The 212,387-nt window shown below is 38.9% G+C and overlaps 3 protein-coding genes and 2 long non-coding RNA genes across 13 annotated transcripts; 3 read left to right on the forward strand and 2 right to left on the reverse strand.

The window, feature by feature from the left end:
* Positions 1-37,043: 37,043 nt before the first annotated feature.
* Positions 37,044-62,231, forward strand: SLC5A7 (solute carrier family 5 member 7). Of its 2 annotated transcripts, XM_048077949.2 has the most exons (9): positions 37,044-37,354; positions 38,265-38,487; positions 43,766-43,879; positions 46,968-47,123; positions 51,128-51,276; positions 56,332-56,475; positions 58,346-58,499; positions 59,616-59,833; positions 60,594-62,231. In XM_048077949.2, the coding sequence occupies exons 2-9, from the start codon at positions 38,310-38,312 to the stop codon at positions 61,215-61,217; spliced, it is 1,737 nt and encodes a 578-aa protein (XP_047933906.1). In that variant the 5' UTR covers positions 37,044-37,354; positions 38,265-38,309; the 3' UTR covers positions 61,218-62,231. The 2 variants fall into 2 exon arrangements, with proteins under 2 accessions (XP_047933906.1, XP_047933907.1); XM_048077950.2 differs by lacking the exons at positions 37,044-37,354; positions 38,265-38,487 and adding an exon at positions 41,885-42,164.
* A 28,276-nt stretch (positions 62,232-90,507) lies between these two features.
* Positions 90,508-162,518, reverse strand: LOC106041643 (uncharacterized). 3 transcript variants are annotated; one of them, XR_010826940.1, is made up of 3 exons: positions 162,401-162,518; positions 147,364-147,437; positions 90,508-91,300 (listed from the first exon to the last, which is right to left on the reverse strand). It is a non-coding gene; the product is annotated as an uncharacterized lncRNA (long non-coding RNA). The 3 variants fall into 3 exon arrangements; XR_010826939.1 differs by lacking the exon at positions 162,401-162,518 and adding an exon at positions 149,305-149,441; XR_010826938.1 differs by lacking the exon at positions 162,401-162,518 and adding an exon at positions 148,232-148,910.
* LOC125184520 (uncharacterized) lies at positions 120,218-123,531 on the reverse strand. The gene is made up of 3 exons (XR_007168649.2): positions 123,395-123,531; positions 121,775-121,939; positions 120,218-120,570 (listed from the first exon to the last, which is right to left on the reverse strand). It is a non-coding gene; the product is annotated as an uncharacterized lncRNA (long non-coding RNA).
* Positions 162,519-163,587: 1,069 nt separating the features above from the next.
* SULT1C4 (sulfotransferase family 1C member 4) lies at positions 163,588-177,036 on the forward strand. Of its 3 annotated transcripts, XR_010826933.1 has the most exons (12): positions 163,588-163,733; positions 164,100-164,195; positions 164,661-164,838; positions 166,525-166,662; positions 167,921-168,018; positions 168,298-168,424; positions 169,633-169,727; positions 169,923-170,103; positions 170,257-170,375; positions 172,294-172,432; positions 174,669-174,746; positions 175,388-177,036. XR_010826933.1 is itself a non-coding variant. In XM_013190218.3 (9 exons), the coding sequence occupies exons 3-9, from the start codon at positions 164,667-164,669 to the stop codon at positions 170,367-170,369; spliced, it is 924 nt and encodes a 307-aa protein (XP_013045672.1). In that variant the 5' UTR covers positions 163,589-163,733; positions 164,100-164,195; positions 164,661-164,666; the 3' UTR covers positions 170,370-170,618. The 3 variants fall into 3 exon arrangements, 2 of the variants coding, with proteins under 2 accessions (XP_013045672.1, XP_047933864.1); XM_013190218.3 differs by lacking the exons at positions 172,294-172,432; positions 174,669-174,746; positions 175,388-177,036 and having other exon boundaries at positions 163,589-163,733; positions 170,257-170,618; XM_048077907.2 differs by lacking the exons at positions 163,588-163,733; positions 172,294-172,432; positions 174,669-174,746; positions 175,388-177,036 and adding an exon at positions 163,776-163,794 and having other exon boundaries at positions 170,257-170,618.
* Positions 177,037-177,607: 571 nt separating this feature from the next.
* On the forward strand, positions 177,608-204,764 carry GCC2 (GRIP and coiled-coil domain containing 2). 4 transcript variants are annotated; one of them, XM_048077905.2, is made up of 24 exons: positions 177,885-178,300; positions 179,531-179,557; positions 179,648-179,710; positions 180,338-180,422; positions 181,496-181,563; positions 182,398-182,502; positions 183,248-185,734; positions 186,453-186,522; positions 187,231-187,331; positions 187,412-187,510; positions 188,587-188,706; positions 190,082-190,246; positions 190,624-190,728; positions 191,326-191,488; positions 192,002-192,102; positions 192,230-192,307; positions 192,986-193,123; positions 194,704-194,825; positions 196,440-196,616; positions 197,844-198,061; positions 199,031-199,225; positions 200,018-200,157; positions 200,972-201,173; positions 202,295-204,764. In XM_048077905.2, the coding sequence occupies exons 3-24, from the start codon at positions 179,669-179,671 to the stop codon at positions 202,363-202,365; spliced, it is 5,052 nt and encodes a 1,683-aa protein (XP_047933862.2). In that variant the 5' UTR covers positions 177,885-178,300; positions 179,531-179,557; positions 179,648-179,668; the 3' UTR covers positions 202,366-204,764. The 4 variants fall into 4 exon arrangements, with proteins under 4 accessions (XP_047933861.2, XP_066841120.1, XP_047933862.2 ...); XM_048077904.2 differs by lacking the exons at positions 177,885-178,300; positions 179,531-179,557 and adding an exon at positions 177,608-177,727; XM_066985019.1 differs by lacking the exons at positions 177,885-178,300; positions 179,531-179,557 and adding an exon at positions 177,809-177,858.
* Positions 204,765-212,387: the final 7,623 nt, after the last annotated feature.

Consider the following 212,387-nt stretch of genomic DNA (forward strand, 5'->3'; position numbering starts at 1 on the left):
ACCTTATTTAGTCATTGATGTCCAGAGCAGAGTAAGCTGAAAAACATAGTCTGTTCAAACATTATCTCCCTTCTTTTTTAATCAGTTCTCTAGCTGGCTCAAAAACAGAAGGTTCCTTTTTAATCCATTCTGTGGTGTGTTTTTTTTTTCTTTCTTTTTTATTTTTTCCTCTTTTAATTGACACCAGATTTTGGAACATTTAATCAACTGTATTTGTGACATTGATGTTAGGAACACATTTCCCTCAGTGGAATGAGGAAAAATAAAGAGCCATAACTGGAAACAGGAGTGTAGACCCCAGATAATGGTGCAAATCTATGGAAAACAGTTTACATAGTTGAAAATATAGCCACATTCATTCCAGCAGTGTTTCCTCACCACAAAATATACACTGCAGGGTATTTAACTTTCCAAGTATTTTTAACCTCTTAGGCAGCTGGTATTCTGGGGAGAAAAAAAAAAAATGTCTAAATTTTATACTCCGTTTTCTACAGTTTCTAATGGATATTTTTCTAGGGGCAGTTATGAGCACATGTCCCAAGGACTGCAGCTGCTCTGCAAGCTGGTGCAGGCACAATGTCTCCCACCTTGGAGTCTCCCTCCTTGGAGATCTTCAAAAGCTGCCTAGACATGGCTTTCCAAACCCCATCCCTGTGTCAGGACCCTGGGAGCATCCCTCCTCCTGGTGGTTTGGCTGCAGGGGCTCAAGGCCAGCTTAGATTTGGTATAATCAAGATCAGCCCCCATCCCATTCAGACTGTGTTCCTATGTCTCCTGGCTCTCTTGTCCCTGCTTCCACCTCTTGTACACTTCATTTTTACGTCTAAGTTTCATCAGGATTTCCTTGTTTATCTACCTAGCTCTCCTGGACCCCTCCTCCCTCCAGGGCTGTATTCCATGGGACTCTTCCAATGAGGTCTTTGAATATTCCAAAGTCTATCCCAAATGGGGGATATGGAGGTCCTAAGAGATCTCTACAGCCTTTCAGGTTATTGCAAGACAGACAGGAGGTCACCAGCCATTCACTCAAATTAAAGTAGTCTTGGTAGTCATCTGGTCCTAAGCTCATAGGTATAATTTGAGATAACTGTCACTTATTCTGTAACGAATTTGCATCATTTCTTTCAGAAAATGCTTTGGATTTCCCCTTTCAAAATAAACAGTTAAACAAAACTCGTATTCTGAAGTTTGAGGTAACCTTTTTTTCCCCATCAAGAAACCTAGATGCTCTGTGCTGATCCCATGCTAGTTCCACAAAAATGCAGTATTACTAGCTTTGTGAATGGCACCAGTTCTGCAAACAGTAAAATACCTGTTCAGCTGTGACAATTCTGTGCTATTTAAATTTTAATGCATGTTCAAAGACCTCAAAATCAGGCCCTGAATCAGATTAAGCTCAGTCCAAGTAGACGTAACCTACTGTCATATTTACATATGTTAATTCTGTGACAAAATAGAGAAGAGCATCTCAGTAATAACTCCACTCATGCTAATAAAACCAAGGTGTCTAGAGAGGATAATTACTCTATGACCTTGCTGCTTCACGGTGAATGACCTTGTAAGATTGGAGTGTCGAGGTGGCTGAAAATGTTCTGGTAGAAGGCTTTTCCATTAGAGACTGATCCCAGAGCTGAGACATTGCACAAGAACATATACATTGTCCTGAAGATTTTGACACAAAATTACCGAAATTGTCGGTTTAAATAATTTTGCAGCTCTCAGCTTAATGTGATTGCAAAGCTCTATTTGAACTAGTACATCGGAATTTGAAATGCACAAGGTACAATATAAAACTCAAAGCAAGAAACTTAAAGTGAAGCCTTTAAATAAAGTCGTGTCAATGTTTCTCACACTGTCTCAGTGAAAAAATAAAAATAAAAAATTACATGTAATTCACAACATGAAGGAAGAATGAAAGGTAGAATGCTTTTCACTTTTTGACTAGAGGTACCTAAAGAAGCATATTACTAGGGCAAAAAGACAAAGACTAGCATCTCCCAGATAGGCAAAATAGAGTTAATTTCTTTATTTGGGACTTCCTTTCAATTTATGTAATTAAGACACTGAGATGATAGCAATGTTCTCACGGTTTGAGAGGAACAAATACCTGTGTTCTACACAGAAAAGAGATAATTTATCAAACGCTAAGGATAATCAGCATATTTACATACACACTTTTATGTTTAACTGCCAATTTCTGTTTCCCAATTAAAGTGGTTTATTTGACTCTTATCTTTAGCTAATTAGTACTTATTTTAGGGAGTGAATACAGAGTAGGTTTCATGGGAAAGTAAAATCATTGGCTCCAAGTAAGGGGAATAGCTCGATGGCTGGTAGAGAATTGCCCCAGATAATGAATTCCTACATGTTTTGTAATGTAACCTAATGTCTCATGCAGCTACTAAGCTCCCAGATGGCCCAGCAGAGGCACATACTCATCAGGTGACATATTAGCCAATTTAAAAGATAATTAGTAAGCACCACTCTTTCTGTATTCTTTAAGCATTAGGAAGATTCACATTCCACTCTTTTATGTACTGGCCTCCAATTGAAAACATACGGAGTGACTTTTTGTGTGTTTGTGTGTGTGTAGGTGCTGTTCTCTGGCTGCTCCCACTGACCTCAGCACCGAACCTATTTGTTAAAGATTCTTTTGTGTACTTATGCTACTGTGGTTTTGTTTTTCTAAGCATCTCTATTTTTTAAGGTAGTCACACTGTCAGGATATCTGCTGCTACAGTTGCCATTCCAAGTTTCATACTAGGGGCAATTTGTTTTTATTTTTCTTATATCAACAATCCCAGTGCTTTACATCACCAACACAGTGAATGAGGCAGGTATGATCCAATTATTGAAGGATATCAATACTATGTATGCTGGCAACCCAAAACTTTTGTGAAATTATTCACCAAAATGATGAGAAAGATGAGGAAATTCCAGGAAATGAGCCCTGAGACTGGTTCGCTTCTGAACCAAAGTATGGACCTAGCTCATCTGGGTTCCCATCTTTTTTGACAAGTAGGTAATAACTGAGCAGCTCTAAAAAACTGAGTGTATAACTGTGTACAGCTAAGGTTATACACAGTTATCCTGAGGTTAGCTCTCCCTCAGGATTTAGTCTGGACAGGACAGGCTCTGAATTAAGGGGCGCAGCTGCTCTGTAGTAGTGTAAGCAGATCACTACATCCTTCTCCCCAGAGCATCCCAGCCTGTTTTCCTTCCTGAAGCAGCAAATAGTGAAAGGTGTGAAGCACTGGGACAAGTCTATGGGAACAAGATCCTGGGACCTGACCCTTTACCATCTGGATTTCAGACAGATTGGCCTATATCTGTTTTGCATTCCTCAGGTGCCCAATCCTATAATTAATTTCTCCATTGCATATGTACACCTATTCCAGCAACTGTTTATAACCTAGAGGAGGTTTAAATACAGTCAACACACACAAAATAGTTGTTCATGCTGGATTCAGCTGCTTAGATCTTTTTATCCAATCATTTTTCAGTCATAAGCACATTTTTTTTCCTGTTTGCTCATACCTCAGTGTCAATTTTCTGCCATTAAAATCTCAACAGGACAATTATATAGGTATTATGAAGGTGGAAATTCCATTTAAACACATTGTCATCCACCTACCACTTAGTCTCCTGTATGTGCTTGAGCCACAGTGCTCAGTTGCAAAGTCCTAAGTCTGCCTCCAGATCCGTAATTACTTCACGTTAATCCTTTGTATGCCATTTAGATAGACCCACAAACAGACAAATACTCTTTGCTTTGCAGCATACAGTTCCAGCTGAGTGCAGTGACATGTAGGTACCTTCATGTGCCTTACTGTTTCTACATCTTCATTTCCTCAACCCGTCAGAGGTGGATGACAGACATTTTTGCAAAGAGCTATGGATGAAAGGTGGTAAGACTCATCACAAATGAGGTAGAAGAGAGTGCTGGGAGTGGTTTAGACTCACCCAGCAGAACCGGTTATTTACCCCACCTCGCACTAACCAGTTATAATTTCAGCAGGACACTGCTGCTGCTGGCCAAAACTATAATTAGTCCAAAATTACTTATCATGCAGTCAGCCTTTATGGAGGGCTTCAAACATTAGAAACAAGAGTGCAGATCAGGTGGGAGAAAGCACATGCTCAGGCACCCACGGCCATCAGCACAACTGGGAGATTGGCTGGTGGGTCAGAAAGGTGCATCAGGTGTCAAGATGCTGGAGCAGAAAGAAGCGGGGTCCCTGCAAGGGCTCGAGGCACTCAGAGGCTCACCTGACACCAACCCCACTCCCCTCCCCAAATGCAGGATCTCAAGCTTTTACAAGATGTTTCCATTTTTCTCAATGCCTTAAAGGCCTTGGCCTCCACCCCGGGCAAAACACTGTGCATTGTTTTCCCAGGCTTCAGCAGCCATACCCTGCTGATCAGCTAGGCTTGTTTTTGTGCTTTGTTGTTGCTTCTCTTCTTTGTTATACTTACAGCAATTTCTCCTCAGCTCTCAATGTTGCACTTCTTCAACAGCAAATAATTTTCCATCACAGAGGTGTTTATAGTTGGGCAGACTCTGTTTACAGCTCATGCCCAAGGCCTTCACTGTCATCCCACGCTCAAACCATCCATCATGGCCAGGGACTCCATGTGACAAACTGGGGTTCACACAGAAAGTTACCACAAGGAGTTGAGATGCTTATAGGAGCAAAGAACATTTTCTTTCACAGTGATTTAATAGCTACATATTTCCCCAGTCACCATAAGAAAGGGATAGGCAGGCTCTGCCTTTTCCAAGGTCTGGGTTTAGAGGACTGTCATTGCACACACAGCCAGTGTGGGAAAAGTGGGAAAAGTGGCAGAATATTCCCCTCCCCACCATCAGAAGTATGAAGCAACCTCAGCTCCCGTGGATTTCAGTGGGCTGGCAGGGACCTTGAAAACACTACCACTGCGATTTCTGTCTCTGTGCCTTCACTTGGAAGAGGTTCTGACTGTAATCACCTAGGCGTCTGTTGTGGGCTGCAGAAATGCAGAGAAATATCTGGATTTCATAAGCTGCTGCTTCTGCACTCCTTCAAGTTAAGGACAACCGTACAGATTTCTGTGAAATACCAGTGAAAAAAAAAAGCTCTAAGACTTAGAGGTGAAATTTGTCACAGCTGTGAATGTATACAGCCAAGTGTTAAACCCTTGAAAAGAAGATTAAATGTGTAAATGAGAGGCATTTCAAAGAGACAGCAACAGAAGTCTGTGGCAGTAAAAATTAGGCATACTGTGTAAAAGGTGTTATTCTGAAAAGAGAACTTACAGATTCCTGTGAATGGAGCAAAGTTGAAACCATAACTATTCTTGTTGAGAGACTAGCAGCTTTGCCTATTGAAAGTAGATTGTTTACAAAAATTGCTTTATGCTAAGCATATTATGTCTATGAAGCTCTAATGATCACAGAGTCAATGGCTCAAATATTAAAAGACAAAGTTATAGCTGTGTGTCATAGAGCACAATTATTGGACTTACAATTTATACTGAAAATATGAGACAGGTTGTGCTCAGATGTCTGTGACATTCAAAGGGATGAGTTTAATAGAAGGTTTGCTTTCCTCAATATCTTCAGGGATCTGCCAGAGGTTTTGAATTATACTTTGCTTATTCAAATAAGCAATTTTCAGATTTTGATTTTGAGACAGATTCCTTAAAACAACACAGTTATCTTGTGATATATCTTCAGGATGTATCACATCCTCATGTCACGATAGCAAAAAAAAAAAAAAAAAAAAAGACATCAAAGTCCAACCAAGGTGGTCAAAGGGCTGTGGGTCTGAATCTGCCATCGTTGCTCAGGAGCAGCTCTGCCAGGTGTCTGGTGGGTGTCTTCCTTTACTAAGAGCCATAGTATTTGCTGCAAAAAGCAAAGCCAACTCTCCCTGAAATCAATAAAAGCACTCACACTGACTTCAGTGGCAGCTGTAGCAGGCACCAATGACCAGCCCTGAAGTTCAAGGACATTTCATGAATTTTCATCTGGAGAAAGGGTGTTCAGTGTGACACAGCTCAGGCTTTAAGAATAAATGCATATATGTCTGGTTGGTGAATAATTCTATATAATGTACATTTTGCACCACAATATTTATGAATATGCTTGGTAAGAACTTACAGTAGTAATGTAGTACCCAGAAGAATGGGGTAATTTTTAGTGCATCTCAAACGAATTTAGTTCAGAGAAGTTTAAGGAGGTTTAGCATTAAACTCTGAAAAATCTGTACAGAGTACTCTTCCAACACGGAAATAAATATGCGTAAGATTTAGGGAATGAGTATATTCATTAAAATAATGGATGAAAACTTATATATTGCAGCTTATATATGCTCCTACTCAGCATTCCTACAAATTATAAATAACATTTAATTTAGTGTGACTACATACAGAAGACAGTGCCCTTAATCTTCAGATGGATTTCAAGCTTGTGCATTCATTAATTAGAAGAGAAGGGAGTTTTTTTCAATGTCTTTTCAGTTTTTGCAGGAAACAGAAAAGAAACCAACACGTTTTAAATAAATGAGTAAAAGTGAGATTTCTATGTTAGAACCCCTGCAATGAAGAAATGGAGATTTTGCACACTTCTGTGTAGTAAAACTGTTTAAAAGGAAAAGCAAAATGTGCATCTTTTGCATCTTAGTTCTAATTTAAGATTCAGAGATTATAGTTGCTTTCAATTCAGGACAACCTAAGAGCTTTTCTACATTTGTTTTTGGGCAAATTTACAGGATAAATGTTTTAAGTTCAAATCCAAGATCAAGTCAGGACAGGGCTTGATTCTGTTGTGTAGTGACAAAACAAACCATTTCTCCATGTTCTTCTGACTTTCTTTCACGGCTATAACTAATGACGCATGTCATGTAAGATCAGTAGAGTTTCATTACATGACCGTGCTGAACTGAGATTGTGTTTGAAATGAAGATCCTTAGGCAAAGTTGTCTGTATCTGTACAAGGCAACAAGGCCATTCATGTTTCAGACCTGACCTGTAATTATAGCTGTAGGTTCAGATTCAAGTCAAATTATTCAGTACAAAGCACTTAAAATTTGAAGAGATTGTACTTTGAGGTTCCATTACTAAATCCCGCTTCCCTCTCCCCCTCCCTCAACACAAGAATGTTTTATGGCTTTTTTAATATTATTTTCCATTATAAGCAGTGCTTTTCAGGTCTCCTTTCCTCTTTTCGTCTCATAACCCCTGAATGTATTACTTTGTTCAGACATTAAAAAGCTGCAAGTATTATAATAAAATTGCTTTAAAACTTCAGAAAGAAGCACCAGAGCACACGACTTTGCATTCCAGATCGTAAAACCAACACAAATAATTTAGTTCAAACTGGGAGGACTGTAGCTCACTGTTCACCAGAGGGGCCTGCTGCTGATCCATATTTTATGGAACGTACATTTTTAATGAATAAGGAACGGCTTTCCATTTCGAAATGGAATGAAATACTGATTGTTCTGTAATTTGAAAAAAAAAAAAAAAAAGAATAAAAAGAAATGTCTCACTGCTCCCAGTTGCAATGACACATTTGATTGCTCCTTTCCCTTGTAGGTCAGTTTGATATTGCCTTATTTTCTCCCTTCCCTTGTAGGTCAGGTTTATATTGCCTCATTTTCTCCTTCCCCAAAGAGCACTGTGTGCCCCCTCGTTTCCCCCTCTGACTGCCCTCTCTCCTGACCCCCTTTCCACACACCCCAGAACCATTGCTCCATCTGCATGCCTTGCCCAGAGGACCGCACAGCACTTCCCATGGGGGAGCTGCCCTCATGTCCGGGGGTGGCGGAACAGATTTTCCCTATCAGCACTCCTCTTGGCCATCTGTGCTAGACTCCTCTACTCTCCCACTCTCTGAACAGGGGTGTTATTCAGAAGCCAGGACCCCCTCCATAAATCCACACATCCTTCTTCACCCAGACCCCTTTGGGCAGGGCAGTCTGAAGAGACAGTTGTTACCCCATGGCTGGAACAAATGGGGCTTGTGCTGCCAGCTTAATCTGTCGTTGTTTGTTTATTTTGATTTAAGGTAGCAACTCTACTGTTCTCACATTGCCTCTCCCCCTTATAAAGGGTGGTGTAGATTGATGGCATTGGCAAAACAACACAAGGAAATGCAAACTGCAGATGCCAGCTCCCTGCCTGGCCTGAAGAGAAACTTTCTCCTTTCACGAGCACCATACAAATGCCCAGTCATACATTCCCTAGCAGGAATAAGGGGGAAATTATCCCAGCACCTGGCTCGCTGCCAGCCTACCAAAAGGATTCATATACCATAGGCAGCGGCGCTGTGTTTTGTATATTCTGACCGCATCCCAAACACTTTGGCAGGAGCCACCTCTGCGTCTCTTTCAACGGCCCTTGCGAAAGGTAAAAAGGGAGAGTTTAGCAAGCCGGTTACCAAGAGGGCATCCCTCCCAGAGAAAGGCTGTCGGGCACTGCTTCCAGTGGGGCGGAAAGTGGGGAAAAGCAAAGCCGGGCTGGCGAAGCGCCGGCCCCGCGGGATGCTCCGTGTCCCAGCGCCGCTCCTCTGCCTCCCCCTAGCGGAGCGCCGGCGGCCGGACTCTTCCTCGGAGGAAGCAGCGCAAAACCTTTGGCTCTTCCCGCACTCTTTCTGCTCTTCCCGCACTCTTTCTGTTCACAGAAACACGGGTTACGAGGCTTTTCCTGGCAGCTGCAAGGCTTTGGATACTTTAAAAAAAAAAAAAAGAAAAGAAAGAAAAAAGAAAAATCGCTCAGTGGTTAGTTCTCCTAACAAAACTTAAAGAAAGATGGATGAATTAATAAATTCTGGAGATAGCATCTAGGCAGCTGCTGTCAGTCCTGTATTAAATCTGACTAGTAAATGGGATGTGGTTATTCCACTCTGAAGAGTTCCTGGAGGATGTTTAGATTCAGGTCCCTCTGTCAGCTGCATCTCAATTAATTTTGTATTATAGAAAGTAGCAGCACACGGACCAGCAGCCAATGCAATTATTTACATCCTGCTGACACAATCTTCTGGTGCAACAGCATGTCAAAACTGGTAATTCACATTTGGTGAGTCATATGCCTTCCCTTTAAAATGCAAACAGTATTTGTATATGACCATTCAGCAGCACCCAAAAACAGCACTACTGGTGCTGTACAGCATCAGTACACAGATTACAGCAGTCCTACTGGTTTAAAGCCAAGGTTGAAGGTTGTATAAATTAATTTAAAGCTTCATATCTGATGAACAAGTACAGCGCATGATACATTCTCCAGCCTCTACCAAAAAAGCACAGGTAAACAGTACATGTAACTGCATTTCTTCTGCTACTACCTAAAGATGCTCATTATAATCTCCAGGTCCATATTCTTTTCTTTCCACAAAGTCAGGATCTGGCTTCTTGTACTTAGTTAATGTTCTTGCTGGAGCAGAAAAGTAAGAACTTGACTTGCAGATCTCCAGCTGATGGGAGCTCTGAATTTGCATTTTGGAATGGTCCTTCCTTCGTGCACTGAGTTGCCAGTTGTTCAGTCTAATGAGCATGCCTGTCAATCATATCGTGGCAGTCCTGTGCAGAGGAGGTTTGGTTTTATCTTTGCATCCTACAGAATTGCAGTATTTTGCTGAGATAATAAATCTGAAATCAAGAGGGAACACTTAACTGGTTCCAGAAGGTGGCATCTCTCTCCCTGCTCAAGTGTGTGATTGATATATAGCAGGTGAGAAAGTGAGTCTCAAGAGCACAATGAGGGAAGTCTAATGCTACTTTTACATCATGGTTAACCTGTAACAAGAACCCATTTAAGCCTGGAGATTTGATGAGCCTTTCAATTGTACATTTATTCAGATACAGATTGATTTTAAAATATGTTAGCTGGCTCTTTCGAGGACAAGTGGTGCTTCTAATCAGTTCTGCCACAGAACTAGATGCTGTTTACATACTCAAACTGCAGGCACCCTTGACTTCTGCAGATTTGCATTCCACAGATCGGTATTGCTTTTTTCTTCTGGTGCTGTTATGGTATTATAAAAGCAGAAGACTCATCTGCCAGCATTTGTGATCTTTTTCTTCTTTTTTTTTCTCTTTTTAGTGCTCTGTGTATTCCTGACATGCACAAGGTTTGGTAGAAACATGCTTACTAATTGGTGTTACTGGTGCGTTCTGCTGACAGGTGTGTTGTGTAAAGGGATGTTGTAGAGAAAAAGGAAATCAATGACTTTATAGCAATCTGTACACCATTTCCAATATCTTCTACCCTTTGTCCAATTCAATATTCCAAAGGAGGCAAGAAACTGGGTGAAAAATCCATGGAAATAAAGTTATTAACTGCAATATAATGTATGTATTATGTATACATAATATGTTTCTAAATAAAGTTTTATATATGTATATGCTTAGCCCCTCTTTCTTTCAAAAGAATCCCAGCATGGTGAAAAATTCCTGTAGCTGGCATTGCCAGAATTGTAGCAGGGCTTGGAGCAGCTCCGACTTTCAGTGTTGAGGCAATACCTACCCCAGGATGTCCGAAGGCAAAGGACACAACTTGAGATAAAATCACAAAGATGTAAAATGGTGCTCCTTGGCTTTCTAAACTGTGTCAACAGGCAAGGTCACAAATCACATCAGGTAGAAACTGCAAGAAGGTCAACCAGTTGCAGTGGTGTTTTAGGCAACACTTGAAAGGAGATCAAAAAGCAGTAATTTGTTATCAGTGTTCAAAGTTTCAGCTTCTAAAAGGGGTAAGTCTCTGGTGGTTTTTGTTTTTTGGTTTTCTTTTTTCTTCTTTTTTGATATTTGAGTCATAAACACTGTGTCTCATTTTTCCATGCTGAGATATTGAGTAAGCTCTGACTAACATGGAAACAATCTTTTTATTTAGTTATAAACATGGTGCCCTGCAATTTTCAGCACCTCTTAGTCAGAGGGGATAAGGTTTTTTAGGAGCAATATTACTTATTTCAGCAGCCAGCAGTGGAATAGACAGGGCAGTGTGCTTTACAGAAGTACATAGATTTAAACTGATTGCTTTTATGTCTGTAGCTAATTAGGAAATATAGAAACCTCTGATACTAATCTATCAGCTTCAACAGAAAATCATTGCAAGAGGAGACATTGCAGCAATCAAAACACCTTAGCACGCAGCTGCGACTGTTGTTGGGTATGGACAGCAATGAAGTCAGACCTGTGCCTCCGGTCTCCCTCTGCCTCGCACAGGTAAAAACACACAACCGCAGACGGGAACCTTAGTTCCTATTTCAGAAGCAAGTGGTTTAATTGTTTGTCCGGCAGGTGGAACCCTGCTACTTCTTTTCCTGCCACAGATTCGCTTGACAGCAGCAGAGAGGAACAGCTTGTGCTGGCTGGGCTGGGCACTGCCTGCTCTGCTCCCACTGCCACCATCCCCTATAGATGTATAAGAGTTTCTGAAAAAAGGGAGGTGATGTTGTCTCCTGTGGGATGTATTTCATTGCCCGACAGCAAATGAAGTTCTGTAATACTATCAACACAGAACAAGGCATCAAGCTCTTTTGACAAATGTGTGCTTTTTTTTTCCCTCCTGCCTGCAGGTAAGTAGGTCATTTGTGAAGCCATATGTTATTTTCGGAAAGGATTCACACTGCCCACATCAGTGTTTTCCCAGCTTAGCTACATGCCTCTCACAGACTCACAGACCAGCAGAGTTTGGAAGGCACTTCTGGAGCTCCTTTAGTCCAGCCCACTGCTCAAGCAGGGCAACCCAGAGCAGGTTGCCCAGGATCAGGTCCAGGTGGCTTTTGAAGATCTTCAAGGATCTCTCCAGCATATTCTTTTCCAACAAACAAGACAGAGCCTCCTCAGGTCCCACAGAAGAGGATATGATTCGCTGGTCAAATCGGGAGATGCTGCAGGGATCACTATGGTACGTAGTAGCTGGGAAGGAGACCTCTGAGCACATGGCCCTCACCCAACAACACATTCCCATCTACAAACACAGGGTCACCTGCTCTGCAACAGGAAAGGCCGGTCACTGCCAGAGGGTGAGGCCAAAGGGGCTTTTCCAAAATGTGAGATGGCATGTTAGAATAGGGGCTCTGCACTTCCAGTGTGTAAGGTCAAGGTCTGACTGAGGAGAAACACAAGGCGAGAACTCACAGAGGGACAGTCACCCTTAGCTCTCAAGCAGCCCCTTTCACCAATGGAGAGTAAACGTTGTTCCTTTCATTCCTGTTAAACCCCCAAATGTTTGCAGTGATTCAGGGAGTATCTGGCTAAAGAGCTCTAGGCCACTGATTTCAGTTTTATCCTTTGAAGCCTAAGCTTTCAACACTTTCCACAACACCTTTCTTATTTAAGCACATCTTAAGACTATTGCTTTTTCTAATACTGTTCCTTTATTATTACTTTGCTTTCCCACTCTCTTTTTCTATATTCCCCATGGGGAATGACTCACTATTCTCCCTTTAAACACGAGTCATCAGAATATTGATTGCATTTGGTTTTTCCTTTTAAAATTATTTTATTGGTTAATATAAAATAATAACCAGTTCTTCATTTTTGCCCATAAATTATTTGCTATTTGTATTTTTGCTAAGCTCCATCATCAACTAAGGTGAAAATCTTCTTCCTCTTCCCCTTCCCGTTCTCCTTTTCAATAAATAAGTCACTGTTACCTCTGGAATGATTTTAACTAAAAAGAACTCTTGCTCCTCACCATCTCACCTCATATATGACCTCAAGTCTCCCTTTCCCCCTCCACTCAGCTGCATGCTCCACTAGCCTTTTATTTCTAAGCGATATAGTTTTGCAAATACATACCTGCACACCTTCTTTGCTCGGAACATTACTGCACTAGAAGTTTTTCCTTCACATTGCATACGTATGTGTGTCAGATTAATTTTTCTCTAGATGGATTAGCTTCACATTTTCAACTTCTTCATCACTGCTTCCCCAAGAGTACTTGGAGCTACTCCCTGGCCTCCTTTCTGTGAAGCTTTGTCACTCCCAAGGGCTTCACTGTTTAACACTCCTATTCTTTCTGTTGTCTTCCTTTCTTCTCTCAGGCAGACCTGTCATTCCCTGGCTTGCCGCTTGCCTCAAAAGAACAGATAATGTAAAGAATGAGAGATATGTTTCAGGCTTTTTTGGGATTTTTTTTTTCATTATTCATTATTCTTCATGAGCTAGCACCTTATTTTTAGATACTGAAATTTAGATTGCCTCCACAGCTATAGACGTGATACATCATATATAAGTACACTTTATATAGTCTCATATCAAAATGAAATATAATGTATATTCAGTGGAAAAAATGTATATTCATGATGTACTAAGGTTGTTTCAAGATTCAGCTAAAATTATTGAATTACAATGAGCTAGAAAACCTCCATTACCATCTATTACAAATGGCCACAAGTCTCTGAGCATGACTGTAGACAGGTTTCCTGCCCAGTTGGCTTCCAGCTGTTTGTTGACATAGCCAGCTCTGACCCTCCATCTACTTTTTTTTTCTTTTGGCATTGCTGTCAGCTTTGAACTTGTAAAAAGTCTCTAACTGACAGCATTGGAAATGGGACATATGATTTATTCATACAGTAAGCCTAACATGATAGCAGCATCACTGTAATTTTGATCTGGTGCATTCCATGGCTCTGCTACAAAATTAATAGGTCCAGTTTTCCCCTTCTATACTGACACAAAAATGCCTCAATTCCAGAGAGAGATATTCTGAGTAAACAAACAAAGAACAGAGACCACTATGAAGACAACTAGATACATCCTTTGAATATGTCATTAAAGTAACGATGTTTCTGCGGAAACTGAAGTCACTTTCAAGGGAAAGGAAGAGCCACACTTGACAGAGGGCAGATAACATAATTTTGGTAATGTGCACAAGAATAGGATACCACTACATAAAGTAAGATATTGATTTGTTACATGTCAGTTGCAATGTGGTAACTGTTTGAGTTTACCACAAAACACCTAAGAGGTAGCTTATCCTTCAGAGAAAGAGAGACAAGGCTGCCTCACATCTACCAATGAGGCAAGATATGCCAGTAAGCAATAGCAGTGGAACAGTTAACAGTAAATCCGCTCCCTCCTGAATGTGAGGTCCATGACTGTAAAGACCTTCTGAGACACATGTAAAGTCCTTGATGATTAGAATGTACCAGTGTCTAAGCTAAGCTGGAAACAAGTGTCCATCTTCAGTAGCAGGTTACCGTGGTAGTTTTGTTCCAGGGCCAGTGAAATTTTACACTGAGAGTATCAGCTCATTCATACAGCCACCCAATGTTTGGCAATATGTTAATAACTTCAACCCACATTTAGTCTGCATTGTGAATTGGAAGCAAAACAATTCTCCTCAATTATCTCTTGCTTTGGCTTATTTTGTTGTAAATAGTTGTTTTCTGTCATTAGGCTTGGAGGCAGAGGACAAAGTAAATAATGTTGTTCTGTTCTTTTTGCATTTCCATTTGTGGATATGAAATATATTTGGTGAGATGCAAAATTATTATTAATGGAAATAGTGAAAGGCTGGACTAGCAACAAGTAAAGCTAGAGATTTCACTTGCAGCACTTGTGCACAGCAAACAAAAGGTCTGGGCACTGTTGTAACAACCACAGAAACATTACTAGGGAAGAAGCTTTCCCTGCCATGTTCACACATATATTAATGACTTCATCATGAAAGATTTCACAGAATCATAGACTAATGCAACGGTTGTGGTTGGAAGGGCCCTCTGGAGGCTGTCTGGTCCAACCCCTGCTCAAGCAGGACCACCCAGAGCAGGTTTCCCAGGACCATGTCCAAGCAGCTTTTGAAGATCTCCAAGGAGGAGACACCACAACTTCTCTGGGCAGCCTGTGCCGGTGCTCCAACAACCACAGAGCACAGAAGTGCTGCCTGGTGTTCTTTTCACCACTTACAAGAGCCTGGCTCCGTCCTCCCTGCAGCCTCCCCTCAGGTATTTACAGACAGGGATGAGATCCCTCTGAGCCTCCTCTTCTCCAGACTGGGCAGTCCCAGCTCTCAGCCTCTCCTCACAGGAGAGGTGCTCCAAGCCCTCCATCACCTTGGTGGCCTCCCTTGGACTCTTTCCTGTACGTCCAGGGCTCTCTCGTACTGGGGGGGCCCACAACAGGAGAGATTTTGCTCAGTATGCTAGAGAGAAACTTCTTTGGACAAAGTGTTCATTCCTGGCACAGACTATACATCTAATATCTGCTCCCAGAAGTGGAAACCTAAGCATGTCCACACCCCTCAGGTGCTGAGATCAGCCTCAGTGACATACAGTGATGGCGGGGAATACTTGGACTGCAGCTCCAAAAGATGTCATTTTGCTGTGGGAAGTATGTTTAACTCAATAAAGACTAATGAAGGAAGTATACATCAAGGGAGTTTGTAGCTTCCCTGGATTATAAACTTTCAAGTGTGGACAGTGACAGTCTTCTTGTCCTTTTACAATGCTGCTGCTGCAGTACCACTTTCCAAGTGACTGATACAGAATAAATAAAATATTTGTACTGATAACTTCATAGGGTATCCTGCTGAAGTCACAAGACTGGTTATAGCTTCTGTTATTTCTGTTGAGCCAAGTATACATTTCTAATACAGATTAATAAAAGGATGCTTGTAATTAGGTGTAGATTAATTTCCCTTAAGTAAGTATGTTGTGTGCACTAGCGATTAAGTTAACAATGTTCTCAGTTTCATAATGTTTTCATAAAGCAACCAACAATTTGTTACATACTTCGCATTTTTAAACGACCATGGTTACAAGGGCAACAAGAGCTGCCTATGAGGGAATCCCCACAATCTTGGGGATTGTATACCATCAGTATACCATCGTCTTGATTATCCCACAAGAAAGATATAATACAGCATGCCTGTATGATCTTGTTATCCCAGTACTAGATAGGATAAGGGGCTTAAAAATCAGGACAACAGGGCCTATTTCTTATAGCACATCTTCTAAATAAAAGGCCTGAGGAGGGAGTGAAAACCTCCTCCCTCTGCTCTCCTTTGAACGAGCCAAGCAATAGAAGTCATGCCAAGCTATCTTGTGATCTCTGGCAAGAGAATTAAAGCATGAACTTCCCACCTGTGGCCCCTTGCCTTCACTCAGGGGAAGGGAGCCCTGTTTCCACCAAATGCTGAGGAGATGAGTGCTTTGTCTCTGCACAGGCTCTCCCGGAGTTATTCCACTGAGGGAACAGCTTCCCTCCCCTGAGCTGTGGGTGCTGCTGGTGAGTAATTGCCTTAGCTAAGCCCGGGCTTTTCACAGTCTGGCAGATATCACAAGTTCAGCTGTAATCTTTACTAGTCTCAAGTGTCTCTTCTCACACAAAAGGTCTGGAGTCACAGTACCTTTCAAGTGCTGCTTTCTTTTTCTACTCCCAGAGTTTGTGATGTGGCCAGATGCAGTGGTGTGTTCCTTGGTAACAGACCTGCCTTGACCACAGGTACAACACCATAAATACATAGCTGACCTCTACAGACATCATCCTGCAACATTACTTCCCAGAAACACAGTGTAGAAAACCCTCACTGGCCTATTGGACTCACAGAAATCTTTGGAGTTCAGAATGCAAGTCAGCAGCAGGGCAAAAGGATCTGTGACAGCATTTCCAGTTGCATCTGCCTTATCTGCCAGGATTTGAAGCAATTCTGAAAGAATTATCTCAGAGATTTTATGGAAATATAATATTTCACAATCCACATATATAATTCACAGAGAGTATGCTTGAAACACGGAAATGTTTTTAAAGATGGACAGACATAAAAATAATCACTTCAGTACAATCCATTTATCCCTTCTTTGTTGCAATCAAATTGCAGTACCTCAGAGCAAACATCAAACATTTCATATTACTCAGTATTTTTACCGCAGTAGATCAGCATTTCTAAAAGCATCTAACACCCAGTGTCCTGTCTTAACAACACTAAAACATCAGAATTCTAGGACCAAAATTGAGTTATCTATCATGAACATGAGACAAAATAGACTGGATACATGTACTTGTTCATAATGCAACTTTTGTAGGAAACATCAGGAAGGCAGGCAGGCAGGCAGGAAGGAAGGAAGGAAGGTTGGTTTGTAAATATTTTGCTTCTCTATGCCAAACAAATGCTAAGGAAATGACCATACAGCTACCAAAAAAAAAAAATTTCAACATCCAGAAAATTTGGAAATTGATGAGGCAGCTGAATTATCCCAGTGGAGTTTGGAAGGCACCTACACTTACCCTGCTGGGAGCTAATCACACCTCTTTTAGCAGCTTTGCACCTCCATTAATATAAAGCTGATATACAATCAGATCCAGCGTCAAAACCTACTCACCACCTCCAAGGTCTGAAGCTCTATTAGGAAATCATTTTATGACACCCAGGAACTCATTCACACCTATGCTGAGCATTGCATGTCCCTGAGAGGAAAGTAGTGATGATTTCAGGGGTGCTCCACTGATGAGATCACACCTATTAGCAGTCAGGCAGCTCTCTAATGTGGTGTCAGTAAATAAAGTACTCCACAGCCTGCTCAGGGAAGCAGAAGGTAGGAAAGGGATGGGGAGCACTTCTGCTTGAGGCAAAGGTGACTGAAGTGAAGCAAAGTCATCTCTGTTTGGAGATGTGGGAGCTGTGCTGAGGGATTCAGAGTTTAGGGCAGGGTGAGCATGTCTGACTGGGGCAGGAAGATAAAATAGTGAGCGTATGGCAGCAGGGGCACAGGCAAGGAGTGACAGGCAGGCAGGGAAGCTGCTCTCCTACCACGCTCCTCCTGCTGCTGAGCAGAGCTTTCCCAGACAATGCCTATTACCACCTGGTGATTTATAGTCCTCTCTCTCAGATGAACCAAAACACGTCTCTGCTGATGGACTGTGTTCTGCAAAGCATGAGGTTTTGCAGTACAGATGCTCCGTGTTATCGCCTACAAAGCAAATGTGGGAATATTTATCTATTTTTTATAATACAACAATATATTTTCCCAGATTCTCTTGACTGAACACGTTGCTAACAGGAGTGCATTCAGCTTTCCTTATTGTCTTTGGAAGAAAGAGAGAAAATATTAAAAAGCTGAAGACTCAAAGGTAATTTTTAAAAAGAAAAACAAGCTTTCAACCCCATCTGTGATTCTTTGTTCTCACAACTGTTCTAAAATCTACATTACAATATTGCTCATTAGCTGCATCTTATTAAGCATGGCATTACCCAGAGGAGATTGGTCATACTAACTGGTCGGTTCACCACTGTAATAGAAAACAAACAATGTCATACCATGTGAGCAGGCATATTGCATGCTAGTAGCTGAATGTAAGCCCTCTTTATGGGATAGAAGTTGAGTCAGATATTAAACAGCACTGAAGTTCTAACACTCAGGAGATTGATGGAAAGTTGTTGTATTTGTTTCAAAGTTTATAAGAGCATCTTCCTTAAACATTCGTAAGACCATTTCAATTTGTACAGCTTATTCATTGATAAGTGTTAATAGATGCCAGGAAGTCAGACCATTTGTCGTAAAATGCATTTCCTTATAATGCTTTCTTAAACTGGAATTAAACAGATCACCACAATCAATTCTTGGATATATAACTTGATGTGTGTTTCTATTGATTCTCAATCTCACTGACATGAATCAAGCATATTTCATTGTGAAGAATAAGATATCTCAAAGACTTTGAGAGTCACCAAGTATATCTTAACCACTAGAGGAAATGCTTTTGTGAGAGTCTGTTTTAGAAAAGGGGCACTTTCACATCTCTATGTGTTCAAACAATTATAACTTGTCAGTTTTTTTGTGATCCTTTGTCACTTGAGCCTTCCTGCCACAATCACCAGGTTAGTTTGCTTGACTATTAATGATGTTCTCCCATTGTCTCACAACTCCGCTGCTCTTGCTCTCAGGCAACTAAGTCCACATTTCATTATTTTTTTCTACTGAAATTAGGCTGTACCTACTTTGCTTCTTTCGACATCTGTACTACTTTTGAGGCTTTGAAAGTATACCTAGAATAACAATATCTAGCTACTAAACGTAAATGAGTAGATTTCTTTGAAATGTATATATGTGCTACTAATAAATGTAATTCTCAAACATTTACTAGAAAGTGCAGCAAATACATATATATGTACAGTACTTTAGAGCTGCTAAGAAAAACAAATTAAATTAGAAAAGAGTTTAAAATATATCATGTTTGAAGGTAATGTTCGTATCATTAACCTACTTTGAGCTATCTTGATCAATTCGAGGCTCTACTTAAAATTATATTAAAAAAAAATGGAAAGAAAAAAAAAGAAAAAGAAAAAGAATTCATCACAGCAGATATTTAATTTTAACACCTTCATCTGTTAAAAAAAATGTAAAAATAAAGGAGAAAAATACAAAATAATCGAAATAATAAACCAACCTGCATATAAGCAATCAATGCAGCTGCAAACGGACAAGCACAGTTCTGGCAAATATTAAAACAAGATTACAGCCTCTGACATGTTGAAGTAATCCACCTGACATACTCATCTGATAGTAACCTTACTGTAGTATGACACTTTGTTTTGGACACAAAATTTCAAGGAAGATATGAACCCATCAAAGAGAGAACAGAAGAGTATGACCAAAAGTCATATGACATTACATAAGAGGAAAACAAATATAAGTTAGAACAATTATAAAATAATGAGATGATCACCTTACAGTACATAAAAAGTTGTCTTTGGAAGGAAGAACCTCCTCTTCACTGGTAGGCAGTAATGTGTTTAAATAACAAAAAAGCAGATTACAGTTAGACATTAAAGAACAGACTGTTATAGTAAAGACAAGCTCTGGAATAGATTGCATGGAGAGGGTGTCAAATTATTTGCCGATCTTTAGGAAAACATTGCCTAAATATTTTATGGAGGAGATCTGGTAGAATTAACCCTATCTTGTAGTAGTGCATGGAATGGAAGGCTGTAGCTTTTCCTATGATTCTATGTTCTTAATTTTAAGCATAATATGTACTAGATTCAGTTGGTCTTTAATTTGCATTAAATGGTTTCCTGAGTTGAAACAAACCTTGAAAGAGTGAATGAATTTAGAAATCTATGAATGCCAGGCATTCAATATCAAAGGTCATTTTTGAAAGTTGACTTTAATCACTTCAGTTTCCAAGAACACTATATGAAATCAGCTGCTAACAACTTTGACCAGATGTGCATTATCAAACAACCTCTGTAGATGCCATACCTCAGAAATACTTGAATTCCTCTGAATTTTCTTTGTTAACAGAAAATGCTTGCAAATTCAGAAGCCATGGACTAAACTAGAATAGAGAAGAGACTAAATGACTGCTAGGGGTGCCTTCTTCTAAAACCCCTTTTACAAACAGGAATACACTATAATCTTGTTATGTTTACTTCTAAAACTGTCTGCCTCCTTCTGATATCTTCATATGATGTAGGAAAATTTGCATTTCTCAGGCTGTGTTCACATCTTGAAAAGAGATAGGACTTTCCATCTCCAGAACTTTATTTTGATATCTTCACCATCACTAAACCACATAAAAAGAACCCAGACTTCAGGTAATGTACATCAATAAAGTACCACAAATGCTGTGGAAATTTGGTAATTAAGAACAGTGGAAGATCTAGCCTAAAACTGTAGTTGAATGGGGAAATGGGGCTCTGCTAAGATTTACAAATCTTGCATAGAGGGATAGCATTTCTCTACGTGGTGTTTTGTTTGTTTGTTGTTTAATATTTCAGTAGTTTGCAGGCAACTATAGAAGTCCTTATATAAGCAAGCTTATTTGAGTAATTTTTTGATTAATATCTCCCCACCAAATTTGTTTGCATCTTGGATTTTGAGAATGGTGTATGCATAATCATTTGTTACTACCACAGCCTCTGTTTGCTCAATTGATTGTTTTGTTATTGTCTTTATGTCTGCTCATTTATACAAGTGAAATTATCTTGCCTTTTTCTCTTCTCTCACTGTTTTCTCAGATCATTTAACAACGAGCTACATTTTCCACATAGCCCTTTCAAATGGGATGAAAATGGAGAAAAGTATTGGGGAGGGACAGAAAACTGAAAAGTCTGTGTCAAATCTGTACTAAGTAATTTCCTTGCTGACAGTGATTTTTCTGTTTTTCCAAAAATCATTGTCTTCCTGGTTACATGCATTTCATTTTTCCTATAAGGTCATACTCAGTGATTCATTCCTGCAATTTATTTTTATTTCAATCTGGAAATACTGAGATTGTATTTCTCTTTTGCAGGAAACAAAACAAAACAAAAATATATTTTTTGTAGTAACCATTAAAATGCACTGAAAATTACAAAAAACAAGTAAGTCATTATATTCCCACTTCTTTGGTGTTTTTTTTTTAAATATTATTTACAATATTATCGCCACCTCATTCCTGAATAACCAACATTGTATGCCATAGCCTGCAGTGAGGGTCTTCTTGAACTCTGCTGCTGGGTGTGTGCTAGATTGTAGCCCAGACCATTTGCCTACTCAGGACACGCTCACAGTTTTTTATCACCTCCACATATCACAGGCTGGGGTGCCAGGGTAATCAGTTATTGATTACCCCTCCTTCTGTCCAGGAGGATAGGGAAGAAATTGGCACATACCTCGCACCAACTATCAGAGCATATTATTTCTCCTTTTTGTCTGGATGGTTAGCAAATGTGAACTAGACCAGAGACAGACTGGAAGTGTGCCTGTCTGAGGAGGGATTCCTTCCTTTCACTGTGCCTCAGCATGGCGCCTATACATCTGCGCTGACCTCAGTCAGCTTGCATACTCAAAGTCTAACAAGTGTGAGACAAAAGTGAGTTTCACAGGCTTAAAAAATAAAAAGTATTCTGTTCCCTGAGTAGCAATATGTTAGTCCTTAAATTAAGTAAGACACTAAATTGTAAATGATTGTGCTGTGGCTAATATTTAGGAAACCTGCAAATAAACAGCTGGCCTGCTTGGTTTTTTTGTTGTTGTTTTGTTTTGTTTTGTTTTGTTGTTTTTTGTTTGTTTATTTGTTTTGTATATATCTGCCACCTACCCAATGTAATATAGGAAAGTATAATACCATTTTACTTCATTAAATTAGCTCACATTGTTGTGGGCCTTGTCACATAAAATAAGAATGTTTCTGTGTTCTGCTAATCTGCAGAGTGAACAAGGAACAAAAAGAGTGAAGAACAAGGTGGGAAGGGGAAAAAGCAGAAAATAGCCACTCAGCATAGGCTGTCAGTTGAAGAGTAAGATGTTGTCTAGACATAAAATAGAGATTGTCACAAACAATTTCCCCTGAAGCAGTGTAGAAGCAGAGAACTAAAATGTGGCTATCCGAGCCATTGCTTTTTCTTAATATCCTGTTATTATAGCACAGCTAGGCCCTACCTATCCTGTAATAAGAGCAAATAATATTATTAAAAGGAGAATCATGGAGAGGAGAGGAGAGGAGAGGAGAGGAGAGGAGAGGAGAGGAGAGGAGAGGAGAGGAGAGGAGAGGAGAGGAGAGGAGAGGAGAGGAGAGGAGAGGAGAGGAGAGGAGAGGAGAGGAGAGGAGAGGAGAGGAGAGGAGAGGAGAGGAGAGGAGAGGAGAGGAGAGGAGAGGAGAGGAGAGGAGAGGAGAGGAGAGGAGAGGAGAGGAGAGGAGAGGAGAGGAGAGGAGAGGAGAGGAGAGGAGAGGAGAGAGAGAGGAGAGGAGGAGAGGAATTCTGCTCCATGATACCTGGTGATAGCATGTCCTCAAATATGTCTAAAATCTGTGGCAAGTACTGTGGTAGTGCCCTGGGTAACAGACTGGAAATGCTACAGTAACTTCCTCTTTCAAACTTTTCCAGTATAAAATGTGAGATTTATTAATAGATCAAGTGGAACAGTGGAATTTTCCTTTTACGTTAAAAAAAAAAATAGTTAAAAGAAATCAGTGTTTCTTGCACTTTGAGTTGTCATCAGATTTTCAGATTTCCCGGTTTTAATATACCATAGACAATACTAAAACATCGAGCAGTATAAATGAATGTTCCTGATGATAGCAACCAAGGAAAAGCCTACACATGGCAACACATGTTTCAGTCCTTCTTACACCAGTCCTTTGGTTTTAAACAAAAACCGATGACATCAGAGAGGCGGATGATCGCATCAGGGAAATTGCTCTCTTGCCAGAGGAAAAGCTGAGAAGCTTATGGCAGTTGTGTGGCATCCTTTCTGGCATATGAAAAGGTTAGTCAACAGGCTGGAACTGTGGGATAAGCACCTTATCTTCATCTACTGAGATCATCTTTCATTAACTAATTTAGATGGAGGTGGGCATAGAGGCGGGTGGAAAGGAATGTATCCTATGTAACTTTTAGCAGTAAAAGCAGGTGCCTACATAAAGAGCTTAATCATACGAATTTTTCCCCAGAGTCAACAGAACGGGGAAGACAGAGAGATCTCAGCAGATGTTCTAGTCCATCTCCAGAGGAAACCATCTATCTTCCCTGATCACATACAAGCCTAGGAAAAACTAAATTTTTGGTTCAAGTAGCTCTATCAGATGCCTAAACCTGGGCAGCATTTCTTAGGCCATTACCTCAAATTTTCTTCAGTCACCCGTTTGATCAGATGAGTTTAGATCATTCTTTCTATTTCCTGAAACAGAACTATTTTTTTCAGGCTGCCTGCAGATTTGAGAGGACAACATTACATTGTTGGGTGGTTATTGTTTGTTCGTTTGTGTGTTTTTTCTGCATTTGATTTTCATTGGACCATTGGAAAGAAGAGGTTTCATTCAAAGCAGACCCTGAATCCAAAGAAGGGGGTTCAAAATTACTTTCCTTTAATCACCTCTAGACTATAACATAAATTTTATTTCTATCTGTTCACTATTTTTCTGTATCAGTAGTAGATATCTCAAAAATAGGGTATTTGAATTGAGACATATTTTTCAGCTTTTAGTGTCTCTTGAGTCGTTTCACTTGTTTTGATTGAAATTTTGTAGTGGGAGGGATGTTGAAAAATCGAATGACTAGTGAAGTATAACCAGCATCCAAGATAGTGTGAAGAATGTGAGGCTAAATTACTTAGGGGCTGATATATAATACTTTTGTCAGAGACTTATACTTGTTGAGGTATAAATTGCATACAGAGGAATTTTAATGTGTGGCAGTTTGTGGAATTTTGCCATTAGGTTGTTTTTCAGTATGAGTGGAAGAATTTGAACAACTCAGATACTATCCATCATTTGATGGCACATCCTCTAAACAAGTGTAGGGTTGTGTGTGGCTTTCCAACAGCCTTCTACCCATAGATACTTAATCCTCCCCAAAATATTCACACTTCTGGATACTCACCAAGTTACCTGTATACTGTTTAGTGTCAGTGTCCAAAGAGTCTATCTGGCTAAAAACAGGCATCTGCAGTGAATGTGCCTACTTCTGAAGCTGTTATCCCAATGTCCCATTTAAACCACTGGAGAGAATCAGAGTTCTGTTCGTCAGCTCCTTAGGAGATGTCTTCACAGATTCTGCTGACCTAAACCTTTCACTTCAGTTGAACACATGCTTCATTGATCATAAAGCCAATCTGGGGTGACTAGCTCACATGAAGATGTGTATGATGTTGGCGTCTGAAGTTAGGTGAGAAGACTTCTTTTTGTGGTTAAAATGGTCACAAGTGAACCACAGACACTGTCTACTGTCACTGCAGTACCTGGTTTTGACACAGGCTTTCAGCACCCCTAATGGAAAATATGACTATTTCTCAAGTCATTCTTGGATCTCTATAAAGCAGTGCCATTAATATGACTTGTTTGTGTGGGATTTTTGTTTGTTTTTGTATTGTATTGTATTGCATTGTATTAGCTTGGTTTGGTTTTAATGAATACAGTATCACATACAATGTATGCTTTGACATTTCTTTTTCTGGAAATCTAGTCCCCCTCTCTGTGAGACCCTCCAGTGCTGTTCTTGTCCAAAGGAAGTTCCAGCAGGATAAGGGAGGGAGGGAACAACAAAGTCCATTAATTTGACTAACATGTCTGATGTTGCTCCGGAAACTGTGGTTCAGTGGCCTACTACCCATCTAGACCATGGTAATTTAGTAGCTGCTACTTAACAAGTAGTGGGTCATGTCTATTATTTGCTGAGAACATTATTTTCAAAGATTGTTCCCTATCATGTTTCAAGAATATAATACACCAGCCATTTCCTGAAGAAAAAAAAAAAAAAAAAAAAAAAAAGATACAGTCCTTACTTCAAAGAGTTAGCAGTGTTAAAGTTGTTTATTTAGCTTGTAAAGCATGATTTACTTCATTTTTCACTGTTGTGTATATTCTGAGGTCTTAGGACACAGGAGAAATTCATACACTGATATCTTTTATTACTTGCTTCCACCAAATGGGATATTCGGGTGACTGAAGCTGGTATATGACGTCAGTGATAGGCTCTGCTGCAGGCTAGGATTTGTTTTGGCAATCAGTCCTTGGGGAGGCTTTCGGCATTTACACGTTCAGATTTCTTGGGTGGCATTTGAGCACCAGGAGGCAGCTCAGTTTCTGTCCATGGTGCTGATCTCTTCGGAAGCCTTCCTGCTACTGCTTTTTTTTTTTTTTAAAAAAAAAAAGGATTAAAAAGGCAAAAATAATAGGTTTACTGGAAACTCAATGAAATTATGGGGAATTAAATGCATGAATTAAATTTTAAAACACTAATACTAATTATTGTATTATAAATACAATAATTAATAATTAATTTAATGCTTAATAATTCATATATTATAAATATTAATGTATGCCTCCTGCCAATTTATATGTCTTGAAATTACAACCCAAAACCCTTCTACAAATTACAAAAAGAAGTTAATCAAGAAAATTCATAAATTAAGATAAATATGTGTCTTTCAGTTTTCTTCTACATGCTTCTTCTTGTTACTTGTTGTCATTTAACCCATCAGGAAGCTAAGCACCACCACACAGCTATTCGTCCACCTCCACTTGGTGGGAGGAGAAAGGGAATCAGAAGAGTAAAAGTGAGAAAACTCGTGGTTTGAGATAGTTTAATAAGTAATGTAAAAGTTGTGCACACAAGCAAAATAAAGAATTCATTTACTACTTCCCATAGAAAGGCAGATGTTTAGCCATCTATAAAAGTAAAGCTTCATCAAACATAACAGTTACTTGGGAAGACAAATACCATAACTCTGAATGTCCACCCATCCTCAGTCATTGTGATGTTCTCCCCCCTTTCCACCTCTTTCTTTCATGCAGCTTTAGTGCCAAGAATGATGTTATATGGTATGGAATATATCTTTGATCAGTTTGAGTCAACTGTACTGGCTGTGTTCACTACCAGCTTCCTGTACACACACAGCTTACTTGGGGTTGGTCACTGTAAGAAACAGAAAAAAAATCTTGCTGTGTAAGCACTGTTCAGCAATAACTAAAATGTCAGTGTACTATCAACACAATTTAATGCAAATCCAGAAGATATGAAGTGGCATAATACAGATAATTAACTCTATCCCATACCAAATCAGTACATTAGAGAGAGGGTGTACATTAGAGTACATAAGCAGAGAGGGTGAGATTGCATTTTGAATACTTACATTCAGATTGATTTAAAACAAGTATATATCCACAAAACACATGTAAAGAAGCATTAAGTCAGTAAGAAGGCAAGTGGGAAGGGCTACTGAGTTTCAGAAGCACCTCTCATTTATTGAGATAAGTTTCATGAGTTTTATATGAGAAATGTTTCTATATTGCCCAAAAGTCGTTTCAGATTTGCTATCTTCCACAAAAGCACACAAGTTCTTTTTCTTGTTCTCATTACATCTAAGAGATGCAGGATGGATAGCCTGTAAACCACAGAGCATGTAATAAATAATGAATCACTTTGAAACATTACTTTTATGAAAAGTCACATACAAGTATGATGTTTACTTGTAATTTGTTTAAGTTATAAAAACACTAGCAGAGAGTGTGACTTCCCAATAAATCTGCTGGAGTACAGGGTAATGAAGCCTAGCTTCTTTTCTTATTTTTTAATTTTTCACCTCTGTTAATTTATGAGCCCTTTCCAAAATTATGCTCCAAAGCACATTTTTTAGTAAATTCCCCAAGTCAAATGCATCTACAGAATTGTCACGAGGTTCACTTCAGTTTCACATTTTCCCTGTTTCAAGTTCAAGGAACAACAAACAAATCACTGAAAAACACCAGCTTTCATGCTATTTGCATTTGCCTCCCAAATATGTCAAAACAGTAATACCTTAAGGATTATTTCACAAATGTGAACTCATTTATTTATAGTTATTTTTTCCATAAATAAAGCAATAGAAGTAATTATTCTAATTAGAATATGAATTATTCAAAACTGCCAAAGAAAATTGTTCTGCCAGTGTCAGTTGCATTTCTGCTTTAGTAAAAATTACATTCTAAATTGGAGACCTAAGCTTCTTACAGATCTATAAACATGTTTAGCATGTCTATGCAAGTTTCCTACTTACTTGTGCTGCTGTGACTCAGGTTTGCAGGAACCATAGATTTTAAAAGTTCACCTGGTCTTTTCTTGAGTATACCAAGGTGACAGCAATTTTGACTATGAAGTGGGCTCTATTTTGACATGAAGGCACCCAGAGACCCCAGAATGCCTTACAAACACAACCAAGGAGTAGCTCTAGGTAAAAAGGTTTTTTTTGGCCAACATTTGATCTTATCCTACTAGCTTCAAAGGTGCCTCAGGAGATTGGTATTGGACATTCTAATCCCAGTCTTCTTTCAAAATCCTTCTTGCTGGGATCAGATGAAGTTTTATCAAGTATCTCACAATGTGGAATCATTTTTGCCATTTACACTTTACTTTGCAGACTAAGACTCCTGTAATAAATCTATAGCATTTGGGGACTCAGTTTTATTTCTTTAATTCACCCATTTTTTCACATCTTGATCCAAGTTTCACTGAAGTCAATGACAATAATTCTGCCAGGCACTGAAACAGTCCCCTTGAATTGGGATTACGCACTTACTGATACATAGAAGCTACGAGACATTATTCAGAATTTTATCAATATGGATTTGGATGCCAAATATTTTCTGACTGCATTTAAAGTACTAGCTTAGATCAGAGAAATAAAGGTGGGGGGGGGGGGGGGGGGGAGCGTTTTTTTGATAAAAACATTCTCAAGATAAAGAGGACATTTTTGTCAACTGTTAAGAACATTCTACTGAAAGTATTAGTTAGCTTTGACTTATTGGTTTCAAATACCAAAAATGCGGTAACTGAATTTATCATTTAAAATTTGTAAACCCATTACTGGAACCACTGAAATCTACAGGATCAGCCTCATTAACAATTAGTTATCCATAGGAAGATCTGAACTACGGATAGCAGAGCCTGGTTCATAAATAGCAGTAATGGACACCAAAACATAAAAGTAATGTTTAGTTTAAACAACTTTCATTATAGATGTGGTAAGGAAGCAGTAAAGAATTAAAAAAAATAACAAAATGGTTAACAAATAAGAAAGAACTATGCTCTGTGCCAAATTAATCTATGTACAGGGTCCTACAAAATGCCCAGGCAGTATCTAAGGTTTACTGAAACCCTTAAACTAAAATAAACATTTTTACATTGTATCTTAAAAATAAATAAATAAAATAAAATAAAATAAAATAAAATAAAATAAAAAGTAAAATAAAATAAAATAAATATTATCAAGGTAATCCAGTTGTTTTCCCATTCTGCTCCAAATCCTTTGAAATTACTTTATGAATTCAAAGGGAACACTTTTCTGTTCTTGAAATTTAAGTTTGTTTTTTTTTTTTAATCTCATGAATTTCAACCAACATGTTCTAAAAGAAATAGATATTCTCCATTCAGCTTCAGCCCAGTGTTATGACAGTCTGCTAGACAACATTTATGAATGTGCATTAGTAAAAGAAAAAATACAAACCAATGTACTTCTCCTGCGAAGTTTTAGATTACTCAGCAATCACAGAATAGTAACTCGTGGTCATAAAAGATTATCCTATTGAAAACAGATAGCATTTGAGACCAGAATTATTGGCTTTGTGAATCTTGTCATTAAATATGCAAGTTTTCCAATTTTACAGTTTTACATAAATTTAGAATATCTTTCATAACATCTAACTCTTGTAGAACTTATAGTTAAACAGTGCCTTTATAAATTCCTAAACACTTTAAATACCACATTTCCCTCACATTCCTCCAAGGATATATCTACCATGATATTCTTTTCCCACAGTAATTACAAACACTCTGCAAATTCCTGAGAGAAGTAGATGTGTTTATAAAATCATATATCAGATGAATGTGATGAGAAGAATGACTTCAAGGAGGATAAAATCAGAATAATTTTACTTTTTGTTTTCATTTTAGCTGTAAATATTATTTCAAGTTCTCTGGCTTAACAATAATGAAATGAGATATTTTCCATTTTTATGTAGCCAAATGATTTAATTTGAAAAGACTAAATTATATTTCTCATAGATCATTTATAAATTAGATCACAGAATTCTGAAAATGACTGAATTGTGTCCTGATGGCTGTATGCAGCTGGTTGGCCACTGAGAAGCTGACACTTTTTTCTTTTTTTTTTTTTTCTGGTAATATGAGTGGCTTCTACAATAAGGATTACCATTCTGATTCTCCTCTGTTTGCCCACACGTTTTGCCTTGTGTGTGTTTTTTAAGATACTGATAAGAACATACAATAATTTTCCTAAAGGAAAGGAACTGGGAGCAAATGAACTAATACGGATGTTTAAATAGATACTGGATAACTTTCAAGATAGAATAAATTTTAAATCTTTGCAGAAGACAGGTCTCATTTATTCTGAAAGCCTTAGAAGTATGAACAAACACTGAGATATCATGCCTAACGAGATAAAAAAAAAAAAAAGTTTGATTTACCTTATCCTAAACTCCTAAACTCCTCACAGACTCAAGTCAATATTTTCAGTTTTTCCCCTCAAGAAATCATTGATTCTCTAGCTGAAATGTATGGGCATGAGTGTAGAGAAGTTGAAACCAAACAGCACCAGCTTCTGATGTATCAGTTTAAGCACTGCCATAGATAAAATAATTTATATTGTTTAGTTTCACTTACTGGTAATGACTCACATTTCCTTCATTAGATTTTTTCAAGGAATTTCCCATGAATAAATCTTAAGGGGATTTTCTTCTTCTTTTCTTTTTTTTTTTTTTTCCATGTTCTTTGTCTGTTCCTACTTGGTCAAAATTATGCAATAAAAATATTCAGAGAGTTTCTTTAAAAGTGTCTTTTGTAAGATGACAAGCACCACACCTATTAATAATGGTATCATTTAAAATAAAGCTTAAAGTATATCTTCAGTTCATGGTTAACCAAATGCAATTTATGTGTGGTTTCATTTAGTGCTCATCAACTTTATACTGTATTTTTTGCATTGAATTCAGTTGGCTTTCTGATTTCTTATTAGAAGGTGGCATACGGGGATCTATGAAAGGAATCAGAATTACAAACATTTTCACAGATTTCCTCTAAATACTGAAGCTCTATTAGAGTAAATATTGAAAAGTATGAAGATGGGTTGTTGTTTTATTTCAGTGATGGTACAGAAAAATATTTTCTGTAAATTTTTCTAAAACTGCCTTTGTAAGACCATCTCCATGCTATCGCACACACGCACACACAAATCTTCCTAAACTGAAATTTGTAAACTTGATGCTTTTGAAAACCTTTCTCAGTTCCTATGTTTTTTTGGTTGGTTGGTTGGTTGGTTTGGTTTGGTTTTTTTTGCAAGACAACAACAGGAAATTGTCTGGTAAATAATGAACAATTTGAATTCAGACAAATTAATACAAATCCTTCATGACTGGCACTGGGACAACGTAGCAGATTTTAAACTAGCTGAAGGTGTTTTAAACTCACCTGCTAATCTTTTCATCCAAAAGATATTTTTTTTTCTTGTGTGCTAAACTTAGGATTACAGGCCATCTTCAGCACATTTTAAGAATATTCATATAGTCAGTAATAACACCAAAAGTGTTTCTGAAGCTGCTCATCCTCCTTTGATGGCTTTATCTTTGGTGTAATAGGGCAGGTGACTGTCTCCAAACAGACCTGTGGCCCATTTCTGCATCAGTTCACACATGAATTTGTGACCTTATTTGCTGGGGTAGAGCTCTGACATTCTCCATTTACCAAGCACTTTTTTCAGCTTTTGTTTTGTATCTGGATTTCTGTTTTCAGAGTGGATATGAGGCTCTAATGTGGTCTAAAGATCATAATACACAGGCAGGCATACCCCTTGCCTTCTCAGGTATGTGACCACTGACACACTGTAAGTCATCATACAACTCAAATTATAAACAGCACAAGTGCTAGCCTAGCTGTGTGTTTCTATGCAACTGTCCACCAGTTCAAAGGTCCTTTACTGTAAGCTTAACAAAATGTGGGTCTCCTTTCAGACAGATTTATTGCTCAGGGATATGTTTCCCCAGAAATCCAATAAGCATTTCAATCAGCTTGATCTTACCTAGTTCAAGACACCCCCAAAAAGGTGGATCCTTGGTATGTCTGTTCCCCTTTGCTGGTCCCAGCTCAGCATCTTTTCCAAAAATCAAAAGGAGAATGACAAGCATTACATCCAAGTAGTTTGCCAAATAGCTATTTTGTACTATGTCCTATGTTAAGAGTCACTAATTTGTATTATAGTTTTATTTCGTTACAGTTATTTTATTTTTCTTACTCTTCATGTAGTTCACTGGTGCTGATCTACAACGCAGAAAGGCCTAAAAGATGTAGTTTCTGTCTCAGGGTCTTCCCTTCACCATATGTTTACTAAGTACTTATCACAATGGAGATTTGATGTGACTGGCTCCTGGGAACTGCTGGCAATATCAACGTTAAATAACGATAACAATACACAGCTTCCTCCCTTGCTTCTCTTTAATTATATACTCTGCACAGTTCTAATATAACAGTTTACCATAAGGCAGTGTATATCTTAGATCTGATTCACTCTTATTTACTCTAAGTTTAAAAAAATAATAATGCAATACAGCTGGTGTGAGACAATAAAAAAAAATGAACACGTTCTATTTTCTCTTTCAATCCCTTAATTTCTTCATTTCTAAATTTTTATGATAGCTTTCTTACAACATGTGTTGAAAAGCTAGTTAACTTCAGGTTGCCTGAAATTTCTCACAATGAAAGGCTTACTTTTAATTGCATACAACTTTGCCAGGGATCAGGCTACCAGCTGAAATTTTTCATGCCAGATGTCTGACTTAGATTGAATATTGATTTTCTTTTCTTCAGCATTTCAGGAAAAACAATTTTAGTTATTTCTGAGATTTCCGTAAACATGGAGTAAAGAAGCAGTAGAAATTGACTGGAACCAAATTTTAAACATATAACACTATAAAAATGCCACCCGTTCCCTTAGCGTGTTATGTAGATATAAATCATCAGAATCTGTGAAGCACTAATACCACGCACTGAAGAAACACCTGGAGGAAATCACCAATTCTGTTTTCATTATAAAGTTTGAATGAAGTGCAAAATATGTAAGGCCACATGATTAAAGAGGAAGATAAATTAAAATCGTGAAGATTTACTCTCATTGAAAGAGACAGTCATCTCAGGGAAAAAGTAGTATATGATCATGAAGGTAAAGACTATAATTAAGACAAGAGAACTGTATTAATATTTCACACACTATCTTAACTCTGCTTTTCTTATGTTTGTAAGTACTTAACTTTTCAGTCTTGTCACTCTTCACTGTTTGTGTTGGGTTTTTTTAAGATTATAAATCGACAGAAACTATGCCACACTATTAAATAATATGTCACGTGTAGTATTTGCCACAGAAGGAAAAAGAGTTTTTGCTTTGACATTTTATCCAGTTTACAATCAAAAGTGTCATAGCAGTGAACTGCACTGCCTGGAATCCTGAAATCTCAAAACTGCAGCTGTATCTGTATCTTCCCTCAAGGTAACAAGGGACTGTTACTATCTTCAAAATATATCTTCCAAAAGAGTTCTCGTCCAGGTGTTTTTTCTGAGCTGTTGAGCAAATAGATGGATAATTTCTTTGGGGACTCCATGGTTAATAAAGAAACTGCACAGGGGAATCTAAGATGGATGCTATCCCCCAAACCACAAACTCATTGTGAGGCCCTTTTTTGGAATAATTTTACCATAAACCTTTCTGTAGCATCTGTCTCAGAAAAGCTTTTATTACAGGGTTTACAACAAGCTGTAGCAAAAGATTTCTTATGAAGGGAACTCTTATCAAAACCTTGTGCTTTTTTGTTGTTGTTATTGCTTTGTTTTGTTTAAGGAAGCTAGTGGTTTTTTTAAGTAACTCTGTAGTCCGATTTTATAAACAACATCATTACACTATGCAACACTTAAACATAGAAATCTGCCAGAAAATATAATTTTACCTCAAAAGTGTGTTCAGACAAGCAGATATTTATTTTTTAGAGGTTTTATATTATGACTTAAACATGCGGCAGCTCAAATACTATTAATTATCTTCCTTATCATAAATGTTCACTCTGGTTAGACTTCAGTTTCTGTCCCTCACATTTCCCAGTATTCAGATTCCACCCAAAGACCAACTAGCAAGAAGCATTAAGACAAATAAACTAGGTGGCAATTAGCCTCCCTGGCCATAACCAGATGGTTTAGATTGGATCAACTCCACCTTTTTCTAAGCAAAATCTCAGTAATGGACATGGGTTTAAAAAAAAATAAAAAATCTTTACTGGTACCAAGAGAGAGTTCAAATAACTATATGTAGGCTGAGGAAATCTTTGGAAATATAAATTGAAGGCTCAAGTCATCTAATTTGGGATGAAAAACAGTGTTCTGAAACAATCTCAGTAGAGCCCTGTACCTTTGGTCTTCTGCTCCTTTATAGTTACCCTGCCCCTGTACATACTCCCCGCAAAAATATTCAAAGGATTTGACTGTCACTGAAGTAAACATACATTTTAATATTTAGAAAATTGCCACAAAAAAAGAAAAAAGGTGAGAAGGAGGAGAAAATTTGATGCCAGTTAGAGGAGTAAATCTCAAATACATTCAAGTAACTTACTTTGCATTGCTCCAGGTTTTCACTGTGGCTATTTAAAGTGAAATCTGGCCCTTTACTAGTGTTTAACAAAGTCTGGAAGATAAAACTGATAGCTCAGCGCAGAATGAGACTTTGGAAGCTTGCAGCAGACTGGAGCTATTTGAGAAAAACTTTGTTTACTGAGGTACGCATATTCATCAGATTATTCTTCAGTGCTTCACATTGATTCAGCTAATTCAACCTGAAAGGAAAGAGCAGTAAGGCAGTTCTGCCAACCCACCCCGTCTTCCAATTTTGGACTGCCCTGTGATGGAGTTAACAAGTCCAGTGCTGTCACTGTTCAAAATAGGATTATTGCAGTTGGGCAGGGGCTGTCTATGGTGATGGGCAGCCGTGAACTTCCAACATGGATAGAAAGACTTGAATGTGATGTGAGATGAGTAAACGTAGGCCAACTTTCTTAACTATGAAAACAAAGTTTTAAGATTACTGTTTGAATAGTGTGTTTTGCAAGCTATTTTCTTAATATATATATATAAGAGGATAAAATAATGTTCATGCAAGGAATTATTATTTTAAAAGCAACAAAGTGCCAATGGACTGCCCAATTGTCTTTCCTGGAAAATATGATTTCAGATCTAAGTGTTTCTATACCAGAAGAAAATCTTTTTGTAAATGTGTTCAGGTCTAGTATGGAAGTTAGGAACTCTGGCATCACAGTGCATGTTTTCCCAAAAGCCATAAAATTTACTGGAAACCATTTGTGCACACCCTCAGATATAAGAAATGAACCTTATGTATGGCTCTGTTTGATGGATGGGGTACAGCTGGCATAATGCACACAGGGATCCAGTGGAACAGGATCCTTCGCTAAGACAAGCACTAAAAAACTGCCTGAAATGGTACTAGTGGATTAGCAAAGGGATACTCAATTATTAAATCAATTAATGTTCACATCTCACTAAAATGATTGTTTCAGTCTTTCTATCTACATTCAGGCAAATGCAGCTTAAAAACCCAAAGCCATATCTGCTCAAGGAACCTGTGGTTTAAATGAACACTTCATGAGAGACAGAATGTATGATTGAAATTATCTGTGGTTAAATCACTACAGGAGTAGATACAGGTGTAAGGTAAAACAGCTACTGAAGTTGATTCACTGGTGGGAGGTTGTAAACCATTACAAATAAAAATTAATAAATTTTCAGGATTCATTTTAATGAATTTCATTGAAATTTAATTAATTTAAATTATTTATTTTTTAGAAATGAATAAAAATAATGTTTTGCACTTCAGTCCCATAAACAGTGGTCAATTAAGCCCACTAAGAACAGGAATTCTGACGTACTCTTCAGTGAAGACTGAAGCTAGAATTTAATCTAAGAAAGACTTATTAATTAATTAATTTATTTATTTATTTTGTCATCGCATAGCATTTTTTGAATGTGCCTAAGAAAGACTTCTGGCTAACACATTTTCCTAGAATTTTCCGTACTTTATATTGTCATGTGTTTCTCTGTATTGAGCTGCAGTAAAACAAAATAAAAGGTAATTAATCCTTTCCATAAATCTAATTTAATCTAATATTAGCATTTTAGCATTCCACCATTTTCTATCTCGTTTTTCTTGCTGGAGTTCACGTGTTTACTTCTAGTTGGGACAGCCTTAGCATTGTTTTCAATGTCTCTGACTTCTACTTATTATTGATGTTATGTTTGCCTACAATGGGATTTCTGTTGAGAAGGTGCCATGATGCTCCCCTGTATCTAAAGTACATCTCTGTTTCCTTTTGCAGGGAGGAGTTTTTACTGCAGTCTCCCAAAGCAAGCATTGCATCACTAGCGTCACTCAACAGTCCATGAGATGATTGGCTGGCAAATATAGTAACTTTTATAGCATATGATTTGTTGGTCACCTTTATTTGGGCTTCTTCAACCAAGCCAAGAGATCCGAAAGCAGTATTACGTGCACACTTTGCAAATATGGAATCTTAATTCTTTGCACAAAATGTACATAGTAAATGGCTGGGGCTAACATGCTCCTTGTCATGATGGGCTCACCAGCCTCTGAGTGGGCAGCCGAAGGCTCTCTGCTGGCCAGACATTTGGCAGAGAGCAGGAAGGAGCCAGCTCTCGTGTTGTTCATTGCCATGGGCTGAGCATTGCTGGTCTACCACCTTCCTCTTGTTTTTGTATCTTCCCAGATCACGGTTTTCCTTCTTGAGTCTATGATGATTTTATACAGTCTGTTTGATATTAGTTCTGACTTGAACCAGTCTCAGCTCTTTATTCCTATGGACATTTCATCTCTACTTTTCTATCCTGCCTGGACCAACAACCCATGTTACCTGCCTCTCATGGGCTGATAGTGACTGGTGAAGCTCAGCGTGACCTTCCCTTGGTAAAAACTGGGGCAACAACATGTATGGGTCCTCTTTGCATGTGTACCCTCATTTTCAGCCCTTAGGAGCCCATTGATCCAACATCATTTGGAGACAGAGGCCAAGTGCTCTTTCACAGAATATCTGATATCACCATTGCTCTGCAGGTGGGCTTTTAAAAAAGGCATGGCAAAATGGGAGACCCCCAAGTACCAGCAGTACTGTTGGTGGGAAACAGGGCTGCAAAACAGGTTTGGAAGGGAACTGTGGGGAAGGATGGTTGCAATCAGCCCCCTGTAGTCTGCCCCATGCTGGGTCCAAGGGCAGTGCAGGAAGGGTGCCAGGGAGGGCAAAGAGAGCACAGAGTGCACCTTCCCTCTCCCTACATTTGCTTTCTCCCCTTTCTCCATCCCTCTTTTCAGCATGCCTCTATTGATCAGCTTTCTTTTCCTCCTCTTTCCCTTTGGTTCCACACGATCCTGTTCCTTCCCATCTCCCCCTCATTCCCTTTTGTTTTCTCACCCCAGTTTTACTTCCTGACCCTGTTTCCCTGCCATGGCACGACAATCACTCTCCCTTGAGTCATCCTTAGTTCCCCACAACGTCCCTTAGCACTCTGACGTCTTTCCCCCTTCCTCCCCCCAGCTCTGACGGACACGGTCCTCTCACCCCACTCAACCCTCCTCCTTTATAAAGACATTTTCCTCTTTTTAATCCACGATCCCCCCGCCGCAGCCTCAGCTCTCGGTGCACCGCCGGCACCTCCGGGGGCGGGGTGGGGAGGGAAGGAAAGAGACGCTCCCACCTTTACTCCTTCCCCCCCCCCCGCGGCAAAACCCGGGCCGGGGGCACAGCCCCCCGAGCCTCACCCCCTCCGCCACCCCGCGGGGATGGGCGGCCGTGCCCGGGGGGCTGCGGGGCAGCGCGGAGCCGGAGCTCAGGTGGGGCGGGCGGCCGGGGGGCTCCGCTCCCCGACGGCGCGGTGGGAAGGGGCGGACGGGCGGGGGGGGGGTGCGCGGCCGAGCAGGGCGGTGCGGAGCCCCGCGGAGCCCCCCGGCAGGTAGGGCTGGCTCCGCACGGAGCCGTCGGGGTGCGGGAGGGTCTCGGAGGCGCCGCGGGGTGGCAGCGGGAGAGGAGCGGAGAGGGGAAGGGGGCTCCGGGGAAGGGCTCTCCGGGGAGAGGGGAGCCCCGGGGTTCGCCCCCGCTGCGGTTCGCCCTCCTCGCCTTTTTCTGCCGTTCGACAGCTTGCACGCTTTCCACTTGAAAGTGCGAGCGCGAATTGATTAATACTTTTTCCCCGCTGGAAAATCACCAAAGAGAAAGCGGAGATTTTTAAACGTGGGAGATGTCAGGAGGAGGAAAAGGCTCAGCATCCCAACACGTAGACCCCAAAGATGTCTTTTGCTGTTGTGTTTATTACTTCTCTATAGTTCTTATATCACTCGAAACAGCTCAGTGGCTTGTCTTCTAACTGGAGGCTTCGGTAATAGCCCTCATGGCCACGATCTTCTACCCTATTCCATGTACCATTTCTTGATGGAAGAGTTCCCTGGCAATGGGGACTTGGTGACTAAAAGAATTCTGAGTTCTCTAACAGATTTCTAAGACCAGCATAGCTTTCAGCCACATCATTCATTTTCCATCGTAATCGCTGGTTACAATTCTTGGTTGGTGCTCCACAGGCGTTTTAATTGGTATTTAAACTTAATTTCAATTACAACTGAAAGACTCATTTCATAAATTCACCAGAACAGCCTCTTTAATAACCATCTGAGTTTTCTTTGCATATTGATTCTAAAAAGCATCTTAGCAGGTTTGTTAAAAGCAGACGTATTATTGCATTTTCTCCAGAGGTCTTAATGAAATAGCAATCAAGGAAACAGTCGGGACTTCAACATGCCTTTCCATGTGGAAGGGCTGGTGGCCATAGTTGTATTTTACCTGGCTATCCTGGCAGTTGGGATATGGGCTGCTTGGAAAACCAAGAACACTGGCAGCGAAGGAGATCGCAGCGAAGCTATTATAGTCGGTGGAAGAGATATTGGCTTGCTAGTTGGTGGATTTACAATGACTGGTATGTAAAAATTATTTTTCCCTTTTTTTTTTTTTCCTAACCGGTGTATACTGTGTCGGTTTTCCATCTGAATGAAAGAGAACTATAAATTGTATGTTAAATAATACAAAATGGAGAAAATATCTATACTTTCTTTTCCAATTGTTGCTGATATTGTTTAGTGAACAGCCAAGTAACATCTAGATAAAAACAACAAACTGTTTAAAATTGTACAGGAAGAATATATTATATTTCTTATTCATTGCTTTTATATTATCTGTAGAACAGATATGTTTCTGACAGAAATATAGGAGTTCCATGGATTAATAAGAAATCCAGTTTTAAAATAATTGTTATTGTTGTTAAAGCCATCCAAATTCATGAGTTATTTTTGCTTAATCTCAGTAAGGCAAAGTTTATATGGAAAAAGATTTGAGGGAGAGGGTTTCAGCATCAGTTTAGAATAAGATTCTAAAAGGAAATTGGCATAAATCTAAATTTATATGTCCACTGACTTACAAGCAAACTTACTTTGTGGATTCTTTTAGTTTCTTTCTTTTTTTTTTTTTTTCAACAGTTTGACAAAATAATACATTGCTGTGAACAGTAGTATCAGTAGAAAAAGCCTCGGTGAAGAATGAGTTCACTAATTTTGTAAGCAGTGCTGTCTGACTCCCAGAGCCATTTGAACCAGATAACATGTGGGTAAACAAGTGTTTCACAATGTGATTCAAAATCTCAAGTTTTGCAGCTAACAGATGGGATCGGAACAAAACTACTTTATAAGAAGAGTGAATTGGCCCACTCTTTTTATTTAAGCAATTTAATTTTATTTAAGCATGCTTCATTGTTTTGATATTCTAAATTCTATTCTGGCAAAGCCCTTTCAATTCCCAAATTTGATTTATGAGGTTATGGGAGTTTTCATTCTGTCCTGTAGTGGTTTCACATTTACCTAATAAGGAAGAGATGCATAAAAACTTGAACCAAACTTCTGTATTCTTTAATCGGGAGTAGTCCCCGTCTTCTTGTAGAGTCATTTTCCTCATTGAAAGATTGAATATTTGGATAAAGAGTAAAGGATGTTTGTAAAAGTTGTTAAAGTTTGAAGCCAGGCAATTGTTCTACTGTTACCACTTCGCTATAATGTCCTGGAGTACATCTGATGCTTCAGTAGCCATATATCCATCAGCTACTGAGGCATCAGATACGACGACGTTCTACTTACAGCAAAAGCTGGTTTGACTGTTTTCTGCCACATTAAATGTTTTCAAGACCACCAAAACCAAAATATTTTGTAGAGATATTGCTTGCCGCAAAAATGTAATCATTAAGTTGGTGGAGTAGAGATGAAACAAGACATTCCCTGCACAGGTGGCTGTAACTAAGAGCCTTGCCTGTGGAAGAAGACACAAATTCTCGTCTCCTTAATCCAACCTTACAGGAATAGTTTTTGTAATAGCTGAAGCAGAGACGAGACTTGAGATTAGCCTTGCTGCATAAGAGCTAACTTTTATAACTACCACAATTCACACCCACACATGCTCATTCTATTTCATGCAGCCTCTGGAGATGTAGTATATCATCTCTGTGGTAGAGCGTCAGATTGATCCTGAAGTCTTTGCTCAGGTAAAACACTCTGGTTTAAATATCAGGGTTTACACACTTTCTCACCTCCACCTTCCATAAATATGGCAATTAAAGCTTGAGATGCCAACTAAATTCCACTTTCACTTTTGGGGAACCACAGCTTGCACATAGAGCCAGGTGTGGACACAAGCCTATGGAATCAGGGGCTAGTTAATATTTTGTCTCAGTGAGAGTGATTGGGATACGTAGTTTGTAAAGCTATAACAAAACCACTGTGATATTTTACAGCTTTAGTTGTCTAAGAATTAAAAAGCAAAGCCTATCTATAAAAGAAAAACTAAACTTTTTTAAAGAGAAGAAGGATAGAAAGGATATTATTTATATGTGCGTGAAACACTTCAGATTATGATTAATTCTGTCTTTCTTGCTTGAGACAAACTCTACCATGTTCCATACTTAGAAGGGAGGATGACAGGATTTAGTCTATAAATTTAAAACATTCAGAGCATAAGGAACATGACTTCATAGGATGGACTAGAGATTCCTGAGTATTTAGTTCATTTTCTAAATGGCATTTAAAAGCTTTAAAGCAAGTGCACTCCCTATGAATAATGGCTATGGACATACATGGATTCAGACTATGATCCTGAAGAAAACAGCTATACCAGCTACCCACTGAGATGCCTGAACATGGAGGTTGATTGGCACTCGACTGAAAGTGGAGTATATCTGCAGCTATCAAAACAGGAGGGAAAATCTTGAATTCTGGATGGATCACAACAGCTCATATTAAAATGATCTAACATAGCTTTGCAATAGGCATGACTTTAATTTGTGTATCATTTTTACATGAGGATAATTTTACATAAATATAATTAAAATGTTGGATTAAATATTAGCATTCCTTAATTTGTAGGGTGAATTTCTTAAATGGTGCCTGTGACAAACTTGAGTCTATCCTGATTTTGGTGATTGAGATTAAACCCCAAAGGAAATATTTGAAATGACGTAATTAAAATCCTTACAAGTGCCACTAAATTGTCATAATCTATTAATGTAATTCTCATTTTACTTGGATGGAGCTTTGTATCCTTCCACAAGAATAAAAGAAATAATATTATCAATATTCTGGGGCTTTTTAATCACTGGATCAGGAATTTCATCTTACAGAACTTGACAATTGATTCAATAATTTGAGGGGTTAGACAAGCAATCATTTACAAAGAAGTGCCAGAAAAATCTGACCTGCTAATGTATATCAATATATTTAAAGAACTCTGAGATTCTTTTCTTTGTTCCTCAAATGAACTAAGTGCAGAATTACACTGCATATCCTCAGTATTTGCCTGATTGTTTTTGAGGGTGTTTATTTTAAATGGACATTTGTATTTGCAGCGGTTTGGGGTCCTTCAGATGTCAGGCAAAGAGAGGATTAAAATGGATTACCACGAGTATTTCTATAGATTATTAAATTTTATATTCCTTTTGTCTGATTTAGAAAAAGAAAAAGAAAAAATTTCACCAAAAAAGGTATTAGACTAACTTTAAATTGTGGCTTATCAAACTGAGGATCAGAACATTAATATCTTCGGATGAAATCCCCTCCTACCATATCCCATTATTTTCTTTCTAATATATTTACTGATAACAGTATATCCATTAACCCCCTGACAAAAAGCTGTGTAACACATTTCTAACACTCTGGGGTCCTTGGCAGGTGTTCCAGAAGAGCAATGTGCACACAAAAATTGATCAGCAGCTAATTTTTAAACTCCCAATCAAGAAATGAAGTAATCAATTAGAAAATGAGAGCTAAATCCTACGTGCCAGCCTACCTACCAATACCTGTTCATAGGATGTCATTCCTGTCCCCAGGCAGGGAAGGGCAATGGCCCCTGCAAAATCCTACAGAACTGAAGTGACCTCGTCCCCTCCAGGCAAAAACTAGGGAGCTGGGTACAGCATTCCAAGATCTCCTTGGAGGGCACACACACTTTCAGTGGCAACCCCAGGCAAATCAATGCTGGACTCTGAAGACTTCTTGCACCACAGCTGCAGTTTTGCTGAGCATTTTTCCTTGGCTATGGAATATCTTTTCCTATCTGGAAGTGGGTATCATTCATGCAATATTCGTGCTCATGCTTTTTCCAGGGAGGGAGACAAATACAAATATTTTTCTAATTATTTATTCAGTAACTTGCTACAGTGTGCAGGTGCTTAAAACATATTCTCAAAGTATATTCTGCTTGAGACACAATAACCAACACACATCCCAGGTGTATATTGACTTCAGTAACCAAAGTATCATATTCCCACCTACTTCACTAGATTCGCATTCTTAAGTGGCACAAAATCCCAAATGTCTGATGATTTTCTATATAGATTCCGTACCCCTGTATCTTCCTGTCAAGGATCAGTGGTCACCCATCTTCTCCATGTGATTCCACACGGGCATCAATCACTTGTCTCTGTAATGTGCAACAGGTCTCAATACCAAAAAGTCTACCAATGCATGGGGTCACTCCTTTGCATGAGGATACATGGGGTCACTCCTTTTGTTGCAGATTTTCTCTGCATACACTTTTTTTGTACAGGCCCGTTACAGTATTTCCAACAACAGTTCTGTCTATTCCTGTGTTTCAAAATGCAGGAGGGGGGACAATTGCAATGCTGCAACTTCCAGAGATCTTTGATTCTAAAGCCATGGTGCAATTTAGCATCAAGTAGTAATAGAGACGTACAACAGTTAAGTGGAAAAGAGTGGTCAGCTAGATTGTCATTAAAGCTCTTTAGGAATTTTAATTAATTCTTCATCATTTGTGTCCAACTCCATTTCTTTATCTGAGACACAAAATTCTGAAAATTACTTCACTACAGAATTAATTATGAATGATTTTTGCAAGTACAATCACAATAAATTTCTGCATTTGAGAATTTCTTTCAGACATACTGTAGATCCAAAATTCTCAAATGTAGAAACTTCTCTTGAAGGCAGAGGATCAATTCTTTAAGGGTCTGGGGACAGTATACTAAAATAATGCTGTTTCTTAGACAAATGTTCAGAAATACTGCAGATAGTACAGTTCACTTCTGGAATATATCTTCAGGGAACACAAAAATAAATGAGACAACTTTCATAACTTAAATAGCAGTACAAAACTATCACAGCCCTATGTAGGGATTTCCCTACTCAGGGAAATCAGAATTTACTAAATGTGCTTCATGTAGCCACAGTTTAAAATTTAGTAAGATTTTAAGGGCACTTTTTTCATAAAGGCCCTCTTAAAATATGCATGAATTAAACTCTTGTCTAGTTTAAACGCTCTGAGTTTTCTCAGCTGGGATGACTTTGTCATTTTTTTGTTTATTGTTTTTCCTCTGCTCTCCCTCCTTCATTTGGACTAACACAAAGAAAATGATAATGATTAATATGTTGATATGCTTCATTCATTGTAAAAAAGTAGTGAGGGATTTGGGCCTCACATTTTCACTCACTGTGCAGAGTCCATCTGGTTTCTCTTTCATATGTTTAAGTTGTAAATTTTTTTGGATTAGGACTACATTCTATAGAAGGATGTCATGTCTGGGACTTGTACAGTACACATAATAAAATATCGTAATATTATAAGTGATGATGATTTCATTCTACAGCATGGAAGGTTTTCCTTCTTTGTGGGCATTAAATATTTTTTCATCTCTTCTTTTTCAGCCACATGGGTTGGAGGAGGTTACATCAATGGGACAGCGGAAGCTGTATATGTCCCAGGCTATGGTCTAGCTTGGGCTCAGGCACCTATTGGTTATTCCCTTAGTCTGGTTTTAGGTAAGCAAGCAACTAAAGCTAACAGTCTCTGATTTTAAACAGTTCTGATGACAAGACCATCATCTGAAATGACACCACTAAGGTCTGATAAAAAGACACTGAGGTAAACTAGATCCCTTTTGCTGATAGGCTTAGGCTATTAAAAGGAAAAATGTGAAATCACTATGAGTAGTTTGATATCTCAAGTCCCCTGAATGCCTCATCGAGACCTAGATGATTATGAGCATAGTGATCTATGGGGGTCATAATAAGAAAGGGATTTTGTTTGTTTGGGGGTGTGTTAATTATATGTGCTTGATTTTATATATTCAGGTTTTCTTTAAGAGCCTATATGATCTGGAAAATAATATCAGATTACTGATTTTCAGATTATCAGATAATATTCTAAATCTTGGACTTCAAGAGTGGCAAATATCCTTGCAGATTAGAGAACTACTTACGTCTTTAAATCTTCAGTGAGAGTATAAATAACTTGCTTGATTTTAGGCAGGTAGTCTAGAGCAGAACCAGTTTGTTGCCTTAAAATTTGTTAAATGTCCTTTTAACTGTAGTAAAAAACTCCAAATCATGTGCCAAAATGCAAATACTGAATCTTGTTGTGTGCAGGGTTGGTGTGTAAGATACAGGCAGCATTGTAATTTTAATGCTGTGTTCTGTAACTCCCCAGGTTTAGTCTCAGACCTTCCTTACTTTTCTTAATATCAGTAAAAAAAATCTCTAATCATGTCTCAGCTGCATGGAGCAGCTCATAACAGAAATGTTGCCTTGTAAGCCATGATGAATGCTCCACAAAGCTGTCAAGTGCATCCTCTGTTTGTGAACAGATCATGTCCCTAAGGGAAGTGCTGGTGCAACTGCTTAGAAAGAACATGTTTGCAAAAATGATCCTGTGTTTTTCATCTTTTATTAATACTACTGGTATATTAGACTTTTAATAATACTTAGCCTCTCAGTCTATTTCAAGCCTTTTCTCATGGTCCTCCCAGCTAGTCTGTCCCTTTGTTCCCGTTGGTTTCTTTTCCAGCTCTTCTTGCCCCTATTATTTCTTCCTGTACAACTCATTTTCCCCTTGGAAGTGCTTTCCTATGGTCTGTCCTGGTTCTCCTCTCTTCCCAGGCAGAAACCTTCCACATGATGCATGTTCCTCCCTGGTGTATGCAGGCCAGCTCTAGTTCCAATAGTAGTTCCCATCCATGACAGCAGCGTTATTTCCTGTAAGGCAAACAGTAATGGTAGATGTCTGCTTGAAGATCAGTTGATGTCATTTTGAGGTCATTAGGGTCATGATCGATCTGTGTCATTAAGTGATCATTAAGATCATAGCCATGAGCATCTTCCAGGCTCATAACCTCTGTAGAATTGGCAAAATTAATAATAGGGGGTGAGTTAGACACTCCCCTCATTTCCAGCTGTTTTTTTGTTGTTGTTGTTGTTGTTGTTTTAATGAAATCCACATTTTTTCCCTGAACTGATAAGTGTAGGCCACTACAGAGAACAAAATAAACGTCTGCATCATGTGACCACACATCCCTTTGTAGAGCACAGCAAGGAAAGCATTTCTGTAGGTATGATCCGTATGTGAAGATTTAGGGGCAGGAGGAAGAGTTGTTTACACTTTAAAAAATTATAAATACAATAATAGAACCGTAGAAGAAATATTATTGTTTCAGACTGAAAGATTTAAGATTAAATCAATCTCTCTGGTAATTCAATGCTCTGCTGCATAGCATTTTTTCTAATTTTTCAAGCAATTCAATTCTAAAGGTTAACATATCTCCTATTACCTTTGACAGATGTTTGAATGGCCTAATAGATTATATTACCAGTGATTTTTTTTTTCCTGTTTTAGCTGTATTTTGTAGCGATGATATAACAAGTAGAATAGGAATGGGATTCATGAACAATGCAAAAATAGTAGAAAAAAAAATCTGGAGGTTTTCTGCCTGAAAACTACTTGTCTAAAGAGAGTGTAACAGAAGGGGTATAAATACATTGTGATTGGTAAGCAAGTAGCTTCTGTTCAGGGAACTTAATGAAATGAAGAAATGTCAATGGTATAAGGTAAGACAGAGAAATTCAAAAAATTTTCTGGACAATACAATGGATAGATAACTTGTGATGAAGAACCTAACTAAAGGTCTCCAAATACTGTACAGTTGATCTTATTAGGATCTCCCTGGTCTTATAGTTTTTTAAATGTAGTTTATGTATTGTATTTCAGCAGTTTTACTGTGAGAGAAGTCTACTTAGCTGTAGACGCACAAGTATTAACAACACAGGTGAATGGCTGTTTCAGCTTTTCAGAGATGTATCCTTTTTTTCCTTTTTTTTTCCTCCCAACCAGAAGGAATTTGTAGACTGTATATTAGAAATATGTTAGAAATATGAGGACTTTGTACATTTATGTACATATACAGCACATATGTAAGCCAGGCAGAGCAGAATTGTGATATATCAAAATTTCTGAACATGCACAGAAATAACGGAATGATGAATGTTCAGGGAGCCTGACACCTGCAGAGCCCAGAAGGCATTTGACCTACCCTCCAGGTGGAGTAGGGTTGATTTAAGCATACATTATAAATCTGAATTGTCCTGGAAGAATCACACTTGCTGTGTGCATACTATACCATGTGTGAACTCATATTTATGATCCAGTAATCCCAGACAGTTTTATTTTTAGAGTAGCCTCATGTAAAGAAATCAGACCCATAGTCATGCTGGGTTCTGCTCTAATTATGAACAGAATTAGGTAGAAAAACATTTCCTTAGGCTGATACAAAATTACACAAAACCCTGACAACATCCATAGTGGCAGGTGGAGAAAACTGAACCAGACAAAATAACACACTAATTTTTCATTATCACACTGTAGACATGAATAGTGTGAGTTTGCTTATGTAACTCTGTAGATAGATGTGAGGTTAGAGTTCCCAGCAGATATTTTAATTGTACCTATTTCTTAAAAAAAAAAAAAAAAAAAAAGTATACATATATATATATTTGTACTTTTAATTCAAATTCTATGTTTTACCCTTTAATAGCAACACATTTCTCCACTGCAGCCTTCTGCTACTTTTCTTTGTAGGTGGTCTGTTTTTTGCAAAACCCATGCGATCCAAAGGCTATGTGACAATGCTAGACCCTTTTCAGCAGATTTATGGAAAAAGGATGGGAGGTCTCCTGTTTATTCCAGCTTTAATGGGAGAAATGTTCTGGGCTGCCGCCATCTTCTCAGCCTTAGGTAAGGAATTAGCATTATAAAAATTAACTTGTAATGGTTGTAAATGATTAAGAAAATCAGAAATACATAAAAAGCCTGGCTTCAAATGCTAACTATCCTAACTAAATGACACAGAGTGTGGAAGTTGTCTTGGTCCTACGGTAACCAGAAGTCAAAACTAATAATGGCACTCCATTGATTATTTCGGTAATGGAAAGACATGCAAGATATCTATTCATTTTCAGGTACCCTTAAGTGGTCCCTTGTCAAAGCAGCATGGAAAGATTTAGCCACAAATTTCCCTTAACAGTGAGGGTGACATGAGTCATTGCAATTACTCCTTTTATGTCAAGGCTGATTGAGCTTCTCTTTTATACCATTGAGACCACAAGAGACAGCTAAAATTTCCCTGAAAAATATGGAACATCATTGACGATGCATCTAAACAAAACAATCTTTTGCATTAAAAAAAAAAAAAAGACAACTTCCCATAGCACAAATAATAGAAGTAAATCAAGATGCAGATAAATAAATTTAAGTATTATTCTATCTGACATGGCTTTCTACTAGACAAAATGAAGAAAATGTTTAGGATTCAAGAAAGGATACAGAGAATTAGTGGAACTATGACTCAATAGAAAATCATGCAACTTCTCATCCAGTCCTGAAAAAATAAATCAGTTTCCAGGGTTTTTAATTATATTTCAGGTTTGAATTCAGCAATCCCTTCAAGAAGTGAGAAAGCCCTTGAGCTGAAGCACCAGCAGTTGACTTTTACCAGCTAATCATACTCATAGTGCACATGCATGTGGCAATGCTTTCTAGCACAAGCTATTTTAAACAGAAAATAAATTTTGAAGGTACTCTCCAACTGTGCTCTGATGAACTGCAAAGCAATGGGGAGCTTGTTTACCACAATTTCGTCACAAAACCCTTAAAGGACTAAGAACAAACTACATGCTGAGGTGATAGGAGCTGAATAGCTTGAAGAACTCTGAGTATTTGGAATATACTTTCTTTTTGATTGAGGACAAGCTAATCTGTGATATTTCAAAGCAAGTGATGTGAATGCCTTTCTAGTAGCTTTATATTAACAGCTGACAGCTAAAGACTATCAGTGACAATAAAGGTCTTTGAAAATTTTGACTATCTGTGAATAGACCTATTTATATTATATCTCCTGATTTGCACATCTGTCCTCACTGATGAATGTTTAATCCCAGTACTCTTCACTTGTTGATCTTACTCATGATTCCTTGCTTGGCAGGGTTATAGAAGGGAAAGACAGGACTTTCAGTTTGTGAAAGAAGTTCAAGCCTGTAATTCTAAGACACATGAATCTTGAAGGCTCACTGGAGAACAAAAAGCCACCTGTCAGCTCTCTGCAACTCTCATATACCACACATCATGCTGTGTCGTACTGCCAGAACTTTTCCACCTATGTGGTCAAGAATATTCACCTGCCATATCTGCAAGGACTAAAAGTTATTGCTAAGCATTTAATTTAAATTATCCTAATTAGAAAGAGAGGAAATTTTAAACATAGTGTTAAAAGACTGCAATCACTTGAAATAGCTAATACATCTAAGAAAAGTGTATAAACACCTTGATAGCAACTGGAAGCATGCTGCTGGAGGACATAAAAATTTCAGGAGACTTCTGGAATACACTGACAATTTCCTGGCAAAAATAACCAGGGAACTGATGGATGGCATTGCTCTGCTGAACCTGATACTTGCAAACAAGGAAGAAATAGTTAGAGATGTGAAGGCTGCTGGTAGCTTTACCTGCAGTATTCAGGAGATGGTGGAGTTCAGGGTCCTGAGAGGAAGGAACAAGGCAAAAAGCAGGATCACAGCAACAGATTTCAGGAAAGTAGATTTTGGTCTCTTCAGGGGTCTTCTTGGAGAAATCCCATGGGAGATGACACTTGGGAGAACAGGGGTTCAGGAGAACCAATTGATATTCATGGATCACCTCCTCCATGAACAGTCCACCCCAATGATCAGGAAAACAAGCAAAGGTGTCAGGAGGCCTGCATGGATGAAAAAGGAGCTCCTGGCTAGAATCAGACATAAAAAGGAAGCATTCAAATGCAGAAGCAAGGAGAGGTTACCTGGAAGGAATACTGAGATGTTACTTGAGCATTTCGGGGTGGATTTAGAAATGCCAAAGTCCATACACCTTTGAATCTGACAGTAGAGGGCAATAAGAATGGTTCCTAAATGTACATAAACTAGGTAACGTGTAGGCCTGCTGTTGAATGGGACAGGAGACCTGAGGTCAAAGGATATGGAGAAGGCTGAGGTACTTACTGCCTCTTGCCTCATTCTTTGCTGGTAAAACCAACCTTCAGGAATATCCAGACCCTGAAAACCCTAGGAAAGTTCAGGGCTAGGAAGACTTGCTGGAAAAGGATCGGGTTAGGAAACGTTTAAACAGACTGAACAGACACAAGTCTGTGGGACTTCACAAGATGCATTGCTGAGTGAGCTGGTTGATGGCATTGCCAGGACACAATCTGTAATATTCTAAAGATTGTGGTGATCAGGGATGTTCTTGAAAACTGGAAGAAATACAAATAAAAAATGCCACTCCCACCGTCAAGGTCAAGATGGAGGGCACAGAGAACCAAAGGCTGGTCAGCCTCATCTCGATCCCTGAGAAGGTGATGAAGCAAATAAACTTGGAAAATGCTTCCAAACAATTGAAGGATAACAGGAGGATTGGGAGGAGTCAGCATGGATTTATGAAGGGGAAAAAATGCATCACTAACTTGATTCCTTCCATGATGAGCTGACTGGCCTGGTCCACAAAGGGAGAGCAGTGCATCTTGTAGATACCAGCAAGACCTTTTGACACTGTCTCCCATAATATTGATAAACTGATGAAGTACATAGTAAAGAAGTGGACAGTGAGGAGGACTGAAAAGTAGCTGAGCTGCCAGTCTCAGAAGTCTGTGACCAGAAGCATGGAATCCAGCTGAGATGGCCACACACCCAGTGGAGCTCCTGCAGGCTCAATACTGAGTCCTGTGCTGTGTAATAACTGCTTTAATGATCTGGATGATTGGCCCTAGTGCATCCTCATTTAGTTTGCAGAAAATGAAACTCTGAGGAGTTGCTGACAGATCAGAAGGTTGTGCTGCCATGTAGAGGGACATCAACAGGCTGCAGAAATGGCCAAGAACATCATGAAGTTTAGAAAAGGGAAATGCCAAATCCTGGAGAAGAGCAACCTGATGCCCCAGTACAGGCTGAGCGCTGACCAGCTGGAAAGCAACTTTGAAGAGAAGGTCCTAGAGGGACAATGTCCTAGAGGGCAATGAAGTTGATTCTACAAGCTGTTTTGTGGAAACTGACTGGCAAGATCAACATTGTGGTCTGTTTTCTGCAAATGAAATCTTATTTGATGGTGATTGCAGAAGTGCTTGTTTTCCAGGTCAGCAATGGTTGTTGAATTCTCCAGTTTGCAAAGAAACCCAACTTTCTCCTATATAAATAGTTCAAAGATGCTTTAGAAAAGTCAGTGAATGATTGTCTCGGTGGCTGATGCCTCCTCTACCATTTCTTCCCTAGTCAAAAGGGGCCAGCTCAGAGCACAAGTGAGATACAAGAGTATCTTTACTGCATTTATACACTTGTTCCTATGCAGCTGTAACTCATCCAGGGAGGCTTCAGGTGTCTATATGTGGCTTCTTTTCCCCAGGCAGAAGATTGTAGTCTTTGCAGAGCTTGAGCAGTTCTGCAAGTAAGGAAAAGCTGTTGGGACCCTTCTCTTCTCCATTTGGTAAGAACTTGCAAAATGATAGATCTTAAATTTAGACCAACAGGAGTCTTCCTTTTCCCACTCCTACCAGGGGTGCAGACGGGATGTTCAGAAGATAGAGAGGGTTATGTCTTCATGCTTTTGTAGTGTCAGACTGGATAGCAGATCAGTACCGGTATACACAACCTGACAGAGGTGAACCTTCTCATCATTCTGTGACATACACTAACACAGTGTTTTGTTTTTTTTCCCCACAGGTGCCACCATAAGTGTGATCATTGACATTAATATCAATATTTCAGTCATTGTTTCTGCCCTGATTGCAACTATGTACACTCTTGTGGGTGGGCTTTATTCTGTGGCCTACACCGATGTAGTTCAGCTATTCTGCATCTTCTTGGGGCTGGTAAGTTTGGCTTTTTTTCCCCTTTGTTGAAGATTTTTCCTTGAGAATTATGACAAATACTGAGACCTGTTGCCCAGCTGAGATTTTGGAACTTTGTCTTCACTGAGAGGACAGAGAAGAAATATCTCCACTCACAGAGCAATGACTTTAGAATCTGTATTTACACCAATGTACAGCCCATACTCTGACAATACTGCTGACAAGAGGTAAATTTCCTGCTGAGCATCTAACTCAGAATAGTACTGGTTCTGATTCCTTCCCTATCTGCCCATAAGACCATATCACAGGCACTCGAAGGAGACATCAGATGCAGAGAACAGTCAGTAAAACAGTCCAGAAACACTGGAATTGGACCTGTGCAACTGACACTCTCCTACTTCTCTTTCCTATTGCTGTCACCTACTCACACAACTTAGTTAACCTCCAGCTTTAAATCATCTTCTGGGTTTTTCCCTCTTTTTTCTCCACTGACCCTGGAGACCATAGTCTGGGGAGTATCACCAGAGGACCCTGCCATTCAAATATGACAGTATGATTTGTCCATCAGTTATCAATGATATGCTTGTGGGCAGCCTTTTCCCATTTTACTACTGTTCTTTGACTCTTCTCTGAAAAACATCAGTGCAACCAAACAAGGCTGCAATCAAAGTAGTTGCTGTCTTTGCTTGCCAGTGCCAGTAATAGATTGTCACAGTTGTGCAGAGAACTGTGACAGGCTGAAATAAAAGGGTGGCTCAAGGTGAAGGAGCTGAATTGTGCCTTGGGGGACCTAGGGTTGTTTCTCCACTTTCACTGGAGTTCCTGGGCTCCTAGGGAAATTGCTTCAGCCAGTGCTTGCACAGGTGGCCACTAGCCAACCCTGTGTGAGTCCTCACTCTGTGGTGTCTTATCATGAGGCCTGTGGCCTTATTTGCAGAAGTGCTAAACATTCCCAGTTGTAACTGACTTCGTGGGAATGGTGCTAAATACTCTGAAAAAGCAAATCCAAGTTCCAGCTGGCCACCTCCAATGAGAAGTTATTCCAGAGCTTCTTCTCTCACACTTCTTTTCTTCACCTGCACAGTGGGGAAAATACTGTCTCCTTCCCTAATGTGCATGTTAATATTGGTGAACCATTCAGTTTCCACAGATGGTGTACATTACAGAAATTCCCAAAATGAAGTAAATCACTCATGCACTACTAAAGACCCTCATCCTGTGGGAATAATAACATGAGATCCTGTAATTAAAGGCAGCATGAACCCTACAGGGAGGGGAAGACAAACAAAGGTTGTGTAGCAGTTTTCTATATGGTTGGTTCTGTAGCTTTAATAGTGTTCTTTTAATCCAGGTTGGGCACTATATGTAATTTCCCATTTAAAATATGAAATAATAACGTCATGTAGAAGAAATCATATGCATTACCGTAGGAGTCATGAGAAGTTGGAAGCTTCAGATAGCACCTAAATGGTCATGCTGTAGGTGAGGTGGTTTTAGATGAGATGGAACACTTTCACAGCAAGTGTCGCAGGAGAAGATGTTATAGGCTCAATGTCCCAGCTTCCCCTACAGACTCTGGAGCAGTTTGTATTCCCGCTGGCACAGAGCTTTACTGCTTATTCCTCTAATGTCTATTCCTTAACAGAGAGGCGATGCTTGTTATAATCACTTCTGTTTGCTATCCTGGCTCCTCGTTTCAGGCACAGTCTCTTCCTTATGCTGCTGTAAACACTGGCCCAGCCCAGGCACCCCATGTACTTCCCTGGTTTTCTCCATACAGCCCCATGTAGTTTCTCTCCTTCCCTTCTCACTCTCCTTTACCCACAACTGCAATTCTCTGCTCCATCCTGTCTTTACCTCGTCTAGTCAGTCATTCCCTGATTCTGTGCTGTACCCACACTATTTACTGCCTCTTCATCTCACCTATATTATTAATTCTCCATTCTAAACTCTTAGCTGTCATGCAGAAGTCCATTTTTTTTCTGAGTTTTCAGTCCCACCAGTTCCAAATCCTTTTACTTCTACCCCTGATCTCCTAGTCACAACATAAAGTCCCAATTTCTATTTCACTTCCACAAGCTGTTGTTTTATTTTTGCTCCATTCAAAAAAGTGATTTTCCTATTCTCATTAGAAAGAGCTCAGAGAATAAATTGGGCAAGAGGAGAGAATTTAGGATTATGTCTGTGTTAGCAAGCTAAACAGTGCCTAGGTAAAAATACAAGATCATCTATACTATTTAATTGTTGGCAGTCCTGGCACTGTTTTGGCCCATGCCAACCAGTGCTTTCCCAGGTAATACCCAGGAGCAGTTCAGGGCTGTCTTTTTCAGCAGGGAAAGGAAACCTAGACGTACAGATGTGAGCTGTGACATGACAGTGAACTGCAGGGCCAGATAAAGTGTCTTGACTTGTTATATTTTCTAATATAGAAGTAGTCCTTGAGATCACCAAGAGCTAGGTTGCTGTCAGGAGCCAGAACGGATTACAAAAGCTCATAATGTGCTTGCAATGCAGTCCCTATTAAATCCTGGGCTGTGGCATGGAGGCTGCATATGGATCTTCAGAAATTTACCCCATGAAAATCTCATCTGAGTATGTGCAAACTACATCTCTTCAGAAGCTCATCTCTGACATGTATGAGACTTAAGATTCAAAAAGAACAATAAATCCATTTGACATTCTCGTTCGCTGTAAATTTCTCAAAAAAAAAAAAGTATTAGTATCCTTTCATTTTGGCAATATATTTATTTTTTCCTCCAAATATCTTGGTTGAAACATTTTGGTGATATTTCCCAGAAAAGCCTAAGCAGACACTGAGAAGCAAAATTTTCCATCCAAGTGCTTAAATTTGCAAAGTTTAATATGTAACTGAGAAACTGTACTTGATAAACATCCCAATTAATAGGCAGGGCTGCAAAACATAACAATAGTTCATGTCTTCATCACAAGTGGTTGCAATTAGTGTGCAACAAAGAAGAGGAGGATGTTTGATTTCCCATCTCCTTGCACCTCCATGCACTTAAATCTAATCATTTGGACTGTGGTAATCTGCTTATATTTGGATATTGCTGAAGGCTTAAGGATGCTTTGCTTGCAATGGTCTGCTCCAGAGAGCATAAAGACTGGTTTTCATTTCAGTTAAGAACTACCAAGTTCTTACTTGGTAAGAAGTTACTGAGCTATCACTGAAAAATTAGTTGGAAAGTAAATGCACAAAATGTCTGTTGGTGAAGGAAATCCATCTTCTGGCAGAAACTGTTTCCAGGAAGAATTTCACAACAGATGCTCCAGATTAAAAACAGAGAAACTGAAAATAGTGAAGAACCCAGAGTGAAATTGTTCTTGAGGTAAAAAAGTGCTGTGACACATTGTGTATTGAGTAGTTTACACATTTTGTATTGAGTATTTTATATATATATATGTATATCTCATATAAATATATTTATACCAACTGATGTCATCTACCTGGACTTCTCTAAGACTTTTGATACAGTCTCACATGACGTCCCAATCTCCAAATTGGATTTGAAGGATGGATAAGGAATTGGCTTGAAGGCCGCACCCAGAGAGCGGTAGTCAATGGCTCTATGTACAAGTGGAGGCCAGTGATGAGTGGTGTCCCTCAGGGGTCTGTCTTGAGACCAGTGCTGTTTAATATCTTTATCAATGACATAGACAATGGGATCAAGTGCACCCTCAGCAAGTTTGCAGATGACACCAAGCTGAGTGGTGCAGTTGATACCAAAGAAGGAAGAGATGCCATCCAAAGGGACCTGGACAAGCTATAAAAATGGGGTCCATGTGAACTTAATGAGGTTCAACAAGTGCAAGTGGAAGGTACTGCACCTGGGTCAGAGCAATCCTGAGTACAGACTGGGAGAAGAACTCATTACGACCAGCTCTGCAGAGAAGCACTTGGGAGTTCTGATGGACAAAAAGCTCAACACACAGTGCAAGCTTGCAGCCCAGAAGGCCAACTGCATCCTGGGCTGCATCAACAGAGGAATGGCCAGCATGTCAAGGGAGGTGATTGTCCCCCTCCACTCTGCCACTTGGAGTGTTATATCCAGGTCTAGGGCCCCCAGCACAAGAAGGATGTTGATCTGTTAGAGAGGGTCCAGAGGAGGGCCATGAAGATGATCAGAGGGCTGGAGGATCTCTCTTATGAAGAAAGGCTGGGAGAGCTGGGGATGTTCAGCCTGAGGAAGAGAAGGCTCTGAAGAGACCTCATTGCAGCTTTTCATTATTTAATGGGGGCTTGTAAAAAAAGATGGAGAGAAAATTTTTGCTCAGACAGATAATGACAAGACGAGGGAGAATGGTTTTAAACTTAAAGAGGGGAGATTTAGATTAGATGTTAGGAGGAAATTCTTCACTCAGAGGGTGGTGAGACACTGGAACAGGCTGCCCAGAGAAGTTGTGGATGCCCCATTCCTGGAGGAGTTCAAGGCCAGGCTGGACAAGGCCCTGGGCAACCTGATCTGGTGGGTGGCAACCTGCCCATGGCAGGGGGGTCAAAACTAGACAATCTTTGAGGTCCCTTCCAACCCAAGCCATTCTATGATTCTGTTTTGGAGCAAGAGATCTGGAGATTCACCAAAAGCACCCCTCTCTTGTTATGATACAGTTTTGTTGAATTAGAAACAAATTTCCAATTCTTCAGTTGTGTTTGTGATGTCTCGTCCCCCTATACTGAGAAATCCTGAATCTTTTGCATGCTTTTATATGTAGATATTGCTCTATAGTGTGGTTCAGGAAAGGGTGTAAAGACTATATGCGGAATTTAGGGAAAACATAATGAAAATATATAAATGTGTCTCCTGCTGGTGGTATGATTTACACTGATTAATTCTCTACTCACACTCACACTGTCCGGGACAGAGGTAAGCTATCTCTTACCAAGCTCTCTGGATTTTGGAGATGTTCCTCTGGCACATAGTCTGACTATTCTGCACGTGAACCTGTAATTTGATTTGCAGCATGCAAGAAGAAGAGAAACAAACCAACGTTAATATAATTTCATGGGTTTATCATGCCTACATTAGAATTGAACAGAGTGTTTCTCTTTGGTTACAGTGGATCAGTGTACCCTTTGCGATGTCCCATCCTGCAGTAACAGACATTGGGTTCACAGCTGTGCACCAGGTGCACCAAGCACCTTGGCTTGGATCTATCAACTCACTTGACATTTACACATGGCTGGACAATTTTCTTTTACTGGTGAGTGGTGGCTTGTGTGAAGGAATGAAGCATCTAAGTGCTCACACTGTGTTACTGTTACAGCTGAAAAAAAAAAAAGAAAAAAAGCAGAGTCTATCTGAGTTTCCAGCAACCTGAAAGCTCTTACCCTCTTGACTCCTGCTAAATATTTCTGCACATTTGAACGATTTCAGTGAAATATCAGTACAATATTGTGGCACGGCTGTCAAAGTCAGCGGTGCCAGGAATGCAATTTAAATATCATCAGGCTGCAAGACTTGACTTATGCTAAAATTAATTAAAAGTGTGTGGCTAATACTTAACTGATGTCATTCTTGGCAAAGGAATTTATATATTGCAGAAGGCAATAAATACATTACACAAATGATTAAATATTCCTTAAGGTGAAGGTGATGTAGCAGAAGCTTTGCAGAGATGGATGGATGAATTCATACACACACACACATGCCAGAATGAACTGAAGGTTTTCATTATTTAACACCCATATATTACACATGGGATTGGTGGATATTAAATGCTTTCCATAAGAAAACATTTTCCATTCTCAGTGTCCCTGAGCAACTCTACAGCACTTGTTATCATACTCTAGTTTGCGATTTTTTTTGTCTGTATTTTTTTAAACAATCTCAGCCAAAAATCTTCAGAGTTTTCTGACAATAGAGTTAGTAAAACGCATCATTTTATCCAGTTTAGGTTTTTTTAGACATTCTCAGAGAGCAAATGTATGGCATTAGCACAAGTAGCTGAATTCTGTGTTGAAAGTTTGAAGGTTTCATCTCTGCTGATGAACAAAGGAAAGCTCTGATGTTGCAAAATTGTGACACGTTTCCTTTTCATCTTGTTTGTTTTATTAGAGCTCAATAAATTTACACATATTTTGAAAGCTTTGTTAGGGGAATGTTATTAATACTGCAAAGGAAAGCACTCATAAATAGTATGTCAAAATCTGAGTTGCCTGTGAAATATTCATTTGATCCCTGTGTGTGCATGAAGCATATATGAAACACCTGGACACACACTATTAGATCCAAATGCCTCCTGCCTCATTTAGTGTGTAAAACTGGACTGTTCATGTTTAGTGAGCAATTTGCTTTGTTTTCTTTCCATACTGTTTAGTCATAGGCAGTTATTTACTCAGTGGAGGCTATTCAAATGTTGCTCCAAAGAGAGAATTTTAGCACTTGTTTTTCAGCCTTTGATAAGACTCCTTTATATCATATTTTGCAGGTATAACTTTAAGTCTAATCAGGATTTTCATTTATATATACCCAAAACAAGAGAAGAGTTACCACCATAAAATAAAACATTCTTTTACTGCTTTGCACCTAATTTGTAGTGGTATCATATTTGATCAAGACAGTGGAAGAATTATTTTCAGATTCTTAGGTTGAATGTACACAGAACTTGTTGCCTTGTTTAGATGATCACATGCATTCACAGTGCAAGATAAAATTTTGATTTCAAATCCTATCAGTAACTAACCTAATTTTGAGGAGAGAAGCCAAGTTCTCCAAATATGAGATATACCAATACTATTTTATAAATTTTTGTAAGGCTTCATCAAATATTTATGCAGCTCACAATACCTTGAGATTACAGAACTACACAAATGTGAAGTGTTGTTGCTAATTGTACAAAGGAAAACTTGTCTAGAAGAGAGGAATTTAAGTAGTCTTACAAAGGTCCAACATTACTTGCAAGAGTGCAAGTTACAGCTATTACTAACTGACTGATATTCAATAAATGAATGAAAGAGCAGCATCACAGCTTTCAGCATTCAAAAGATGTTTCTATGTTCTCTCTATATGATGATAGCAAAGAAACCCAGTGTCAGCCCTCAATAACAGGATGTTGTCCATTGTTTTTGCAGACATTAGGAGGAATCCCATGGCAAGCATATTTCCAGCGGGTTCTTTCTTCATCATCTGCCACATATGCTCAAGTTTTGTCATTTCTGGCTGCTTTTGGCTGTCTTGTGATGGCTCTTCCTGCAATACTCATTGGTGCAATTGGAGCATCCACAGGTAAATGATTAAAAATGAGTAGTGTAATAAATGTGTAAAAACCCCATTACGTTTTTAAGTTTTTCCCATTAAGAAAAAAAAATCTCATGGTCTGAGATGAGGACAGGTTACCATTCAACAGTTACCATCATGGGCAGAACAGACTCAGCATAAGGAGATTAATATTATTTGTTGCCTATCACTAGCAGGCTAGTACAGTGAGAAACTAAAAGCAAACTAAAAATACCTTCCCCCCATACATCTTCTTCTACATCTTCCCCCTGAGCAGCACTACAGTAGGGCTCCATGGGCTGCAGCCTCCTCCAGGCCACATCCACCTGCTCCACCGGGGGCTCCTCCACGGGCTGCAGCGTGGAGATCTGCTCCATGTGGGACCCATGGGCTGCAGGGGGACAGCCTGCTCCACCAGGGGCTGCTCCACAGGCCGCAGGGGAACTGCTGCTGCATGCCTGGAGCAACTCCTGCCCTCCTGCTGCACTGACCTGGGGGTCTGCAGGGCTGGTTCTCTCACATTTTTTTGAGTTAGATGCTAGTATTTTTATTTTATCATAACAGTTATAAGTGTAAAGTGACTGTGGTTTTATTCTAGTTGTTTCAGGGAAGTCATTTATCAGGAATTTATTGTCTTGATCAAAACACCCTTTTCACCTTTGTTGTCATAGTGAGAGTTGTCCCTATTGCAGTGACCATGTAGCTCAGCTGTTAGAAAAGCTCTATTAAAAATGTTTAATACAAGGCTTTGAGCTTTGAGCCTGTAATAATTCAAGCGAGTAGTTAAACACATCACAAACAAACTTGGATCTCAGGTTGGTTTTACTGAGGAAAATGGTGTTTATGAGTCATGTAGATTTAATACTACACATTCTACTGCATTACCACAGGATGTGGTCAAACTTAGCTTAGAGGTAAGGAAAAATGCTGAGCAGAATTAAATCTGCCTAACAGAAATCAGTGGGACTGTGCCTCTCTCAAATGTTTAGGTCCAGCCCTAGCAAATTCAGTCACTGAATACGAATGAAAATGTAGCAATATAAATATTTTACTATACATGAAGTAAAGCTATACTGTAGCTGATGACTGCACATTACTCACAACACACTGGTGTCCATGTTGCAGCCTGGAATCAGACTGAGTATGGTGTCCCTGACCCCATGACTAAAAAAGAAGCGGATATGATTTTACCGATTGTGCTCCAGTACCTTTGTCCAGTCTATATCTCATTCTTTGGCCTTGGTGCGGTATCTGCTGCCGTCATGTCATCGGCTGACTCTTCGATTTTATCAGCAAGTTCTATGTTTGCTCGGAACATTTACCAACTCTCATTTCGGCAAAACGTGAGATTACATTTCCATTTTTTACTTTTAGAAAAAATTTTCAGTGAGACTTTTACTAGGTGAAGCACAGAGTGTCATTTCTTAATGAAACACCTCTTCCACATTCCTGCCTATGACTAGAAAAAGTATAGCATTTCTTTCCTAACAGTATATTGAGTAAATTGAAAGTCACAAAATATTTATGGTTGTAACCAATGGCACAGTTGAAAAAGATCAGGGGAGACAGCTTTCAAGTGTTTTCATGGCACTGGAGTTTATTCTAAACAGCTCCTAATTAGTGTTGCAACCATAAGTTTTACCTAAAATACTTAATGAAACAAGGCATCTTTCTGAATTACTGATTTCTTAGGAAATCATTTGACACAGAGGAAAGGCACAGAACAGGCTAGTGAGTTACAGATTTTCTTAGGAAATGGAGAAAAAATATTCTGACACAGATGTTTTTTTCTTGTTGATCCATATTGTGGTAATTTTTAAAAGTTATTTCTACAACTCTGTTGTTGTTTTTTCTTTGACACACTATCAAATTTCCGAACTTTTTCCAAACAAACAAAGATTAATAACTTGACAGCCACACCCCTTGTTTTTTTTTTCCTGTGCTTGAGATAGAGATAGAGATAGAGATATTAGTTTGTAAATATTATTGAATGTCTTGCAAAATTTCCTTTTACAATGTAGTGTCTTATACATACTCTGCTCATAAATGAAAGCACATGTATATTACCACAAAAAAACACCTAACACTGCACTTTTTTTGCAGGCCTCAGACAGGGAAATCGTGTGGGTCATGAGAATCACTGTTTTTCTGTTTGGAGCATCAGCAACAGCAATGGCACTGCTGGCTTCATCTGTTTACGGCCTGTGGTACCTCAGCTCTGACCTTGTTTATATCATCATATTCCCTCAGCTCCTCTGTGTGCTATTTATTAAAGGAACCAACACCTATGGTGCCATTGCAGGATATTTATTTGGCCTTGTTCTCAGAATAACTGGAGGAGAACCATACCTTTACCTTCAGCCCTTGATCTACTATCCTGGCTGCTATCCAGATGAAAATAATATCTATATCCAGCGATTCCCATTTAAAACACTTGCAATGCTTACCTCCTTCTTTACTAACATTATAGTCTCCTACATAGCTAAATACTTATTTGAGAGTGGGACTTTACCACCAAAGCTGGACTTCCTTGATGCTGTGGTTGCGAGGTACAGCAGAGAACACATGGACAAAGCAACTCTTGTAAAAAGTGACAATATTGTATTAAACGAACTTGCACCTGTAAATCCACGACACAGTCTGACTTTGACTTCAACATTCACAAACAAGGAAGCCTTTAATTATGTTGATTCAAGTCCAGAGCTGTCCAACACTGAAGATAATTAAAAAGTCCTATACCCACAGACAAAGCAATGCAAAGCAGGGTATTCTACAAAGAATAGTCAGAGTCATTTTATCAGAAGAAAAACAAAACTTTGGAATAAAATACCACTTTAAGTTGGTTCTATGACCAGGAGCATCCCATAGGAGGAACTCTTATCTGGTGTTATCTGACATGTTGGATAAGATCATAGTCTGTTTTCTGAAAGATACACTCAGATCCCTTTCTTTCCACCCAGAACTATACACTATGTAATTAAAAAAATATTTACAATTGAAAATATAAGTAGGAGAAAAGTGCAACAGTTATTTAGCTAAGACATCATATGAAGAAATTATAATACAGTCACTTTGAAATACTATCAGTCATTTTATTGGAATTGTATGAAAATATATTGTCACAGCTATAAGTGATTTATTACTAAAGAGCTAGTTGCCTGGGCAGACAGATATATAACTTCCTTGGGTTTTTGGTTTGGTATTCTTTTCCTCATAAAGTGTTTCAAAGAATACAAATCTAGTATTTTATAATTTGTATAAGACAGTAAAATGTGCAAATATTAATAAATTCCTTATGGGAGTGCTAAACATTATATATTCATTAAAAAAAAAAAGATTAAATCACAGGTTTAAAGTGATGTTATACCTAACGCAAGATGACCTTAAGCAAAGTATGTAATTATAGGTGTTCTTTTTTCCTGTGTTTAGTGGCTGTCACCAATGGAGGATAACAACAATTTTAAAGCAATAATTGGAGTTGAAACTCAACTTGTGAAAAATGACAGAACTTTTATAAACTGAATAGAACTTTGCAATGTTGTAGAAAGAAGCCTTATCTTGATTTATCATCAAAATGAACACTAAGCAAATCAGTCTGACACCGAGCAACCACAACAATGGAGCAAATATTGAAAAGTAAAGAGAATGAAGGAGGCTGCTTGAAAAAATTAAGATTAAAGGGCTTTCCATGGGGAAAATGCCCATTTTTCACTTATTAAAAAAAAAAAAAAAAAAAAAAAAGCATAGTCTCAAATACAACAAAAAGTCTTTTGGGTTGGACTTGCTGGGATTACTCTGGAAAGAGTAAATTTTCCATGGAAAATCACCTTTTCTCAAAAAATTGATTTCCTATGGGAAGAGAAGCTTGGTGGAGAGCTTTCCATGTCTATAAGTGTCCACCTCCAGAAGCAGCAGCAGCAGCTTGGAGGGGATCTGAAAGGAAAGCCGAACCCACAAGCACAGCAAAACACACAGCATTGTCTATATAGACTAGACTCCTTTATCACAGCTATCCTCCTGGGCAAACTTGGTGCCTCTGTGGAGCACCAGCAGCGGTCAGGCACAGGTGTGACTTCACTCATAAATTGTAAAGCTGGCTAGGAACATCAAAGTAGGGAGATTAAGCCTCTTCTGACTTCGGTCTGGCCAGCAGGGAACACGCAATTTTGTTTCCGTTTGCCCACGGCTGAGATGATTGTGTCTGTCCTCATTGGTACCGTGCCTTTCACAGTGGAAGATCTAATAGCTAGTACAATTAAGAGTTATGCTCCAGTAATTCTTTTTAATATCTACGCATGATACAAAACATGCAAGTGAAATCCAGATATCCTCCTCTTGCTAGTCACTGGTGAAAATTTCTTCTTAACATCTACAGCAGGAGGAAATATGCTGGAGGATAGAAAGTGTAAGAATAGGTTTTGCTGCTAAAGGAAGAAGCCATCAACTTGTACATTCAGTGTTGACATAAACTTTCTCAAGGTTGAATCCTTAGATATGTTTTTGCTCCTTTTGTGGAGTTTTAATGGCATATATATATTTTATATGTAGATAAAATTAATTTTAGAGATATTATTTTTTCCTGCATACAGTGCATTAGGAATAATACTACATTTGAGTTCTGGGTATGCATTGTGAACTGCAGTATTACTCTGTGAAAAAGTATTGGGTGTGGTCTGGGCGAAGGAAATCAAAATCAAGATCTACACCAAACCCCAGAAGAGTCAATATAGCAAAGAGAATATAAGTTCCTGTGGGGTGAGTGAACAAGCTACTGATGAATTTCAGGGTGCTGCAGATCTCACAAACCAGACACGAGCCCAGACTGTTCATTGCCTATTGAACAATGGAAAAGAGAAGCAGAAAGAAATCGCATGGAAGAAAGAGAGGGAAGAACAGAGCCACTGGTGAATTATCTGTTTCTGACCCGAATCCGCTAGCCTGAATCCCTTTTTATGAGGAAATACCAAGTGAGTTTTACCTGCTTCCATAGCCAATGCTTTACATTGAGGTTTCAAATTAAGTTAGGGGATCCTGATTGACAGCTACCTATAAATTTTCCTGAAATTTTTATCTTACTTTTGTTTTGTCTAGGAATTGGTAAAATTTCACTATGAGAAGCTGCATATTGGCCAGCAGCATTTCTGTATTATGTATTTCAAAATTCTCAAGAGTGGGAGAAGAGGGAAATGGGCAAGGGGATTCAGCTGGACTCTTTTAAGGTATTTTATTTCTCTTGTATTCCCTCATTGCTATAAAAACATAAAGGCTTTTAAAATGCTTAATATGAAATGTCAAATGAAAAATTAAAATGTGTTGGTCCAAAAATTTCAACCCAGATGCTTTCAACATTATCAGAATATTTTATAGTGTTTATCCTATTGAATATTCTTGTGAGATCACTGTGATTTTGCAAAGTTTTCCTGGTTAGATGGAACTACACTTTCTGCGAGAAAATGGTTCCTACAAGGTTTTCCAGTCCTCTCTGAGGAAACTGAAAGGTTATTGCACTGTTACAAGCCATGGAAGGTTTATCATGCAAAAGGTAGAAGCAACACAGAAGTCTGTTCATAGTTTGACCTCAGCTCTGCTTTCTACATGGCAAGTCTCCGAGTGTGTCTTTGCATGAGTCCAACAATGGCTGCAGTGGCTGCACTGGTGGGCTGCACTGTGGACTGGATGATTTCACAATCCAAACTAAAACAATCCATGCAAAGTCTGTTTACAAGTTTTCTTGCCTTAGCTCATCTATCCTACCAGTAGATTTATACAAAGCTGATCATATAACCAAAGGCCGTATCTATGACAGCTGCAGAAAAAAAAAGAAAAAAGAAAAGAAAAAAAAAAAAGAGAGAGAGAGAGAGAAAGAGAGAACAGAATACAACCAAGTTTTTTCTACAGGCAAAATGCCAATAGGATGTGATTCTTCAAGTAGACTTTATTTTCCTGTGAATCATCAAATGTTCCTTCTCCACTTTTGCTATTTGTAGACAGTAGTAGTGTGTGCAGTAAATTGGATCTACAATGAGTGAAGTAAACAGCTCGTTTTCAGACACAGAGGTTATTGTTTCTGAGCCTAAGATTTCTAGATAAAATATTCATATCAAGATCATACACTTCACTTTTAGATTCTTAACATCTGTGAATAACAATTATTTGACAGGTTTTTTTACCTCCTTTGCATGAAATGTGTTCATAAAATCAAAGTTAATACGTAGCTGAGACATCAAAAAAAGTTATAATTTCATCTATATTTATCCATATGGGATAGTATATGTATTATAAATAAAACATGCTTTTGTGAACCTGAACTGAATGTAAACATTAAGTGATCAAATAAAGTAAAAGTCAGACTTAGTCTTTTATTTTCTTATAGTGCAATAATTTAGGATTTCAAATATTTCTCGTAGGAAAAAAATTGTTACTCATTTTTCCTTCTGCCCTTCAAGCATATTTGATCAAGTACCATGTGCAGTTAGACAGTGAGTTATTGTAAGTCTGTTATTAATCAGGGCAGTATTTGTGGCTGTTGTTAAAAATAAAAAAGTATATTTTTGTCTGTGTCAGAGATGTTATATAAAGACTATAACTAACAAAGCAGATAAGAAGCGTAATATAGATATATATGTTTTAACATCATTTGTATTGTATTCAATAGTGCCCATGCAATTCAGGAAAATACTGTCTAGTTTTGGGTCTGTTTTGTCCATCTATTGAAAATAAAGGCATTTATTTTATTATCGCTCAGCGTCACCAGAGGTTTTATGTCATGGGTGCAGCCCAGTAGAAGTGAGGTGAACTTGGCCAAGAGGAATCTGGCCCTGGCCTGGGGGTTCAGTGGGGCTGCAGCTGAGCCTCCCTACAGACCTGCTCCAAAACCTGGTCCTTGTGTCAGAAGCAAAGTTCATATCTCAGTAATCTCCTCCTCACTGTCACAGCCATGAAGAACAGCAGAGACCCCTGAGCCCCACGAAATACAGAAATGGGACTGAAGCCCAACAGGACTCCCTCCCACAGATGCACTGGGAGGGATCTTTCTCTTGCAAGTGTTGTACTAGAGTACAGGAGGATTGACAGCATTGGCAGGGTTGACAAGGAGCACAAATGTGCTATGGGAGCAGGAATGCACGTGCCTAGAAGTTGCAGGTTTAGTTCCACCTTTCATGAGAGTGGACTGGAGAAAGGGTTTGACAATTCTTCACATAGAGGATGAGCCCTTTGTAGAGGGACATAAAGTCATCATAGGCACTGAATGTGTTATGAATGCAATTATGTAGAAATCAAAATTTTAGCTGACTAAAAATGAAAGCTCTGCTTTTATCCTCCTACTAAAATCTTGATTTAATATCCAAAGACACAAATATCTACTGTACACAAAGACACAATAGCTATTGTAATGTTACTATAATGACATGCCAAATATACAGTGTATTTTATCTCCCAGCTGCTTTACAAAAATATGTGGGCAATACCATCCACCCGTGGATGGAAGAAATAAGGAGCACTGGCATGCTTTCAAGGGCAGAGGCACCCACTCATGGAGCAAAACAGAGCCTATGAATATCAAACAATGTGACATAGCTCAGACATTTCTTTGATGCTGCAGGGCTCTGGCCTTCCTTGCAGTTCTGGAGCTGAATTCCCACTGGTACCTTTGAAAAAATAAAGCACATGTTAAGGCAAAAGCCCGGATGTCTTGTAACTTACATCTCAGAATGAAAGCAATTCCATAATTCTGCTGGGTTAAAAGGACAAGAAAAAAAAAATAAGATGTAGTGATGATTGCTTTGGAAGCATTAATGAACTACTTCGGCACATGACATCGTAGGTAAAATGTCATATGCAGGCCAGCTGTGCCAGAACCACAGCAAAAATTATTCCATATTTTCCTGTCAAATTCACAAAAGGGAGAGTGGGCATAAAAACAAACAGTGGAGAAGTAAATAGGCAGAGAAAGAAATTAAGCTCTTTAATATAAGCATTTTTATCAAGGAATATTGAACCATTCACTTTCCACCACAGCCACACAAAGACTGATGACAATAGAATATTGAGCAATTACATGAAACGTACCCTCTCTTTAGAGTATATTTAGTTACCAAGCAGTTTAATATCCACGAAAGGAACTGAAAAGACCACAAATACTGAGTAGTTTTCCACTTGAAAGTAGTGAACCTGGGTACATCAAAACACCATTAATTCTTCCTGGCTGGGACAGTACTTCCCACTGGAAAGGTTGGAGGAGAATTACACCAGACGTGGGACAAAGTTATAAGAGGTTTAAAGAAGACATTGTTACAATGTGAAATGATACCCAGAATTGGTGCCAGGCCATTAAGGTTGTCCCCAGACTGCTTTTGTCTCAAGTCATACATCTCTCTCCCATACAGCCCCCAGGCATAACTAAGGGACTAAACTGATCCAAGGGCTCTAAAGAGCCTTTCCCAATGGACTCTTCACAAGCAGTCATCCTTTTGCAAGAGGTTGTTGGCATAGCCTCAAGCCAGATGTGTTCACTGTCCAGGAACATGCCTGAACACCTTCAGTTTTGTGGTGTGGATACAGCCTCATGGAGAAACAAAGCAGTTCTCCTCTCCTGATCTGGGCTTCCTTTGTGGTCAAAGGAGAGAAGCTGACACATATGATTAATCTCACCAAAATACACACATTGCCAGGAGATGGATCACAATCTAGAAATACCCATACAGATGTCTAAACATTGGTGATGTGGCCCACCCCTTGCTCCTTGAGGAGGAGGCTGAAGCCATGACTATGATCACACCAAACAGATGTCTCAGGAATTGGTGTGAGGGAGAGGACTTTGAGATGTTTAGTCTTTAGGAACCACTCACAGAAAGAGCATAGTTCTCAGGGGAGTTTACACCTGACTGCCTGGAGCACTGACTTTCTGCAACCAAGACTACAAAAATAGATGAAGGAAAACATCCATCTAGGAGGCAAGTGTTTTGTTATGGCTGGGAGAGATTTATGCTGTCTCCACTGTCGGTGTTAAAAAATAACAGGTGAAAAACAATGTAAACAACAAGGCTGTGGTCTGGAATAAGGCTATACTAAAGAATAAGATAAAAGACACCAGAACAAAAGAATGAAAGAAGGAATGAAAGAAGGAATGAAAGAACAAACGGAAGAAATTGAATGAACAAACTTCTGTGGGTGAGAGAATTGATCAGGTTGGCTATATTGAACTGATTTAGGAAATATCATGAAATCAGAAGGAAGTAATGAAGCTGTTTGTGGAGTAATGCAGGAAACCTGGGTAATGAGGTGAAGAACTAGAACTACTGAAGCAGGATGTGACAACATCAAATACAGAGTAGAGAAAGCACAATAGAATAGTTCTCAAGATGAAAAAGGATTTGCAAAAAGCTTTTGCTGAGGTTACGTAATGAGTTATGTAGGACTAAAGAATTTATCTTGAACGTGAACAGAAACAATTTTAATATTATTAGTGAAAGAAATACTGCTTCAAACCGTATGATCATGTCAACAGTTGAACTCTGCCAGAGCTTGGGGAAAAAAAAATAATACTGTTACAATGGCAGGAAACAAAGTATTTTTGGCCCTCCTGGTAGTAGAGTTCTTCCTCAAACAATCAATGCACAGGTAAGAAGGGGGTCTATTTCAGATTTGAATTAAAGTGTACATACATCATTTGAAAAGATCTGGTGACAGAAAAAAAAAAAAGAAAGAAAAAAAAATCTTGAATGCTGAAAGAGATTAAATTATCTTTGTATACAAAGAGCAATGAAAGGAGATATTTAAGCTGAAAAAATTATGCATTAATTCTAATACAAATGAATATACAATAGTAAAGAATAAATCTGGAATGGAAATTAGGAACAAATTCCTCACCAAATGATTGAATTTCTGAAATAGTCTTCTAGTTAAAATATTGTAGATAAAAAACAGAAGTAGTGCAATTGGTAGCCATCTTTCAATGTAAAATGTCAGAAGCCAATCAATTCTTAGCCACTTGTTAGTTCTTCCAAGTACGAGTTTTCTGCGGTTATGACTTGAAGCACTAAAATTCGCTTACTTGTTTGGAAATGGATGAGGCATATTTTGCCAAAATACCAATAAATTTTACTGCAAGCAAAAGAATTGAATATATCCTGCCAATTTACTAATGGAATGTAATTATTATCTGCACATTAATAACTGAGATTAGAGTGCTGCACTGGACTTTGTATTACTCTATTACTCAGCAGTTCACATCCATCAAAATGTTGGACACAATTTTCGGGAGGACTTAAAGAGAAAGATGCCCTCAAAAATGATGGGTCACAGAGAGGATGTCACGCAAGGAGTGAGGCAGCTCCAGTTATCCATCCTGTCATGATTTCAGCATGATTAGGTAAAACACAGATTATCTTTGATGATATTTTGACAACAGACGTGTCTGCTTTATGTTAGTTATGCCAGTAAAAGCTGCAGAGATGTGACAGCAAAATTCTTCTGTTAGGTTTGGCAGAAGCATGCCAATGGTGAGAGGAATTAAATGGTGCCTGCTGCCCAACAGCCTTTTGGTCCTCATTCTGTGTCTCCTTTCTTTGATGATTACATTGTTCTGGGTTATGGCTGCATAAAAATTTAGCCTGTCCTTGGCTCCACAGTAGGTGCCCTGGGCATGAACTTGCATAATGCCTACATACTGACCTTGAATCAGGTGAGAGAGCTTTCATTTAAAAACAGTTGTGTTATCTCATAGAATAACCAACAACAAACAAACAAATGAACAAAAAACAAGTTGTGTTGGGTTAAATTGTATGCTATATTGAGCAATTCTACAAGCTATTACTTTAACAAATGTTAAGGCTTTTTTTTTTTTTCCCCTCCTATATACTAGCACATTTGAAAGATACCAGAGTGTCTTAATTTACCTTCTTTCACAATAAGGTTTTCACTCCAGTACTGATCAACCACTACTGTTTTCATCCCATGAAGTGCAAGCCTAGTTGCTCAGCATGTGAGATGAATACAAGTATAAACAATGGAAAAGATTTCTAGACTGCACAGTGTGCATTCTTACACACAAAGTCAATGTGACAGAAATATGACAGATAAGTAAACTGATTACCAGCAGTAATATAATTGGCCGATGCTGGTATACCAGAGAGCTATGTAAAATTTAGTATTCTGTGTGACTGTAAAAAAATGTTACAGCAAATAAAGAAACTAATAAGTTCCCCTGCTTCATTCCTGTACCCTGTCCGTGAGGAAACCAATATTTGAAGAGATGATGTCTTTTTATATCTGTTGTCTGTTATGCAGGATATTGGTTAATGTATACTTTAATTATACTTTCAAAACAAAATAGTAACTGCAGATCATTGATAAACTTCAGTAACTAGATGCAAGACACAACCTCAACAGGACAACTGCCATTTCATAAGTTTTAAGGTAGGTTATTAAAATGAGTTATTCAATATGTATCATAGAATCATTAAGGTTGGAAAAGACCTCCAAGATCATCTGGTCCAACTATCCCCCTACCACCAATATCACCCACTAAACCATGTCCCTAAGCACAATGTATAAAGCTGCACAGAACAGTAGGTTCTGGCTTATTACTCCATGATAAAAGGAAAAATATATATATATGAATCCTAGTTCTAATGGGAGATTATTTTACTCCAAACTTTGTCAAGACAACTGCCAATAAAAATGTAAATGTCTGGAAAGTCATCTCATGGTGCCTCCAGATTGCAGGCACAAGATCAGGAATTCTTCCTAGCATCACACTTGAAACATGCTGTCCAGCATGATCAGCTGCACATGTGGAGGCAGAATTTGTAGAAACACTTACTGTGGGAGAAAATGAAAGTAAGATTCAGACCCAAAAAGTTAAAACTCTAGTCATCCAGTGATCCAGTCATCCAGTCATGGTTACTGCCAAGGGCTGATTGGTATTCCTCTACTGCATAAATTAGTACGATATTTGCACACTGCCTGACATTTGATCATACACTTACTATAGCAGCTATCCATGCAGCTAATGACTCCACATTAAAGGGAAAACACAGTCATTCAATTTTAGATTTGAAAAACAACTTTATATTTTCCATCAGTATAATTTCTGTTTTTCTGCTTCTAGTGAAGTATCCTCAAGGATTTCACTTTTCAAAATTGCTTATAACATCATGGAAATGTCTTTTTAGCAGAATAACATAACATTTGAATAAGAAAATAAATAAGATAGATTTTCATAAGAAGCTTATTTTGATGCTAAAAGGGAAAGATGGAACCTTCATTCCTGAGCAGGACCTCTGGCAGGATTTCAGTGCTGATATTTTAAGGGGAGCTCATTTTCAGAAAGCTCATTTTACAGAAAGTGTTGAATGTTAGCTCCTGGAATATTAAATCTGTTGAAGCTACTTCAAAGTAGATATACAAACTTAAATCTGGAGCTTTTCAAACAGTTCAGTCTTATGCCCAGTGAACTGAGTACAATGTATGCTTAACTCATCTCGCATGAATGTTTGCATTAAAACTTGGGATGCTTGGCAAAGCCTTTTTAAAACTAATTTTCATTCATAAGAAGTTTCTATTCAGATACACTATGAGAAAAGTATATGCACAAGTATAGGCAAGGCACAAACAAAAATGAGTTAAGTCTTGTAGCCTATATGTTCAAAAAGAAAGGTTTTGTATGAGGGATTTCTCATGTCATTCTATTTCACCTAATCTAGTAAAGCATTTCAAGTTGCACCCCTCACCCATTTTCCTCTCAACATTAACTTCTGTAGATTTATGTTGCAATACAACAACCTAAGGAATACTGAAAAGGTTTTCAATGGGACTAGAGAAACTATCAGTAGACAGATATATTTCACAATATTGTCATTTAAAAATGAGCACACCAAAAAATGAGGAAGTCTCATAGCAATTACAGTATCTGCAGTTGTGAGCAGAAATGTCAGTGAAAATAGGCATTTGGCAGTATGACACTGAATGGCATTATCAGGATAATGATGAGTGTTTCCATTACTCAGTTTTGTAATGAAGGCTAATGGTCCTGCCTCTGCTGTCACTGTATGCCAAAGTAGTTTAAAAACAAATAGTGGGTATGCAAGTAAAGGCGTACAAACTGCAATTGAATATTCAAAAATAAAAGTCACATTAGTGAGATTCTTGTTAATCACAAAATGAGCCATTGTGAGAATGTTAGCAGTGAAGAACATCTGATTTTCCACCCCATTTGAAATGCATAGGCTGGAATTGTTCTTAATCATGCAGAATGTTGAGGGTAATAATTTCCTGTACCAAGACCATTATTAAAAAAAAATAAAAATGTTGTGCCTTACTTGCAGTATATGTCTGCAGACCTTAAGCAAACTGGGAATAATGATAGGCACTAACAGCGAATAACCTTGATTCCTAAATCAAGGCATTTCCAAAAGCAGAAGAGGGACTGGAAACATTAGATATGTTTGTCCTGCACCCCTCTATGGCGTGGCTATGTGATAGCCAGTAGTTACCTGTATATAAATACTTTGTATGAATAGACGGCTTCTGGATAGGTAATGGAGTCTTGCAACAGTCATTAAGACATCAAGAAATTACTTTTCTAAATACAGATCTACCAAGATTCATTGAAACTGAGGATCTGTGACAAGGAGTTAAAAAAAAAAAAAAAAAAAAAGATTAACGTGGATGGTATCCTTTGCCTTGCAAGAGAAGAAACATTAGAGAGGGCTGGAGCAGGCCTTTGATGCAAGTTCCTTCTTGCAAGACTACACACTGTTTGTCCTAGCTTTGGTTTTCTAAGCTGCACTAAGAACAGAAGATAAGGGAAAGGTAGGATCACATATTTATTTGTTCTAACAAATATTTGCACCCTAATGAATATTTGCACCAGACTATTGTACTAGTGTCTTTGTCTAATTTCTATAGCTTACACAATTTCTTCCTTTGCTTACATCTTGATTTTTACAATTTTTGCAAAGGCCAAATATCTGCTGCTTCACTGTGCTGAAGAACAATATGAAAACATAGGGAAAATTATTCACGTACACCTAAGGAAGAGTATATGTGTAAAACTATGAAGGATAACATGGCAGAACAAGGGCAAGCTAGCTAAGCACACAACTTCTGAGCTTCCTCTTATATTTTTGCTTATAAAAATAAAATAGTAATAAAGTCCAGCTTAGGCTATGTGCTTCTCAAGCATCCTGTTTTATATACCTAACAGAAGCCTTGGAACCAGAAGGGTAATGGCATTGTCTGCAGTACAACGGACTGGATAGCTGGCAGATCCACTCAAAATTGTCTTCCCAGGTATCTTGGTCATGGGCACCTTTGCAAAGCAGGTGTTTGATGCCGCTGTTCTAGATCAGGCCATCTGGGCAGCTAGAATGCCTGCCCTGAACTGTTCTTGGGGAAGGGCAAGGGGAATGGACTCAGCCCATCTGCCCGTCACTCACTTGTTGGCTGGCCAGAAGTAAATCTTTTTGTATGTAGAAGTATGTATCTTTTTTCCTCTGCTTTTCCTTGTCTCACCTATCTTGTTTTGATTTAAGCTCTCAAAGGCAACATCCCTTTCTACCTGTATGCAGTGTGTCTAAGGAGAACTAAATTTGTCTGGAATACCTGCATACTGTTGTAATATAAATAATAATGGAAGCTATACATACATCCCTAGACCTCTGCTTTGACAGACACTTCCCCTGTACAATATTATTAGCAATACTAACTTGAAAGCTGGGTGTTCTTTGGCTCTCATTTGTTCTGAGTAATGTCTGGCAGCTTTTATATAACCTTGTGAATGCAATGTGGTGTTAACAATTAGACATGCAGAAGAATTTCCTGTAGTAGAGTATTTATAAAGCTGTCACATTGCCATGCAAAGATACCCCCTTCCAGTCAGATACTGTATCTGGCACTCAATTAGCAATTGCTAATTTGGTATGATAATGTTTTTTTCAAAGAAGCATTTCATTTCACATAAACTGCCTACCCTTTTCCAAAATTCATGTATTTGACAGGGAAATTAGAAACATCTTAGAGGCTTATAAATTCAGTGTTCTGCGTCTATGCCTGCAATGATCCTCCCTCAAAATAAATGTGAATCCTGTAGGATTACAGGTAATGAACTTTGTAGTTGTTCATTTCTCCAACCTGTTTTTAAGGTCTGGGTTATTGCTCTTACAATTTATCTGTGCTTTCATTATCTACAACTCAAGGTTTTACTATGTATATCTCATCATAGATATTTCAGTTGCATTGCTGGCTCTTTCAGAACTGTTCTTTTCTTCAAATAATAAAATGTATTTTGAAGCCAATTACTAAAGAAACCCTGAAGTAACAGCATGTCTTCGACAGCCTGTCAACCATATGCTGCCAATATCATACATTAATACTAATCCTGTGTTAGAAAACAACCATTCCCTGTATTTGACAGTGCATAACTTTAATGTTAATTGGATTTTTCATATGCATGTAAGTAATTTTCTGAAGGGCTTTAAATTGCAAACTCTTTAAGCCAGGATTTATGTTTATACTTGTCTCCTGTTCTGGGCCAAGTATTATTACAAAAAAATAATTGAACACAATAGCATTTTTCATATGGTTCCCAGATTAGTTACCCAATTGGTTAAAATTTAATGTTTTTCTTGTAAACTTTAAGTTTTGTGCACAACTGACAATGTAATCTCAAGAACACTGAAGCAATTCTAATAGTATTGCAAATAGAGCAGTAAATTAATTGCATGCATACATAGAACCTTGTAAGTACATAAGCTGAGAGAACTTTATTAGAACTCACATTTTAAGTCATTTTAGGATGAGTTGAAATGTATAATCTTTGAAATATGTTAACTTATAGTAAGAGAACAACAATGTTTCATTCATAGCCTCAATCCATAGTTTAGTGTCTTCTGCTAGTAGATTTTTTCAATTATCTAAAGAGAAATATGTATAAGTGAAAAGTCAAAGTCATCTTCAAAATAACTGTCAGGAATTCCACAGTAAATATACTGTGAGTAAAAATATACGTAATTAAAACATGTTATTTTATAGTTGCATTATCCTCTTCTTCCAAAATGATATGGATGATACACAGATATTCTTCTTGGAACAAAATCTCCATGATTATTCATCTTCACTCTTCTAGACCCAACGGAAGAAGAACTACTTTGCAAGTCAATCATTTTGAATGGACATCAAAGTGAAATCAAGAGCGAGAGTGAAATATAAATCACCACCACCAGTTCTGAGCCCGTTGCAGTTAAAATCTCAAATGCAAGGTCAATGAGGGTGGAAATGGGAAGCTTCAGATGCTGAAGGTCTTGCTTTCAATAAATAAAATGCTTGGATGTTATTGGTCTCTTCCCACTATACCTTGAACGGACTGGCATATTACATTGCTGCCACCAACAGTTCATGAAAGGTTTTGGGGAAGGTTGGTTTAATTTTGGAAGTGATTTTTTCAGACTTACTAACATTAACCAGCTCTGCCAAACCCTAACATCTCAGGCAGGACTAAGATAAACTTGTTTCTACACAACAATTCCAGAATAATCCTGAGCAAATCAGTGTCACTTGAAATAGAACAGAATGAAATTAAAACACTTCAGAAATCCTATATTTAATGAAGATATGAGTGTCTACTTGATTAAAGCACTGAATAAAAGTAAAGCTATGCTACTGCTCTGTAGCTGCCCTGCAGTGAACAGGCAAAGAGGTTTGGAAGCTTTTAGCAGCACTAAGATTTGGCTTGACACCAGTATAATACCAACCTGTTCCCTTACAGGTCTGTATTCTAAAAGAGTACTCTAATGTCAGTATTTATATAGGACAGCAAGACATATAAGTGCATACCACATTCAAATAACGAAGTAGACAAAAGTCATGAGGAGGAAAAAGCATAGTCGCCGCAGCCACTTCAGCTCTTCCCAGACTAAATCTTCAAATTCTTTGCATTTTATCCTGAGAAAAATCATTCAGTAGTGCTGTGGGTTTTTTGTTTGTTTGTTTGTTTTGTTTTTTCTTTCCAATTTCCAGTCTGGTTAATCCAAGATACTCTAAGTTATGACAACTTCTCAGCAGACAACAGAAATTGATTGTTAGCGGAAATTAGGATGATATTTAACATCTGATTTCTTTAAGGCACTAAGAAGACCCTGAGAGTTGCTTAGACAATGCCCATATACCAGTATATAGAAGAAATAGAACAATGTACAGGTCTCTCCTACTTTCTGTGCTCTGCCACTTAGCTCACACTGAGATACATCACAGATCAAAAAAACATACTTCTGAAAGAGTCACTAAAATTAGAGAGCAATATGAGAGAGCCCTGTTTCAAAAGACCTACTAGTTAAGCAAAATAAGAAGGAATGAATCCATCAGCTCACCATAGACAGAGAGGTAAGGCAAGTTGTTACAAAGCATGATGAAAGAGATGTTTGGATGCACATCTGAAGAACTCAACACATGGTATTCAGAATGCATGGTGTTGGGCACTCACTTCTAAGATGTGTGTTACTGTCATGTCAAAGGACACTTACTAGAGTCCAGCGTTTACCTGTTTCAGAGAGCCCTTAGCAGGGCTCTCACTGAGACAGTCTCAGAAATTTGGAAGTATTTATAGTTCAACCTTTGCCTGTTTCAGAGCCCTGCCAAGGATTTATACTATCCTGAGTATTCTTCACCAAAGGGTGAAGACGCAGAGCTTACCAAGAAGGCATTCCTGACTGGGTGGAGGAGAAGAGGACACAGCATCTCCTCAGTTTCCAATTTCATCTTTCCCCACCAAGCTCTTCTTTTTTTCTCCCTCTAACTTCTTCTTCTTCTCTTTATTTCTCTTTCTTCTTCTCTTATTTACACCAACTCCTAACACTCTTTTATATCCTAACCTTATCTATTCCCTCCCTGGGGTGATGTTTAGCATGATTTGGCATGACCTTATCAGAACAAGTCTGACTGTTCTCCATAGTTCCTATGTTGGATAAATATGTATATATATATATATATATTGTTTGTGGTACATACATGAGGCCATTGTTTTCTGCACTGACAACTCCTGCAGCTTACATTTCCTCATCAACGGATGTCATGAGAGTTACCTTCATACAGGCCAGTTCTTTAAACACAGCAAAGGCAAGCAGTCTAAAACTTTGAGACAGCCATTTTAAAGCTAGCTAAATGTTTCATTCACATCAAGGGAAAACTTGTACTCTCACAACCTTCTTTATTACAGGTCCCTCTGTCTGCCTCTTCTGGCACTCTACAGGATTGTGTTTATTGTTCACTTTAAACAGCTGTCCTGTTCTAAGACTGCAGTGTGATGCTATACACAGTAGAGTTTACCAGTTTCTAAAGTGCTTTCAAATTCTTTAACATAAAAAGTCCTGGACACATACTATATTATTAATAATAGGAAGATAGAATGTTCCTTGCATAGAGAGTTTTTGTTATCTTCTTGTTGTTTTTAAATTAGCTTTCTGTTTATGTTTCTTAGGAAAATTAATATTCTTCAGCTGGATTATCATCTAGTATGGGAGACTGCATTAATCAGGCAATTTAAATATCAAAATGCAATATGGCGAGACAGATATAATTGGCATTTGTACATCTTGTGCACTAGTTTAAACTGATTGCAGAATTATGTCCAGAATTCCTACTGTAGCCAAAAGCAATTTGGTGTTCTCCTAAAAATAGATTCTTGCTGAAGACTTGCATTGCAGACATTTTCCAAAATGGTTTCTGATTTCAGTTATTTTATTCTTGGGGCTGGAACTAGATGATCTTCAAGGTCCCTTCCAACCCAAGCCATTCTATGGTTCTGATTCTCATGGGCTCATTTTTCTAAGCCTCTCCCCACCACTCCTTATACCTGCTATTCATGGGTGATCCACTCTTTCAAACAGTGGACTCAGCACACGCTTGGTTTGCAAGAAAACTTCACAAATGCACAATTAAAAGAGTAAGTAGAAAGTGTTTATGTGTCATGAGGAAAAGATTCCTCGTGATTATTTCTGTTTGATTTCCAAAGCTGATTCATTAACCAGCATTAACCATCCATAGGAAGATGTGTGTGTTACAAATCTAAGCTACTGATTCTATACTGATAGCTGAATGGAGACATTGCAACAATTTCTGCAGTTGGAGACTTTAAATACAGAATGGCAAACAGACAAATGTCTCCCTGAGGTGCTTTTAAGAAGCAGAAATCTCAATGAGCTCATCACTTATAAAACCTGAATACCTGCCTGGGGACAAACAACGTGAACGGTAGAGGAATCACATGGTTACGTCTCTCTTCAGGCTTAACATCCAACAAAACTTATCTGGTGATTGCTGCTACACAGTACATCACACACCAAAGCTAGACTAGGCAAGACAGAGGTTACATTAACACAGAGTGACATTTTGTTTCCTAGTCATTCCTGTACAGGATGAGATTGCAAACTCTTCAAACAAAGTAGGTTTTACAGATTATTATTCTGTTCAGTCTTTAAACACAAACATGGCTTTTAGAAATCTTGAATGCTTCTGCAGGACCTAAGCAAGTGCATAGCATTTTATCTGTAAAATGTAATCATTCCTGAACAGAATTACAACCACTAAACCACTGACTTTCATCAGCTCTCAAACCTTATAAATGCATTATATTACCATGCTGGAGTTTGTGTCTGATATGCCTTCTCCTGTAGGAAGAATCAGATATATTTTTCTTATTGTTTTCTAGGAAGTATTTATAAACCCTTAAGCAAATAAAGCTAAAAACATGCACGTGAGTCTCTCTTTTAAACAACTCACCAACAAGCTGTGACAACCTGTTTTATGAGCTGGACTCAATGATAGAAGTTGGACTCAATGATCTTTGTGGGTCCCTTCTGACTCACGATAGTCCATCATTCTGTGATTCTTTGCTTTAATCTGGAACATTCCAAGTGTCCTCAAGTTTTCCTTGCAAATCAGGTTATCTTCACAAACGGGATGTATTTTAAAGGCTTGTTTTGTAAGCATCCTTCTGAACATCTTTCAAAGACCTGGAGAGAGCTTCCTCCAAGGGCCAGTTTAGCCTCAATGACGTAAATTGGTTTTGTTTTCTTTTCTTTTTAATTTCTGCTCAGCAACACAGGGATTCTATGAGTCACTTACTCCATGAGATGTGCAGGATAGTGCAGGAAGCCTCAGTAATTGTTAAATTGAGATGTGGAGGAAGGAATCTTTTTTCTTAATAACTGGACTTTAGAAAGGGAAGACTGTCTTCCACAGAAAACAGGCGATGGTCTTGGGCCTTCAACACATAGCCCTAGTTGCACACAGCCTGTGGGCAAGGGTAAAGAAGGAGGTTTGCACTTGCCCAACCTGCTATGCATTTAGGAAAGAAATGTGATTGCACAGAAGATATCTTTGACAACACCTTTGCTGGTGATCGGCATGGTAAAATTGCAGCCTAACTATACAACTGGCTCTTTGCCATCTGCAACATCACTTATCTGTGAATAACACAGCAAAGCTCAGGATTCAGAGATGAGAAACCTTTCCCCCTCCTTTTCGTGTGTATAAGTGTGCTATACATTCTTCAGACACCTACTGGCATCTCATCACAGTAAAGGTCCAGTTAGTCATCTTTCCACTGTTCAGCCTCCCTGTGTAATACCTACCTTCCTTGGGGGCTAACATCAGCCAAAAAAGGAGGTGTCTTTTCTCCTTGCTAGATTACCATACGGGCAGCATCCGTGATGCACTGCAGGTTCCTAGGAGCAAGCAGATGATCACCAGCTCCCCAGTGATCAGATCAGCCTGCATTCATGCAGGAGCTCTGTATAGATACATAGATGGATAGGCTATAGTCTGTAGTTATGATTAAGAGTCCTGCAGAGAGCTAAAACATACTGTGCTTTTCACAATATTGCTGTAACTTGCATGGTATTATTTCAGCTTAGGTTCTGTCTACTAAAAGAATCAAGTCAGATTATTAATAAAAAAGAAAAAAATAAGAAAAAAAAAGAATACGGGGAGGAAGCAACCTACACTAAGTGGGCACATGAATATCACTATGTGTATACACGTGCATTTCAGGGAGAAAAAAAGAAAAAAAAACAAAAACAAAAAAAAAGAAAACATTTTTTTGTTGTTGTTGTTGTTGTGTTGTTGTCTCTGTTCCACCAGCTGATTTCTTTGTGACTGTTTGGATTTCCAGAAATGTTGCACAAAGATACATATGTATTTTTTTAAACCAGTCATTACTACTCTCTTATTTTTCCAACTCCATTTATGACCATTTCAACTATCCACTCCAGCTAGAGGCCTGAGCTATCAATGACTAACAACTGCAGGAGCTGATTTTACATAAACTAGGCAAAAGTCCAGCAAGCAACTCAGAAACAGTTGTTTGGCCAGATTTCATGATCTGAAGGAGCTCACTGTGGCTCTGCTACTTGTATCTCTAGCTCTTACAGGGCTGAAGGCTGGACTGTAGTACAGGACAGATCAGCTGTGCCTTGTCTCCCTTCATCCTACTTAGAGCTAAATGGAATAAACCAGCACAGCAGGAGTAAATGAGCCATAGCAAAATTGATCTTAACCTCCACCCCCCTAATCTGGCAGCCAGGCACTAGGGCAGGAGACAAGATAATTCCCATCAGCTTCAGTGGGTTTTGTAATTCAATTTGACAAATCAAATAGATAGCTCTTATTAACGTAACTAAATGAATTATTGCAAATGGGAGAGGTGGACATCGATCTGTCTTCATGTATGAATTCTTTGGAGGAGGGGAGACTGGCTTTAAATTCAAGCTACTGCTGCCTGAGGTAGGAAATCACTGTAATGAAGCAGTTCCACAGTTCTGATACCCCCAAACCGCCCATTTAACACCAATATCAATAAAGATAAAAGAGAAATATGGAAGAGCACTATGGATAAAGAGCTACCAATATTCATGCCTGAACATTCAAGCAACTGTTCAGGGCCAGATTTTCATAAATATGAATGCCTGCTTTGTTTTTTGCTGGTGACAGAATGGGACTTACAAAAACATGTACATGTCATTTATTTTGTTGAATACCAATAAAAGACAAGAATATCCTGACAACGTTCGTCAGGAATAGCACTTTCTATGTAAACTGCTTAAATAATTCTTCACAATACATATGGTGCAAATACATAGATCGCTTCAACAATGAAAGCCTGCAAGTCCAGCTATCTAAAAGCAGGTATATAAATTCAGAGCCTAAAGAAATATGAGTGTATCTATCATGCTATCAGGGCTGTGACACTAGAACATCCAAGTGTCAAACTTGTATACGTCATTTGAAAAGGTATTTTCTTATACCTTCGTATTCTCAATAGTTAGGTCTGAGAAAGCCAGTGGGTAGCTCTTGTTCTCCATCTCATTCTTTGCCTGTATTCAAAGACAAAAGTTCTCACTGTGCAGATGCCAAGCATACCTATGCTGGCTGAAACATAACACAGAAGACACTCCAGTAATGGAAACATTAAACAAAATAATATAAGCAGAATAAAGACTGATTTAGCATGTTGTAAAGAAAGCCTTCTTGGAACCTTGTAAAGTGGGGGACTTCTGGGAAAAGAGATTTAACAACTCTTGGACTCCTATACCTATCACTTTCAAGATAAGACTAGCAACATATCTTGCCAAGTCATTATGCTGAACACCTGAGATTCTCTCAAGTGGTTCAGCTAGAATGGTTTGGCTTTCTTCATTCTGCAAATTGATTATGTATTTTCTTTTGTCTCCATCCAATAAAACATTTTCCCTGTTCAACTGTGAAGAATGTTTGGATTTTTTATTGTTATTCTTGCCAGAACAGAGAGATTTAGTTTTGCATTTGTAAGTGTTTCTTTTGATTTGGTTGATTTGGTACCTAGGTACTTCTGGCAATTTTTATAGTATTTATTCAGGATTTTTAAATTATAGTTCTAACATCACAGTTGGTACAGACTTAAAGTATGCAGTGTACAAATGAAATATTAACCTCATAACTATTAGGGAAAAAGTAGTTCTGGAATGCAGCATTAGCTTAGATTTCTTTTACTAAAAGTGTTTGACTTGTACATCTCATGCATCAGCTCACCATTGTAAGGAAGGCTGTCTCTCCAACAGAAGAGAAACCCAATCTCTGACCAGTTTTGATAATTCTGAACAATTAGAGTGCAACTGAAGATATTCCCCAGCTTTTTACCAAAGTGCCCCTTTAATGGCAGAAGTACCAGCTGCAGGAACAGAGGGCATTACAGCTGTTGTGAAAGCATGGCCTCTCTGTGCAAAGAGCCCTCCATTGCTCCTGGCAGACTCCATCAGTCTGCAGTTTCAGGTAATTTCAGTAGGAAGTTGTGTGAGAAGCATAAGCATCAGATAACTCTGAGAAGAAAACATTTCCTTCTCTCTTCTTGTGCCGTACTGTATAAGGATATTACAGTGACTATTGAATAAAAAACATCACAGCACAATAGTGGGAGAGAAATTCCAGCTTCCCAAAGCGGGTCCATGAAATGAACCTTACGTCTGTCCTAATTCCTTCCAATTTTGCGTTTCTGTTACAGGAGTAACAGTTTTGTTAACTAGAGGAAGGTACACAACCTTCTTTTTTTTTTTTTTAACAGAAATATGTGACCATTACTTTTGCAATCCCAGCCATCATTTCAAGAATGAGTTATTGATATCTGTTTGTTGATCCAATATACCATGTTATAATGCACCAGGGACTTCGGATTAGTTCTGATTTCATCCCTGCTTTATGTTCTATAAAAATACGCATTCCCTCAACAACTGGTATTAACAGACCTTCCTAAGATATTGCTGGACAAATTACATGGCCTCCTGAATTTAATTAACTGCTCAAGTCAACATATTCCAAATTAGTTTCTAAAATGGACCTGGGGCAAACACTGAAGCAGATGAATGACAGTGGTTTTTACTGCTCTAAGTCACTGGTGTGCATAGCTCAAATAATCCTTGCTCGGGCTGATGGTAAGGTAGAAGTTCACTAATCCCAGAAGGCCATGAAGGGAAAATAAGGAAAAAAAAGCCTGAATGTAGCCTCTGTTTCAGAAAGTGTAGGTAGGCTACGTCAGGGGAAGGTTCAATATGCAACACCTCTTCTGTCTCAATATGGATAATAGTCTGCTGCTCGACACTGTCAGAAACAGATCTGCCTTTTAAGTATTCTGCATGTGTGTCTGCATGTGTATGCATGTACATGTATGTATCAGTATGTATTTTAGTCTGGAAGAAAAGAACTTAGTGGGCCACATTCAGGTGAAGAAATACTGTTGATAAAACAAATCTACAATGCAAGGAGCCCTGGGGAGCATTGAATGAGACCTGAAGATGAAATTCTCCTTCCTCTTAGGGAGAACAAATAAATTGATAAAGCTATCCTCACACTGGCACTGGAGGAGGTTAAAATGTCAATGATTCTCTCTCCTCATAAAGTAAATCCCAAAAACCCAGATAGGCTCCAGCCTCTTGCTCCACATATTTTCCTTGTGTGTTCTTCTTTTCCTTGGGCTACAGGTTAAGTTAGCTTTTCCAAGTATTCCATCTTTCAGATGTAATTAAATAGAAACATATATTTCCTACATTTTTCTCAACTTCTTGTAATCCCACTATTTCAGATCACCTGGGAGACTGCGATCCTGTCATGATAGCTGTAAAACAATAAGAAGACAGACACATACAAGCCCTTCTCTTTCCGCCCATTGGTTTCTGTTTGCTCCCTGAGCAATATGTTATGGTGTAGAAGTCACACATAGAAGACTTTCACTTCAGGCAAGATTAGACAACAAAGCCTAGTGCCCCTGCCTTCTTGATGGCACCATCTCAGGATGACATGGTAGGATATATTCTGGCACTGGCATGTTGGAATGGAGGGATACAGGTTCCCTAGGAAGGACAGTCAGGGGTGATGAGGATGGACCATCACCCTCTGTGTCAATGTATAGTTGGAGTGCATGGATCTCCACCCAGGGATAGATAAGGATCCAACCAAGAGCTGATCGATCACCATTAAAGGGAGGGCAGGGACTAGAGACTTTATGAGGGTCTGCTGAAGACTACCTGATCAGGAAGACCAAGAGGATGAGGCCCCCTAGAAAGATAGGAGCAGCATCATGTTGACAAGCCCTGGTCCTCATGGGGGACTTCAGCCACCGCTATATCTGTTGGAGGAACAGCACAGCAGGGCATAAGCAATCCAGGAGCTTCCTGGAATGCACTGATGATAACTTCCTTTTCCAAGTGATAAAGGAGCCAACAAGGAGAGGTTCTATGCTGGACCTCATTCTCACCAACAAGTAGAGGCTGGTGAGGAATGTGAAGCTCAAGAGCAGCCCTGGCTGGAGTGACCATGAAATTGCGTAGTTTAGGATTCTGAGGACAGCAAGGAGGAAGAAGCAAGCTCCCTACCCTAGACATCAGGAGAGCAGATTTTGACCTCTTCAGGGATCTTCTTGGTAAAGTACCATGGAACAAAGCCCTGGAGGGAAGAGAGACCCAAGAAAGATGGTTAATATTCAAAGATCATCTCCTCCAAGCTAAGGAGCAATGCATCCCAACAAAGAAGAAGTCAGGCAAAAACACCAGGAGGTATGCATGAATGAAACAGCTTCTGGCCAAACTCAGGCAGAGAAAGGAGACCTACAGAGGGTGGAAGCAAGGACAAGTAGCCTGGGAATAATACAGAGAAATTGTCTGAGCAGCCAGGGATGAGGTTAGGAAAGCTAAAGCCCTGGTAGAATGAGATCTGGATGGGGATATCAATGGCAAAAAGAAACACTTTTATAGGTATGTCAGTAGTAAAAGGAAGACTAGGGAAATTGTGGACCCTCTCCAGAAGGAAGCAGAAAACCTTATTACCCAAGATATAGAGAAGACTGAGGTACTCAGAGAGATTTTTTTGCCTTGGTCTTCACTGCAAGTACTCTGGCCACACCACCCAAGTTACAGAAGGCAAAGGCAGGGATTGGAAGAATGAATAACCATCTCTGTAGGAGAAGATCAGGTTCAAGATCATCTAAGGAACCTGAAATTGCACATGTCCATGGGACCTGATGAGATGCATCCACAAGTCTTCAGATCTTCATCTGAAGAAACTGGCAGATGAAGTTGCTAAGCCAGTGCCCATCATATATGAGAAGTCATGGCAGTTTAGTGAAGTTCCCACTGACTGGAAGAGGGGAAACATAACCCCCATTTTTAAAAAGGGAAAAAAGGAAGACCTAAGGAACTACTACAGTCTCACCTCTGTGCCCGTCAAGATCATGGAGCAGATCCTCCTGGAAACTGTACTAAGGCATATGGAAAATAAGGAGGTGATTGATGACAGCCAACATGGCTTCAATAAGTTCAGATTGTACCTGACAAATCTTGTGGCCTTCTACAATGGGGTTACAGCATTGATGGATATGGGGAAGAGCAACTGACATCATCTACCTGGACTTGTGCAAAGCATTTGACATTGTCCTACATTAAATACTATCTCTAAATTGGAGAGACACGGATTTGATTGATGAAACACTCTTCATCTCTTTTCTGAATTTGTAAACCAAGACAATTAAGGTAGGGTATGGGTAGTTTTCAACGATTGGTTAGTCCTAAATATCTTGGTCTCCTATTCACTCTATTATGTTCTTCAGCTGGAGTACACTCTCACTTTGACCGTCCATTCCTCCCTTTTGCTACATGGGATCACATGTGATAGAGTTGGCCAGAGCTGGCTTTGAGTCAGGACATGAATAGTATAGAGATGATTCACTTTCTTAAGTGCTGGAAGATCAAGCAAAAAGTCTTTGTCTGAAGTGATGATCATGTCCAGCTATGAAGAATTAGATGCCTTCCACCTTTGGCTAATACCAGAGTATGAAAGAGGGAAAGCAGAGATAAACTGAATCTGCAAGACTTCAGATACCTCTCTGAAACCAGAAAAAGAATGTACCGTTCTATCTGTGGAGACAAGAGATAACTTCCTGACACAGTTGCAGTGTTTTCTTGCAGTGAATCTCTTGAGTTCTTACCCATGTTACTGAACTAAGTAAAGGAGTTCTGATATTAATGCTGCATGGTCTGATTTTGTTTTTTTCCCCTGACAGCAAAAATGTTATTTCAGCAGTAAATTGTATGGGGAGACAGTAGTTTTGATGACTTGTTTACTGGGAATAAAAATGAAAAAGCCATCACCTAAAATTTTACTGCCTTTCAATGCCAAGATCAGACTGAAAGAGACAAAGGAACAATACTGGCTTTATTAGCAATACTTATTGCTCTAAACACTAAAAATTAGGAAAGAAGTAATAATCTGTATTTCCATTGTTTGGAGGATCCTGTGGGATGAAAATGTGCATGTGTATTTTGAATAAAAATCCAGCACTGGGCTCACTGCTGTGCTGAGGGAGACAGCATCTGGATAGTGTTATTACATCGTGTTCATACTGCTTCCTGTTTTTTTTTTTTTCTGTAAGTAGTATTTTCCATAAAAAGTTGTATCTTTCATTTGTGCATTCATTTTATGTTTTGCTATGTATAACTAATAGTTTAATAAGCCATTAAAGCATATTATTGTTATTATCTAAGCTTCTGGTTCCATTGGCTATCTCTCAGCTGATGTGCTTGGGAATGCTTCCAAGCATCTGTGCTCTGCTATCTACACCCTTATTGAGTACTGCCTAACTATAAGAGCAAGATTCAGGCACGCAGCCTTCTTCCCCTCCACTATGCATAGCTTTCCACAGAGAGAAAAGCAAATTGCTTGGGGTAGGCAGGAACCATGGTGTGCTCTTTTCAGAGTCCCATTCCAGACAGCTGACCCTATGCCCTGGGATGTACTTCAATGTATAACCATCACTCAGCCACATGAGAAAAGGGATGTAGTAGTTGATTTTGGTCCAAATAATACATCCTCAAACACTGTTTCCTTTAAAGGCTGGAGGAATTGGTTTTACAGTCACACAATTTTTTTGGAGAGACAGCTTGTGATCTGCCAGTCCTTCCACCTTCTTTAAATAATTTTATCTTACTGAAGCTGAGAGTGCCAAGTATCTCCAGTAGCACTTAGTCTCTTAGGTTTTAGCAAAACCTCTCTCAGCAAACTAGAGGATAAATGAACGTTACATATGTTTATCTTGTTCTTCTGCCAGGCATGGTTCCTTAACTATCTTAGCCGTGAGCTTTGCTGCATACCAGAACTGTCCCTTAGCTTTCCAACTCTCCAGGCAGTGTTGTGAGCAGCCAAGCATGGCACATTGCTGTACAAACTATTGAGGGGGATACAGCTGCCCAGCAGCTGGTATCCAAAGTTAACCTTACAAACTCTTATTTCTATACACACACACAAGTCTAATACAGTCCACTGCGTGTTCACTAATTGGTTACACAGTTTATCTGTTTATTTCACATGTAAATGTATGAAAACTCATGGCATACACAAATGCTTTTCCTGATAAATGGAACTGTGCCCACTTGCAAGCATTTTCCTGGAAATTGTCAGATGTGTTTTGGACCTAGTTATGCTGTGGGGTTTCTGTTAGGCGTGTTAAGCCTGACAGGGCCGGTGTTTTACCACACTACAGGACCTGTCAGCAGAAGCTGACAATTCCTCTGCCAGTTGCCATGTACAATTTTTGTGATTAAATAAGCACAAGGTTGTTTTAGAAGTATAGAGAGCTCTTCAAAGGACATGGGTCTGTTGTCCACATTGCCTATCCCACTGAAGAGAGAAGATACCTAAGGAGAAAAAAGTGATTGGTGATTTGGATGTCTGTGGTACAGAGCCCCAGATATGCTCTGTATGCATGAAAAGCGCAGCTTAGCGAAAGCTGTTGTTTTCCATTGTGAAGGGGAAACTTAAAGCAGCAAGTGAAAGGCTTTTTCAGTGTGAGAGAAGCCAGCACAGCTTCTGTATCACTATGATCTAAACGCTGCCCTGGTAGTGTAAGGGTGAGCATGAGATCATGCAGAAGCAGAAGTAGAGCCAGCAAGCAGGAGCATCCCAATAATTCATCCAAGACAAGCAGAAAAGGTGATGGATGCTACACTGACCACAAAAAGTTCCCGAAAAACAGTAGTGTCTTTATGGCAGGTATATGTTTTGCCTCAACTCCCAAGGAATAACACAATCAGTTCTGAGGAAAGCAGGAACCCCTCGGTGCAAATCCATTAGTTGAGACATCTGAGAATAATGAGGCACAGAAGTGTTGCTCTCTTTTACTTGCATTTCTATGGCTGGATTTATGCCTGTCAGGTATTTACAAGCTAAGAAAACCCTAAAATTTTTTTATGTCTGTCTCAAATAAGCAAACAGAATTATGTTGTCAGGCAAAATTTTTCCATTCAGCTACCTTCCAAACTGCTGGCATCACTCCCAAGGGGAAGTCTAAGCAATAGCTCATTTTTCATACAGTATTGTTGGGAACATGAGATCATCTTCATACATTCAGAGTTCTAAGACAGCTTCACCAGCACCTATTGCTTTGAATAAGCTTATTTTGGACAATACAATGTTATGTAGTGATACCTCACATAGCCTAAACAAATGGGTGTGGTAACAATAGCAACTTAAATATACCTGGAGAGCACACTGCCAAAGCTAATGTAGCCTGTTGCTGGTGTAAGGTTGCTTTCAGCAGCCATGCTACCTGTTAAATTAATTCTCCCTCTGTTAAACCCATAGCTAAAGCAAGGTCTGTTACCCAAGAAGCAAATCTGTGGCTAGGTAGGGGAGCAAAGACCCATGGAAGAAAGAGTGAGATGGAGCCAGAAACCTTGCACATGTCCAGATAGCAAAACTTATCTGATGGGACTCCAAGTGTCTCTCTGAAGAGAGGTATAAGATTGGGGTATAAGATGTAGACATAGCAGCCAGATCCCTCAGGTCTCTTTCACATCTAGTTGAGGGAGAGGCTGTTTCTATAAGGTAGGGGTTAACTTGAACTCAGAAAAACTTATTTCTCCAGGGGCTGGAACTCTGAATGTTTCACATAATGTTATTCTCTCTCTGATTCATTCTGTTGGACACAATACATTACTCATTACATAGACATAGTGCAACCTCCTCAGGATCATCAGTTCAAAGAAAATCCCCTAGAGGATGGAAAAGTTAAAGTGGAAAAAAAAAAAAAAAAAAAAAAAGAGTCCTTGCAAAGAGAAGATTATGGTAAAACTGAGTGTTTAAAGTATAGCAAACATATTTCAGGAAACAGAAAGTTACAACTATAACCAATCAGTCTGTGCGAATACTTATACTGGAACAAGTGCACTTATACTGGTTCAAAAAACTAAGGCCACTACCACCCTCACATGTGGTATTTGCAGTTCATCAGGCTAAATTTATTTACAGACATAATGTACAATGCCACTGCTGTGGACACACGCCACTGACTGAAAAGAATATAGGTCTGAGAGGGTCCAAGTAGTGTTTTAAGAAGATACTGTTCTTCAACATTAAATAGGGCTTAGGAAGAGTCAAAGTAATCTTTGATTTGTTGCTTCTTGGACTAATTTCCTTTTGCTGAGGCCACTCTTGAATATGTATGAGAAGATGAAGGAGAGGAAAGGGAGTTAGTTTATAAACACCACGTGTTAACAATTCTTTTCCTAAATATAATGAGGTGGAAACTACCAGGCTTTCACTTTATCTTGTTACTCCCAAGTCTTAAACTCAGATAAAGCTCCTGAAGCATTAAGTAGTCTGCTTTTACCATTCACTTCACAACAAGGGTATATTTCACAACTCCTTTTGGCATGTGTGTGTCTCAGAATACTAGGATTAACTTCACTGTCAACTTCCAGAAGTCAAACACTTTTCCAAAAGCCTATCATATGAGACACCTGTACTGAAAGGGGTTTATATGCATCCTGTAGCTCTGCCAGATTGAGCAGAAGATATTGGATACACTGATTAGATAGTATACATCCAGACAATATAATAATGTCATTTATCAAGGTGTAATAGAAAGCTTCCCAAATACTTCAGAATAGTTACATCTCATAAGTAAAAAATGCATTAGTCTTTTCCCTTTAGCTTGTGAAATTTGGTTTCCATCTGCTTTATACTATGGTTTATGCCCTCTTTTCTAGAGAACCTTGTACAACATGCCTTTGTAATGAATAGTCTAATCCAGCACAAAACATCAACATAAAACATGACCGTAATGTGGAAAATCAAACATTTCTCAAGCTTATCGTGGTAAAATTCAGGTTGCTATGCAGTCATAACAGTGGAATTATTTTATCAGCAACTGCATGTATCCCAAATATGTGGCTTTTTCTATTCATTAATATCAAACATATCGATAAGATCCAGCTGAGAGGTCTCCTTGAAAATACAGAGGTCTAAGATTTCTTGCATTCACCTTACAGGGGTATACTTCGTATCTAGACATGTCATACTAACAATTTGTCTCTCATGTAAGCTTATCTGAAGGCCAAAAAATAAAAATTAAACTAATCTTTCATCCTGATAATATTTAAATATTTGTAGACAATTATCATATTTCTCCAGGTCCCAGCTTTAGTTTCCAAGCTACAGACATTTAACTCTCTGCCTTTCCTTCAAACTCAGTACTTCTTGCTCCCAACTAGAAACCTAATTTCCTTCAAAATATTACTCTATGCATTCCACTTCAAAAAGGCACAACAAAGGTTAATAGTATCACTAGTTATAGAGATAAAGAATTTCTTCATATACCATTCACACACACACACACACACACAAAATAAAAAAAAGATTTATATTATGTTCTTATTTGTCATGAAATGGTGGAGCATCATCACTTCATACCCAACAAGGACTCATACTGTTGTTTTATTCTCCTACTAAAAGAGATGTAGAAATCTTTCCATATTCTAGATTGGAAAAGTACAGTCCAGTTCAGTTTTCTGTGCCTAGTACTATTAACATGAGTGAATCTGATCAGATGAGTCAGACCTTCTCCAGAAAGTAGAGTTTATTTCTTACCAGACAAAAAAAAAAGAAAAACAACAAAAGTTACATTGTTTCATTTATGTATATTACATATGCACACACATACACATTTACATACACATATAAATGCAGTGATCCTAATCCTGTGAATTTTTTCTATGTGAATAATTCACTCAACAGTGATCAGTGGGCTTTTGTACTCCAGTAACAGCTCATGTCATTAAGATTTAGGGTGCCTGGGATACTAGTAATGGAATTATAAAATCTACTTCTAAAAGAATGATTGATGCAATTAATTACCATCCTTCAGTATAAAATAAAAACTTTCTGAACCCTAGACAAAAAAAAATCATGAGGCAAATAGAACTCATAATAAATCTCCTGTATAAATGTTAACAATATGGACTCAAGATGCAAAATTCACTCTGCATTGCCATGTTGAATACTCTATAAATAAAACATATTTTCTTTTTCACTAAGTAACAATTCAATGAGTTAAAATAATTCAATGTAGTTGAAAATGCTTAAAAGCTGTCTATAGCAGAGTGCACGGTAAAGGTCCTTATTGACTGATTAGCAATTTGTTTCTACAAACACTGCACAGCAGTTGCCCTACTTTGCAGCAGGCTATTAGAGCCTAATGAAAAATGTGCATTTTCATTAGAGCTAATGGTCTTGAACAGAAGCCCTATGCTTCTAGAAGGCCTGCTGTACTTAAATTCTGGATTCTTGTCTGTGATTATAGCTGTTGTCCCCTGGTTGTATAATATATACCCATTGCAGAGTTTCATATCACAGTGAGACCCCAGTGAACGTCAGGAATGAAGTCCATGGTTCTAATATGAAGGCACCCTCCTGTGAGACAAGGCAGCAATTCTCTTGGTCAGCAGATAGGCTGAGGCCTGAATGACAAGAAGCAGAAACATTTTTTCCGTTAGCTGGGCGTTTTCTGCTGTTGACATTTGGGGTTTTCACTGAACATTAAAAACTTCAACACAGGGAGTGATAGCGAACAGTATGAGGTGGCATGATGAGGAATCACACAGTAGGCAAAGTCCAGAATTAATTAAAGAGCACCATGTGGGCTGGGGATTCGGTTATATACAACAGCACAGAGCTGAGCAAGGTGTAGGCACCAAGGCGTGCAGAGCAGAGCAGTGCTGCAGTGCAACATCTCTCTGCTAGGCATAGGGCACTGGATGCCAGCACAACTCATAGTTCACCGATCCACAGTAACAAAAATGTAAAGATAATCTATATAGGCAAGTAAAATAAAAGCAGGACTATTGAACTATTTAACAGGTGATAACAGAGGCAGAGAGACCACAACTAAGCAGTCTTCCCAAGCCTCACCTGAGCTGGGGGCAGAATGGAGATCCCTTGAGTGCTAGCACTAGTTTTCAGTCCCCCAGGTGTCTGTAATACTTTCTTGTCCTATTCTAATAATGCTAGCCTACTTTGATACCATCCTTATTTTGCAATACTAGGGAGCATTTTCTGCATGCTATGACAATTTAAAGCTTGCAAATCAGCTGATTATTTTCCCAATACCGTCACATTTGCACTGGCAACAATATGCTTCTTGCAGTCTTTGTTTTCTACATTTTTTGGATCATTCATTGCCAATTTTCAGATGTACCTTAATAAGCATACATTGGTCTGATTGTCAAGTGGAGCTGCATATTTTCCCTCATGTATTACTTCATACCAAATTTGGGAGTGAATATATCCACACTAAGCATGTAAATCTTTGTATCTGCAGGAGTATGTGCACACATATATATGTATGTATACACATACAGGTGCATGTGTTATAGGTTACATGACTTGTGTATAGGGCTAGATGTTTATCTGATTTGGCTTCATGTGCATTGAAGCCAGTTTTCACAGGTATCTTTTGTCTACATACACATAAATGCTCTGCAGGGAGGTTGGACTAGATGATATTCAGAGGTCCCTTCCAACTTCGGCCATTCTGTGATTCTGTGGTAAGTTAGATCTGCCTATATAACCTACATATGTGCCTGACTTTGACACTTGCCTTAATTTTTCTTCTGCTTTTCTTACATCCTTGAAAAGCACAATGCCTGGTCCTTATCCACTTCTTGTTCACAGTTACAGTGAAATTTCCCAGGATCTGTTGTCCTAAATAAAAACTGTCCACTTCCCTCCATTTCTCCCTCCCCATTCTTAAGGAATGATTTCTGGAGTGTTCTTTGTTTTCCTGTCTTCTGTTTATTCTTCATTTTGCTTTCCACTTCTTCAGGTGAAACACAGCTTGTGATGGTAATTACAATAACAACAGCGGTGATTTTTTGTACTCTTAAGATTTTGCTTCCTGTAAAAAAATTGTTATTGATTGTTCATCAAGGTATCTGCAGCAACCCATGATTTATATCCACTTCAGTTTAGACTTTTGTGAAGGAATTACATGCCCAATGAAGTGAACAATTGTTCTGTATCTGTAATGTTACTTTTTTTTTTTTGATTGCTAAGCTTTGTATAAGAAACTCTTTTATTAACTTCTTAGTTCATGTGTTGTTGTTTGTTTCTTTTCGCTAAGAATAAAAAATAAAATCTGAAGCTAGTCTTAATGAAATAAACATCTTCTTTCTGAAAACAAAATAAAAAAAATAAATAGATAAAAATATACAAAATGTAGGGCACATTCACACCCTGTCTGAATGAACTGAGGACCTGAGTAAGTTATCTAGTTTTGAGACTAGCATCAGGTGGTTACAGCCTAGAAATGCAGTTCCCGTGCTCTAAGTTTGCAAGTTACAGAGCAGATATCTACACCTGTTGATTATACATCTTTCAGCCTATGTGTGTGGAAACACCCAAGACATCCATTTCACCTAAAATTTTCTCAAGCCTCCCACTGGAAGTGATAGATAAAGGAGGTTAAACTGTGCTCAGAAGAAGAGTGGTAGTTCAAGGACTACCAATAAGGTATATTGTGCTGTGTAATGCACCAACTTGTCAGTTCTCTGTCAGTGAGCCACAAGTGTTTCAGAGGATTTATAATGACCTGCTGGCCTGGAAACTGATGTCTCAGGGCATGCAACCTCATTCATGCCGAACACAAAAATACTTGGACCAAACGACTGCACACTGAAAATACAAGATCTTTAGACCTCTTTGTGGGCAATGTTTACTCAAAGATTTTAATAATCTTTGCAAAATAATCAAAATGCATCATATCTTGCTCTGAAGCTAGAATTCTCAAATGTTTCAAAACTCCTGTCCTCTCATCCTGCCACTCAGTATGTTCCCACTGCTTCAATTTCCACTCACAGCTTTACTGGCTGGGCATCATTTTACAGCAAGAGCCTATGCAAATAATGTGTCTTAGAAACACACTACAGGCATCTCACAGGCAATCACATTAACTGAGAATACAAATTACACTGAGAGAACTGATTTACTCATTCTGATTGCCAAAGTATCACCTAGCACAGTGCTTCTCAATCTCTTTTAATTAGAAAGCCAACATAATTTTGTGAAAATCACACAGACCAGCTTATACAGTGCTGTCTCCATAGTTTTATTTACAACCAAGGAGAAATCATATTTAATTTTGAAAGCTTATACATTACTTCCATTGCTAGCTTACTTGCATGTACATTTTCACATATTGGAAACATGTAGAGCTTTGTACTGTTCAGTCATGTATCACAATGACTAGCATTTTCTTTCATGGTTTAATAAATGTTAACTTGTGGCTTTCGATGATATGAATAAAGAATTAGTTACTGGATCACATTATCTGTGATATAAGCACAGGCACAGTGGTCCGATACATACCAACAGGACTAAAAGAACACAGGGTTGTAAGGTAAGGCATGTTTGTAGGCAGAACATGAGTCAACTTCATTATTCAGGGTAGTCAGGAATTAGGAGGCGGCTAAGTCATGTCAATTCTCCTCACTTTTTAAGAAGAGGTGAGGAGATTCCTGATTAAATGTACAGAGTCTCTGTTTGCCCATTCCTACCTCATCAGGTTGAGCCTATACACACCTCTGCAAAAAATGCTCCTTTGTGTTGGTTTGGGAAGTGTTTTGTTTGTTTTTGCTCTACTGATAATAAGACAATTCTGATGCTTTTACATACTCCCCTCTGTGGTAAAGTGAATGTGTATCTTCCACTTCCAGGTAATGCTATGCAGTGTTAAAAATGTATCTGAAGTCTTAAAGGGACATTGGGGACAGTCATCCATCTTCACTAAATCTCTCTTTAATGTCTCTTCAGAGTTACTTATAAAGCTAAATTTGCCAGAGCCACCAGGCTTATCCCTCAGGGACTTCTTCACTTCAGTAACATAAAAAATAATACTAAAGGCATTTTTCTTCTTCTGCCTAATAATTCCCTCAAGATAACTTGTACATTTGAAAACACAGCTTTACATTATCTTGAACTGAAAGTGGGTTTTATGCTTCTTTGAGGAGAAGGTCCTCAGCTCTACAATACCTGTTATTCCAGGGACACATTATCCTCCACACTGACAGCACATGAAATTTATTGGAAGCTGCACATCTTTAAGAAAACTGACATGATAAATGTGACTGTGCTGCTCCCTCTCTGAGACTGTAGATGCTTTCTTTGCTTATAAGCTCTATTATTTTATAAAAAGTGAGAAGAAGGAAAGGCTGTTACTAAATTTTAACCCACTACATTTCCAGAAACAGATGCCTGGTTTCATGCTTTCCTGAAAGAATGGGACTCAAAGAGTAATCTTCCCAATGGCTAATAGCTGGGCTTGGCTTCTGCAGTGAACTCAACTGACCTTCGAAGAAAAAGAAAATTGCATTATGTCAGACAGAGTCCAGATGCCCTGCCTTTTTCCACAATAGCTCTTGCTTATATAGGAGCTTAAGTATATGAGACTATTAAAGGAAATCCTAGGGAGATTACATGAGATATGATCCTATGTAAAACCTTAAAATATAGAGGAGGAATGAACCCACTGTGATTTTTTGTTTTGTTTTGTTTACAAGCATATCTGCAGCTTGATTGATGTTGCTATAATCCGTCTTAAATTACTACCATTAATTTAGCACATTAGTCATTAATTATTTACAGCTAGACACAGGAGCATTTGTCATAAACATTAGAAGAAGAGGAGAAAAATGGCTCTCACTAACATGACTGTGTATTTAATTTTGTCATATAATACAACCTAAGCCATTAGTCACTGATACATTTCCTTCTGGAAAGGGCAAGAAATCAGTTATACAGTTGCCCAACAAAATTATAAAACATACTTATTTTATGCTGCTTAACACAAGCTGACAGTCATAATCAAAGAGGCTTTCTCCCTCTCTGAATCTGTAATTTTTATCACACCAGAAAACCCTACTTCCTCTACTGTGGTCTTTTTCTCTCTCCCCTGCCTCCCAAAGAACGTGTATCAACAACCTGCAAAGAGGTGTATGTTAAAGGCACTGTCATGCTGGCCAGGAGGAGCCAGCTGCTGCATTGTGTCAAATTCATGACAATGCAGCTGCTGAGGGTGGAAAGCACCTCTAGAGATTGTGTAATACAAGCCCCAGCTCAAGCAGAGTCAGCTGGAGCAGGTTGCATAGGACTACGTCCAGCTGGGATTTGTATATCTTCAAGGATGGAGACTCCACCACCTCTGTGGGCAACCTGGTCCAGTGTTTGACCTCCCCCATTTTAACCAATTTTTTCTTAAATTTAAATGGGGTTTCCAGTGTTTCAGTTTGTGCTCATTGCCTCTTCTCCCATCACTGGGTACCACTGAGAGGAACCTGGCTTCAACTTTTTTACCCCACTTGCCCCACTGCCAAATCAGGTATTTATGTATTTGGATAAGATCTGCCTGAGCCTTCTCTTCTCCAGGCCAAACCATCCTGTCTCTCTCAGCCTCTCCTTATACAACTGATACTGCTGTCCTTAATCACCTTTGTGGCTCTTCACTGGACCCACTCCACTGAGTCCGTGCCTCTCTTGTACTGAGGAGCATGGCACTGGACCCAGCACTTCAGATATTTCTCACCAGTGCTGAGCAGAGGGGAAAGATCTCCTTCAACCTGCTGGCAACATTCTTCCTAATACAGTCTAGGATGCCAGTAGTTTTCTTTGCCAGAAGAGCAAACAGTCAACTTCATTGACTTCTAGGTCTCCCAGGTCTTTCTTTGCAAAACTGCTTTCATGCTATTGCAGCTAAATGTATGTAAGCATCTACTGCATACCTTTTTCCTCCACATGTCAACGGAAATCAACACAGAAATGAGAGAAACATTTCCAAGCGAAACTTAAGATTCTTATAGTATTCACAAATCTGGTGGGTACTTTATGTCACATACAGTTTCTATTCCCTTCACAGTGAAAAATAAATAAATAAATAAAAACAAAATAAAATTGGCAAGTAAATGTTCTCTTGAACATTTTTTACTGGGACCCAAGAGCTGTACCAGCACTCCGCTCTTCTATCTGTGGGTAGAGCTGGTTGGGGCCCTTTCAGCTTTCAGTAGGCAAGCTATGATGAGATAGGAATGGTAATTTGCTATCTTAAATAAACAAATAGGTGACTGACAACTGTGGGAACAGGGTATGCAAGTTCTGTTTTACCTGGAGGGATTTTATTTCTCCACTGAACACTCTCATTCACTGTCTGAGCTTTATAGCCAGCTGATTAATCTTCCTGAACACCCAGCCACTTGAAATAAGTTCTGGAAGTTCCTAACTGCTAATTAGTGAATCCACGGAACATCTGACATGTGTGGTTCTTTAATGATCTTGATTTATTAGGTATGTTTCTTAATGCCTTGTGCAGTCAGATATGCAGAAATATTATAGGTAATGGATGCACCTAGGATGAACAATTCATCTTGTAAATAAGCCAACAGAAAGTGGGATATAAATCAAGGCATCTGTTACATGTCATGTCAGTCTAAAGTACATTTTTCTTGTATTTGTTTGAATGCCTTGTGGTCCTTAGTAAATCCCATCATCATGTCTGCACTATTGTCCAAATGCAGTATGGTATGGAGAGAATTAATTGACTGATCCTCATGCATTTGACAAAGTAAAGTTGTGGTGATCAGATGGCTTATTTTTACTGGCACATATCATCAAAAATAGTATTTTCTACAATAATATGGTACTAAACTTTTGCCTAAGTGCATGATGGATGTTTTATCTTTGGTATCTAGTATCTGGACATTGATGGACTGGATTTACCCATGCTTCTTCTGCAAAGGACTACATAAGGATGTATCTATGCTAGAAGACATTAGCATAATGATCCTGAATGCAAAAAACATGGGCACAAACAACAGTGTGGCTTGATGCCACAGACAATTAAAATATTGTAAACAGATTAGGCAGATGAAAAGAATAAGTGAAGTGCCCAGAATTTGAAAGACGCAACCTTGAGTGTTTTGCAGATTATGCTGATAGAATTCAAGCAGGAAACAAGCAGGGACTTTGGGATTCTTCCTATATGAGTTTATTCTTACTAGTAAAGCTAAAGAGAAAATAGTTCCCGTATCCCACTACCCAGACACTGGTGTTGTAACTCCAGAAAGAGGAAGAGAGAACTGTACGGGAAAAGTAAAGCTTCCATGAACATTGCACTGATGAATCTTAAATTAGGCGCTGGTCAAGTTCAAAGTCATGCTCTGAGTCTGATAGAAGATAGGAACTGTTCATAGCAATCTAGGTTTAATTTATAGGTAATTAAAGCTAAACAACATCATTATTAGATGGAGTTATTTAGTGCCTATTATTATTATTATTATTATTTCCTCACTCTTAATACAGCTGGTAACTACTAGGAGCTAGAAATCGTGTAAGAATACACATTGAGATTGTTACTTTGTTTTGTCTTCAAGAGGTTTGTGCTATTTGTTTTTAAATTGCATGGTGACTTGTTAAAGAAATATTTCAAAGTCAGTAACACCAGTCCTTTGAAATTGTTTAGCAGTGCAAAACAGCTTTCAGGGTTATATAAATATTTATACAAAAATCTCTTCAGAGGCCTCTTCAAATAGTGAAACATGGTGGTAGCAGACCCTGCTCTATCAGAAAGGGCCGGTTGAAGCTTGTACACCGCAAGTATAAAGCTAGAAAAATTGTAAATTACTCCGGCGTATAGTTCAGCACAAAAAAGCCACAGACCTGGGCAGTGCAAAGAATTCCAGCTCACAACTAAAGGATAAAGACTGGGATAAAGACCCCAGAGTCAGCCCAAAAGGATCTACCTCTTGCTTTTCTTTTGGTTTCCTAGTTAGAAAGATCTAGTCATTTTCTGCTGGCTAGTTAGGGCCAGGAAGAAACCAGCTTCCCGTCATCAGTGTATGACAGCTGCCATATATGCTAGATAACTGCCATGACAGCTAGATAACAAAATAATAAAAAAGCTAGATAACAGTGAGGATTGTCAAATATTCTTTTTGCCTCTCAGTGCTACCACAAGTTTGGCTTTAAACTGCAAGGAGCATTTACTGTCTGCTGAACCCTGAGAACACAGCCTTCACCAAGGAGGCTGTCAGTGCCACCCCTGCCCCTCACAAAGTGATAACGCAGCCCCATCAAATCTGTAAAATGAGAGTTGTTTACTTTGACTGTTTAAAACTAGCAAGCTTTTCTGGTGCCCTGTAGGGGCAGACAGTCAGAAGACCGCATGCCGCTCTGCGCTTCTTGTCACAGCAGTATAACTCATGCTGATGTCTTAAGCAGTTCACATCATCAGCTTAAGTGCTTTATTATTTTTGGCACAGAGACAGAAGAAAAGGAAAATCTGCAGGACAAAAACAGAAATATTAACTTTGCAAGACGCTGGATCCCTGCCACTCTTCTGATAAAAATGAGGAACATAAGCCCTCTCTACCCCCAGTCGGATCCATTAGGAACAAATTGCACTAACCTCTACACTGGTATTAAGTGGGGATGTGAATAATCTGAAACTAACTAGAATTTCAAGTATGATTTATGTATTGCTTGCTGGGAACTTTCCATTCACTCTTACCTATCTGCCAGACCTCAAATAATTCATTGTTTTCTTTCAATATGATCAGCTGAAACAGATGTAATGCATTCTTATATAATTTTATTTAGAAAAAAATTGTTTATTATTACCATCACGACCTTCACTAAAAGCCTTAAGTTGCATCTATGGCTTTTTATTTAGTGTTGAAACAATACTCCACAGAGAAAAAGTATTCTAAAAATTATTAGAATAAGTATAAATTAAGAATGAATATTCCAAGGATTACTCTACACAGGCTTCAGAAGAAAAAGATTTGTCAATCCGACTCAGCAGATGATTTCTAGAATTTTCCAATGGCAGGACATAAGCTATCTATCCTTCACAGCCTGGGCCACATCTTAGTGAATTCAGATGACTAAACACTTCTAGTCAGTCTTCTCAAAGCACATTATAGACGTTATCCACTACATCTTCCTTTTGCAATTAAAGAGCATGCCTGGCTCCAGCTGTGAAGAGCATCTCTAGCTCCTGCTAGACCCAGCTCCAACATGGCATGCTGTCACACAGCAGATTTCTGCTCCTACCGCTCACTGGAGTCTTCCAGTAGAGACAGGATGGCTTGGTGTGCCAGGTTCCTCTCAGCAGAAGTTGATGTTACAGAAGGCTAGGAGGCAGCAAAGACCTTGTCCCAGTAAGGAGCATTCAGTGATAAGTTTCCAGGACTTTCTTCTCTTTGGGCTGGTGGATTACAAGGTGTTTCCAGGGTTGAATATACTCTCTCTGATGTCAATATTTCATTTCCTGCACTGCTCAGCTACTCTGCATGTACTCAGTGTAATGCTAATCTGAACAAGAATTTCTTGGTGGGAGGACATAAAAAACAAGCTTCATGATGGGGTTTTCCTTGAACTCACCAACACTGATGTTTGCTTAAAAAAAAGTTATATTTCTACTTTTCTAATGGACCCAGTATTACAGGATGGAGGCAATATCCACAGTGTAAGTCTGAGCACTTCTAACTTGTACAATTCAATTCAGAAGGACAAGGTATCCTGACATCCTGGCATCCTACACAATTAATGGAGAGAATTAGGCACAGTTACGTAAAGGCAATCCAAAAATATCCCATGTACTGCACAGAAAGCCAAGAAATTACAGACAATAAAAATTCTCAACTCCTCCATAGATTTTAGATGTGGTCTATTGGCAAGATAAAGTGAGGTGCTGTTTTCTAGTGGTAAGCACCTCAAGATGCTTTCAGGGAGAGGTCTCTTTAGGCCCTGAACCATGTCAAAAATGCCTTTTTCGGAGGAGCAGGTCCTCACCGTATGTCTATATGTTACTCTGAGTGAGAGAAACATCCTTGAAGCCTCTGCAGCTCAGCAGACAATAACATAAGAGTTTTCAAGGCTGAGAGGAGACATGTGAATACCTTACTATGTAACCTACTGACACTGACATTAACCTGGAGGATGGAAGGCCTGGTCTCTGGTTTACTGGGTGAACAAATGCCAGTGGTCTTGCCAAGTTATCTCAGGGTGTCTGGACTACAGTAATCCTCTAGGGCAGGGAAAATTAAAAAGAAATATTCTGGATATCTTCACAGCAGTGGTAGGGAAGGCTTGCAAATTTGATCCTGTGAAAATACTTTCAGTTTCCATGGTATCTCACTGTGGAAAAGTAAACTTGGTTGTTACAATGCAAATGCTGTGGTGGGCTACTAAGGCAAAATAAAAATATTATTATCTCTAGATCTCCTTTCCAAAGCAGTGTTACAATAGTCTTTACAAACTGGAATACTTGCTTGAATTATGATAGAAAAATGAAATATCTATATTAGTCTTCTCCATCTTAGATGTATAATGAGAAAGATGGATATTTGGACAGGATCTGTTTATTTCACTGCCAGTAAGAAAATGTAAAATTAGAAAGTAATAACTGATTCTCATGCCAGCTCCAAAATTGGATTAAATTAGACAGTCCTTGAATATGTCTGTTTCATTCTGTTTCATTCTTTAAGTAAACAGTAACAGAGCAATTCAACAGCCCAGGATCTTTATTCTTAAAAAATAAAATAAAATAAAATAAAATAAAATAAAATAAAATAAAATAAAATAAAATAAAATAAAATAAAATAAAATAAAATAAAATAAAATAAAATAAAATAAAATAATAAAAAAGAAAATAAAAATAAATTAAAAAAAAATGAAATCCTCATTTTACAAACTTAGAGCCAAAGCACTTAGGAAAAAAAAAAAAAAACCTTCTGAAAGAGCTGATGTTCTCTTCTTTGTAAGTGCAGTGAATAACTAGTTCATGGGTAGGCTGCTGAACATGTGTTAAATTATTCCTGCAGAAGTTAGTAAAATAGCATTTTCAGAATAAAGTTGAATAAAGAATTCAGAGTTTCTGTAAATTCAAACCCACAAAAATGCTGGTGGTTTTTTATATACCTTTTCTCCACACCCATTATTGATTTTTGATCTGTTTATTAGGCACATGTAGAGCAGTATGATTCAGGAGACATTTCATTTTTTCTGTTTGGCTTTGCAAAAGCATCTGCACTCCTAAAATATCCTCTTCATTCCAGCCACACTCTTCTCTAAGGCAAGAAAGTGGCCTATAAAATGTTTTGAAAGTTAATTTTGAACTAGTACCAGAATGGCTCTTAAAAGCAAGCCTGTACTATAAAATCCTGCTTCCAGCTACAATTTGTTGATGTCTAATGGCTATCTGACAATCAGACAGTCTGTACCCACATATGAAAGAAAATGGGTATACAAAGAACTTTCAACATTTCCATATCCCAGCTAGTAATAACTCCAAGTCAAAATACAGCTCTCCTAGCATATGTCAAAGAATGGAAAGGACGGGTCAGAGGGGCAGTTGTTTGCGTCACCATAGGTTTAGCTAGACAGAATGCATTAAGAATATTTATGAGTTGGAGGAGCAGAGTCGTCCGTAATGCAATTGCAGCTCATTTAATTGAGAAAAGGGAATGAAAAACGCTTAACTCAACATGTCTGCTTAAGCCATCTTCTGATTTACTCCATTTGTATCAATACAGGAAGTCAAAGAGGCAAATTGAATTTATGGGTCAGTAGAAGATAAACCAATTTTCTCTGGAGAAACCCAAGTAACATAGCTCATACCTAAGCTGCCTCTTCTATTTGCACATCAGTCAGTGTACAGAACATTTCACAAAGCAGTAAACTAGTTTAAATGATCCATGCATGTCAGCTGCCGTACTGCTCGAGCACCATCCCCATGGTGGAACTTTGCTTTTTATGTGACCACTGCAAAATTCACCCTCCCAACCCCTGCCTGAGTGAGGGTCCCGGGACAGGGCCACCCACCCATCTTGGTGGCTTCAGTAAGGACCTGCCAAGCTGCTGGGCTGTTCCCTGTTTTCCTGCCACACCACAGATGAAGATGACTGTCTGCTCACTTACGAAGTGGCAGCCAGCTATCAGGACGAACAAGTGCTCCTGGCAATCGCCTAGCACCAATTCAATGACTGCACTGTAAAAAGCCTCCACCACCACCACAAGCCTTTCTCTGATGGTTAACACAAACGTGTGCCTTTCAGGGTTGCTTGTTCTAAGCGGCTTTTCCGATTATCTCAATTAATTCCAAATGAAAAGCAACAGTGAGTAAGATAAAAAGCTTTAACGTAAATAGACACATAGTGAAAAATACAGCTGATAAGACAGAAGTTTTTCTAGACTTTGCGTTTTTCTAGACTTTACATTTTTCTGACAGAAAAGGCCAGACTTATCAGAACTGAAATGTTCTAGGAATGTGTTGACAAAATGTCCAAAAAGATCTGAGGATGATTTCCATGGAAATCTGGTTTGTTGCTGACCATTTGCTCCCTGCATGTCTCCCAACGGCCAACATGGCAGAGAGGCAGGAATTAAGCAGTAAGCAACTCCAGAGCCAGGGGATCTTATTCCTAGGGAGTCCATGAAGTATGTTTTGCTTTTGAAACATTGTTTGAAAAACCTTTCTCCACAGTTGGCCAAGATGGGAATCTTACCCAAGACCTTCACATCCACATCACAGTTTTCTCATTTTTGAGCTTAGCTCAGAGCCTGTTGGGCAGCATCATTTACTTGCTCTGTATAGGCCAATATGTAAGGCAAACAGCAGCTAATCTTGACTAGTGCAGAAAATCCTAATCCCCTCAATGACTAGTAAACTATGAACACACAAGAGAAACTGAGGTTAAGTAGTGCACAAAATTTGCCTTTAAACAGACTAGCAAAAAATGTCACACTGTGTAACACATGAATGTGTGTCCTGATAAGACTAACTACTTGGGGAGTTATTATTTTTTTAATATTAGGTCAGATCTTCAGTTGGTACAAATCATGCCTTAAGACAACAAAGCTATGCTGATTTATGTTAGATAAAGATCTAAGTGTGCCTGCCAATAAACATTCTGGTTTATTTTTCAATTAAGTTTCAATGTGAAGGTATTTGACAGATATTTTTTATTTTGTAGCTACTCTGTATTCTGGATGTATCTGCTTTTATCCAAATCAGAAATACAGTCTTGTACTTTAACTGGTGATTACCATCTGAATTTCTATTATCAAACACAGGATAGCCACTATTCAATCAATGCAAGATCTGACTTTGCTTTTTTAATCAATGGTAAATGTTCTGAGAAGGGGCCAATTTTGTAGCTGCTTGACTGATGCCTTATTGCTGTCATTAGTGGCATCTTTAATCCATATCAATGGCATAGTTGTGATTTGTGCCTCATGTCAATTAAGAAGAGCTGCAATTAGTTTAGGATTTAAAAGAAGGTTTTATTTGAAAGATAGTCAAATAGATAGCATCAATAGATACTATATGCAGGACATTGTCATAATATCTTCCATACTTTAGAAAGTACCCTTAAAGACAGGAGTAGTAAATAACATGTCCTCTGCTAATAGCAGAATAATATATTGCTTATTAGCAGTAGTATATAAGAACATTAGAGTCTTATTTTGAGTTATATTTCCTAGAGTTTTTATTGAAAAATACAGATGTTCTGTTCCCTTTCTTTCCTTCCTATGATTCTTTCCTTCCACTATATGGCTTCACAACAGTTTGAACTCATCGTCTGAGCCACAGGAGGTCCTGCAATATTCAGTGAGCAAGAAGATGTTTAGCATAAGCAAGCAGTCATAGCCCACTAAGAGAAATGGTAAATAAACTTAGCCTTGATGTCAAGCTAATGTGGATGCACAGTGTCTGGCTGGGGCAGTATGTGTCAGAGCTTACTCTCTTCTGGTCGAGAAAGGCCACATAAAAACACCACATAGCATATATGCTCTCAGTTCCCCTTACAAAAGAGTAAAATAATTTCCACAATAATAAAATAAAATAAAATAAAATAAAATAAAATAAAATAAAATAAAATAAAATAAAATAAAATAAAATAAAATAAAATAAAATAAAATAAAATAAAATAAAATAAAATAAAATAAAATAAAATAAAATAAAATAAAATAAAATAAAATAAAATAAAAGGCTCTACACATATCAAAGTACAGACCACTGGGGAATCTGTGATCTGTAAAACATATGGGAATTAGAACCTCTTTGTTTGGACTTTTTCCTAGCCATCAAGGGTGTTTTGGATGCCCAGCTTTTACTATTTTTGTGGAACTCATGGCCTTCTCTGCTGCATCTTCACCCACACTTTAGTATAAAATGTGTCAGAGTAAACCCTTGGCTGAAATCCTGCACCGTTTGAAAGTAATCGGCCTAGAAAACTGCCTCCTGTGGAAGTAAATACTTTGCTGGCAGGGAAGGTCATCTTGATGACAAGATCATCTAACATGCGTGTGTTATAACCAAAACAGAAGCAATCATGAAGTCACTTCAGGGACTGGAAAACTTTTACAATGTGCAGGGCTCTTTCCCCTTATTTTGCCTTTTTCTTTTTCTTTTCTTTTTTATTTTTTTTCCCACAAGAAAGGGAAATGAAGCAGGAATAATGAGCAGAGAAGTGGACTGGAGCTCAGGTGTTAGTGGGACGTCTGCAGAGCCGGGCCAGACACTTGTGGTTTTGCTCTTAGGAGGGAATGTCAAACCAGAGGAAAGGCCGGCCAAGTTCCCTAAGAGCTGCCTGGTGAGTTAATAATGTCTGCTTGGCCAAGGTCACCACTAAGCAGACTGACCACAGCTGCTTTGCAGATGTGGTGCAGACCTCCTAGGTGGGATCCAGCTGACCTTTGGATGTCAGATGACATTCTTATTTTAGATTTAGATTCCCATGCTGTATATGTCTGAAGTTAGGCAGGGTGCATCTCTCCCATAGCAGTGAGAACTTCAGTATGTATTTGCAAACACATAAAACCCTTTTTTCCATGTGAACACAGGGTTATCCTTCATATATCCTGGAAGAACTGCACAAAAATCATTATATAAGGAGGCTTACATGCAGTTCTCACTGTGCTCATTCTTAATTTTATCTATACTTTCCCATAGTCAAGATAAGGCATGCAAGGTGATTGTTTCACCATTGAAAAGAGTGTATTCTGGCCATTCTGGAGGACAGCTACATGCCATCTCCTTGCACCAATGAAATTGTGTTTATCTCCTGCCCTGAGCAGCACAAGTCTGATCAACAATGGCTACAGATTAGCAAACGTATATTTGTATACTAGATTCTGGTCTTTTTCATAAAGAAAAACAAATTACAAAGAATACACAATTATTTTTAGCACTCAAGTCTTAGTTACAGGATAAAAAATTACCAAAACACTGAATTTACTACCACTGAAACATAAGTTGTCTAATGGCAAAAAAGTGCTAATGCACATAGTTTTCCTGAGTCCATGATTAATGTTGAAATTGAAAGGCTGTAGGCTGATTTAAATTGGCCCTCATCTTGAGAGATATTAACAAAGAAGGGGGTTGCTTTTTTTTTTGCCTTTTTTTTTTTTGATGGGGTTGTGGGTAGAATAGTTACATAAAGCTTTAATTCAGTAGGTAGAACTGCCAAACTCAGCAGGGGAAATAAGACATGACGTGTAGAAGTTACAGAAGAAGGATGCAAAAACCATTAAGGCTTTAGCAGTGTCATTTATAAGGACAACATAGCCTGAAGGAAGACTGTGTATGTTTTAGGAAGGGGAATCCAGAAGCAAGACTTACAGAGAATTAATAAACAAGCAAGTATAATCTACTGTTTGTGACAGGTAACAAACTGACAGGCTCTACAATGGAGTTATTTATCCCTGTACTGTGAACAACATGGAAAACACCACCAACAATGAAACATTTGCCATTTAACACAGAGCTGCCCCCAACCCTAATGTGAAAGGATCACATATGAAAATAAATAAATAAATAAATAAATAAAAAGCACCATGATTATGCCTCTGTGTTTCTTCCTTACTAACTAGATAATCATCAACAGATAATTAACCGTACTTAAACAAAATTATAATCTCTCCACTCATTCTCCATTGCCACAAATCTGGACATGTCAGTAGCCTTAGCTTCCTTTCCTTAAAGTTCTCCAATAAATGTTTGGATTTACAATTTGGGATATTCAAAATCAGGGACAGATACTAACAAAACTTCTGTATCGTTCACAGGAGTAACAAACAGGGATGCATACATCCATCCTCCTTTTAAGACAGTCATTTTCTTGTTGCAGACCATGTAGCTGTCCCACCTTTGAGGTCTTCTTTGCTTAGAGACGCCTTTGCGGTAGACCTGGCAACCATTTGTCCTTCCCACATCCTCTTTTTTGGTACCTTTCATGCAACTAGTATATCAGGGTTTCTTCTGATGCATTGTAATTTATTTGCTATTTAACAGTTCCACATACACCTTTTCACATATTTCTCTGCAAGAAGTCCTGGCCATGTCCAGATAACAACTGGGAGGCTCTATACTGGGATAAAGATTGCCCAAGAGTAGGTATGTAAAGACATATTATGTTCCATAATATGAGCACCCTAAGAAAGAAAAATAAGTTGATGTTCCCCTATCCCCACCCCAGTGCCTCCCAAACATGCAAAAGTAAGAAAGACATGTCTGGCTCCATTCTGGAAAACTATCAAGGTAGGGCCCCTGCACCTCTGAGAGGACATTGCTGTAGAGTACAAATACAAAGAAACTTCCAGATTCTGAACTGTCTTAAACTAATTTCTTTAACTTCTGAGTTTCTTTTGGACCTCCTTCAAAGTAGCTTCGGTTGCTACAGAAAACTTTTGTCACATGAACTGACAGATGACAAATTAAACTAAAATCCCACCACCTTTGGCAAATGCCACCCGTATCTTGCTGCCATCATAGTTTTCCCACTGCTAACAAGCTTTCATTTGTTAATAGCCTTTGGCTTTTATTCACTTTGTGCTCATATTACAAACAGTCTTAACATTTCTGAACAACTGCCAGTCCAAAGTTTTGTTTTCCTTTCTATTTTGGTTGTGTAAGAGGACCTTATGTGTTTGGCTCATTAACTTTATGCTGTCTGGGAAGTGAAGGCAAAAGCTCTGCTTCTAGACACAATTTGCATGTAGCTGACAGCAGCAATTCATCAGGTTCTTGGATCTTAAAATATAAAAATCTTTGCCTCCGTTTAATTTCTAAATCAAGTGACTTTTCAAAGCTACGATCAGGCAACATTAAAAATAATAAATAATAAATAATAATAATAATAATAAATAAAATTTTAAAAACTTCTTACTTAAGACATTCTAATTGTCATGGTAAGATTGCACTATGTAGGCTTTAAGCAGGCCTATAGGCATCTAAAAATCTTGAAAGAATCATTGCTATAAGGTAACTCAAGATAGAAAAACATGTGTGGTCACTTACACACAAATTCACCCTTCTATATGAGGACTCAAAATTATCTGAAGGGAAGTCTGGGATTTCTCATTTGTATGATATTTTTAGGAGGACAATTAAAAATAATTTGCATTATCAATACTTAAAGTGAACATTTAAAATTTATCAATCTTATAATACTATTTTGTATTTTAAATAAGCAACCTGTGTCTACAAACAAGTTTGAAATCACCTCAAAGAGAATTCAACCTTCCAGGCAGAACAGTAATCATAGGACAAAAATTAAAAAATCTGAATTTCTCTCTTAGGTGAAGATAGTGAAGGGGATTACCATTGATTTTGATTCAGATACATTCTAACTGTGCAGATCAACTTTTGCAGTCCTTTTTAAGCTGAAAGTCTCACTTTATTTTTTCTGAAGAAAAGTTATGTTTACTTCAAATACAATGTATTTGATTACCTTTTAATTTCTTTTAGGGGCTAAAGTGTTAACCAAAGCCTTAAACTCAACTTCTAGTTCTGTCCTACATGACTTGGTCATGTGTCCAAGAGCTTTGTCTCAGAGCTACTGGAATAGGAGGAATTTAGACACCAGGATCTAGAAACACCATCCAGAAATCTCTGCTTGGGAGCATTAAAAACTGCTTAACTGTGCAGTTATCACAATAGTATACATGTTTTTGTTCTGTACTATAGAGGTCCCTGACTTCTGAAGTCCCAGAGATGGTCAGCCTTCCTGGCAGACTAATAGGGATTCTCAGACCTACGTCCAGCTAAGACATAACTCTGAAGCATTCCCACACCTTCCTCCTACCAGGCCACCAGCTGAAAAAATGCCTAACACACACTGGCAGGTTCAGGTTTTCTGGAGGTCAATGGTAGTGAGGACATGTTTTCTTCAGAAATGGTCCTGGTTTCTTAAACAAACAAACAAACAAAACATTTTTATTATTTTATTTGATGCACTTTAGTTTCTTTTGACCCAATTGTGTGTCAAATACTTGGATGAAGACCACAAACTGGGAGCAATACAGACTCCTCCATTGTGTCAAAGTCTACATACTCCCTCTAGACTGCGCAGAAGATATCTTACTGAAAACTTGAAAACTAAGATTTGGGCTAAGGTTTGGGTTTGTGACCTGAGCTGTAAGGCGAACGTGGTAAGGTCTGGATTGATTAGGCTGTGTTTTAACAAATCTGTAATTATTTTCAGGTGTCACTACTAATCACACTTTACCTTTAAAAACATCAGAGCAGGAAACCTTAGTGCTTTGATCAATACTCATTGACAATACTGTATTTTATTCATTTGCTTACTGACAAAAGCAAAAAGAAAAACGATGCTCTCTTTAGGTTGCTTCATTCTTCAGATACATTTTTTTCTCCTCTGGGGACATAAACATATGATTTGGAAATGATCAGTAACAAAAACATATGATTTGGAAATGATCAGTAACAAAAACCATTGTTTAAATCAGTAATGCTTTCGTTTTTCAACTGTTGTGCTATTTTATTTAAAGAAAAAAATATGAAAAACAAATGTGCTACTAATCAACTCAAATTTGAAAGGAGCAGGAACTAATGTAAGGAGGATGTTTATTTATGTTTTGTAAAGCCTTTGTACTAAACAATTTGAAAACTCAAAGCCGCTGATTTTGAGATTTTTTTAATCTACCATCTATTTAGGAAATATTTGCATCAATTTCTTACTTCATTTATTTATTTTATGAAAACTTGAATAGGAATTTTTCTGATCTAACTTTGTTCTTTACTCAAGGCTATAAACTGGAATTACAGTCATTTGTCTTTGTAAGTTTACTTAAAAGGAATCAAACTGAATTTTCAGGAAATCATATAACAGTTTTTTGTGAAGACAAAAGTAAAAAGAATGTATTTTGGAGATGCAGCTGAAGGCACTGCAATTAGCTACTGGAATAGAATTAATGGCTTGTCACTAAAAAGCCAATTCTCTGGCTAAAACATCTGGCTGGGATATGGCAATTGGCTGCTACAGACATTATGCTGATGTCACATTATGCTATAAGAAATAGAACAATATAAAATCACAGAGAGAATGAAGATCTAGTTTTATGGTCCTGTTGCTACCAACCAAAAACATGGGGAAAACAAAGGACACTATGTCTGCTGTCCAGTTCATAAGTATAATTGTTCGATTTATAAGTGTTCGACGACATCCATGCTTTCTCCTTACTGATTTTATGAGAAAATTTAGGCTCCTAAAAAAAATATATATATTATGTAGTCATTGCATTTTCATTTCCCATTGCACTTACCTAGGCACTTGCAATAAAAAAAAATAAAGAAAACTGTAAAATCCAAGAACTGTTTTATTCAGTGTATGCTGTTGCCACACATTTCAACTATCTCTTTGGTTTTCCCAAATTAAGCTAAAGTAAGTATTGCTATCTTGTACACTGTGCTAATTACAAGAAATAAAGCTACTGTCAGTGCAGAAACTGAATTTGTTTAATAAATGAATGACATATTATTTTTCATATCCCACTCTGTGTTTTATTTGTGTTTTATGTGTGGTAATCCTCCAAATTAGTTTTTTTCCTATGCTAGTTCATACATTAACTTTTTGGAAAACAATGGAAAAAAAAAAGAAAAGAAAAAACAAAAGAGAAAGAAACCCTGGTGAAAGAAAGCTGTTAATCACAGAAATACACATTTTTCCTTTCTGTTTTACTGAGCCAAATCAGTCCTTAAAGCTATCCAGATGCTGCAGTTTCAGAGGAGCATTGAAGTAGAATACACAGAATTACTCTAATTGTCCCGAAGTGATTAAATTTAAAAGAGGCAGCGTATACATCAGCTCAGGGTTTTTTTTTTCTTTTTTCTTTTAGAATAACAGATCAAACTCTCAAGCATATGAAACTGTTTGTGTATTCTTGTTTTTCCTTAAGTAACAGCAGCACAGTTAGAAATTCAATCTTAGTTTTGCTGTCTGCTTGTTAGTATGCCAAAAGATCTCTTCTTCATCCATCCTGCAACATTGCTGTTTCTTTTTGTTCTGCCTCAGTAACTTCTGAACTTCTTATCATCTAGGTACACACACAACAGCAGGTGCATTAAAACTGCACCCTTTACAGAAAAAAAATCTGTTTCCAAGGTAAAAATAGAACAGATTGATGGGGTCAGCATTAAAGTGGCTCCCTATAACAAGTTAAAGACTCCCATCTGTTCCATATACTAATGTGGCTGAAGCCTGCAAGGAGAAAAGAAAAAGATCAATACAAATTTATGGGCTCTTCATAAACATTAAATTAACAGCAAGAGAAATGCAGGGTTGTGTGGAAGGGAGGCTCATGATCCTCCTCTGAGGCTTATAAAGCTAACTGAGCACAAAATGATATAATTATGGTGTTAAATAAGACTTCTAGGGTAACAGTCCTAGATGGGAAAAAAAAAAAAAAAAAAAGGATGCTTACTACAGCCTTTATAATTAAAGCAGCTTTTCCAAAAGGAAGTCAGCCCAACTTTTTGGGGTCAGCTACCCCCAGCTCACTCTCCCTTTCTGTCTATCTTTCCAATTTCTCATATTAATACTTAGCATTTCCAGTTCCTCCATCTAATTGCTTTCTCCTATATGTCTCCCATGATCTATATTTCAACAAGATTCAGTGCTCCAGCTGAAAGCTATTCACTGGAGTTGGCCTCCATCCAGCACTGCCTCTTCTCTAAATTCAGTGTGGCTAAACTCCTCCTCTTGGCCATCCCTTCACCATCAGCCATTTGTTCCTTCAGGATTTCCCATAAATTGCCAGAGCTAGCTCACATTGTTTCCTCTGCCCTTTTTTTTTTTCTTTTTTTTTTTTTTTACCTCCTTATAGTAATACCTTGTTAGCCTACATTCACACTTTTTTTCCTTCTCTTTCCCTGTGTTCGGCTTTACCTGTGAAACCAATAAGATGTCTCTAGCACCTGCTCGTACTTTAAAACTTTTTGTAGAAATCCTGGTCCCCTGCTGCAGATTAATTTCTGATATCTTCAAGGCTAAATGAATCTGTGCCACCAACTTTGTTGAAGCTGGACCAACACTTTCAGTGGTATGGTTCTGTACTTTTGGACTGATCCTCAGGCCCTTCCCTTTTCTTCATGCCATTTCCCTCTCTGTATAGATAAGATCCCTAATTTCTGCCAACTGATCTCCACTGAGCTCACCTCTCTCTCACCCCTTAATGTTGTCTCTGATTTCTTGGTCATCTCTGGTTCCCTCTAATTGCAGCATGAATATATGTTCGCCTTTTCCACCATAAGCCTACCTCTCCATTAAGTTACTGGTTAGTCCCTTTCTCATTCTCTTTCCCTCTTTCCCTTTCATCATTATACTCAGTTGAAGCACAGCCTGTAATGAACCTTTTGGTGTCCCTCTCTTCTCTTTAGTCTGACTCCTTCTAGTGGCTTTCCACCAAGCTGGCAACTACCAGTGCCTGTGGACATTCCTCTCCTGGCTCAGGATCTGTCTCCATCTTACCTCATCCCTTCAGATGCTCGGAGTATGCTCTGTCAAGTGTTTCCTGATCTTGTCTGCCCTGTTCTCTCTTCCCTCTCTTCCTTCCCTTACAATTATCTTTCAGCATGTTTTTTGGAAGATGTTCCTCCTCTTGCTTCAGTTATCTATGAGAATCCTGTAACCTTTGTCAATATACTTTTTCTCCCTCTCCAATTTTTTGCTCAGTAACTTCATCCTCAAACACAAAGTGCACTGCTGACTCTGTGCAGATGACCATTTATGCATAAAAGCTTTCTCTGTGCTACCCCAGTGCTAAAATTTCCATGCAGGCTGTCACCTAACTGCTTACTGAAACAACTCTTTTATTTGGTCGAGAACAATGCACTGTTCAGGTCTGTACAACCCTCTGCAGACTTCCCTTTTTGTCAAATAAAATAATAATGGCAGCAGTTTTTTAAAGGTTGTTGAGGTTGGTATCACCCTGGCTTGAATCACATACCTTGTTTTAGAGAATGAGTGACCTCAACAGTACAATTCAAGAATTGCTTTGCCAGTTGGCCTCAGTACAGAGAACAACCTTAAGAACACCCCATTTATTACTGCAGACAGAACCTAAGCTGGAGGCCTAAACTTTCCTCTACGCACCTGAAATCATTATTCAACTGAATATCTGTCCTTTTTTGTAACTATTTTTCTCATCACTACTCAAAAGGAAGACTTCTGTAAACTCCTAACTAAGCCTTTGCTCACCTGTTGGCTGCAGTGATTATTGGTTATGAAGTCTTCCCATTTCTTAGGAAATGGTCCAGTCACTGGCAAATTAATTAAAAAGCATCACCATAACTACTTTTTATATATTAAAAAAATATAAATAAATGGTAGTCATGGCTGCATTTTACAAAGACCCTGTGGGAATGCGCTATGAGTAATATACAAAGGCTTATCAGATCAAGCTCCTTGGAGGAACAAAAGTAGAAGAAGGACTTGTTTCCATCTCCCAGCTGGCCTCATCTCAAATCACTGTCCTGCTGAGCCTGGGCAGTCCTGGGTATGTGCAGAAGAAGAATTCCCAGGCAGTACAGCAGCCGTGGCAGCTCACAACTCCCCCACATTAGGTAGCTGAGCAAGATTTTCAGGATCTAAATGCCTTCTCAGTCTCACACCACTCAACAATTATGCTGCACTGCAACAGTCTTCCTTGGCAATGAGTCAGAAGGACTCATGGATACAGCTTAAAGTATTGCTCCTAGCCATCAAGAGGATAAATATAATTTTGAATGTTAATACATATAATTAGAGTGTTTCCAGGAGTCAGTATTTTCCTTGTCTTTACAGAAATTTACCTGCATAAATCTCAGTACAGAAGACTTCATTCCACATGCAGTCACAGCAAGAAAATCTTGGAAATCATTGCTTTTTGGAGATTAAGTAAGTTTAGAGTGGGGGGTTATTTTCTGTTTTGTCATAAATTGTTGATAAATAATGTCAGTCTTGACTTGATGCTGAAAAGCAACACATCGATTAAAATCAGCTCTCTGAAAGTGAGCGTCTTCTGATTTGAAAAAGTGAGACTAGTGAAATTACTATATAAATTAAAATATAAATTAAAATAATATAAATTAAAATAATAAAATAATATAAATTACATTGCTATAATGCAATTATGGGAATTCATTCTATTACTGAAAATATATGGATTTATATTCTAAGCATAGATAACTGTGTTCAACTTTACCTTGAAAACTGGCAACAAAAGTGAGATAAGTCATTGTTTTAACTGTGTTTCTGCGAGCTTGGAAGTGAAGGAAGTCAGCTTCTCTAAATCTGGAACAAAGCTGTGCTTATTTTCCATTTTTTACAATTTCATCCAATTTTAAGCTGTTTCTGCCTTCAGAGTGGTATAATGGAATTATACTGTGTATAAATCAAAGGAGGAATTCACAGAGAGGATGGAATAACTTGCACAAGAACTATAAGGACATCAGGAAGAAAAAATGATAAGCCTCAGTATTCAGAAGTCTTACATCCTTTCATATGCTCCACATGTACAAGGTTCAGCCTGGCTAAATATCACTATCACTTATATGAGAAGAAACTTTTTCAACATTTCCCAGGTGCATGCAAATGCGCTAAGGTTATATGCAGTCTAATGGCTTTCTGCTGCTAAAATATAATGAGTGAATGAGTCCTGGTGACCAGGGGCAGACGGAAAAGTGGAAAGTTTTGTACTGCTTTCAATATGTTATTATGAGCCATTATATGTGTCAGTATTTCCACTACAAATGACTCAGAGCCAAGGGAGATAACTGCAAAACATAACATCAAAATCAAATTACAGGGTGTACATAATTTGTTTCTGGATACGGGCATAATTGCCATGTTCTGCTTTACTGGGAAGCTGTTTGAATCAAGACATCCAGACTCTATATTGAGATATATCTGTAACCTCGAGTGAGTTTTGATGTTCACAGATCTTTGACTAAGTTCAGAAAAGCTTGTCCGTGTGTTTACTGGACTCTATGAAACTTAGGGAAGAATCTTCACAGCTTGCACAGTGACCAATTTTTTCAACACCACATCCAAGAAAGTTCTTCCTGAAAACATCGCAACCCTTTTAAATTTGAATTAAAGGCCTTTCTCCTTCCAGGGAGACTGCTTTATATGCATGCACACCTACCCACCTGTCTTATTAGGTTTAAGGAATCTTCCAACTGCTTTTGTTGGGCCTTGTCACCCTCATGATTAAAGAATAATACGAAAGTTACAAGGTGCTGAACAAGCTGTTTTACACACTAGCTTCAGGCATGCTGTACACACTAGCCCAGCCCTTGGCTGCCTCGTCCCCTGGTGCTTCCACCTGTGACCCCTCCCTATTCCTTGTCAGAACTGGATTAAGCTCTCTGCACCATCTTTTCACTACAGTTTACTCCTTTATCCCTTCCCTTCCTCACGTGGCAGCAACCTTCCTTCTCCCCAGCAAGCCATCAGAGCAGAGCTGGTGAACAGAAGGGATCATATGAGGAGTATATTGGTAGATGAAGGGGACAGATGCATTGATGAAGCATGTCCCATGCCTTAGGCCACTGATGGAGATGGACAGGGTCCTGCTGTCATCCTGCTCCACCATGGGGTGAAGTTCCCATCAGGAAGTTCCTATGGCTCCTCTTGCGATCCAAATCAGATAGGAGTGTGTTTGGGACTTAAAATGGGGAGAGGTCCTGTCCCCAGCTGTGGCATCTGAAACTGTAGAGATTCCTTGACTAAAAGGTCTGATAATACTGAAACAGTAACCAGTATTGTAATAATATCACTTTTGGTGCAGTCGGCGATGTTGACAGTATCCCTCCTCACTAACTTTCTTAAAGGCTCATCAATCTCTGAGATAGAAAGAACCATTCATCTTTTAGTCTAACCCCTGGAACTAGAATTTCACTGGATATTTTCTATATCAGCTTTGAACTTTGAATCCAAGTCAAGTATTCCAGAAACATATCCAGTCAGGTTTCTTAATCTTAGAATCACAGAATCACAGAATTGTTGAGGTTGGAAAGGACCTCTGGAGGCCATTTACATCTAGTCCAACCTCCCTGCTCAGGCAGGGTCCCCTACACACATTACCCAGGATTGTGACCAGACAGCTTTTGAGTATCTCCAGGGAAGAAGACTCCACAAACCTCTTTGGGCAACTTGTTCCAGTGCTCAGTTACCCTCATATTAAAAAAGATTTTCCTCATGTTCAGACAGAACTTCCTGTGTTCCAGTTATCCATTGAGTGCCCATTGCCTCTCATCCTAGTGTTAGACACCACTGAGAAGAATCTGGTCTGATCCTTTTCACACCTTCCCTTCAGCAACCTATACACATTGATCAGATCCCCCCTGAATCTTCTCTTCTCCAGGTTGAACAGGCCCAACTCCCTCAGCCTTTCTTCATGTGAGAGATTCTCCAGTCCCTTAACCATTTTAATAGCCCTTTACTGGACTTTCTCTAGTAGCTCCATGTCTTTTTTGTACAGGAGAGCCCAGAAGTTGGACACAGTACTCTAGATGAGGCCTCACCAGTGCTGAGGAGTGGAGAAGGATTACCTCCCTCAGCCTTCTGGTAATGGGAATACACCTCATCTATTTTGAATTGCTCCAGGAGATAGGCCATAATCACCACTTAATACACTTGCACCTTGTTTAAAATCTAGATTAGCCTAGAAAAGATTCCAGTCTTGAAGTCTTGTTATATTTTCTGATGGTGCATTAAAGAGCTGTAGGTTTTCTGAAACTTTTCCTGGGTGTATGTATCAGTAGGCAATGAAGATATTTGCACCTTGAATAATTTAAGATTACTGTGTTCAGTTTTGTCCTTGTTTTCCAGACTATAGCTCTGACTTTTCTAAAACCTTTTCATTTTTTTTCAGCAGAATTATGAAAATTGGGACCCCAGAGCTGAAGTGTTCCAGTGATAGCCTTGCTAGTGTTTACACAGAAAGTCCTGCCTCTCTTCTTAGCTCTGACTTTCCTTATACTGCCACAGGTCACATCAGCTCTTCAATGGATAGGATAGCTATCTCAATGAAATGCCTATCCTGCTAACTATATACTGTTGTCCTAAGATCTTTTCAATGTCACAACATTACAGTGTCCTATCTGATAAGTGGCACCTGCATTCTTTGTTTGAAAATCTACAACCTTGCATTCAGTAGTCTTCAAAGGTCTATGACTCAAATCAACCCACTTTACAAAATAGTCCACCTTACTCTGCATGACTAACCTGTTCCTGTCTCTATTTACTTATCCAGTAGCTTGTGGTCATCCACTCATTTTGAAAGTAATGATTTTCTATTTTCTCACAGCTGATAGATACAGTTATTGAACAACACTGAATAATGTCTGGAGCAAATCCCTGCTTTAAATACAATATAAGCAGTGAATGTGTACATAGATTTTGTTTCTCTTGTGATTTTCATACAGGAACCTCCTGAAAACTAAGAATGGCAGGTGAACTAGCCTCCAGAATTATTCTTTCCCATAGAACAGAATACACTGCGGTTATACACTCAGAGTACTGAGTAAGAATGCCTTTAATTTACACAGAATGTATATACAGTCTCCTGTAAATAATGGTGTTGGAACTTAATCAAAGGGAAAACATAGCAATAACTCTAATGGAGCTTTCTCTTTCATTATTCAGAATGTCTTTTCCAGTTATTCTTGCCAAACATCTTATCTTATCCTATCCCAATCTGCAACAGGCATTATATGGAAAATTTGGTGTTTTTTTGGGAGCAGCCTTGTAAATAAAATGGATTAACAATGTTAACTTTGTCTAGTGAACAACTGGCTAGTCAGAGCATTTTGCCGTCACTGCTGAGTTTTCATTTGTTAAGACAAAGGACATGTACAGAGATAATTGGTAGAGAGACTGAAATCCACCAACCATAATCCGTGGTTGGGTTATCCCAACCCATGGCATGATGTAAGAGAGATCACCAATGCAGGAGAAAACAGAATTGCTTTTATTTTGCACAGACCACCATATTCAGACACTTTTGACAACATAACTCCTTGAATTCCTAGTCCCTTGTACTGGGTTTACGTGGCAAGGCTTTGGTAGCAGGGGGCCATAGGGGTGGCTTCTGTGAGAAGGATCTAGAAGCTGCCCCATGTTAGGTAAGGGCCCCACTGCTGACCAGAGCTGAGCCAGTAAGTGATGTTGTTTTGCGCCTCTGTGAGAGCAGATTTAAGACAGGGAAAAAAACAACACTGAACCACACAGCAGCTGGGAGAGTGAGAGGAGTGAGGAACAGCCTTGCAGGTGCCAAGGTCAGTGAAGAAGGAGGGGAAGAGGTGCTCCAGGCGCCGGGGCAGAAGTCCCCTGCAGTCTGTGGTGAGGACCATGGTGAAGCAGGCTGTCCCCCTGCAGCCCATGGAGTACCACGGTGGAGCAGGGTTCCACGCTGCAGCCCATGGAGGAGACCACGGTGGAGCAGGAGGACCTACAATGACGGAGGCTGCAGCCTGTGGAGGACCCCCGCAGGAGCAGGCCCCAGGCCGAAGCTGTAGCCTGTGGAGAGGAGACCACGCAGGAGCAGGTGACCTGGCAGGAGCTGCTGCCCGTGGGGGACCCAGGTTGGAGCAGTGTGCTCCTGAGGGATGGACCCCGTGGTACGGACCCATATCTGGAGCAGTTCTTGAAGAGCTGCTGCCTGTGGGAAGCCCATGCCGGATCAGTTCAGCCAGGACTTCATCCCGTCGAAGGGACCCCACAGCACAGAGGACAAGAGTGACCGAGAAGGAGCAGAGGAGAAGCTGCGCTATAGACTGACCATAACCCCCATTCCCCCGTTCCCCTGCACCGCTCGGGGGGGGGGGGGGAGGTACTTTTGGTTTCTTTCCTTTGTTTCTCACATCTCTAGCTTGTTAGCAATTATCAATAAATCTTACTATCTCCCTATGCTGAGTCTGTTTTGCCCATCACGATAATTGTTGAGTGATCTCCCCGTCCTTATCTCAACCCTTGAGCCCTTTTCATCATATTTTCTCCCCATTCCTCTTTGAGGAGAGGGAGTGAGAGAGCAGTTGTGGTGGAGCTCGGCCACCCACCCGAGTAAAACCACCACATCCTTTCACCTCGTTCATAACTACTCTACAACAGTCCCTGTTTCAGAAATAGTTTGTTATCTTCACAATCTATAATATTTCTTCTTCCTTGACTAAAGGAAAGAATGACAATTTCAAGGGTGAAGCTCAATTCCATCTTCTTTAAAAACAATGGAAATCCTCTAGACAGTGCATTGGATACAAGATGAGGTCCTTGAAAGCTCTTACTTTTTATTGTATACTTCCAAAAACATGCTTATAAAGCATTAACTTAATTTCAAAATTGTTTGTTCAAGCAGTACACTTTTAATATCTCTGGTCCTAGGCAGGGTTCCTGATGAGACTTTCATGAGTCTAAAGCAGGAAATGTTCAGGCAAATTCAAAGTTAGCTACAGTGTGCTGGGTTATCTTTGAAGTAACAGGATAACCTGCGCAACCATCATAGTGATGACATGCTGATGCCGAAACACATTTCTCTCCTGAAGGGAGAAAACATATTCCAAGTTTGTAAAGCAAGCAATCTGCTTCTCCCATGGGCTTTGAAAAATAGAAATGGGGGAAGGGGAGAGGGATAAAAGAAAGCTCAGCAGATGTTCAATGCCACTAAGGGATAAATCATAACATATTTTTTTTTCTGTGAGCCTTGCCCTTGGTACATGTCCTTCCTCTTCTTCTAGAGTTCAATTTTTTACAAATCACAGTGTGAACTGTGGGAACCCTATTTATACTTCAAGCAAAGTACTCAGTCAGCCAACTTCATCTTCCTTCCTTAAGTAAAACCACCAGTGATTCAGAGCACCTTGCCTCATTTTTGCACAGAAATATGGGAACAGCTTTTTATTATCTCTCTCCAAAATGGCTCAGGTTATAGCATGAGTTTCTTTCTCAGAGGTGCCATAGTAATTGTAAGTGTCAACGATTTGAACTGACATTGAAAAAAAGTTCATTAAGTAGAATTTCCATTCATTAATGATAGATGAGAACAGCAGTAACCAATTCTCTAAATAATACAAAACTAAAACAATCTTCTCTCAACTACTTTACTATGAAAAGGTTGAAAGCAAAATAAAGAAAGTGGTGCATGCTAACAAATAATTGCTATAATCAGAGACAGGAAAACAAAACAAAATGCCAGATAAATCAGGTCTTGCTCATCTTTAAGGACCATATATTATGCCATTTGCTTTTTCTTAGTATGATTTCTTCAGGGCAATGGGGAGTTCCATGTAAAAAATCAATAGTTCAATCTGGCCCTATAAACACCAAGTAGCGCAGCCATCTACAGCATTGTGACAGATTCAGGAGAAGATGGATGAGGTTCTCTCCTTGAAATTTGTTCTCTGAAAGCAGAAAAATAACTGAGGGGTGGCATACTAAGAAGAGAATAGACTTAAAAAAAAAATGAAGGAAGGAAGTAAGGAAGGAAGGAAGGAAGGAAGGAAGGAAGGAAGGAAGGACAAGAATTTAGGATAATTAGAAAAGTCAAGTATATTGTTTACTTTCCATAGTGCACTACCACTTTCCAAGTGGTTTCCTCATAACCTTTCTCAAGTGTACTTTGTATCACCCAAGCCCAAAGTATCACCAAATAAAACAGCAACTGTGATGAACATAGCTGTTGTGCTGCCTCATAATAATACATCACTAAGGTAGCCCTGGCTTCCATGTCAAGGGAGAAAACAGCAGCTATTTTTAAGGAGTTGTGGCAGACCAACATATGTGCAGGTAGACAAGAGATATGACTGCACTGACTTGAATGTTTAAGCACAGACTATCACTCCTCCCTTACCCAAAGGTGGAAACACCTGAAGAAGTCACCAATTGCTCAGGGGCACTATGAGAGCTCTGGACATTACATTTTCTCATGAGGTCCCTATAGGACAGCATTCAATGCAGTAAAATTCATTATATTATTAAAGAGGTGCAGGAAGTGTTCAGTCTCAGTCAAACTCACATTTAGGTGAAAAAGACGATGATGACCCCAGTTTTTTTCTTAGCCAAGCAGAGAACAAAATGGACACTACCATGATTGTCTTACCAAACCTTCCCAGAGAGAAGTGCTCATGAAACTGTGATCTTTCCTAATTACATCCTCATGGTCTGAGATGTTCTGTACAATCACTTCAGAACTGCTTACAAATAGGTTATGGATTACAACTCTGTGGCCACTTTCCTCCTCTTCCTATTTAATGCTTAAGCATTAAATACAGTACTGAATGTTTTGTTTTGTTTTGTTTTTAAGAGAAAGGAAAAGTTACCCTTCAAACTGTATAGCATATTACTGCATATTTCATGTGCTCACAGAAAACTGCAGATACTTTTATGAGTGGCTCTTAAGCACAATGGCATATTTCTGATAATATAAAACTTCAGGATATGACTCACAATAGAGCCATGCCTGGTAGACATAAGAGAAATGCTTAAATGCCTTCTTGTGTGCTCAGAATCCTGCTACAGTCACAGCGCTCATCGCACCTGCAATGTCAGACAGTCTGCAGACAACCAGAAGTGCTGTAGAGTGTCTGAAAGAGCAGCTATACTTACTTTTCTCTCTGGGTTGCAGAAGCAGAGTCTTGTAAAGTAGTATTGTTGTCTAGGCTGTAATAAACAGAGGCCAATCCAAAATGCATAAATATAGGTCCATTGCATCCTTTAATTTGGCCTTGTTGGTCATTCACTTGAATACTCCATGGACATATTCCCCAAAATCTGTTGTGAAAGAAAACCATATCTGGTTTAGATGTCCACAGGAATTTTGTGTAGGGGAAGAATAAGCAAGAAATGCAAGATTTGATTCTTTATGGAATCATGTAGAGTAACAAAGAGTCGGGGAAATGATACAACTCCGCATGCAAAGTCACCCTAATGAAGTAGCAGTGTACAGCTGAAGTGCAATTGGAAGGCTACTCTAATGTTCATTTGGCACAAACACTGTCTTATCAAAATAATCAAACTTTGAGAGCACTAAATGGACATCTCACATTTCTGCCCAGCTCCAGTGTAATCCTTTAAATTGCTCATGCTTGCCCTATAATGGCAAATGCAATCAAATAAATTAATCTTATTTTCTAATGTAATTTACCATAAACCAAGTTCCCTTATAGCTTCTGTGCTACAACAGTATCCACATACACAGAATATCCTTCTGAACCTGCATGTGACTTTGAGCTAGTGTCTTGATGTTACAAATGGAAAAAGCAAATTTATACTGACCTGTAATTCAATGAGAAATGGCACAAACTGTCTCCTGAAGGTCTATCAAATTGTGTGTGTGTGTGTGTGTGTGTGTGGATGTGTGGATGTATATATATATTTGTATATATATATGTGTATATATATATATTTGTTGCTGTGGAAGCCTTTTAATAAGCAATATTAATACACGTGTGGGTGTATAGGGGCAGACAATGCACGGGTATTTGGGAATTTTTAACAAAGTGACAATTCAGTGCTAAGTTAAGTAAATTCAACTTCCTAATATTCCATATTTCTCATGGTACAAAAATAAGAATTGCCATACCACAGACAACCAGTGGCCCATTTAGCACACAATTTTCAGATTCAGGCTAAGTTATTTAGATGTACTTTCCTACCACTTGCTGATACATTGTACACTATTCACGGCATTGTCTGCATCAGTAGACTACACTTACATCAGTTGAACACACTGCTTACCCTTCAAGTACAGTCTAAACAAGTCACAGTGAGTTTTCAAGTTATCTGAAGACAACATTATAGGTAGAGATCCGCTTTCACAAGACCTTGACATGAGAAAAACGAAATGCTGTCTATAGCAATGGTGTAAGAAAATGTTCTGCCTTTCTACTCTGCTCCTCAATCCACTACTTTAATGGGTCAACAGTTACAAAGCTTTCCAGATTAAAGGAACTGCTGTAGCTACGATGGAGGGAAGCAAAGACCAGGCTGAGGAGACAAGATTCTTCTAATCAGTGTATGTATGGAGCATGAATATTTACATCTTATCTCCTCTCCTTTCACAGTCAACAGAAAACAGAAGCTTCAAAGTAAGGACCCATCTCAGAGACATCTCATGCTTTTCTCAGGGCTACACAGTGCCCAGCAGGAGGCTGGATTAGCTGACTTCCAGAAGTCCTTTACAACTCAACGTTTTCTTTGATTCCTTCTAATAGCAAAGTTTCTCACCATCGAGCATTATCCCCCAGAAATGCATAGTGCAAGTCCACAACCAGCACTAATGGATGATGAGACATTCTGATAAGAAAATACAATAAAACCTTTTCCTTTCTAGTAGGAGCCAATATAACACAAGGCATTAAGTCTCTCACAATGGTCAAGAACTGAATTGTTCCATCTATGCTGTGACATCACACACAAAAGCACATAGTTCTGCAAAAGGCTATAAATGTTACAGCAATAGACAGTCTTGTAGACTGGACTTTTAATAGGGAAACAAGGAGAAGAGATGAACGTTAAAGTTTAAAAGTTTTGCTAAGCAGTCAATAGGGGACTTCTTTGGAAGTGACTGACCGCTCTTCCAGAATAGGTGCTGTAATAGGTGCTGTAATAACAGATTTAGAAGAGGAGAGCAGTATAACGTAGACATTTGCCTGATGTAAACTTCTGATGTCCAAGAGATATGATTTATCTCTCCTAAATCTTAGTTACATAAGTCTAAGTGAGTCATCTTCTGTTCCTTATACTTTGAGTAAAGAGAAAGAGGCACCAGGAAATGGTGGCTTATCACACATGCTCCTGTTACCTTATATGAAAAGAAGTTTTCTCTGAAGATGTTTGTTTCTTTCTATTTACAGTACTTGGAGCTGCCTCAGGTAGTGAAGAAGTTAAATAAATGTTATGCATCTAAAATTAGCAGGAGGGAACCCCAGCTGTTGAGTCTGAAGGTGGTCTGCGTACATGAAACAACCTAGCAAATGTGGTGACTATGGAAGTGTGTACCTTTGTCACGAAAGATATTTGTCTAAAAAAAGACAAATTCCCACTTATGCCAATGCAAATTTAACTATGTTTGATTTCTGTTTTAGTTAGTAGTTCTGCATCCAGATATGCATAGAATAAGATTACTTATATTAAAAAAAAAAAAAAGCAACACAATTTTTACTAGAAAAAAAGTATCTGCATGTTTATGCCTCAAATTAGCATTGCTTACCAAGTCATTCTCCAGAACTTCTTTATATAAAGAAATTGATTTTTTTTTTTTTGCAGTAATGCTGCTTTGACTTTCCGTGTTACATTTTATTCCAGCAAAATGACATTTTATTTTTACTGATGTTTGTTTAGAAAGATGGCAATGAAACAAATAAACAAACAATTTGGTTTTAGACTTGAGTCACAAATGTGTTTTATGTCTCAAATGCAAATGCATTTTAACCCCATGACTACTTTAGCTGAAGAAGAGAAATCTGGGGGGAAACCTAACAGCAACCTTCCAGTAGCTAAGAGAAGATAACTGAAAAGGTAGAGCCAGGCTCTTTACTGAGATGAATAATAGGAGAGCAATAAACAATAGTCACAAATAGAAACAGGGGAGGATCCAACTGGGTATAAGAGGGGGAAAAAAGTGTTTTATTATGAGGAAAATTTAGCATTGAAACAGGTTGCCCAGTGAATTTGTGGAGTTACTGGCTTCGTCGGACTCTGAGACCCAACCTTAGTAAAAGTTCTTAGCAACCCTATCTGAACTTAGCATTGTTTTGAGCAAGGAGGATGACCTAGAGACCTCTCAAGGTCTCCTCTAAGCAGAATCATTCTATGACTTCACAGTCACAGACCTTACATCATGTTTCAAAAAAATCTTCTGATTTAAATGAACCCCCCAGCAATTATGATGACATTTCTAGCTTTCTGTTTCCACAGGATAGAATATATGGATGCCTTGATGAAAAATACCTCTCGAAGTTCCCATAAAGGGAGAGGTGTTTTCTGGCTGACCAATAACTGGAAAACACGTATTCACTTTCTCTTTTAGCAGAATTGCTCTTATAAAGAATCCAAAATAAATCATAAGGATTTACTGTTATGTTTGTAAACAGGTTAAAGGGAAGAAGAAAACTATTGCTTCCACTGTGTTAATGCTCTTCCTTGAAAGGGAAAACCCAGTATAAAACAAAGCCTGCTCTGGAACTTGGTTAACTTGATAAGAATTCCTTCAGCCCATAAGTAAATGGCTAAAGAATAGCAGCAGACTTTCTGTTGCTTTTATTGATTTTTTTGCTGTGCACAATCTAGCTTGCACACAGAGGCAGCTTTTCACTTTATCTTTTCTCTGTACTAATGTAGTGGAAGCCGTTGTACAAATTACAGCTGAGCTCCTTAAGATCAAGATTCATAGCTATGGGCTTTGTCAGTGTCTTTAAGTAATTTAATAAAGTAGTAATGGTGTAGCTATTGGATTGAATGAACGGTGTTCAGATAAGGAAAGCTCAGCTTTTAAAGACGCATCATGCTACTTTATCTAGCAAAGAACACATGTTGCATGTAAGAAAAAAGGTAAGATTCATAAATGTTTCAGGAGGTCAGAATTAGAGAATAGATGTAGGAGGGGGATACTGTAGGGGAACTTTATTTTGTACTCTTTTTTTTTTTTTTTTAAAGGAATCAGTATTGGTAATTTGGTAATTGAAGGATATATTTTCTTTCCTTTACTTTTTTTTCTGTTCTATTTCTTCCACTTACCTGTGAGCATACTACTTATTTATTTATGTATTGCTTAGTGGCAGCCAGATGGAAAGGAGGATAGATGGTGCAGCTACACTATCACTTAGCGTAGTCCATGGGAAGCTCTGTTACACCAAGACTGGCCCAAGGATAGAGCTGGAGGTCCAGTATTCATCATGCTCCCCTCCTGCATCATGAAGAGTTGTCTCAAGAGAGAAGAGAAGTCTTCATCACATATGTAACCTAAGCCTGGTATTACCACTGAGAAGTGAAAAATGGCCCATATTTGTTTATATATGTATTTGTGTAGATACATAAATGTATGTGCATATGCATATCTATATACATATTAGTACACGCAAACATATATATGCATATTTGAATAGAAGGTTGATTTTTTCTACATGTTTTAATATTAATGTTAATTATTTTAATGCCTTCTTATGCAGCAAAGAATAAACTGTAAGGGATGGGGTGTTGTATTAAGAATGCAGCACTTTGGAGGGTCTTCAAGCATTGGAGTACATACTCAGCATATTCACCTGGCCTCCTACAAGTCTGGCCTTCCCTTTCCTCCTCCTATAATGATTTGTTGAGAGACAGTAATAGGATTTTGACCTTTCACTCTTCCCACACCTTTGGTGAGGTACAATGCAGAAAGTTTCATCAAAAGTCCATGGAAAGGTTCCTGCTCCAATGCACAGTTGCCTCCTGGTTAATCAAGATTCTGGTCTCATGATATCAACCACATTCGTACAGAAAACTAAACAGTCTTAAAAATGTCCATATTAATGCTGTTATTATGGGCCCTGTAAGGAAAGCATTTAAGTCAAAATAGGGGTTGTAAACAAATTAGTTTTGTTTCAAGGATAGCTTGAGGGCAAAAGCATTATGAGTGTATTAGTAATCTTTTAAACTACTCACTCATCACAATCTTTCAGTGGGTTCAAATGACTGCTGCATTTAAAGTAATCAAATACTTCGACTGTTTAGGTTGCTTATACACTGTTATCTAAAGTATTTTGTAGATGGATGAAGGAAAAACAAATGATGCAGTGTTGGACAAATGAATCCTTGTATTTCTGATGTCAGGTGGCTAAGTTAAGTCCCTTACTTTAAGCCCTCAAAAAACAGCTTTTCTATAAAGTTTTGCTAAATATTTAATTTTTTTCTAAGCTATGACATTATTTCAGCACCAATGCATGGCAATACTCTTTTGGCAATTAAAAGGGTCTGGCATAATCACTGAATAGGTATTATTACACTTTTTTTAATCCACTGAACTTCTGTAAACTTCTGTGTCATGTCACACAACTTTATTTTGGACAAATGAAAGTTCACTGTTCCAATTTTAACAATGTATGACATTTAGTGATTTATCATAAATAAAGATAAGTTCTCTGTCAGGCTAGAACAAACATAAAGAATAGCACTGCTTAACATTTATTGCCATAAGAAATTTTACACTTGATAGAAACAATTTTGAAAAAAATTAATTGTGATAATTTAATTATTAATGAATCCCTCTTCCTTTTACAGGGAGGAAATATCAGCTCTCTGGAAATCAGCAGAGAAATAATAAATTGTGACAATAACTCTAACAGGAAAAACACAGTCAAACTCTTGGCCTGCTTTTCTGAGCCTGGATATCTGCATCTGAACAAAGTCATATTAGACACCTACAAGAAAAATCTGCATTTCCTCTTTACTCCATTGGCTTTTAATGTCAACTCAGCAAGCTTGAAAATTAGATTTTTATTTTTATTTTTATTTTATTTAAACATCATCTCAAGACAGATATAAATTACTTGTTTTAGGAATATAGTCACAACAAACATTACCATGTTTATTTTCTCCTCTCACTGGAAGACAAGCTTCCCTTTGGACAATTCCAAGGTTTCTGCAGCAGCTATAGGTTAGCAATGCAGGTCTTCAGAGTCCTGAATGACACGTTAGCTGTTCACCCTTCAGAGATGAGCTATATATATTATGATGCTTCAAATGGAAGCATCCATTTCTGAGGAGAAAGAGGGTCAGAACAACCAAAACATCACAAAAAAAAACATGGAAAACTGAAGAGCAAAAAAAATATTTTCCAATTTTTCCAACAAAAGAACTATGAAGTAGTCATTAAATTTTCAGACAGAAAGTTCCAAAACAAGAAAATGGTTGCCTTCTGACACAGAGCATAAGTATATTTTGAATGTCATATAAGTTCAAAGTGGAATCAGAAACAGTCGAATCAATTCAGGGAAAATAATCCACTGGGGTACTTTAAATATAAATAGTGTTCAAGCCAAGATGACCCAGTACTACCTATGCTCAGAATATGGAAGACCATACTACAAGAAAGGTTGTTGTTTCCCATCACGTTTCCCTAATTACTAACTACTGAATGCAGTGGTGGAGGTAGAATAATGAATATTTAGCTTGACCCAATTCTTTTACTCAATCTCGAGATCGAGGGAGGATAAATGGATAAATGGGAATATGACTAAACCAAGGAAACTGCCAGTAGTCTCCACTCCCAGTGCTCAGTGACCTTCTCACAGCCCTGAACTTTGTCCTGATTTGTATGCACTGTTTCTTCATCTGAAATTTTGCAAAGGTTTCAGAATTAAATGCAATTACTTTAAAAGGATCAATAATATTGTAAGACATCTCAGAGTACAGCGTGTACCTAAAATAAATTTTTAACTTCTTTTTTTTGGAGGGGAAGATGTTTGGAATAGGATTGGGCATATGTTCAAAAAATATTAAAGATGTGCCTGAATCAGATTAAGTGCTAGCTCTGTGGGTCCTAATATCTTGGCATGTTGCCAGATAGCAATCTTAGTGATTGAGTCATTTTGTACACGGAGACTTTCTTCAGATAATGCCCAAGTGAGTCATGAGATCTAATCCAGTTAAAAAGAGTCATGAGGCCCACAATCTTAATTACATTTACGCTACTAAGCACAGGAATGCTTAATGGCAAAAGACAAGAATAACTCATTTTGAGCCCCTTCCAATGGAGCCAGAATAGAAACGGCATTGCCAATGCCTGAAAGCATGAATTTGTCTCTCTGCAAAGTGTTTCAGTTACAAGGTCCACAAGCATTGGAATTGTCACAACACCATTAGTGAAATTAGAAATGTGGGGTGAGGGGTGTGGAAGATGCTAGAGCTGATGGTCTTCCCAGAGAGTGTGACCTCTGCTGATCTCACTCCGACTGATATTCTCTTAGATGAGTTCAAGTGACAAGATAAAACAATTTCATGACTGCTAAGTCCAGATAAACATAGACTCAAGCACCACTTTTCGTTATGCATACAGGCACAAGCCGCATTTTCCTGTGCTAATGAAAGAGTGGGTTTGTTTTCTCTGTCAGCTGGACATAACAGAGATGGAGTCTTACACAAGGTAAGCAAGGAAAGGTCTTTATTCTGCTTCTTGTTAGAATGCATTTATTTATACAAACTGCCTCATATTTTCATGGTTTCTTGAAATCTTTGTCTAAACAGGTATTCATAGATTAGTATTTTTGAAGTAAAAATAAAAATACCACACTGTCCAAAGACACTTGCTAACTTATCTACTATGGCCTAAAAAGGAGCTTAATTACTCTTCATCTTTTTAAATAATCACATTATATTCTAGGGTTCTTGAGTTTCATATATGAGAGGTAAATTTCATTCTACACATTTCCCCTGTTGTTTTATTTGCAAGAAAACCATAAAAAATGCTGAGGAAACGGTACAAGTCATGTGTAAGTAAAACCTCAGCAGCCTATCCCTGTGCTGGGATGAGACACAGGGAGCAGCAAGTCAGACTGCCTGCACATGTTGCCATATGGGCATGGCTATGCATCAGCAAGCAGCACGGCGCAGCACCAGAGTTACAAACAGGGTACGGAGGAGCCTGTGCTCACACCTTGTGCAGGTCAGGGGGTACCTTAGGGCCGCTCCAGCTCCAGGTCCCATATGCCCATGAACAGCCAGAGCTCATCAAGTGTGCTCTCGGAACACAGCTGTCGGTGACGCTTCCATTAGTCATGATGTAAATATTTTCATCTTTAAACTCTTCAACTACAATGTTTAACATAATTTCTTTACTGCTCATTTCTGCAACTAATTAAAAACCGGTGATCATTAAAATTGGATAAAAGATTTCTAATTTACTACTTCACACCTTGTCTTGACTGAAAAGGAGTTTTAATGCCTTGACATAACTAAATTGGTTGTAAGTTCCAGACTGCTGAAGCAAGTCTTCTATAACAAGATGATCTGTCTTCAAGTCATTTTTGTCTTGACAGTTGCAGACAATGATTTCATCAAGTCTAGCATAAAAATGCCCTATTTTCTTTCCAAATGAATTCTAATCTTGTAATCCAGGGGAAAAAAAAATAAGCTTGAAAAGGTAACACTTCAAACAATGAGTTTAAAAATGTTTCAATGTACAGCATCTAATTTGCTTTGAAGCAATTAAATAGTTTGTAAGAAAACACCACAGATAATGAAATAGAGGTCATTAAGTCACTGATATCATCTTAAAGATCACCTTTAAAAACTAACTATTTAACAAAAGATTCATTGATCCAGATTTAAATTTTATACACCACTGTGAAAAGTATGTACAGATCCACATTTTAGACAATCTTACTAAGCCACAGGCATCCAGAATTGAGACTAATAGAGACAGGAGAAATGACAGTCATCAACCTGTTTGCTATCCTGATTGCCTAAAAGACATATCATGCAAGAGTTTTGCAGGAGGATTTGGCCTCCTTGCTAAAGAGAGCCTGCAATAGAGCCAGGAATGGAGCCTATTTCTCTCAGTCTTTACGGAAAGTACAGCTATTCACATGAGAAAAAGTAACAAGGATGCAAAAGGCTTACAGATTAATAAAAATAAAAAATGAGTTAAAAAGCTTGTAAGAGAAATCTCTCTAAGCAATCTTCATTTTGGTCTGCTCCAGCAAACTCTTTTTTTTTTTTAACTAGCTATTAAAATATAAAATGCCTTGTGAAATATTTTCATTGTCTCCTCACAGCCCCTTTCTGAATTTGTGCCAGTAAAGCTATTAGCAGTGATTGAAGGTGAGACAGCCAAGATGAAATTCTCTGGAGAACAAGACGAGAGACACCTTTCTGCCCTCAGCCTATCAACTATAATGAATGATAGGCACAGTGCATGACAGGGACTGAAATAGGAGACTGTGACAAAGACGGGCTCAGGAGTGCTTCAGAATAATTCATTCAGTTGCATTTGGCAGCAGCAGGTCATAATATTTTTGTGTAGCTACGCTGTCAGAGCAAAAAATAAAATACAGAATGGCATTCGCATGCTGATCCTGTTTCCATCAAAAAGAAAGGAATATTGAGTTAAACAAATGCTTAAGTTAAATTCTCCCTTCTGCTTTCCACTGTCCGTAAGCACAAAGGGCAGTATGAGGCAGCTGCATGAAGCTGAGGAAGGAGCAAGGCCTAATTAGCAATGTATTGATTACAACTCTTTCTTTTCCTTTCTCCCTCACATGATGGTCCACACTAGAACAACTCAAGGCTCTACTCGCTGGCTAAGGTTGGAGTCTTTAACTGTATCCCTGTTGAAAGAAGAGTTGGAAACACAGCACCACCCTTGGAGAGTAAAGGGAACAGAGAAAAACTCAGAGATCAAATCCCAAGGTGGAAATCAGACTCCTAGAAGCAAACTTGCCATCCCATCTATGATCCCACAGCTGTCACCTCACCTTACAGACAGCAACTCTCCATCCACACTTCACCTGCTAAAATCAAAGCCCCCAGGAACCCAATGCCTCCATGCCCACATGGGCTCACAGGTACAGTATCAGCAGATCCCAAATCATTGAGACAAATTCATGGGCAACAGGTCCAGAAATGAACCCTAAAAGCAGGGTCACCCTCTAACATCCCTACCACAGCCATTCTGGATGGCCAGGAGTCTGAAGAGTGGGGACTGGAGATCAGGCTCCCAGTCCAAGCCCTGGGATACACTTTCCCCTGTCAAACCTAGTAGGGCGTTTCCTATGTTATTCGGGGTTCTTCTCTCTTTGTCTTTGATAGATTTGAGCTAAAAAATAATTTAAAAAAAAAGCCTATTTTGTGATGCACAGTGCAAATGTTATACAAATTCCCTCCAGTTTAATCCCAGAAATGAGAACATTCATCTAGGATATGGAAAAAAGAAAATTATTTTATACAGTGACATTAACAGGTTCCAGCTTTCATTCCCAACTCCCTTTGCTCATCACAACCCTAGAAGCCATTCCAAAAGACAGATGACTATCTGCTGCTCCTTTGGAAACATGAGAATAGTGAAATGAAGCAAGCAGTAGAGTTAAGCAGAGCACACACCCTACTCTGAGTCTTGTTTGGGTGCATCTTGATATTATAATGGAGAGTTTTTATAAGAGAGGAATAAAATGGTTTTGCAGAAGAGACTGGCATACCCTCTATTTAGTGGGTGTTTTCCTTAAAGGTGGGAGATGTGGCATTGAATTCCCACCAGAGAGGAGAGGATATTGAACTTCTGTCCATCACGTCACAGATGACTGTACCGGACACTGAGCTTTCCACCAGGGAAGAGGAAAGACGCTTCCTCTGGTGGCATCATACAGCCATGACCCCTTGCTCTCTTTAGAATAAAAATGAGCACAGCCACTTACTTTCAGCAGTTTTGTCCAAGGAGTCCCCAGAGAAGAAGGGCACTTTTCTCAGGCACAGGACAGGCTGTCTCAGCAGGTTTTTTGTCGGTCTCTTCTGCATTGCTCCCCATTCTCTGTACAGAGGTCATCACCATTCAGACTGAGTTCTGGTGGCCATTTTAGGAACTCAGCATCTAATGTTCTCCAGGAACGTGGCCCTCAGTCCAACCTCTTGACAACAACAGCTAACAGCAAATCCCGCCTTCATCCCAGTAATACACGGACTAGGAAGATTTGCAGCTTCCTTGCTTTGTTCTAGGCAAAAGGATAAATTATGGCAAATTGCCCTACAGAGAAGTGCTTGGGGGTACTGGTGGATGAAAAGCTCTATGTGAAACAGCAATGTGCACTTGTAGCCCAGAAAGCCAACCGTATCCTGGGCTGCGTCAAAAGCAGCGTGGCCAGCAGGTCGAGAGAGGTGATTTTCCCCCTCTGCTCTGCTCTCTTGAGACCCCAGCAGTTAGCTTGGAAAATGTACAGAGGACAGCCTTTCTACACTGATGCAGGGATGTTATGAGGGGTTTGACTCATGGTTTTGACGTGGGTGGTTAAAGTTCGGTATGTGTTTTCCCCATACTAAAAAGAATGAATGAGAAAAAATGGCTGGTCACCAGATATTATATGGTGAGTATTTGAACTTTTCAAGGCTTCTGCAAACCACAAACTCCTTGGGTTCATTCATTAACAACACAGAAAATATGCTTTAGACTTGTGAGTTACTATAAATTTGACACTTCAGACAAATTTGAAAAGGGATTTTGAAGCCTTATACTTCAAACTAAACATTGTGTAGGGTACACAACTAGGCCAGACTCCTTTAAAATGATTTAAATACAATGTAATCCAAAAACTTAATATTGAGAAACTGTGATGAGCAAAAGCATATGTTTGGGTTTGGATCGATGCATTATTCATCCCAGGTATTTGTTGGGTCTATATCTGTGCTCTGTTCTGAAAACTGTGAAGAGCTGCAACCAGATAATTAGCAAAGTGGCAAATATGCAGAGTTAATCTAACAATTTTCTGTTCTTAAAGTGATTGATTAGAAGCCAGTTCAGAAATGGATAGATGCCTGAGGGTAAACTACTATTGCTCTATAGAATAGGAAATATGTACCCCTAACACCATACTGTCAGTTCCCCCTGCTGATCCATTCATTCATACTAACCAAGTAGTTTAGTCATAAAAGCTGACTTCTTGTATCATCCTATATAAAGGGGAAAAAACCTTGCCCCACTGAAGACAGCAGCAAAATTTGTGTTGTCTTTATATGGTTTTCCAGTAAAGGAGTAAGAAATAATAAGACATCAAAATAAGTGGGGTACAAATACTCCTAATGTAAAACTGGTTAGGTGAGTGCAGTGAAGATGAATTACAAAGCCTGATTTAAAAATATGTAGGAGACATTGGGGGGCAACAATAAGTTTATTTTTTATTTATTTATTTATTAGCTAGCATTTCTCATCCATAACAGAAGCCCAGATAGATCTGAATTCTGCTAGTGTATAAGAATTAGAAATTTGCCTGGAGTATGTACTATGTAGAAGTGGTAGACTCGATTTAATTCCCCTGGCTGAGGCAGGGTTTGGCATCATGTGCAGCTGCGTGCAAGAGAAAGCATACAAACCATCCCAGACTGAAAGAAACTTCCAGGGATGCTGTAATTCATAAGACATAGAAAAAAAACAACCACCATTTTTTATCTCAGAGACAAATATTTACTTTCCAGAACACAGTTATTTGCATCTTATAAGGAATTACTAATCAGCTCTTCTGAATTAGAAGATTTAGTGAATTAGTGATTCCAACTAGAGCAGAGGATTTAGGCAACTCCCTGCCTACCACCTTTCAGAAGTAGATAAACTCCTGACTCCTTACATGTCTGGAAGTGAATATAAGGCTCTCACAGGACTTCCTAGCTCTCATGCCATCTGAAACCTAGCCTGGTTCAGAGGAAAGTAAAAACAGAAAACAACAGTACTGCCCAGAAGGTTAGGCTTTTTTATATTTTTAATGAAATTGTCAACATAGAAAACAGCAGAAATAAAATGGCCACAATCTCTTAAAGAAAAAGAAAGTTTAGTAGCCCCAAATTATTTCTCACCTGATTATTATTATCAGACAGCAAACAAATAGGGTATATGAAATACCACAACTGCATTTTATGAAGTTGGAATCTAATGCCTTTCAAATTAAGTTTGCCTTTAAACCAAATCATATGTTTCAAGCAAACCTACTAATTTTACGTGATTTTGCTTTCAAACTCCAACACAGATTCCCTCACAACAGGGATATGGGCTTTACTTGAAAAGGTCACTCTGAGCCTTCTTATCAACCTTGTTTGAGCACATGCTCAAAACCAGAAAAGTCTCTGCCATGGCTGGGAGCAGGTGGCACAGGCTGTCTAGGAGACAGTGGCTCCAGTTTCAGCAGCAAATGTGGGTAGAACATGGATATGTGGAAATGCTTGGTAAATATTTACATCTGTAACCACTACTGCTCTTTCTAACCTAGCTTAATTCCTTCACACAGACAATATTTCCCTTGAAAAAATGAAGAAACCTTTCTGAAACTGGAAGAGTTCCCCACCCCTCTTCCTACAAGAAGTTATACCGATTCCAGAGGGGAGTGTTTGCACAGCAGGGAACTGCTTAATGCAAGGAAGAAAGGCAAATATTATCCTGAACAAGATGAAAACAGATGTTTCCAATCACGCACGTGTATCACTGAGTGTAGTGAGATAGGTCAGTTTCTATGACTGGCTACCCAAACAGCCCAGCCAAGTTAGCTCGCCTGGAGCCAGGCTGTAGGTACAGCTCAGTTTAAGGTGAAGCCACTTCAGTGTAGGCATTTGCATATAAATGTATACATATAAGTGAGGATTTGAAGCTGCTGTTTGAGTCAGTGGAGACCTGGGGACTGATTCAGTGGCCCAAGCACCACATCCCATCTCTTTTGCAATGCCTTGCCGTTGAGATCTGCCTGCAGACTGGTAAATACAGCAGGCACAGGACCGGCCAGAGACCCAGTCCCCTCTGGGGCAGCAGCTGGAGGCCAGACAGATAACTAGGGTACTCCACCTATGCTTAGGCACCTGAGCCATGCCCCTGGCTCACAAGTAAATAATTGCAGGTCTGCATCTAATTTGGGGTGTTTTACTCCAGAGCTGATTAAGACTGACTAAAACCTACCCGGGATATCTCTGCGCTGGAGGTACACTCTGTCTATTCCTCCTACTGCGTTCAGGAAATTAAAAGCAAAGCTACTTCTGTGTCCACAGGTACTGACATTTGTGTGTATTGTATGACACATCTCCTACTGACTCTGTTCTAGCATTCAAAGGTACACTGACTTTTGGCAGAGGAAAAAACAGTCTTAATTCAAGAAACCTAAAAATAAAGATGGGCTCTTCTACATATACATCACATTTTTTTCTCCAGAAGATACATTAGCAAGGTATCCACAACTTGTACATAAGCTACTCATCTTCTGATAAGAGCACCCTTTTTTTTATTTTTCAATACCTGGCATTTAAAAATATCTGACCAGTCTAACAGTTTTCCCATAAACATAAAAAATATAAAGCCTTTCAATATACAAAACTGAAATAACTATCTCATTTTGTGTATTGATTCCTTTCAGAAAGCTTTGAGGCCTGCAGGGAGCTTGCATAAGAAATTCTGATTAATGTATTTTGTCACTCTCCTCTCAGAGGCAAAACAGCATAAATAAAATAAATAGCAAAGTAGTCTCTCTCCAATGCATGATACAGAGGCAAAAATAGTATAAATCATCTTTAAGATGTCCATGGGGAAAGTGCTTTCAGAGCTGTGTTTGCTTATCAGTTTATAAATGAAACTGTAACCTTTGCATGTCAAAGGTAACAAGCAGGACATAGGAACAGTTTATTAAAAGCCATGATTAGCTTGCTTCAGTGCTGAACACTAACCTGTTTCTTGAAAATCTGTTGAGCGAAGGCTCAGCTGTTTCATTTCAAGCCTAAACAAACTGTACCTGAACACAGCATTATTAACTCCTCCATTTACACTCAATACATTTCTGGTTTGTTGTTGTGAGAGTCAGAGGGGCAGAGTCAACATCCCTTATCTTAGCTTGCCCAGATGCCTTTTGCATGTAAACTGAAATCCGAATTTTCTCAGTGCCTAATACTTGGGTTAGAGACAATTACATTATGTAGTCTTCTTTCCTAAATTACTCCTGTGCAGTCTCAACCTTAGCTGCATGCTGATATGATTTGTATCCTGTAAACTGTCAGAGGACTGATGTTTTATTGTGGATGTGATGACTGCAACAAGTGTGTGACTCATTACCACATCTTTTATTGATGGGGCTGGGGGTTACACTGCAGGACATCAGCAGAGGAAGAAAGATGATTTGCAAATTAAACTCTGTGCAAAGAATAGCATCTTGCGGGAGGCTAGGGCCATGAATTAGTTGCCTCTCTAGGGGGTTGTTTTTCGACAATCATGTTCTCAATGGTTTAGCATTTTGCAATCTCCAGTCTGATTTTCTTTCTTGGTCACAGTCAATTCTCTTTGTCTTTGCCCGGCCATGTTCTCATTGCTGCATGCCAAAATGAACCTGCTTAAATACAAAACACACAGTGGTAGGCTCTTTGCTGTTCATCTGTCCTTGAGAACCCTCAGTGCAGAAGTAAATCACGACTCATGAATTCCTCTTCTCCAAACACCTTGCTATTCTGTTCTTCTTACCTATGTTGTTTTTCTTCCCCAGCTTTCTAAACTGAACTAACATCCAGACACTAACTCCGGCCAAGCTCTCCTCTAACATATATTACTTTTACTCTGTTTATAGATAAACAAACCCACAGTTTGATGAAGACCAAGGACTTGACAGACTTCGTGTATTTTTTGTGAAGTAACAAGATTGTTCCCAGGTCCCAGTAAAGCCGCTCACCTTTAATTCTCCACACACCAAAACAGCAGTGAATGAACAGGGCCATTTAGACCTACAGTTTAGGTTGGCAACCAACAATTACTTCAGGTGAGGCTTCCTGCAGAATCCCTAAAGGGATAAAGGGCTGCAGGTAATTTTGAACTATTAATGCTCCCTGACAGTCCTGAGTGGATGCAGGGACTGTGGGATTCCTGGAGTCAGCCAGAGGAGTTGCAGTTCTGGGGTTTGGCTAAAAAGAGTTATTCAGGAGAGTTTTTGTCTCAAGCTGTTTCAGCAGTGCGAGAGAGACAGAAAGTGAATTGGAGGGGACTGATAGTGGAACAGAAAAACTAGAGGCTGCATTTCTAAAAAGTAGAAAAGTATGTTTACTGAGCTGGGGCAGGGGGAAGGGAGAGGGATGGGAGTAATTGGAGGGCATTACAAGCTTCCCCCCGGAAAGAAGAGTGAGGAAAGGGAGTTATCCATGACTGCAGGGAAGGCAGCTTTATTACAGACACACGATAACATCATATGCAACAATCTTATCATGGGCTACAGCTACAACAGAACAAATAATCTTATCCAGGTGCTGGGAAGACCCAAAGGAATGTACCACTGCAGAACTGCTGCAGTTTCCCTTCGTTTTGCTTTTTCTATTACCTCCTATTTAGTTTCCTCTTTTATTGACATACTGAAGATCCAAATCAGGTTTAAGTTAGCAAAGTTAGCATTAGCTTTCACTAAGCGATGGATAGGTAGTTAAGGTAGGTAACCCCCTGGGGACAGTGAAAGAGATATGACAATAAAGACATCACACTGAAAATATTTTTTTCCTCCATTAAATGTTCCTGTCATCTTGGCAAGTTTTGCAGTCAATGACTTCCGCTTGCTTTTTACCATAATTAGCACGTTCTTGCTCCTACATCTATCTCTTCAAACCAAGGATTAAGAAATATTTGCTAAACTATTAGTTTTGTTATTATATGTTAAATATGGAGATTTGCACATCTCCGTATTTTGAATCCAACAAGGAACTATCAAATATTTAACATGTGGCTCTGGCACAAGCAATCACTTCAGAAGTTACTCATCTGTTAAACAAATAAAAAGTATTTTTGCTCACAGTCACTGTAGCTATAATTCTTTCTTAAAAACACAAACAAAAGTAGGGCTTGTGCTGGATTCAACTACATTTGTTCTGCACAACCACTGACAATATTAAAGGGGAAAGTAATACAGAACTCGTGGCAAACTACTCTGGACTGAAACTGATAGATAATGTGAATCTATTTAATGCTTGTAACCATTTAAATTAGAAAGAAAATATTAAATTTCAGTATGATGTGTATTCTGAGACCAGACAGGGATTTGGAGATCTAATACACAAAAGAGCTCTTGTAAAGCAAAAGTTAATTGTCAGAACTCTTTGGTGTCACCTTATACACTACTGCTTTAGAAAGATCAGACAAAACTAGACATTATCTAAGAAGAATCTTCTTTCAGTTACAGAAAATAATCCATCAGGTACCATCTTTCCGTCACTTTAACTTGAATAAATTATATGAGTTAAAACCAAACACACTGCCCTTAGCTTCACCCGGTGCTCGCAAAGCAATAAGCAATCTGTCTGGCTCCATCTTTTTCTTCCTCACAACTGTGATAAAGCTCTTCAAAAATGGCAATATTGAATTTTTGAATATCTTTATTGTTTTTTGATTATTTGATCTTGTGGTTATTGATACACTTCAATTTCTTATTAACATACTTTTTAAGGGTTTTGAGGAACACGACATAACTAAACATTAATTGTGTAAGTGTAGCTTAGATGAATTTATAAGCACTTTGCCAGTATATATTAGCACCCAGAAAATATCACAAACTGTTTTAACTAAATAATAAGCAGACTGAATATCTCCAGTAACTGAGCTGCTACTAGCGTGCAGAGAACTCAAAAAGTTACATGTAAACATCAGTATGAGCAATTTTTATGCAGACATACTCAAAAAAATAAATAAAATAATTTAAAAAAAAAAAAAACAAGAGTGAGAAAAAGACATTATTCAACACCAGTCATTTTGGCTATCGTTGAATGAGCTTGATTAGCTAACCACCTAGGTCTGTCACTAGTTTTAAGCATGTGCTAATATCACCACTCAGTCTTGTTCAATGAGTCACTACAATTGGCTTGATTTTGGAATGATTTGCAGGGTACCTTTAGCAGCTATGGCTGAGTTAATAGCTCCTTGGAGTGCTGGCACAACAAGGCCTCACTTTCAGGAAAATGACTTACGACTATCTGTGACTTATGTCAAATTAAAAGAAGAAGGGGAAAATGGGGTTCTGCAGAATCTCTAAAACACTTCTTGCTGAAGCAGCTGTTCCACTAAAGACAATCTTCCTATCAGTTGAGGACATCTGGCAAATTAAACATCTGGTTCAGAAACACACTGGGAGACCACTGAAACCTGACCATTCTATAAATGACATGCAACCTTCTATTTTTTTCTGATGCTGCCAATGTACCTCTTCACAAAGCATTTAAAAGAACTATTATTTTAACCTACTGCAGGTTTTTACTGCTGTTAGCTTCCACAAACACTGCACAAAGAAATAATAAAGCCATTACACTCACTTTTCCAGCCTTTGTCCTTTGATGAGCTTGGGGAGGGAAACGAGAAAAAGATTTATCTCCCACAGGCAGCAAGCATACCTAAAAAGTGTGCTTGTATTCCTCCAACAAGAACAATGTATTCTCAATTTTAATGATAGTACTTCTTATGTTCCCCATTATTTTCACAATTATAATAGTTTTCAACACTTACAGCAGTGTAACTATGAATCCTTACCAGTGTACAAAATCCATGTGTGAGAAAATTTTAATTATTCCACAGCTTCCACTGCTGAATGGCATCACATTGAGCCATGTTTTATGCATCAACCACAAGCTTGACTAAAAAAAAAAAAAAATAGAGCCTGTATGTCAGTCATTTGCTCTATAAACTGTAGCTCTGGGGCGGACTTTGGCCTGGAACAAAACAAGAGCATCTTCATGGAAGTCAATGTGAACTGTGTAGCAGAAAGGTGCTGTAAACCTGTATTCAGAAACAAGCACTTTCTGCCAGAGAAGATAGAACTTTTCTTGCCAGACAAGAAATCTTTTCTGGAATAAACGCTGTGATTGTTACAGTTCATAATCTTTATATCTACATTCATTTCACCTTGTACCCTACATTCTCATATGGCTGCAGACACTTGGGTTTTTTCATCCTGTGAATGGGCCTAAGGGCTTTTGTAGCAAAGGCTTCTTTGCAAAAAACCTCCCTTTTTGTGTTATCATCGCAAGTTATTTTATTAAACCCACCACAATGGGTCAAATAACAAATGTGGACTTAATCATATTTTGTGATGGAACACTGAGAAATGCAGCAGTGAGAGAATACAGCTTCTCTAACATAATGGGTGAGGATGGATCACTGATCTGAGGGTGCAGCTAAGAGATGCATTGCTCTGAAGCACAGAAGAAATGTGTCTTCAGCAAAGCTCCACCCTGCTTGTCTCCCAAAGCTTCCTAACAGCATAATTTTATTTAGATTTCTGCTCTTCTATGTGTGCAAAAACGCCATACCTTTCCAATCACCCCTTCCATGCTTATTCAGTTGTACAGGCAAAGGCTGATGAAGAAAGACATGATATATGCTTTTGATGCATCTTCATGCCAAATAACTGCATCAAAGGAGTAAAAGGACAGGGCAGGCAGGAAGTGGGGAAGAGTTACTTTGATCCTGTGCTGTTGCTGTGTGCATACAGTGTACAAGTCACAATCTATTGATTAGAAACTACAGGAAGAATTGACATTCAGGTATGAAAACAAATTATTTTATGTGAGTTTTCATATTCACCACTCAGGATATACCTAGGACCAAAAAAAAAAAAAAAGTGCCTAATTACTAACTGCAAAGCCATGTTTGTGCATCTTATCTAAGTTAATAGTAGACACAGATGGACATTTAAGAGTAAAATTTGGTCCGCAGTCAAGATGAGAACCTGTGGAGAAGTTATGTTTACCATATCACAGGCGGTACTACAGGGTTAAAAACAGCAAACTTCATCAATAATTCAGCCACCAAGCAGATTCGATTCTTCATCAGAAAGCTTCAGCAGGAAAAATCAAATCCATACTCTTTATTCTGGCATTCAACAGTATATACTGCCTTATTAGAAATGGCAACAGGAAAGTGTTTCTCCTCTTTCATCTTACTCTCATGAATGTGTTTTGTATAAGGAATAAACTGGAAAAGTCACCAGCTGGTAACAAATTTCTGGACATTAGTACTGACAAGGGCTGGATTTAAACCACAAATTTCCCTAATCCCTTCGGTTTTAACATCATTTGCAACAATCCCCATACCATATCCAAGAGTATGGAGCACTCTTGGTTTTAATATTTAGCTTGCATGTTTTCTGGAGATGCTCTTCTATTGGTACCATGAATGGTGTGCCCCAGAAGGTTCTGGTAACAAAGTTGTGAAGTCTGCTGATGAGAAAAAACTCCCTTACCAGCACTTTTTAGAGTATATCAGTCAAGTAACCGGTAAATTGCTAAAAGAGATAGCAGTCGCATGGCCATTAGCTGTTGGTTGTGGGGATACACATTGCTGGGCATGGTAGTTTTCATGCAGATCCTATGAGCCTGGGGAGCTTGGCTTTGGAAGCCCTGGCAGGCACCGTGCTGTAGCACTGCACAAAGCTGGCATGGGTCTGGAAATTCTAGGGAGGGCAAAACAGAGATATAGAGTTAGCTGCACCACAACAACATTTCATTCACTTTCCAGCTCCTGTGCTTGGCCTTCTTTCCTTTCCCTATATGCTGTTACCTCTCCTGGCCTCTGGAGTGACAAACCAAGGTTTTGTAAGTGATTCCAGTGAGAAGTCAGTGAAGTAGTTAGCCATCATTGTTATAACTCTGTATTTACAACAATGCCCAAAAGGAAGGAAAAGTTTTGTTTAGGTTTCTGATTTTACTTTTCCTCCCTTACATAATTCTTACGGAGTTGACTATATCGCACTCTAAATACTCTTCCCATACAAATAACACCACTACTTGCATACGATCTGTCTCACTTATTTTAACTTTCCCATTTCTAGGTCCAAAGCAGATGATATACAATGTCTCTATTCTGTTGGATGCAAGAGCCAAGAAAATAGCAACTAATTCAAATTCTTCCTTCATCTGAGAATTGCCTGCCAGCAGTGCCTGATTCAAGATCCTTATCCTTGCAGAAGCAAAGTCAGGGGAACGATTTCCATCATACCTGATTAGAGCCCCTCTTGGCTACTCAAAATTATTCACCGGTGAATAATGCATGATGGTCAGGCTGTTCATCAGTGGCTGTGAAGGAGCAGTCCACCACCAAGCAGTTTCCTTGATGCTGATCAGTGCTGATTAGACATCTCCCTGGGCTTCCGCAGCTCATGCTGGTTTAGCCCCAGGATGGGGTCTCTCACTCCCTCTCTCCATCCCTGCACTTCAGGGTGCTGTTGCCAGGGCAACTTCTGCTGAGGCTTTAGGTTCAAATTCCAGTATCTACCTGTTCAGTGTTCATAACTCCTTGTTATCTTTTCTCTCTTTACTAATTCTTCCATAGGCTTGTTTCAACAAAACCATCTGGTAGATGGTTTTGGAAACCAAACACCAAAGTGAAGAGAGACATGAGCATCATTGAGAAGACTGCTTTAGTAAAACAGGGGAGAGCTGAGAAAATAAGTCCAGCTGGCCACAATGCTTCAGCCAAATTTATCTCACATCCACGGCCCAACACCTTTGAACTCCATCACTCCCACCCTTACAGCTGGCCCCAAACATGCCAGGTTATTTTGTGGTCTTTGGGCCAATGAGACAGACTAGGTGCACACTGGACATTAATACAAGCACTTGCATTATGCATGTGAAAAGTTCAGTTACAAAAAGTTATATAGGCTGTGGACAAACAGTCCAAGGCCTCTGGGATCCTGCTGAACAGATGTGATGTTCTTCATGCAGAACTCAGTGACTGAATCAGGGATCTGTGTGGTATTTTTTTTATACTCACAGTGATATACAACATCCTGTGTTCCTGAAAGTCAGGTGAAGTGAACACTGAAGGGAGTTTTCCCACTTTTTCAATCCAGTACCTCAACACCGTCATGACCACACACAGATGCTATTCAATATGTGTTGTGATTTTTTCCTTTATTGGTTACTGTTCTTCTCTCATTCACATAATCCAGTCTTGCCCAAATAATACATAGACCCAGCTTCTCCATGTGCATCACTTACATTTCCAAACTCCCTCCTGCTGCCTCTGCTTGGGGCAGAGATATATGTCCATTGCTTCCAAAAACTATCTTAAATGAATGATCTACTCATTTCAAAAAAATGTAATGCAACCTATAATGAGATAACTTACCCCATCAAGTGATTAACACATTTTAAATGGTCAAACTGCATCTGAAACCTGATTATTCTAAAGGAGGCTGGTTCCTGACTTTAACTAAATAATTCACAGTTGCTAACAGAACTATAATTATAGCCCAGTAACCCTGAAAGTGCTCATTCCAGAATGGATGTCTGAGGCTTATTCTCAAGCCTGGAGGCAATCACATTTGCTGTCTTTTGCAATTGGCAATCACACAGGCACAAGAGCCAAAATCTGCTTGGCCTCCAAAAAAACACTTTTCAGCTTGACCTGTTTGTCTTGAAGATCATTTTTTTTAAAGGGGGAGGAAGAAGAATGGCAAAACTGAGAGATCTGTGTTGGCCATGTTTCAGGCTTGGGAGCCACAGTGAAGGAGTTCACTGTTCAAAATGTATCATGCAGTTCATTTAAAGAGTGGAAGAAAAGAAATTGCCCATAGGCTTTAAGATGTGGCGTTCTTGTACAGAAAGAAAGGTAGGAACAGGATGTCCAGAAAGGTCTCTGTTTGCACTTTTAGGCAAAATTGCAGCAGACCTTACAAATTTAGACAACTCAATATTTAATTAAATTGCTGATCAAAGCTCCTTCCAAAGGCTGAAAAGGACTGGAAGATGGTTTTCTGTCTTGTCCCCTTATGACACATAAATTTCAGCCCTGCATTAAATACATTTTAGAAAGAGCATTGCATTGTGAACCTGGTCAATTAAGGCTATACGTTTTTATGGGTAGAGTACTGTATTCCCCAGTGGCACTGGCTGCCTTTTTACATTGAATTTCTAAGCCGTCTTTTATAGCAGCGTATATCCGTGGAAGCATTCAGAGGCGTACACACTACCAAAGCACAAACAAAGGGTGTTTGTATTTTAAGCCACACATTGTAAATACAGAAAAGTTGACCTTAAGTCACTTATCACAGTAGGAAATGGCAATAAATTATATTCAGGTTTACTCGTTTGAAATTTTGTGTTTACAGAACAGATCGCCTGCGGAAAGAGGTGCAGGAGAATCCAGTGTTTCCTGGTCACTGGCTAGCTTTAGTTTGGGGTGTCTGAATGGTAACACACAGCACAGCAAGCCAGCCTTTGTATGCATTTGGGAAACATCGAACAGAATTCCCACCGAAAGTTCTGAAAATAGAAAAACTGTGGGAGTTAAGACTGCTCAGAGAAGGCTATTTTTCTGGAGCCTACAAAATGCACTAAGAAAAAAGTGCCTACATTACTTATCCTTTTCCTCTGTTAAAGCTCACAGTATGCCCTGTTTAGGCCATGTAGTTGACCTGAGCACAGCCGGTGAAGTGAAGGCAACCCCTGCTCATGGCTGGCCAGCACCATCAAGACGGAGCATAATTCACAAATAGTTCAGCAGGGTTGGGCTAAAAACACAAGCACAAAAACCTGCCTGAGCTGCACAACAGGAAATCAAAGGAGAAAGATAGGGCTGAAGTCTCATCTGCTGCCAGCAGCCTTGCTCTCTCCTGGAAGGAGGCCTCAGCCTGGCCCCTGAGGGAGGGGGCTCCTTCAGCCTCCAAACCTTGCTCTTTCCACTTGCTGGGAGCACCAAATCCAGTTCCACGGTTGTCTGGGGAGATTTCTTCCTGCCTCTCCAAGCACACAATGGAAATTGCAACGGGGCTGTATGGTTGTGATCCTCCCAGCCTACTTGTCCCACTTTGTAAATTTATCTGAATAGGTGTTAGCCTGAGTGTTGGAGAGAGCAATCTGTGCCATGGGCCAGAGATTGCACCATTATCCAGCTCCAGCGCCTTGTCCACAGACCAATGAACACCTCAGAGAAGAAAGACATTTTAAAATTGCACTTATTTCTCAGCTGAGGAGGACTGGGTCTGAAATAAAGGAGTGAAAACAAGAATTCTTCATGCTGTTCTCAAACTAGACTTGCTTTTTTATGCCTTGCTGAGAGAACTCATCCCAGATGACTGTGGCAATACGCAGAGATGAATATCAGGTGCTTCCCGCATAAGGAACCAGAAGCTTTGTGGTTTGTTATCCCCAGTATCACAAGAAGAGGGAGAGGACCTCTTTTCAGACTTCTCATCTGCTTCATAGCAAGCATAAGCTAAAAGTCACGTCCTCCAAATCTCAAAATCCTAGGAAGGAAGCCAAGTTCTCCCTTCAATATATCATATCAAAGCTGGCCCCATGCTCATGTATACTCTCCTCCCTACAGCTCAGATGTACTGGGGCACCCATGTTTCTTCTCACAGGAATCAGAGTAAGGCCAGGTCAATATCCAAAGCCAGCAGCCAAAAAGTGTTGCCAGGTCCAAAAGACTGGCCTGATTTAAACATCAAAGTTCAGAAGAGGACTGACAAATAAACAGAGCAAACAAAAACTGAAAAGGATCTTCATCTACCCCAAATGTGAATATCAAGTTGCTGTTTGGCACCAGTCTCCTCCTGTTCAAGGAAACTTGAGCTCCTAAATCAGGACATAAAATTTCACTAGGCACCTGAAAGTGAAGTTTTCCAGCCCTTGGGTTCCTTTGTAGATCTAGTATTTACGTTCCTGCATCTCTCTGTGGAAGCAAATCAGCAAATGCAGAAGCATAGTGGGGTGAATTGACCCCCTGGCAGACGCACGGTGGTCTCCAAAGCACTTTTACAAGATGTTGGGAAGGTGAGAAAGGGTATTTTTTATCATCAACAACACCAGTAGATTTTTCTGTGAAGCTACAAAACAAATGTTGAATTTGCTGAAAACCATAAGGGAGGGAAGTTATTTTGAAGTGAAGCAACAGGTATAGGCAGCAGATGGAAAATCACAATTACAATTACACAGCAGGGTACCAATTATTTTCCCTCGCTAGCAATAAACTCTTGGATTATTAAAAAAAAAAAAAGTGAAAATGTCAAGTCTACATCATTTTTAACTTGGGAGAATGCAAACCCTTCCTTCTTGCCAGGGTCAGAAAGGCTGAGGACATGTCATGTGGGGGATTTTCCATGCTGCTCGGGGCCAGCTCTCAGGAGGTAAGAGCGGTGACGGGCCGAGAAAGGTTAGCCGGCCTGCAGGAATTTCCAGCCGTTGCTCAAATTATTCATAACAGTGCCATCTGCTGGGACCAGCTCCCCGGATAGCGCCTGGGAGCCAGCGCCTCGCGGAAAAGTCTGTTAGTTGGTTTTTGTTCGTAATTAACTCAGGTGTTTTGATAGAGGAGGCAATGGCTGATGAATACTAAAGATTTTAGAAGTGCTCTTTGCATTTCATTAAAATGCATTACAAAACGTTTTGGTAAAGGTCAAGCCACTCTCTACAGTGCTCAGTTTCTTTAGATTCTTTTAAATCAAGAGGGAGACAAGGGATTTTTTGTTTTAATTGATAACTCTCCAGTGTGATAAAAGCTTAATCAGTAAAGCACTTAAGCTAATGTTTACCTTTAAGCAACTAAGTGGCTTCTCTGAAGGTGGTGGTAATAGCTGCGTTTCCTCTAAGTCCTGCAGGACATGACCTGAGATCAGAAGAAAAAAATAAAAAATAAAAAATGCTTATAAATGTAGCTCTCTTATTTACCAGGGAATCGCACACACAGTGTCTAGATTCAGAATCTAGATTCAGAATGACAAGTGCATGTGAAGAAAAAATTTAGTTCGTAAGTAAGGAAAACACACACTGCAAAAACCACACCACTGCTTGAATTAGAACAGAAAATGAATCATTTGAAGTCATTAGCAAGCCAATATTCAGCAATTAAAAAATTCTTATATTTTCAAATTAATTCTAGACTTTACATAACTGATGCTTATAACTTCAAACTCTTCATGGATTTTTTTTAATATACTAAAAATATTTCTCTACCCTAAAAGCATCAAAAACAATATTAATGTAATTTTACAAACTTTATAGCAGCTCTAGCTTTACATTTGAGAAACTCTGATAAGGACCGTGTATAAAGCTAGAATTTAAGCTGTGCTTATCACTCTTAGGTGACAAACCTGAGCTAGCTGTGGAGTCTGTCTCAAATATTAAAGACGTTTGTTTTATCACTTTATGTACTGTGCAAAAAAGCTGAAGAGGGAATAAGTTTTAAAAGAAAAAATAAAGACATCCAGTGAAATTATCATGTTGAGCTTTTTGTAAAAAGAAATATATTTTTAGAACAACTCGTAATTAAATTTTCAAATGAATATTTTGCTATGTTATAGATATCAGAAGTATAAAAAAAAATCCAAAAGATTATCTAAATTAACAGATGGTAACTCTATCAAAGGGGTATGATGTTATATTCTTGGTTTTGAGAAGTACCTTTTTATAGTCTTATGCATATTCAAAGCCCATTTTCAATCAGTTCTGAGTGCACAGCACCACCACAAATCTATCCCCAGGTCCTTCGTGCTGCTCTCCAGGCAATGCGATACACATCATTAGTGACCAACTGTGATCATTTTGTCTTGCAGCCTACTGCCACGTCAACAGAAAGCTTTTAGCACCCATGTGCAGTGTGATTGCCTCCGCAGGCACCTGGGGAGTCTCAGAAGGCCCAGTCAGCTCCTTCAGAGCAGTGGGAGTCACTTAAATCCTCGGTATCCAATTTTTTGCCAGGACATTTGCCTCAACCCCAGTAGGATGGGATTTCCTCAAATGCTGGTGATCCCTCAAACATCTAGCTCAACAGAGAGTATCAGAGCACACTTCTCAGAGAAGTTTTGTGCTTTGTAGAGAAACTATAGGTTTGGAAGAAGAAAAAAAAAATCTGAAACTAATCAGACTTGGGTTGATCGATTCAGGAACCAACAAATGGCTACAGCTGTCATGGGAAACTGTACAAAGTGAGAGAGATAAGGAGCATCTAATATCTGCCCCAGCTGTGAGCAGGCCCATAAACACCTACTTCAGTGACACTGCCACATGCCAGCTCTCAATATCTGTAGCATATCCAGCAGGTCCTGGTGCAGCATCGCCATTTGTGGTATTGGAAGATTTAATTTCGTAATCTAGCTCTTACATCAGTTCTTCCAGCCTCCTACATCAGTGATTTAAGAGCTCATTAAGAAATAAAGCAGTAGAGACATAAGCACAGAAGGCTAAATGCCATGAACTAATAACAGGGCATGAAAAGCAGCTCCAAGGCTGTTATCTGCACCATTCCTCTAAGAGCCAAGCAGGAGTGCAAGCATGACAAGTTACTGGCATCAAAGCAGGTAGAGACAGACAAGCTTTGGAGACCAGCCAGACTTCCTTACTAGAAAAAAAAAAAATATCACATTTTAGCCATAGAGAACCTGATCACTCCTATGATTTGCTACCAGTGTTGTGTGACAATGAGAGAGCAGGAGTGACCGGCTGACGTGGGAGGTAATACTGAAATTAGGTTTTACCATTAGAGTAAATGAACATGCAGTACGTCTCCCAAGTGAAGATCACCGAGTGCTCACAGGACACCGCTCAGAGGACCCTTTGGATGATTGTTTCTCAAGCAGTTTCACAGATTAGAGCCCTTTACTTGCTGAAGCATGGTGTGTTTTTCCCGAGAAAGGGAAAACAGAGTCCTTCTGAGAGAGTAGCGAGAAGTAAGCTGAATTTAGAGAAAAAAATGGGATTGCAATTAATTTTATTTTATTTTATATTTTACAGGTAAAGTACATGTAAACTAAAGCATGGAACTGATAGTAATACCTTTTTCTGGAAAGTAAGCATGATGGGGAGTCCTGAGGCACGCCTCAGTCTTACACAGCATACTCACATACATGTACATGTATATATTTATATTTTATGCTCAGTATGTATATTTGACAATAGCTCTTGGCATTAATGGGCTGTCTCTGGAGCAGAGGGAAAAGCTTTTGTTTGTGGGATTAGCTCTTGCAATGTGCAGCACAGCAGCAGCTGACCTTTTAACATGAGAAAAATCACACTAGTGTCCAGTTACATTTAGCCTGCTAAATTTAATCCCACGCATTTTTACGCCTGTCACAAACATATAGGATTATTACCAGGAGTCTACCACAAGTGGAAATGAAATGCGTTATTATCTCTTTAAACATGAATGGGTCTGTCACTGATGTCCTAAAGCTTTTTGCAGACACAATGCCTAGTTATCTCCCTACCTCCCTTCAGCTTCTCCACTCCCACGGCAGAGGACTGCTGTGATAAAGTTAATTTTTAGGTTCATGAGCTCAAGAGAGTGCTAAATAATCTCCAGTCGGGTGCTGTGGGTCAGTCAGGCTGGAAGGATTTGGGGAGACCAGCCAAGGAGCAAGCACAAACCTGAGGTACTCCCTGGGCCAGCACCATATGTGTTCTACAAGGGGTTTATTTTAAAACAGCTCTGGTGATCCACTCCGTGCTGTTGGCTTCTGCACCACGAACCACACTCTCAGCTACAAAGACTGCTTATGGATTTAGCATCACATATCCACTGCCATATAGACCAGAGTCCTGGTCTCCCCAGCAGCCCACAGGTGGGTTTTTGTCTTGCAGATACCAGGGAGAGGAGAAGGGAGATGCTGGGTGCCCTGCTTACTGCGACAGTGTCAGGCAAGACGTGGAGCCTCTGATTTGATATAGTCAGAAGACTCCCTCCTCAGATAAGGACAGTCCTCCTCAGGGTGCTCCAACCCACAGCCAAATGCTTGCTGGTGCGTGGTAGATGCTAGAGACATGCTTGCAACCTTCGTAAGTCAGTGCTGGTTGCCTATACGTGCTGAAAAAGGAGGCAAGTAGCATATAGCATGTAATCCTGCTGAACAACAACTAAATTTAAGTATTTCTCCCTATAAAAATACTGGTGGAAGACCTGCCAACACCAACACTCACTTAAATAAAGGAGACCATTTGTTTCAAATTTTGAGGGTGTGTTAACACACAAAAATCTTCATTTCTGGCCTACTGCTGCACTCACTGTTTCACAGAGTGCTCACACTTCTGACGAGGCTGACGTGAAGGCTCCTCACATGAGTGTTTCCCGACCTTACTTTCTAAATTCGATCTGCTAAGTGTTTGCTGTCAGCTGATAAATGAGAAGTAAGAATACTCATCAGTTCCTGAATCGGTTCTGGGACAGTGGCTTCAGCTACTAAGTCTTGAGATCTGTTCCCTGCAGCTCTTGAAGATGATGGAGAGTTTTTAATATATTTTATATCCATCACAGTGTCCAAGGTGATTAGACTCCTCTGCTTAGGCAACCAAGTTGGTTATGCTGATAACCTCTATGCCATGCTGGCCCCAGGCTAGCCCATCCATGCACCCCAGGAATAGCTGGGTGTTGTACACCCCCTCCACTGCTTCATCTCCACCACAAAATTCCCTGGAACCAGCAGAAGGTGCCACCTTTGAACAGCCATGCCAGCACTAGCGAGCCACGGGAAATCCTTGTAAGCTGGTCACAGAATTTTCTGGTTCATTACAAGGCTTACAGCAGCACCAGGATTAGGAGAGCACAATCAGCACGGCTCAAAAGTCATTCAAGTGATTTGTGGCTTAAAAATATGAAAACTTCTGAATAACAGAAAAATGATTGATCATGTTGAGCAGACTACTTACAATGAAACCTTAATTAAAACTCTCAGGTAGGCTGTGCATGAAAGGAGAAAGTGAACAGCTTTCTCAGAGGAAAAAAAAAAAAGAGTTTTGTGCTCAAATTTTCAGCTCCAAAACAACAAAGCACTTACACAAAGGTCTGACTTCAATCATATGCTGAAGTTTCCAAAATTAGTGAAAACAAAAATCATGGGATTTCAGAATGTTTTGAATCAGCCACATACTTAATTTCCTTGCTGAATCCTAGACAAAACTTTTATTCCTATTTCAATTATCTTTCCTCATATAAATTGAAGATTATTGAGTGCATTTTTTAACTTCATTTAGTATTTCTGAACACACTTCTGGAAACAGCTATCTTATAAAAGATGGATTCACAGAATCCTCTAAACTGGGTGATCAGTAAAAGTCCCCAACCTTTTGACACAATAAAACCACAATTCAGGATGTTGGCAAACTCCAGGTCTCATTTTTGGAGTAGAGCAGTATTAACTGTACTGCTTAGGTCAGAGTTTTTAAATGGTTTATGTGAGCCAAGAGATTGTGTTTTCCTTTGAATACTTCAGGAAATCTATGTAGCTAACTGTATGGGAAGGGTACAAAAGACAGTCTTATGTAAAATCTGGAAATGAGCATAGAGATATGCAAATAGTAAGCAGATTATGTCACTATTTTAAGTTGTCAACTTTTAAGTTTGGCACATGTGTCAGTACTCATCTTGTAACCACCACCTAGTGACAGTAGAAAGAAAAACAGAACAATTTTGAATCTGAAGTAAATCACAGAGTGTGATCGCTTTAGAGTATGGCTGTTTAGCCACCAAAACCCAGAAAGGTCATGGCTCATTGGTTAAATGCCGTGTCATTAAGGTACAGCTCAAGGATGTTCAGAGACATTCTTTCTCACATGTGAAGCCCCATGGCTGAAGAAACAGCGCTGTCAAGTAGGTCACCTACCAGTTAAATGTTCAGATGTGGATGGGAACTCAAACCTCAGAGCTCCGCTACCACATTATAAAAATGATTGATATTCCACAAGTTGCACTGTGAACATCATGTGCAAAGATAACCTCAGGAATTCAAAGATTAGACAAGAGTCATCTTGTGTTGATTGATGGCCCTGTGTCACTCTGGGTTACGGGTTATGACCACTGGAGACTTCAAAATGAACTAAGCCAAACATAGCAGCATCCTTTGCTCAGTGAAGCAAAGATGCGGGTCTGAGAAACCAAACTGTTCTGTCAAAAAATAAAATACTTAGCTCAGAAAAATCTGTCAGACTTTCAACACTTTTGACAGCTTCCATATTCAATGCATGCAAAAGTGAGTCTGATGAATGCAGGCAACACATTCAGAATGTTCCTTTGACATTAAAAATCCCTAATCTGGTATTTTATCCTTAAATAATTCACACATCTCTTTTATGTAGGTCTCTCTCTCTCGGATGCTCTATAGAGGAAATATCTTCATTAAAGCAAACAAAAATAAACCACTAGCATTAGAAGCTGTTCTCACATATGGTACAAAAGCATGCTAATAGTTTAATGACACTGATGAATAGCCTATATTAACTGAAGAATAGCTGTCTTTTAAGTACTACAGATATCATCCTGTATTAGGGCTGTCATTTATCATAAGAGGAGGAATTTTATCAGCAAGTAAAATGAAATGCATTCTATTAATGGTCATAGTTGCCTGATCTTTAAAATTCCACCGTAGTTTTTATGAGGACACCACTCTGTAAAATATTTGCTTTTAATTTGGAAACTTCTGTTCTTTAATTTCGTTAGGATCTTTATTTGTCATATCATTCTTGTTAAAAAAAAAAAGAAGAAAAAGAAAAATAACAAAAATTTGGGTTATTAATATTTTGCTGAACTTTTCCCCATTTGTAAAGATGCAGTCAGTGTAGGGTTTGTGAATTCCCACGAAATTCAACAGAAGAATTTTAGATCAGCCATGGGGAATCTAAGGAAAATTGTCTATCCAAAATGATAAAAGAATAAGTGAACATAATTTTCTTAATTTTGTGCTGAAAGTACACACAAAAAATAACTTGGATTTAATGGTCACTAGTGACTTTCTAACAGACTTTTTCCAAGACAACTATAATAGTAAAGAAATAGCTTCTTAAAAGGTAAGATATTTCTAATAACTCAGAAACCATGCTGTCAAACTTTTGTCATTCATATAGTTTAGGTCAAAGTACAAACACTTGACTGGTCAATTTTTATTCCTACAGCTTTCTCATTTCATATCTGTTTTAATTTTAAATTCAAATGTTCTTGTTGGGAAAAACTGACAGCAAGATCTTGTCCTTCTGTCTTGCAGGTGACACGCACGATTGTGTAGCTCAGCATCCCAAGAAGCAAGTCTGGATGAAGAGGAACAGAAAGTGTGACAAAAAAAAAAAATCACATGCCTCCTTGCCTCCTTTACATTTTCTAGACAAGAGGATTCTCCTCTAACAGATATTCTGTTAATTACAGCACAACAGTATCTGCTCAGTGCAGATTTTTCAGATGCTTTTAAGACTTTTTAAAGCCTGACATATCACTGTTTTTGAATACTCCACCACCACAACCTAGTTCTTCTCCTGTTAAATTAATAGATACGTTGCCCTACATTTTTGTGGAAACAGGATTACCCACACATTTTAGAAATGAGACTATTCATGTGGTTTTTCTGTCATACCTTCTATTCAACATTTGGTCAAACAACAAAGATTAGAGTAAGGAATTTTCTCTGTTTCTACATATTCTTTATAAATAGACCACTACTCCTTATATATAGACGTGTGACCGAGAGTACTTTAAAAACACAGTTCTGAACCCATTTTATTGGTAGGCATATTAGAGTCTAGACCTAGCTTGCCTAGCTCCAGGAACATGAAAAAGTGCTTACGTTAGGAGTTTAGCTCCTTTATCTGCCCTAGCTGTCAATGAAGAGAGGTAGAAGTCCACCAAGGCAATTCAGCTGCACTTAAGACTTCTGATATCATGCATTTGTAGCTTTACAAGCACAAAGGGAGACAACATCCAGCAAACAGCTGCTACTAAAATATGCAGAAAATCCAACCCAACATGTCTTAATCTTTTAATACAAACTTTAATTGTGTGATAATCATACAAGGCCCTAATAGATGTCTGAAGTGTCTAATATTACATAAGTTGAATCTTATTTTCCTAACAGTGTCAGATCTTTTAATGTGAATATTAACACAAATAAGAATCTTAACGAGCAGAATGATTTGTTTGATGAAATTTTATCACTGATCTTATTTTTTTTTGTTCTTTGCATCTGGTATGAAGATGAATGACTTCGTATATAGCATTTAGCTGGAGTACCCTGATGTGAGAAGAGAACCTGCCAGTCTTGACAGATACAAATTAGCTGCTCAGAACAGGGTTTTCTGACACTCTTTCCACTGCCCAAGAGTGACACAAAAACAGAAGAAATGCACCCACAGGTTGGTGATGTGAGCACTCTGGAGGCCCTTCTGGCTGCCGCCATATAAATACAGCCTTCAGCACCTCAAGATGTTGTTGTTGCGGTTGTAGCTTAAGGAAAAAAGTAATACACATTTTAAGCCTCAAAGCTACTTCTTAAAGCATGAGAACTTCTTCCATTTTTTTTTGCAGTCAGGCTTCTTCTGCCATGAGACACTGAAACACAGGTTATTCTTTTCAGAACAGTGTCAATTCTTCACAAAATGTGACCACTGCTATCTGTTTTTCTATCAGCTGCCTGAAGAAAACAGGTTAACTGATTTGTCAGCCTATGGGAAGAAAAATATACGACAACATCAGCAGACTATGAATCCTAGACCAACTTCTCTCCTCCTAGTCCCTGAAAGAATGCCCAGCTGAGAGGAGAAGCATATCCATTACACTCTGAGTAGATTTAATCAATGAGAAAACTTAAATGAATATTTTAAAAGGGAGAGAACAGATTTTTCACATAATATTCCCATCTCTGTAAGCCCCACCAACAACCCAACAGACAAGCTCTGGAGGACATAAAGGCACCTGGACTGCATCTCCCACTGACAACAGGTAACCTCATCCTGGTATCTGTTTGGTTGTTAAACTGCTCTTTGGTTTAAGGGGTGGGGAGAGGTGCAGATTTCAGTTTCAACTGAAGCTCAGGGAATATTCAGCCACTCAAAACATCTTTGTGATTTAAAATGTGAACAGACATTTGAAAATAAATACATAAAATCCCGTCATGGATTTAGGATTAAGGATCCACTGTTGTAAGTTCAGGCTGGCTTTCCGCATCAGAAACCACAGGCAAGTAGTGCTTCTTCAGTTATGAAGAGTATCAGATCTTATGCTGTTAATGAATGTTCCTGACAAAATGTTGGTGGCAATAATTTAATTTTTATGCTCACAAGAAAACCTACTAAACATTTTTACAGCTTTGCTTTCCATCACTGCACTGTGTTTAACCGAGTAAGGTCTTTTTACAACCATGCATAAAGACAGCCACTGCCAAGAGAAGCATTTTTATAACCCTTATTAGTAAGATTTTCTTAATGTTCAGGTATTTCACACACAATGTTCTTTCTGCTACCTAACAAGAATTGTGACACACAGGTCTGCCGTACCGAAGAAATAATAGCATATGTATTCGATTTTTGTTTGTTTGTAGCATCTTGATTCCTTTCTTCAATTCAGGAAATAGTCATACAAGGATTTCCCAGATTCAAGCAGCACTAGAGTGAATAAGTGAATCACTAGGCTTGCAGAATTTCGGAGAGGAATTTGGCTAGTGATCACAAGATCGATGCTGCATGAAAATTTCTGAAGCTGCTTTCTGATTCCTCACATCCAGGGAGATTTCACTGTCTCCAAACAGATGTTTGTAAAAAGAAAACTGGAGTTATAATTTGGTTGGATAAGCAAATGTCTTCTGAACTGGGAACGGCAGTCTTCATGCAACAAAGTCCCAGCTTGAATAGCAGATGTGGCACTTAAGCAAAACTCCATTTAATTGTTCCAGATGAAAGGTCAAGATGTTTTAGTGCCTAAAGGAGCGCAGGATAGCACTTGAGCATCCTCCTATACCACAGGCAGATCCAACAATTACATTTTCAATCTCCAGTCTTAAGCTGTAATGAAAGATGTGCATATTTCTTCTCAGCAAATAAATGCAAAAATGACCACCTTTGAACAAGTCTGATTTTGTTTTGCTCTGACCTAGTTTCTTAGTTTCACACAGCCTCTGGGGAGGCTGTAGTTGCCAGTAGCCCCAAGGGACCTGTATGACAGTAGTGAACCCAAAGTAGTGAAAACATTTTGTCTCAATCACATCCTGTGTAAAGGTGTGCAGAAGATATATAAGTATTTACGGACATTTAAGAGCAAATGCATTTTCCCTGGCTCACAGGCTGTTTGTTCTGATGCTGTGGTACAAACACTCAATAAATGGTCAAACTGAAGCCTTAGAAATGCCAGTTGAAAAAGAACAGATATGAAATTATGTCAGTTCAAAGAGTGCCCTTTGCAAAGACTTTGCTTATATCCATAAAGAAGGCTTAATAAAGTGATCATGCAAATAGTCTGTTCAAAAATTTCACCAAATGCAAGTAGAGATGTTCACAAGTAGCTATGCCACAAAGCAGATGTTTGGCTTGAATAGAAATATTTTCTTATCAGTTCATAAAGGTGCTTGCTAAAAGAACCCCCCACTATTACCATGGCATGAAGCTTCTATTTGGATCCATGGATGCAATATGTGACACCTTATTCTATTTAGGAGAATGAGAATCCAGCTTTAAGAATGAGATTAATCTGTTGATACAAATGAATCAAGAATAACTTAAAATATTCACTCTAAAAGATAATGTAAAATGCATTTCTCTCCTACTGTAATTTGCCAGTTGCAGGACAGGTTGACAGGAAACCCCAGAGAAAATAAATGACTTTTCCGCTTAGCACTGCTCTGAGGAAAAGGACCCTAAATGCTCAGTTAGCACTTGCTCATCAAGCCATGTATGCCTGCAGCCTGGAAACTTGGACACATACCCTTCACCTGCGATCCACAGGCTCTTTGTTTACATTTGTTCTTGGGCTCCATCTCTTCACTTCTGGTTTCTCATCACAGCAGGAACTGCGGTGTTGGCACAGTAGCCTCCCACAGCATCTGGCACAAATTCTGGGTCTTTGTTTGAGAAGAGACGAGGACACAGCCGTGTCAGGCACCTAAAACCCAAGCAGTGTTCCCATGTTCTCTAACATAGACTTTTGCTTGAAGAAACAGCCATGCTGCCATTCAAGATTGAGATGCACGAACAGCTTCTATCCTATCTATATCAAGCAATGCTGCTTGCATTAATATCATCAACACTGAGCTTGCTAGCAAAGTGGAGCCTGCAGACAGCTGGGAATCATGTATTAACATGCTAAGCAATGTTTGTAAGTAAATTCCACCATTTCGTATATATAAAGGGCACCAAACTCTGTAAGTGTTTATTACAAGTTTCTGTTTTTCCCCTGTGGCTCTAAACCAAATCTCATTTACAAGTGAGAATGTGTTATCCTACATAGTGAATACCTGACCTTTTATTTCTACAAAGTAATTTCCAGAAACAAAGCCAAAAGCATGTACTGCTTCTGACAGGGTGACAGTGCAGCATTTCATATGCATATTTTCTTGGAAAAAGTATTTGGAAAAAGTTGTTGGAGACCAATTAAACTTTATCACCTGACTATGCATGCTCACAATAACAAGATTGTTTATTAATATGACTGCAACCCCAACACAGGCAGAGCTTGGCCAGAGTTATACAAACCATGGGTTTCAACACCTCCTCTAACAGGAAACTCTGCTGGAGAGAGGATGAGAGAGGATACTTAAATCAAAGAAATTTGTGCAGTGTGATGGTAATGGAACATAAGTGCTTTATTGGTAGGGACTGCACTTACGTATGGGATTAAACATTTTGTTGAATCAAAACCTTAGGACATTTCATTCCATGTTTACACTTTACATTTCCCTTACTATTTGTTTTGCTATTACATAAATATATCTCTGATAACTATATCAACCTTATATGGCTGCTCCCCAGACAGTCTTTAACTAACCATCACAAGATCCGTAGTAGTGTTTCTGTTTTACAGATATCTGCAGGATTGTTCTTGATAACATATGGGTTGTGACAACCAGGTGTCTGTGACAGGACACAAAATCACAGGGTGGCTGAGGCTGTCAGGGCCCTCTGGAGGCCACCAGGCCCAAGCCCTGCCCCAGCAGGGCCACCCAGCGCAGGCTGCCCAGGCCCAGCTCCAGGCGGCTTTGGAAGGCCTCCAAGGAGGAGACCCCACAGCCTCTCTGGGCAGCCTGTGCCAGGGCTCCTCACCCGCACAGCACAGAAGTGCTCCTGGGGCTCAGAGGGAGCCTCCTGGGTGCCAGTTTGTGCCCAGTGCCCCTGGTCCTGGCCCTGGTCACCTCTGACAAGAGCCTGGCTCTGTCCTCTCTGCACCCTCCCCTTGGGTATTTACAGACATGGATCAGATCCCCCTGAGCCTCCTCTTCTCCAGGCTGGGCAGTCCCAGCTCTCAGCCTCTCCTCACAGGAAAGGTGCTCCAGGCCCTCCATCATCTTGGTGGCCTCTCTTGGACTCTCTCCCGTAGGCCCAGGTCTCTGGGGGGCCCAGAACTGGACCCAGTGCTCCAGGCATGGCCTCACCAGTTCAGAGCAGAGGAGAAGGATCACCTCCCTCAGCCTGCTGGTGATGCTTTGCCCAGTGCAACCAAGAATACCGTTAGCCTTCTTCATGGCAAGGACACATTGCTATCTCATGTTCATCTCGGTGTCCAACAGGACCCCAGGTCATCTCCTGTTGCTTCCATCTGAGTGGGCCCCAGCCTGTGCTGGTAACTGGGGTTGTTCCTCCCCAGGTGCGGTTCTCTGCCCTTCTCCTCGGTGGACTTCATGAGATTCTTGTCAGCCCACCTCTCCAGCCTGTCCAGGTCTCTGTGTACCGTAGTACAGCCCTCTGGGGAATCAGCCACTCCCCCTAGTTTCCTGTCGTCTCATCATATTTGTAATTAACATTAGCTGTGCCCCACAATACCAAAAGCTTTCATTGCCTAAAGTCTCTCAGTGACTGATAGTCAGGTCCGTTTTCTTCAGTCACTGAGAGGTGAACGCGAGCAACCAGCTTTAAAATTCAAAAAGCCTGAAAGGGAAACCTGGGCTTGTCCAGCATATTCTTACTATTTTTTTCCAGAGTATGCTTATTTCTGGATGACTAATAGAGGTGAGTATCTAAGGACTTCAGTAGCTTCCAAATGTAATGCTAAGTTAAAATGATTTTAACATCTTTTAGAATAAAGACTGTGTTTGTCCAGCAGAGGGAGACTAGAGTTTTATATAAACATAATAGAGACTCTAAGCACAACAAGGAAAAAAAAATCTATCAGCTACAGATTTTAATATAGTTTTTGTTTTCTAAGACAGCTCTCTAGATCATATAGAAAGCTAAATATATGAAAAACCTGATGAAAATCATACTTTAAGCCATATTATAGTACTGGATACTGATGAAGGATTCACAGCCTTCATTCCAGTTCAAGTGTGATCCTGTATAAATAACAACAGAAAACATTTTTTTCTAACATGATTTCAAAGTCCTATTGGGATTCTTGATTAAATTTAAAATGCACTCTTTCAAGTGCTTTCTTAATACACATATGATCCCTGAAACACTCATTGCATGGAAAGTAGAGTAAAAAGCGATAATATAGAAATGTTAGGGCTTTCCATTAGCTAATGAAAGAGCATCTATTTCCAGAAATCCAGTCACAGAACTGTCTTCAATAAGAAGTGTTCTACTAATACTTAAAAAAAAAAAAAAAAAAAAAAAGCTTCATATACTAATTGGAAATATATTTTATTTCTTAGATAATCCTTTTTCCATTTTTTTTCAAGCTAGAAAACCTAAAGCAAAACTGCTATATTTAATAGGGGAAAAAAATATTTTAAAGGAGATCTCACTTAAAGGAAAAAAAAAAAAAAAAAAAACAGATCCAACCTCTGGAGGGCTAAAAGAAAATATGTGTTTATTCATCTAATTACTTCTAGCTTTGACTCCACTGTAGTGCTGTCTATCTGTGCTTAACTCCTTTCAGATGTTCTAGTCATTAATTTATGAATCTCCCTGCTCATATTAATAATGATACTAATGTCAAGAGCAGCGCAATATAGGCATGGAAAGCCATAAACCACAGCAGCAGCACGTATTAATGGGGTCCTGAATCAGCCAAATAGCTACGGGTTTGCAGGCCATACACTTCTGGTTTTCAGTTCACACCAAGCAAGAATTAGAAGAAACTCTATGCCACTAAATAAAAGTATGTAAGAAAATGGTGCGAATGTGCCATTATCCCTGAAACAACTCCGGTGACAGTGTGCCAAAGGGAAAATGAATCCTCAGACTGAGGAGAAGTGGAGGCAGTCCAGTATGTATTGTGAGCAGCCACAGGAGGACTTTGGTTATCCTGTGCAATTGTATTCCTGAGTCTCTCTGTGATTAATCGTTTTGTGTGCTGAAAAGAGAATTTTACCCGGAACTAAGTGAGAGACTCATACACAATTAACATACAATGATAAATGAGAACCTGTCAGCTTACCACGTGTAGATCAAGGAAAGGAGATGAGGACAAAACTAAGACAAGGGTACATCTCTCCTTCCTTTGTACTCCCTTTAAAGGCTGATCAGATACAGACTGGCCTTTCTGAAAGCCCAGTGACTATGAAACCTAGTGCCAACTAACCCAGCCTCACTGACCATGCCATACAGCAAAAATGCTCCCAAGGACAGCCCAACATACCCCTCATTAACAGCCACACTGCAGTCTCCTCCTGTTACTATTTCTGATGATGTGCCTGTAGCTCTCCATTCCTAGATAAAGATCTAAGCATTTTCAGCCAGGCTAAAATAAAATAAAATAAATCCAGTGTGCTCTACAGGGGAAAACAGCTGCCAGCAGTTTGCACTCAGGAAGAGGTCAATGAAAACCGGTAAGAAGCTCTTCACAGACAGTGCCTGGTGTCTTTAGAAGAGCCCAGTAAAAACATGATCCTGATATAAAAACTCAGTCTCTGGGCTGGCTTTTCCCCTCTCACCTCCCTGTTTCACCACAGGAGAAATCCATCACCCATTGCCTACTTTGTAAGCAGTTTTAAAGCTGCTGGTGGAGTTTTTGACCCAATTAGAGCTTATCTGGCACAGAGCGCTGTTCACAGGCTGCTCAGATTCACAGCTGCAATAAAGGAGAGCCCCTTGATAAAGAGTTCTTGGGTTTTTCTTTGTTCAGAGAGGAAATTCAGCTGACTTACTTTGGGGATTACTGCATGATCAAGATAGTTGCATAACTAGGAGGATCATAAACACCATTTTGAATTAACAAATGAACCCTCACATGCAGGTAGGAGAAAGATTAGCAAAATCAACACGGGCTTCTGTAGTGGGGAAAAGGGCAAGGCCTCTGATTACAGAGCTCGAGAATAACAGCCACATAAAAATGATGTGCAAAACAGAAAAAGAAATATTAGGCCTTAAAGCATATTCTGTGCTTGTTCTGTGTTATTTTTTAGATCTGGTGTTGTCAGCCTTCAGAACAAAACCATCATGTCAGAGCCAAAAAAGCCAATGAAGTAGATGGCTTAAAACCAATTGAGAAGTCTTTTGACTTCTTTCCTAGTTTCTTTGCTTGTTTCCCGATTCTTTGGAAACCTTTCCTGAAATTGCATAGGGAATGCTGCCAATTTGGTGTGTGTGTTCCCATCTCCTTGGAGCAGACCCACTAACTGTATGCTATGACTTACATGGGAAAAGCCATCACCCTGTCCTTCTCTTTCCCCTTCTCTCTCACAATTGCACATCTGCCCTACCTGTCTTGTTCTGTTTGCAGTATCCTGCACTCACCTTCTCTCTTCCTGTCCTTGTTCTTTTATCTGCAGTTTTACTATGTACTCCTCTGTACTGGGAGCCTATATAAAGCATTATATTTGATGAACCAGCAATCTTGAACAGTCCATGTCGGCTCTGCTGGGCTTTGTACAAAAGCCCACTTCACTAATGTAACCTGTAATTTATAAACTCTCTGGGAAGGGTAAACTGCATGTGGACTGAGGGGTGGATTGCTGATTAGTCCACCATACAAGGGTCAGATTTGTGCGAGGATGGCCACATCCTCCTCTGATTTGGATGTATGAATTATCTTTTAAAAATGAGACAACAGAAAAATTTTTTAGATAAAAATGTTGCCTGGCCACCCAAAGGATGAGCAAACAGGAGCTTGAGGCCTCACAGTGCTTGCATGCCTTCAGTGGAACACAGAAGCGATGCCTGATAACAATGCTGTCTCAAAACAGTTTTCCATTCAAACTTGCTCGAGTTCAGTTGGAGTGACCTCCCTTTTGCCTCAGAAAAAGGACAGCTTTTCCCAATGCATTCGAACATTTCAGGATGTCTGCAACAGCAAGGAACTAGATATTAAAGTGACATTGGCAGTCTTTTGGCAGCCAGTGTTACTATGCTGTTTATGGCTGATCTGCAGCATGCCGTTTCTCTCCCAGAACCTCATATAAAGATAGGCAGGGACTTAAATTTTATAAAGAAACATTACCTCACATGCAGTGATCCCAAATCCCCTAGTCATGCTAGCTGAAAAGTAAGCCTGTGTAGAAACCTCTCTATATCAAAACCAACTTGCCCCAGCAATGAAACTGTCCACATCTATTAAATGAGCATTGTGCAGTATATGGTGAAAAATGAACCAAGTTTCTTTCAATTCACTCAGTCCTGTTGATCTTAGGTGTTCACAAATAATAAACTATTCTAGCAACTTAGATTAAACATTAGGAAAAAAAATAAATTATTCCATGACTACTGACATCAACACAGACAAGTTAAAATAATCTTGCTGGAGGTATTAGCCAACACCTAATATTGCCAGCAAAGAATCATACTTTACATGAGAATTTAAAGTAGTTTTCCTTCACAGGATTAAAATATAGTCATAAACTAAGCCAGGAAAAAAAAAAATGTTCAGGGGTTGTTCGGTGTTGTATTTCCTCCTTTGCTCTCCTTACACTCATAGGAGGAACAGAAACTCCACCCAAGCTTTCATCCTACTTCTGCCTGAAGATCTAAGCAGGTGCACAGTCATCGATACAGCACAGGACTGAAGACGTTCAAGCATGAGAAATTCTCTGCCAAGTTTCTTTCTCCTTTTTCTTTTTTTTTAATTTCTTGGGTAAGTGCCCAGACACCAACCCAACCGCTTGCTCTGCTCAACAGAATCTATGTGAAAACAGGTGTGAGTAAATAAGAAAATTAAAGAAAGCATTTTGGCAATGTTTGCTGTTGAGATTTAAATCTGACTTTTGTCTTTTCTGACTGATATTTGTAATTGAGATTATTTGTGTAGTCTCCTCTTAAGCAGAACTTCCCTCTGACCAGATTCTGGAGCTCTGAAGTTTATGGCTAAAATATTCCCCAAGAGAAATCCTGAAAACAGTAACTAGTTACTGGAAAACTGCAAGATCAGCACTAGATTTAACTAGATCAATTTGAATAATTAATGTATAACAACCTTTAGTTAATCATCTATCTGTTTCAGGTTATTCATCTGCAACAAATTCCAATATTCAGCAAAGAATCCTAAGAGTGAAAAGCTCCAGGAACAGAACACAGAAAAGCCCTGCAAGTATTTTTTGTGAGTATGAGACCCAAAAGATGCTATCAGGAGTTTCTGTTCTTCTTCTTTAAGAAAGAAGGGTTGGGTCCTATGTGCTGACTCCAGTGGGAGCTTTTAGGCTCTGTTCTCTTTTGAATCACATCCCTGATGACTTTTTTTGTTACAGTCAGCATTTTACACAAACATGTTTGCTAAAATATTTAAAGCTAGAAAGAATGTATTTTTTTTCTCTTTCTGTATCGGAGTAAATGGAGTGTTTTTTAAAGATGCTGAGAGTTACCAACAGCAATATGCCAAGCGTTTCTTAAAGTTAGATCCAGATTTAAGGAGCCTAAATATGGACCCAGATAGGTCAAATCATAGGCAAAGAAATCAGAGGATATGGAATTCATTCAGTAAAAGAGAACCTGAGAATGGGTGAGTAAATTTGGGTGTTTTTTTCAGAGCAAACATTAATTTCCAAGCTTTTCATTCCACGTGCAGGACACAATGGCCCTGGATAAAATGGAAAAATTGCATCTGGAAGATAAAATGATCCAAACTGAGCTGTGTGAATTGGAAGGTATTCCCTTAACAAAACCAGTATACAGCATATGGGATCAAGTGTGGAACTTCAAAGCCAGACCTGACGATCTTCTCATTGCAACCTATGCAAAAGCAGGTTTGTGTGTAGAGGAAATAGAATAGAAAAGTTTGAGATAGTTCTTACTATTGGAATGGAAAATTATATTATTCTATTGTGACTGATATTTGTTAATCCCAAAATAGACATATTTTAAAGATGTCAAGCTCTGTCAGATGTGGTGACCTACTTTTGACTTCTTTGGCAGAAATAATATCAGTGTATTACTATTGAAGTTCACACCATCAAAGTCTAATTACATATTTCCTTTGATTTAGATTATATACATACATATTAATGTACTGTAAAACTTTTACAAGATTTAAAGAAGCTTGGTATAAATTATCATTTACTAAGAAATAATAGAAACCGTTCAAGTATGAATTGTATTATGAATATGGCAAATGACTTGGCGTAAACCAGTACTGATACTTGGAAACAGGTTACTTATTTTAAAGAAATAACCAAATTTACTTAATAATTTCAGCCATTAAAATACCCACCATTAATCTTAGCTATCTGGTATTTGTATTTTTATGTATTAATTGGACCCTTAACTTGTTAATATTTCTCTTCTTTGTTAGGCTCTTTATATTTATATAAAGGAAAACAATGAATAACAGGCATCAATATTAATGTTGGATGAACAAAATCATGTACAGTTTATAGGATTCAAGAACAGACTGGGTAACATTTGATGATCATAAAAAATTAATGACTTGAATTAGCAAGAATTTTTAAGTGTTGTTTCCAGCAGAGGAAAAATAAAATTATTATTACTGAAAATTAATTACTTTTGAAGGTAGGAAAAAATAGATTTTGCTGAAAGCTTTCAACTTATTTCTAGTATACTGAAAGCAAAAGCATACTATTTTAATCAGCCTGGATTGAAATATCCCAGCCATTGAACTGAGAAGAAATAAAGTTAGGAGTCCATTTGACGTTATTTTCTATCTGCCAGAACTGCACACTTCAAGCATCATATTAAGGACTGAGTTTCCTGCCCACATTGCTTTCTAGGATATCCCTTAGTCTGTTCCCTAGATGACCTGATACAGTACCTGAGACGAGATGTAGTTAACCCAGTGACCACAGCTATAGGGGAAAAAAGGCACCCAAGGGACACAATTCTGTATCTCTTACAAGATGTTGCATTAGCTCAGGCAAATGAAGTAAAATGTTGTGCTGAAAATTCATTAAAGCATTTCAAACAGGAACATTGAAAATACTGCAACTTTTTTATATGACTGTATTTCATACAGTCAAACTGCATGAAATTTTTACTCACTCAAAGTTCAGGTATTTCATTTTTTCATTCAAACTTTGAAAACAAGAAGTTATATTAGCTGGATTTTCTGAGGGATGAAAATTGGGATATGTCAATTTCACTCTTCTTTTCAAATACTACAGTCTCCAAATTGTATTATGTGAGTTTATCTCAGAGTTTTCCTCATTACTGGAGTAGTAGCAGAGAGGTTTTCTGTTTGCAAGAATAAACCTGTCCAAAAAAAAAGAATCTCTGAAATAGGTCTTTGGAAATTACCTTTGCATTCCTAGTTATGCATTTTTTTTTTCTCCATGGTTGTCTCTTTAAATTTTGTCACCCACGTGCTGTGCTGTTCCTTCTTTCTTTGAAATGGAGTCCATCCATCTGACTTTCAGTTCTCTAGCAGAAGAGACTCTCATCTCTCCCTGAGAGAAATATCTAAACATTGATATTTTCAGGTACCACATGGACACAGGAGATAGTGGATATGATTCAACAAAATGGAGACACTGAGAAGTGTAGACGTGCCAGTACTTACAGACGCCATCCTTTCCTTGAATGGTATATGCCAGAGCCTGCGCCTAATGGTTACTCAGGTGAATATCAAAGAGAATAGGTTTGTATGTTAGACAAAATGAAGCAAAACAAACATCCAGAACTGATGCCACATTTTTTTCTAGGGAAGGTCCCACTTTATTTGCCCCTGCACTATGCGCTATGTCAGGCATCAGGGCACTGATTTAACATAAACATCGAGTGCTACTCAAGCCAATGCAAGGCTGACAGATAGGGCACAGGCCCTGCTGAAGACCGTGTGGCTCCAGAGTGGCATCTGAAAGCTGTGTGTGATAGATACTCACAGTACCTAACACGGCAGCAGATGGGCATCACGTGGAAACATGAGTGCGAACTGAATCCCATCCTGTGACTAGGGGCTATATGGAATGGAAACCTATGTCTTGGATATATTTCCAAAATGTGAATGATGTGTTTTCTGTGGGTTTGGTATTGTTTTGAGTAACTGCTGTTAAATTCAAGGGTCTAGTCATCATAACAAGCTACTGGGCATTCAGGGAACTGGCAGGCCTGACTGTTCTGCAAAGACAGCTCCCTGCAAGACCCTTCCCCCAGTAAGGACTCCCATCCCACACAAATCATTAAGCCAGACTCTCTTCGCATTTGAATCCAAAAAGCTTGAATGACTGCAGTAGAAGTGCTACTTTTTGTCTTCTAATCCAGACTGCATTGACATAAACAGAGACACAAAAAATGATAGAAGTTGACAGAGGATGCTAGCAAATAAATGAGAGAGGTCATGACAGACACTTAGGGGGGGAAATAACATATCTCCACATATCCCCAGATATTCTCATGGATTCCCATATATCCAGAACTACTCACAATCTACTCTGCATACAATATGAACTTTATCCATCATTCTCCCAGCTTTTCTTTACATGCTATCCAGAAAGTCTAGTCAGCTACTCTGTTATTCTCATATCCTAGGACAAACAAACAAACAAAAACAAAAAGCAAACAAACAGAAGAAACACCTCTTACTTGCAAAGAAAAAGGAGATCACTAAATATTGTGAAGGAAAAACATTGGGTGGGTAAAAATAAATTAGTATTCATCGTTATCCCTCGGCTTAGACATGGGCCCAAGAAAGCAAAGTGAAGATATGAATTAATGTTCTCCCTTTTCTTCTTGAATACATAGGTACAATGCTGTCTATGTTACACTGCTACCTAGTTGCTTTCAAGAAGTCAGTCAAAATCTCACCTATGAGAGTAGCAAAGAAGTGCTAGCAGAATGTAAAGAACAGGTCAGTTCTCATAAAATGTTATTCCATAGGCCTGGAGATAGCTGAAGCTATGCCTTCTCCACGAATCATAAAAACTCATCTTCCTGTGCAGATGGTGCCCCCCTCCTTCTGGGAACAAAACTGTAAGGTAAGGTTGAAGAGGTAGGACTCAGTCTACTTCAACTGGAAAGAAAGTGATATAAAACAGGACTCAATATTATTTCGAGTCTTTGTGAAAACTGAAGGTCTCCTCAGCTATCTTCCCTTTATTGTGCAATGTCTGTGGGAAACTAAAGAAGTTATAACTGAGTTATCTGAGTCTTTCTTGCAGTTTTCTCTCAGGAGAGGCTCAATATCTATGTCGCAGCCATGTGTAAGTTCATATTTCTCTCTTTCTCTCTCTCTCTCATTTTCATACCCAATAAAGATAATCTATGTGGCGAGAAATGCAAAAGACAACCTGGTGTCATACTACCATTTCCACAGAATGAATAAAGCACTTCCTGACCCAGGAACCATGGAAGAGTTCATGGAGAAATTCATGGCTGGAAAAGGTGATGAACTGCGATCAGTTGTATAAGAGATTTTGATCGTTTTAAAAATGCATGGCATTGATTTATCTATTTCAGCTACGGTTTGAAATCCAGTGCTGACACTCTGTGGAAGAATATCCACTAAAGGTGTTTTAGTAGTAGCTTCATTCAGAGGGTTTTATAGCACCAAAAAGGTGAATCCTATCTTTAAACTCACATTTTGAAAAACAATTGCTGCTTTTTATTCCACTATCATTCAAAAACATATATGATGATTTTAAGGTAATCTCTCTATAAGGTTAAAAGAAACCTGCTTGGAGGACAGCTGGGAAGGAACAGCAGCTCAATGGCTGTACTCTAATGTGACACACAAGAATGTAAAATTTAATTTTGTATAGATTGTGCAGTATGAATTTGAGCTAAGAGAGTTTTTTTACCTCAATTCACCTGTCTAAAAATCAGGCATCTGAACAAAGCTGGTCATCTAGCTAAGGACAGGCAACCCCAGAAACTGATTCTTCCTCTTCTAAGAGAGATGCTGGTATCCAAAAAATAAAAACCTGGTCATTTGGATGACGGTCTTCAGTTTGGGTCAGTAAAACTTCAATAGGTCCTTTTTTTTCACTACCATGTTGGCCTAGAAACACCACTGTCTGGACCAGCATGAGAGTCTCATTTCTAAATGAGACATTGTGTCTTGTGTTAGACAGGCTGAGCTTGTGAGCCCTCTGTCCCAGTGCAGACGTTTAGAATATAGGAACCTCTGTCCAAGCTAGTCATCTCAGTACTTGCTGGAGAGAAACAGGCACTTCTGATAGCACACTAAACAGTTAAACCAGTTAGGAGCATAGAATAATGCAGGTGGGAAGGGGCCTTTGGTGTCCGTCTGGTCCACACCCCTGCTGAAAGCAGGGCAAATTAAAAGCGGTTTTATCCAGTCAACAAAATGAGCCACATTCTGGAAATGTCTGCTTCTCTCCATCAAATGGACAGCCTAGATTTTTCATTCAGGTGTAAGCATCTGCAGTTAGACATCAATCCTGCTCTGAGCATCCATATACCTAAGGGATTAATAGCATGAAGGCTGTGTTCAGTACAGAGCACAGCAATCATGGCCACAGTGGTTCAAAACCAGCTAGGAAACACCCAGACACTGGTTATGGAGGATACGTGAGTGCCTAAAGACAGATGGGGCATTTATAACTGCTGCTGCTCTTCTCCTTTTTCAGTGCTTTGGGGCTCCTGGTATGACCATGTGAAAGGGTGGTGGAAGGCAAAAGACAAGCACCGTATTCTCTACCTCTTCTATGAAGATATGAAGGAGGTAAAGACTGAATGTGTGTTTATAGAGCTTTTCTTGAAACCTGAAAGTTTAGCAGATATTATCTACACTCAACAGTTGTCTATTGTAACTTTAGCTGTATCAGACTTCTCACCCCAGCAACAACCACAGTGTTAACACTGTGATTTCCTTCTTTTTCTTCGCTCTGTATCTTATCCCGTTTTCTTCTCTCTGCAGAATCCAAAGAGAGAAATTCAGAAGATTATGAAGTTTATGGAGAAGGACTTGGAACAGGAGGTTCTTAACAAGATAATCCATAACACCTCATTTGAGATAATGAAGGAAAATCCCATGACAAACTACACTAAGGATTTTGTGGGATTAATGGATCACTCAGTTTCCCCATTCATGAGAAAAGGTACTGAGGTTTATTACTGGTATCAATTCACTCTTCCTGGTATAATTCTGCCTCGAAATAATCCTTCCCTTCAACTACAATTCTCTTGTAAGTTGTGGCTAATGGGCTTCAAGAAATACTGGTAAAATATATTTTATTTTATTTTTTCCATAGGAGTTGTCGGGGACTGGAAGAATTATTTCACTGTGGCACAAAACAAGAAATTTGACGAGGATTATAACAAGAAAATGGCTGATACATCTCTTGTTTTTCGTGCGGAATTGTGATTATTAGTAATGGGAGTTATTCTTTATGATCTATCGGCCTTTCCATTTTATGTATTTTGCTTTTCCTCGTGTCCCTAATATTTCAATATCTTTCTTTCACGTACCACTGATTTTTCATTATGATGAGAGTTCCCGAATTATGAGGAAGTTTAGACTGGTCTATCTGAAGAAAATAATCCCTCTCTCGATACTTGTCATCCAACTCTCCCACAGTAACTTTTAGCACTAACTAAAATATTTCAGACATGTTTTGAGTTTGTGTCTTTGTTAAACTGCAGCTGGCATTTTCAAATCAACCTGGCAATTTCAAATGAGAAATTAGGAACCAAAAAAAAAAAAGTGTTAAAAGAATGCACAAAGTGTGGGCATTCCCATGCTGTGCAAACATTTACCAATAAATAACAATAAACAATTTTAAAAGGTGGTCAAGTATAAACAGAGCAACAGAATTGCAGAAAGTAGAATAAATTCCTTTTTTTTTTTTCTTTTCTCCTTACTTTAAGCTGGACATCATAAATGTCATTGAGATGAAAGCAACATTTCCAAAAACACCAAATACCCATTAATTCCACTGACAAAACTTGCTAAGGAGCTATATAGAGGTGTTTATCTGTAATCCATCTGTGGAGGTAGTTGTCCTTACTGCAGCAAGTCAAGAGGCTCTTGCCATTGTTGCCTTTTGAAACGGATATCACCAACTTCTGTAAATATTTGGAAAATTTGCTATGAAGCAGGACAAGAGCCACTCTGGCATATACTTGCCTCTTCTTCACCTTTGCAAATGCGTCCATCAAATATATCATTACCACTTCCTCCTTTTCTTTGCTTTTCTCTCGACCAAATATGCAAACAGCCTAATGAGGACTTTTAGTTGCAGTAGGGTCTGGTCAATATTATCACATAATACCTTAGCATTAGCACTGGCACTGTAGCCATTCTTTGGCAGGAAATTAATTTAAACAATAAACAGCCCTTTCTTATCATAGACAACTGTTACCAATCCACTTCTGAAGAGTTCCTGTTTAACTGCATTTGCCCTCTGAATGTCAGAGGGAAAACTACATAGACTGCCACAGCTGGAGGAAAATTCTGTTTTAGTCTCTATAGCTAAACACAAAACGTTTGCTGTGCGTATTTTCTCTTTGGTCTGTGGAAGGTTCCAGGGATTTAACAACAGCAGCCACTGCCAGCACACGCAGACCATTTCAGGCTAGCGATTTAATCTAAATATCTAAATTGAATGCAGTTCTCTAAAGGGCACCAATATCAAGTTTGGAAACAAACAAAAGGCTTCTCATTAAATGTGGAAGTTACATTGTCAGCTCCCAATCCAATGAGTTTCCCTTAAAAAATGCAGGAAACACTGGAACTAGAAGCAGGCATTTGCTATACAAGTGCAAACGTAGGTATTGGGAGGGCTTTAGGTGAATGGAGATTCCTGCCTCCATAAAAAAGATGTCTCTGTAAACCAACTACCTGAGAAAAAATCATCTGGCAGAGGTGCTGCTGTTTGCAGCAAAACTAAATATGAGCCCGGGAAGCTTTCTGTGGCTTCTCTAGTTTTTGTTCATTATTAACTTACTGTCACCAGAACGAGGAAAAGGCGTTGCCTGTTCTATGGCATTTTTTCATTCTCTTGGGTCACTCCATGAAATTACATGAGTCAGCTGTTTGTCAATCTAATCCTTGTTCAGGGTCATAGGAGCCATTGGTAAATGGAAAAAAATGCTTAACTCAGCAGTTGCGTGACATTTTAGAAGTTGAGCTGTACAAAAGGTCACATACATAGATGACCTATTTGCTCCTCCTTTGAAATCTCTCCATCTATTAGAAGGACAAAAATGCTGAAGGTGGCTGTGGCAAGGTAAGGGTAATAGAGGCTTGAGTTATATTGGCTAAGTCACCTTTGTTCTCTCTTCCTTAGGTAAACCTTCACCCAACTGGAATTCAGCTGCTCTGAAAAACAAAGAAAGTACCACAGGTCAGAGAATGCAATACAAGGGAAAAAAAAAAAAAAGGAAAAAAAAAAAAGGAAAGAGGGAAAACAACTACCGGATGTGTGGGTAAATAAAAACTGTCTTTCCTTATCCCATTGACATTATCCTTATATATGTTAAATGTGTGTGTGTGTGTGCATATATATATATATATAAATTCAAAGACAGAAATATTAACCTTTATAACAAAATATAGCTGGCCTGGGAATAGAAAAGTGGGATGTTTCTGCCTTTTATGCCCTCTTAAGCCAGCACAGCTGAGACAGATCAACCTGTGGATTCAGTCATAATTTGTAATATGTTATTAACTGAATATTAATTCTCTGTAAAACTACAGGGAGCAATGAATTGTTATAAGTGACAATAAGTGGATTTGTAGTTATTGAAAAAGTTTGGAAAAGGGGTTAATAGGTTGCATGCAACCCCCAGTCGGCCTGAAAACCAGTGTTTTGGTGTCTATAATGACAGTATCACAACAGAGCTGTGTGCATGGTTCTGGGTAGATAACTGGAGGGTGCCTATATCTAGAGTGCCTTTAACTTACATATCTTTATGTTTGTCAGTTGTTATGTACAGAAGAGCTTTAAATGATGTGTTATACAGAGACTGTTTACTAATAGTGACTTAAGGGGGTAAAAAGTCTAATTTATTTTGATACTGTAAATCGATGAGCATCAGCAGAAGGAGATTGTGCATATGTAACTAAATTATTTCATGTCAATCTGAACTACTGTCAAGCTTCTGGTGCGAACAAGTAACTCTCTATTTACTGTGGTGATAGAACTGTGTATAGAGCTCCAGTCAGACATACACCCTGAACATACACTGGTGCTTTATTTTTGTCCAGTTACCTAGAAGTATGGTTTTACTGAGTTTCTTACAGAGGTGCAACTTCTGTGTCAGCTTAAATAGAACTTGTGTCAGTTTAGCTGAATGCAACCCCACAACAACTTCTTCAGTGCCGCTTGTCTCTTCTAAGCATACCTGCAGAGCTTTAATAGCTGAGAAACTTTGTTATTAATCTCTAACAAATGTCTGAAAATCAGTGTTCATTAACGCGCTAACTGTTTGCATGTGCCTGTTTTGTAGCTCTGCACTAACAACTATCAGAACAAATCCTCCTGCTGGAATGAATGAAGGTTCCTGCTTTGACAGAGAGGTTTTTACCAGGAATTGCTATATGAATTCTAGGATAGTCATGATCTCACTGTACCTTGACAGTCTTTAGGAACTAGGAGAGCCATTTTACTTTCAGGTGGAAGGCATCCATTTACAAAGCAGAACAGGAGAAGCACCAAGCTTCAAAATAAACAAACAAACAAATAAATAAATAGATTAGAGGCAGAGAAGCAAGTTGCTCTATCTTCTTAGCTAGCATTCAAAGACAGAGGAACACTGCTTTACATTCCACTAATTGTAATGCAGATGATTTGCTTCATGCTTGGATTGAAAGTTATTGTTTATCCAGTAGGAAACCGCCCATTGACAGAGAGTAGCTGTTATACCACTTGTCCTGTTTTTATAGGATAAGGGTATCTTAGCCTATAACATACACAATATAAAACTTTTTATAATGGTTTATGTCAACATGTTCAGAAGGAACCTTATCTTTACAAGGCTAATGATTAATTCTGGAATTTTCCAGAGGTTTGCTAACATTGTATTTCAAACCTGGACTGAGGCTTCCACTCCCCTGCTGTCTTCGATGAGTCATGCAAGTCCTGGCTCAGTGCAGGCTATAGGTGAGGGAAGCTAGAGGCACAATGAGAGAGAAAGTCTAGCCCTCCGTACTCGTCGGATGCAACCAAACCAAGCCTCCAGGCCTGAAGCCATGGGCTTAGGCTTGATAACCTGTCTCTGTCTGCCCTCCAGACCAAGCACAGACTTAGGCACTGTGTAGGTGGACCAGGAATGTCGTCGTGCAGCAGCGTCCCGTGGTTAATATTGAAGAGGCAAATGGATCATTTTCTAGAAGGGCCTTAGCACAAGCTGCTGCAAGGGCAGTTGGTATTTATAAGCAGTGTGAGCTCAGACTGTATGAAGGCTCACAGTTGAATCACAGGCTCACAGGTCATCTAACCTGATTGTGGAGACCCAGGGATTATGTCAAAAGCAGGCCACTCGGTGTCCTTCTCTGGCAGGGGCAATACAGGTATAGGTAGGGTCTCAGGCTGGACATCTAAAAATAAGGAAACTAATTTATTTTTTTAAAAAGTTAAAATTGGGCCTCTTGATTCACAGTAACCTGTTATTGTGCCAATAACCCACAGTGATCTATGTTTGCTATTATTTCTGTTTGCAGTTCGAAAAGCTTTCACGTTCAGTCAACAATGGAACAGTTTTCTAGAGCCAGACCCAACCCCTGGAGCTCAAACAAAATGTTAGTTTCCTTGTTTAATGCTAACCTTTAAACAGGCTTGGTGGGCTTTGCAGTTTAGTAATAGAACACCAGACTCCGCACCTCTCATCTCCTGCAATTTCAGAGCAGAATTAAGAGCTACATAAACTTTTTTTTTTTAATACCTAACAAAACCCTTCACACATAAAGTAGTATAGAGATAAATACAGAGGTCAACACTGTCCCTGCATCTTACAAGCATTCAGAATAGCCTCCCCCTTCACACCCTCTTTAATTCACTTTATCTTCAGTCTCTACAATTCCATTACAGTGGGAACCTGCTAAACCCGAACCCACGTCAATATGGCCCAAGAATTTATGGTTCATTTGCACAGGGCAGGGAGAATACTTTAAGTTGCCAAACAGGGGTGAATAGTTAACAGACTGTAAATTCATACCCTGCCTTCCTTTATACTAATTTTGCATGTACAGAAGCCACAGAAGTAACTCAAAGCAAGAAAGTTAGCTTGCCCAGAGTGGTTCACAAAGGAAAGTTTGTGATCCACAGAACTGGCTGGAAAGTCAGATTCTACAGAGCCAAATATTTAAAGCATTAGCTCTGCAAGCTGGAAACATTCCTCAGATGCAAAATTACAGTAATTTTCTCATTTTGTTCTCTTCAGAACATTCCTGCAGGTCTAATAATTCCAATGCTACTGAACAAACATTTCTACACTGCTTTAGTGGAATAACCAACCACAGTCCTGTGGAACTTGGCCTTTCAGTGAAAGCAGGATTTAAAGTTTGTTATCCTCTGCCTCAACACATCTCATAAACCTCCTGGCAATCTTGTTTTACATAAACAATGCTATTTAAAAAATGAGAACTAATTATCTTTACAAAGATAATAAAATTACAGAATACACAGAACACATAAATTATTCTTGTTTTTCTCACTTATCTGGTCCCAAATTAGCTGTAGATGTAATTTTACTGGCTCCTTCTGGATAGATAAGATAAGATTCACAATCCGTTTAAGAAAATTATGTAAGACTATTGCAGGTATGAATCAGCATTTTCCCCAAGAAATATGAAGCAACTTTCCTGTAAGAAATACTTGGTTGTAACAAATTGAAACAGTCAACAGTCAAAATCTTCAATGCTTATTGTTTTGTTTATTTTAGGAAGAACTATTTTATTCTGCTACTACTCCCTATACAGGATGCTTCCCAATTGCTGTTGCAATTTAGGACCCAAATGAAAGACCGTCAATACTATTTTATTTGCCAAATGTAGCTAAGACCTCTTGCACAAAATGAAGGGGGAGCATAGTGAGAATTGGCCCAAAAAACATATACCCTACAAGAGCAGGGAGCTCTGTCAGGGGCTGAGTGCCTCCAGCTAGAAACAGGTGGTGTCAGCCTGTGATGAGTGAGCCAGTAGTTCAGTCTCTTCAGTACAAAGAGATCAGAAAAACCTTTGTGCATCTGCCTTGGCCAATCTCCAAAATCATTTTCCGCATAGTCAGGAGATGACCCAAGAGTTGGATCATAACACATATTTTCAGAGGATAGATGGCAGGAATGCCTTTACAGAAACGTTGCTTTCTCTGTGGTTTTCCAAAAAAAAAGCAGCTAAGCTTTTCTATAATGTTCTCTCCAGACACCCAGCTTCAGTCAGAGACGGACCTGGGAGGACTGAGCCGTGCAGTATGGCACAGTTTAGGATCAAATGCTATGGCTACAAGATGGTTTGGCAAAGACTCTCTCCAGAAAGGCTCTTCTTGAAGTTGCATGAAACCTCCACCCTAGGCTGTGGCACCACAGGCCTGGGTACCCAGTTCAGAGCATCCCAAAGTGGACGAGGAAAGAGTGGGACTTCTGAGGAGTGTAAGGATGGAAGTTGTAGAAAAGCAGCTTCTGGTGGTTTGGTTATGGAGCTCTGTTCTTGGCCAGCAACCTCTGTGAGAACAAGATTTAGATGTAGAGCTTAGCGATATGGTTTAGTGGAGGACTTGTTAGTCTTAGGTCAGAGGTTGGACTTGGTGATCTTGGAGGTCTCTTCCAACCTAGATGATTCTGTGATTCTGTGATTCTGTAACAAGGAGCTGTCTGCTCCTGCCACAATTGCTTGCCTGCTTATGTTACAATATACAATAAACATACATTATGTACGGTGAATGCATATGGGGAAAAAAAAAAAAAACCAAGGAAATGCTTTCTGAGGTATACACAAACAACCTTTCTGCCTTTAGTCACCATTTGTCATTTGAATTTTAAAAGAAGAATGACAATAGGAAGACCTGGAAAAATACAAATTATTCGTGCGAAAGCAGCATTTTGCATAACGTGAGGTTTTTTTACAAAAACAATAGGCATTCTCTCATGACACCATAATTAATTCCGTGCCATCCAATATCCACCTGGTGAATTGCAAGTAGAACAAAGTGTCTAAACTCTTTTCTCCCAAGCAACTTCTCATTAAAAATCAATTACTTCTCAGGAGAAACATTTCAAGCATTACCAAACGTGCTTGCATGACTACAGGAAGAAACGTGTGCAGTTTGAAAACATTGTTGGGCATCGCTCCCCTCAACCACCTACGGAGGAAAATGGCTCCTAATTTAAAATAATGAACGTCAAGCCTTAGTAACTCTCTTCTACTACTTGCTCTGGTAGATATATATGTATATATGGATGTATATGTGCGTATATGTGTGTGTACATGTGTACGTCTGCACGAACGCCCCTCCACAGGGGACACCACAGCCGGCTCCCCTCAGGGCAGCCCGCCTCTGCCACAGCCCCGCCCCCTCAGGGTCCCGCGGCTCGGGGGCGGGGCCACGGCGGCCGAGGGGGCGGGGCCAATCCCCGAGGGGGCGGAGCTCCCGTGCCGGGCCTATTACAAAGGGGAGGGGGGTCGGCGCCGCGCGTCACGTGGCCTGCGGGGGGATGACGAAGGCGGAAGCGGCGGCGGGGAGGATGTAGCGGCGGCCCTCGCGGCGAGCCGGCTCCGACATGGAGGTAACGGGCGGGGGGGACGCGCGCGCGCCGCCCCCTCCTTCCCTCCCCCTCCCCCTCCCTCCCCCAGCGGTGCCGCGCGCCGCTTCCCGCCTGGCGCGCGGCCGTTATCCCTGAGGGGAGGGGGAGCAGCTGTGAGGGGCTGGCAGCGCACCGGGGGGGGGGGTCGCGTCGCCATTTCGCGATCCCGCGCGGGTGAACGGGCCGTGCGGGGTGGCGGGTGTCCCTCACGTTCGTAGCCCGCACAGGCAGCCGCCCGCGTGCTGTTCGGGGGCAGGGAGGTGAAGCGCCACGGGTGGGGTCGGTTATTGGAAATGTAATGGGGTGCGTTTTCTTGCGTGATGCATCGTTCTGGCGCTGTGCGTGTAAACAAGAAGGGCATCGAGGCCCTGGAACGTGCCCAGAGAAGGGCTACGAAGCTGGTGAAGGGCCTGGAACACAAGTCCTGTGAGGAGCGGCTGAGGGAGCTGGGGTTGTTTCCCTCTGGAGAGGGGGAGGCTTAGGGGAGACCTTATTGCTCTCTGCAACTACCTGAAAGGAAGGTGTGGGGAGCTGGGGGTCAGCCTCTTCTCACAGGTAACTAGCGATAGGACTAGAGGGAATGGCCTCAAGTTGCACCAGGGGAGGTTCAGGTCGGAAATGAGGAGACATTTCTTCTCAGAAAGAGCAGTCAGGCACTGGGACGGGTTGCCCAGGGAGGTGGTGGAGTCACCGTCCCTGGGGGTGTTCAAGGAAAGGTTGGGCCTGGTGCTCAGGGACATGGTTTAGTGGGTGACATTGGTGGCAGGGGGGTGGTTGGACCAGGTGATCTTGGAGGGCTCTTCCAACCCTAATGATTCTATGGTAAAAATAATATAGAATCATCTGGTCTCGGTGTAGTATGGAGAGAGGTGCGCCATCATTTTTCTTAAGCAGTACATCCAATGTGTTATCCCTAATTATACTGTGCAAGTATACTGCTTGTAGTTGCAGACGTTAACTAACAGGAATGCTGAAATATTAGGAATGTCAATGTTGACATAGCTCTGTGTACCGTGAAATCTGAAATACAAACTTCTTTAGAGCTTTCTTTCTTAAATGCTATGTTTATGTTTAATGGTCATATTATTTTCCAACAAATTTGCTTTTGCTTTCTCAAAAAACTCTAGCCAATGTGAGAGTCCAGACTCTCGAGAGAGAGATAGCTAAACTGTCTTTGTCCTTGGTCTGTACTTGAACTCATATTTCTAATTAGTGTTTCATGCTATCTCTCTCAGCTATTCTCTCAAAATTGTTAGTCAGTCATTATCTGTTTCCCGATTGTTTTTCCCATGGTTTCTATTACAAGGTTTTATTTATGAGAATAAAGAGAGTAGCAAAATAAGTGAAGGATGTGGGTGTGTGTACACACGCCCTCCCCCTCTCTCTCACACGCACAGAGCCTTTTCAAATATATTGTCAGGCCTAAGCTTTTAGTGTTAAGTATGTTATTTTTAAAGAAAACAAGAACATAGTTGAGGGGTACAATTTGTTCAGAAGTTGCTGAAGTTTGATTTAACTGCTGCTCCTCTACAAGCTTTATTTGGTTTGTACATTTTTAGTAACAAGATAGTAGGATACACTATTTTAACTGCCTGTAAATTAAATGATTTTCATTAGCGTGACAACTCTAGATGTCAATTAAGTAACGAAGCCATAAGATCATACTGATTTAGCAGTTTTCAATTCTGCTGTTTTATTGGATTAACCACAATAGATCTCTCATTTTTTCTTCTCCGTTATCTGTCTTACTGGTCATACAAATATTGTCTTTTTTTTTTTTTTGAGTTCCCACTATACCAAGTTACTCTCCAGGTTTGTAGACTTTCACTTGGTTCCTTTGGTAGTGTACATTAAATACAAAAAAAAGTTCAGTTCTCCCATATTATCTTTATTTTGTTGTAGGTACAAGATGGTGGGCAAGAGATGGTGGCTTCCTCTGTCACACCAGGGTCGGGCAAATCAAAGGTAATCAGACCTCACAAATCTGGTTTACTTGGATAACAGTGGTTGAGAGGGTAGCAGCTTAGCATGCTAGCCATGGATAATAGGAAGACATAAAGGTATTTTTAAACAATTTCATGTCTTCTAGGTGTTTTGAAAACTGACATACGAATGCTATGCTAAGGCTAGAAAGCATGAAACAAAAATTGTTACTGGTATACTTACTTCCTGTCATAATAACCAATAAAATATTGAATAGCATCTAGCTCTAATAGTAGTCCGTTTCATAATGTATGTAGGCTTCTTTGCATATGTTGGAAGTAAAATAAACAATGTTGATGTTAGGTAAGTGTGCTATAGTTAAAACACTGTTCAAATTATGTTACTCCAAACACCTTTGTCAGTCTACTGAAATGTAACCCTTCCCAGCTGAGTTCTCCTTTCTAGCTGATGCTGCATCTGTAATGATAGAACTAGATAACATAACTTCTGTAACTTGCCCTGTTATTGTCCTTAATGAGTGTGTGCTAAGGCTTTCTTGTCCTAAAATTTCACTCCTTGGAAGTTGGATGCTAAGATGCACTGTTTTCTGTTTACTTCTGGGTTAGAGGAAGTTGGTTTCTGTAATACGTACTTTTTTTTTTTTTACAGCTGGACACATTGCCCAAAGAAGATCTCATCAAGTTTGCCAAAAAGCAAATGATGCTTCTGCAGAAAGTGAAATCAAGATGTACAGGTATTTGACTGGAGAGGGAATAATTTCTACCTTAATGCTTGGTACTATCTGATCTTTCCTAATTTCGCTGTACATATTTGCTAGGTAGATTTAAATTCTAGGCTTTTCCTTTTTTTCTCCTTCCTGTGATTTCCATATTTTTGTTGGAGGATAAGGGCTTAAGTCCCTAGAGTGAGAGGTATGGAAGAAGAAGCACTGCTTTTGTCAAATATTAAATTAACTCAATTGTATGTGTAGCATGATGGAACAGTGTAGCTTGTGCAAGAGTGGAAGTGGGGCTTGCCATTTTCTGTTCCCCATACCTGTAGCAGGGATAACCTTTAAGAAATCAGATGGGAGGGGGAACATCTCTATTAGGTTTTTCATAATTAGTCCTGTTGAGGTGTGCAGTGGCTTCTTTAAAAATGTTAGCTATTCTATATTTGATCACTTGCTTCTTTAGACAAGAAATCCTGAAATACAGAAAACGAAATTCTGTGTTAATACCTAAAAGTATCCTGAGTATGTCTGTCCTCTCATGTGCTGTCCCCCTCCTCTCTGCTGTCCCTTTTCCTGTAGTGGCTCCCCGCTTGGACTAGTGTCACCTCCCCTTGTTTGGAGTTACAGTCATGCTGGTTGCTGGTAGCTGCCCAGCAAAGCAATAAGGATAGGGATGGGCTATACTGGGTGTTTCTTCGATGGGGTTATTTGAGAGATCTTCTTCTCCAACCTGCTGCCTATTTTTAGAGATTTAGTAGGAAATGCATGTCTCTTCTCTGGCTTAAATTGACCGTGAAACAGAAGGTAAGACAATTGTCATGGTTTTGTTATTTGTTGTCTCTCCACCCAAACAAGGAAGCTTTGTTTCCTGAGGAAATCAGGCTAAACAGCAGCAGCAGAGAAGTAGCACTGAATGCTTGTTCTCTTTCTGTTAGCCCTTTGTATCACTTGGCAACAAAAATTGATGGAGTAAGACATCTGACTTGAACAGAGTGATGTTAAGTTTTGGATTTACTAGGAATTCGATACTGTGATAAAGCATCAATTCCTGCTTGATGTGAAACTCCTATACTACTTTTTATTGTTTTGCTCAGAGCTAGAGAAAGAAATTGAAGAACTCAAATCTAAAGCAGCTTCTGGAGGAGCTGATGACATTATTCAGGTAAGAATCCATAATAGGTTTCTGATGTATTGCATAATATTAACTGAAATAGACCTACAGAAATGACTTGTGATATGTAGTGAACAGCTGTAGAACTGTTATTCAAATCTGTGGTCTATCTTCAGGAATTCAGGATGCTTCCTAAAAACCTCTTTTTTCCTCCTTACCCTACATCCCTACTCTGCTTTTCAGGAAACAGTTCTTTGAGGGGAAAATGTATAGAATAATAAAATTTCCTCAGCAAGACTTTGTCCTTGTGTAATAGGTTAGGAAGGCTTTTGTTTATCTCAGAATGACTGCTATAGATAGACTTCAGCCATTTAGAAGTCTTTTGAGACAGTCAGAAACACAGAATTAAAGCTGCATGTCACAAGAAATACTTTTGGGAGAAAGTAACTGGAATTATTCTAGTGCCAAGAGCATCTGTCTCAAAGTAAGGGTTATAGGCAGCACATCAAAGTGAAAATTGGCAGTGAGGAGGACTTTTATCAACTGGAAAAAATGTTTTTAATAATTTGGATGGTGATTTCTCTTCTACAGAAGGGAAGCTTTTTTTTCCTCCTCTTTCTACATGGCAGTAAAAATAAATCAGCTGATGACAACCAAGATTTTGAACAGAATCTATTAAGCAACATCATTGTACTAGTCTGCCTGTTCCCATATCTGATGTATTTGGGCTGCAAGTAACTTTTAAGATCAGGCTGGTCTACTTAATTAACAACAACAACAAAAACATCCTGACCAATATGCAACTTCTTACTGCTTTGCAAAAATCATTCAGGCTTCCGTTGTTAAGGAACCTTTTTCCCAATAATTTCTTTCTTTTTAAATTAGGCTCTCACAGAAAGACTGGATGTTGTGCTTCTGGAAAAAGCTGAAAGTCAGCAGCAGTGTGTAGCTCTGAAAAAAGAAAATATTCAAAGAAAACAAGAAGCAGAGGTACTGAAATGAATAAAGCATTACTAAAATATTTCAGAATGATGGTGTGTTTTTTAGTTTTGTTCACGTGCTTCATTTCCATTTTAATCTTTTTCTTAACTGACCTGTGTTCTGTTATACCTTAAAAGATCTAAAGGCTTCATATGTAATTTAGAGGCTACAGAGAACAGATACTTCAGTGTTTTCGTTGGACTGACAATAAATGTAAAATTTCTATATGTATTTGTTAGATCCACAGCTGTTCAAAAGTAATTCAGTCCATGCATCAATAGCCTAGATATGCAATGCCTCCAAATCAATTCTGTCTTTTTATGGTAAATGGGAGGTTTTAAATTCAGGTATTCTTAGGAAGCAGCCTGTCAGTTAAGTCACCTAAATCATATCAATAATCTCAGTTAATAATAAAGTGAAGACTCAGTCACGTGGAACTGATGAACGGCTTTATATTCTAGCTACTTGAATATGATGTTATAGAGGTAATTTGGTCTTTAATACATGATCACAGTAGTTGCTTTACAAGCAGACAAACATGATCTAAGACTTAATTTTTGTTTTTCATTCTGTAAACAATTTTATACTCTGCAGAGTCTTCTGAATTGAGTTGTTCCAACATAGCTGGCTGTTTAAAAACTATAGCAGTTTTTAAAACTAAGGACTCCTAAATCTTCTAGTTTATTATAAACAGTTTATTTGGAATTTATATGTGCTAAATTATCAGCATTTGATGACTTGTATGTTTGTTTAGGCTGCAGTGGCCAGGACAGAAGAATTGCAGAAGCAACTGGAGCAATCAAATACTGACTCTCTGGAAGAAATAAAAGCCTTGAAGAATGAATTAGTAAATGCACAATCCAAATACAATGACGATTTAACAAAGCTGAAAATAGAATTAGAAGAACAAGTGAAGAAACAAACGGAGCTGGTAGAACAGATTGAATGTCACAGTGATAATCAAGAAGAAGTTAAAAGATTACAAGACAATGTCCAAGAAATCAAATCTACTTATGAGGAGCAAATTTTGTGCTTGACCAAGCAGTTGGAAACTGTGAATGATGACAAAACCAAGGAAATTGCAAGCCTGCAAGAAACTCTTAAAAGCAATTCTCAATGTTACCATAACGAAATCAACAGTCTGAACGAAGAGCTTAAAAAATTAAAAATTGCCCATCAAGAAGAGGTATCAAAGTTGATGCATCACATTGAAATATCTGCTAAAGAAAATGAAGAAAAGCAAAATCACATAAATGAGTTACAGCGCAATTTGGTAGAGAAGGACTTAAAAACAGAGAAAAATGTGAAAGATGAAGCGTGTGCTTCCACTGACCAGCAAGAACATGACTTGGAGCAGCTAAAAGCAGTAAATAAAAATCGAGAGAACAAGACAGATGTTGTAGATATGCAAGAAGAACCTCGTATAGAAGCAAAAATGGAAGAAAAGGTTAGACACCTGGAGCGTAGCTTAGAAGAACTCCAATCTCAACATGCTATTTTAAAAGATGAGCTAACTTATATGAGCAATGTTAAACTAAAACTGGAAGAGGAAATCCGACGCATAAAGGATGAGTATTTTCATGAGCGGGAAGACTTGGACTTTAAGATAAATGAACTGCAGCTTACTAAAGAAGATTATTGTTGTGTGATTGAAAAGCTAAAATCGGAGCTTCAAACAGCTAGACACCAATGTGAAGCCACAGCAGAAGAGCATAAATTAGAAATTCAGACTTTGAAGGAGCAACATGAGAGAGAAATTTCTGAACTAAATAAAACTTTATTATCCAGTTCTGAAAAAGAAAAGATGGAATTAGCTTTTGAAATGCAGGATCTTAAAGAACAACTTGAAAGGCTAACTCAAGAGAAGGAAGAAGCATTGTTCAATTATGATACCCTGAGAGAAACACTGGAAACACTACAGACTGAGCTAGGAGAATCTGCTGGAAAGATCAGCAAGGAATTTGAATCAATGAGACAACAGCAAGCTTCTGATGTCAGTGAACTACAGCAGAAACTCCGAGCTGCTTTCAATGAGAAGGATGTTCTTCTTGAAACTGTGAATCGTCTCAAGGCAGAAACAGAAAAAATGTCATCTAATCAGTTAGAGATAGAGGAACTTAAACATAAAGTTGTTAGTCTTCAGGAGGAGAATGACACAATAGCAAGCTGTGTCCACCAAAAAGAGGTTGCTATAAAAGAACTGGAAGAAAAGCTCATATCTCTTTCTGATCAAAACAAGGATATTTTAAATGAACTAAAATGTTCAGGTGAAGAGAGAGAAACCCTTCAGGAGAGGTGCAAGCAAGAACAAGGAAAAGTTGAAGAACTTCTGCAAGAAGTAAATGTTGTTAACCAGTACAATAGTGACCTGAAGAAAAAGCTGGAGGAATTAACAGAGAAACTGAACGAAGCTTTAACTGCGAAGAATGAAAATGCTGAACTGCGAACGCAACTGGAAAAACAGGTCGACTCTCTGGTGGGTGAAAGAGAGAACCTTTCATCTGAGATGTATACTCTTCGTGAGGAAAACAAGAAAATCATTCAGGAAAAAGGTGATTTAAGTAGAAAGCTGGAAGAGATTACGTCTGAAAAAGACGGTTGGTTAGTGTTGAAAGAGCAGTCTGAAAACTTAGAAAAGAAACTACAAATGATCACTGCAGAGAAAGACCATATATCATCATTACTTGAAAGTGAACAAGCGCACAGGTCCCTTGTAAGAGCTCAGATATACCACATCCTTGAGCAAGTGGGGTCCAGCATTTCAGATTCCGATGAGGACTGTGATTTTCTCAGCTTACTACAAATTGCAAATGAACGCTTGGCAAAAATGAAGGAAGAGCAGTGCCTTGCTCTGCAGAATGAGGAGAAAGCTCTTCACTTGCAGAGGGAAGTTGAGAGACTAGAGGAAGAAAATGCAGCTCAGTATACAGAACATAGATCCCTGATTGAAGACTTTGAAAAAGAAAAAGGTCTTTGGAGAGAAGAATTGGAAGGAATGTTGTCTGAAAAAGAAGCCCTTCAACGTGACATCCAGGAGCTGAAGAATGCTGGTGAAAAATCAACAATTGAAAATCAAGAGCTTTTAGCGAAGATTGAAGAAATATCTGGAAAACTTGCTTTCTATGAAAGTCAAATACAAGAACAGCAAAAAGAATCCAAAAACGAAGATGACTTAAAGTTCGTTCTGGAACAAAAGGAAACTGAACTTAGAAATGTGAAAGACGAACTGAGTTCTCTAAAGGTTATATTTTGTTATTGAAGTATACAGACTAAACCTCTAAAGTCTTCAGAATTAAGGTTCAAAAAATACTTTCATTCTCTTTGTTTTTTCTTTCCTTGGCCTCAAAGTGAGTTTCCCTTCTAGGAAGCACGTGTTTCTGAATTGCCTAGCACCTCAGATTCCCTTCCTTCCCCTCAGTTTTAAAAAAAAAAAGTCAAACAGCAACAAAAATCCTAATGCTGTTTTGATAAAATGTGCTTTTATTTGAAAATGTTTTCCTATTGGTTTTGCCAAAAGTGCTCACTTAACTAGATGGACTAACTGGCCTAATCTTTCACCTTTTTCTGTGGCTCCATCTCAAACAAAACTGTCTGATCTGCATTAGCTACTTAACTACACAATTAGCTATACTATTAGCTACACAACCCAGGTTGTGGGTATTGATGGTTATGTAAAACTGACAGCTGGTCAGTCAGTATTAATGGTCTTCCATTTTTTTTCCTTGAATAGGATGGAAAGCAGCTGTTAAAAGGTTGGAATGTTTTCCTTTCAACATAATTTTGCTTTTCAGTTACCAGGCTAGTTACCAAGCTAATATGAAATTGCATGTAAAGACTTTCTTGGTAATGAGAAAGTAGACGTAGTCCAGCTTGTAGCTGGAACTGCTAGTGGCTTGTTGAAAACAGATATCACAAAGAAGCTTCTTGTAATACTTCTCATATCTTTGTTTATAATACAGAATGTAATGGAGACATTGACAGAGAAAAATGATCAACAGTCTTCAGTAGCAGAGCTTCAGGAAAAAATTGGTATCTTTCTTGCTCTTGTCTTTTATGTAAACAGTTTTGTGGTTTTTTTTGGATTGTTAAACTTTGAGTTTTTCTTTCTGTGCATAGTTATCCTGTATTTCCTGTATGCCAAAGAAGGTGGGGAAGTAGATACCAATGCTACTTCCTACAACATTCCTCTCATTAGGACAACATTCCTCTCATTAGGCATTCAAAGTAACATTAGCAATTTTATACCTGTTATCATTTGATACTTCTTTTTTTTCCTAAGTACACTTAACTATAAACAGTGTATTAGATTTCATCTTTATTAAATATGGAAAATAAGGAATCCTAAGGATTCCTTATCCAATAGGATCCAATAGGAATCCTTAAGGCTACCAAGAGAAGAGGAAAGCAACACTTTGCTGAAGCTACTGTTGTCTCATTGCAGTAATCCCAGCACAATTGAAAGAAAATTATTCTAAGTTGTTACAGTTATATGTAGAAGTACCCAGGAATATGGCTTTTACTGTAAACTGTAATGGAAGCCTTTGAAACAGGGAAGGATTATCTGTGAGGCTGGATGTTCTAGCTTCAGAGTGAATTGAAGGGCTTAGCTGAATGAAATCTTTGAATACCTACAACACTTTATATTTTATTTCAAACTGATATTTGTGTTCTAATTGAATTTCATTTCTTGGGGGGAGGAGAAGCAAGTTTATTCACTTTCTTATTTATTTATTTTAGGAAGGCTGGAAAAAGAATCTGCAGAAAAAGGAGAGAAGCTAAATAAAATTAAGATGGTTGCTGTGAAAGCAAAGAAAGAATTGGATACCAGCCGAAAAGAGGTACCCTGACTGCTTCTTAATATGAAGAATGTTCTGCATGAAGGATTCTGTTTTAATGACATATGCTTCTTTGTAATAAGATGCAATCCCTGAGGGAAGAATTGGAGTTGGTTCAATCAGAAAAAGATCAGCTGGCTGCTTCAATGAAAGATGTAATTCAAGGAGCGGAAAGCTATAAGGTAGGAATGGTACTGTATCTACCAAAGACGGTTAACTGTCAGAAAAATAGTTTGCTTTTGAGTCCTAGCCTGGATATGTGTTGTTTACTTGCACAAGTGTGTTTGGTAAAAGAAATGCCAGTGCAGTTAAGTACCCAAATCAAGAAATGTATGGTTCTAGTAACAGAACTGTTTATCTACTGTCAGAAGAAAACAAGGCAATTCTTTTCTACTGGATAGTATTTTTAAATCGCACTTTAAATCTGGCGTTGTATTTGTCAAACACTGTTGCTGATGCAAATCTCTTCTTAATGAATTCTTTAAGTACATAAAATTGGGGATAAGTTAGAAAGTCCTTAAGTGATAAAGAAAAAAGTCAACAATTCCCTGGGAGCAAGTCCTTCTGGAGCACACCTCTGGGAATATGAAAGAGAAACCGGTGGCTGAGGATGGTCTGCATGGATTTATTGAGAGTAAATCATGTCTGACTAATCCTGGTCTGATTGCTTGCAGTGATAGAACAGCTGGAGTTGTGGATGAGAGGAGAGCAGTGATTGTCACTTACCTAGACTTTAGGAAGGCCTTTAACACTACCTCTCTCAATACTCCTGACCAAGCTAGGATGTTATGGTCTAGAAGGACAGAACTTTTTTAAGCACCTGTTTTTTTTAAAAAAAAAAATGGCTATACAGTGAACATCTTTGCCTTGAAGACAGTCCAGCTTTGGAACAGGTTGTGCAGGGATGTAGTGCCATCTCCATCCTTGGAGTCCAGTCCTTGGAAAAGCCTGACTGGACAAAGCTCTGAGCAACCTGGTTTCATCTCACTGCTGACCTTGCTTTACACCGGAGGTTGAACATAGACCTCCTGAGGTCTCTTCGAGCCTAAATTATTTTACAGTTTCATGAACTGAAAATAACTTCTCCCAATTTCTCTTGTAATGAAACTACAGCTTTAGTTTCATTTTGATGCTTCTGATATGGTAGTAAAACACCCCGTATGCTGAAATATTGGAAAGATAAGTGTCTAGGGTTTAGCACGTGCTTAAGACAAGCGATGTATATTGTAGAAATTGAAGTTTGTGTGTTTGTGTTAAGAATCTTTTGATGGAATATGATAAGCAAGGAGAAGAGCTGGATTCTGAAAAAGCCAGAGTGATTAATCTTGAACGTCAGCTCGATGACCTCACAAGACAGCTACAGGTGTCATCCCAGCAGGTGAGTTCTGTATTTGTGTCTGAGCTATTGGGCTAAGTTTTGTTCATATGACTGGTAATAATACATAGTTTTATAACCAAAGTGTGTTATGGATAGTTACTTGAAATTCATTTTTTCCTCAGCATCTGGTGCTTATCTGGGCTGTGAGAAAGTCAAGGATGTCCAGAATGACTGGCCTTTTTAGTAGGAAGGGCTTAATATACCCCAGGTCAGCTCACAAAAAAGAGCAGGTGACCAACTCTGGCTTCAGTTGGACGCACAACTTTGTTGCGCGTACCAAATACAAAAACAAGTATTGGACTTGGGCTGTTTCTCTGATTTCACACCTACACTTCTCATGAAGTACAGTAACCTTAAAGTGTTAATTTTTTTCAGTTCCTTAGACAAAATATGCCTGTTTAACCAATAGAATGTTTAAACATACGGAATTAACTATGGTGGGTTTTTTTGGATCTTCTACAAGAATTAGACTTTAGGATGCATTGGGGAGTACTGTAGTGACATTCAAAAGTCTAAGATGGGGATTAAACATCTGTGAGACACATTCTGCGAAACTAACTGAAATGGGCTTGGGATTTAGGATTTAAACTCCCAGGCCACATACATAACTACACTGAAGATCGACCTAGGTCACTGTTTTCTTATAAATAGAAGCTACTAGTGAATAGCATAAGAATAAATCAGAAATAGTAGCATATACTCTGATTATTGCAGGAGTTATGTTTTTCAATGTGTTATAAAGTATTTTGTAAATAAAAACGCTGTTCAGGCAATTGTCAGCTTCTTTCACTTACGCTTCATTCATACTGAATTCTTAATCTGCATGATAGAGATTGAGATAAAAATACCGAAGATGTCAAAAATAAGTCTGCTAATCATTGCAGCAGTAGCCCAGACATAGGAAGAGTTCTTTCTATGTACTGATGTGTTCTCATTGAAGGGATGGTAGTGCTGCAGTTGAATATTTTGGGGGGATTAATGGGATGGCGATTCAGGTATAAATACAACTGCACTTGATGTGGGGCAATTGAGTATTTGAATCTTGTGTATCACTGCGGGACACAATTCTTGCAAAGAGCCAAAAGGTGCTCTTCAGATTTCTCACAACCATCATATAGAAAGCTAGGCACATGGACTCTGAATAAAATAACCAAATTGTGCTGGGTGATTTTAATTTAGTCTGTTTCTTACTCTGGTTTAAAGCAGTTAAGGTGGATGAGACTTGATGCTGTCACTGGTAGGAGTGCTGATTATAAGACAATTGGATGAAAATCAATGTGTTTGGTGTGTTTTTTTATTTTTTTTAAGTATGGATAGTATTTTATTAATCAGTCACATGCAAATTCAGCTTATCTTCCCACTACCATCATTTTAGCATGATCAGTTACATTCTGCTAATGAAGATCTGCTGGCTCGTGTCGAAACATTGCAATGTAATACTAAGCTGCTGGAAGCTCAGATACTGGAGCTACAAAAAGTCAAGGCAAAGGCTGAAAAAGAACTGGAAGCAGAAAAGCTTCTAAAAGAACAGAAAATAAAGGTAATACTGTGTAGAGATGGTGAATGGATTGAAGCATTACTGTCTGTGAATGTGACTTCTGGAAGAGTTTTATAAATTGTGCTTATTTTAGAACAAGTTCCATGCTTTTTCTTGTTACTTCACTCGGTCTTCTTTTGGAAGCTCAGTGTGTTCATTAAAAGAACTTTGCAGTACCATCGCTTAGAGTAGATTGGAGATACTGACAAAATGTGAACAACATTTTGTAGTCTTGTCAAGTTTTCTTTGGCTCCCAGTGACTTCCTGAAGAATTTTATCTTTCTGCAACCTTAGTGAGTGTGTCTGTTTGTAAACTTGTGTACTATGCTGACATCTGTCTTGAAATTGGACTGCATAATTGAAAAGTATTTAAATTTCAGGAACATAGTGGCGCTCTCCGAGAACTGGAGGAGCTTCAGATGCAACTTCAGAAGGAAAAGAAGCATCTGCAGAAGACTATGCAAGAATTAGAGCTGGCCAAAAAGGTACAGTAACTAATGTTTGTGTTAGTACTTAACAGACTACCAAAGATTTTGGTCCTTCTTGCTATTTAATGTCTCCTGTTCTGAGGACTTTAATCCTAAGATATGCAAAAGGAAAAACATGAGGATTTTTACACCTGTTTTTCTTTGGAGAGCTGATGTGTGTATTTTTTGAGGAGTTATTTGGCAGGTGAGAGCAAGGGTTGTTTGTTTTTAGCTTGGTTAAGCATTTTATCCTGACTAGAAAGAGGAGTAGAATTCAGGTGTCTGGAGTACTTGTATGGTGCACTATTCAGAAGCCACCCTTGCAAGGAGTGAAGATGGTAGAAACTAATAGCTGCAAAATACCTACTGCTTAAAACTGTTGAAATTGGCAACAGTTTTTTTTAAAGCTTTTGGTTCTTGTTCAAAAACAAATTATTCGCTGAGGATATGGAAACCTAATGGGTGGGTATTGTTTGTGGGTATTGATAGTTATAAAGTCTTTTTGTTAAAAGATCAAACAACTATTTCTCATTTATTTTGGGATGGGTGAGGAAGGAATTATTGGCAACTGAGGCAGATTTTTAAGTTTGTAACTTGTTTGCATGTAACTTGCAGGATGCTCAAAAGAGTACGCTGATGGATATGGAAATAGCTGATTATGAAAGGCTAGTAAAAGAACTTAATCAGAAGATTGGTGATAAAGACAGTAGAATAGAAGATCTTGAGCAGGAGACGGGGATTCAGAAGCAGAAACAAGAGACTCTGCAGGAAGAAATAAGTGAGTAAAATATAAACAGTAGTAATGGTAAAACATTCAGATATGTCCGAAATTGATGAGTGAGAGTAAAATTTTGAGGGAACACTAAGCAGTTACATAATTGAAAATACTTTCCTAGAAAGTAAACTTTACTCGGTCTTCAGTTACTTGATCTAGTATTCAGCAAATGAAAGCTAAATAGCGTGACTGACAAATGGTATCTTACCTGATTAACGAAATCATAATTTCTGAAAGTGATTGGCAGTGATTTTCAGTCTGACATACCACACTTATAAAGCTTTACTAGTTAACATGTGGTTAAAAACTTTGGTTTCTTCCTATCCGTAAGTGGAACTCTCAAAACAATTTCATTTGTAAGAAGGTCTTGATACAGAAATGGTATACTAAACTTGCTGCAAACAAGTAGCTTAACAGTTCTTAAGAAATCTGTAAAATTGCTCAAGTATTTTTCAATATTTTTAAGGAAATATAGGAGGGGAAATCCTCTTAGCATGTAACTGTTTTCTGCACTAGAGTCACTTCAGTCAACTATGCAACAAGATGAGGAAAGAAATGCCAAGATAAAACAACTCCTAGTGAAAACCAAAAAAGAACTGGCTGATTCAAAACAAGCTGTAAGTCCAGCAGTTAATGACTGCATACTTGCATTTTTAAACTAGCTTTCAAATAATGGTCTTGTAGCTGAATTACTAAGTTGTTATGGTTTGTTTTTTTAATTAACCAGATGCTTCTATCATGCAGGAAAATGATCATCTAATGTTGCAGGCATCATTGAAAGGGGAACTGGAAGCCAGTCAGCAACAAGTGGAATCCTTTAAGGCAAGAAATTTCACTTTGTTAGTGTAATAAAGTTATATGTTAGTATTTCTTAAGTAAGCAATACAGATGTGATTTGTCATGGGCAGATGGAATATAAGCTGAAGAAGGAAAATGTTATTTTTAGTACCTGGTTACTGGTTCCGTTTCTTGAACGAGTTTTTTGTTTGCTGCTTTCCCCAAATATTTCCCCTGTGATGTTGTTTAAACAGGTTTACCCTTTCTTGCTCCTCTTTCTTTCCCCTTTTCCCCAAAACAGAGAAGTGAATAATTTTGAAGCTTTTAAATGGGATAAATTTTAAAATAGCTTAAGTATGGGAGCTGCTCAGTTTAGAAACAAAAGAATATGGCATCATCAGCAGAAATCTTGTGTTCTCTATCTGTGTAAATTCTCTTGGAATATGATAAATAGTAGCAGGGAAGCTTTTATTCTTGCATGCTGCCACCACACCCACCACTGTAATTTTCAGTTTTCTCTTTAAAAAATACCATATATTTTATTTAAGTATATCATAACTTATGTCTATTTCTTGTATTTTTATTGGATTTTAAATTTATATTCACTAATTCTGTGCAGGGATTACTGTAATACAATCCTATGTGCTCTGTGGCACGTCCCCTTGAAAATGGAAGAAAAATGTTTTTCATACTAAAGACTGAGCTTTCACCTGGCTTTTTCAGATTCAAGTGTCTGTATTAACATCGGAAAAGCATAAAGTCCAGGAACAGCTACGAACCTCTGCGGAACAACACCAGCGTACGTTGAGTGCTTACCAGCAAAAAATAGCAACTTTGCAAGAAGAATGCAGAGCAGCCCAGGTACTGTCGTGGAAGAAGTCATCTCATAGACTTTAGAAAGGAGACTTAACTTCGGTCTAGAGACAGTTTGCATCTCTAAAAAATACTTGCAGGTCTTTTGCTATTGCCATCTTGTCTGTCAAGAATTGGGAATTATCTCAGTGCTTTTTGTATTTGAGTGGTGGTAGTGGACAAGCCAGCCTGTCCTGGTTGTTCTGCACCATTTGTGGTGGAATGTCTGGACTGCAGTCTTGTGTTTCTAGTAGGAAAAACCTTGTAGCAGTGGGAAGTCGGAATTCATTTAAGATGGTCAGGAAGTACGCACATTGGGGAGAAAAGAAGTAATCACCTCTTTCCTTAAAGATAAGTGGGGGGGACGAGTATCATTTGCTTATAAAAACAGTAACATAGCTACCACTTTAAAAGAAAAATCAATGAAGTGTATTTGCAAGCACCTTTTAATATGCTGCTGTATGAGCAGCTTCTTAATTGGCAGCTAAGTTGTGTGGAGTTGACAGTAATGCAGAGGTTTTTATTATTTCTGTTTTTTGGCCGTATGACAGTGTTAGATGTGCGTGGAATTTACTTCTGTTTTTTGCATTAGAAACAGGCAGGCTCAGTAGGAGTGTTATGTTCCAGCTGTACTTACACAGACTAGAGTGCCAATCTACAGCGTGTACAGCTTGTTTTATATGATAGATGCCTGTCCTGCAGATAAGTAACATGAATGCCTCTCAAAAAACATCTTTTTAAAAAGGTGAACTGAAATGGGCGAACTCTGTGGTTAGTCCTCCTACAGGAGGCTTGCCTGAGTTCCACTGGTAGATGTGGATCACTGTGGAAATTCGAAAATTTTAGTCATCTCAGGGATGACTAATGAACCTGTAAGCTTCCTTAAAAGCCAAGAATGGAAACCTACATCTGTATTTTCATAGAAAATAGACAGCATGAGTACTTGAAAGGTCTTACTGTTCAGATGGGAATAATTCTTGCCTGTATACTGTACAGTAAAGGATGAAGCCATTATGTTGTGATGCAGTTTTCTCTGTCCACTGTCTCAGCCATGTATCAGCTGAGTTCAGAAGAGAAGACAAACCAAATACCCTTACAAGCAAGGTATCTTACATTATTTATTATCCCTTCAAGACTAACTTAACTTCTCAAAATTATGTGTAATTTTCAGGCATATTAGACATTTGACATCTAGGTAGCATAAAAAGAAAAGAGAACTAGACCCTTTTTTTCTCCCCTTCATCTTTGTCTTCCTTTAAAGCTGTTTGATTGAGCCCTTTACATGTGAATATCTCGTGAATGTAATTCTTGGATTTTGCAAATATTCTTTCCTTTCTTGAAGACCGGGATATTGAATATCAGTGGCTTCTTGGTTTTAAGTTTCAAGATTGACAATAGTATTCAATTAAAATCTAAAGAAAAACATGATCTGTTGCAATACTCCTGTTTTAATTATCCATTCAAAAGAAGAAAATGCTGCTGGTGGTTCATTTTACTTCTTTTTTCAGCGCAAGGTACATTTCATTTTAAAGCACATAGGTGAGCATAGTCAATCACATAACTTACTAAGAATTTATCTTCTGTCATAGGCTGAACAAGAATCTGTTACATCTGAATTTGAGAGCTACAAAGTCCGTGTTCACAATGTTCTAAAACAGCAGAAGAATAAATCTGCTTCTCAGACAGAAACTGAGGGAGCCAAACAAGAAAGGTAAAACCAAAATTTTTGTGTACGGAAGAATACTAGTACTTGAGCTATTGTGCTAATGTCTGACCAAAAAGTGGAAAAAAGTGTCTATAGAAATAGAGCTATTTGACTTTTAACATGACTTTCTAACTGGCTCTACCTATCTGAACAGAAGAAAGATCATCAATTTTTGAACCACGTCTCAGCTCTCAGTAGTACTATGCTGGTTTCTAATCCCTTGATTCATCTCTAATATATTAATTTTTCTGCAGGTTACCTGTTTTTTCAGTTGGGGGGAAGTGTATAGTGTTAGGAAGATTTTCATGGTTCTTGTGAGCAGAAATTGGCCAGTGTCATCTGTAAATTTGAGACATCACTTTCTCTGATGTAAAGCACTGAAGCAGTGTACGAACTAAGAAGTGAACACCAAATTGATACTGCTCCTCTGAGCTCACTTCTTGATTTTTTTCAGGAAGGAATGGTTTAGTGTAGGTGAAGTTCTGCTGGAGTTGACTGAATTGGCAGCCAGATTTAGACTCCTATCAATTATTATATATGGAAAGACTTGAAAAAAAGGTTACATTGCAGAAAGTTCCATGGAGATCATTTAAATATAGTTGTGAGCTGTGTAAACTCAGGTTCACTTCAGAATGTGTCTGAATATCATTGAAAATAGATCTGTTTCTGTAAGTTATTTTTAGAACTGGTCGATGGCTGACCTTGGAGACAGACTGGGTGTTTTTGCATAAGATGTCGTAAGTTGTTTCTGACATAGATCTTAAAACAGTACATAAAATTGCTGCTGACAATCCACCAGAGGGAGACTTGTGTTTTGTTAGAAGACTTGGGCTTCTTTGGTTGTCTGGTTTGTTTGTTTAACGCATCTACTTCTTTGAAGCAAGCAAACTTCAGGAGTTGCATTTCTATCTCCTGTTTAAGAAGCTCATGAAAGGAGGTCACTTATTAAAGTGGACAAGTAATAAAATAATAAGCAGATAATTTTCAAAGGAATGATTTACAAGTATTAACTCTAGGGGTTAGCGGGATATACAACTCATGAAATAATGGAAGTAACAATGTATAAATACAGAAAGCATAAAAGGAGAATGTGTTTGACTTAAGACTTATTCCTACTGGTATATCTGATTTTGGTAAATTCTGTTGGTCAGAAATATATCTTATTTGGATTGATGCTGCTTTCTACTCCTTTGCCAGTTTCTTGGGGAGTGGTTGGAGAAGATTACTGTCCACTTTAGTAAGCAAACAGAGCCCACCACTACTTTTAAGTAGAAATTTTCTCCTGTCTGCATGCCAGATATTCTCCTTCTCTCTTGTTCCTCCAAACTGGATTGAAGCAGTAAGTGGTAGCAGTCGTACCTTCTACCCCAAAAGTACATTGCCAGCAGTTCAGATGGGATGTGATAAATCCATTTGCACCTGTATTGAAACATGATCAGAACTTTCCTAAACATTTCTGCTGCAGTCACAATTCTAAGATTATTTTGGTCACAGTGCTGTAGTGATTTTAAATATGAAATAAATTCAGATCAGCCATGTTAAACATTGTGGGTGTCATATAGGTTCTGAGATAATATAACTCTTTATAAACATATCTCATTTCTTTTTTCCTCCTTACAGAGAACAGTTGGAAATGGTGATAGATCAACTTAAAGTTAAGCTACAAGATGCTCAGCATAATTTACAGATAAATACAGCTGAATTCCAGGCGTTGCAGTCTGAACATGACACCCTGCTGGAAAGACACAATAAGATGCTGCAAGAGACAGTTGCAAAAGAGGCAGAACTCCGTGAAAAGTAGGGTCTGCTGATGACTAGATATTGATACTTTACTTTGTGCAAACCTGAAGGACTGGACAGCTAGCTGACTTCAAACAATGCTTCCCAAAGAAAGGGTGTAGCTACAGAGGGAAGTTAAAGGAACTTTCAAAAGGATAGTTCGCTACTTTTTGTCAGCCTTCAGAGGTTTCAGCAGTGAAAATGAAGTAGTAGCTGATGAGAATGAGATCTTTGCAAGCTTTCTACCTGTTAAATACCAGATTTTTGAAGTTAACCTTTTTTAAGCATGTTAAATTTGCTATTTGCTGAGTCCAAAGCTCAGCACTACATTTGTGTTGGACTGCTCAGCTACATTTTATGCATTTGCTTCTGATTGGAAAAATACTGTGGTTAAATGCCAACTATTTCCATGAGAAAATATCCACCACCAGGTGCCTTTCTTACAGAAGGTACTTTTTTCAAGTCTACTTGCCACAATCTTAATTTGCTATTTCTTTCAGAATGTAAGGAATCTGTTTAATCTGCATCACTTCTTGAGAAACGACACGAGGACCTACTTGAGCTCTCAAAAATGTCTTTCTGTGCCTTCTCTTTATTTTTAGGGTACAAAAAACTCACATGTAATACTCATTAGAAATTACAGTTTAGTCTCGGGAACTCTTGACTTCTTGTCTTTATCTTTGTACTGTTTTAGCTGTTCCTGATAGCCATGTGATGATTCATTGTAATCAACTGAATTATATCATTTTGCATTTCTCTGGAAACCAGCTGTACCACAGTTAGTTTTCTTTCGTACCCAGAAAGACTAGCTCTTTGCTTCTCTGGCTAAATTTAAGTTTGTATGCTTATAAGGGCAAGTCCTGTGCTTAGTCATTCCATACATACACTCGTTTAATTGCTTGTGACAATTTTGTCTTGCTTCTGGAGTGCTGCCAAGTCGAGTACAATTGATGCAGTACTGACATTTTTCTTTCCAAGAACGGTTATTCTACCCATTTTTCACTGAGTTCTGAAGTTTAAAAAAAAACGAACCTTATCATAGAAATGTATGTTTTCAGAAGTTCTGCATGAGTGTTTGGTAACTCTTTTAAAGAGTTACCAAAGAAATACAAAGTAAATGACATGCCTTGTATGAGGAGATAAACAGTTGTGTTGCAGCTTTAGAGTTGAATTTAAACTAAAAAACTTTAAAACACGAGTATTTTGGTGTTTGTTTCTCACATTTTATGTGTATGCTGTTTTCAGGCTTTGCACAATACAATCTGAGAACATGGTCATGAAAACAGAGCATACCCAGGCTTTGAGTCAGCTGACGGCCCAGAATGAAGCTCTCCGGAACAATTTCAGAGATCAAGTCAGGAATCTGCAAGAAGAGCACAGGAAGACGGTAGAGACACTTCAGCAGCAACTCTCCAGGGTAGAAGCTCAGCTCTTCCAGCTCAAGAGTGAACCAAGCACTAGAGGTAACTTTTGGTCATGAAACCAGGTTTTCTCAGGTTACACACTCTGGGGGAATTACTTATATTTCTGTACTTGAGTGCGTACCTAAAACAAGGCTATAGCGTGTGGGTCTGCAATACAATAGAAACTTACTATGTAAAACTTGCAGCAAGCCGTATCAGTCCACTGATACTGAGTAAAGAACAAGCTTTTATTACTGTACCTTCAGAATCACTATCACTTGTTTTATGCAGCGTATGTATCATGAGACAGATGGAGGGAAATCACTTTGTAAATATTAGGTGCTCTCCCTATCAGTTTGTCTCAGATTTTAGAGAGGTTAGTGGACCTCTGCCTCCAAAATGAGGGGTATAGCTACAGAACAGCATATTGAAAGGTGTTTTAACGATGTTTAGTATTTGTGTACTTGCTATTTGACCCCATTTCTAATTTAAAATCTTACTCTGTTCAAGCTCAAGCACTGTTTCTTATTTTCTTTAAATTTTTTTTCTACTAATTCAGATGTAGTCAGTTATTTGCTAGGAAGCAGTAACAGTTTAAGAAGTCGCTCTTTCCATGTGTTATTTAATTGCAGAGCAGTATCTGATTGTACTGAAGCAGCACAATAGCACACAAAGTATTAAAACTAATTTACACCACCCACAGGACTAGGCGGAAAAAAAAAGCTAATACTGTTTTGCATCAAAAAGATTTGGCATTCTTGTCATAGCTACAACAACTTCAAGGATGTTGCATTAAGGTTTCATAGCCACTGAAATGAACGTTGCTAATCAAGTTTGGATTTAGAAACTGGCTTTGACTGAAATGGTCATTTTGAGGTGAAAGGCTGCATTTTCCATTTATAATGTCATGCTTGTATCTGGCTCTCAAGGCTGTACTTTATGTACTGCTTTCTAATTCAAGATTGGTGCACCTGTGAAATAACCCAACCTATTTCATTTTGATGACAAACATCAGTAAGTATCTTTCAGGTCCAGCTGTTTCAAATCCAGCAACGAAGAACTCAAGAGAACGGCGAAACATTGACCTCCCTGTTCTTGATGTGCACGCCGTAGCCAGGGAAGAGGGAGAGGGTATGGAGACAACAGACACAGAGTCCGTGTCTTCTGTTGGCACTTACATTCCATCCTTGGAACAGCTTCTGAACTCCCCGGAAACAAAGCCTGGTAGGTTGAACACGTTTTTAGAAGCATTTGCCTGTGTAAGCTGCAGAAGTTTGCACCCTCAAAATACATGAAAATGTTGTGTTCTCAGGCTCGTAGGTGCAATACACAAGTCTAATTAGTGCCACTGAGTATACCTTGTCCTGAAGTTCCATATGAGTCTTTTCCTTCAGTAAGGAGTAACAACAAAAACTTGTGACAGGATTTAGCAATTTAAAGACTGTATCTGTAACTTTCTAAAGGGAAAAGAATGGATGAATAAGGCAGAATAGTTCATCACTCTTAGTGTTCTGGACTAGTCTTTACTTGAGACAATTAAGTGAAATAACTCTCCTTAATGAAAACATAGGTTGTGTGTTCATCTTTATCAGAACAGGAATTCATATTTTTTTCAGGAAAATGAAAGCCAGTGCAAAGAACAGTAGAAAACAAAAGAGTAGAAAAAGTAGAAGAATAAATAGTAGCATCTAGTTGTGTTTTTAAAAGTCTACTGAATACCGTATGGACAAATGTTGAAAAATCTCCATATATGGGTGGGAAACAAGGGCTAAATTAAAACCATATATCTTGATGTACTTAGAAGGGGACCGGCAAATCAGTTCTAAGAAACTTATGTATACAAAAATAGGTCGCAAAATGAGCATGCAGCAGCAGAAGTGATCGCTATTAATTTGGCAGCTTGAATTTGCATGGATTTCATTTCCTGTGTTAATGATGTCCTAATGTTAAGTTAGCCTAAAGTAGACACACATGCTTTTTCCTTCTTTCTCAGTTTTCTTTTCCAATTCATTGCAGAACCATCTCAGTGGCAAACAGAGCTCAGCAAGGATGAACTGATTCAGAAATTAAACACAACAACAAAGAGTGCTGATCACTTGAATGAATTACTTCGTGAATCAGAAGCAACCAATGCAATCCTAATGGAACAAATAAAGGTTAGCAGATGTGCAGTGAATGTGGGGACAGCTCTAATTTCTATGGTCTATTTTGTAGACCAAATGTTTAACACCAAACATCTTTCAGAAAATCCCAGTCTATGGAAATTTGGTGATGCAAAACTTAATTTTGGGAAGGGCTTCATTCCACAAAAGAAATCAGTGCTTCCAAAGTGAACTTTTTTTCTTTTCCAGTTTCTCTTATGTGGGGTGGGGAGGGGAAGTTTTTTTTAAAAAAGCAGAGTTTAGAAGTTTAGTGTTTAGTAAACTAGTGCCTTTACTGTTTTCATTTAGCTAAAACCAGTAAATCCTGAGGAAAACAGTTTCTCTTCCAGTAACCCATTTCAACTGTCTTAAGTTAAAAGATGATGTATGCATCTCTCTAAACATATTAATGGAATCTGGTTTGATTTGATTGTACCTCCTGGAATTTCCTAAAAACATTTTTAAAGTTAACATTCTCTAAACGTAACTTTCTTTGGTAAATGATTTCTTAACGACTGATAGTTTTGTTAAACCTCTGATCCAGGTTTTCTAACTTATCAATTCTTTATCACTGAAATTGAATAGTATCTCATAATTATTGAACAGATTTTATCAGAATAATTTACTTTTGATCAACAAACTTATCTCCGGACAACGTTACCACCTGTTCAAGCTTCATTGGATTTTTGTCCAGAATATGTTGCTATGCACACATTGTCCTTTCTGAAGCAAGCTGAATAATTCGCTTTTTAGCTCCTCAAAGTGCTATTGTTAATTGTTTTTCTGTGATGCAAACAATATTGTGTGGTCTTTTTTTCCTCATCTGCAGCTTCTTAAGAGTGAAATAAGAAGACTGGAACGAAATCAGGAGAGAGAAAAGTCTGTAGCTAATCTGGAATATTTGAAGAACGTTCTGTTGCAGTTCATATTTCTAAAATCAGGAAGCGAGAGAGAGAGGCTGCTGCCAGTAATAGACACCATGTTGCAGCTCAGCCCTGAAGAGAAAGGAAAGCTGGTTGCAATTGCCCAAGGTAGGTGGGATTCAAAACGTCACAAAAAAAGGAAAAATGGAACTAAAGGCAACTGGAGTTCTGTGCTGTCTTTTATGTAGACTTTTGAGGAAAAAACTTGCTTAGTAGCAAACTTAGTAGCATAATGCCTGTGAGCTAGCAATAAAGTCATTCTAGTCTTTTGGGAATTTACTATTCAGTTTTCATAAAACAGATAAATACCTGAAAACATAATTAAAATTTAGGTGAAGTGTAACTACTTCTGACACGTTTTAGAAAGATGATGATAAGCTGTAAAAATGTAATGTGTTCATATTTTGAGTAGGATTAAAAATTTCTGTCGAAGTGACCTTGAAATGGAGGTTCCAATAGGTTAATGATTTTTCTTGGCAGGTGTTCTAAAAAGGTAATTAAAGTGGTCCTCTGAAGGCAGTACTGCAGACCTAATATTAGTTTCAATATCAGCTTTAATTAAAAAAAAAAAGACACCAAAATATGCTTTTTGTTTAAGAACTATTGGAACTAGGGAGGGAAGGCAGAAGAGTTAAGCCTTTAAAAGAAATCAACCCAGAAGCTATGATGGCATGTAATAAGAGTGTTTGACAAGTAACCAGAACATTATCTGGTTTGTCCCCTTAAAAATCCTTTTTAAGGTATTGTTTGTATCTTCTCAAAATCAACATGTAGCTTTAGCACATCATTAGCAACTGACATATACTCTATTATTTTTAAAATAATTTATTAGTTCTGTGTGTATGTATAAGCACTTAAAAACTATTGAACAAAAACACAATGTGTAAAGTGACAATATAATGCATTCCATGATAATCTCCGCATTTGGAAATATGACTTAAATTAAGCCTATAGCATTTCAGTTTTCTGGCACTATAATGAACACTGGCTGGATCTTTCTGAAGAAAGATGATGAAATGTTTTTTTTTTAAGTGCGCTTTGTGATTAAAGTCCCTGAACGTGTTCTTGGCAACATGAAAATAAGTACTAAATGTTACCTCTTCAGCAAGTTTACAAGGACAGCATTTGAAAACCGGCATTGGGGAGGAGGGTGTCAAGATCAGTTTTCCAAATGATGTAATGTCTAGCACAGTAAATTTAGTTTACAGTATGTTTTTCTTCTCCTTCAGGTGAGGAAGAGAGTACCTCACGGCCCTCTGGCTGGGCTTCCTACCTTCACAGCTGGTCAGGACTTCGATGAGACAGTGGAAATACTGAAGTCTTAAACACATTCCACCATTGCAAAACAAAACAAAAAAACAGTTCAATGCTACAACACCGCTGGGTTGTTCTACTTTAAGATTTCTCTATTTTCAGCTTTTTAGCTTCTTCTAAGGAAGAAGCCTTGGTAGCTCTGAAAGGCTGTCCTGTGCTGTGTGACAGCAGTGTACCTCTTGTTAGAGCTGATGATCAGAAATATAATGAGAAGTGACAAATTAACTGTAAATTGCTTGAAACAGAATCTGGCAAATCTGTGACAGGTGTTCTGATGTTGATTTAAAAACTTGATCTAATAGTAACTGGAATAACTAGATTTCAGACTTAAAGCGTTTTGAAGTGTTTACAGTTTCTTTCACATGTTTTTGTCAGCTCACTAATCTATACGGTTCGTGCTATTCTCTGCATGTAGAAGTTAAAATAGTTATTTCCTTTCTGGTGATGCTTACAAGGTGTAAGATCACTTGGAAACAGAAGCGGGATTTTCTGTTTTGACTAAATTTTTAGTCTTGGTTATATTTTTCTTCTGCAGTAGCTGGACTGAAGATATGAAGGCAGTGGTCCACAAAATTTAGAAGGTGCCTAAAACTATATGAAGCGTAATGTTTGGCACATCTGGGGCATGGTACTGTAATGGAGATTAATGGCATCTGTGGAAGTGTTGGGATAGTATTCCAATACCAGCAGTCATAAGTGAGCGGAAGCTTTAGGAGAAAAGGTATGAAATGAGAAAAGCTATGACTTTGTAACCTGAGGTTGGAAGCTTGTGTTCAAGACCAGGAAGAAATGTTACGTTTACTGTAGTGATGCCTGTACTTAAAAGGCTACTCATAGTCATATTGAAGATACTAAAGGAAGAATCATGAGTTCATACATTAGATTCCTGGTGGTGACTTTGGAGGGAAAAGGACAGATTTCATCAATAGATGTATCTTTTAAATGTCCTGATGATCGAAGTGTTACATTCTTCTGTCACTTCTGTGTTTGCACACATCGTTTGCACAAATCTTTTGGACAGATACTTTAATCTCTGTTCCAGGCTCTTCAACAGAATGTTTGTGTTTTTTTGTTTGTTCGTTTCCAAGAAAAATAAATCTCTGAAACAGAAGTATTTCTTCTATTACTAGCACAGCACCTTTTTTTAAAGCTTGTGTCGCTTTTCCCTTGCTAGTCCATACTACCTTTCACTATCCTAATTTATTTGTACATTACTAAGTGCTTACAAGTGCTTTTGTACCCTGCTTACCTTCCAAACAGAGTCCTTTAATGTTTTTTTCCCCTCCTATGCCCTCTGTGCAGTTTTACAGTGAATCATTCCCTGGTACACATACCAATGCTAAATAGTATTCATTTTTCTCTCCATCTTAGTTGAGGCCCTGAGGAAATGATGCTTATTCCTTTAATATTACTTTGTACAGGGCTGAAATGTATTTGCATATAAGAACATAAAGTCAGCATGTACTGTGAATAAACTGGTTGGTAACTGAGCTTTTAGATTTTTTTTACTTGTATATATTTCAGTGCACAACTGACAAATCCAACATACTTTATTTAGGTGTTTTAATTTCTTTCCGTACTCTTGGGTACTATTTTTCATTTTTCTTCTATTATATGCTCTAACTGGAATCTTTATGGTTTGTGCTACCAGTGAAAACACCCTGTTTCAGGTCACAAAACTGAAAACTGACAGTATAGGGCATCTGCAGTTTGTAAATGTAGATTTCAAGCATGGAGCGATATTTGCTTTTTGAAATGATAACCATACCTTCAACATCTGTGATTTGCTCCAGTTCTCAGTTGTTTAATTCTAACTCTCATTTGCAGCTGAACTTGATTAATGTCACTCAAAAGAATGCTAGAACAGAGCGAGGGGAGGTTTCAAATAAGCATAAAAATACGTGCAAGTCATTCTCCTGCTGTGACTTTAACAATGGGAGCACATGAGCGAAGGGGTACAAATTCTTTTCATTTGGTTCAAACTTTGCAGCTGATCTGGTTTAGTTTCTTCTTCATGTCTGCTCAACTGTCTATAAAGAGCTGTGACAAGTTTCTTTTTAAATGCATATGTCAGAACAGAAGATTATTTATCGTTGTAAACTGTGAATAAATGTATGCAAGTAACATATCACTGGCTGTACTAAGTACCAGTTGCTTATTGACTTTCTTCAGGTCTGAGTTGCATGCTCACTGATTTTAGTAAAATTCAAGTATTATACTGATGAATGTAGTGGACACCTCTTGCATCGCTATATATATTTTTTGTACAATGGAAGATTAAAGTCTTAATATAAAACTATTTTAATAACTGCTACTAAACTGTGTTTGAATGCTAAGATTGCTAGAATTTAACCTTTGTGGCAATAAACTCTGCAAACAAACGTATCATGGTTTAATATGCGCTTGCATTAAGTGGCATAGAAGAATGTGGAGTGGAAGCAGAATTATTTTGCATAGTGAAATTTTTGCTATATGTTTGTAATGCACAGCATTGCTTTTTGAAAGCAAATCATAGCTACAGTTTAAAGTTGTAACTAGTGCTGCTTCTTGACATACTGTGGTGCTCTTTGTTGGAAGAGCACTGTGCTGACGTTGCTTTCTGGTTCTTTTCCTTTCTTTACAGTGCCATATTTGTTAGGATATTTTCCAGAAAGTGTAATCCCTGTCCAAGGGGTTTGAGCTTTGCACTAAACTTTATCTGCCTGCTTTCAGTGCTAGCTTCAAGACAGTAGGGCACAGCTTAATAAAAGAGACCCTGCTCTCACTATGCAGAGTGATTCTGAGTTCTGACTTTGTGGGCGCTGTGGCCCCATTTTAACTACTTACGTGGGCTTAGCAGCGGGTTACACGTGTGCCTTCTATGTTCAGTTTTCCACAGAACGGAGCCCCATCTGTGCAAGTGAAACATCTTCCATTTGAAAGAGAGGAAGATCAGAACCTGTAAAGCTGTAGTGTGGATGTGACCAGTTGGGTTTGGGGTTCAATAAGGGCCAGAGGGAACCCATATTATAAGTGGTACAGGGGAGACTAGAGTTGGGTTTTCCTTTCCTGACCCACCCCTGCCTTCCCCAGTGCATGACTAAGAACTTAAATCTTCCTTGCTGCATCTCCCTGCATCCTTCTGCTTGGGAAACAAGTATCCTGAAATTGTTGAGGGGAAAATACTTTAAAACTGTCACCAGTTTGTAATGAGTGGCTTTGAAGGCAGCTTAACCACCTGTGCTTTGCCTTTTGCCTTGGCTTCACCTGGTGCACCACTTCTTCCTTAACTACCTGATCATTCCACTATTACTGCTACTGTGAAATTGTCTCCCCAAAGAGCCTTGCAAATAGCAGTTAACACCCCCGAGCTGAGAAACCGAATGTATAAAGAGATAAAAATGTGTTGTAGCAATTTCAGAATTACTAGGGCTGTGATGCCCTTTTCATGTGGCCATCACTTCACTAAAATTCACCTTTATGCAACAGCATGCCTTTCTTTTTCCCTGAATGCCTCTTCTTACCTGAGGAAATGCTGCTCAGATGCAAGGTAGAAAAGGGGCGTGTTTGCTGTAGTATAAAGAAAAGAGTATGTGGATCTGGTGCAGTAGCTGTGTGCTCTTTACTTTGGAACACAGTAATAGTGATGGCAACTTGGATGGATGGAAGAGGAAAACCAAAATTAACATTTCTTTTAGAAAAAAGTGTGAAAAGAAGTTAACCTAAGAGCAAACAGATATAAAACAGTCAAAAATAGAAAGCCTGGAGTTTAAAGTCAACTTCTAATCTTGAACATACATGTTTAGGGGAAGAGAGAGAATTATCCATCTACTTCTCAAATTCAATGATCTAAAATATACAATACTGCCTTGCAAGGATGAGATTTTAGGGTCGGGAGCTTCCTTCCTGTCCTGATCAAGGCTGGACTGAATAATGAAGGTAGAGGGTAGTAAAGCGAAGTGGAAAAATGCACATCAGTTCCTGCTTCAGCAATTAAATCTTCTGGTATTAGCAAATCATTTATTCTTTCTGCTGACAGCTGAATGTCTGCAAGCATCTTAAGAATCCAAGGTAATCAGTGTAAAAACCAACGTGCTATTTTGGGTGCAGGCACAGTCTCAGACCTCGTATAACGGCCTCTGAAAGTGTTTTAAATTGATAGACATTGGATAGCAGCTGCATGTGAGCGTAGGATTTAAGGGGTTTACTGTCTCATCTGAAAGCTTAATTGCTTGAAAATCGAAGCTTGTTCTGAGAACACTCAGACCTTTTCCTAAGTGGATGCACGTATTCGTTTTTGGATCTCTTGCCATTCGTAGCGCACAAAACATCTGAAAAATAAAATCCGTGGAAAATGTTGCACAACTCCAGGAAAAGGCTTTTACTTAAGTACTGCTTTACCTTCCTTATTCCCCCTTGCGGAGTTAAGCCGCTGATGCTCAGCAGTGCTTTTGGCAAGGGAGGAGGCCAGTCATAGCATTTTGGCTTTTGGTAGCTAAATATTTATACAGACTAGTTCATGTTCCTCGCATGAGTAGTCAACAGGGATTACTCAAACCTGCAGCCGCAGCAGTCTAGGTGAAGCTGTTGTTGACGTGGTGGCCCTCACGTTCTCTAGCAGCCTTTCTCTTGGGAACCACTCAAACCAGTTGTTTGCAGAGAGTTAGGGGATAGTGGATATATCACATTTTTCTTGCAGGACAAGGATTTTCAGAAAATGGAGAAACGCTAATGATAGATTTTGTGAGAAGCTGAATGGAAAAAAAAAAGCTTAAAATTGAAGAATTACATACTTCAATTACTTTGGGTTGTAACCTGTTTGTTTCCCCTCTAGTTAATCCCAAGGTATTTGGCTGACTTCTGTGCTTCTCGACTCTTGAGCTACATTTTCTTTCTTTGGAGGCCCTCAGAGTAGTGGCATTAGCAAAAACATCCATATAGCCATGCAAAATGATAGATGTTCTAAATGCACCAGGAGAAAGATGTGGGACTTGTGACTCCCAGCTGCAGGCAGTTTATCACTGAGTGGATGTTGGAGTTCTGTAATTCTAATTGGTTGCAACAAATAAATATAATTCAGCAATTATTTTATTTTTCCCCCTATTTTTTCCCTTCTGCTAAAATACGGTCCACGCGTGACAGAGAAAAAGGGAGGTGTCAGCAGGACAAGGAGATCATCGGATCCTTGCCATCAGATTTGTGCCCTACCTTCTGCGGTAGAACAGTGATGACTTGGAAAAAATATTTCTGATGGGTGGGTTAGGAATATGGGGTGGATCAGGTAGTGGCTTATTTCTTGTGAGGGGTTGAGTATAATAATGGTCTGATGAGCAGAAAGGATGACTGTGTAGCGCTTTAACTCTTCTCATGTCTTCTTTTATCAATGTAGACTAAGCCTTCAGTTTGGAACAGGTTCCCTGAACTTTTTTTAAAGCATCACCAACAATAAACATTCCTGTGGACAAATCTCCATACCCTTCTGTTATACACAAGTAACATACAAGCATAAATAAAAATGTGAGCATAATATCATGATCACTAAAAGTTATTAAATTACTTTGTAAAGTACCTGTTTTGTGGTGCTGCCAGAAGCTTTTTCTTCAGCCATTAGTGCATCCATCCAACCACTGACCTTGTCATGAAGCATAAATTTATGCTGCTAAGCACAGAATTTTAATGATCAGTTTTGCAGGTTTTTGAGATTGATCTATAAGAGTTATGTCCTTGTTCCTGCACTATCCCTTTCCAGCTTCCAAGAAAAGGTGAAGAATATACTAGGCATGTCTAAAATGCATGAAGCAGAAATTTGCCTTTGCTTTTATAGGGATGTCAGAACAATCACTAGAACAATGCTGCTAGTATTTGGAGTAAACTACACACTATAAAATTATAGAATATCCCGAGTTGGAAGGGACCCATAAGGATCATCAAGTCCAACTCCTGGCACCGCACAGGTCTACCCAAAAGTTTAGACCATGTGACTACGTGCACAGTCCGATCGCTTCTTAAATTCAGACAGGCTTGGTACAGTGACTACATCCCTGGGGAGCCTGTTCCAGTGTGCGACCACCCTCTCGGTGAAGAACCTCTTCCTGATGTCCAGCCTAAACTTCCCCTCCCTCAGCTTAACACCGTTCCCGCAGGTCCTATCACTGGTGATAACGGAGAATAGGTCACCTGCCTCTCCACTCCCCCTCGCGAGGAAGTTGTAGACCGCGATGAGGTCCCCCCTCAGCCTCCTCTTCTCCAGTCTGAACAGGCCCAGTGCCCTCAGCCGCTCCTCATATGTCTTCCCCTCTAGGCCCTTCACCATCTTCGTCGCCCTCCTCTGGACGCTCTCCAACAGTTTCATGTCCTTTTTGTACTGTGGTGCCCAGAACTGCACACAGTACTCGAGGTGAGGCCGCACCAGCGCAGAGTAGAGCGGGACAATCACTTCCCTCGACCAACTAGCGATGCCGTGCTTGATGCACCCCAGGATACGGTTGGCCCTCCTGGCTGCCAGGGCACACTGCTGGCTCATATTCAACTTATTGTCAACCACAACCCCCAGATCCCTCTCTGCCAGGCTGCTCTCCAGCGTCTCATCGCCCAGTCTGTACGTATAGCCAGGGTTGCCCTGTCCCAGCTGCAGGACCTGGCACTTGCCTTTGTTAAACCTCATGTGGTTGGTGATCGCCCAGATCTCCAGTCTGTCCAGATCTCTCTGCAAGGCCTTTCCACCCTCATCCGAGTCCACAACTCCTCCAAGTTTGGTGTCGTCAGCAAATTTGCTCAAAACACCTTCTAGTCCTACATCCAAATCATTTATAAAAACATTGAAGAGGACTGGCTAAAATGGAGCCTTGAGGGACCCCACTAGTGACCATCCAACAGCCAGATGTGGCCCCATTTACCACAACCCTTTGAGCCCTGCCCATCAGCCAATTGTTCACCCATCGTATGATGTTTTTGTTAAGTTGTATGCTGGATGTTTTGTCCAGTAGGGTCCTATGGGAAACCGTGTCAAAAGCTTTGCTGAAGTCCAAAAAGATCACATCAGCTGGTTAAGAATTGATTTCATATATATATAAAAAGATATCGAAGATTTCTGTGGAGCTCAAATAGTGGTCAAAATGTATTTGTTTCTACAACTGAGTTGCAAAAAGTTATTAATGCTGAGCAAGAACTTGAAATTTAATTCATAATTTGTAAATTCATTAAGGGTTTTGCTAGCAATGTTTACCTGGACACCCTGTGTTCAAAAATTATTCATACTTAAATGATCAGAAGACACTCATGTCTTCAACAGCAAAGATGCCTTTGCTGTTGCTTTAGCCTCATAGTTTCTAAAGTATGATAAGAACGCTGGCACCATTTACAGTTGAAATCCATTGATTGTATTAGGATAAACAAACATGGGTCTGCTATGTTAACCAGCACTACAGTCAATAACAACAGGAAGAAGGATGCAGCACCTGCAGTTCCATGAAGTTCTGTGGTTTCATGAAGTTCATAAAGTTTTATGAACTCTGAGGTTGAGACCCTCAAGCATAAGGCTGGACAGGACCCTGTGTAGCAGATCCTAAACTAGAACCTTTTTGCTTGATAGCATCTGTTTCTCTAGGCAGAAGTATTTATATAAGGAAAAATCTACAAAAAAAGCCTTATTGCTGAAACTGTGAAGATCATAAAATCATGAAATACCCCAAGTTGGAAGGGACCCACAAGAACCATCGAGTCTAACTCCTGGCTCCACACAGGACCACCCAAAAATCAGACCATGTGTCTGAGAGAATTGTCCAAACACTCCTTGAACTCTGGCAGGCTCAGTGCTGTGACCACTACTCTGGGAAAGGACCCTGTGAAGACAGTGAAGAAGACACAGTGATAGGTAATTTTTAAGTGCCTGGGCTATTATTTACTCAAGTTTCTTCATATTATTATGTCAAAATTGTGAAACATTTTTTCTGGAAATGGAAAGAACTCGGTGTAAAGATGATAGCATTCGTCATCACAGATCACAGAATCATAAAGTTTGGAAAAGACCTCCAAGATCATCTGGTCCAACTGTCCCCCTACCACCAATATCACCCACTAAACCATGTCCCTAAATACCACATCCAACCGTTTCTTAAACACATGGGTCTGTCCCTCCAACACGATTTCCTTCTTTACTTCTTTCCCAGGCCTACAATAATGGTCTTGTTTCTTTGGCATCAGCAATGCGGATAATTTGGGTTCTGAATAGGTAAAGAGTAGGTAAAGATTCTGCACTGTCATTTCTACCACTGCCAGCCCTGGCAGAAATACCAACTACACGTTGGTATTTCAACAATGATGGAAGGCTTAATGTTGCCCAGAAACGGAACATCAAAAGCATATATTCAAATAAAACTGATTTTTAGTTTGGTCTAGCATGGAGACATAATTAAAAAATAAATAAATGTTAATATTGTGATTAAGACGCTGGTCTGGAGACATGGAGTCATAAATCCCTGCTCTGCCACATGCTTCCTTTGTGAACTTAATTTCAACTTCTCTGTCCCCACCTCCTCACTTGCCTTCTGGGGATACTTGCACTTACCCTCCTGATACTAAGCACGTTAGTGGCAGAATGGCCCAGTTAATGATGGCTTCATAGGCAGATTACCATTAAAAAAAAAAATGCATAGGAAGAAAGTGGTCATAGTCTTTCATTATACAGGACTGGAAAAAATGACATTTTTTCTTTTGAGTTTTGTGGTATGCATTTGTGAATCCTATTAAATTATTAATGTAAGTACTCTGGACTGAATTTTACAAGTTAATTAGGATGCCAGAATGCTCTAACACTATGTAATGGAGATCATTAAGAATTGTTATTTCTGATGTACAGGAAGTCAAAGCAAAAATTTAAGACAGATCCGAAAGCCAAGGCGCAAACTTGCTGTAAAGTGCACAGAGTCTGGGGAGGCAATCTTTGAAACTGAATGCCTATTTTGTTGTTAGTGTGCTTCCAAAAGCTGTTAGCACTTACCATTTGGCATACTGCTTGGTGGAGGCTCTCCCACACTTCATGAGTGCTTTTGTTACTTTGAAATGAGATTGCTAGCAGATCGTGCTCCTGGGCTGTCATCTTTAAAGGCACCGGAAAACTGCACAGGGTGCAATTCACTCGCTATTAAAGCTATTAATGCATTTACTAAAGGAAGAACCACAACAGCTGTGCTCATTGCCGTGCCCTGGCTGTTAATCATTTCCAGAGTTGACCGTTTTGGTGTTTGCTGCCCTGGTAGGGGCAGGTATGGTGCAGTACCGATGGCACAGGCCCTGTTCCAGGCCACACTGGTCTGAGGCGCCGCTTGTGATCTGAGAGGCTGCTTGCAGCCAAACTGGGGTTAATTAAAGACTTTCGAGAAGCTGCCTACAAGTAACGTGGCAGACTGCCCAAAGTTGATTAGAAAGAAAAACAACAGGGGTAGTGTTACCTTCAACAGGCACAGAATGAGTTCTTACCTATTGAGATGATATATGGAAGTCCTGCTGCCAGATGGTGCGTGGAGGGTTTTGTTTGGTTGTTGTTTTTTTTTGTTTTGTTGTTTTGCTTTGCTTTCTTTTAGCAGAATCGCATGAAATGGAAGAAGTTCGCAAGGCCCTCTGCAGGCCACCAGGCCCAAGCCCTGCCCCAGCAGGGCCACCCAGCGCAGGCTGCCCAGGCCCATCTCCAGGCGGCTTTGGAAGGCCTCCAAGGAGGAGACCCCACAGCCTCTCTGGGCAGCCTGTGCCAGGGCTCCTCACCCGCACAGCACAGAAGTGCTCCTGGGGCTCAGAGGGAGCCTCCTGGGGGCCAGTTTGTGCCCAGTGCCCCTGGCCCTGGGCACCTCTGACAAGAGCCTGGCTCCGTCCTCTCTGCAGCCTCCCCTTGGGTATTTACAGACATGGATGAGATCCCCCTGAGCCTCTTCCCCAGGCTGGGCAGTCCCAGCTCTCAGCCTCTCCTCACAGGAGAGGTGCTCCAGGTCCTCCATCATCTTGGTGGACTCTATGCAGTGTGCCCAGGTCTCTTGT

Source organism: Anser cygnoides, chromosome 1 (assembly GCF_040182565.1).
Source record: "Anser cygnoides isolate HZ-2024a breed goose chromosome 1, Taihu_goose_T2T_genome, whole genome shotgun sequence".
NCBI lineage: Eukaryota > Metazoa > Chordata > Aves > Anseriformes > Anatidae > Anser > Anser cygnoides.

What these genes read in the sequence shown, in the direction of transcription:
- SULT1C4 (XM_013190218.3), top strand. Translation starts at nt 164,667, where the DNA reads ATGGCCCTGGATAAAATGGAAAAATTGCATCTGGAAGATAAAATGATC. An exon ending in GAAATTCATGGCTGGAAAAG is followed by an intron (nt 168,425 to 169,632) that starts GTGATGAACTGC and finishes CTCCTTTTTCAG; the next exon opens with TGCTTTGGGGCTCCTGGTAT. An exon ending in TTCCCCATTCATGAGAAAAG is followed by an intron (nt 170,104 to 170,256) that starts GTACTGAGGTTT and finishes TTTTTTCCATAG; the next exon opens with GAGTTGTCGGGGACTGGAAG.
- SLC5A7 (XM_048077949.2), top strand. Translation starts at nt 38,310, where the DNA reads ATGCCTTTCCATGTGGAAGGGCTGGTGGCCATAGTTGTATTTTACCTG. An exon ending in TGGTGGATTTACAATGACTG is followed by an intron (nt 38,488 to 43,765) that starts GTATGTAAAAAT and finishes CTTCTTTTTCAG; the next exon opens with CCACATGGGTTGGAGGAGGT. An exon ending in AACTCTCATTTCGGCAAAAC is followed by an intron (nt 59,834 to 60,593) that starts GTGAGATTACAT and finishes CTTTTTTTGCAG; the next exon opens with GCCTCAGACAGGGAAATCGT.
- GCC2 (XM_048077904.2), top strand. An exon ending in GAGTGAACCAAGCACTAGAG is followed by an intron (nt 198,062 to 199,030) that starts GTAACTTTTGGT and finishes AGTATCTTTCAG; the next exon opens with GTCCAGCTGTTTCAAATCCA. An exon ending in TCCTAATGGAACAAATAAAG is followed by an intron (nt 200,158 to 200,971) that starts GTTAGCAGATGT and finishes CCTCATCTGCAG; the next exon opens with CTTCTTAAGAGTGAAATAAG.